The sequence below is a fragment of the Struthio camelus genome, chromosome 3 (assembly GCF_040807025.1).
Source record: "Struthio camelus isolate bStrCam1 chromosome 3, bStrCam1.hap1, whole genome shotgun sequence".
NCBI classification, from domain to species: Eukaryota; Metazoa; Chordata; class Aves; order Struthioniformes; family Struthionidae; genus Struthio; species Struthio camelus.
Window position 1 is genome coordinate 63,081,838 of NC_090944.1, and position 288,358 is coordinate 63,370,195.

Here is a 288,358-nt window from a genome sequence, read left to right on the forward strand (position 1 = left end):
CTTCCCTCTCTCCTGTTGTCCTGCTTTGTCCTGCATTTATCATTGTCTACAGAGAAACTCATACTGCTCTTGGCTATTTGGTACTATTCACAACAGATTTCAGTCAATGGGGCTGTCAGACCAATCTCTTTCATGTGCACTAAGGGATAAATCCTGAGGCTTCTTTATGAAGAGGGAAGATATGAACTTGCTGTTCCTAGAATGTGTACGCCCTTTTTTTTTTTTTTTTTGATCCAGACATTTTAACCCAGTGCAAGCAATTTTGACCCAGCCAAGCCTTAAGAAACTTGGCCTGTGGCCTGGGGTGTCCAGATATCTAATATATCAAGTGGGGAGCTGTTGCTTCTACCTCAGCTGAGCTGCCAGATGTTTGGAAATCCTAGCCTTGTCAGCATAACTGCTGTGCACAAGGGAGAAATCTCACATGCTGAAGACATTTGCAAAAAAACCCAGAAATATAGTAACCCCCAGATAATGCAGAAAATTACCCTGCATCCTGATAACCGATCCTGGAGATGACACAAAAGGGACTTGCACACTATCGGATGACAAAGTTGGAGGGAGGGATGGTCATACTGTAGGAGAAATAATGTAAATGGTCTTGACACTGTGGAGAAATTTGTGTAGAAACTGATTTTGATCATTTTTATTGTCGGGTTCAGTAAACCAATGACGTATTTTTAGTCAAAATGACAATAAAATGCAATCATTCTGTAACAGTAACAGACCTCTTGATTATCTATTTTCTCACCAATTTTTATGTTATCTGGAAATGGCTGGGCAAAGATCTTTTATGCTCATTAATGTCAGTAAAATATTAAATAGCATGGAGCTCTTGAATTTCCTGTGTTTAAATAATTATTAAATAATACTGTACTAAAATATCATTTTAAAAAGGTACTCCACCGAAATTATGTTATAAATTTGATGCGCTTTCTAGCAGAAGTGCCCTCAAACAAAATCATCATCTGCAGTGTTACCTGTAATTTATGGATGGATTTTTAAGGAGCAATCCATCCCACTCTCTAGTTAGATTTGGTGGCTTGAAACAGATACACAGCAGTACGTCATCATAGTTACTGTTATTAGCATTTATGTTGCTAACTAAAAATTTAACTTTCAAAGCATTCAAGCTCCTGTAACTTAGAATGATCTGACTCTCTGTGTCAGATGACAGGGTAAACAAGCCTCTCTATCTTACCAAGGGTTACAGTGCATTTCTGTGGTGGAGTTTGCGGATAAGATCACAATTTGAAGCTTTGATAGTTTTTATTTTTTAGCTTGTGGTTTATACTCTATAAAAGGCAGTTGCTATTGCAAAGAAATCTGTGTTAAGCACTGCCATGATTACCTTTTCTATCAAACTCTGATGGTGAAAGCTGCAGGTGGACATGAAGATTTGATACCGCACAACATGAGGAAATTTAAGCTTAAATATCTAGCCAGTGGAAGATGTTTTTAGGTCATTCTGCTGAAGATGGGCTAAGAGGCTAGAAGAAATATGAGATGCCTGGGACTGAAAAAGGAAGCTTAATTCACAGCTGAATTAAGACACTCAGCTGAGCAATTGGATCTCTCCAAAGCTCTGGAGGTGGTCTTGGCTTATAGAGGGAGATTTGAAAAATAGCTAAGATCAAGTTGAACTTGACCACTCTAGGTATGTAATACTTCTGTGCAATAGGAAGGAAGACTTACAGCTTTCTGTATTCTTAACTGAGAAAGCACGATAGTTAACTGGCACTTGAGCTGGGCCTGTGCCTTCATTCACACAAATACAAGTGTGCAGGGTTCAGTCAGTCTCACTGGACGCTACATATCCGGAACAGGTGTGTGTGATTATATAGGGGTACATGATCATATGGGAAAAGGTATGTACCTGGTAAAACATCTATCAAAAACAGCAAGCTACTATATATATCTTCAGTTTATTATAGTCTTTTTTTTCTTTTTTTGCTAAAGAAAGACTTGAAAATGAAATTTGGCTTTTTTTTTTTTTTTTGTATTTATCAGTCCATACATGTCCCTTTTGGTTTATTTATGAACTTATTCTCTCTAGTGTTTCCTTTCCTCAATATAACTGTAAAAGCCTTTTTGAATGGTCTTAAATACTTTGACTAGCACTAGATTATTTTGCTTGTTCCCACCTCCTAAATTTTACCCTTACATGTGACAATTTACTTGTTTTATTTTCTTTTTCTATTTTCAATATAATTCTTTTTGTACTTAAACCTACATATTCTTACTCCAATCTCTTGTCAAATTACATTAGACTCGTGTGATTCCATGTATTCTTTCTTTTCAAAGAAACTAATGCCTTCTATCTATCACTTTTATTTTCTCCTTTTTTTTTGTTTGTGGTTTTTATTCCAAGATGCAGAAGCAGTTTATCCTTGGGTGATATGAGCTGCAGGGTGATAGCAATGATTCATCTGGGCAATTCAAGCTGCCTGTCTCAGTGTATAAAACTTCTCATCCAAAACTTTTGCAGATTCCCTAGCATCCTGCATGCTAATAGAATCCCTGTCTTGGACAAGTAACATAAACCTGGCGTGTGAGCTGTGCATGACTGTCCATGAATTAGGTTCATGTTGCTCAAGAGTCATGCCTTGGCCATGCCTGCTCTGCTGAGGCTCAAAATCTGTGCAAACATCTCCCTTCATTCAAAACGTGGAGCTGGCCATTGGCATTAGCTTCTATTTATGTGGTTAATTTCTCATATATTTCAATTAGAAGCCTAATAACCTTTGTCAATACCTTTGACTTGACACGCTGTGCTGCCCTTTCTCCTCCCCAAAAATCTGATCAGTCACCAAAGCAAGAAACCCGTGGCAAAAGGGTAAGATTTCTCTCATGTGAGAACTTTCAGCAATTACATATCTATGGCTATACAAAAACACATGGATCCAGAACACAAGAGTTACAAAGTCTCTCCCTAATGAAAAAAACACAACAACATATTTTAAAAAGGAAAAAAAACCAACCCAAACAAATAAAGTCTTACTAAAACAAGAGCTTTTGTTAAACACCCTTAGGGAGAAACTAAGAGAAAAGTATGTGACAGTGTTTGTCTGATAGGTAGAAGGTAGTCATGTGTGATGGAGATAAACTCTAGAGACTAGGAAAGAAGGAGTGTATATGAAAGATGTAGAGTAAGATTCACTCTGCGTGTACACGTACTGAAAGGATATGTAACAAGGGAGACGTCTACCTTTTATTCCCAAGCAGAAACTGACAGCAGCCCCCCAGGAATCACATGTCTTTACTGAGTGATGGTTCCAGGCACACATCTGGTGCAGCAAACAGGCCTGATTGGCTCCCGTCCTCCTACGGCTGCCTCTTTGGATTCCGCCACAAAGCCAAGCATCTCTGCCAGTTCGGGAACATGCCCTCCCATGGGGGCTGCACTGAGGCTGCCTATGAGCTACTGTAGCTCAAGCTTCTCTGTTTTAATCCCTTTGGTATGAATCAACACCATCCACAACCATCCGCATGAAGGACTTTGGATTAAGTCACTGCTCTGGCTCTGTGTCTCCCTTTGGTAGAGATTATGGGGAACTTAATGATCTGAGATTCAGGGTGGGAATGTGATGGGGTAGGTGCAGCACAGGAGGAGGAGAGGAATGGGTAAATGTATGCTCCTAGCGCTCCTGCATCAGTTCCCCAGAGACGTTTCTGTTCACTTCCTGACTATGGCAATGTAACACCAAGAAGAGTTGTCCTATTCTGGATATAAACTGACAATGTGTTGGGATACACTGGCTGGCTATGCTAGGATGTGCAGTGCTTACTACACAACCCAATCTGAAGATCACATTAGTTTGAACAGCTGTGATGCTCCGTTCTCTTTAACAGCCAAGACTTCCCTCTTCTTTCTCCAGGGCTATAAAGTCAGGTCCCACAGAGCTATCTCTCTTTAATATTCCTATAGGTATGGCGGATAGGTGCTCTTAAATTAAAGGCAGTGGCATTTCATTTCTGAGGGCTGTTTCTGTCTTGGATTTGACTTTTAGTTCTCTGGGAGTAAATGAGCTCCTAGATTCTCAGAATGCACTTCCAAAATGCTACAGCAGACTAACTGAAATTAATTGAATACAAAGTGCTACTACACCTTCAACTTCATTACATGAAAAGCTGTGCAAGTTAAAAGGGCATCAAATCTACTGAATTGTAACTAATGAAGAACAGTTAAGAAAATGAAATGAGATCACCAGGGTTACTCAGATAAGCTCTGATGCTTTTCCATAGTATGTGCCAGGTTTGAAGATTGCTTGATAAATAGCAGAGCCGTTCTACCTCTTGACCATTTGAGAGAATTGGTCAGAGTATTTAAGTTTCTTCATGCCGTGTGAACAACTACAATGCCAGCCTTGTAGCTGACTCTTCAGAAATGTAATATTGTGGTATACTTGCCTCATACCTCTTCTTCAAATAATAATAGTAGTAGTTTCACTTGCAGACTGCCATGATGTTTCTCAGCTTAGAAGGTCCAAAGCTGACTGTTAGTTTGCAGGCCTAGAGTTTGGCTTCATAATATGGTACATTCCAGGGTTTCCTTAGCTTGGGTGAATCTGAATGCTTATCTCATCTCTTCATAAAATATCCTAGTGCGGTGCAGTCAAGTCGGAAGAGCCTTTGAATGTAGGCCAGAGCACTTTTTCAACAATCAGGAAGATAAGATCCCTGCCATTTTAGCCTGTTCCCATGATCATTTCTGCTCTTTCCTGCAAAATAAAATTAATTGCTGCTACTTTCATTAATCAAATAACTTAGCATTTTGTGTAATGCTATTCTAATCCAATGAAGAATTGGAACATAATTAGGAATCTAGAATGTTTAGATGGATCCAGATCTTAACAGGGCTTCTGTGTAGGTGTATTCTGGATATATTTTAATATCGAAGTGATCATGGCAACCGTGACATACTCAGCATCAACTTGCTGCATTCCAAAATTAAGCCCATATGGCTTTTCAAAAGGAAATTTTATTGGGATCTCAAGTATAAAAGAACCTAGATGAGTAGCTATACTTCCCCATTTGTTATCAGCTGGTAGATTGGCAGGTGACTCTATCAGGACAGACCATGTTCATTCAGGTGGCAAATGTAGTTTCCGGGACAGAAACATTGTCAAGCTTTTTTCCCTAATCAGCACGAGCGCAAGTTTTTCCTCCAGTTAATTCTATGAACCTTCAGAGCAAATTGATTTAAATGAGCCTGAAGGTGTAACAGTAACTGCCCATACTTCAGGTTACACATTGCTAATTGCTACTGATGTTAATGATAATTACATGTGGCTACCTCTTAGAAGACTTTGCCCTTAACATTTCCTTTTTACAAAAAGCCCCCAAAAATAAAAACAAAAATCTCCTTGATGCAGTCCAGTCCTTTAAATGAATAACAAATCTAGTGGTTTTCCTTTCTTAACACAAAATTCGTCTAAAGATTTTTAAGACAAAATTTAAGAATTTTTAAGGCAAATGATGGTTTCACTTCACCAACCTTCTGGGCCATTTCTTTACAAGGCGGTGTGATCCACCAGAGCCATCCAGTGTAAACAGGTTTTTCTGTTTCCAAAGCTGTATTATTAGTGAAGCTGCACTGAAGAGCTTGTAACAGCTGGAACAATTTTTTGAAGATGAGGTTGGTAATAATACCACTGCTAGCCCCACCTCTTATGAAATGCCTATCATTTTCTTCATATGGTAGGGAATTGTAAATTAATTCTTCTAAGTCTCCACAGGTTTGGAATAGAAACGATGCCTTCACAGTTCAACGAAGTGGAAAGTCTTTCATCAGTAGAAAATCAGCCAAGGAATTGGACGGCAAAGGCCTCATACATTACAAAACAGTTGTTTGCAATTAAGGTCAGGAGTAAGATGTGCACGAGTCTGTCATGTTTCTTTTTGTTTATTTAATCAGCCTTAGGCATAACATCATATGATTTGAAGTAGAATTATTTCCTTGTCATGTGCTATGATAAGCTACATCTTATATGTACACTATATGTACTATATCAAAGGATTGCAATCTGTTCAAAATGCAGGCATTTCATATTTTGCCTGAATTCTGATTAATAACTAGAACTTTTTCACACAGGCATTAACCTTCAGAAGTAGTGACCACTGCTAGTGGGGGGAGGTTTTTTTAAAAATTATTGGAGGCAATAAGCTAAATACAAAGACATCAACAGAATCATACTCTGCGTGGCACAGTCCTACTCTGCAGGCAGAGTGGCAATGACTGTGACAGCCTACGCAGATGTTTCTTTGCATATCTCACAAGACATACATTTCAGTGAGTTCAGTGACAGCTACAGCTCTCTGTGCACCATTTTAGATAGATAAGTTTATAACTGAAATTAAGTTGAATAGACTTGAAGATCAACTGAAAATAAAGTTAATATAAACGAAAAAGAGTTGGGTAGTTTGGCCACCACCAGCTCCTGAAGTCATGCTACTCTGCCAGTTTTAACAGGGCTCTCTCAACAGCAGGTAATCTTAATACCATATGCTAAGCACACTGCAGCAGATGGACAATGGTGTTCTAGCCTCTTCTGTGCTTTTCTTGCACTTGTCAGCTCAACCTCTAGGAAAAAGGCTGTTATGCAGATTGATAACACATGGATATTCTCTAAGGGCTTGACTCGCATGGGTGCACTACCACAGAAAGGACTGAAAATCACTAAATGCAGTTAGTGATAGTTGGTAGTGCTGAAGGTGGATTTATAATATCTGTCTCAAAGTTGTCAGAATGTGGATTAGGATTTAAAGAACAGATTAGCCAGAGTTGATCAGCCAGTAGAAATACATTATAGAACATCAAACTGGTAAAAATAGAGCATCTGCACAAAGAAAGTTGTAAACAAAGGCAAAATGGACCTCTAGCAAGTCATGATGTTTAGTCTGGACAGGTCACTATTTCAATAAAATTCAGGGGCTGTTGGTAAGAAAATTAAGCCCTTATATGGCAAACTAAGACTCATTAGTTCTATATTACTACACTTTTGAAATTAATTTGTTTTCTCCACTGTGAAGTAAATCTTCTTACATGATAGGCTTTAAACAGTGACATCAAAATAGAAGACTAACAACACTGTAGCCCGTCAGCCAGTGAGCCCCCTTGGAATTGACAAGTACAAAAACAAATGTTTGATGAGGTACAGCACAATTGCACAAAGTCAGGTGCAGGACCTTGAAGGTAAGTACCGCGAAAAAATTAAATCCTGATTACTAGTGAAAAGTCTTTTAAAAATGTTCAGCTGAAATCCTTTTATCTGCAAACTAGCAATTAAAAAAGCTAGTCTGAGAAGCATTTATTCCATTTCAGCAATCTTTTACAAATCTGAGGACTAAGTCTTCTCTGGGATCTCCAGTAAGATTAAAGGCTTCTGGCAACTGTTGTTTGAAGAAACTAATAAAGCAAGCCATTGCATTTTCTAAGTGAGGTAAGTGGGGAAATAAAACTGCCATTAGCATATCATTATATTCACCATCAGATTTTAAAAGGTACTACCTAAACTTATCTGATTCATTTTACACACCTATTATTGCAAACCGATAAATTAGCAGAAGTTCAATTGTAGCTCTGAAACACCTTGACAAGGGGCTCAAGGCATTTGTGGGTAAGTATGGGGAAGGGAAAGCTGCTTAACGCTAGTAAATATGAAGACTACACACTTTCACTGAAGGAATCACAGGATCATAAGCTGTTGGAGCCTGGAAACGTATTCATGCTTTCCGTGTCTTTATACCTTTCCTGAGGCATCAGCAATTGGCCACTTCTAGTGACAGATCCTGTTTTGAATATACCTTTACTCTGACCCAGTATGGTTTTTCTCACATTACTCATTTTTTTTTAGCTCAGGATGGTGTTCTGCTTGCTTAGTGAACTGAAACAGCACAGTGAGAAAGGACCAGGTGAGCATGAGCGTCAATGCAAAGGAGAGGCAAAGAGGACATTGCATGGGTAAGAAGGTCCGATCCTTGGCAGGCATCAGTGCCTACCACTGCCAATCACGGTTTGACTTAAACTGCCATGGGGCTTTAGGCTCCCTTAAACACCCAGTTTCCAAAGTTATTTTTACAAGCAAAAGGAAAAGCAGTGTATCCCATTTTAAATGAAAGCTGAGATAGCACTCAACTGTAATGCTCAACTCCTTGTTGTTCTTTATGAGGAAGGGTCACTTGTGAAATTCCTAATCACTTGTACCAAAAACAGCAGCAGTGATTTGTAAGACTGTCATTAACAAATGATAGCTCTGGATAATCACTGCTACAGTATTAACTGCTTTAGAAGAAGCTGGGCCTTGACCTTCTTCAAGTGAGTATTAAAAATCCCTTCCAGTGATGGGTCTGTCTTTGACCTTCTCCAAGGAAGCAGATCATTAGTCTAAGTGATATATTATTGCTACAACAGTCTCCAGCACTGATAAAACTTCAGTGAGTTGTATCAATTAAACCTCAAGCAAATGCCTTTTGTCAGAGCATTCAGCCCTGCTGCATGGGAAATAAACCACTTGCACTTGTGAAATCAAGTCCGCAAAGCAACTGTATGCGATGACTTCAGCATGGGATTTAGGTACCTCAGCTTAACAATGAGTTTATTCCATCAAACTGAAAATGTCTGGCAACAGAGTTGTGGAATTCAGAAAAGCCTCTAACTCATGAAATTTCTGGGCTTAGCAGCTTGAACGGGTACATGCACATTTATGTAGTAGTCTCACATGTTTCAAAACCTTGTTTTGAAAGCTTTACACAAACCAACTCCTAATAACTTTAGAAGAACTTTATTTTCTTACTATTGCTAGCATGTGATTGTTCAGAGGAAAATAGATCTAACTTGTTAAGTTGGGATTTCACCAACACTTACTAGTCTCTGAAGCTAGATTGAGGGTAGGGGAAGGAAGTCCCTCTGAAACTTTACTGTCATGTTTTTGTGGGTTGATTGAAATTTTGCTTTTATTTTCTTCAGATTATGATCTATGCTTTTTTCTTACGTATAATTCGGTCAAAAGGGAGAAGGAATGCAAGTTAGACCTTAACCACATGTATTCAGACACAGATCTTTTGCATTCACTCATCAGTCCACACATTCTGGATATACTGCTAAGGCATATGTCCAGTAAAAGTAGCTGCTAATGTAATTTGGAACTGCAGAGAATTTAAATAATACGCATCCATGAAACAAATTTTTGTGGCTAATGTGCCCATGTTTACGTGTTCAGCAGTGACCATTCCTCAGGGCCTTGCTGTGGAGAATGCCATGCGAAAGATATTGTTCACTGTTAGCTCTTCGAAAAAGAGCTTCACTAAATTCTCTTTTCTGGAAAGTCTGCCTGCTATGAAGCTTATATTACTATATTCTCTGCCATTCTACAATGCTGCTGAGGGCATCCGGGATGGCAAAAGAAAAGTTTCTCTGAGTTACTGTCTTATCTTTTCCAGTCAGAGGGCTCCCAACAGTTCCATGGGCTCCCAAAATAAGCTAAGTTAGCTAGCCAGGGAGTAAACACATGCACAACAGTGCTTCCACAGCTTAGGTCTGGACTCTGGCTGGACTGACTCATGACTGTGAGTTTGGGTCTTCTGTGATCCGTGTAACACTGAGCTGATGGGCAGTGCTCAACAAGAATGTTATTGGTAAAGGGAGATCTTGGACTAGCGTAATGAAATATATTGCTACAAACATTGCTTCCCTTGTATTCTTAGACATCATGGCAAAAAAGTAATGCCGTTGAAATATGGCAAATTTCTTCAAATTTCATATTTCATTATTCTCATTCTGTTTCTCCAAAGAAAAGGCAGTACAAGGGGTTAACGGTAAGTGAATCAGTGATCTCCAAATGGCAGTTCTTTAGCTATCTATATAGTGATTTTTGAAAATACAATTTCAAATTCTGCTTTCATATTCTTTTATACTGCAAATTATTGTTCTATTGAGTTTAAATAGCAGCTGGGACAATCTGATAAAAATGCACAGCAAAATTAGAAGTTTTAATCCAAACATTTACCAGAGCTGTGAAGCCTGCAATTTTGCAGTACAGAAAATATGAATGATGCAACGCTTAGAGAGCTTGAATGTCATGAGTTAACAGCTGCAACTTCATATTACTGTGCATCACGTTGCAATCATAAACTCAAGCTATGAGCACTCTTCCCAGTCTGAACTCTCATGATCAATTTGAATAGAAATGATTCACCCAGAACTTGGAAGCAAAGCAAAGTGGATGAAATTAGTTATTCACAAATTGCTCTTGAAGAGGTAAACACCATAGGGTCAGAACTTCTCAAACCAGTTATGAATACTGCAGCACAATCTCCATTATCCTAGGAGAGTGTTTTGGGTGGTATGTTGGGTCTGTGCACTAAGAACCAGTTTTTATATTTTCCCTTTACTAACTAATCTTAAAAAGACGCAAGGACTTTGTGCTGAAATCTCAGCGAAAGAGAATCAACATCTTGCTCTTTTAAACCTCTTAATATATCGCAATGCCTCCAGTCCCGCTTTACTCCCTTACTCCTGACCTTTTCTTTGTGCTTTTTTGAATCAGATTTGTCTAAGTTTAGCCAGGTGTCTCCAAATTTGCATATGAGAAGCTTGAGGTAAAGCCGACTGACCTTTGAGTTCACAGTCTCTGTGATTTTTTCGGACAACGTAGAGAGATATTCATTTGAAGTGCATATTTCATGCTTAGAGGTAGCTTTGGCCTAACTTGCCTCTTCCATTGCAAATATATCTCAGCCCTCACTCATAGCTTGTAGGCATAACTAAATGAAACTAGTAACTATCATACAAAGCCATCTGGAATCTGTCTGCTCACCAGAAGACCTTGCAAATTTTAAATCGGATAATCCTCCTCCTCTTTGAACACTATTAGATGAGATAAATGTCTCAGTCTTGTGTCTGGACATGGGCTGGATAAATGGTTATCATACAGAAAAGTAGTATTATAACTGCTGTGGAAAATTTCACATATGCTCTACCATGTTGTGTTGGCATGGTATCAGCATGAAGAAAGGGCACGTTGCTCACAATGCTAGCACATATGATTAAAGATACAGTGAAACAAGTAGCAATCTCTCACAAGAGATTTAAAAATCACTTATTTAGAAAATGGATGCTTCCAAATCACTGAGCAAGACAAATAGCCCACAGGGAAAACTTGATCTTATTACAATCTGAACTACCAGCTACTCTGCCACCGCAGCTCAGAATATGCAAATGTTCCGGGATACTTTCAAAAATCTGTTTCCCTATCAATCTTCAGATGTTGATTTTAAAATAGTCTTTTTTCCTCCCTTTTTTCTTATTTTAAAAGACATTTTTCAATCCCTTTTATTGTTTTTCTTATGAATCTTTAAGAGCTGTACAATGTATAAAATATTAAAATAACCATTTCCTGAGCTAATTACTTGTCACTTACTGAATGGAAACATGAGCTATACATTTTTACCGGTAATAACAACTCTGTGGTTATTTATTTCAGAGCAGATGCATGTATTACTTGATGAGAGCAGAAGTAGCAGAAGTGTTTTCCTTCACTTCTCTAACACGACCAGCTTTTAGTGATGTAATCTCTATAACTCTTCTTCTAATCTTGTTTGTCTATCTGTCATTTTGGTTTTAATGGCTGCTCTGCTTTTCTGATATACCTGGTTACAGTAATCTTTTACAGTCATTCTTTAGCCTCATGGGCAACTGCAACTGAATTAATTATTGCAAAGTGCTGTAACAGAACAGCAATAATGTTCTTTGAGGTGTGTGTTACATCAGATTTCCAGATGGCTGAGTTTTTTAATAAACTCAGCTTCACCTCATATATCAGTTTTCTCAACTATCTAGAAACCAAGTTTGCAAGTGGAACTTTCTCACACACATGCACATAATTTGTCTGGGCTAAGGGACCACACTGATATACATCAAGCAAAGGTGAAAAGCAGTTGCACATATAGGTAATTTTAATCCATTCCATTTTTAAATACCACAATAAATTTAATTTTCACAATAAATTAAATAGCCATATTCAGTTTACAAAATAGAATTACTTAGTGTGAAACTGGTATTTACAAACATTGTACACTATGTACACGATGTTGCTCTTTGTTGACACACAAGTGTAGAAGAAGAAATTATTTGACCTTTTTTGACACATGATTGACATGCTACAAGTGACACTATGGTCCATACAATAAAACAATAGTGCAAACTCACCACAGGAACTCTGAAGCAATGTAGTTTGTATGAGATAAGATATTCATTTCAAATAATAAGAAAATAGTACTATCCACTGTCATTGTAAAAATTTAGCACTATTTAAAGTGTCAGTATTCCTTTTGCAATATAGATACCAAACATAGCCTGAATATTATACTTTCTCACAGCTTCACAGAGCTTTGACATGAATTTGAGTGGCATAAACTAAACATTCTGCTTCGATCAATAAGCATGTCACAGAAACACTTTACTAGGCAAGAGGAACACTGACCCTTTTAATGGTGTCTGAATTTATTTCCCTAAATACCACCTTTTCCTTTATTATTATATCTTAAAGGATGCAACTATGCTGATAGTAAACTTATGTTAGTTACTACTCTGTAGAAAAGATTGATCCCACTGTATATTTGGTCACACACTGCATATGTACAGGTATGCATGGAAAAAAGTTACTTTGATAGCCATGTCTATGAAAAGTGCATATTTTAGCAGAGACGTTATTGCATGTCTCAGGTGCAACAGGAAGTGTTGTATGAAGTTCAGTTTAGGGCCAGTTAAATGTCCTCCCAGTGATCTGGTAAAATTTTTGATTAAAAGGATGAAAGAACTTTCGCAATTTGGTAATGACAGAGGTATCCACCTCTGGATGAATGCGTCCCTTGCTACCTGCCAGGCACTTGTTAAAGACAATGTTAAATCGCAAGCAGTAAAACCCTCTGGTGGCATTGAAGTATAAATTGTACTGACTTATCCTTGGAGGAAGATTTAGGAACTTCTCGACCAGCTGAAGTTCTGGCAGTGGTTCAGCGATGAGCCGGTCTCCATCTACAATATGAAACTGCTCAATAGGGAAGTATTTTAACCATCTCTCCAGGTGTTTTGTGTAGATGCTGGTTCTCACTGCCTTATACTTAGTGTTCACTTCACAGGTATTAGGATCAATAGCCAGCTTCTCAAATTTGTAGTAAGTTTTGTTCTTTCTCTCCTTACCTTCCAGCACCTGAGTGTAATCAGAAATAGCTCTTGTGGTGGGTTCCCTGACAATGATCAATAACTTAATAGATGAGTTCATTTTGTAAATCCTTTCAGGTACTTCCTCAGTGATAAAATATGCAGGGCTTTTCTCAATTGTTATTTGATGAGGGTAAGAAAAAGGCATTTTTTTCCGGTACCACTCAATCCCCTTGGCATAGTTTTCATCATTGTCAAAGAAGTGGATTTCTTGAGAAGCTTTGACCACTGCAGGGTGAAGGTTCAGCATTTCCAGCAGTGCTCGGGTACCTCCTTTCCGCACCCCAATAATGATGGCCTTGGGAAGCTGCTGAACCAAATTGTGGAGTCGTATCTGCTCCTTCGTGGCATTGCCTTTACGGAACTCGTGGAGTAGCCCACGTTTGAACTGCAGAGCTCGGAGCGGGATTTCCTCTTGGCCATGGGGTCCGAATCGACCGTCAATGGGACAGAGCGGCTGCAGTCTGCAATCAGCATAAGAGATATTTGTAAGCAGAAGATAGCTCATAAGGCAAGGTTATTATATAAGGCAAATAGAATCACGGAAACCTATTGCAATGCAATGTGTGTATCTATCTTTCACATTCGACTTCATTCTACCAATAGTTAAATTGTTTGCAAATGATTTGATTATTCTTTCTGACATTTTGCTATGATTTAACTGAGTAGTTAGTAAGTCCTCACTTCACCCTTTTGCTCTTTTCAAGTGTAGGCACTATGGTTAATCTTCTCTAGGCTTTTTGTACTTTATTTCCTTTTCCGTGCTACTGATTTTGGTGAGACTGCTTCAGCAGTTTTTTAAGTACTCTAACATTAATTTTATTTGGCCGTTTTGATCTGAAAGCACACTGTATCTAAGTCTTCTGTTACCAATGCTTCTCTTATTGGAGCCTGAATCCTTTCCCGTTGTTCACTTTATTAGCTGCCTGATCCAGAGCTGGCCCTTTTAATGATGAGGAATAAAAGGGATTACACGTTCAGCTTTCTAGGCATCAGCTCTCAATATTTTCCTTCCTTATTAGAAGCTGCCCAGTGTTTTCCCTGAGACAGAATCAGGACAAAGATTCAGAATCAGGCATGATTAGCAAGGCACAGAAAGAGCAGCAAGAAAAGTTTTTTAAAATACATTTACTGCAGTACATGTGCAATTTTCTTATCATCTGTTATGTATCCTCCCACAGTACCTAATTTTTTTGCCTTAGCTTTTATTCTTTTTTCACTGCAAGTTGTGCTTTTATATTCATCTGAAATTATTTTATATATTTTCCACTTTTCATAGGCTTCCAGCTGTTTGATATCACTGAAAGCAAGAATTAATTCAGTAGGAAAAATGTTTAAATTTTACTACTATAGAACCTTGAAGAAGCCCTCTCCCCCACTTCCAGGTCAGTGTTTTCATCACTGTACAGGCTAATACAGCACTGAAAATGAAATCACCAGGTGGAGAGGGCTTCCAAAATCCTACAGAAAAATATCATTAATAATTTTGCAGAACTATACTCTTCAAAATTAAAGATATGTCAGAACAAAGGTTGCCTAGGCAATTTTAATATGAGCTCTCTGTGCGTATATATTATGGTATGGTTTTTAAATTACATGACCACATGCTATTATTTTTCACTGGACCCCTGCCTCAGTCAGTACAGCAGATGGGCAATGCTCATTAATAGCTGTTTAGGTATTCAATATTTATTCTGGTTCCTCAGCATGTGGCCTCTCACTCATTTACTGTATATTATTCAGACCCTGCTTTCAGGACAGAATTATTTATTTCGTTGTAGCTTTTCCATCCATCACTGCTTGCTGGGGTCTCTCATATGACACTGATGCTAGGACAATGGATGGTTGGGAGAAAATAAGTTTGATCCCCCTGGCTGACCAGATCACTGTTGCCTTGATTATCCAAATGCCTGTCCAGACAGAGCTGAGGAAACAACCCAGATGACTTTGCGGGATTCACATGAGCTTTACTTAAGTCCTTCAGATTAATTAGAAAGTGTGATGAGAACTGAGTTCCCGTTGTTATTCCTTTTTTCAAGTTTCTACTATCTTCTTTTCCTTTACTTTCTGTCATCCACTAAAAAGGAGCCTGACCTGGTCACCAAGGCTGAAACAGTTGCAACACTGACACAAACCTGCATAGAAAAGAGCAAGTGAAAAGCAATGTCTCATACAACTTGACACTGGCACAATTTGGTCAGGCCGTGGTGTGGCTGGTGAGGCAGCCTCTCTTCAGCAGCGCGGTCGCAAATAAAAGCATAAGAAACAGAGGCTACATTTTCTGTCTCCGCTCTTCTCTCCTTCTGTGTATTTGTTATTTGTTGTCAAGCAAAAAGGATTCCACGACAGCAATTCCAAACCCATCTCAACTAATTTTATCTTTTTTGCTCAAAAAGACAGTTAGTGCCTTCAGTGTAACACAACAGCTTGCCAAACAGGGTGGTTTCCTTTAAAAGTAAATAAATGCTCAAGATATCCTCTAGCCTAAGGGAAAGATTGATGTTGTTAAAAGTCCTTCCTCAACACTTTATGTATCAGTTTTGTAACTCTTTACCCTTTCTTTTTCTCTGTCTACACAATAAAATATATCTTTGACCTTGGCAGTTGTGGGACTAAGCAGACTGTTGGCTCTTGGTAGTTGAACCCCAGACGTAGCTTTTAACTGTTATACTGCAGCATGTTAACATGTTTGATTATCCGAGTCTTTTTTTCCATTAAAATAACAGGATCCTTCGCAAAGAGAGCATAAGACCTTTATTACATCACTGTTAAGTTACTCTCCCGAAGCAGGCAGTTTCTCAAGCCATTACAGTGATACTCCACAAATTTTCTTCTTGAGGAAACCCAAAGTAGAACAATTCTTCTCAAGGAACTATATTGTTAGCAAATTCCAGAACACTTAAAATAGGATTTTATAATGGGAAGAGCTGGGCAGTCTTAGCGGTAAGTAGCTGTACTACCTGCGCTGTCTCTCCTGATCCAGAGTACTTGCTAGTATAATTCTAACGTAAATGTTGCAATGGCAAAAGATTATAAGCCTGGTTCCAGCAGAAGTGAATCAGAGCATAAAAATTTTGTATAGAGGCTCCCTGTATTGCAAGTAGAGAGAGGTAGGCAACTTGAAGACCAATCCTGATTTTCTCAGAATTGCTAAGCACAGAATTTATTTGAGTTTCTACACTTAAGTATCTCTGTTCAGTTAGGATCCAAAGGGCCAGAGCTCCACTTGTAGGGAAGTGCTCAACTTATCACATCTTATGACTCAGTTCATCAGGCAAACTATTGGTGATTTCTCTTCCATCCTAAATAAAAAATCCAAACCAAAACAAAACAAAAACCCATTCCAAGTAAAGAACCTAATCTGAGGCTGTTAAATGTGGCTCATCCTCAGCGCCCTTGTTCAAATTGGAGCAGCATAAATAAAGCATAAATGGATCTAGATTTCTCCCTGAACTATTAGTTATTCTAAAGCCCATTGAAGCCACTCAGTGTCCTTTTACTGACAAATTCAACAAGCTTGGATTGTGCGCTAATGCAGAGGTAGAAGTACATTTCCAATTAATCCGTCTGTGCTTTTTTCTCTCTCTTTCATAACGAGTCCAAATCAAGGGCTTTTTTAGTAGTGTGGTATTTTTCATACTGCATAATGCAAGAGGATGAAACTGAATTTTACTGCCATTGGCAACATTATATATGAAACCTGTGGAATTCACTGCCACAGGAGGTCAGTGAGTCAAATATTGTGGCTAGATAATTTTATGGCCCTCAATAAATTCTGTAGATATGTGAGCATAGATAATAGTATAAGGTTAATTAGATTTCATGCCTCAGAGCATGAGATGTACTTCTTCAGGGACCAATAAGGAATTCTGTCCCCATTTACAGAATCACATTAGTCTCAGTGAAGTTTTCACCTTTGAAGCGTCAGCAATGCTTTGACCATCAGGGGAAGGAAGATATAAATTCTGGCCTTAATTTACAAAGTGCTTATTCTTAGCTGAGTACACTGACTCCTTCTTCTTTTGGAGTAGGGCTGAGCATCTGAAGAAGATATCCAGGGACCTCAGACTGAGCTTAATGGTACCAAGGAGTGGATATGAAGTAGTTCCGTTCTTACTTAACTTTCTCTGCATTGCCTATTCGTACAGCGTTGTGTCACGTTTTTGAGCTGAAAAAATATTTGCCATCATTTGAAAGAGCTGATAGACCATTAGCCCTGATAAGCCGTCTACTAGCTTCTGGAAGTCCTGAACTCCAATTTCACTTGTTTTTCTGAAACAGCTTTTTTAACCCTGTCTTTGTGTATCACCTATTAGAGCAATTCCAGGTCATTTTGAATGTGTCAGAAACAGCAGTGTTAGTGCAGGTATTGCTACTATTAAACTTTCAACAACCAGCTGGAAATTGGTCTGGTCAAAAGTGCCAAATACTGCTTGATTTCATCTCTTGGATATTCTACTTCTCTCCAGGAAATCACTTGCAGAGATAACCTACTTATCTGGCACATTCAACTCCGGAAAATCCTGGCTAATTAACACTGTTAAAATTCTCAAACCCTGCAGCAATCTTTCAAGTGAAATAGTATTCAAAACTTGACGAGCTACTCTGCAGGATCATACTTAATTTTAACTACCACTGTAGCACATTAATTGCTTGATCATAAATTTAGAAAAGACGATACATAAATATATCATAACTGTTTTGCTGAAACTAGAGGTCAACACACAGATGCACACAGTCAAAAATGAGCTACTGTAATGACATTTTTACTGGATGCTGTTTTATTTCTTCTCTGAAAACAAGTGCAAATGCATTTAGAATACAAATGGGTAGACAGAAATACTTTGACAGGGATGACCTGCAACTCTATTATCCTCCTCCCTTCTGCAAAGGGGAGGAAAGAACAATGAAAATCAGTACTAGAACGGACAGTGTTCCTATACATTAGTAGAAAGAAAGAAACAAACAAAAAAAAAAAGAAATCAGGCCTTTGTGCAATTACCCTTCAAGCAAAAACTCAGACAATCAGAGCCCATTACAAGTAGGAGATCAGCTACTGAATGACTTACCTATCCAAGCTCCCAACTCTGGCAACTAGATACAGGAGACTTCCAATAGCAAGGCTGCCTAGCACAAGGAGCTTCTGTCTCAGCAACGCCTGCTGTTTGAATAGCATGGCCCTCCATCAATCTTCAGGACTTCTTCAACCTGCAGAGGCAAGAACATATAAAGCACTAATCAGTGACCAATACGCAGGTGAATGTTTATTAACAGGTCTTCAACTAGTTGTTACAAGTGATTAAGTCACACTTGCAAAGATCTTTTCAAAATGTAAAATAAGTAGTTTAAACTTTTTTGTCTGTTACTGTTTTTTCTGCCCCACATAGCAACACCAAGCAATGTATCTGGGATAGAGTGATAACTGTGGAAGTAACAGCTCAGTTACACACACCATTACTAGGGCTGTCTAATAGCCACAGCATGGAACCTGACTGGGTAGTGACTTGTACTGTAATTGAATGTCTTGCTAGGCAAATCTGTTCAGATTTTAAGCCCTTTAGAGTCAGTCTGGGCTAGAATTCAAGAGAGATTTAAATACTGTGCTGCCAAGTGAGGCATCACACATTAGGAGTTATGCATGTATGTCCTGTGCGCACAGTGTACGGGGGCACGTTTACTGTGGCTGTACTATTATCACAGGGCAAGGAGGACAGAAATCTAAAACAGTGTATTTCATGATCTGTGCCAGCAAGCCCATGATGATAGACCTGAGAAGCATGTAGCTTGGGTGGGCACAACTACAATTTTTCAACTGTAGCTCAGTTGTAGGTGTGTGACGCATCCTCTCATCTCCTGCTGTGTATTAGGCTGGGCCGTTCTGTGGAAAACCCCTCAGGCACCTTATTTGCCTGTCACCAGCCATGAGATGTTACCTCAAGAAATGACTGGACACAAGCTGGACACAATGCCCTTATTCACCCGCAGCGTTCAGTAACGTGAAGCATGAACTTAAATTTCCTTTTCTGATGTGCTCCAGAGCCCACCTAAAACCCACAAAGGAGCTTAGCTTCAAATAGTTTGGATAAGTGGCAAGTCTGAGTGAAAAGATGTGACACTGTACCAAAAAGATTGAGTCAGAATAACCACTATATAGAAAGGGAGGACCTTGGGCAAGGTAGAAGGAAGTGCTAAGCAAAACTTTTTATCTTTGCTCTGACTCTTCCCTAGGAATTAGGCTATTGACTGGGGTTGCAGACCTACCTAGGAAAAGCAGTCATGAACCACTCTTAGAGCTGGATGCCTAAATATCTTCTTTAGAACTGAGGATAATGATCAGTCCTTTCTTTCAGAGCACAGGCAAAGATGATGTGGTGCTCATTCTTTGTTCTTCACTCTCTTCCACTCTTGGGCTTTCTCATAAATATACAGGAGACTTACATTCAAATCCTTTCACTGGTTTAGGGGATTTAAAGACATATATTCTACCTACCAAGTGAATGCTTTAATCACCAGATTGATCCTCTTGGTATAAAAGAAAATAGAAATATCAACAGGAGTCACCTGAACTACTCATTCATATTGTCACTCCCAAGACCAGGGAATGTTTAATGTAATCTGGACCAGTTTCAATAGAAACTACTTATTTGCTGAATTCTGACTGGACTTACTTTGAACAATTTTAATGGCCTTTTTCTTATATTTTACTAGCCCTAGAGGTTTACAGCTCCCTCTGCAGCTTCCTTCCTTCTTTTCCAGCCTTGGGACTTGCATCAAGCGAGGTAAGGGTAAATATATATAACTATATACAGAAGCAGGATGGATAATGAGAGTGCAAGGTGAGACTGGCCACCCCTTAACAGAGCTTGCAAAAGTTTCTTTGTCCTGCCGATGCTGTTAAATTTTGAGAGTGAACATCGTTATAGCTTTGGCCCAGAAAGCTCTAACAGGATTCTCGGATACAGCTCGGGAGCTAGTACAAGACAGGGACCATTCTCAACAGGAAGCACACATGGTGCCTGCCTTAGTGTTAAGTGAGTTTAATGGTATGCATGCAGACCACTCCATGCAGATCATCATCAGGCCCACTGTACAGTCTCAAGCATATTTGATTTACTGCTATAGAGAAAGCCTTTGCAAGTCCAGCCCATCATCTCTTGCTAAATAAATGGTGCAACATTGGAGCTCATTGACTGAGCCTCTAACAAACTTCTGGTGTGCTAATAATAATAGCAACTCCTTGTACAGCTACAGAACCAGGTCATAGCTCAGGATAACCCATCAATAGATTGCTTTTTACATAGATGAAAGCAACTTTATAAAAAGAATTCTTAGGTAAGATCCCTATTGCAATAAGAATCATATAAAATAGAGAGAAAGGAATTTGTAATGTAAATACAGAGGCAGAAGAAGTATTATCATCCTTTTAAAAATAAATGAGGAACAGAGGTACAGACAGATGAAGTGATTTGCTCAAGGTCACAGAGAAAATGTGTAGCACTAGTGGGATTCAGGCTGAAGTATCTGCATTCCTATAGAGAGTCTTAACAGTAAGACCAACTTTCTCCTTTTTTTCTTAATATACTTTTCTAAACATTGAAAGATAAATATAAAATTGCTAAAAGAGGAAGTATGGATATTGAGCTTGGCAGACAACCCACAACTGAAGCATAATAACTTAGAAATGAAGAAAAATACGTAGATATTGTACCTCTGTGTTTTTATGTTACTGCTAATTGCTATTTCAATTAAGTTATTTAATTAAAAAAGAGGGAAGGGGAAGACATGATGATGACAATGATAAGAAATGTTCATAGATTTTCAGTTTTAAATCTTTCATTGCTGCTCTCTCTAGATAAAAGTATCATGCTACTATTACAATAACAGCTTCTGAACTTCATGTCTCTGAAAACATATTCATCTTTCCCTACATGAAACTAAAGTTCTGTCCACACTTTTTCCTTATACAGGCTCTTGGATCCCAGTGCATTAGTCATGCTAAGTCCTGTCTGCAGGCCTCTCTGAAGCTGTGCAGACCATCAGCACAGAATGAAAAGAAATAAAAAACAACCTGTTTCCTGAAGTAGATTCCATAAGGTCTAATTCTCTCAATATTCATGCTTGCAATAAAATCCAATGCATTAAAAAAAGAAGTGTACACTCACTGGGAATATAATTTCACAGAAATGGTTCCATTTGGTCTGTGTTCATATATGTGTCAGGGTATTTCCACATACAGAAAATCACAGACAGAACAACAGCAAGTGCTAAAATCCTGCTAGAAGTGCAGATTTCACTTATTTGTTTACTTAATTAGTTGCTATCACTTTCAGCATCTAATTTAAAGCGCATTGAGAGAGTTTTGTTCTAGAGAGCTTGTAGCTTCTACAATACTTTTCTCATATGTTAGGTTCTTACAAGAAACAAAATTTAGATAAATAATATAGCAACTTCTGAAATAGCTACATCTTGCAACGGATATATTGAGATAACTGTATGTGACAGAGAAGAGGATTAAAGAAACAGTTCTGTTTAAAGCACTAAGTCAATAAAACCAGAATGTGATTAAGATGAAAGTCCCTAAGGCAGATATGTTACTGAAGACTAACACAGCAACACTTAAAATGGAAGAAATGAAAATTCTGGGACAGCATTTACCATACAGAAAGCATACTTTTAAACTTAACAACAAGCTGGAAGGCAAGGTGAAATGTAATCCAAAGTGACAAGATTTTAGCAGTTATCTGAGTCAAATACTTCTTTAATTTTGGATTTATTTCTCTGTCGGTGACAACGACTGAACTTACACATTGGAATTACTGACCACTAGGAGGAGGCTTCTGAGAGCAGCAGACAGAATTTCCCCAGTAGCTGGGTGCTAAGTGGAGAACTTTCTACCAAAAGAAAGTGTTGGGTGCTGGATGCTAAATGTGGAAATTCCTACCAAAAGAAATGAAAGTATACTATCACACATATCTAGTACACTTGCATCAGAAATATCTGTCTTGAAATATCTAGTTAAATCTGCAAAATACATGAGAATAGTCACCTCCTGGATCGCAAGAGAGACACAATGACTAAAGAATAACATAAACAATTCACAATGTGGAATGAAAATATTGTATCTTCTAGAAACTATATGAAGAAAAAAAGAGTAAGATGTCATGTGATTTCAGAGGCACACCTCATCTAACTTGTTAAACTGATATAGCCTAAAGTTACATATAGAGGGTTACATTTAGCACCATAAATTAGTATCACCAGCATATTGATTTGAATGCCTCACCCAACCCCATTTCCCATGCTCCTACACTTGTGAGCGAGAGAAATTGAGTTATCAAGGGAATTGCCAAAAGAATACACTGAAGAAGACTAGGTAGAACTATATTGATAACACCAACTGAAAAATAGATGAATTATTCCCCAAAAGATGAAGCAGTCATGGATAAAGAAAGATGCTGCATGCGCTAGCCAAAGAAAATGATTTTTTCCAAAAATTCTTCCAAAAGCTAATTTTAATTTCGAGTTCAGTAAAAGTCAAGTTAACTTCAAATTAAAGATGGACTATTTCTCATAAGTAGAATTATAAATTTTATAAAGAATTGCGAGAGGTGTGTAGAAACAGAATAAATATGTTAGGGGATACTGTGCTGGTAATATCAGGGAATGGCATCATTCACTCAAGCAACCATCATAAGGACCCTAAACAGCAATCAAAAAGAATGAAAGCAAAGAGAGTGGTATGAGTTAAACCACAACATATGTTAACCAAACTGAAGGATGTACATGCCAGAAGTATATTTTTAAGAAGAACTCCCATAATACTTTAGAAAATGAAATGATTGCCACCTAAAACATTCTATAGCTGCAAAAATGCCAAGACAGAAACACGGTGGCAGTGAAAGCGAAAGTGAAAGAACCATAAACGTGTGAGAGGGAAGGAATTAAACCTCTGCCACAAAACAGCATCACTGACTAAATGAACTGTAAGATCCATCAGTAAAGACAAAATTTTAGTCTGTTGGCTGAAATGAGATGGGGAAAACAGAAAAAAATACAAATAATGATAGCATTATTCAGGAAAAGTCTGAATTTCATAACAACAAATTTTGCAGAAACACTGATGCCAGAAGCTATTGCTATAATCAGCTACTCCAAATAAACAGACAGGCAGACCACAAGATCCCCAGCAAGTTATTTGAAAGTGATCAGAGGAAAATTTTTGGACACATGGAGCAGAGATGAGAAGATGGGAAATGAATAATGTGATTGTTTGTGGAGAGAAGTGTAAGAAAAGAAGGCAGCACATAATTCTTTGCTAAGAAGATTGAAGAGATGAAGAGCTGATGGAGTCATGTGATTAATCAAAGTAAAGTACAAACCACTGGCAAATATGTACGAAGGAAGTTGAAAAAATAATAAATAGAATTTTTTAAAAATGGAATTTATCAATCAGTTGGCATAGATTTTGTTTTGGTTTGCTTTGCACACCAGCAGGGGTCATCTGTTGACCAACAAATATTTGACTCCATATATTATAGAAAAATCTTTGAGTGTGTGGGATTTAAGTACAGTGACTGAGAAAAGAAGTCAGGGAACAGATCACTCAGCACACTTCCTTTTCTCTTGCTTTTGCACGATGTTTTATGAATGCTAACTACAGCATCTTGCATTTGTCACTGTGAGTAAAACTCACGCTAATGAAGCACTTAGGCTTCATGGCTTCTGATATGGCCATTACATAACGTTTGGAAGGGAGAGAATTTACCCCTCAAACAGCATGCATTAGCTCATGATCCTCTCCATGATCTGGCTGGAATAGCCGGTTAGTTATGCTCCTGCTCCTTCTTGAGCACCCTCCATGTTCTCTTCCCATTTGTGCTAGCAGGCCACTAAGAAAGTCTAGGCCAGCAGGAAGGAAAAGATACATACTTTCTGCACCTTTTCCCCAGTACACTTGGCTTAGAAAGTTTAATTATAACAGCACTACCATGCCAGGTGGATTGCATTAAAGAACTGGAATAATCATGATAAATCAGAACACGATTTTTCATTAGGGAGGTGATTTTTCATTCTCAAGAGCACTGAGTAGCCAAAGAACTAGCAAAATTGTTACCCCTTCTGGATAAAGTAAAATGAGATGGATAATGAGAACTGAAACTTTTGAAAATACAAGTTTTCTGAGGAAAGGGCAAAGTGCTGAGCCTGTAGAAAGGGAAACTGGCTTTCAATCTTTCAAAAGTCTTCCTAAACAGTTCATATTTTCAACCTCAAAAGTAATGTAATTCTGATGAGCAATTGTAGTGTTTCATTTTTTCCTCTCAACCATAGGTACCATTGAGTGAGATGGGATAAAATAAGATTCATGCATGCTTGCTGAGTTCACGAGTTCAGGAAAGAAAAGAAGAAAATCCATTCACAACACTGAATAAGTTCATAGATTCAGGTAAATATCCCTGACTTCTAAACATGTCCTTTTCTCCTCATGATTCATATTGACTGAAACAGCGGAGAATAACATTTCAGCAAAGCTGACAGAAAATAGTAATGGATGTAGATAAATTCCAGTCTAAAGATTTCCTGTAATCTTATGCCGCAGCTGTGACAATGGCTTAAAAATACCTTTTTCTGTCTGCTATTGCAGAGTTTTGTCATTTAGGACTGCCTTAAGTCAATGCCCTTGAAGTCAATTCAGTGCATAAGGAAGTGGTAATACACTGCTTTTCTCTCGGAGACCTTCTACAAAAAAACAGCATCTGTATATGGATATTAGATTAGAAAAATTATCTTCCTTTCATAGAAGTTAACACATTATCAGTGCTGAAAGAGAGCATTTGTGATTCAAATCCCAAGCCCATCATGGTTTATTTGTATGCTACACCCAGATACCTCGTTTCTCTGAAGCCTACAGAGAATGGCAACTTATTTATTCAGTCCTGTATCCACAGAACATCTAACTCCATAGTCACAGCTATCCATAGCGACAATAGTACAAAAGCCCATGATTAGCTCTTTATCTCTTTCCTTTCTCATTTACCTTAATCATTCTTACCATTTTATGTATCTTAATGAAGGACATTGAGCAAGATGACAGGAACTGAGAAACAGCTCTAATACTAGCTATTGCTGTGGCAGTGCCAAGCAAGTCTGCTGCCAGATTGCCAGAGTAGTTAGGCATCTTGGACACTTTGATGCCCTTGCTACCTCAGACACATCTGCTTCGGAACCTGTCTTATTGCATGTCAGCTTGCATGAAGGCTGGCCAGTTCTGCTGAATGTTGAATAGGTTGCCATGATCTACGTTTAGCTACCATGCTCCAGGAACACTTCCAAGCATATAGATCCTGATAAGACTTCATTAGTCCAAAATACAGATGTCTGTCTCCCTGCCAGCATCCTGAGTATATTACCCTGCACTGCTCTTCACAGTGCACAAGATTAATCTGGTAGGGCTGGCCTCTTTCTTCACATAAATGGTGTTTCCCCAGCTATTTCCCTCCTTTTTTTCTGAAATGATCACTTGTCTTGTCTGCTTCATTTCTCAGGAACTGTGGAGCTGATGACACTAAGATGGAAAAAACTGTGGAATTCTGACTGTAGAAAGCTTATAATAGATGCTAATTTTGCAATCTTCAAAAAAAAAATCAGCCTCCTTTCCTCCAGCTGGCATTACAACAGCTGTAACCAAAAATAACTGTCAAAAAGGGAAAAGGAGGCTGACAAGTAAAATGCGGTGAAATAGAAGGCAGAGTCAATAACTGTGAAAGTTAAAAAAGAAGTCAAAAAGGAAGCAAAGGCCAACAGCACTGCCACAATGGCAGTAGGCACTCTGCTTTTTAACTCTATGGGAAACACTTAAGCAAGAAGATGACATACTACTTTTGCCATGAACAGTTCCACCATGTTCAGTGGGATACAAAGAAGGCAGGAGGGTATTGCTTAAGCAGATTAAGGGTAACAAAAAGTAACATCCTTTGACATACCTGTACATTTAAAAAGCTCTTTTCTACTGTTTTAAGTCATGCTTGCAGACTTGCTCTTCCCCCCCTCACTCCCCCCCCCCACCCCGAGAAGTTGCTCTTTCCCAAGTAATTTCATACCAGAAAGCCTATTTGGAGGTTTTGTGATTAATTAAAACTTCATAGACAATTTAAGTTAATTCTCTCTCCTCTTAGCTAATAGGGTGGCAAAGTCTAGATGGCCTCCTTCATCTCCTTGCAGCTCTGTTTCTGTGACTTTAAAAAAAGTAGAAAAACTGACCTAAATGCAAAACACTGCTAGGAATGAAAAGCGTTGATGGGGAAGCTAACAGCAAAAACTTATCCAAGCTGCAAATATATTTTGCTGGTGCACTGCATTTACAGTAAAAACATGGAAGTAGATTTTCCCTATTGCCTTTACTCCCCAATGAGTAAAAATTCCAGTATATGGGATAATAGATACACTCACAAACACACACATATACACAGGTTTGTGCCTATATAGACATGCTATCAGAAAATGATTTGAGTGAGTCTGAACATTTCTGTGCAACCTTAGTCTTTATTCTCCATGGAGAGATATACTGGCTTGGCTACACTGCTGCAGGTCCCCATGCTATGTGTGCTGCAGCAGCACCTACTGCCTGCACATCTGTGGCTTACGCTGGCTGTGAAACTGGAATAAACAGCAGTGACATCAGCCCATTTTCCTATTAGTGATGAAAATGTTCAAGTACAGCGAGATGATATTGCAAAATACTGTAACAACAACTGAATATGATGCTCACTTCTTGAAATCTTCTTCTCCTTTGGCTTTTGTGGCTGTATTTTGCTTCTTCTGCAGCCTCAGCTATACCCTGTGTGTCCTGTGGAGCAGTCAGCTCACTCTCTACCTCTGACTGTCCCACAGAACTGTGTTCTGGGTCTTCTGTTCTCCTCATACCTGATTCTGGGTAATTTCATTCACGAATATAAATGCTGCCTAATATCTTTATGCAGATTACTTGCTCATCTCCAAACTTTTCTTCTGTTCAAACTAATGCTCTGGCTTACCCCGTTACTGATGAACAGACATCATGAACAGATATCACACTAGCTAATATGGAGCACCTACATTTATTCTGGATCAGTAGCACCTCCTGTGCTTTACTTTTACTTGTAATCTAAGCCATCTTCAGCTCAGACACCTCAACCTCATTCACAGACTAAATTTCCTAAGTTTCTTCTGCATAAAGGTCTGAACAATACAGCCTGTGCCATACGTATTCATCCAAAATTTTCCCAAAGGTTCTCATCACCCTTCCACCTTAACTATTGCAGTGGTCTTCTCTCTGGTCTTGCAAGATATAACTTTGCTCCATTCACAAGTGTTCTGAGTGGTGCTGCACAGAGCATTCTTCCAGCCTGTTATTCTGGCCAAATCACTTCTGTCTAGGCATCCTTTTATTGTCTTCTCCCTTTCTCTGTCATACCTGTCTGTATATTTCTATGTCTATAGCTTCCATGGAATTTCTACAGGGATGAACAGAGAGAAAAGGGTTTAAAAAAAATTGATCCCAAAGACTAGTCAGTTAATTTGCAGAACGCAAAGTCTAGACGAGTCCCCTGTGTGCCCTGACCATAATACTTCCCTAAGTAGTGCTGTCTATTTTATGCTGGTTATCCAAGTGAAAATATCAATGCCAGTTTAACTAGGGACTTGTTGCAATGAGAGAGGGAGTCTTACTAACAGTTTTCTCTGAAAATTAGAGGGCTATGATTTTCCGCTCTGCATGTGTTTTAAAGGCCAGTAATACACTGCTACACTGGCCCACGTGACAGCTCATAACTTCCATCTAGGAGGAAAATACAGGGGAAAAGAAAGGGCAGACAGCTCACGTCTGCAGCAGCCAGGTGTTACAGAGCTACGCGATGCTGGAGAGTACCTTATAAATGAGCTCTCTGCTCGCTAAGCAATCCTGCTTCCCACCCACAGCTTATTCATCTTTCTCCAGCTGGGTAGTGCAAGCTGGAGAAGTAACTGCTGCCTTGGGGCTGTATTCTCTCTCTAACATGCATCCAACCTGGCAGATAGGCCTGCTCCATGCTTTTAAATAAAAAAAAAATAATAATAAAAAAGTCAACCTCAACCTCTTTGCACATCCTTTACTGGTGGAGCTCTGAGGCATGAAAGAAGCCAGCAAAGGCGTGTGCTTCTGATCCTGGCTGGCAGCCACACCTGAAAAATTACAGAAAGGCTTTTCCTCTGCTGGCACGAGATGCCTCCTCACTCTACACTAGAGCCACTCGAATACCATTTGATCCTTCTCTTATACTGATTTCATACTAATGCAGTGCTATTGCCTTGGTGGACTTAGTCTAAGTTTAGCTCCGTGGAATAGAGAGAATCTACTCCTTTCTCTATGGGTGTTTATGACTTAGTATCACTTTTTGGAGGTTTTGTTTTTATTTGTTTCTCCTGCCCCCTCATAATGACAATCACCACAGATTTTTTAGAATAGACATGTATTGCCTGCATGATAAAGTATACCAGACTTGATATCACAGTGAAGGGCCATCACACACATGCTGCATGAGTTAGTGGTGAATCAGTGAAAGAGGAGAGGGAAGTAATAGATCTGGCTGGATGTAAAGCTCTTATAATTCATCTAGGTGCTTGAAATATGGGCTCTGGGCTACGCAGTTCACATTTGCAGTGGCCATTATTTAAGGTACCTGCCTGGTTTGGCTTTGTTTGCTCTTGGCACTCATTTATAGAACCCACATCCTAATACCTTTTGGGATCATGGGTTAACTGCAGCCTCAACACTGACTATTTTGAACAAATATTGAAATCAGTAAAAAAGCTTGTACAATTCAAAGTCTACTGGTTAGATAAGATTTAACCCCAGAAGACCGGAACATCTTATGTAGTTGGCTTTGAAATGCATACAAATACCTCCATATGTCATCTTATATTCATATGGACCTCATATTACAACCAACTGCAGCATAAGTACACAATACAGTTAAACTATTTCTGTTTCCCTATGAAAATACAGGTTTGCTCAAGGGCCCTAGTTACATATTGTGTAGATATCAGAGTTAGTGGCATCTTATACATGTCTCAACAGAAGAGTTGATCTAATAGTGAAAAAAAGAATACTCACAAATAATTTATTTGTCAATTGGTGGGGGAAAAGACATGTGAATAATTTATTTGGTCAATATTATTCAATCATCAATAGAACGGGTAGAATAATTTATAAATTTACTTCTGAATAATTTAGTCATCAATTGATGGTAGGAGGATACTAATGAAGTAAACAATATTCAAATAACGCTCAGCAGGCTCTCAGACACAGACAGGACATTCATGGAGGAACTGAAGAAATGGATTCCTCCCTTCACCCTAATGGCAGGCTGTGGATGAACGCAGTGGATCACCACAATGCAGTTACCCTGTAGCTGCTTTGTAGCGTGCTGACAGTAATCTCCTCCTTTGCAATCCATGCACTCAGGATGACAGATCTGCAAAAGTGCTCTGACAGCGTGGGGTGATTTATTTGTGTCTTTGATGAATGTGTAAAACTATTTGGAAATTCCTTATAGTGTGTTCCAATGGTTTCTGCTGTTATTGCAAAAGTCCAGCTGCTTCTGACATTTGGTTGCAAAGGCTGCAGGTGCTGCAGTCCCATCACAGCCTTCCAATGCTTGACGCTTGTTACACAGTTGAGAAGTCTGCTGCTTTCTGCTTGTGTACTGAGGGCAGGAAGCATAGTTTCCCTCAGAAAGCTACGGGATCCTGTCTCCTATTTCTAGATGAACTGCAAAAATAAAAATTCGTACTCCAAGACATCTTAAGGAAAAGCCTTAACAGCTTAAAATATTTCATTTTGCTTCTTTAAAAGGCAAATCATCAAGCTACTGAGATCTACAACAGATTCTAAGAGTTGTCTGGTTGTGCAACTGAATTTGTGCCTGAAATCAAACCAAAAAGTGCTGACATCCAAAGAGTTAAAAATAACCCTCTGCCCACTGTTTCTTTTCAAAGTATGCTTTCTCAGGTTTGTTACTGTGACTTTCAAAATCGTTTCAAGGTAAATCTTATCTGAATGTAATATTTAGATTTTTTTTAATACAATAGCACCTTTTCAATGTTGCTTATGTGAGGCAGAAGTTACTTGCAGTCTGTGATATGTAATTCATTCAAAAGCATGCCACTGCCTTCAGTTAGAATCCACTGGTTTGCTCTGAGTTTCCTCTATTGCGGTTAAATGTTTCCATAACAAATCCAGTCTGAGCATTGACCAAGAGCAGCAACAGAATACCATTAATAAAAATCATTCAGAAGTGGCTTTTGTTGTGTTATAATCTCACAGTGTAATAGCTGTTATAAAAATTGCAAGATAGAGTAGGCATGTGGATGAGAGCAGGAGGGTTTTTTCTTTTTTCAATGTGCTAAGTTTAATGGCAGATATATGTGCGGTTTGGGACGAAAACAGATGCCCTTTATGAATACACTAAGTGGAGAAATCAGCTGGCTTATATTCTGCTCTCACCTGCTCCCAGGATTTTTTCACTCTTTGTTCCTTTGTTAGTTATAAACAGTAAGCACTGAAAATCCAAAAATGAGGGAAAGTTTATGAATTATACACGTTCACAGAGTTTATTAGTGCCGTTTGCTCATCCTCTTGGGAGTTACTGGAGGAAGAGCTTTGAGCAATTTCCAAATTTTCAAATGGGTTCTCCATTTCTTTATCTCATTCAGCTTTTGATATGGTGCATAAATTATTTATCAGGGCTACCATTATTTCGTTAGCTTGCCTTGTCCTCTGGCACCATGTCTGCAGAATGCTATTCATTTTGCATTTGCAGTTACTAAACTTAAAAGAAATCAGTTAATTTGTCCTCTGTTCAGCTCTCTCATTTAGCAGAATGATGTGTGAACGACTGAGATGTGAGCAGAATTTCATTTTGACCGTGAACCCTAATTACTCTTTTCTTCTTACCATTTCCCCAGAATATGTAACTAAAGTTTATACAAGAAATATTTCTATTTTCCTTTCTCTCTCTCTCTCTCTCTTTTTAATGAGAAGATGGGATACGAAATAAGTTTTTCCAGATCATAAATTCGTCCCTAAGGCCTTAGTGAATTGTGTGTTATGACGGTTAAGTCCAGGGCATGATCCTCTTTTATATATTTTAAATCTGTGTCCTTGAAGCTAATTTTTGAGGCAGTTCCTCTCATAGCTTCCCAATTGCAATCTGGATGGAACAGATTCTCAATTACTTCACCTTAAAGGGTGTAAGAGACATACTAGACATTTTCCATGCCAGGACATACAACATACTCTTAAACAAATCTTGTTTATTCTTGTTGACTTCCTCCTGTTTTACTCTCATAACACGCTTAAGTCTCTTCCTGCTATTCCTCACCCTGCTCCACTGATGAAATTACAAGGTAGCAGGCTATCAGGCAGAAGATTTCTATTAAAAATGTATATATGGGTAGTTTTACACCTAAAATAATGTGCTGATGGACTATCATAAGATCATCATTTAAGCCTCGGGGAAAATTTTGTCCTCACAGTTTGATGCAAGCACAGACTCAAAATTACTTTGTTGTAAAATAATTTCGTCTCAGCTGGAAAACATCCACACGGCACATTCATTTTCTGCCCGTTCACAGTACTCCTCTGGCTGAAGTCCTCTCACAAAAGAAGAGGAAGAGTGAGGAGCTGTGATGGGAGAGTGGCTTGTGGACACCCGCATGCAGTTCTGCTTTATCTCTTGCAAGGACCTGGAGCTATCTGCTTGAACACAGAAGCCTGAGTGGTGGTAATCCTGCTGGTGTGCATGGCTGCGGACAGGGTTGCGTGTGCTCCACAGCAGCTGCACGTTCTCACCCGAGGCACTTGTCAGTACAGAGGATGGATGGTAGCGCTACACTCCTTCCCCCGTGCTGACAGCCACTCAGGTGAATGATTCGCCTTCTGGCATCTCTACAACAAGCTCCGCGATCCTTTGCAAGATCATGGCCTAGAATAAGGAAGCAGTATTATAATATTACCTAAGACGATTTTACTAGTACCACATGTGGTTTAATTCACGGATTTCTTTTAAGTAGCACTCTCCTTGTCCTGTCTACAGGTTCCCTTTAATCTTTCAGTCTCTGAAGATGCTTCTCTCATGACCCCATGAAAATTCTTACTGCTAGCTAACCACGTTATTCTTCTTTATAAATATTTGTTTTTCTTGCGGGCATTGATATATCAAGGTCGTGTATTAATTCCTTGAGCAATTCTCACTCTTGAGAACAGTAAGCATTCTTACTCTTGTAAGAGCATTAAATGTATTGTACTTAATTAAATTTAGTGTATTTTATACTTTTGTGTGACTGAGTATCATTCATCACAAATACATATCTAAGAAGGTGGAGTGATGTCGGTGGTCAAGTTACCATTACCAGCAGATTCCGGACTCTGGAGAGTTGGGTATGACATAGGGCACCTTTTACCTCCAAATTACTGACCTTAACACTGCCTGTTTAATAGTTACCTAACAGACTATGCAATTATATAAATGTTTCTATGTTGTGTTAGGTCAGATAAGGAAGTTGTTAGCTTTTGTTTTGTAAAGCAGTTGTAGCTATAACTATGGTAGATCTGAAGTTTGGTATATGCAGAGAACCTTGCTTTCCATCATAAAAGTTTGTTGTTATATGTTCGTACATGCATCTTTCCTTCCGCTTTGTATTTGTAAATACATTTTTTGTCTCTAAAAGGTGCTCTTGGCAGCTAAAGCTGCCCACAGAAAAGATGACACATTAGCCTCTGCATCGGCAGGTTTCTTAAACTACCTCACTTCACTGTGTCTCTAGGCTGACCAAAACAAACTATTCCTATATGTGAGAGGACCGTGACTGCTAGGACTTCAGAAACAAAGTCCTTACGCAAACATATCACAAATAGTGCTTCTCTGCTCGGACGGCACCACTCCCCCTTCTCTCTTCTTCTCCCCAGCTGCCCATTCGCAGGGAGCCCCTCTCAGTGACCAGCTCCCCACACTCCCAGGCAGGCAGAGGCAAGTGTGTCCCTCCCAGCAAGCCATACAGCTGCTCCAGCTTGCTGCCCAATCCAGCCTCATAAGACCCAGTGAGAGGACATTTCCCTGCGCTTGGTAACATTAGCACTTGGCTGCCTTGAGATCTCCTAGCAGCTTTCCGTGCTATTTATACATACTTCATATAGGTGTTTCTGTGGGTCCTTAGACTAATCCTCCAAAATAGCTGGCCCTAAGCTTCATTCTACTTGTTTTACCTGCAAAGGTGCCAGTCCACATCAGTTTTCATAGCGCACCACTTCAGGCTTTATTCACACTGCTCTGTGTAGAACAGGACTGATTACAGAAAAGGCAACACTACATGTACATTCACGTTCCTTGTCCTATATCCTCACAGCTCTATCAGAGTATGCCCGAGAAACCAGCCATAGAATTATCAACATGTTTGTATCCTTTGATGCACCAGGCAAAAAAGAAAAGGAAAAAATCCTTTTTATCCCTTAGAATTCTAACAGCTTCTTTCCATCTATGAAAATAACAAATACTTGCTTTGAAATAAAGCCTATCAGCTGAATATTAATGGGAAGCACTTCTGCAGAGGAGTATTTAGTCTGCAGAGTAAAGGTAAAAAAAAAATAAAACCATCCACCTAATTGCCTCCAAGCAGAGAGACTGCTCTGCACAGCTCTGTGCATCTTTTCACTTCTGAGGCTGCTAAAGGGGCCAGCCTCAGCACACGGAGGTAGCCTGTTATCCTTGCCTTTGGAAAGGCCTGTCTGTGAATGTTACATTACAATAACAGCTGCTAGCCTTATCCCTTAAGCAAACAGCAGATAATGCAGTTCAGCTCGCTTTTGGCCAAGGAAGGTCGGTTCAGAGGGACGCCTAATGCTCTAGATAAAAACGTGGATCAGATTGTTTGACACTAATTTAATACTTAGAATTCTAGAGCAGGCTCTAGCTGTTATTTTAATACCATTCCTATACATGTGCAGTATCCCAGCATCAAAGCCTTGATGGCTGCAACACAGTGATAATGGCACAACCCCTCCTGCTTGTGGCTATCTCTCAGGTTGCAACTTGGAAAACATGAACTCCTTCCACTGACAACTTCTTCCTCTTTTCAGAGTTACTGTTTTCTGAACAAAGCCTTCCCCTGCCAGCTAATATAAATGATGGAGCTGGGACCTCTGCAGCGACTGCAAGTGCGTTGAACTATACCAACCATTTACCTTACAGGAAGGCAGATCTGTTTGAAATTCCCGTTAGAAGAACAACACTATTATTATTGCTAATTAATAGTGGGCAAGGACATAACACCATTCCAAATGGAATTTAGTCCCAATCAAAGAAGTCAAGTGTGATTTCTAATTGATTACATTCTAAAATCAATCAATCTGGTTGTGTATGTTTTTTCACAGGATACAACAGCTTATTGAAACCTGCCATTCTAGTGAGACTGAGATTGAAACAGAGCTTTCGTTTTTTAATAGAATTGATTTTTTAAAGGAAGATCTATTTTAATTAGAATTGTACAGTGAGATTTGTCACGCTTATGCTCCTCTGGAAGTTTATTATGACGCTGTGCTGAAAGAAAGATGCTCTATGCGATTACTCTTTCCCAAAGGGCTGGATGAAGTTAAAATGAACCTCTGTGCCTGCTAGCACATACAGGCCCCATGAGCCTCCAAAATTGTTACTCTGCAAAGGCTGCTTCATACTGAGAAAAGGAAATACCATCTCCTTTCCTCAAAACAGCAGATTAAGTTTTCCCTGGTTCCCCCTTTCTGAGCATCAGAGTCTCTAACATAACATATATGGGCTAAAGAGCCCAGATGGCAGATTCAGCTTTAAATTAATAACATCAGCACTCCAGTCAGATGGGGAATGATATACAGTTGTTTAGTTTGTTCATCCCCATCCCTTCTGTGTGTTACACTAATCGTTTAATTAGTGCTGCTGATTTTCTTTATGCTCAACTTTCAAGAAACTGTTTCTGATCAACAAGTGCCACAATTTATAAGGAGGGTCATTACAGCAAGCTGGATGGGTAGACATTATTCCTTGTTTCAGACTGTTGTGGTTAAGCTCTTGGAAAGCTCTTTACTGATAATATTGGAGTTGTGTCTTTCATTACTGCAGAGAAGAGCTATAGAAAATGTCTGAGTCGCCAGATTCCTGAAATCTTGGTAGCTCATGACTGTATTTCAAAGGTAAGTTACTCCATATCACGTAATATGAAACAAGAAAGCCTAAATAATAATGATCATGCATCAGTGGAAATCAGTACAACAGCACATGCAACAGTGATGCAAAATTGCAACAGTGGTGGAAAAATAAACCTCTGAAAGCCAGCCTATCTGTAGCTCTATGAGCGCACCTTTGGAAAAACAAAGCAACATTAAGCCATGCAGACATTTATCATTAAGAAATTGTCATCAAAGGGATGAGGTTCTGGTATCAAAACCTACATAACTTTGGATAAAGCTACAGCACGTTCTTCCCAGGAAAAAATAAATGCACATTTCATTCAGGCTGAGCAATTCAGCTGATGATGTCTTAGGAAGAACTAACGTCAAACCCTTTGAGGTTTACACCCAATGCAAAGAGGGACTTACACTGGTGCCTCAAAAAGATCTTCCCATTATCTGTGCCTTGTACAGCTGCTCCTGTCTTATGGTCCCTTAAAACTGAGTCAAGTGGTTTTAGTTAGTAAACAATGAATAAATACAATACACAAGCTATTTTTTCCCCATTATTTCCTTATGTTCCCAAAGGGCAGTTAAAATTACTGGTGAATGACAGAATATATATCTCTTCCTTGCTATTTCCTTCTACATCTGAGAGAAGAGAGCAATTACCTTTGGCATATGTTACGCTTTAGTGTTCCCACCGAGGTAACATCTCTTTGGTGTGAGTCTTAAGGCCATGTTCCCTAGGGACTGTATTTCATTGTGACTCCTGGGACTTCAGTGGGGCTTCAAGACACACCCTCCAAACTATGTTTTCCTTGCTGAAGAATATACCTATCAGTCAATAACCTCTCTTCTCAATCCCTACTTGTAAAGGAGGTGAAAAACTCATCACAGTCTTCTTGTACTGCCTATGTTTTCTTTGACAAAATTATATTTCACTGTAAAGCCCTATTGATTAATTTAATAGATCTTTTGTTCTTTCTGTAGATTAATGTCTTACTTTTTATCTTATCTTCTGGTGCAATCTTCTCTTCAGTCTGTTTAAATATCCTGTAAGCTTTATAGTATTTTACAAACTCTTCATTCTTTTGCACCTTTAATAGAAACCTGGATCAGGGTAAATCACACAAGCTCTCAGCAATCACCAGCCACAAAAAGGTCCCTTCCTCCTAGGGTGGCATTTGGCCCAAAGATGACAAGTGCCAAAGGTATTTGTCACTCAGAAAGCTGACATTAGGATCATTGAGCTACAGTGGACTTCAACCCACAACAGGTCTGGGTAGGAATATATAAAATTTTCCTCTATCTTTAGTAGAAAAAATTCCGACATCACTTCTTGATTCTCATACCTCCTCTGGCTATAGCATTGGGAAGTCATTCTAGATGTGAAGCTGCAATAAATCCTGAGGGCTTCCAGCAGAGGCAACAAGAAGACAACTAATATACCAGTGTGATAATGTGGTGGGTAAAGTGATGGGGTAGGAGAAGTAGGACATAATGCTTAATGATGTAAGTTCTCCTCGGTCAGTGCCCTAAATGTCAAAAGTCTCACCAGACAATTTAATAGAGAAAGCAATCTGGCTTCAGAGCCACACAGTGGAGAGAAAATCTGACTCCCCTGGATAGCAGTCTTAAATCACTATCTCACAATGTGCACTGTTCACACATCTAGGCTTTTTAGAAGTTTCCCATCTGCATACAGCAATTTGCTTGTTGATGTTTAGACATGATTGACATAATTCGACAATCTGGCTTATTAGTTTGCTTTGTAACTATGTAAAATGCTGACAATGATTATCCCAGTTGACTGAGGACGTACTTTCTATGACACAGCAAACAAACGTAGCAAAGGAATCTTTTTTTCCAAATGATTGCTCCAACCCCCTAATGAGAATGCTAACTTCCTTCATCTGCTCTGCACTATACCAAGACTCTTAATGAATCCTCAAGTCACACAGCTCCATTTCTTGAGCCTGGGGTACAGTAGCTAGAATTGTATGCCTATGGTTTTTTCTCCCATCTTTAGCTGCATGTTGCATTATAATGAACCCATTTATTACACTGTCTGTGAAAACACATTTATTCGAAACAGAAAGTATTTCTGAAATTTGGATTCAAAATCTACCAAACTCCTTAGAAGAGTACTTCTTTGTATAAATCATTGTTTCTTAATAGAAAGTACCTCATGAAAGAATGAGTAATGATAGGTAAAAAAAATTAGAATAAATCAACCTGCTCATTAACCTGCTTGCAGAGTAAATTCTCTGTGCTCTGAAGGTCAGGATTTAAGATAGTTCCTCTAAATCAAAGGAACCTTTCTGATGAACCCTGTTCTGCAGCTCCCTTCTGTAAGTTATGTTTAGGTAGTCAATGGCCATTTGTAGTGGATGTTTTTCAGTTGTTCACAAACATTAGCACTGATTTATTTAGAGAAAATAAAACATGGTATTCCCAGGGGAAAAAAATCATTACCTTAGTTTGGGTGCATCTAATTACAATAAGCCTCTATCATACTCACCATCTACCCTAATTATCTGGGGAACTGGCAGCATTTAACAACGAAGGAAAGAGTGCTCCAGTGTCCAATTAAGGTTTTCTTTGAGGATTAATAAGTCATGTCTCATCAGCCCCACTGACCCAGAGGTGCTAATCTTCACCTTATCATGCTAATCTTAAAGCAAGATTTTGCAGATCAAGAGGAGGTTGAGTTAATTGTTCCATTAGGCTGATGAAGTCTTCATACCCATGTCCAATAATACACTACTCCCTGCAGTACATTACGTGCTCTGCTATAGATCAGAAAAGAAATGGTAAAAAGACTGTCATAGCCATTTGGAGCAGGTGACCAGTAGCTCAGCTCCATACTTAGCTGCAGTTTTGATATGACTGTCTATGCTACATGCACATAATGAAATAAGGCACTGAGACAATCATAAACAGTTAGGAGAGGTTTTTAGCACACCTAAATTCAGACTCAAAAGGAAATAAATCATGTAGTCGATAATGGAAAGAAGATTTAGCAGTTATCTGCCCTGTAAACAATATCCTCGATTAGAAGGCATACACAGTACTGTTTTTTTAAGGACAACAATCCAGATATTTTCACCAGGAAGAGTTTTTCTCATTGACAATCCCCCAATAATCATGCAGAGCAAGGCAAATTGAGTTAAAATATTCTCCTAACTGTTGCAATAAATTAGAAAGCAAATTTTAACTGTCTTCCCTGTCGATTTGTATTTGCTTTGTTTCCAAGTAATCAGGCAGCTTAAATTCTTCTGGCACAATTGATCACAAAAAGTATTATCCTCACAGAAAAATACATTTCATAACCATTGCTTTTCAAATATTGCCTCTTCATGATCTGACTTAGGCAGGAAAATAAATGTGAATTGATACTTCTCAGGGCAAGGGTCACATACTTGTGTCACTGAACAAAGGGACAGAGAAAGAAGGAAGATAGGATCAAAGCCAGAATAATTTCACAGGGGTGAGTAGAAAGTAAAGGGAGAAGAGCTGGATTTGGGGAAAGGTTTTGAATGCATGATCTTTTTTCATATGATATTCATTTATTCGTATGATATTTCCTTCCTTATATCTGCCTCTTTTTCTTCTAAACAAAACATAAATCTCTGCTTTCCCTCTCACCACTCAGTCACGCCCCCATAGCAATGGGACTCAGACATACTCTTCCTGCTTCTAGGGGGTGGGAGACTGAAGACTCTGAGTTGGATGCAATAGGACAGAAGCATGTGTTTGAAATAAGGCAAGTTAAAAGAAAGATGAAGAATTGGATTAGAGATGTTTTTTCTTTCTCTTGCCCTCAGGATGTGAGTTACAATATTTTCTGAAATTCAGGCAAAGTCTTTTCTTTTACATACTGAATTCATCCTTAATGTAACACCTGAACAAGCAACGAAAACATTAAATAACACAACTGTTAATGTTTTTTTATAAAGATTTATCAGAGAAAGTGGAACTTTTAGACAGTTTTCTCAGAGAGCTGCTATTTCATCCATATTGTTATTTCTTTTCTGCATCTTGAAGATATTTCAAAAAGATTCATTTTAAAATAAAAGCTGATAAGCTATTATCATGTTTACTCTCTGTGTCCTGTGCTGAGAAATGGGACATACCACTATACTGACTTCAAAGCAGTTCATCTGTAAAAAAGACAGCAAGTGACTTGCACATAAAAGTGTGTTTCTTGTAAAGCACTCATACTGGATCATTTAAATGATTAATTTAACTACGGTAGCTTGGAGATAACTTAATTTGCTTCTTCTCCCCTACTTTATCCTTTCTCTCCTTCACTAATTTAGTCATCAACCAAATATTACTAGGCATACAACATTTCCAAGGTCACTCTGCCATTCTTCTTTAAGCCCCACATTAAAACCTTCTTTTAGTATAAAGCTACAAACAAAACAAAATTAATCCTCCCTTACTCTCCAGCCTAAGAGGATTCAAACTCACATACTTCCCTTCCCAAGAGAATTCCAACTCTTCAATTAACGGACTGGTGTCTTTATGTGTGCACATGCATACATGAACACCCAAAGAGAGAGAGAGAGAGAGAGAGAGAGAGAGAGAGAGAGAGAGAGAGAGAGAAAGAGATGGACAGAGCACTCTGTGCCATTCCTAATAAAGCTGTTTTATTTTATGTTAAATAATTAAAGGTTCATTAGGCCAGAGAGCAGGACAGAGCATGACCACAGGGCAGCAATTAGGGCACTCAGCTGCAAAAGAGGAGACTTAGCTTTAGCTTTTCGCTTCAGAGGTGCTTCTGATATAAACCAGTAATTGCTTTGAATAAAACTCATAACCATGTCTTTCCTCCACCCTGGCTAATGAAGTGTGTAGGTCTTTCACATTCCTGATGGCTGATTAGGTTTGCTGCATTTGCACCAGGAGAACTTCCAGTAGAGGAGGTCTTCCTGCCGTACTGTTGCTTGTGTCTACAGCGGGGCACATTCTGTCCATTGGGCTGTCACCCAGTCAGATCACCTCCTCTTTGGGTACCCTCAAAGGACATGGAGCGTCTGAGAAAACTCAGGACTCAGTTACAGCTGTACTGCTTTTATGCTGAACTGGCATCAGATTGATTCCTCTTTCCTTGAGGAGTCCTGAGACTCTGAAGCTGAATTCTAAACAAGGCAATTCTGCATTTATCTTTCTGGCTGTGCTGGGTCACCGAGGTGCCTTCAGAACACGTCTAAGACAGATTGGCACTAAGAGTTACAGGACTAAGTATTGCCAACAGCTATGTCAACCAGCTGGGCTATCAAGATACAAGTCCTTGCTGCAGAACAGATATTGAACCATAAGTCTCCTTTCACACCAGGTGAATGAATGAATGGATGAAATATTATGAGAATATATGAAATAACATTGTATCTGGTTCATCAAAGATAGAAAATAGGGTTTTGATAGTGCAAGTTTGCAGCTAAGAATATCAAGAGAAAGGAGATGTCTGTCCAGGTAGAGGTTAATGCCTTAGGCCTGCTTCTTTTCTCTTCTCTTCATTCCTGGTTAGTTTAGGTGGTTCTGAGATGGACCACCTCACCAGGGATTAAGGACTCCAGGAGATAACAGCTAAATCTTCTGCATGTCAGTACATACCCTCTACATGCCTTAGTATCTGCATGGGTCTAACCTAAAGCCCTTCTCCTGTTCAGCTCTTAATATATGGAGCAGAAACATTTCCAAAGTTAATGGAAACCATTCACAATATTTTCAGTTATTATTCCTAGAAGAGATAAGTGTGAGACAGCGCTGGAACTTGTGGTGTTGACAAAACAAAATCATTTATGCAAAAAATCATTATGAGACAAGCAAAATGCTTGGAAAGTAGTTAACATCAGATTGTTCCCATTCATACATTTTTAAAATAGATTTATAAAATGCATCCAAACCATAAGGGTTTTGCCTTTCATATTTCTTCTTAATTTCTTTTATTGTAGAATTCCACTGAGCGAATATCTCTGCATGTTATGTACAGAACATAGCAGTGGAATAATTTTATATCTTCTTCTCTCTCCCTCTGAATTGTAATAATATTAAGTCTGAATGGTTATAACATAAAAACTGAAAGCGAACTGACTGGCAGGCCAGGCAGAATTCAGCTCTAGAATCAGCTATTAAAAAGGCGGAACCTAGTGTGGGGTGCCTGACCAAATACTCTAAGCACTGCCTTCTTTTCCCAATTTGTGACAAATTACATGTAGTCTATACAGGAGATGTTGTTGCCCTGCTGTTTCTTCTCTTTAAAAAAGTAGCAACTGCATTTATGGTTCTCATTGTGGCGATAAAAAGTAGAAGAGAATTAAAAAAAGAAAGAAAATAAAAGGGTCAAAGACCTGTCTGAGGTGAAAAATAAAATGGGAGCCATGTGCACAGCTTCCACTCAACTACTTTCAGTTCATCAGTCCAAAGCACCAGGTATCCATTTATAACTCAGTTGTAGCCTTTGACAGAAACCCAAATTCAATTTGCTGGAGTTATAACAAGGCACTTTCATTTTATTCAGATGGAACCTTAACCACTTCAGTATGAAAGTATTCAGTATGGAAAACCATAGTTGAGGTGAGGTGTTCTCAGGAGCCGGTGTAGAGTTGAGAGGAAAATGTTTTCTTTTCATGAAGAGAAGCTGGAATGGACAGTAGGAAGCAATCAGAGTAGATGGAGCAGAGTTTCTTTTGCAACTGGCAGCCAGCCCACGCATAGCCTGCAATGAGTCCCGGAGGCAATGCTAGGAGTTATGGATGTAACGAAAGCCCTAAAGAGATGTTGTTAAAGTAGAAAACCATCTCTCACAAGGCTGTTTGAATGAGTACTGTTCCACCTGCCTCCACACTAAAGACAAACCTTCCTGGTGGGCCTGTGTCAATCCTTAGAGGATGAGAGCTGCACTAGGTGGTCTATCACATCCTGTTGTTAGCTCTAAGTGAGGTAAGGTAAGTGTTTGCTGATTTCAATGTCATAACTCCATAAAAGCTTATTTTGGCTATGGAGCAGAAGCCTTTATCAAGGACCTGGAATAAAATTACTCAACAGAGGTAGAACTTAGGCTCAAAAGAGCCTGGCTGCAGCTTACAATCAAATAGAGAGGGTAAGTTATGACAAAAATTTTGAAAACAGTTTCATTCCAGTTTATATTTGATTTTTTTAGGGGAAAAATTTTAGACAACTTCCAGCTGTATTATTCTAAACTGCTTTCTATATTCCTAAGTGAGGATGATGTGAACTCAGTAAATAGATAAATAAGTCAGAATAATAAATAAGTCAGAATAGCCCCAAGGACCACCCATTTCTTTTCTGCTAGCCTTTACTCAAAAGAAAGGATCTTCTAGGACCTCTTGCAATGGCCTCCATCTTTCTGAAGGAAAAATTCTTGCCAGGTCTCCTCCAGCTGAGCGTGCATCTCTCTAGGGGCAGTATTACTCCCTTTCTACCTTCTCCTTGTCCTCACCTCTTGTTGAATATATTTTATATTGTTACACAATTTTATAACAAACAAAGTTAAAAAAAAAGAGTTTATTCTGAAAGGATTAGGCTGCAACCTCAGCCCTGCAAATTTGTCTTCTGTGATTTCTTTCTCTTTGCCATTTCTTTTTCTCCACCTATCAATTTTCTCAAAAGAAAAATTTTGTCAACAGAGCTGCTCTCAGCATGGTGTCCATATTACCTCAGTAAAAAGAGGAAATTTGATGTCTGGACATATGTAACCTTGTGGAAAAGGGTCTTACTTCACACACTGACAAGCCTAGCAGTATGAGTAACAGTATTTCCCGGGCTATGGCTTTGCTTAAAAAAAAAAAAAAGAGAAGAAGAAAAGAAAAAAAAATCAATATTGACTCTTGACACATTTTCATTTACATCAGTGCATGGCTTTCAGTCTGGGCACAAATCAATAAGCAGCTTTTAACACTGCTCAACTAGTTTGTTCTATGCAAAGGATGAGAGATTTGCCTCAAGTGGCTTGTTTTTCCCTTTGGGCTCCAGGCAGACTCTCCACCATTAACACAGTGTGATTCTTTGGGATGAAGTTAAGTTTATTTGACTGCTCTTTCTGTGCCTGATTAGAAGAGCTTGAACTGTAATATTAATCACACAACATTTTCTTCATCACCACTTATGGTCAATTGACTTTGTACTTAGTGAAAGCGTCTCAAGCAGCTGACTCGATGTATGAGAGGGCAAGAAGTCAATAGGAAGAAGAAAGATTCAGTTTCAAAACACACAGTACACAGCTTGCGGAGCTGCTGCCACATACAAACTGGGTGCTTTATCATATTGCAGATGTGCTGTTATTACATGTCTGTAATGTTTATTACATGGGAAATCAAGGGACCAAACAGTTTCCCCCATTCGTGCTGGCTTGAACAACTGTTTAGTTTCAATTCAGCTGCCTTCAGATTTCAGTGGAGAACTGACCCACGAAGCAGACATCTTCTGTTTCAGATATACTGATGCCTGTTACTCTGTTATATCTGTTTCAGATATACTGATGCCAAGCATATGCCATGCTAATACTACTACCTAGATGCTTAATAAATGACAGCTTGCCTAGGATAAAATTTTAATAGTCACTTTCATATAGCAGGCCTTCTAAAGTTGCATGTCTTTGTCATCCCTTGGTTTCTGAATATAGAAAAATAAGAATACAGACACCCAGACATATAACATTACTAGTTTTGTTTCCTAGTCTCAGCACCTCAACTAAGAGTTTTTTAGCTTGTGATGCCTCCACAGAAGTTTTCACAGAATCACAGAATGGTTGAGGTTGGAAGGGACCTCTGGAGATCGTCTAGTCCAACCTCCCTGCTCAAGCAGGGTCCTCTAGAGCGTATTGCCCAGGATCACATCCAGACGGGTTTTGAATATCTCCAGCGAAGGAGACTCCACCACCTCTCTGGGCAACCTGTGCCAGTGCTCTGTCACCCTCACAGCGAAGTTTTTCCTCAGGTTCAGATGGAACTTCCTGTGGTTCAGTTTGTGCCCGTTGCCTCTTGTCCTGTCGCTGGGCACCACGGAGAAGAGTCTGGCCTCATCCTCTCGACACACTAAAGTGCATGCAACATCAAAAACAGGAGCCTAGAGGATTCATTTATTGCATGCAATACCTTAGAAATGCTCTTTGCTAGGAGAAGACTCTTGTGTGAAGCCTAACATATAATAAAATGGTCAGTTGTGATTTTTTTCTACAGCACATTTTAGACATGCATGACCAGAGTCTTCCCACTTGCTTAAATCAGCTGGTTGAGTGACTTCATTGCTTTCCTGGGGATTCTACTTAAATAAAGGGAATTCCTCAATTGTGCAGAACTGATGTAACAACTAGAGCAATGTTTACTCTCCCTCTTTAGGCTTTCCTGGATTAGGCCCCTAGAGATCCAACTATATAGATACACGTAATAATAAAGCTACGTATAGTAACTTGAGTCAATGCTTATATTGAACAAGTTTCCTATCACCTTTTTAAACAAAAGGGTTACCTTTTTTCAGTGAATAAATCAAGATTTAAGCAAGAATTTGTTTTCAGTGGATGAAATTAATGCAGAGTATATGGAACACACTGAGCATTTTTTACATCAGATAGACTTTACTGATTTTGAATTTTTCAAAAATTCTGTTGACTGGCCCAAATTATATGAAGCAGCTGTCAATCAAAGACTGTAAATCAATATTTATTTAACTATCCAATTTTCTTGACAGTTGCCTCTTAGGAGTTTAAAGTTACAGGGCAACATGTGTTTCCCAGTGGAAAAGATCAGAGTGGTAATAAGAATAAAAAGGACTTTCAAGGACATTCATAGAGAGAAGTTAGCCAAGGATTTCTTTAAATATGTATTTTTTTTCTGTTGGGGGGGGGGGAGGGAGTTAAGACAGATTATATCAAATCAGTGAATAAGAAAGTAAAAATAACCATCTGTTCAAATGCAGCCAGACATTAATCTGGAAACGAACGCTGTATGCCATCAGTGTCACATAATTCTTTAGCCCTCAGTTCCTGATGCAAATACAGCATGCACTTGCACCCAACTTTGTCCCCTGACATCTGCGAAATTGTAAGCAAAGCTCAAATTAATCATTTAATGAGGAAGCATAAAATCATATTTCCTGCGGAACAGATCAATTTCAATTGTACAAAATGTACTAGTACCACATGCAGAAGACTTGTGCACACTACTCACCAAAAAGCCCATTAAATGCCAAGTCCATAAGCACACTCCAGCTGTTTTATACCACTCTACCAACATCAGTTAAGGCACATCACCATTGTTTAGTGTGATTGGCTGTCACACTAAGGTTAGAAATACAAACAGTATACAACTGTAGGGATCAGAGCTGTGCTACCACACAGCAACAGAGAGAGGGTGAGGGAGCAGGGTAGGACTAGGACTGCTCAGCAGCACAGCTCTTCCTATATCAGATGACAAACAGTGGGCACACCAAAAAGTTTGCAATAACTCTGCACACCTCCCCCGCCACCACCCCCTTCTGAAATTCACCCACTCCGTAGCTGTAAAATATGAGCAGTCCTTTCTTCCTAAATTTATATCAGATTCAAAATTTCTCATCCATTATAAGAACAATCTCAGCTTCTGTGATTTCCTTAAAAGATCTCTGATGTAATGTACTCAGATGTAATGTGCTTTCAAAAATTGTGAATACCTACTATGTAAAATAACAAATAACCATTATGCAGTTGTTGGCATGTACCTCAGATAAAAAATGAAGAAAAGCTGAGACCTAAGATTATCTAAGTAATTTAAAATTTGTCTTTCTTGACCATTAAATAGGCCTTCCCTAATTACTGACAAATAGGCTAGCATTCAAAATCTTCCAGTAGGATAGAAACTACTTAGGGGGACCTCACTAGTATAATTTTCCCATTTTACAGATGCATAAGTGAGAAGGAGAGGGAGCTGAAGTGTCTTGTCTGAGGTCATCCACCAGGGCAACAACCAAGAAATTGTAGAGCCACACATCATTTTCCATTGGATCAGTGAGCAGACAAGAGGGAGGTGATGAGCACATGGAGCTGGGTATGGAAGGTGGGGAGAGACTCAAACTCTTTTTTGAGCTTGCAGCTCTGCTGGATTAAACACAGCCTGACTGACTACGTTTCAACTCTGACTATTCTAGTTCAGTAGTATACTCTAGAGGAGATAATGGCATGCATGATTTCAGTGGCCTTGGAGTGAAGTTAGATCATTCTAAATCTCCTGAAACATAGCCTAACATTCTCTCCTGGAGACCATACTACTGAAGTGCAACATACGTTTAAGTGCATAGTCAGAGTTCAAACATATGCAGTCATGCTGGTATTTCATTTGGAATGAAAAAGAACATGAGGATGAGGCCATGGGAATTTTTCACCATCTGTGGTAATAATTCAGAAAAAGCTTGGCACATAATCTGCAAAAGAAAATTCTCTCTTGGGTCTGCAATTCCAGGATTTATTTCCATGATTCAAGTATTAAATTTTTTATGGCTTATGAATGCTCACAGAGGCAAACTATTTTTTTTTTTTTATGTGTCACAAGTCTTGGAATGAGTTGCCAATCACTGTAGACTGTTTGACACAAAATACTCGCTTATGACCAAGCCCAGTGCAGCACTTAGGCCAATTTCCAGTACAGTGCTCCATTGTTGGTTGTCCCATTCTTTCACATCACATTTCCTGAAATAAAGGATTAAAGGCTGTTGTAGCACACAAAAAAAAAAAAACAAACATCAATTTATATTCTCAGTCATTTGGATTTTTTTAACCTGTTTATATATACAAAAGTTTATTAAACACAAAGCAATAAATGTATACACGAATTAGGACTATTGTCAGAATTCTTCACATAATTAAAAATACCTCAAATTGCCATTAAGAATGGGGATATTACCAGACTTATTCAGACCAATAGCTTGTCCAGGTAGCAGTTCCCTTTCAGGTCTATGGTCAAGTTAGGGCTGTCCTGAAGGCTGTTTGGAAAATTCAGTCAAATCGGCTGTCAGCATTACACTCAGCATCCAAACTGCCCAATTCCTTCCTTGAGTGCATGCTGCGCTCTGACACTATTGCCCCTGCACAGGGCATGCTTGCCTCACTGCTGGCTCTGCAGGGTCAGACCCCTATTTTCAGGACTGTTATTTCCCTGTATAATAAGGGGATCTGTGCCAAGTTATTCCTTTGGGCTCAGAGGAGCCCGAAGTCTGCTAGCTCTCAGCTCTGTACTCTTTCTCCCTTTCCCTGGAATGGATTGGTACTAAAAGAACAACAAACTGGGAGAAATATAATTGAAGTGTACATTTTCAGAGGAACCTGCTTGAAAGTCAGTTTCTAACCTTTTCAGTTAGTGACCAGGCTATGCTCAATACATGACAGTTTTACTCTTACCTGCTTTAAAATTCTAATGTCAAATGCATTTAATTGTATTCAGTTCCTGGCCCCAATCATTTCTTATGACAGTAAGCTCCTTTGGCTAACCATTTATTCCTGATTCACCTGGGGCTTGCAACACAATAGTAATTAATCAGATCAGGAATTGCTTTCATTAATGCTGAAATGCAACAGAAAAAAATCACCCCACCTCGAAGGATATGTATAGAGCAACCAGTCTTATTCCAGTACAAACAGGGATGTGAACTAAAATGAAGTCTGCACAGAGCTAAACACTTCTGACTTCTGAGAGAACTTAGATAACATAGGATAAAATTCTGCTCATGGCTTTTTCTTTGGTTTGCCTTCATCTGAAATTCAGAATTGCAACAATACGTATCCTTGGATCATAGAGTACTACATTACTTTTTACCAGTGTTTGAAATAGGAGTGTCTTATGTGAAAGCCAAATAGGAGTATCTTATGTGAAACAGAAGTATCTTATGTGAAAGCCATGGACAGGCACAAGGATTAGGCATTTGAAAGGTTCAGAGAGATAAGGTTTTCATAAGAGGCTTTAACTTAAAAGGGAATTGGAGGCTTAGGCAATTTTGGACAGCTGACAATTGTAATGGCCTGAATGTCAGGCTGTCTTCAATGACTTCTGCCTTTTGTTCCTCTCCAGCCAGGCCAGCACGTCACCCTTTGCAGCACCGCGCCGCAGCAGCTCCTTGCAGGTTTTGTGACCCCATGTGTCAGATACAGGGGTCGGCCCCAGCTACCGACAAGCTATGTTTGACATAGCGTGTCCTGGAGCGGGAGAAAGGCCACAGTCCTTTGCTGTTCAGCAAAGTCCTCAAACTCACTAAGCAGTCTAGCAGCAGGCCTGCTGCTCTACAGCATCCCCCTCTTCAACCTGCAAGCAACTTGCCCTCTATGGATTTGCTTCTTCTTGCACATGGAAAAGGCAAACATGAGAGGTTTGTTTTTGAAAATTCCAGGAAGTGCCTATCTATTTATTTATATAATCCTGGCCCAGGCATGTGATGGTAAGTAGAGCTATACAAGTACTTTAGATAGATACATAAATAGAAAAGTAGACACAAAGATACAAATGAATGTGGCATATCCTGTGTCTGCTGAAATGCCTATACCCTCTTACCTCAGGCCAAACTTACAAAGCAAAATAAGAATAACAAATATGTCTACCCAGCAATTTAAACATGAATACTGGGAACATAGTAAAGTAATAGTTTAACCTACTTTTATAGAAAAAAGGAGCTTTTAAAAGACATATGATGAGCTAAATTCTCTACAGGTCCTGAACAATCAGAAATCTGGTGCTGACGAGTCTGGTTTCTGTAGACTACTGACAGAAGAGCAACGATGTCTTCCCTTCAGGAAAGTCCCGGTAATAATAACAATGGTTTTGTTTCCCTTATGCTTCTCAGAAGTAAGAGGAAACTAGGACAACACAGTTTTTCCTGCCACTAACAATCCTAAAACTTGATGGGCGTAGTAGCGTATCTTTATACTGTTCAAGAACATTTTAAATAGTCCTCTAGAGATGTAGGATTACAGAGATGGATTTTCCACTCTAAGGTATTCATGTTTACTTGTCAAATAACAAGAGCGTTTCTCCTAGTATGTCTAAAGCAGTCACACATGCAACCACGCACATGATTTGATGCACGACTGCTTCAGGTTATGGGCACATCATTCTAGTAATACTGCAATACTGTATGTACATGGTACCCAAAGGTATTAAAGTCATGAAGTGTCATTATTTTTGTGGTATCCATCACTATGTCCAGACTGGTAAAGAAAACAATCCATGGCCCACTCTCTGGCCTTAGAAGCAGCTGGCACTGCATAGTTTGCATCGCTATGGCTAAATTCTCTTGAAATATGAGTGACCTCATCCATTTTGCCTATTTGGGACAGTCCCTAAGCACATGTTGCCTCCTGAATGGTGCTGGGGCATTGGCTTAGAGTGTGCTAGTTGGCACAAACCCAAGCATATGCCGGACAGCATGCTAGCAATTAGTGAGTAATCACAGCGTAGTGCTTGAGCCCATGTCCTGGCACTACCTCCCTGGGGGAGATGCAGCCCACACCACTTAGGTGTGCCCCAAACTGTTCTGTAGGCTGTCCATGCTCCTGTCCTGTACTGCCTGCGCACACAGCAGCTCTGGCTTCCTCCCTAAGGCTCCCTGGCAAGACTGAGACGCTGCAGAATTAATAGTTCTTCCCATTCTGCAGCACTCTTTCCTTTCCCTGACAAAGCTGCTCTTAATGTGGGAGTAATGGGGTCTGCAGGTCCTGGAAAATGACTATATTGGGATAGGAAGACCCATATGCTGGTGGTAAGTTCCCAGAATCACACTGCTCTAAAGATCTTCCAATGGGGTAAAATATCCACTGACCAGTCCTGCTCCTTCACTGTGATCATGGTCCTTTATTGAGAGCAGTTTATCTAGGGACTGAGGCATGTGAGAGTGAGAGAGAGAAATGAATTCTTCTTCTATCTCCTGACTCATCTCTTGTCTGAGAGAATTATAGTACCCCACTACTTGGTACTATCTTTTTTTGGCATTGATTTAGTGAAAGATTCATACTGTGTTGCCTACCACAAACTTTTAGACAGATGGTTGCTTATTGTATGGGCACCAGGTATTTATATGCATCAGATAAGCATAAATATACATGAAACAGATTCTTCTGAAAAACAAAGCTATGGTTTGTAGTGTTATTGTTCCACTACCAAAATAAAAATTCTGCAGTGTCTACCAGACCTCAAAACAAAACAAAACAAAACAAAACAAAACTGGTTGAGGATCATCAAACATGTTCCCATAGGAAAAAGGTTTGTAAAAGTCAAGGATGCTTTCAGTTCAATTATTGAGCTATTCTCTAGGAGGAAAAGATTAAACTGACGTGTGAGCTTACTCTTTGCACATGCAGGCTTTCTCCTAACAATCTCTTTTTGATAAAGCATCCAATCTAGTTTTGAACAGCTCCAGACAGAAGATTTACCCACCTGTTTTTGAGGAAAGTGTAGTAGTGTTAGAATTAGCTATTGTTCTCCATTTCTTGCCACCGTCCAGAGACAGATCATTTTAAAAAATAAGGTGCATGTAAACCTGATGTTTTATCTTGTATACTCTAGTGCTTGTACAACTACTACTATACTTGCAACTTTTGTCACTTACATAGCCCCTGACCATTTCAATCAAAGATATTTTTAAATATTATGATGATTTGTTTGCAGAGTTCTATTAATATAGCCTGACTGTAGAAAATATACAAGATACAGTCCTTGCCTGTAGAAAGATTTACATGAGGCATCATTCCCCTCTTATTGGTATTAAGCCTTGCAAAGTGATCTCGTTATCCTGGAGTTACCAAAATATCAGGAATGCCTGGAATGGACTGAAGTATGTGGGGCTCTTAGGATAAAAGGCTACGGAAGCTGCTAAATGATGGTTGTTTCCCTGGTGCTCAGAGGCTTTTCCAGCTTGTGGATCCACAAAGTTGCTGACACAATTATAGTAGCAATGGCAGTTTCTCTGCAGCTTTTATTCAGAGTCTGTAGTTTTGTACTTTGCTTTTCTCTAGGTGCACAAGAATACTCTCTCTTATTTTTTTTCCCCAAAACAATTCCAAATAGAATTGTTACTCTTACTGCCCTGCTTTTTTTATACCATTCTTCCTCTTCTAGTGCGTTCACTTCTCGAAAGAGCAACCGGCGCCTGAATTTGGAAATATATCATACATGAATTGGATAAACAGTTTCTTACATCCTTCTTTGCGCATTCTTTAGGTGTCTGTTGACCACCATGATGGCAAATGTTTCCCAGTGCCAGTATGAGACCTTCTGGAGCACCTCCTTGCTATGCACCTCCCTCTGCTATGCCTGACTTTGTAACCTACCTTAATGTCAACTGGAATAGACTCACGTGTGTGAGTGCAGAGGGTGGCCCACAGCTTTTAACTTTCTGAAGACAGCTGTTTCATAGCAAAAACGCTTTGATAAACTAGTGTGGGGTGGAAGGGTGAGGTTCGGGATTTGTAATGGTTCCAATTCCTAGAACTTTTCCTCCATGAAAAGTACGAAGGTCACAAAGAGCTTCACATTTGTACATACACACACATACGCATGTAGAGAGAGATTTGCATATATTTCTAAACTATTTACTTTGAAAATTATCCCTGTTTCTATTGCATTTTGAAGATTCCTTATCCCTACGCCATAACAAGATCCATTGCAGTGGTATCACTTAATCTGGATATTTAACGTTTATAACCAGTAACATCATTAGCTAGGAACAAAAGAAAAAGATCTTGTGTTTTGTTTTAATTGAATAACTGCTGAACTCCTGTTTAGAGATTTCAAGCCGTGATATCTTCCTCTTGATCTCTCATGTCATTTAAAATGTTACATCTTTAGAAACTATATCTTATTAGAAAGGCTATAATGTAGCAAAGTCTGCTAACACAGTGACAAGGCAGGTACTCTGTTTTCTCCTTTTCAGTCTTTAGCTTCCCGCTTACAGGCCACCTTTTTCTTCTGCTTCTCCAGTAATTATTTTCCCCTGTACTTCCTGATATGACATGTGCTCCTGCTAATTGGACACCCAAATCACAGTGAAGAATTTGCATGCTGTAGTCTCTAGCGTAAAAAAAATGCCAAGTGTTACTAGCTGGAATGACAAAAGATGTGCAGATAAGGGAGAAAAAATAGTTTTTTGATAAAAGGATATGGAAACCTTATTCTGATCTATTGCTACTGTGCTCATTTGGATGGAACAGATTAACTGTATTTCGGTAAAATACAGTTGGGAAATAATACCTTTCTAATATACATTATGCAGGAAAGTATTTTTGTGACTAGTATAAAGAGTACAGCTACATTGTAATCAAACCTCATACACTTACAGGAATAAAATTTCTGTTACCCTCAGTAAGGGCTGCTTGCTCTCTCTATAGCTCACCTTCATCTTTTTATGGTGCACCTGATAAAAATTAGTGTTTTATTTTCTTTTTTAATAAAGACCCATATCCTCAACTATACAATTAAAGAAGGAGAAAAATAATAAAAGAAACCCACTCAAGGTATGAGCAATCAGTTAACCAGCTTTAACGGTCATGGAGAATGTCTTGCAAACATTATTGAATTGCTTTCCAAAGACAAAGCTCAAGGCTGATAGAAGACCAAATTTTTTTCAATAATTTTTTTTAGCAATGTCATGATTCCTTGGGCCTAGCTAGATATTTTGGCAGACCATGACAAGTTTAAGCAAACCATTAGCCAGAAGGCAGCCATGAATGTAAAGGACTTGACACAATGCTGGTCTGAGTGAAGGAGTGAGTTATCAGGGCCTTTCCTTGGTGCTGGGACTGCAGGGCACTTTTCCAAGGGGTATCTCAGGGAGCAATAGGAGAAGAGTGGCACAAAAGAGCATTGGGATCCCATGTAAGCAAAAGCTCAGAGTCCTGGGAGGCTGTGAGGAGGCTGCGCAACAGCTCTGTAGCATTTGGGTAGCATTACTCTAGTTTGATGCCTGTGGCTTCTTTGCCGCTATAATTTTGGGGGGATGACCCAGGCAAATGTAAGTTCCCTTTTAGTTTTCTATTGATAGATCTGCCGTTTTAAATAAATAACTTTGTAACTGCATCTGACATCATCAGCTTTTTAATGGAAGCTTTATCCTCTGGCACCAGTATTGTCTTTGATCATTATGTACTCTGGCTGAAAAAGGAAGTACAGCACTGTATAAAATCAGATAAAAAGCGGAATAACAGAATATGCTGGATATTACTGGGGAAGGAGGGTCATTGAATTTAAGGCACTTCAATAGGACTCAGGGCATCCAAGTCCACTTTCCCCTTTTCTAATGACTGTCAACTGACTGGGCACATTATTGAGTACATCTGTGCCTCAGTACAGTGTCCTAAAATATTTCCCCTCTCCTTCTCATCTAATTAGATTCCAGCTGTTGAAGTTATGGACTTTCTTTAGCTATGCACAATGACTAGCATAAAAAGTTTTGTTCTATTGAGTGTACTGGCTATAGCTGCACTAGTAAATTAAATAGTAACAGGACACCAGAATTTGGTCATATGTACCTTTAAATCATGCTTATCCTAAAGTACCATTGTTACAATGTACCTAAATTATTTATAACAGAAAATATCATAATGAGCTTTTATAATATAATCATAAAACATTTATGCTATGCACTCTATATAGTTGCATATTATACTATGCATAAAATTGTATATAAAATTAAGAATTTGAAACAATAAATGTTGCATATAGTATCCTTCTTATGGCTTAAGATACAGACCTAGTTGTTTAGCCATGATGACATTTATTTCATAAACTAGTGCCAGTTTATCTCACTCCAAAATATATGTCATGGTAATTAACTGGATGTTTTAAATTCTGTATATATTATTTTCATTTATATTGCTTGACTAGTACCATATTTTACCTTTTAATGTTTCTTAATCTAGTGAAAAACACTCCCACTCAATAGCATAGTACTGGACACAAAAGGAGTATGCTGTTCCTAAGTAAGGCTTTGACTTACATAAAGTTGCATGAAATTCTCTGTCTATCTGATACAAATGAATTGACAACAAGATGAAGGAATGTATTGTAGGACATCCACATCAAGTTTTGTACAGTTTTTAGGGGAAGGAATTGAAGTGATTTTCTGCCCTGTAAAAGCAACCATAGTTACTTCTGAAAAGGCTGGGTAATGGTGGGTATTTGATTAGTTCATCTCTTCTGACTCAGAGACAGGGAAAATAATGAATGACTAATCACTTCAAGTTACTGTTTTTACAATGAGGGTATTACAGAACCAATGAAAAAAGTCAGACAGAAAGCTATAAAGATGTGATTAGATTATAATGCCATTACAAGGAATTGTCTATAGATAATTATTCTGCAGCACAGATAATTCTAACAAAGCCTGATCACAAGACACACCAAGAGCGAAAAGAATCACAGTTCTCTCTGAATTCCTTTCAGCTGTGATTTTAAAAACTGCACATACACTGTGGCTTTTTAAACAATAGAGGGGAAAATTGCCCCAGATTCTTTATTCTACATCCTTTCCATGCACAGCATTGTCTTGCTATTTACAGAAGCTCAGTTTGCGCTGTGTTCCTTCATTAATCATATCTAGGGTATAATTCAAAGCAGGTTTGGACCTTCTCTAAATTCCACCAGCTGGTAATAGTTTCCTAGGGCCTACCCAACAACTGTGGGCTGTGAGAGTGCTGCATGTGTAACAGCTCAGCTGACAGAGGGGATTGCACCTGTGCGTCAGCAGACACAGAATTAGACACAGAAGCTAACAATCATAACCCACTTACTTACAGCAACCCAGATACAGAAGGGAGTTTATCAGACGGTAAATTTAGGTAGTGCCCTGGCACCCTTTGTGTCCCATTTCTAGGAATGGAGAGAGTGCAAGAACAAATTTTTTTTTTTAAATATATACTGTTATTTTCAAATATGTTTGCTGGTTCTCGCGGTACCTTTTGGAAAGCCGTAGGAAAGTGATCTTCCTGTTTATGCAACTGCTTCTAACCTACTGCTCCATATTTCCTTTTCCCCTCCCTTGTCATCGGCCTCTTCTCTGAGAGTCTTCTCCTCTGCAGCTTCACTCAGAATAGGTCCCGTGTCTCTGTGCCAGAGACTCGTATCTCAAAACACATGACTCAGTGTAATACTCTCCTTCTCTATTTCATTATTTATACCATGTGCCCTACACAATGTCACATTATTCAGTTCTGAAAGCCCTGGTGCAATGCAATTCATATCAAAGCAGCCAGTTTGTCAGCTTCTTCATCACCTAAAAAGCTCCATATTCACTGCCGAACCCCTTTGAGTATGTCTGCTACTTCCCTACCTTCTACGACATAAAAAAACCCCACTTCTATCACGCTACTTACAAGAAATTGACTGATTTGATACATAAATTGTGCCTCGTTTTTTCTTTTTCACTGTCTGCTGACTATTTTTCTGACTCTCTGTAGAATGGTTGTTCCTCAAGGCAGAAATGCTGTTCAGAGTGTATCTAGCACGTAGAAAGCAGTACTTAGTAATAGTTATTAACTTCATTGTATACCTAACTGCACAAGGCACCTCCCATAGTTTTTGCTTTATCCCAAAATGGCTTAATGTGTTGATCCTTTAAATGTTTCATATGACAACACTTTTCCAGCAAATGATGTCCTGTATGTGAAATAAAACCTTTTAAAGATTTCTTGTTTAGATCCATTAATCAAACCATTTAAGGAGAATTTGAAAAGCTTCTTCAGCACCAGCCAAACCCCTGAGAAAACTCAGCCACGTTACCATATGCTCTTTTTTGAAGTATAGAACTTGAAATCCATTTCAGGATGAGCAAATGTTGTAGTCCAAACAGGTTTTAAAGGTGATACCCATTGCAACATAAAGTACTGTAGCAACACAGCATACTCTCAGAAAATTGCAGTCTTATACCTTCCTAAGGTCACCTAAAAGATAAATTATAAATATAATTCAGCCTGGATTTGACCTATTTCATGGACTTTATCTTTTACTAATTTTTTATATTAATTAGTATTTAGCAGTTATGCAAGTCTCTGTGATTTAAGATGGTGAATGATATATGAGTACAACTGAGTCCTCAGCTGAAGGACAAGTATTTTAGTGAACGTGTGACCTGACCCAAAGGCTATTTCCAGCAGTTTGTCATTTAGTACAGGGAAGGTTAGGTAGGTTACAGTGATATATGATCTTTTATGCTCTGAACCTAGCAGCACAGTTGAACTGATCCTATGATGACTTTCATTAACCGTATGCATCTCTCTCTCTCTCTCTTTATACATTTACATATAGTAAACTGAAAATGTGACAAATTTTTTTTCACCTGTGACTGAAATAAAAATGGAAGCTTCTAATAAGTTCAATCAGTCCATTAAAACTCTCTGCTCAATCCATGCAAACCTGGACTCTGATGAGTTTATTTTACACTCTTTCATATACCGGGGGCGGGGGAGGGAGATCTTGGCTAGGGCTCCATGTAAGTTCCTGCCAGCACACTGCATTAAACAGTCACTGCAGTATAGTAGCAGCCAGGGGGATGCCCGTGAAAAACAGCACCTGCAAATGCCACTGGGCTGTAAGGGAGGGGTGGAGAAAGAATGTCAATGGACAAAATATGACCAAAAATGGCTAAGAGCCACGGGCCAGCAAGACATATGGGTAAGCTTCTCTGCTTGGAGGGAAAGTTAGTGGAACAATTCTTCTCTTCCTTTTATGCATTCATAAGAATTAGAATAGGTAAAATTTCAAACAGTGAAAAATGGCCTTTTTTTTTTTCCTAAATAAACAGTGTTATGAAAGCTGCTACTTTGTTTCTCATTGTTGGCATTTCTTTTCCTCAACATTTTCCATCAGCAGACAAGAAAAAAAAATTATTATTCTCTAGCCAGCTGGACAGATACCAGCAAAAACAAATAAACAATCACTTCAAGAGGCAGCTTATAATGTAGTTTATAATCAGTAGCATTGTCATCAATAATACCTCTCTCCTTATTGAAAACCTTTTCAGGTGAAAATTTTCCAGCAAGCTCTAAATATAATATTAAGGCCTGATTCTGCTTGTAGATTGGTGAAGAAGTTCTACAGATCTCAAATTGCTTTGCATAAAATTAAGCTGAATAGGGATCTGGGAGTCTGCTGTCTGTTTCTATATCAGCTTGCAGGTTAATATGTGAGATTCCTCCTCAATGATATCCCTTTTTAAAGAGTCTTCAAATAGCTAGCTGCAAGTCAAATAATAAGTTTGAATACATATGAATATGAGTGAAAAAGGAAGCAAGCTTATACTGATCTTTCTTATACTGATCTTTCTTGCAAGGTCATTTTGGGTCCTCCCTGGTAACAGCTAAAGAAAGCGTCAAGTTTTCTGCAAAAAAAAAAACCAACCCCCGAGGCAGAAAGCTTCTTAGATCTAGAAAGTATGTAGATAACAACCGGTTTACAGAAAGCAAAGACTTGTGCCAACAAAATGTGTATCCTTGCTTTCCATTCAGTCCATAGGGGAAATGTCCTTCCCCTATCTATCCCTTGCCCAGCTTATTTCTATTTCCATAGCAGGGTCGGCATGAATTTAGGAGGAAGGACATAAGTCTTTCTGTCCACTCCTACCATGATGTCCTCTTCAAGGCAAGACTGAGAGTTGTATTCCAGGGACAACTCTCTCTCCTGTGTGAATGCAGAGACAAGTCACCAGGAAGCATACCATCTCTGCTGCTGCACAGTCTGATATCACCACTAACATGAACATACATGGTGGAGGTTTGGAGTGCATCCAAATAGTGTCACTGCTTGTTTCGTTCAGGTGAGCCACATCAGTAAGAGCAGGGTTCAGGAAAACCTTGAGCAACATATTTGCGATGGCAGCCTCTTCCTGTTACGTGCCACGGATGCCATTCATTTGATAATGGAATAGTGTTTAGAATCCTTTTAATCCTGGGTAACCTTTTGCCATAATGTTTTTGCTAAAGTGTGTAAAATAAGCTAGGTTTGATTCCTATTATTGTAAGGCTGATAGTCATGGTCATTAGCTGCATGTGACCTTGCTGCACGCAATCCCTGCTTTGCTCTAAGATACTGACTCAGCGCCAAGCATGGGATGAGTCAAGTGCATTATTTAAGGCAACTTCACTTCTTTAGCTTTGCAAAGCAACTGTTCTGCAGAATATTCCATACCCTCACAAAAGAAATCTGATTTCTTCCATATATAGAGCTAGAAAAGAAAGCCTTTGAGGAAAGGAAGAGCTACACCACAGTGAGCAGATGCTGGGAAGCTCCCCTTTTCATCAGTGATTCCTCCTGATGTCTGAAAGGCAGTGCTCTAGTTATTGACTCATGGTGCCTTTCTGGTGGCAGTGGAGGCCACAGTGGCACTGACAGAGGCTCTTGTTTTTCAAGAAGTGGAGCAGTGTGTTTAAGACAGCTGTAGCCAGCAGTGGCCGGATGGGATATTGCCATTCAGTTGCCTTGCATCAAGGTAAAAGATAACTTTAAGGTTAAAAGTAAATGAAACATTGGGATTTCTAACTTCCATTCCTGGCGCTGCTAACTACTCTTGTTTCTCAGCGTGAATGATGTCCTGATTATAAAAATGGGGATAAAAGTATTCTATCTTTCATACAAGGTAAGCCTAGATCCTATGAAGACTTCAGTATGAGAATTTCTATGAAAAAAACATGTGCAATCCTCTGCAAGCCATACCAGAATCTTAGATTAGAAATGACACAGGGCTGAACAACTTTTTATTATGATTATTTGCATTGTTTCATACAATAGGACATTCAGCATGGTTGGGGCCACTCTGCACTGCTTAATACAACACAGAAGTGCAACAGCTCCTCTCCTGCACTGCTCCGTTGTGTGCTGAGTGCTGTGCCACTGCCAGGACAAAGGAGAATTTCTTCACCGCAGCAGCACTCTTCATGGGGGCTATAAGCTGCTTTATTAAGGGAAAATCAATTACACTCAAGGAAATATGGCATACAAATGAGATGTTGCTTATTCATGCAAAAAATGTGTTGTATGAAGATTTAAAGGGCCATGGCCTTACAATTCTATTGAAGGATGTTTTAAAAATTAACACTTGATTGACAAGGCATTCCTTTAAGGGTAATACTTGGAACTCAGACTGAGGACATGCACTTTTGAAGTCTTCAGAAATTAAAGCCTATCTCTGCTTTGCTGCATCCATCCTCCACATTGCTTCTAACATCATAAAATCCTCTGAATTTCCCCTATCAATTTCTGGCATTTTTACTCTTTCTATGATATATTTGTTATCTTTAACCTAAATCTTCAAGACAGCTACACTGAGAAGATTCTAGCAAACAGCACAACATCTTGAAAGTAGAATGGCCTTAAGGAAATAACAAATCTACAAGGCTTTAAATAATGTATGAAACTTTCAGTTTCAAATTGCCTTTTTCAGCTGAGTGATAAGACAGACCATTTGGGGATTTAAACTACCAAACATTTTTCAAAATTTCAGCTACTAGAGAAGGTGCAAACCTGGAATATTTTCTGTCTTTTCTTTCCTCACCAAAAGAAAATGATTGAGTGTTTGCCAGTACAGAAATAGCCTATTATGTTTTCTGCTATATATAAAGGAGAAAATAGGTAACCTAAATGTATGAGGGCAGTTAATCCACTGAAAGCTTACAATACATTTATATTATGGAGACAGTGTGTGGCATACCTGGATATGTTTCCTAAGGCCTTCTTGTGTGAACACAAAATTACACATCCATGTCCATCAGACCTGTCAAGTTGCCCTTGTTATACCTGAGAGCAGCACGATGACGCCTGGTGTCTCGGTCGTGTCCTGGGAATCACTTTCCTGTAGAGCCACAAGGCATCTCAGATGTAGCTCTGCCGAGAAGGACCTGGGACTCCTGGTGGACAACAAGTTAAACATGAGCCAGCAGTGTGCCCTTGTGGCCAAGAAGGCCAATGGTCTCCTGGGGTGCATTAGGCAGAGTGTTGCCAGCAGGTGGAGGGAGGTGATCCTGCCCCCTCTCCTCAGCCCTGCGGAGGCCTCACCTGGAGTCCTGTGTCCAATTCTGGGCTCCCCAGTACAAGAGAGACATGGCACTCCTGGAGAGAGTCCAGCGGAGGGCTACCAAGATGATTAGAGGGCTGGAGCACCTCTCCTCCGAAGAAAGGCTGAGAGAGCTGGGCCTGTTCAGCCTGGAGAAGAAAAGATTGAGAGGCGATCTCATCAACGTGTACAAGTATCTGAAGGGGGAGTGTCAAGAGGATGAGGCCAGACTCTTCTCTGTGATGCCCAGCAACAGGACGAGAGGCAACGGGCACAAACTGAACCACAGGAAGTTCCATCTGAACCTGAGAAAAAACTTCTTCACTGTGAGGGTGACAGAGCACTGGCACAGGTTGCCCAGAGAGGTGGTGGAGTCTCCTTCGCTGGAGATATTCAAAACCCGTCTGGATGCGATCCTGGGCAATATGCCCTAGAGGACCCTGCTTGAGCAGGGAGGTTGGACTAGATGATCTCCAGAGGTCCCTTCCAACCTAAACCATTCTGTGATTCTGTGATTCTGTGATGCCACCAAGGCAATTTGGTGCAGGCAGCTGCGTTGAGCATCACAGAATGGGAGGGAAGTTGTAATGCTCAGGCCTAGACAAAGGATGTGCTTCAGACAATTGACATGGTCTCAGACCTTGAAGAGGTACACTTGAAATTTCTATGTCTGGTATATTTTTCAGAATGAATTTTGGGTGTAGAAAAATCACAGTTAAAATAATTCAATTGTTTCAGAGAGACAGAAGAGAACAGGTGTTGGATTGAAGCTTTTTTCTTTTCAAAAGGAAAGAAGTTCAGGGAAGTTAGGGTGGAGAGAGCAGAGAAAGGGGCAGAAGTACAGAATCACAGAATGGTTTAGGTTGGAAGGGACCTCTGGAGATCATCTAGTCCAACCTCCCTGCTCAAGCAGGGTCCTCTAGAGCATATTGCCCAGGATCACATCCAGACGGCTTTTGAATATCTCCAGCGAAGGAGACTCCACCACCTCTCTGGGCAACCTGTTCCAATGCTCTGTCACCCTCACAGCGAAGAAGTTTTTCCTCAGGTTCAGATGCAACTTCCTGTGGTTCAGTTTGTGCCCGTTGCCTCTCGTCCTGTTGCTGGGCACCACAGGCCTCATCCTCTTGACACTCCCCCTTCAGATACTTGTACACGTTGATGAGATCGCCTCTCAGTCTTCTCTTCTCCAGACTTAACAGGCCCAGCTCTCTCAGCCTTTCTTCAGAGGAGAGATGCTCCACTCCCCTAGTCATCTTGGTAGCCCTCCGCTGGACTCTCTCCAGGAGTGCCATGTCTCTCTTGGGACTGGGGAGCCCAGAATTGGACACAGGACTCCAGGTGAGGCCTCCGCAGGGCTGAGGAGAGGGGGCAGGATCACCTCCCTCCACCTGCTGGCAACACTCTGCCTAATGCACCCCAGGAGACCACTGGCCTTCTTGGCCACAAGGGCACACTGCTGCCTCATGCTTAACTTGTTGTCCACCAGCACTCCCATGTCCTTCTCTGCAGAGCTGCTTTCCAGCAGGTCAACCCCCAGCCTGTACTGGTGCATGGGATTATTACTCCCTAGGTGCAGGACCTTGCACTTGTTGAATTTCAGTATAGAACTCAGCAAGGAAGGTAAGTGAAAGAATGTGTGCAAAAGAAATAAGTATGTACAGAAGCAGAGGACAGGATCTGAGCTGAGTAGTAGGATGCTCATAAAATGAAAATTAACTGTGTTGCCATTTTCAGAGTGTAGTTTATTACTAGAAGTTATTTCATAGAGTTTTCTATCCAAGTTGTGCAAGATGACTTGGAGCTGTAAAGTGGTAGGGAATACGGTAGCATTGTCTCATTATCAACTTTTCCTGATAGTATTTGAGAGAACATTAAAGAATTGTTTATTTTACTATTAAAACATTTCTCTGCTCTAAATACATTAAATTTATGAACTCTATTGAAGGAAGAATTATTACCTGCTTTTTGAAAGCAAAAAATCATTACAGGTGTGCAAATCATTTACTTGTTGGTGTCGCTGTGACTTCAGACAACTTGGGGAGAATTCCAAATATGTAGATCACCCTCAACCTCCAACCTATGAATTGACTTTCAGCTATTAAAGTTTGCAAAATAGGAAATAATGACACAGAAGAGTTGAAATGTTCTCTTTAAAAGGTGTTGAAGATGAATATATATATTTTTTTTGATTGGAATGACTTTATGTTAATTTTTGAATCATTTTTAGCTGCTGCAAATGTTAAGCTCAAAACTTTCACCTGGAACTTCATATTCAGTTTTACTCCACAGCCACAGTTTCTCTCAAAATATATTTTTTTCCTTATTACTATATTTTCTATGCATAACCTTCAAATCAAAATGGTACTCATGCTTTGATGAGTAACAAAAGGTTATCAAGTTGAGTCCCTTACCTCATCACAGAGTGGATTCCCCTTCTTTATCTCCATCATATTTTACTTACATTGGAGTATCTTCCTCACTTCATCCCTTAGTACAAGGTACAGTCCTTTCTCTAAGCATGAGGCAAGCTCCTTTTTCTAATCCCTCATGGCACTGAGCAAAGTTATTTCTCTCAGTGTGGGCTCTCTGAGAATTAAAATTATCCAAGTATTTGCTTTCAAGGAATAACATTTTAAAGGAATGAAGGTTATCTGAAAGGATATCTGAAAGGACTACTGTGAAAGCATCTGTAAAGATACCTGTGAAAATACAGTAATCAAGTGGTTGTTGCTAACCATATTGTTAATGAGTCCCATTGACGTGGGCAGCACACATATATTTCAATGAGTCCATGATAAGAAATTCTTGTCCTTTCAGTTTTCTTTGTTTTATATCAGTCAGTCAACCTAAAATTATAAATTTCCTTTTCTTGTGCAAAGAATGTAGTGACAGAACTTCCAGGATTTATATTAATACGAAGCTACATTTAACAGATTAGAAGAAACACAGGGATATAGGAATTGCTGCAGTAGATTAAATCAGAGATTTATATAATTCAGTGCCAGTGCAAGAAACCTACCACTGCTAGATAATCTACAATTTTTAGATAAATTTTGCTCCATGGAAGGTTAATGCTTGAGTGAAGCAAACTGAAGCATGAGAATTGTGACCCCTTTTCTTGGAACGATGACGAACTTGTGAACAAGCAGTATTCTTTAGAGAAGATATTATAATGTACCCATTTTTAAATATGTTAATTCATTTTTTAAATGCAAATTCATACATGTCATGCTATAAACTGTTGTGAAAATGATAGATTTTTTTTTCCACTGGCATGTGTATGTTAGTTGTGTTTCATACTTCATAAGAAAGCAAGATCAAAATAAGTCCTAATAAATACAGTATTCACTTGATAGTATTTCAATACTACCAACACAGGAAATACGTGGAAGTCTTGAACAAAGTTCTTAAACATAGGCTCTATTAGTCTTTCCAATTTGAAGCATTTTCCTTTTTAGTTTTGTGGCTGTTGCTACCTTTACCTACAAGGCAGTGCACACAGTGCAAATGAATACTTTGTCAGAGAGAAGAATAAGGTAGCCCAGAGGAAATGCTACACCTGACTTGGGACATCTGAATGTTCTTCAGATGTAAACATTTGACTGAGACACTGAAGAATGTGCAACCTGCACTGTGCTTGCCATGATCACCTCCAGGTACAGAGATTTGTTTTGGAAAACTTTTTAGAAGTCCTGCTGCAGCCCTGTAAGAATCATTCTAAAGTAGATAGCAAACCAGATAACAAAATGCAATTAAACCTTAATATTTTCATTATAACTACTGCTTCTAACACTTTTCACTTTAATCCAGGCACACAGTCCTTCCACATAGTAGTAGCAAATATTCTAAACATGAAAATACTCACATACCAAAATAATCATAGCAAGAACTTAATTCAAATATTAATTTTCTCTTTCTTTTTTCCTTGACAAAGATTCATATCTATTATTCATGCATGGCTACCCTAATGGGTATTTAGAATTGATAACACGATGGACTAGCAACATGATAACATGATTAACTTAGCAACACTGCTCACAGGATGTGCTCTGAAATTCTCTCTCCAGTGGGTTCATACTGCTGTGTGATGAGCATACACAGTGCCCACTGAAGTCAGATTTACCAGGGAGGAATCAGCATCTGCAGCATCATCAAGTCTTACTTGAGAAAGAAGGCTAGAAGTAAGCCACATAGCATATAAGCCACTGGAAGGTATTTCAAGGAGGTAGGAAGTGAAAGAGTTGCTTTAGGTGGAGGTCGAAGATATTCCAACAAGTCTTGATTTACTAGGGTGAGAGCAGTGGAGTACTAGGAGGTCAGAAGTAACTATAAGGATAGTCATAAAGCTGGAGCAAAATCTTATTTCTGACTAAAGAGGCTAACAAACAGATTTGCCAGAGCCTTCAGTAGAAGTAGTGAATCTCAGACTGGGGGACAGGGAGCCAGTGAGGGCGATGAGGAAGAGGATGGTATAGGAAAGTCTGACATGGGTAACAGAGTATCTCAGTGAAACACAAGGGCTGGAATGTTGAAGCAAAGCATGTTGCCTGAAGTTCGTTTGGATAAGCTTCTGTAGTTCCAGAATAAATCATTTGCTGTAGTCTCTTTTAATGTATTTCAGTAACATAAATTGCCATCAACAGTGGACTCTCTTCCTTGCATGGGTTCTCTGTTATATAAAAGGTGTGAGCTCCTGTTGCAGCCTTCTTTTCATTGGGAAGGCCTTCTCCACCTGACTGCTTGCTTTCATAAGCAATAGCTATCACTGAGACATCTATCTTCTGTCAAATTTGGTTGATAGGTTCAAAAGTTAATAGGAAGGGTTAAGAGCCAGCCAGACAATTATGGACAGCATATTCAGGTAAAAGGCATTTTCTTCAGAAACTGGGATAAAAAAGCAAATGATTTCACTCATCTCATCAAGCAATTGACATAGCCTGACATATCTGGTATCACCTCTTGCTCAAGAGACATACTCACATACATAGTGGTCGTTTTTTTCCAAAAAGTGTAGCACTCCGAACTTCCACATATATACATAAACCAAAAAAAGCCTCACAAATTTTTGAGGTTAGTCTATTCCTGGAAAGGAGATGTTTTCTCATCTGCTGGCAAGGCATATTTGTCACATTTTAGGCAAGAGCATCTGAGCATATTTTAGTTATCTATTTATTTGCTTGCCAGAAAGAACAGATGATGTTAATCACAGCAGTGATGGAAGAGAGCATCCAAAAGGTTCACATGGTTTTTGATTAAAGCATGTTAGATAGTATTTTAACTTCAAGGGCCTTGTTGTCACAGCTTCCTGCAGGGATGTGCCTAATGCATCTGTGCTTTTTCACTGAGTAATGTATGCAGTGTGCTAGCTCTCTTGCTGTTACTTTCCATATATTTTTTTCTGTTTAATTCCCTTGATGATTTGGTATTCACATCTAAAGCTTCATCCAAAACTTTAAAATATTTTGGAAGCCCCAAGACTGAGCCTGCCTACTTTTTATTTCACAGCTCTTTAATTCAGGAGATTCAGCTCCACAACTCTCTGTTTCTGGAAAGTGGAGAAATCCTGACAAACCTGCTTCACACACAGCAAGATTCAGTCTCACCTTATGCCCCAATTCCCACTCCCTGTACTGTCATGTGCAATGCCAGGCATGGTCGATGGGAAAGCAAACTCAAGCTTGGTGAAGCCAAAGTGCCCTACGAAAGCTAAATGCTTAATTCAGAAAAAACCCTTCCCCTGCTGAAAGGAAGGCTGACTCCTCAGAGAAGGAATAATCTTCATTATGTCAGTCCTCTAATGCATGCTTTGCTTTCTGGGTGGTAGTGTATGGAGATGGACCAGTGCTTTTGTTTCTGGGAAGCAGCTGCAGAGTTGAGTTTGAAGAGTTAGGAGCTGGGTGGAAAAGCAGCTGAGGGTAAAGCCAGATGGCCTACATCTACATGTGCGCATCAGAAAGACGCAGAAGAACTACATTGGAAGACTTTTTCTTTACACATTGATGTAATTGTGTGGGCGTTCATGTGGTCTGTATTAGGAACTATTTGGGTTGTTATGTAGATGCAGAAAAATCATTGTGCTTATATGCTATATCTGTACTTTTTAGGCTGTGCCTACACAAGGAAATGCTCTTGTATAATGAAAGTTTTGATCTGAAAGTAATACACGTGCATACTACTCCATAGAATAACAAGTAACATGTAATTCTACAAATAACAACATTATTTGTGTAATGTGTGTGTATGGATACTTGTGTGTATGGATAATGCTGTGTATGGATATGGGAAATATCTGGGTGACTTTTAAAATAATCCTAAAATGTTCTGTCAGTTACAGTGCATTATTTGATGGGTAAGTATAAGTGCATGAAATACTGCATATGTGTGGATGGTATATTTATTTTACCAGAGACAACAGGAAGATAATTTCACAGGCCAGATAATCTGTTGTGCGTTTCTGGACAGATACGCCTAATGACATTGACATTGTGGTCCAACAGACGCAGGGTTTGGAACTAGCAGATACAATATAATTCTTCAAAAAGCAGAGTTCCTGCAACAAGTATATTTAAAATAGACATAGAAATTACAAAACTACTTATTTTTTCATGCAAGAACTCCACATTTGTCTGTTAGTACTCTTAAACTGTTTCTGTGTGAGCTTTGATACTATTGCACAGAGCTGCACAAAGGACTGACAAAGAGAGAAGAGTTGTGTTTGAAGGTATAGCATGCATACAAAAAAAAAAAAAAGTGTATGCATCTAATTGAATGCTGGAGCTTGATTCCCAAGGCCCACTGAAGTGAATTGAAAGATTCTTTATGCACTGGATATATTCCAAGATTGCAAACATTTCAACAGACAATCGCCAAGTGTGAAAAATTGACCCAAGACATACTTCTGGCAATGGCCTCATTTGTAGCTGTTATACGAAAACATGTTTTTATATCCCAGATGAAACAAAAACAGAGAATAAGGAAAATATTGACTATGTATTTCATTTTCCAGTCAACTGTAGTGTGACTTTCAAATAGCTTTTCCATCTTCTTTTGGCTATGCAATTGGTGTACACCTCTGATTCTGCCAGAAAAAATAAGTCACCAATTATGTAATCGTTATGATTACACATTTTGCTAGATTTATGGTAAATTATACTTTGGCAATTTATTTTTTTTTTAAAGAAACATTAAGCTGACTTGCTAACTGGGAATTCAGGGAAGGAGTCTGTGTTGTGCCTGTGTTTTTGCACATATAGAAAACTGACCCGGAAATTGAGTTGAATAGTGAGATAATAAAGATTGTTGGTATTACAAAAATGTCATGTTAGTTCAAACGAAAACTGATTGATAAGAATTACAGAAGGGTCTCATGATTCTAAATGACTGGAAAATGAGATAGCAGACAAACTTCGACTTTCACTTGTTGAAAAGGCAAACTAATGTATATTGGTAGGAACAGTCTTAAGTATGCATGCACACTAAAGGATGGTTGTGCAAATAAGCTCTTCCCTTATTAGGAGAAAAGAATGCACATAGTTTTGTGGAAAATGTCAACTTAGTTTTCAGGAATAGTTAAAATAACAAAGAAATAGTAGAAAATGAAGGGATAATAACAGAGGAATCATCACTGTTACTGTCTGCATTCCTCGTACATCTGTGTCTTGAATTCTGCTGATAGCTCTGGTTGTCTCACTTCAAAAGGGATAAAGCAGAATTACAAATTCATTGATGAAGAATGATAATATTAACTGACAGCTTCCCTATAAGGGATAACTAAATAGACCAGAACTCCTTCCCTGGAGATATTCAAAACCCGTCTGGATGTGATCCTGGGCAATATGCTCTAGAGGACCCTGCTTGAGCAGGGAGGTTGGACTAGATGATCTCCAGAGGTCCCTTCCAACCTAAACGATTCTGTGATTCTGTGTGATTCTGTGATTCTTCAGGTTGAAAAAGAAACATCTACAGAAGGATAATATGATTGAGATCTATAAAACTGGGAATTGCATTGCAGAGACAAGAGAGTAATTACCTACGAAGAACTACATAAGATTATCATTAGGAGGTTTAAAATAAATAAAGAAAAGGAAGTACTTTTTCAAATAACACATAATTCAGTTGTGGAACTATGGTAAATGTCAGAAGTATAAATGGATTCAAAAGCAGGTTGAAGACATTCAAAGAAAGATCCATCAGAAGCTATTCAAGACAGTGAAGTGATTGCAACATCCAGCTCACAAAGTCTCTGAAATGCAAATTACAAGGAGCAGCAAGGGTACAAGACAAAGTATCATTCTATATTTGCTCTGTTTCTTAGACTTCTTCTATAAGTACACTGACACACCAGAGGGCTGTGCTGCCATTCAGAGGGACTTAGACAGGCTGGAGAGCTGGGCGGAGAGGAACCTCAGAAAGTTCAACAAAGGCAAGTGCAAGGTCCTGCACCTAGGGGGTAATAATCCCATGCACCAGGACAGGCTGGGGGCTGACCTGCTGGAAAGCAGCTCTGCAGAGAAGGACGTGGGAGTCCTGGTGGACAACAAGTTGAGCATGAGGCAGCAGTGTGCCCTGGAGGCCAAGAAGGCCAATGGTCTCCTGGGGTGCATTAGGCAGAGTGTTGCCAGCAGGTGGAGGGAGGTGATCCTGCCCCCTCTCCTCAGCCCTGCGGAGGCCTCACCTGGAGTCCTGTGTCCAATTCTGGGCTCCCCAGTACAAGAGAGACATGGCACTCCTGGAGAGAGTCCAGCGGAGGGCTACCAAGATGATTAGAGGGCTGGAGCACCTCTCCTCCGAAGAAAGGCTGAGAGAGCTGGGCCTGTTCAGCCTGGAGAAGAGAAGACTGAAGGGGGATCTTATCAATATGTATAAGTATCTGAAGGGGGGGATGTCAAGAGGATGGGGCCAGACTCTTCTCTGTGGTGCCCAGAGATAGGATGAGAAGCAATGGACATAAACTGAACCACAGGAAGTTCCATCTGAACATGAGGAAAAGCATTTTTCCTGTGATTGGTGACTTAGCACCAGAACAGGTGTCCCAGTGACGTTGTGGAGTCTCCATTCTTGGAGATATTCAAAACCCATCTGGGCATAATTCTGTGCAATGTGCTCTAGGTGTCCCTGCTGGAGCAGGGGGGTTGGACTAGATGATTCCCAGAAGTCCCTTCAAACCTTGACCATTCTGTGATTCCATGATTTATTGCTGTCAGAGACAGGACACTGTCCTGAACTTTTGAGCTGATCCAGTACAGCTGTGATATGTAGCTCAGCTTTCACTTAAGCTAGTGAAGTAACTTCACTGACTCAATGGGAGCTGAATTTGGCTATTTGGGAGAATGAACCTCCCAATATGATGTGTTGCTAAGGAGATGAAAATTTAACTTCTTAGATCAGTTACTGTAAAGTCAAAGGAAATGACAAAATTGTCCAAACCAAAGAGTGTCTGGAAGGTAGTTGAAAAGTAAAAGCACTACAGGGATTTATTTTAAAATCAAATCCAAAATCTATAATTTTAGGATCTATCTACTCTTTATTTTAAGTAATCAGTCAATTTACTGTTATTGCCCTCTCAAGTGGTAGCTAGTTATATATCTAGTTATACAACTGCTCCTCTCAGCTTACAAGTTGGACAGTCAACTTAAGGTCAGTCTATAATTGTATGAAAATAAGATGCAAACAGGTATGACCAAACCACAAAATATGACACACTTCCTTTCTGAAATTATGCGCCTCCCTGGGAAAGACACTCATGAGTAAGTGAACAATTAGGTCGATACTACTTTCTTTTCTTTTCTTTTCTTTTAGAGAATTAAGAACTCTTTTAGAGAACAAGTCATGTGTACGCTGACACAACTTAGCAACCACAGAGTTTTTGGTTTAGCTCTACTACTGATGACATAGTTTGTTATCCAAGACAAGCTAAATAACAATGAGGTATTACACATACATGAGGATAAACACAGCAGGTAGATAAATACAATACTGAATGTATTGCTTTACACAAACCTTATCTATTTGCATAAAAGAACAATATCTTTCATTTCAGGGAAATTATGCTTTTTTATCTGAAAGTGTGTTCTCAAAGCTTTTCTGATCCAAGCACTATAGGGTTGTTCTTGTGTTTAAGACTCAGTGTATGTTGTGTGTGGAGCAGAGGGAGATTTCTTTCAAGTGTAGTATCCTAACGATTTGAAGAGCAATTCAGATGCCTAAACACAGGCATTTATTGTCATTTGAGATGTACTACGATAATTCAAGACGTGCGCACGAGGCTGCCAGCTATGACATAGGACCTGTGGAGGACTCTCATTTTTCTAAGGAGGAACTGAGGTAATAGTTGGGATACTTTGAGGTACCTCAAAATTTACTTGAATTTACATACTTGATTCATTCCCTAGGTTTTCAGTCTAAGCTAGCTCTCTATGCTCTCTCTACGATCAATGGAGAGAAACATCTCCCAAAGCATCTCCCAAGGCTAATTCATTTCAACCTATGATACCATATGTTACTTGCTGAAGGTTTGTCTTTCTCTGCAGAGACCAGAATGACTAACCAGCTCAGATCTGACTCTAAAGTTTTCTTCGGCCAATGTTAAGTAAGAGGAACCCTACGCTGTTATTCTAACAGCGGATCTTGGGACCAATGTACTATTTGCAACATACAAATTAATAATGCATAGTATTTTTCGTCTAAAGCTCTAAAGGACTTCAGGGTAAATGTTCCTCTTCTCAGTGAGGGAATGGTGTAAGCGGGAGTGAGGTACCTTACCCCAGTTCAGCTGGCAGGCTACCAGCAGAGCTAGCAATGCATTCGTTGACTGTGGATGGCCAAATGCTGTTTGTAAAATACTACTCTGCCCTAATAATGAATTGCTAATAACCTGACCAGAAACAAAGGTGGAATTAATTAGATTTGTTTCATGGTGAGTCAGATATAAAATATAACTAATACAGGTGAACAAATTAATATGGTAGGAAGAACATTAAGCTTCACAGGGATATATATTGATAGACTCATCTAGGAAATTCAATGGCAAATAGGAGCAACAGGTTTTACCCTTAGTGTCTGGACTTACTGGGGAGGTGTGAATATGCATCATCTCAACCAAATATCACAGTAAAGACAGAGGAAATTCAGTACTGTCAGAGGGGAAAATGCTAACTTTATTGCAATCTTCCTCTAATCAATAGAGGATCTCTCTAGAGAGGTATTGCAGGCGTTCCTCATACTGCGAACGCCTTGATGACCTATGTACAAAGGAGATATCTTGTTAAAATTACATCTTGTTAAAAGGAAGGCCAGGAACCTGAGAACTTATAGGGTACTTTGACATTTCTCTGTTTGGGTAGTAAAATTATACTCTCTGTTTTATGTTGCTTAATGGTTGTTTTATCTTTGAGTTTTAAACTTTAATATACAATAAAAATGCTATTTTCAAATAAAGCTCTTTTTAGCATTACAAAACCATAATCTGATGGAAAATGCCAATTTTTACAGTGGACACATACAAAACCATAGAGTGGCTAGTACAGAAAAAACAAGATTCAGTATGCCTAGAAGTCTCAGTATGCATAGAGGTGGTATATAGGTGATAACAGTGTTAATACTTCCATCTGAAGTTCCAAGAAGTGCCAACATGTTGTCTAAAAGCTGTATGTGCCATTTTTGACCCATTTGGGTATCAGTAAATATATACTTTTAAATACATGCATAAGTTGCTCAGTGTGTGGGCCACTATACTCTGCTTTCTCATAACTTTATGCATGCATGTTCATGTATTTACACACACATGCACATGAACTCACATTACTCATCTTTAAAAAAATTAAACAGCAGAATTAAAACACAAAGAAAGAAAAATATGGCATTTCTTTCCCTATTCTCTTGCTCTCCTGTCTCCAAGAAAAAAAGAATTCAAAGAAAGAAATTATATCTACAGAACATTTTAATTCTGAATGAAAAGGCCATTTAACACAAAATATTTTAGACATAAGATTTGAGTAATTGTTGCAGAAACCAAACTACGTTTACTTTCTGCAAACTTCATTAAAAAACAAAAATGATATCAATTTCTCCATTTCTAAAAGTTGAGTTCCAGTCTGACCTGGCACAATCCCTTTAAAGTTAAAATCTCAGGGCTAGAATCACTCCAGAGATCTCAATAGGCTGGGGAAACCTGGCCAGGAGAAATGTTGACTGTCCTTTAATTCTAGAAGTTTTCCAGCTGTTGAGCCTTTCTGGATCTACTAATCCTCCTGGGCAAATTTCTGGCAACCAAGATGCTTCTCAACTACAGGTCAGACATATCCTCTTGTGGTACAACATGTATTCGCTTTGGAGTCTTACCAAGAGGCAAAATTATAGCTGCACAAATACATGTTTATTACAAGTGATCAGGTTTAGAATACAGCTAGCGATACAAGTACTTGCATACTGCTCCTTGTCCAAGTAATACTTGTAAACCAGTGCTGCCTGTGATTCACTGATGTTATACGTTCTCTTTCTTTTTGCTCTCATGCACTCAGTAGTGTTTGATACAGAAAATGAATGCAATGCATAGAAAATGCATGAAAAATATATGATAAATCAAGAAACTTTAATTAAAGGAAGAAATGGGGTAGGGGGAAGGGTATACCACACCACTAAATCACTACTTATACATAATAATGTGCTCTGTTTTTGACTCATAAGGTAGTGATGTAATCACTGTCTATTTCTTAAAGAACTTTGCGTTTCAGCAGATGCATATGTATAAACAAAGAGTTCCTTAACTTGTTTTTTTTCTGCAAGGCCAGAAATCCATACTGCTTCATACCCATAGTGGCCTTTGCCAGCTCTGAAGACAGAGTGGAACTCCTCTGCTGTTCCGATGCATCAATACGTAAGTACTCAATTGGCAGCTGGATTAGTGCACACAATGCATTTTCTTCTTTGTGAGTAATTTTTTTAAATTCAAGGGTAAATGTCAAAACAATGCTGTAAAACCAATTAAGGAGAAAGAAAACAAGATTAGAGGTGCTACTTGAATTATTTATTGTTGTTCACCTTTGCCAGGTCTTTAAATAAGCACTTAATAGACCTTACTGTAACTCTCTTAGCAATGCAGTAATTTATTTAATGCACAATTCAGCAGTATCCTAGCACTAAAATGAAATACTCTTATGTAGTAAGCATGTTGTGGGTCTTTTTGAAATGTCCTAAATTTGGACTGTTCACCAAATCTTTATGCAGAGCTAAATTTATTAATTTCTTTCACTAATCTGATTTACTAAACATGTATTGATCTCTGTGGAAGAGAATACCAAGATTTATTGACCAGAAAGATTAATTCTGACCAATTTAAAGCCAAGGTCAATATTTATCTTGGGAGGCAATAATTTCTTATATTCAGAAAAACAAGAAGCTGCTATGTTTATATTGTCGTATACACTCTCAAGTGTTTTCATCAGAAATATCTGGAAATCTCTCCTCCATGGATTTGCATTTCAGGTATGTGCGTTTTTCATTAAGATTAATGCGATAAAATGGGGAAAAATATTAATAGGACCGGATAAAACCATCTTTCCTAACACATCTTCACCAACGTTTCCACGGAATATGCTGAATACAGTCAGGAAACATTTCTTTGCAGAAGTGAACAGATTGGTCAACACAGCTATAGATTTACTGGTTTGTGGTCTGGTAAAAAATAGGAATGTCTTGATGTACACACAGTTCAATGCCATTCACCAGCAACATGTGAATATTCACAAAGGTTGTATCCAAACCAGGTGGAGTGAGATTTCTGTGAGACACCCTGGGATCTCCATAGCGGGCTCTGGGAAAGGGCAGGGTACGTGCCTCACAGTGGGAGTGCGGGGCAATCCTACTCCACAAGGCTGGACACAGCAATCCAACACAGCAAGGTTACCTTGTCCCTGCTGAGCTAGCAACTGTGACCTATTCTCCTGCAACATAATCTATTTATCATCCATAAAACCATCCTGTCTTTTGCGAACATTATATAGTACCTATAGCTAAGGCATGAAGCAGGAATTCAGACATTGCATGCTATAAACCTAGGTTATTTCTCCACTTCATACAGACACAGAGAAGGCAAACTCATCAGGATCTTACCCTCCACATTGCCGTGTAAGTCAGCCTAATGAAATGAAGAATTCAAATCAGTAATGTTCAGGAGGTGCTCAGACCCTGTGGCAGGCTGCCCTTGAAACAGCCTACGAAAATAGGCAAGTGAACGGCAAGAAGTTCTGGTTTTGAGGGATAAATGCCTTTATCTCACTGTTTGAGCTGTAGGTGCTTCATGCTTTAAACATCTGGGCTGAGTTCCAATTCTTTATCCACACATGTGCTTGTTTGAAAAATAGCTCAGATGCTCATTAGTGGTAACCCACAACTTTTGAAATTGACACCATTTACCTACAGGAAATTGTCTTTTTGAAATAGTCCTTTACACTGAACCATTCTGAGATAATTGTTCCAATTAAAAAATACACAGGGCATTACTATGCACCTCCGGATGGAAACTTTATTGTGCTGTGAAAGAAGTCAATAGGAGTTCAAAGTATTCAGCCACCTGCAGAACTGATGATAGAGAGCCAAAATCTTGGAACTGATGCAAGAAAAAGGGATTAGTCTACATATGGATATAGTTTCAAACTGGATAAGAGTCATAGCTTTGCTCTTTCTCCCTCCCTTCACGCTTCCCAAAAAGGAAATGAAATGCCCAATTTCTTATGTCAATTTGAGTATTGCTGAGCTCTACATAAATAGGAATACGCTCACTGTAGGGAAACATTCAACTATTTCCATTAAAATGCTAATTACTCTCATTTTATAGATTGGTTGGAGAGGATTTGGGGAACAAAAATAGCACCCAGAGATTATCACAGGGAAAAAAAAATCAAAGAAGAAAACACGACATTAAAAAATTGCTTCTAAATTTAGAAACCCACTAAAGTGAAGCTAACCATTTATTCTCCCTGGAGCTGCTCCATATATTAAACTGATGTTGAGAAGCCATGAAACCCTATGCTTCCAAGGGCCGTTCACAATTTGGATTATTGCACTTTCATATATTCCTAGTGTCCTGTCCAAGCTATCACCGACATCTTGAAAGAAAATCCTCCAGTCCTTACTACACAGAAATAAATAATATGGGACAACAGCATTAAGCAACATCAACATAAAATTACCTGTTATTAAAAACAAGGCACTTTTTTTTAGAGGAAATATATTACTCAGCTGTAAAATAATATGTTTGCCATTCACTCTAATGTTTCAACATTATGATTCAATCTTCTAAAAAGCTGACATAGAAAATAACGGTGTAATAAACCAATTCATCATAATGTGTAAAAGAAACTACTGGAATAAATTGTAATAACCTTTCAAAAACTAGCAGCTTTTAAAAGTATTAATTTCTACTCCAGATAATTGGAAAAGACACCTGGGCGGCCAGGCAATATTTTTTATGGGATTGCCCTGTCAGGGACTCAGATTGTCTTCAGAGTCAGGAACGATCGTTTAGTACTAAGTGACAGTGAATCTTGCAAATGGGTCTTCCTGGATGGTGGTTGCCATAAATTACCAAACTGAACTCTCCTTCAAGGTCAACATAAAAGAAGGCAGATATCAAATGGCCTACGCAGAGACCTGAAGTAGTCTTCAGGCATCACGTAAGCAGGCACTGGTTGTGCTGGATTCCATAAAATTGACTTAATATACTGACAACATAAATTATTATCAAACTTTGAAGATATTCTTGGGAACTAAATAGCTGAAGAGTGTAATTGAGGATCCTAGTTCACAGGAAGAAGGCCTATATAACACATCTCGCTCTCTATGACATCGCAACATGAGCAACGATACTAAATGGATAGCATTACAATTGAAAATGTTGGTATGTTTCAAGGCACACACGGAAAACAAATTCCTAAAGAAAAGCATTAAGCGTATCAAGTTATTTTCCCTTTTGGCTTTCACAGCGTTCCCCGACAATTTTTCTCCAAATAAATACCAAGGTCTTTTGTGTTTATATAAACAACATTAGTCCCAGTGTTTCTGCTTTGAGATTATAGTTCTGAATTAATGAAAGTTTAGTCGGGATTGTTTATAAAAACAGCCTGTAACAGTGAAAACTTGCTAAAAAGTGATTTTAGCACTTTCTCTATGAGAGACCAAAAAAGGTTATGAACAGTCTTAACCCTCAGATCTTGGAATGGCAAGAAGATCTTTGCTACCATCCCTTTCTCTCCAATATGGAAGCTGTGTTTCAAGATATTAATTCAAGGAAAAAACAACAAAAACAAATGAAGAGAAAAAGTATAGGCAAGAATTGTCACCTGGCCTGTTTTGTGCCATCCACATTTAAGCACAGTCTTCTGCCACTTCCAGTAGGAAGGCTCACTAAGGAGCGCTGTCTGATAGGTTGCTTGCTTGTGCCTCTGCTCACATAGCAGAGGATGCAGGTAGAAGAAAAAAACTATGATCAGTATGGTGTGTATTTGCAAAGGAAGGGAATTTAGGTGGGTAGAAAGAGGTTCCCTGTGCACAGTGCAGACTGCTGCTGCTGCAGGGATACCGGGAGGTCCAAGGTACCATGATACCCTTGTAGGGTCCCAACTAGGTGGCAGAGAGAGCCCTGAGGGTGCTTCAGCCTCTGCTGTGTATTCGTTCAGGTCATGCTCAGGAATGTCACAACCCCATTGTAACCCCTCCCCTGTCCACCAAAATGTATCCTCATGCTAATAGGTGTTTAAACAATTCTAATAATGAAGTATTGGCATGCAGCAGCCTATGGGAAATCTTTAAGGAGATGCAGTGCACAGAGCAACGCCTCAAACAATGCAAAGTGCTGACATATTTTTCAGAAGCCTCTCAAAGTGACAAATTTCTCTTTGCATCTATTTTACTGTTGAGCCTTAAACCAAGAACAGATTTTATGTTAAAAATAAATTAAAATAGAGGTTTGGGGATTTATAGAGTGAACTACAGCTTAACTACAGCACCTCAGCCAAACATCCCCAACAGCATCACGCTCACGACTATGACTTATATTGTATACTATAAAATCAAGGTTTTTTTTCTAGCAAAACTTTTGCTAGCTTTACAATAGTTCAGCAATTTCATATCAGAACAAAGTGATTTATCCTTCAAGAGCTTATGAAAGGACAGAAACTTTACTGGACAAAGCAAGGGCCTTTGAATTCCTGCGGTTACACACATGAATAAAATGACTTACAAAGTTTCATACCGCTTGTGTACCTTTCTTTGCTCTGCAGTGCTGCTTTCTGCCTTCCCTCCCCTATGGTGAACCAGTCCTTCCTGTGCAATGATAATACTTTTGTGTGCACAACGACCTCTAAAACTGAACAGCTATTTCATGTAATTGCAAAGCTACCCCAGTCTTTCCCACTACCTTCACCTCAATCCTGAGAAACAAAACAAAGAGAAATTCTCCTGGCAGCCGCTCTTCAGTGAGCTCGCATGTCTGAGCCACAGCCAAAACTAGGTCAAACAGCCTGTTTCCACATCGCTTACTGACCTCTTAACAGTTTTACCCCATGATGTTCCTAGTGGGACGAGGCACAGACATTTAAAAGAAATGAGAGGATTAAAATCCTCTCCACCACTTTCTCTAATTTCAAAATCAATTGGTGACGTAGCTTGAAGTTCAGACTAAAGACGTGATAATTATACAGGGAAAAATCTAATTAAGCGAGGCAGGAAACCCATATCAACTATTGTCACATTATTGTATGACAGAAATATCAATCTGGTAGTCACTGGAGCATACACTCAATAACTGACTGAACTCAGATCCTTTTTCATCAAGATCTGTAAAGTTAAAATGGCACAGCAGCTATGACAACAGTTAAACTTCATAGACCATATTGTATTGAGCTGCCCTTCCTTCTCTCCTCTTTTCTTTCATCTACAAAATAAATATATAAGCAAATTCCAAAGCAAAATGCACTTGGCACACTTGCATGTTGAAAGTTTTGAAACGTCATGAAAACGATGTTCCTCACTAATGAAAGGAGCTGAGGTTGTCGTATAATGTGTTGGAGGTCACTACTTTCTCCCTGCCCTGCTGAGCACATTCCGTTCAGTAACACAGAATTCCTAGTTAAAAGGAAACGGTAGCGTAAGAAAGAGAGTGAGAAAGCGTCAGGAAGAGAAAGTCTAATTTCTGTAAGAGAGACGAAATTGTAACACTGATAAATATTATGACTTTTTCTGGAATTCAGCTGTCCCAGCGCTTATTTCCCTGAATACTGGAGGACATTAAAATATTATTGTAGTTTTCAAGGCCCTTCCCTCTCCAAAAGAAAACCCTAAAAATAGGAAGAAAAGTGCAAATCTCAGAAACAAAGAAAGGTATGCAACTTATAACACTGTAGGATGTTTTCGATTAGGTCTGCTGCATATGTCTGGCCAAAGCTTTTACATTTAAAAAGTTCATCCAAACAATCTGTGACATGATTAGCATTGCTGGTTAAAGATCAGGGGAGGTTTGTAGGAAGAGTAACATCTTTTTTTAAACCAGCTGATATAGCTGGAAGAAACAGATCAGCTTTCAGGCGTACAAGACACTCAATGCACTCAGTGATATGAGAAGATTGATATATTTAGCACAGCATTTGGGACAAACCAAAACTCCCTGCAAGACTGATGAGTGTGTCACTAGCATCCATGCAGTGGCAAGCTCAGGTGAACCGCATATACAAAGAAGAGACTATTGATGAAACAGTAAATTCTCAGTGTTGTTTCTCAGGTGGTCAATAAGACCTGCCTGCCCTCCCTCCCTCCACCCCCCACCCCAAAAGTACGAAGCCCCAAACCCTGCAACACACAGAAGGAGAAAAGAAACAGGCCTGAAGGAAGAGTCCGTTTGTGGTAAAAACACAACGATGTTACACAACTGTCTTGTGTTGGGTATCACACAAGAAACGTGGAGAGAACCTGGGCAGAATTTTGCCAATAAAGAGAAGAAAAGAAGACATGGAAAAGCCAACATTTTGTAGGACAGATGCAAATGTAACGGGGAAAGTCCCCTGCACAAGGAAAGGAACTATACTAACTTCTGATTTTGTAATTAAATCGTTCAGTGGGAAATCACGTGTATCACAAACATGTTCCAGTTACCAAAATTGCACTTACTGTTATTTACCAAAAGACTGACCTCCCCTTTCTAGCGAGAGGTTGAAGTGAGATACCCTGGTTACCCATGTATGAGCTTTACTTAAACACAATAGCGCATTCATCAGGATAAAAAAACATCATAGGACTATAAATCAATTTGTGAACATGTCCTGCTCATAAATTCATTAAACAGGCAATGTCAGGGATGGATTTCTGTATTCCATTTCCACTAAGATGTAGTAAGCCAGACAGTACTCTAGAAGAACGCAAAAATATATTTAACAGATTAGGACCATTTTGTGGAGACCGTATTACATAAGATACTATTATAGATCCAGTAGATTCAGTAGTATTTGCTGCATAGTAAATCCTTTGTGCATTACCAACTCTGCTAGCTAAAAGATTTTATAACTTAAAAAGCCTTAGGTGCAATTATTTACAGATGGTGTCATAGAATAATGAAGATGAAAACATAGAAAAAAGACTGTCTTACTATTCCATATTTAGATAGTTTTACTTGGTCTTAGAAGCCTACCTGCAAAGAATAACTTCCAAAAGGTGGCCTTTAATTAACCGATGTCCAGCTTTTCAGTATTTTGCATACTGCAGCTGAGTGACAAATCAGATAAAAAAGACTACAAAATATCTTTATTAATAGTTACATTTAATACTTAATAAAAGAGATGTTTATTTCTTAATGTAGATTCTGCCCAGGAAGCATTTCCAAAGAAAGCGGACAAAGCCTGTGCTGTACTTGCAATAAAGTGACTAGAGACCTCTGTAAGAACATGTCACTAATCCACGTACCAGGCACCAGAGGAAAAAGCCAAACAAACATAAACGCATTAGCACACTATGACAAAAATTGGGAGGCAGCAATTTCTTATGGATTCATTTAAGTATAGGCATAAGACTCAGTGCATGAAAGGAAGGGGGTCATTTACACATCTCTGCTTGTCAGGGACGCCAAGTCTTGACAAACTGTTACAAGGAGCATTTATGTCAGTATATAAAATGGAGCAGAGACACTGAGAAGCCTTTGAAGGCAATCAGAAAGAAATATATTAGTGGGAGTATCAGCAAAGTCCCTAGGAATAGTTTTGTACCTGCAGAAATTCAAGATCATCAAAGACCAACCAGAAACGTTGTAGTCGTTGCCAATCCTAGTGACAGGTTGTCTCTAGGACAGATGGCAGTATGTTACCGCCATCTGAAGTATGAGTTAATTCAGACATGGATACTTTCCGTGTGGCAAGCAAACAAACAAAAACACTAAGCTTTTTTTAACTAAGGAGATATTAACCATTATGTGCTGCTGGAAACGAAGATTGCTGGTCAACGAAGACAAATGTTTTTGTTTGCCGTAGTGACGGAGCTTCAGTTATTTGTGAGGAACTAACAGTTATAGATAGCCTAATCTTAAAGGTGAAAGAGGTGGTAGCAAGATCACTAGAATCAGAAATGACAGTTCTCATCCTTTCCCTTATTATTTTGGCTTGGTCTGGTTGAAAAAATTGAAATGAGTCTGTAAACTGTCCACTTGCTTACAGCACCTCACGGTTTGATCCCTTTGTCAAGCTTGCACTTCCAAGTAACAAAAAGTAACATCAATTTGTTTCATTTTTCACACAATAAATGAACAAAACCCTTTGGCTTACACTGGACTACCACAACTGTACTCTGGAACTGAGAGTCTGAGAAGCCTGAAACCCTTAAAGTAATTTTTAAGGTAAACACTGAACTGGACGATGAATCCCTGATGCACAGAATACCACACAACACCTGAGACACTGCTCTCAGAAGCAGTTCCCGTTATAATTTACAGGACAACAGCTCCTGTTACTTACAATCAAATGAGTAAACAAATGAATATTAGTGAAACAATTGCTATAAAACAATGGCAACTATAGCAACATGGAAGGAAAACAAAACCATAAAACTCTTCCCTAACCAAATTAAGGTACCCTGTTCTTTGTTATGTTGCATTGCACCCAATGTACCAATGGATGGAAGGATCATCTGTTTTATTACTAGCACTCCATTTATTTTTTTCCTCAGTCATCAGCAAAGCCATGAGTTATCATTTTAAACACAGATGAGAAAAAAGTTTATGTCTAAATAGCTGAGTTTGTCCCCACTATACAGTGGTTAAAATGAGATATGCAGCAAAATTACACACTTTTCTTTTCAAGATAATAAATATTATTCAGTGTAGGTAGGACCCCTCTATAGGTGAGATTTCTAAATGAATTCTTAACATTCAATTAATCTTGTAAAATAGCTATTAAGTTTTCTCTTCCAATATTTTCCACTATGTCACATCTCCCGGGACAACTATTTTCATGGGGGAATCTCTGGAAGATTTTTTTGTAATGCTGTTTGAAAACATTCAGCATGCAACAGGTTAAACTAATTCATCTTTTAAGATATTTAGTTGTGCACTTTTCTAGGCTGGTCCCTATAGGAAGACATAACTATCAATATCAAACTTTCATACCCATGATAGTCGAATATATGGAACAGCTGTTTTTCTTTCAAAGGAGCATAAAGGTCATTGGAAGACTAGAGGTAACTGCCAGCTGCAGTTACTCTTGTAATTGGGAGGGAGGGAGAAAAGGAAGGTGAGACATAAAGTGTCCAGATGACTGGCTAGTGGCTGTCGAAGGTATTGCTGTGGGTCTCGGGAAGAATACACCCACTTTTATACGCACAGCAGCACTAGCTATCTGAGCTTATAATGATTTAAGTATTTAAACAGTATTTTCAAAGTTGTCCCTTTGAAAGTAGAGTCACACGTATGTTCTGCCTAGTGATATTACATTAGGCTTTTTTGTTGTTGTTGTTGCAGTGATATGTTTTTTGGAACAAATTTGAGCAAGAGTCCTATAGAGAAAGGTCTCTTCTTTGCCACAATTTCCAATGCATTGCTGTTTTAATTTTGGTTAGAACTGTTCTTCCTTGTACTGATATAGTAGAGAATGGAGGGTATTGTATCACAGACAGCCAACAGCTGTGAGGCTTTAAAAAGAAATATGCGCATCTGTGTAAAAGAAATCAGATGATAGCAGAAATACAAGAAGCCAGTTCTGTATATCCTCTGTATTGTCAAAGAACTGACAATAAGGACAGCCTTGTTTCTTTATTGTCTGGCATCAAACAGATGAATATGCCCAAGCTCTAAACCACATGATGAAAGTGGTAACACATTTCTTTCCCTCCAAGAAGGGCATGTGTCTCTGGGCATAGCATTTTAAAATGTTTATATGCTGCCCCAGAGACTGCAATGTATGATCTCTCATTTTAATCTTTTTTTTTTTTTTTCATTATGCAAAGACATACTTGGTTTGTGCTTCAGTTTTTCCAATCGAAAAATATAACATTTAAGACCTAAAAGCGGCATATGCCAAGCACAGGCCTGCAGCACGCAGCTTCAGCTGGTGCCTCCTGCTCCTGGTTACAGCGTGGACGCCTCAGTTCTGGAGGCACTCGCTGCGCACAGCCAGGCAGCACAAGAGAACAGAAATTCATAGAAAGGGCCATGGGGAGCAGCTTAATTAGGATACACCACAGGCCAGTATGGGAAATCCCTGTGGGGTAGCCGGATTAGTAGAGGGGGCTCTGTGCAGCGCCAGTGGGCAAGGAAGAGAGGAGGTGCGTGGAGCAGGGGTCTGCAGTGGCTGTAGCTCTCCCAATCCAAGCACTCTCCACACCAAAAAATCCTTCCGAAGGGAGATGTCAAATCCCAATCAGGTAACTGGATATAACATTTTTCTCCTCCGATTCTTGTTCTTCTGACATAACATCTCTCTTCTGATCCTTGTTCAGAAGACAAGATTGAGATTCATTTTGGGCTTGAGGGAAAACCTGTGCTGAACTGTCCTTTGGCTTGGGCTTGATATTTTAATTATAAGTATCATATATGTAAATACACAAGCAATTCAAAATAGCTCCAATCTTAGAGGACTTATCTTAGAAAACACTCTCACGTTAGTTTTAACAAATTCTTTAGAGTTTTCTTGGCTGTGATGAAACCAGCCAGGGTCCTGAGCAACTTGCTGTAGGTGACCCTGCTGGAGCAGGGGAGTTGGACTAGATGATCTCCAGAGATGTCTTCCAAACTCAACTGTTCTGTGATTCTGTGACCCAACACCTTCTTTGCTCTATTGCAATAAACACCTGGAAGCTCAAACTTCTGTAGCTGGTTTGCCAACGTGTAAATTGGCTGCTAATCAACAGATTTTTTTTTCTGGTCATAACACAATATGCTACACACTTTCCAAACAGTTGAAGGCATCGTACTCTTCTCTTGCAGCGCATGGGAAGGCTTTGCGAAAATAACAGTTAAAAGCTTCCAACTCATTAGCAAAGTGCTCTGGGCAAAATCTGCTTACATCTTCCACGTACACTAGATTGACCCATATTTTTGTAAATAATCTATCTAGTGAAGCCTTACATATAGGTGTCTGAGGTGCACTATGGGAGCTTATTAGGCCACTGTATTATCTTTATCCCTTAAAATCATCTTCTATCCAGATAAGTAAAGAAAATGAGCAATTATATGACCTACACTTGGAGATAATTTAGTTTGGCAGAGGACTGACATAAATAGGAAGAAGGTATTAAACAAAGAGATAAAATTATATAGTGCAAACAATGACAGCAACACTGGCTTTCTTCCATTTTACTAGAAAGATTGAAAGAAGGCATGATGTGGTCTAAGCATAAGTTTGTGATAGTATTTCATGTGCTCAATTTGAATGGAATAATTCAGCTTGCATTTATCAGTAATAGTTCTAGTATCCTAAAAGGAAAGGAAAAGAAACCCCCAAATCTAGGACTGGAACAATAGTTCTAGCCATAAAATTAAAAAGCAAATGAAAATGAATTTTTAATTAAAGCTTAAACCAATTTCCTTAAACAGTCTAAAGTTTACACATAAAAGTTGTTTATCAGTTTTCCCTTAGGATAATCTCTAAAAACTTTGAGTTCAAATCTGAGTCAACTGCAACCAAAATTTCAGTAAATTTATTTTTTTAATTTGTGAGAACCTTTCCAAAGTGTACTGTTTCTAATAGCATACATACTTCTTACACGATCTTAAAAAAAAGGTAAAGTAATTGACATTGTCATTGTACCAAAGGAATTAGATCAATATTAGCTTGAGAGCTCACATAATTCTTTCAGTTTTAAGCTTTAAATGACACTGCTGAATATTAAGTGTATAAAATGTAGATGATTTGAGCATTAATTTCTCATTACTGTAGAAAGGCTGATTAATTTTATTGAACTTTCACCTGAATTTCTTTGGCAGGGCATTGAAAATTTCTTAATTTTATTTTAATTACAGGTAAAGATAATACGGGTGAGCTGAGTGATCAGATTCAGATGTTGCTATATGTACATTTAAAACTTCACAGTTTACTTATGTAGTTTATAGTGATAAGGAGGCTTATTTCATGGCACGAAAAAAAGAAATTATAATAAGTAATTTTATGTATACCAGTTTGAATAGTTAGTAATACTGCTGCTAATAAAACCTCTTTAGTTACCAAAAGATGGTATACTATTTAAGTAAGACCAGCAAAATATTAAATCAGCATATATGAAGTAAAAATAGGAAAATAAATCCTGTTGCTAGCATATTTCCTTCTGAAGCTCTGCAACAAATTGGAAGCCATTCCAGAGAAATGGTTATCTTTTACTAGTACCACTTTTATGAGATAGTTTTAGTTTTTTATTTTAGTGCAGGAAAGAAGTCATTACAAATAGGATACAAATGATCTAAAGATGATAAATCTCATCTTAGGTATTTCTTTGTGTTTGGCTGCTTGAGCTTTGTATTTAATGAAAACAGTTGTTTTTAATATGTTTACTCATATTTAATTTTAAAGTAATCACTTTCAAGTAATTCTTGATGTTACTGCCACAATCATTTCACATTTATTATTTATAAAACAGAATATAAAGTGTATTAAAGCTTTGATCATCAGAAGGCCTAGATATAATCTGGCCTCTTTGATGTTTTTGGCTGGTGATTTTCTGCAATAATGTGTTTATGTTTGACACTATCACAACGCTCTAAGAAGCTAATATGCAGCAGTATTAGACAACTGCAATGACAGTAGAATGGAAATTTCCATTTGCTTTGGAAAATATTCATCATCTCTGCAATGACAAAAAAATATAATCACTGTAATTAGGTTGTTCGATATATAATGAATTTAGACTCATCATTCTTAGCAGGATTTTCTCCCGTACTCCCAGCTCTAGCTCAGATGTAGTTGCTCTTTTCTTCTTCAGAGGTCTTTGTTATTTCAGTGATTCTATGAGATGCTTTGGAAATAACTTCTTATACAGCTTATACAGCTTCTTAAGCAGCTAGATTTTCTAATATCAAAAGTTCACCAATTCTTAATAATCTCAAAATTACTTCACCGCTATAATTTGAATATCCATGCAATTTTGTAGTTCTAGTAGATTAGAAGATGCTTATTCTGGTTGCCTCACATGGCACCCAGAGTTCTCTCTGGAAGCACTTTCGTTGACATGAGTATGCTTCAGATCATGAATTTTAGGCCAAACTCATGTGCCCTTCATCTTAATGGACTAATTATCTTTAATAAAAGCATGCATATATCTAAACTGATTTACTAGTAGTGTCTACACTTGGACAATATATTCCTGGACAATGAGACACAGAAATGGAGGATATTCCTCCGAGGTTATTTGAAAGTATTAGTTCTAAAATGTCACAGTCCCAAGGCAATGACAGTGGCACGAGCAGCCAGACAGAATAGAAACTCAGCTGGATGAGGAGAGAAACTTGTGAGGATAGAAACAGCTCAGAGATGAGGGCAGGTAACGTGCCCTGGGCAAAAGCTCAAAGCCCTGTTAACATCACCTGCTCCTGGGCTGCTGCTGTTCTGGCAGATTTTGAAAGGTGTAAAGGAAAAAAAAAAAAGAAAAAAAAAAAGCTCAGCTTAAATTATTTTAATTCTCTGCTTCATCTTCAACACATTGAAATGCATTTAACAGTAGCAAGTGTTCATACTAGATAAGGGAGTTGTTGCGACTCACATAATTATGCTGTTTCTATAGCTGAGCCTGGCAGTGAGACAGAGCAAGACATAGCATCGCACCGTTAGGACAGCTAGTGCCTTTGACAAGAATGCATTTTCCAGTGATCAGAGATGCAGTTCTACTACTTCTTCTGTGTAAGCTCAAGCATCAATGAAACAAACATTTTCCAGAAGACAAGTTGCTTTTAAATCCTTTTTTGCAACGCGGATGTTTTTAATGTATTTTTATAAAACTCCAGTAAAGACAAGTGTGAAGATCAAGAGGTGTATACAAATAACATCTTTAATCTGTACCTGAAATAGGAACTGAGTTTCCTCAGTACAGGCGATGTATTTTTATTTAATGACTTAGATAAATCTTTTCCACAATGTATTCATCAGTTGCAGTTCTTTTTTTTTACCTTAGCTAGCATTAGGCAATAGGCTTCAGAAATTTTAGTTTTCATATTAACATTCAAAACGTGTGCACAACGTATTATTTTATGTACTCAAGAAAGTTTTGATGTTCTTAAAAAAAAAAAAAAACAAACCTGAGGAAAACTCTGCTATGTGCTCAGGTGTGCCACCTGCTGGTACTTTCTAACCCAGCTTCAGACACATTATTATTTCAAAACCTCTTCAGTATTTCTTTGAGTGACGCTAACCGCCCTAAAAACCCACTAAGATCAATCATAGAAGGCAGGATTTGTATAGCTGGACATCCAACTTCTAAGGATCCAAACTTAACAGACATTTTCAAAAATGTCTTTGCCTGAATTTTTTCCTCTCTAAACTATGTTTTATAATAATGCTGTTACAGTTATTTTCCCCAGTAATACATGACATAGTTGTATTTAAAAATACTGGTTAGTACTTAAGTATTGCTTCATGAAAAATATTTTATATCAGTGTGATTCAGTGTCATACACATGCACCCATCTGTGTGGGTAAACACTTCTTCAATATATAGAATATGCATGCTCAGTGCCAGTGTTTTATAGAAGTAAAAAAAAGTTGAAAAAGGCATGCTGACATAACGTAGAATTACATTTTCAGATAGCAGTCACTTTCAAAACTGTTACAGACAGCGTTCAATTTTTGCAGTTTCAATGACTAATAGTATGAGAGATAACTACAATTTTAAATGTCTACACTTGCAGTTGAAAACATGTCTGTGCATATATAAAATATACATGTGTCTATGCACAAGTATACATACACATATAGTTACATAGATATAGATGTCTGTGTGTCCATGTGGTTGTGCAAAGTAAGTAAACCAGCCGTGTCTGAACACTATCGAGCATCACTAGAAATTTATGTTTAAATGTATCTGTAAGTGTGCGTGTGTGTGTGTGTGTGTATTTGCATACACACACACACAATATCACTTTCAGTAGGAGTATCAGTAGGCTGAAGAGTAAGTAGCTGAGTCACATATAATAACAGGCAAGCTGAACTGCTTGCTACTGTGCTTCAGATATACCCAACCACCACTCCTCAGCAGCAGATTGAAATGTGCCTGATACTCTTATTTAGTGTTTGCAGTAATCTCTGAGAAAGAAATTGTTAAGAGGCTGAAGTGAAAATCTAAGAGAAGCACTAGGCAGCGAAGGCCTCTTTTCTGTATCTTGGAGTTGATGAGAAAACGTTCCCAGGCAAGGCCAAGCTGGAGGCTCTCCTACTCGTCTAATGGGAACCAGCTGTCTCTGGGAGCTGCTGGGATGGGATCTTGGGCTCATGCTCTCTGCTCCTGTGCAAATGCACTGCTCTCTCACCTACCATATATTTCTTTCTGGTTGATCAGAAATGGTGTCAAAATAACAGGGATGCAGAAAGACCACAGCTCAGCCAACAACTGGAGGTGAGTTAAAGCAGCCTAACATGTATACATCCTTTTCTATGTTTCTTCATTGAATCTTTTCTTCTTTGTATCTATTTTAGAGAATCTAAATTCTTTGGAACTATGCTTATTTTCTTTTTTGTGAGGTGCTGATGAAGTTGTTAGTGCTAAGCAAGGAGAAAATAAATAAAAATGCAAACAGATATACAAGGGTAATTCTGTGTAAAGAAAACATTGCACCATTCAAAGTAGTATAGGGAGATCTGAACTGTGTTTCTTGAAACATAAGGCATGGCTCCCAAGAGACAGCCAGTCACTCTAACCCTAAGCACACCAAATCTGTGGAAATTCAAAGCATAAATGATGGTCATTAAAGTTCAGAAAATATAAGAGTGGTTAAGCAGAGTAAAAAAAAATATTCTAAAATAATCTTTTAAAATGATAGCCTATGGTAAATAAACATTTGATAAATTCTATAATATGCACTGAAGAAACAGGGTGAAAGAATACACGTTCTAATCTTCTTCCGTTCTCACTACTTCTCACACACTACTTCAACAATAAAAGTCTTACTTTCAGAATTTGCTTGTTCTATTTAGGTTATCTCTGAAATGGAAAATTAGCACACATTGAACTGAACATCATTTTCTGAAAATGAATAAACTATACATTTTTAAGAATTAGTTTGATAACCTTAGGAAAGTTTTCAAGGCACTAAACCATTAATGTTAAGCCTCTTCTTAAGACTATACTTAGAAAAATGTCACAGTGACACATTTCTGGGAATCATAATTAAGAGAAAAGAGATTGACAGAGAAGACATTATTCTTCACAGAGGAATAGGAGAAGTAACATAAAACAATTTTTCTGTTACTTATATAAATAATTTGGTGCAATTATAATGATGTTCAAGGATTAATATTGCAACCTTAGAATGATAACATTTAAAATAATTGCTTTTGTTCCTTTAATCTCCTAGTTTCATTGTTCTTTCATCTTCTAGCTAAATCCAAATGTCTGCAATTGGAAACTTTTTAAAATATTTCACCAAGAAAGCTCATGGAGATACATTGTCTCACTTTCATTTCTGTCCTGAGGCTATCGTGTTTGACAATAACAGAAAATAGTTTCAAGGACAATATAATGATGGAGATGGAATAAATTAAAGGGAAGTATAAACTACTTAGCTGCAGAAATAATTTGCTCTTGTTCTAAAAAAGTAGTCTGGAATAGATGTTTTAAAGGCAAAAATGCCTTTGAATCATAAGCTGGCTTTTAAAGAGCCCCTACAATTTAATTCACTGATAGCCGTATTTTGTAGGACGACTTCTAACATTATCCAATCAGCATTTTCTCTGTAAACTATAAAATTTGAGTAAAATATTGATTACTTATAAATGTATTCTGAAAGTATTTAACCATACTATCAACAATCTCTTGTTAATTGAGCATAACTCTGAGGGATTAGTTAAAATATGGATGTTGTTTTTTTCAGTGCTGAAATACTAGTGCTACCTCTACAGAGCGTAAAACTACTTGCGCTTGTCACAGTGGAGCTGAGGACAGTAACCTTTTGCCTCAACAAGTACAGGCCTTTTTCACACCCCTTTTCTCCCTCCTTAATACTACACATCACCTTCTTCTCCTAGCAGAATTAGATCAGCTACAAGAAAACAGTTCTGCTGGGTATGGCACTCGCCGGACAAGAAAAGCAGAATTTTATGAGTCGCATAACTGGGTAGAACGTTCTGCCTGCCATTGGACTAATAATTTTGTTCTCTGAAATAAACCTAGTGGAACCCAGGTCAGAGTCAGGTATTTGGCTGTAAGTTGTTTAAATATGAGGACGCGGAAGGACATGACGCTCACCTATCAATGCAAATCAAAGTCTCCACGTCGCCCCTCTCCACCCGGTCCTCCTTTGCTGCTAGCGCCTCCGAGCACTCGTACGTGCCCTCCTGCGGCCCAATGAACCCCGTGGCAAAAGAGCAAGTGGAGATCCCATGGCCATGTCTTGTACCCATTCTCCCGGCAGGGGTTCACGCTCACGCTCAGCTAGTCTGCTCAGGCTTGACCTTACCCTAAACATGCACTGTAATGACTTTCCTGTGGCCCAAAAGCAGTCTGAAGACAGTTCTAGCTTTTGCCATGGAATATCTTTAGATACACATGGGATTTCAAAAGCCGAACTTCGAGTACATTGGGATTTCAGATGCTGACAAGAGTTAGGTAGCACATCCTTGAAAGATAAGGTCAAAATTTCCTTTTGTCAACCAAGGTCGGTGCTTTGAGGATTTCCTTTTGGGTACAGGCAATTGAAGGAGCACTTTCATGGTCAAGGACTAGACCCAACTAGGAATTTCAGTGTTGGATCCATAACACAGTTTCTGGAAGACAAGCTTCTTTTTGGAAATTATGTTAGCAGAAGGGTGTAGAAAAGATGGAAATTCAGTTTCATGTCATATATATGCGGCATAACTTTTAACTACGATATGACTACTGTGGCTCTGTAATAATTACATTGATGAATTCTGCTGTACTTCATGCTGTATTCCTACAAATCCTTGCTCTTTTCTCAAGTGCTGTATCTTTCATATTTCTCTTAATATCTCCTCAATAACAGCGTACTAAAAGGCTTTTACATAACTTATGCAAACCTTTTTTGGGGGGAGGGAAATTAATCACCTATAAAACCGCATATTCTCTGGATACCACGAGATGAGGATTGCCCCCATTTTGCATAAATTGCTTTTTTGTTATTATTACAAGGCTTATAGGCTCAGCTCCTTGTTAACACGGATCACAATACAATCGAGTTTGTTCAGGTCACACTGGAGACAGACTAACACTTGTCCAAAGATATTTCTGCGCTTATTGACTTCTATCCCCAAGAAATCCTCCTCACTGAGCAATAACATTGTTAAACTTTGTATCTCATTCACGCAGGTTTGAGATCGGGGGGGCACTGCAAATATATGTCCTTCTCTTGGTTTTATGGGAGGCCTAACTTTCCCTTTCTAATTCCTTCTGGCTGATGGACAGCTCAGCAGCAGAGGAAGGAGAGACGGCTTTTTCTCCGTCTGCCCGGCAGGCTGCGGCACGTTCACCCAAAATCTCCCTCTTTGGCTTCACACCTGTGTCCTCCTGGTCATGCGCAGCAGCTCCATGGTGCTGGTAAAGCCAACACATCTGGGAAGCCTACAGCAGGCAGAAGTTGGGTGCACAAGGGCACAATTTTCAGGATTTTGCCTTTCAAGTGCTGCTGTCACTTTGCTTACAGCTGTGATTCCTGCGCCAGGACGGAGGTTGAGATGAAGGGCTGCGCTGAAGTGCACTGCCGGGGCGAGTCTACCCTTGGCCCCACTCAGCAGAGGAGCAGCTTCACCTGCCTCCCAGCAGAGGTTGGCAGATCCAAGAGGTTTCCTCCCCAAAGCTTGCGGTGCCCCTGTGATGTGGTCCCCCACACTCAGACGACAAGTACTGAACAGCATCTAAAACAAATATGAGTATAGACATTCCTGCACGTGCAACCATGTACAAAAAGCATGTTTCCTAATCTGTTTTTTTGGTCTCTAATTGAACAAGTGGGAATGTGATTCTTGTAGAAATGAGGACTACTTGTTGTCTTTTAGAATATAGTGTTTTCTAATCACTATCCCAGTTTAAACAACAATCCTTCAATTCAGCAACAATTAGTAGTGCTTAATATCTAATGTATGCTTTTCTCCAGCTTTTCCTTCATTTACAAAATGCAGCATATTAAAAATTATAAACTCCTAATTTGAGATACATAATACCCAAATTCCCATTTCTCACCCTCCACATGAGGTAAACTCTAATCTCTTTCGAAACCAATATGTACTACAAGAAGAAAGTACAGTCAAGTGAGAAAAAAAAAAAAAAACTTGCCCAAATAGGCAAGACATGTATATTCATATGCTCACAAAGAAATTCAGCAACGTTTTTAAAATGAGAGAGTTCTGGAGCTATTCCAGTTTTCTTCTGGCACTACCAGTAGGGGATATTTGAAATTGCAGTTGCTTCGTCACAGATGCAGAGTCACGATTAAGCAGTATACACACAAATAAGCAAACGAACGGGTCTTATTTCTTTCAGTGTATTATTACCGGAACATGGAGTTGTAAACAATTGCAACATCCAGTGATGATGTAAGGCAAATTTCCAGCAAATAATTCAACTGTGTGTTTTACTGCATTATTAGCTTAACTAGCATCGAGAAAATATGTTTTGCTGAGTGGAATCAACATGTGATATACAGCTTGTTAGTAACCATATCAATTTCCTAATCAGCACTACTTAGAGTTGACAGAATAACGATAAGCAATGCAGAGAACAGGGCACACACTGAAAAGCACTCTGTAATATTGAGAAAAAAAGTGCCCTATGCTAGAATGAGAAGGGAAAAAAAAAAAGCAGTCAAGTTTCTCAATCCCTCCTTTCACTCACACTTTGCAAGTGTAAAAAGGATATCCAAGTATCATTTGCCACATGCTAAAAAGGTCAACTTTTTAAAAATAACATTTTTTTTTTGTCACACTCAAGAATTTTACAAGTATAAGAGAGAAAAAGCTGGAATCGGATGGTGGTACATAACAGATGGGCTGAATTTCACTTTGTACCTCTAATAGGAATGACAGTTTTCTTAAACCAGTAGTTGCCATAATAAAGTTCTTTACAAATACCAATACAAGTATGCTTACAATGCCCATGTGAGATGAGAGAGTATTGCTAGCATTACTACAAGTCAAGGAACTGACCTACAGAGGTTAAAGATAAATCATCAAAAGCATCAGCTAGTTAGAAAATCAGTTTGGGAAGCCTGCAGCCTCACGCTATTATGCACTTCCTATATTCAGAGACGAGTATACCCATTAATTTCAGCTGAAGTCAAGAGCTGTTCAACATTTCTGTCAATCAGGCCCCAAGTGTTTCCTTTTGGTTATCCAGATGGAGTGAACTGCGAATAAAACATTTAGTGATCAGCTGTGAAAACTTAGATTTTTGTCACCTCCCCACAGTCACTAGGAAGCCTATGGCACAGAAAGGCAGGGAGAAATCCAGGGCAGAGACATGCATCTTCCTGTGGATAGAGTTGAAGCAATTTAAGAAGTTGTCATCCCCTACTGTTACTACATCAGCAGCTAAACCATTTGAATGCCCTCATAAAAACTTCTAGTCTGCTTCAGCGCAAAGTCAGTTGGCTTAAACTACCAGCAGTTAATGTAACTCAGCTGTGGAGCCAGACACCTCCAGCGAAAGGGTAGTATTGAACAGCTGGTGGGTAGTAACTTCTAAAACTGCTATACCTACTTTTGAAGCCTCAGGTGCTTTAATTTTTCCTTCCTGCATTTTCCTGCTTTAGCTATCATGTAACTTCCATTTTCACCATATATGAGACAGGCATCCTACAGAGATCAGCATATTTTTCTCTGTGTATTGCTGGTTTGTTCTCAGTGCATAGTCCCTCCTGTGCAGTGAACCAAACAGAGATCTGAAAAAAAAAAAAGTATGTAATCATGAGCTAAAGACTGCTCTACAATGTATACGCTCAAGGGGAACAAATCAGTGTTACACTAGGTCACCCTGGTCCCTTCGCACTTCACTTGGCTGCACTTCAAGATAAAAAAAACACCATTTCTCCATGCACCCTGTTTTTTGGGGTTTTTTTCTTTGTTTGTTTTCTAGAAAGCATGCCATAGTGTTTCCCCCTTTATGGAGCAGTGCTGGAGTGCACAGCAGCCCCTTTGGGTCATGGCAGCCGAGGAGCACCGCGACCAGTTCTGCAGGGGAACCCTCTATAGCACAAGTCTGTTGTCCTTGCCCTAAGAGTGCAACTGAAACCAGGCTGCGCACCACTCTGCGGAGGTCCCACTAGGCAGGGAGGAAACTAACACCTTACCAGGGAAATGAACTATTTAACTACAGGGAAATCCTGGACCTAAGAAATTATGGGGTTAGTTCTCACTGCTGTTAAAGTCTGATGCTCCTTATGCCGCTGTCCCATACACTTGCCTTTGGCGTGCCCTTGCCTCCCTCTGCAGCGGCTCTTCTATGGGCTTGCCCAGTTCTGCCACTTTTAAAAAGACCCTTTTCACTCCTCTATTCCTGCCCGTCATCCTCTGGATTTTACTCCTTGTAAAAGCTTTTTTATCTGCTCCCCCAGCATTCATCTCTGTTCAAAATAATTCCTCACAATCTGTAGTAAATACTAGAAGGAAGAAAGCCCTGTAAGCAGATGCCTAATTTTTTTATGCTTTCATATGATATCATGGTTCTTTTGTGTCTTGAAACTTGAAAAATCCACGTTAATAACACATCCATAGGGTCACAGAAGTACACCTGAAAGTGCCAATTCACTTTCATTTGCACACTATGCTGGAAAAGCAAAAGGCCAGAGGCAATAGAATGAGGAAGACTGAAATGTTGTTTTCAGTTCAGTCTGCCCTCGTCTTTTCAAAAGGCTAAAATTATTATTATTCCCTCATACAGCAGCCCTATGGATTTTTGCGTTTTGAATTGTAAGCTTCCTATTTATAGCTTTTGCAGAATTTTATCATTTATCTTGCTTGCAGAGGCTGACTGTGAAAGCTGGAACATGCCTCCTCTGTGGAGCAATTGCAAGAGTAGCTTAATATTATGAACACAATCCCACAACACATCTGGCAGTGCACTACACTACATAAGTTTGTTATTTCTTTATATAGGGGAGGCCCTGAGGAAATCATCACAAAAGTACCAAAAGATGACATCAGGAAAAATAAACAAACAAACAAAAAATGACACCCCCCCCACACCTTCCAGTGAAACTAGGACAACTGAGAAATACGTTGAATAGAAGCAAAAGTTTTTATTTAATAGGTGATTCCAGCAGGTGAAGAATTAAGAGAACCATTAAGTATCATGAGACTTAAGATAACACAGCGGGGATGGCCGAAGTGAGCAAAGGAGGAATGGGAATGACTCATGTGCTTCACAAGCCCTGTTCTCTGTTAGCACCATACTTATGCACATCAAGTTTATCTTATGTATTCTTTGTTACTCTCATTCATTCTATCCTGCAGGCTGCAAATGCATTCATTATGAAAAGAATAAAATTACACAAACTCTGTGTGATGCCCTGAAATCTTGCTACATCCTGTATACAGGATGAATACATCGCCTTCACATTCTCTTCACAAAGGCAATGCACCATTTGTTATTATTAGATAACACAAGAGAGAGGAAAGCAGAAAGAAAATAAAGACACAACACAGAATGAGGTTGGGAAAATGGATAAAAGAAAGCAGAAACATGGTGGTGGGGTTGGAGGATAAAGAAAAGAAGGAGGAAACAGACACTGCAGAGTGATGAGACTCAATTCAATAAAAGGCTTTCTTTTTTTAAGAGATATTTTCTTTTGTCTCACTACTTTTTCTATTGTAATAAGGTTAGGCTTTTGAGTAGTTTTGAACAGTGCGGTGGTAGTGATTATCAGAACTCAGTCTCATGAGTACTTTTAGCCAAACAGTCTTCAGAAGTTCCTGTGTCCATTTTGTCAATTCAATGGGAATTTTAATTGACCATTAAGATACAGCAATACACAATAAAGTCATTAGTACACTGCTGCAGAAATACCAGCAAATATGCAATCCACAGAAAAGGGGATTCTCTTCTGTGGGTTTATCAGAACTGCTGCAACAGCATAAATACCCTGAAGCAGCAGTAATTGAGGATATAAAAAAGCTTTTCATATATGCTTTCCAAATATGCTTTTTGCCCAAACATAAACAATACACAACGAAAATTAGAATATTAATTGCACATGGGCTGGACAGTTTCTGCCTCCTATTGCTGTATATATATAAAATAGGTCATTTTTTGCTGCATGATACAGGGTGATAGTTGGCCTTCCATGGGTTACACACATATATAACAAAGGGTAAAAATTGCATTATTAAGTGAAATTGCCATATGATGACACTCAGTCCCTTTGAGCGTATTTGCTCCCTTTTTCATTTCTGGAACAAATGTCCAGTAATTGCAGAGACAGAAAACACAAGGCTTCTAGTGCTCTCAACTCTGCAAGCTCACAGGGGTGGGTTGAACCCTACTTTGGCTAGAGCCCTGTCTCAGCTGACAGTTCCTTCAGTAACAATCTCCTCTGGACACCATCATAGACAGGAGCAAGCCTTCTCACACACACAACACAGAGAAATACAACAGCATGTCAGTCATCTTATCAACTACAGTTCATACCAAAATCAGCTTGTAGCCAAGGTCAGTAAAGCTTGCCAGCATTCTGCTATCCTCAGTGAAGGATTTATACCACAGCCTAATCCACAATTAGTTGTAAATACAGAACTTGCATTTTAGAGAAATGATGAATTTGCAGGAAAGAGTATATCACAAAAGCACATTAATCACTGAAATTGTATTTCTGGGATATGCACAAACACAACAGCATTTCTCCACGCTGCATTTGTACTGAAGTAGGAAAGGAGCAGCAGCCCTTCCATTTAATTGTGAGTTTGCTCTTAAACAGCAAACATTTGAGAAGAAAGCATGTAAGTCTCTCTTGATGAGCAGCATAGAGACCATACACAGACCAAAAGCGGGATGAATATTACACACTGATATTCGTCTCAAAGGGCTTTATTAAAAACAAAAGCATATAAAGTAGCTCCTGAACTGCATGATGTTTAATTGTATCCTCTTGGGAAGACTGTACAAGGCAGACTTGCTTGCTTCCTTTGTAGGCTAGAGGGATCCAACAACCTCTTAACAGATTCCCTTTGGTCTGAGAAGCTACTGCTGAGTTGCTGGACTCTAGTTAAGACTTAGTGTCAAATTATGTTTAGCTGGCTCTGGATCAAGTGCAATTTTGTTGACATCTTTTTCACACTAAAAGAAATAATTTAAAAAAATATATAAAGGGCGACAACTTCTTCTAGTTCTACATTCTCATTAATATAAGTCTCTGAATGTGCACAAGCAGCATCCTAATGCTAGCAAATAGCGTCCTTTAAAATAACAGTATCTTCAGTGGGCCTGACTGCAGTGAGATTAGCGACCAGTCAGCATCAGCTTCTGACTCTCGGGAAGCCAAGGTAACTGTTTCCTTTGCATCTGGTGCAGTCCAAGGATTCTTGACCCAGAACCAAAACAAGTGTTTGGGCACAGCACTGCAGTGCTGATTCTTTATAGCCTGTAGTTGTCTACAGCCTCTGTTCTGCAGGCAATACATAGGCAAGGCATGAGAAGAGCGGGGAAGGAGAAAATCCACAGTAACCTTGGTACTTAAGTAGCACATGGAAAAACACCAGCCAAGCAAGCAAGCAAGCAAGCAAGGAAACAAAAAAAACCCACATGGGGACAATGAAGTTAAACAATAGGAAGCATCAACGGAAAGGGTGTGGCTTAAATTCAGATCCTGCCTCAGTGCAAATACAGAATTTATCCTGGACAAGCAGAAGGTGCCCCAGCATTGTCATTTACAGACCAACATCTGCAACAAGATCAGCTATTTATCAGAAGGACCACAGGAGAAAGAGCAGAGCCCTCCTCTATCATCTCTGGTTTATTTCATAGCTTTATAGTTAGTGCCAGAGAAAAAACACGCACCAGACAGGCATGAGACTTTCTGTGATGATTACACACCCGCTTGGAGAGAGGTAAACCAGTCTCCACTGACGACTTGGCAGAAAATGGGAGAAAACGCTCCAATAGGAGGACTTGACATTCTTGCGTTTATGTTTTCAAAATCTCTTATGCCAGGAGGTCTCAGAGTTATAGCCTGTGAACAGCATGATTCTGTTGAAACCAGTGGAGCTCCGCTCGCAAATACTCGCTGAGAATCTGTCCCTCCAATTATTTACGTTGATTGTGATACGGTAACGATACGGTACATTGCTCTACCATTCCATTGCCTTAGACTGATCTGTTAGATGTTGGGAAATATGATGAAAGAAGCAAGATGAAAGGGAAAGGAAAAGCTCAGAACGAGCTTGCATAAAATATTCATAACTAGCAGTAATTACAAAAAGAAAATAGGAAATAAAAAATCCCTATTAGTAGAAGTGATTATGAAGTGTCCAAATTATCTATGTGCAACTCCCTCCCCACCCCCCACCCCCCGGAATTTTTTTGCATAGATTTTTGTTGCTAGAGATTGAAAATGAGTCAGTCTTTTTGGCCTATATCCTCAGTCAGACTTTGCTACTTTATGTACCTGTTATATAACCTTAGACTATCATGATCAATTACTAGTAAAAGAATCAGCTCTATGCCTTATTTCTACTCACTACTGAAAAGCTGGCCTTCAGCAGAAGCAAGATGGCATCTTAACTGTGGAAAACTTAGATTTCAGCTCCTAAACAGTACTATCTGTCTCTTCAGATGTTAAATATGTTTTTTGTACATTCATAAATTGAACTGAGTTCTAAAAATTGGTATCATCCTTACAGAATTAAGTTTTCTGTATTATTTATACTCATTATTATAAATCAAGCAATCCTGATTGGTCTCTGGTAAGTCTGCTAACTAAACTCTTTTTAGAAAACACACGTTTAAAAGGTTGCTTTTCGAATACAAGATGACAGAAAACTAACAAATTTGAAGATTTCTTATACATGTAAAAATTATATCTATTTCATGTAAAAGTGATGAATATGTAAATTTTATGGGAATTAGCATTTTTTTTTCAACTGCACAAAATCATGCTTATTCCATCATGTCTATATTTCTGTGGTGTAAATGCTAGTGTTGCTTAACCAGCGTAATACCAGCTCATACCAAAGAATGATAAAATGTGTTCAAGAATATTCTTACAGGCTAACATATACAGAAGAACCACTGGATTTGAATCACATCCATTACAGAAGATAAAGTGTTCAGTCAGATCAAGTGTGAAAAAGTTTATTGAACTCTAGCATTAGTTTTCTGAGCCATATTAGTCCTGTTAAATTACAGAAAACTGCAGCTAATTCCCCACGTTATTCCTTCATTTAAATGTTCCCATAAAAAAGCTTTCCCTTCCAATATCAAACATCAGTTCATAGAAAAAGACATGAATTATACTTCCATGATGAACTTGTCAGGTTTTGCCATCTGAGCGCTCCACTCAGCTTTGGAGACCACAGTAGCCTTGTTAGGTTTCTAAGGCGCCCTAATTACATACATTTGAGAGTGCAGAATGCTTTAATTTAAGCCAGCACACAATCAGATGCTATGCTTTCACAAATATTCAGAAACATCATCTGCCAGGATCAAGAGTAATTGAACTGATATCTACTGGGTTTTATCTGCAGCTTTGCTGCATAATTTTTCATTTTCTTTAGAAGGCTTTAACACAAAGAGAGAACATGCCTAGAGTCCCACAGAGGTGTTTTGACACGACGCTTAATAAAGCATGAAGAACTCATTAATAAATAACGTTCTGCTACGTTAACAAATAAAGCTGAATGCATTGGCAAAATTCAGAAGTAAATCACATCATGTGCACGGCCAAGCTACTTGTTAAAATGATTGCAATGGTCCCATTTCATGAGCGTGTTGAGCTCAGCCCAACACAACACTGCACAAATGAAAACACTGCAGCATAAATGCATGCACCTTCAATTACAATGTTACCTGTCAATTTTTATTTGCATTCTGTGAGCTTGAAGTGTTTGTAAACAAGCATTCATGACACTGACAAAGAGATATTCATATATTGTTAAGCTTTGCTGAGACAGCATTGCTGTCTACAGCTTCAGAGGAAAAGATCTTTTATACTCACCGAGTTATTCCTCATTCCATTTCTGTATCAAAGCTACAGGCTTGGTACATTTTACCGCAGACCTATTTGAGTTACAGTGTTCAAAGATGTGTCAATATTTCCATATGTCCTTATTTTCCAAGGTTAAACATAGTGGCAAGTTTTGAATCAAGGTCTGAAGAGAGCTACTAGCTGCCTGAAGTCAAGGGCAGAACTCCTTTGACTTTGATGGCAACAGGATTTCATGTGGGAAATGGAGGAAGGTTGTGGCAACATTAGGGTCTGAATTCACCCTCCGTCATAATGCCTTTCTTCTTAGTTAAGTGATTGACTTGGGAGCTGAAGTCACCTTAAACTCCCCTATAATCAGTGCCAAGAGATGAAAGCTTCCAGAATGTGATTCAGATCTGACTGCTGATTACAGAATCAGCTTAAAATGAGCAAGTTCTTAATTTAGAGACTTCTGCAACATGCTTATGCTTGTAGGCAGGCAAACTCAGTCATTCCAATGAGGCCAAGGAACAGATTGCACAGTTCATGTTTGGACCCATGAGATCTACCCAGTTGGTCAGAAAATATATGTGTATACATACATATGCATATGCATACATATATATATTCCTTATTTTATTTTTAGCTTATATTTGAGTCACAGTCATATTCTAAATAAAGTAGTTGTGATCTTCAGAAACAGGGACAAAGGATCCAAATTCAGGTCCCCAAAACTCCATCACAGTTTCTGTAAGCATGGAAATGCTACATTCTTCTATGTTAGTTCACTGTCAGTTGTAAGTAATTCAACTATCCTGGAATGATTGTTGATTTAAAAAAAAAAAGGATTCCACGTCATATTTTTACTGAAAAAAAACCCTATATATTTTAGAGTGCTTATAAAAATGAGGTTATTTTTCACACCCAACTGAGCTGTCAGGTTCCATGAGTTACCATGAGCACAAGGATCAGATGAAACTACGAAAGCTTCTAAAATGACTTAAAAACTCTAATATATTTGATGATAGCAACAGCTAGTTAGGAGGGGAAAACTCATCCTCTCCAATAACATAAAAGTCCTCCTTTTTTTTTTTTTTAAAGAAGACTAATAAAATAGATTTCTGATACATGTCATTTTTAAGACGAGAAACGTGACATAGAAAAGAACTGAACCATTGCATCTGAGCCATAAATAGGGATGATTTTCATATGACATTTTGAATTTTACAAAAGGGCTAAAAGTAGAAAAAACCTTTTTTTTTTTTTTTTTTTTTTTTTTTTTAGAAAGAACAGCTACATATTTAAGCTGTTCAGGGACCTGAAATATTAAATAAGCATTTGTGATGTGGAACAGTGAGCAGAGGTGGATAAAGTGCATGGCCCATTTATTTTTCACATTATTCTTCCATCTACCAATGAACATCATTTCCACTTTAGGTAACTTTAGAATACAAACGCATGCACACGAGTTAGTGGAAACTGAAACGGTGAAGTTTTTGGCGAATATGTTTTCCATAATGTTGAAAGAGAAAAACAAAATAAAACACAGGAATATTTTCAGAAGTCCTATAGCTCCCCAGTATCTCCTGACCTGGTGTTGGGAAGCATCATTACTTCTGAAGATGAGGGACATGTAAATTCTAATCTTTGCTCCCATTTTTTTCCCCTAGCAACTGTTAATTTTTGAATACAAAAACAGTCCAAAGAGAAACCACCAAAACCTAGACAGATTTATTCATTCAGGAGGACATCATCATTAAAAAGCAAAAGAATAAGTAAATAAAAATTCAGAAACAGTATGAGCATCAGGGATCGGAAAAGATTTTAAAAACTTTCCACTGTTATGTGCTAACTATGTATGGACAGTCTATGGACAGTCTTGACTGTCCATCTCCTTTTTGCTTGCTTACCTCAAATTCTTGGTAGCACAGTCATTCAGCTTCAGCAGAAGGCTGTCCTCATAGACTGCTTATTAGGACACTCACCAGGGAAGTAAAGCTCATAGGTCTGAATGCCTCTGAATGACAAAGTGACCCCAAGCACCCATCTGCTGCATAAGTAGTCAAGCTAGGCCAAATTTGCCCGTGTTCTCAAATGAATAGCATTGGACTACTGTGCTTAATCTGAGACCCTTTCAGGGTCAGATCAAGGCCGAACACAGGATTTTGTGGTGTACCTAGCTTGTAATATCTGAACTGCCTTCAGAATAAGAAAGTTATTGAAATATTCAGCACAGCCAAAATGGCAATGGCATAAAGTTATGTGATGGCAGAATTTGAAATAACCAACTTTTTTGATGCAAGCTAAGATACCTGTGGCCCGTCAGGTGCTAAAGGGTAGCTTAAAGTTCTGGCTTTTTTTTTTTTTTGGCTTTGGGTTTTGTTTGTTTGTTTGTTTGCATTTTGTAGTTACCCTGTTAGGCTTCTATACCTAATTCTATTTGCACTGTGTTTCAGTTCTCTACAAACTCTTTAAAATCATGCCAATAGTCCGGAAACATATATAAGGACACTACAGTTTACTCTCAAGGACATTGTTTTCATTCTAGACTAACTCAGTGTTACATGACATAGGACAGCAAAATTACATCAGGAAGTTCTTTCCATTGTGTATATTTACATAATTTTAGAAGTTTTAATCTACAAGCTGCTAAAAAAAAGCCAAAGCTTGTTTATGGTAAGCCTTATGACTATAAGAGGGCAGATCTGATGCTTCTTCAAATATGCCACGATGGATATTCAAACAGCAATATGTGTACGTTATCATGTGATGGAATGACATAATACACAGAAATAAAAGGAATTACTTTATGGAAAGAAGATATTATTGCTATCTCATTGCCATGCATATTCATCCACAAGGAGAGAGGAAAAAAAAAATCACAGAATGGTAGTGTGCCAGAGTATGAAAGTCAGCATTTGGTGCTTTATAGTATACATATTTTGCAGCTGAGTTTGTACTCCTATTTTAGGGAAGGAGGGAGGATTTAGACTTCAAAGTAACAGTTAAAAATGTAGAAAATCAACCAACCAAATCAACAAACAAAAAATTTCCCCTAGCAACCCAGTATTTTAAAGACATTCCCAAGATTTAAGAATCATCTCAAAGAGACAGGAGTTCCTGTGACTGTCCTGGCAGATCAAAGCAAGCCATTTCACACTGCACTGACTTGGGAGTAAAAGGAGAATGTTCTCACCCCCTTTCCTGGTTTTTAAGGACTCTAGGAGGCAGAAACCAATGAGGAAAAAGCCTACTGGAGTTCACTGCCCTCGGCTTTGCCCTTGGCTTTGCAGAGTAGCCAGCTCTGCAGGGATTCCCAGTGGCAACCGGGCCTTTGCATCCGGGAAGAAACAAGGCTGAGATGCATGGACCCCAAAGTGGATGTTAGCCATCTTTTCCTAAGAAGAGCTAGGTTACACGAATGATTAAGGAAAAGAAATTCAAAAATTTCTGGAAGTGTCCCCTGTGCCCTTTTAGATGGTCAGATTGCAGTCAGAATTTAGGATTATACCTTTAGGGTTTGAGTACTGAAACTGGAGAATTTCTGCATTGTTTCCATGCCTTCTCTAACAAGCTCTGTCTTTTAAGTATCCCTCCAGGAATACACACACAATTTAGAAAAACAAATGCTTTATTCATGATAGCAATAAGTATAGCACAGTTGCACGCATACCAGTTGAATAGTAGTTTTGCATTTTTAATTTTATTTTTCTCAATAACTACATGTTTCTACAAGTGCTTCACAAACGTGCACTGAGTTTGCTACACAGCTTTTACTGGAGATCACTTTAAATAGTTTTCATAATGTGAATGAAGCTGCAATAAGCAGTACTGCTGGTGAACCAGTGAGGAAACTACATGGAAGGAATAATCAGGAACAATTTGTTCTAGGAATGTATTTTCATTGTGAGGCCCAAAGATTAACCTATAGCTTTAGCACTCCAGTTCAGATGTACAAAATATTATATGGGGAATAAATATAGTGACTCTATGACTTTCTTAAAATGTCTTCACTTTGAGATCAACATTTCTCTGAAAAGTCTCTACCAAAAATTAAAAAATTGCAGTCATTGGTAAAAAAAAATAAGCAAAAAGCTAATGACTTTTATTATCATATTATTCTTACTCACTTCCAAATATGTGCATGAGGAAATATAAGAAAAATATTTAGAGGCACGCGTCTTATTTGGTCACTTCATGACCTACTTCAGGAAGACTATTTGAAGCTTTTGTGTATATTTTCACCTCTACCAGACAGTTTTCATTTCAGTACGCTACTGCTGTAGTATCCTGGTCTTTCACATGAGTGATACTTGTATGGTGAGACCTCGTGTTTAAGTCACTTGTTTTTCACCTTCTTCCTACCAAGTACAGAAGGCTTAATTTTAGAAGACATATATAACTTCAATAAGCCACGTTCTTTTTCAAAAGGAGACTTTGCAGTGTGTAGAGATCCTAAAAGCTCACTGCATATCCAGAAAGGAGGCATTAGCCTCTTCCCTCTGAAGCCCTCTTTGCTCAGAAGGTTTTAATTTGTTAATCAGTCCTCTAGAACCTGATCATGTGTGGAAAATGAAAAAGTGATCATGGATATCCAGAGATCCAAAACCACTGATACCTTTGAGAATGAGACTAGTGCCTTCTATCCAAAATGTAAACAGACTGAGAGCTTCTGAGATGCTGCAGTTCAGAAAGATTGGAACAACCCTGGGTGCAACAAGTTAGATCAACCTCTTGTAAAACGTGGACAGATCACTGTGGCTAGGCCTTCATCTGTGAGGGATGGAAGAATTTCCTACAATACCACAGGTGACCTTTTTTTCACTACCTCATTTTCTAAGCTTACTAAAAAGCTAAGAAAGTTTGGGAAAAAAAATTACATTGCAGATGCTTTTAATTGGAGTGGGAAAAGTTCTTGGTTCATTCTCGGAGGCCATAGCTCACTAACAAGCTTATCCACATGTCTTTTTCCAAGGATATGAATAGTCTCATTACAAACTAATGCTCAAAGGCACACGTCTAGGAATCTTGCTAAACTAACTGTCTGAATTGTTTCTCTCTTTCAACCAGTATTGTCTGGATCTCACCCAAGTTCAATCTGAGCCAGATGCTCTTCTCCAGGAGCCACTCTCCTCTAGGCAGTGCAACATCTTTGTGATGGCTCTGGCTGCATCTGTGGAAAATGAGATATACACTTGGGTGTCATCTGAAAAGCTTGCAGCAGCTTAGTCCCTGTCTGAGCAGTCTCCTGAAAATATTGGAAAGGGGTAGAGAGGTAAGATTTATAGCCCTATGGTGGGACTGCAGGTGCTGGATAACGGAGAAATACAACTCTACCACCGCTGTTTTTTGGGTCCTATTGGAATCAGGTTTTGTGTCTGCAAGGTATACAAGATTGGGATATTTTTCACTTGGCATTTATAGCAAGAAAAAAAGATAAATAGTTTCTTAGCAAAGGCTGGAATTAAAAAAAGAAAGCTTGGGGGGCTATGCAAAACTTGTTAAGGAACGTTTAAGGGAAGGGGACCTGTGGTGGTGGGGAACAGAGAGGAGGGGGTATACAAGGAGATAGTTGTGTGTAAGCAGTGGCCAGTCAGTTCACTTGCCTGATCAAACCCTGTGCCTGGTCACTGCAGTCTATCCTATCTTCTTATCATATCTTTCTTAACTATTTGTCTATATAAGCTCAGTCTCTACCCCATTTGTGATTGCTGTAAGGTCTAGGCACCAGCAACCGGAGAGACACAAATGAATCAGTCAGGGCCAGCAACTTGTGTCAGCGATGGGTGCCTGTGGCAGTCTGTGCAGCTGGCCATGTCAATGTCCATGTCCTGTGTGAGCATGCGCGTGTGTGTGATACACACTCAGCCTCACTATTGTTTGAACCTGCAAAGGGGAGAGCAGCAGCTGAGCTGCTGAGCTGATACTAGCAATTGGAGACATGGTGCACCATATAAAATTGTCTAGATAGAGCAGACAGAATAATGAATATTTTTTCTTATTTCAATGTATTTTGATCACCATGTATTTTACATTCAATTTTACTGTTCAGAAGACATTACTGAAAGAAGAACAGCTTTACTTGATAATTTCTTGTTTGGTAGAGCTGATGCATTAAAAAGGTTAATGTACTAAATTTACATTTTTCTAGACTGATAATTTCTTACTCCACTCTCTCCTCCCTTGTTCTTAACATCTTTAAAAAGAAATGATATAAAATAGGACTTCTTTCTGACAGTTTGAGTCAGAAAGCCACACTGTCTGTACTGATTTTCACGCTCTACAAGCTTTGCCATCATAAACCACTTTGCATATATTAAAAAGGAGTATTATATTAGATGAGGCAATTTAAGTGTATCCCATTTCACTTGCTGAAACTAAGCAGCTTTGCATTATAACTAAGTTGAGCTAATGAGAATATGCTTGAAGCGTATGTTACCTGGAACTCAACTTAGCTAGTCATTCAGTACTGCAACCTATGAGTTTGCAAAACAGTGGCAGGCATCCTGCTGTGAGGTAGATAGGAAAATTATTATAATCTGCATTCCTAAATTGAATGAGTATTTTGCTCAGCAGAGGCCTCTTGACTGCAAATACATCCTGCTGTTTAAAATACTTTTTTTTTAAACTAAGTAATAATGTCCACATTTCTTTAAATCAAATAGCTTTGAAATCATATATGAGTAAAATTACTGAAAAAGTGAATGTTGTTTATTCTTCACTCTCTGTGGTAAAAACTGTTCGGTATTCAAATTCTTGATAGCAGGGACAAAGTGCCCAGAATTTATGGTTTTATACTTTGATCCTAATTAATTAATTAATTATCAGCTTGATAAAGCTTACCGTCATTATCTCCTTATTATTACTTTTTCACTGAAATAAATTCCATGTTTACAAGTGTCTTATTTTGTACAGAAGGAAACTAATATGAATGCATAATCTGAATAAGCTAGTAAGTATAACAGTGAACACGCTTGTAAGCTGAAACATGTATGGAAAGCATACAGAAAAGACTATAAGAATATGAGCAAAAGACCATGAACGAGCAAGTAGACATAAGGAATAAGCTTCCCCTACAACAGAAGAATGGGAAACAACTTCATCCATGCAAATTCTTTAGCTCAGCTAAAAACTAGAAAAGGTAACAACACAGAAGAAAAAGGCCAGGAGATAAGTCTCAGAGGTCACTGTAGCTGTCTGACCTACGCTGTAGCTGTGTTTTACATTGTATAAGCAACGAATACTTCAGGATAGTTTGCACTGTGTCCTGACTGAAAGTGTGAAACAAGAAAGCGGAGGGTTGAGGGTTTAGCTTAATCTCCTCGAATTCTCTGACCTTTAAGTAGCAGCCAGTGAAAAGGTAAAAGATAAAGGAGGGCAGTGGGACAATTTGTAGGGACAGCAGCTCTCCACAGCCAGAGTTTGCAAAGCCTTTGCCTTTGCAACCCGGGGCCACGTGCATGCTTGTAAGTTAAACACAGCACGGCTCCTGCTCTTGCCAGGAGTGCTGGTGACCCAGCACAAGCTGCACACTGATGAAGTCTCTCCACCCCGAAATGAGGTGGCCGGGCTCTTAGCTGCCTCCCAGAAAGCATCCCCAGCCCATGCTGTTCCCTTAACTGCACCCTGGCATGGGACCGTGACAACTGAATGGGGCAAAAGCATGCCAGGGAACACGTGAACAAATCCTAGCATGGATGAACAGGAGCTGGGGCTCAAACCCACGTTCAAGCCCTATTTAACTACTACAAATACACAGATACAGCTTTAGGTATGCTGATGAGGCATACAGGATGATGTGGTTAGCTGGGTTTGAAACATGGTTCTCAGCAGAGAGACAGCCAGGTAGGCAAGGGTGATTACAAGGACACAGACACATCTTGCGTACAACCTTTTTTCCAGTACTTAAGGTGCCTTATGTTGAGTTGCAAGTCTGTTTTCACCTAGAATTAGGATTCACAGCTCTGACCTATGTTGGAATTGATGGATATATCACTTCGGTTTTTTCCCTTCACAAAATATAATTGACAGAAAACTTCTCCTTCTTCCCCTATATTAGGTAAGTCGGCCAAGGCATGGGAGGGCAGAATTCAGCATCCCCCATTTAAAGGGACTCTTATCCCAGCCTCCAGCAGGCCATTGTAACCTCCTAGACCTAGTTCATATGCTGTAGGGTTAGCAAAAAATCTCCAGGACTGATTTTAAATCTGTGGTTATGCCAAGCATTCCCACAACATAAAACATCAAGTCTTTTATTTTTCCTTCTTCACTAAACACACATAGTTTATTTTCACTGAACCGGCCAGGTAATTATTTCATTATGATCCTCATTTATTCCTTTCTATCAAGTTTATTTCTTACTTTTAGTACCTAAGCTTCTGGCAGGCCTCATGAATAAACCTAGCCACACTTGCATTTCTACAACAGAGAAAAGTTAGCCAGTCACAACATTCATCATGGACTAATTAGATAGGTGAAATTACTGAATTTGCAGCCACTCATAGAACTCAGCTCATTTGTTCTGGTTTGTACTGTTGAAATAGACGGTATCAAAGAAAGGTCACTCTCCAGTCTGTCAAATAAAGTTCATAATGTTTGCAGTAGCAAGACTTACAGAATACATGAGGAATAAACCATTTTTTGCATAATTTCCATCTAAAGTTATGTATTTATGCTAATGAACGTGTCCTTTTATAATGAACGTGTACTTTAGTAGCAATACCGTAAGCAAAATGAAAGATATGTAGGATCTTTCAGCATTACCTTATCCTAATATAGCAAGATTCTCAACAATTGTATTGAGTTCTAAGAACCTGTCATCCTATACAGTACATATGTAACAGCCAACACAAATAAAGGCTATGCAAATCCCCCAAACAGAAGTACATACCTACCTACATGCAATACAGCATAGTGGAGTTCACAATACTCTGTCACTACAGGAAGATCTGTCTTGGGTTGTGACCAACATGTGGTTTAAAGCCTATTCTCAAATATATATGCGGCACCAGGCACAGTTTTACCCACCTGGGGCTACGTGCAAGCAACAAAATTGAAATGGCGTCTGCACTGATTAAACAAGGCAGTCTTAAAACTTCAGGTTTTTAAAGAATACACCACCAACCTTTGTGTCCTTACGCACATCCAGGAAGTCCAGTACATCTACCTTTGATCAAGAACGTTCTGGAAGAATATAACTCATCTGTTCCGGCGTTCAGTCCAAGAAGTCTTCAGGGGTTACTAAAAAGGCCACTGAAGGGATAAAGCAGCTCCAGATATGTAGATGGAAATATCAGACATCGCTGAAATGGTGCACAACTCGTTGAGTCTGCTCAAAAAAGAGAAGATGTTTGTTACATATTTGAAGAAGAGGAGGGGGAAAAAGCACTTCTGTGTTTACATCTGAAAAGAAATCCTGTGAAGTAGGACCCAAGAGGTCACACTTGCAAGCTCAAGGTTTTGAAAATATTGTCCCAAGACCTTGTAAACATTGGCTGCCTGGAATCTGGAGCACAGGTTAGGGACAAAAGGGAAGAAAAATTACAGCAAATGTGTTTCAGAATAGCCTCAAACAAAACCTTTTCCTAACAACAGAAGATTGCTAATTACACATATTTTTAAGTGGACTGAAGGAAAAAGAATGTTAATTTTTTACAGGCAGGAAAGAATCTACTACACTTTCTGCTTGTACTCTGTTGCCTTTTTGCATTGACATTGAACAGAAATTTATTTCACAGGCGTTTTGTAAATTGCTGAAAAAGCTTCCTTTACAATGAGAGCAACGCCAAACTCCTCTGGAGTAAATGTTACTAATGCTTAGCGAATATTGTCTTTCTCCTGTTTTCTCTATAAACCATTCATATTTCTAATCTGACTCTGCCTCCATATTGAAGAAACGGAACACAGACGCAAATGTGAATATGGCATTTAATTGTAACCCCTATATTACAATTTCTAGCTTTAGGCATGAAAAAATATCTCTTTTCTTTCAAAGTAAATCAAGCCCCAAGCATTTTGGAATACAGCTAAGCTCTCAAAATCATCAATGACAATGTAACCTGCCAAAAGAGTTAGCTAGGAATAAATAAATAAATAAATAAATAAATAATAATAATAATAAAAGACAAAACAACTTCTGAGTGAAGAAACAAAATTAAATCAAAAGGCTTCTGCAGAAACATTAGGAGATATGCACCTGCTTGAGTTCCTTTCAGTATGGCCAGGACCTAACAAGTGCAGATGTATTTGTATACTTTAAACTTTACATTTTGTTGTAGATTTGACGCACCGACAAAGAAATGCTGACGTGTACAATGAGGAAACGGCAGAATCTAGTACAAGTCTAGGAAAATATGGCCATCCTTTCTTTGCAATGAGAAGTCTTTATTAAAATAATGTGATGCACTTCACATAAAGTATTTACTTGGCTCAATGGCAGTTTACTTCTGACTGCTGTTGCCTGTATGATAGATGATTTACAATGCTGGATTATTCATTTTTCCATCAGAAACATTTATTTATTAATAATTTATCAGATAAATGGCTTCTGATTGAGCAATTTAAAAAAAAAGTAGGCAAATCAATGGCAAAGGACACCAAGCAATATATTATAATGATATAATAATTCAAGCTCATGCATTAGACTGAACTGACGATGTCCCAAAAGTCCTCTTTCAACTGCTCAGTTTTGTAGCATAAACGTTCAGCAAAAATAATAAAGCGTACTTCAACTATTGCTCTGTGAAATCCTGCTGATTTCATGAAGAGCATCTTTGAAAACGAATAGGCTGGCTGCAGGGAAAAACATGGAATACAAAACTTCACTGCAAGTTAAGTGCACAGTTCTCCCTAGAAATGAGCTTAACAGTTACAGGAAGAAGAGAAATGAACTCTCTCAGCTGTGTGAATGGGACTCTGGAAATCAGATGGGCCTGATTCCTCTGACATCAGTGATACTTACAAAGAAAGATGTAGGATTAGATCAACACAGCGTTTCCCACTACACATATGTGAGAAACGGACAATGAGGGAGTGAAATGTAATAAGCCATTAAGAGGAAGCTCTTACAGACTCTTGCCTTATCACAAATAAGTTCATGCTTGGAGTTAAGGAAGTTACAGCTAACTGATTACTAGGAAATAAAATGCATTTTAAGGGTTGTGCTCTGACAGTTTTCACTGCCCTTGATGCTTTAGAGAAGATGATGGGGGATTTGGAAACAGTAGATATATTTTAAGCATCTTGGTGGAAAACAGAATATATACATTTTCCCTCTTCCCTATCAGAGGGTAACATGAATTAAACAACTTAAAAATTTCCAAGGCAGCACACAAACTCCCCAAGAATAATGTTATTGGAAGTCAAACAATTTTTTGGCTATTCTATCATTGCCAAATGGACTGGTTTCCCATCAGACTTAAGGAGACTAGTCAATAATGTGTTGACAGTATGTAGACTTATTTATAAAATGGATACTGTTCAGGCTGAATGAACAAAAATTCTGCCAAGAACAGATTCTTTTCATGCTTGGTAATAGATAGGATTCCTCTCCTGTTACGTGATGAAATCTCTTATTGGGTATAAGTAGTAAGTTTCAAGAATGACAGATCTACCAGTAAATCCAACAATTCAACACCCAGAATATATGCAATTAACAACATATGCAAGTTTAAATAATGATTATAAATGTCATCACTTTATTTCGTGTAAACAATTTAAAGGAATATACATAAAGTGAAAAATCAAATTAAGTGAGGAGCATCGTTCCTTTTTTTTGGTTATTTAATTTTTCATTGAGCTCTTTGTGTTAATGAGAACACTACAGGTTTTCTTTTAGTGACTGTCCATTTTTGATGTGCATTTACCCAATGTATCTAGTACTAAATTCTGTGGCAAGTGTACACTTTCAGATTATATTGGCTCCATCGGTTTTTCCATGGTCCCCATAAGGGCAAAGAGTAAGGTAGTCCCAATCACTTCTATTCCTTTCTCCTTAGAGGAAGATCCCTTTCAACAGACTGAATGCTCCTAAGTGTTCTAGTATTAGTGTCATCACTATTAACCCGTTAGTTGTGTGACTGTTGCTGCACATAAAACTTCTAGCTGGTTTCTTTCTGTTAGATACACTCAGACTTATCTAGAGACTCTATCAATATGGGAAAAGTAAAATTCTTAAGACAGCAAAGCAGCTCCTGTGCGCAAAGCTTCAGCTTTTTATGCATGAATTGCTGCTGCGTAGAGCATTCAGAGCATTGCCACTGCATCACCTTATCTTGCTCCTGGGCTTTCTCTTGGAGTGAGCCAGCTGATTCCTCCTGAATAAAACCTGAACACTTTTCTGCACGCAGTTTACTCTGGGGATCACTGCTTATGGACAGTAGGGATTAGACCTTGCCAGGCTTGACACCCTCTGTCCTACACAGATCTTTCAGGGCAACCCATCCAGCTGTGGTCCTCAGACCCTCCTACATGCCTTTACTAACATACTAACATACTAACACACGCAGTAAAAGTCCTTTGCATCTAACTATAAAAAGACCACTCTGGCAGGCTGCAATTTAGTTCTTACATAATTACAAGCACACTGAATGGAATGAAATGCATAAAAATACTAGTTACTACTCAGGGGCATGCGTATGCTATGCACCATGGACACAAAAAGAAAGGACTCTGCTCAGTTCAGCTTGAGTTCTCACACTAGGATCCAGGAAGCTCCAGCAAGCCAGCTCCACTGTCAGCTGCTTTAAAGAGAAGTAAAGTCATGCTGTAGAGATGAGTCCACAGGAAGTTTGCTCTCTCTACTGCTTTCCAGATCTAAACAAAGGGGCCAGCAGAAGTGTGACACATCTCACACTCGACTGTAAAAGGAAAGTCAGAGAACTGGCAAAGGTTTTATCTACCTCCTCATTATCATCATGGCTGCTCTCTTTCCTCTGCCTTTCTTCCATTCACTTATTAAAATGATAGGAGGAAAAGAGGACGAAAAAATAGAGAGCAACCTGTGGCGGGATGCTCCCAGCTTCCCCCCCCACCCCCGCAAATCTAGTGCCAGTTACAAGCAGTTTGCATTCCTGTGCCTCACACTCAGAAGGGGAGGATGTCAAGACTTTGAGAAAAGGCCTGCTTGGGCGTCAGGACCTTGAGAAACAAAGCCTCCTCTCACTGCTGGGGCAGTGTTAATCATTGCGAACCGGAATTAACTCCCTCTTACCTGAGCTATGGGATCTCTCCTTGGGACCACCATTGCAAGAGTAAAGCAGTCATTCACACTCACTCAGACTCCTTTCTTCAGTGCTGAAGAATGCTCAAGGCAGCCGGCCTGCCGTTGGGGGTGTTTGGCCACCCTCCCGACCATCAGACCATCACCGGGTGTGATCGTCACAACAGCAACGGAGGACAGTTGAACCCTGCAGCAGCCAAAAGCCAAGGACTGTGACTGCCTGAAGAGAACTGCAACTGGCCTAGCGACTCCACCTCCACCTTCCCCTGAAGAGTATAAATAGGACTCTTTGAAGAGAGTCAACCCCCTTACTCAGCCACTTGATGATTTAAAAGCATTTCAAAAGCTTGTTGAGTTCAAAGCAAAAGGTATTGACTCATTAGAAGCTATTCAGGAGGAGTCGTCTGTGCTGCTCCGGGCTGAGCTGCTACCCACCCCTGCGAGGGCCGCTGGAGTCTGCGTCACTGAGCAGCTGCATCAGTGCCCAGTATTGTGGGCTCTAAGCGTTAAAACCTTATGTTAAAGTACATCAAGGCATAAGATCTGGTGAAGGTTGTGTATTTTTTTTTTAAATAATGATTTTGAGGGGGATTACTTGTCTCCTCTGAACCCATGGGAGGCATTTTTTCCTTTCTAGGGTTTACTTTAAAAGCAAGAAATCTTATACAAATGTATTAAAGAGGAGAATGACCTGATTCTGGAAGTACAAGATTTAAAAAGAAATATTCTAATTGGCATTCTTAGATCAGACAATAGGAAGCAATTAAGAAATTGTATGTTTTAAGAAATGACCTCCTTTTTCTCCACAGATGAAAGTTACTCTCCCTCAAATATAATACTCAGTAAATGATCAGAAAAACATGAATAAAATGTACGTGGATAAACTTTCTAAGATTATCTCATAAGGTGGGTTATAGGTATGCAAATTAGCAGTGATTTTATCATCTGCCACTTATCCCTCATTAACAGGTGCAAGTTCTAAGGTGTAGGAAAAGACGCTCTCCCTGAATTTGGATGAATGTAATATTGTAGTCTAAAGTCTGCCATCCGTTATTATTTTGACCGGTACCTTGTCTCACTATTCATCTCATGTCTGCTAAGTTACTTATGGAGAAATGTGATGCTTACTGCAATAAAAGGAAATCTATCAGAATATGGTACTAAGCATGCATAATCCAGCTCTATCGGACTCCTGGTTAGAAAATTTGTTTTTGACTTTCTTACAATCACAATTTAAACTATAATACCTCAGTATAGAAACTTCGTAGTTTGGATCCCCTCTCCCTCCTCCAGAAAAATAAAAACGACAGTGCAAGTATCACACAAAAATTCATTTCTACCTGAACACTGTTCTAAGTACCACAAAAGTACCCTTAGAACATGTATATACTTTTAATCCACCACTGTTACATGTGTGTTACATAAAATTATGCGAATGCTTGTGCACCAGCTCTGCAGTAATTATTCAATACAGAATGCCACGGAAGACAAGATGTAGCTGCACTGCTAATGCAAATTTAGCACAGCAGCAGGACAGTACAGTCACAGTTATAGTCACTGAAGAAGGGCTAGTTCATGGTCTACAGAAATGGGTCAGTTTTACCAAGGAACCACTAGTCCCTTGAAAGGGAAACCGCATTGCAGACACAAGGACAAGGCAGGTCTGAATTAGCTCAGCAGCAAATCTGTTTTCAGAGCAATACACATTGGATAAAGAGGCAGTCCATGGCCCAGCAGAGAGTTGCCTTTCTATCACGCTAGTGTGCAAGATGGCATAAAAGCAGACAGGGAGTGGATGGAGCTAGCACACTGTTCACATCACAGCCCTGGCAGCCGGGATACATCAGACTCGCTGGGAAGGGAAGGCTGCAACAGACAGAGACCTCTGACAGCTTCATGTGACAATGAAAGCATGAAGAGGGCCAGTGAGACTCACACATACTCATCAGTACACTACACACTGACAACCTAGCCCAGAGATGTTGTGAATGCAGTTTAGGTGCATATATTTAAAAAGGAAAAACAGTGGCCAGATTCATTCTGAAGATATTATGAAAAATATAAGCATTTCTGAAGTCATATGTATTTAAATATATGTATTTATAACTCTCTAAATCTTTCTGGGCAAGATGAAGAGGGTAAAACCAATATATGTTGTGATAAGTGCTAGTGAAGTTTTTCCCTTCAAAGCCTGAATAAATATGAATATCACCTACTTCATCTCCTCAGCCCTACTTGACTAGATCTTACCAATTTGTGCTTGACAAAATCTGCAAGTGAGAAAGAAGAGCTGAAAAATCACTATAAAGGGTTCTTTGCTCCTATATCATGGGTACTCAATCTTTCCTCAAGGTCCCAGGTAAGTTTTTCATTATTTTCATATTTGGGAGTGTTAGGGTAGCTGTATATAGTTTGTCTTGTGTCCTATCTTCTTCACAAGAGCTTCTATATAGTCCAGTTAACTGGATTATTTAAAGAGAAGCCAGAGAAAACATCAGGGCATCCATTCCTAGAGCATATGACAAACAAGAAGAGGATGAGAAAATTGGTTTTGTTCAGTCATAACAAGGAAAGGTTGAGGAGAGACCTTAGTGCAGTATACAGTTACCTAAAGGAGGCAGGTAACAGATGGAGCCAGACTCCTCTCATAGGTGCATAGAAGCAACAGTCACAAGAGGCAACGCGGGAAATTCTGACTCAATATTAAGAAAAAATTTTTACCATACAGGTGGCCACCTGGAGCAGGTTGCCCACAGAGGCTGTGGAATCTCCATCCCTGAAAATACTCAAAACCCACAAGAATGAGGCTGAGCTACCTGTTCTAACTGGCCTTGCTTTGAGCAGGAGGTTGGACTGGAGACTGTCGGAGATCCCTGCCCACCCTGGTGAGCGGAAGTACCAGTTCGTCTGACAGGCCAAATAATGCTTGCAGAACTATTTCCCAAGAAACTCTGGGTACTGCTACCAATAAGAAAGATTCTTACCTTTTTCAGAGTTAAGTTCACACTGCAATACCCTGCATTCAAAACCAAATCACATGTACATGACCCAAACAGGCTCAGTCCCATCAGCAGGGCTTTCCAGAGGAAGTATGGCTTCCTGCAAACATAACTATACTATGTGCAGACCTGAACTGACTCATAAAGATGCCTGGGTGTTAGAAAGCAGTAAAAACTTTTTCAGTGTAAGTGTCACTGTGGCTTATCTTTTCAGTACCTTTTCCCATTTTTGTAAGTTTTTTTTCTGATTTGGGGAAGAATTCGTGCCAAGCTATCGGGACAGGGCCATCATATAAAATGAATTGAATAGCTCTCCTTTACCACCTTCTCTTCCTAAACTGGTGAGTGTATACATTACATGAAACAGCATCTGATTCTAATTTCTCTGATTAGACTACTATTTATTTCAGCCATGTTTTCAGTGCATTCACATCTTCTTTTGTGAAAGATCTTAATCCTGCATTGAACCTCTGGGGATCTGAATTAATCCCACTCACACAGAGGCAGTATTTCTCTGATCGATCTCAAATCTTGCCTACTAGCCCCTCGTCCCCTGAGTGCTGCAGCCAGCGACATGCAACATTTGCAGCTGGGACAGAGGCAGGAGTTTTCCACAGGCACACCAAAGAAGAACAACCAGGTGCACCAGGTAGCACTGTGGATATGTAGGTACCATGTACCTATACAGCCTGTAAAAGCAGCCTATCATTAACCAGTTATTTAAATAGCCTAAATGGCCTCCTTTTCAAAAGTCTATTTTGCAGTTTGAGCCAAGACACTGCCAGCCATGAAGAATGCAAAAAAGTTGCCTGTACTAACACAGTTATCTTGCTGTTTCCTGGTTTCCTTAATAAACACATGGAAAGAATTGCTCTGTACTACACAACAGCAGTGGCTGAGTCAGACCAGCAGTCTTTACTTTAAATTTACTTTTATATCAGTTCCTGTCTCTGCCCAAAAGCTGCCAACCATTATCATATTAGCAACAGATTGAAAGTGTTATTCCATTCCAGACCAAAACTATGCCGTCCAGTCTTATATGACATGGCTGATGTTTCACAGTGATTTCCTATCACGTGTCAGATTAATTAACTCAGCTCTGATTAATTAAAGTTAGAAATTTCTTTTATTCAACCATCTAAAATACCAAATTCAGCTGATTTCCTGCAGAGATACAAAGGCACAATTCCCACTGCAATTTTTCACTATTCTTTACAGAGATACTGTGCCATATTCTATACTCCCACTGGAATTACACTGATTTGACTGAACTGACGTTGGTGAAATTATTCTTGATTTACCTTGGTGTGAAAGAGACCAGAATCAGGCCTACTGGGATAAGATAGTTCTTCCCCATGCTCATATTTACCTTACTTAGACTACCACAAAAAAAAAAAAGACATTGCTCAGACAGTTTCAATATACCATCCTATCTCATGAAAGAAAAAAAAAGAAAAAAAAGTCAGACTATCAACTCTCGGGTGATCTGCTTTTCTTTACGGTTATCCAAGAGAGTAAGAACAGTACGAACCCAGCAAAATACAGAGTTAGAGCTGATGTTCCGTTTTACACATGCATGGGATCTGCTTTATTCAATGCTACTTAAGAACGAGATAGAGTTTATTTTTTTTAGCAACAAATCTAGGGGGAAAAAAACTTCAGAAAAAAGAGGAACAATTTTCATTAAGAATTAAGCAAACAATTCAGATGAAAAGCGTGTCGGCTAAAGCCTCCTCAAAATGCATGTTTCCACTTCCAGTATTATTTCCATGATTTCTCTAGTCTTCCCCCGCAACCTGTGTTTACCAGCTCTCGTAAAAAAAAATATGAGGTTTTTAGAATAGACCACCACCAACTGTTATCCTTTGCTTGTGGTATTTGATCAGCTGAAACTGCTAAGAAAGTTGAGGAGAACAACTGAAAGAGGTAGATGATAAATGAAGATTGTCAAGGACAAGCAAGTGAGTGACAGAAGCTACTTCACTGAGAAAGGAAGATGAATGTTTGAAAAGAGTTTTTTTTCACTTTGGCAAATATTTTCCCTCTATTTCTGTTAAACATATCAAGATCAGTACTATCTGAAACACTGTTTGCTTTTTAGAAGCCAATTAGCATTAATGAGTAACAACATTACTTCCCATGGATGTCAGTTTTGTCAATTAGGTGTACTCCTTTAGAGAGCTTAGACACCAGAGTGATAAGAACAACACAAGAACTTAAAACAAGCAGAAAGAAACTGTAAAGCTGCTTGTAATACGGTTTCAGTTCACTGTGCGGAAGTGTGGTGGAGCTTCTGCATGATGCTTAGAAGGTTTTTTTAACCACAGAACTTGGTCAATAAATCTGCTCTTTCAGCTCTAGTTTACAACTGTATAATCTCCTAATAAATCTATGAAACTACGAGTTACATGATGGAGCCAAAAAATCTAAAATGCAGCCCTATCTGGCCTTTCTAAATAGAAGACTTCCACTGACGTTAATGTGAATACTGTGCACCGAGAGCTTTCAAAATAGGATGCAGGAAGTTAAGCAGAGACTCAGCTAGCCCTTCACTCCAAATTAATAGGCTGGACAAGAAGAGCCCTGATTTAGCTCCAGGTATGTACCACTCTATCCATGAACTAAAATCACATACAGAATACAGATTTTATTATCAGCTCTCACCATTGCTGTAGCACAAGAAATCTGTGGTTGAAAAAGCTGTGTTTCACAAAAAAAAAAAAAAAGTTCTTTTCCATGATAAAGGAGAAATTGTTTTTTTATCCTTCCCTGGTGGCCAAGCCTTCCCAATGCAATCAGGACATGCTTTCTAGATTTTATTTTTCCTACATGAGGCCTATTTTAATTTGTTCTTATGTTCTCACTTGACTCTGGGCTTTACAAAAGAACACAAAATATCATTGGGCTTATGATCAAATCAAGAGGGCTGGCAACACTGAAAAAAAGCACAAAACAAAATACCCATCAGCAATGACACCATCTTTTCAACGCAGGTGCTTACAGAGAGAGAGCTCTCTTGTTTTCTTACAATTTCCCCTTAAATTAATTTTGCATTACACATGAGCTATGAATAATTGGCAGATTGAGCTGATCTGGCATAGTATGTGACCCAAAAAATCATCAACGGTCATTCCCCAGATCCTAAGGGCCACTCTGCATACAGCAGCAGAGAGCGTTATGGATGTCAGAGACAGCCGGATGCCAGGAAGCGGAAATAGCTGTGTGGGCCTACCAAAATGCTTATGTCAGCTCTGGTTCTTACAGCTCTGGTTCTCTTTCATTCACCCTAAAGTGGCACTACTGACTTTCAGCAAATCTTTCACTTCCAACCTCTGGTTTTCTTGGAGGCTTCAAAATAAAAGGAACTGGTGGAGTTGAATTAAACACTGACCACATACGTACTTTCACCTGGGCCGTTATTACCTAGTCTAATACTATAGCAGTGGCAACGGACTTTTAAGAGTGCTTGCTCAGGTGGGTATGGCCGTGTGCAGTCTCTGCAGGATGGATCGATGGAGGTAGAAGGAAGGGGCTTAGTCTACCAAGCTTATTCCATTTAGAAGAAATGCTTTAGTTACACAGAAATAATCAGTCTTAAATCAATGTCTGAGAAGATCAGCGTCCAGAATGGTGCTTACTCTTTCTTACTTTCTTCTCTAGAAACCTGTGGGATGGGCTGCTCACAGGACTTAAACCTTATTTCTCAGTGGAACAGAAGGCTGTGCCCTTGGGCTTAATGCTGTCACAGAATGCAGATAAACTCCACTCATATTTTGCTGAAGCTCAGTTTGCTCACCAGTTACAAGCCCTGTGGTAATTCATATGATCAACAATGTTTTGCAGTCAAATAAGCTAAGAAATAGAGATAGTTAAAAAAAAAGGGAGAGGGAAGAATTTTGGAGAAATACTTTCCTATATTTTGGGGATCAAAAGTTCAAACTTTTCTAACTAGCTTTACTTAAAAGCCAAAAGAATAACCTTATTTGCAATTATATTTAGGCAAACAAAAGATGTCTCTCAAATGAGTACTTTCATAGTTAGACTTTCAGGTTCAAGAACTCAGGTGTAACAGACATGGTCATTTAATTAATTTTTATATACAAGTTTCAGATTAAAAAGATTTGTTTTTAAATGAGCAAAACTGGCAGTGGTGCAGCAGTTCACACTTCATTCAAAACAATTCCTGCTCAGAATCGCTAAGCAGGAAATCCCAACAGAACAAGTAACATAATACTCTATAGAACTATGAAAATCTAAAAAACAGCAAATGCCAAAAAACCCCACTCCAAATAGGAATTCTTAAGAACTGCCACTGCAAAAAATCTGCTTCATATGAACGCTTTGCAGCTCTTATTCAAAGCCTCAACAAACGCAAGTAACATCAGCACATGCTGACTCTGAGCTGATGTAATTTGCCATAGCTCTGTGGAAGTCGATGGCAATACGTTGATTTCCACTAACTGAGGATTTGGTCTAAAAAATGCCACATTCATTTGCCAAATAAATGAACCCTCCCCACTCCAGCCCTTTCAAACTATGTTTAGCATTTCTATAAGGGAGCAGAAGCATTGAATTAGCGTATAAACTCAGTATCTAAGCTGGGCAGGGCATATGAGAAAGGACGACATAAGAAATTCATTATTGTGCCTCTCTTTACTATAGACTGAGACAATCACTGTCACAGAGATGAATAAAGAACAATACAGAAGATGTTCTGAAAAAATTACCCCCGGCCTAGAAGACTAAAGGCAGTAAGTTATTTGCTTACTTAGTTGCTGCTCCCATCATTATTGGGTTACTTGCTCCTGTTACTGTTGTTTAAGAAGAAATATTAATAGAAAAGGGTTTACTTGGGTCATTCCACAGAAAAATTAAGCTTTTAGAAGAAAAATCCAGAGAAACAAAGTGGATAGGAATAATTAACAATTCATAATCTTGCCTGCTGTTTTAGCATTGGTATTTTACTCCTATTAAACTACTGCATGTTTCTGATGTATTATAAGAAACATAGAATATAACTTTTCTTAAGAAGAGCGATGGGTGACCTAGTTTTTGAGGTAGTATTCATACAGTTATCCTCTGGGTTTTATGTTTAAAAGATTATCTTGACATTAGGAAAGAAGCTTTTCTATATTTCTTCTCCAGTTAAATTTTGAACTCCATGCTTACAGGGAAAACTGAGCTGATATGGTTTCAGACAACAGTTCCATAAAGAGAACCCTTTTAAAGAGATCATTTTTTCTTGCCATTGAAATTGCTTTTAGGTTCCATTTCCCAAACAAAACACTTGTTGGATGACTTATTTGACATTATCCCCCTATCCAGAACTCAAGCATTATGCACAGGGAGGCTTCTTAGATTGCAGCGAAGTAGGACACTTATTCTCCCCAGTGGAGAGAATAAAGCTGCAGGCACCCAGTGTACATACCTGCTTACTATCACACATGTGCAGTTTGTTTTAAAAGTTGGGAATCTACTACAGCTAGGAGTGATAGATGTGATTGCATTTAAATAAGTTGTTTTGCTCTATTTGTCTCCTTGGTCATAATCTTGTTCTTTGACTGAACTGGAACCCATACCATGTCAGGTCTAGGAGTATTTTTTATTGAAAAAATTATTTCACCGGTGTCACAGATGCACAAATTTTATAGTCCAAGAGAGCAACCTCTGAAACTAATTAATATAAGAAAAACTAATTTGCCTGTCCAGGTAATATATATGTGTATAGCTAAAAGTTTACACATACCCAATTTGCTCACATGCTTTTCTTGATTGACTGACAATAAAAAGAAGCTTCTTGTTTGAATTTGTCAGCAATTAAAATCCAGCTGAGGGTCAGATTTGGAATAAGTGTTGGTTGCTTGGCCAGATATATGAGTTAGACCACATTTTAGTATTTCAAAGGTTCTAGCTGTTTGCTAATTTAGTACCTTCTACACAAGGATTTATTATTCCAGAACAATTTTGTTTTATTCCGATTAGGTGCCTAAACCACCCACTCTGCTCACTGTGTAGACAGTGCAGGGCTGACCTGACATACACCACACACAGCCTGAATTAAGATCAGAAAGCTACTCTAACCTTTCACTTTTCTATGATAGTAACTCAGGCATGCAATGTTATTATAATATTTTCATGCTTTTGAAATGTAAAAAGCCCACCATATAATCATCACTTTCTTTTCTACATAATTATAGTCATTTTGTAACATATATAGAATGTAAACAAAGAAGAAATGTAATTGTAGTTTTCAGCAACAGCTAGTAAAAACACTGTTTTAAAGTTAAAACCACAAAAACACTGTAATTCTTCATGCTAGTAGTGTTTGTAACAGCAGAAAACATTCCTAAAGCATTGTTGTTTATAAAGTGTATCAATTAAATGTGTGATTGAAGCTATAAATTTCAAAGTTCACGAAGTGGAACATCGCAAGTGGTATAACAGGGGTCTTGCATATTGTCAGTGGAACAAAAGAGCAGAGAGCATGTGCACAGGGCAGCTTTGATATCAATAGGTTGAATTGTCAAAGCTATGAATCATCATTAAAAAAAGGGCCTGTAACAAGTAATACAAGATTTTCTAAGAAGTTCCGTAGTGAATCATAGTGAAAAAAACAGTTAAAAGAGGTGAAATAGCTTTTTCAGGGTTTTTTTTAGCTATATCAGAATAATATACACAAGATACAAAACTGCTCCTTTTTTTTTTTGGTGTCCTATTGTACCTACCCTCTAAAGAATAATAATTATTTTTTTTCCTTTAACACTACTATGCATCTCTGAGAAAATATTAAGCCTAAAAAACTTAAAATTTTCTTCAAGACTGTTGCTAGATTGATTGGATTTGAAGATTAACAGTTACTGAATTGTTTCCCCCTTTTTTTTCTTCTTTTTTTGGTGATGGTTCCATAATATCAATCACATTTTTATTTTATTTTTAATCTCTGAATTTTACTTTTTATCTCTGAGCATGCTTTCATATTTTTAGAAGGTGGATAAATACTAAAGATAGAGTATTCTCGTTATTTCAGCTTTTCCCATCAGGAGGAAAACTGACCCCTTTTTGTGGAACAGGTAGGTTCTAGAAATCCAGCATATCAGGCTTACTTTAGTGAAATGCAACTTGCATAGATAAATCAGCTCAATTCTATGCTATGTACTGATAATGTAATATTCTGCTTTGTCCACTGCTCACGCTGCAACAAACTGGGAGCTCTTTCATTCCTATTCTTATGACCTAGAAGGAGATGGGGCTGTGAAGAAGCTGGTTGATATAAAACAGAGTTGCATGGGAACACACACAGACCAGGGAGCCTGAGTGACCCAGCAGGTGCTTGTATAATTGCGTGGAGGACCCTGAGGATTTCTTCCCTGTTGTCCCAAGGGAACCTCAGTTCCAAGACCAGCTGCTAGAAACATGCTGATTTGCAGATTTGGCTTTTATAATATGACACTTGCATACAGACCAGAACTGAATGATGAAACTAAGTAATGACAAATTTTTCTTCTTTTAATAAACTAGGATCTATTTCCCATCAAGTGCAGAAGCTTTAGAACAGTAAGTAATATATAAGCCAAAATGTATTTCTTATTCATGGATTCAGTTCAGGATCCTGTGAGGAGGGAGCAGGGCAATGAGTAGGATTGCAGCGCTGGACTCCAGGAGAGCTAACTTTGGCCTCTTCAGGGACCTACTTAGGGGAATCTCATGGGGTAGGGCCCTAGAAGGAAGAGGGGTCCAAGAAAGCTGGTTAATATTCAAGCGTCACCTCCTCCAGGCTCAAGATCAGTGCATCCCCCTGAGTAAGAAATCCAGCAAAGCGGGCAGGAGACCTGCCTGGATGAGCAAGGAACTCCTGGCCAAACTCCAGCAGAAGAAGGAAGTGTACAGAATGTGGAAAAGGGGACAGGCCACTTGGGAGGAATACAGGGACGTTGTCAGAGGGTGCAGGGATGCGACAAGGAAGGCTAAGGCCCAGTTGGAATTAAATCTGGCAAGGGATGTCAAGGACAACAAGAAGGGGTTCTTCAGATACAACATTAGCAAAAGGAAGACTAGGGAAAACATGGGCCCGCTGCTGAATGGGGCGGGTGCCCTGGTGACGAAGGATACAGAGAAGGCAGAGTTATTGAATGCCTTCTTTGCTTCAGTCTTCACTGCTAAGGCCAGTCCTCAGGAATTCCAGACCTTGGAGACAAGAGAGGAAGTCTGGAGAAAGGAAGACTCTCCCTTGGTTGAGGAGGATCAGGTTAGAGATCTTTTGTCCAAACCTGACATCCACAAATCCATGGGCCCTGATGGGATGCACCCACGAGTGCTGAGGGAGCTGGCGGATGTTATCACTAGGCCACTCTCCATCATCTTGGGAAGGTCCTGGAGATCAGGAGAGGTGCCCGAGGACTGGAAGAAAGCCAGTGTCACCCCAGTCTTCCAAAAGGGCAAGAAGGAGGAGCCAGGGAACTACAGGCCTGTCAGCCTCACCTCCATCCCTGGAAAGGTGATGGACCAGCTCCTCCTGGAGGTCCCCACTAAGCATGTGGAGGACAAGAAGGTGATCAGGAGTAGTCAGCATGGATTCACCAAAGGGAAATCATGCTTGACCAATCTGATAGCCTTCTCTGATGGAAGGACTGGCTGGGTAGATGAGGGCAGAGCAGTGGATGTTGTCTCCCTGGACTTCAGCAAGGCTTTTGACACTGTCTCCCATCACATCCTCCTAGGTAAGCTCAGGAAGTGTGGGTTGGATGAGTGGACAGTGAGGTGGCTTGAGAACTGGCTGGATGGCCGAGCGCAGAGGGTTGTGGTGAATGGCACAGAGTCAAGTTGGAGGCCTGTGGCCAGTGGTGTCCCCCAGGGGTCAGTCCTGGGTCCAGTCTTGTTCAATATATTCATCACTGACCTGGAGGAAGGGGCAGAGTGCCCCCTCAGCAAGTTTGCTGATGATCCTAAACTGGGGGGAGTGGCTGACACACCAGAAGACTGTGCTGCAATGGCAATTCAGAGGGACCTGGAGAGGCTGGAGAGGTGGGCGGAGAGGAACCTCCTGAAGTTCAGCAAAGGCAAGTGCAGGGTCCTGCACCTAGGCAGGAATAATCCCATGCACCAGTACAGGCTGGGGGTTGACCTGCTGGAAAGTAGCTCTGCCGAGAAGGACCTGGGAGTGCTGGTGGACAACAAGTTAAACATGAGCCAGCAGTGTGCCCTTGTGGCCAAGAAGGCCAAGGGTATCCTGGGGTGCATTAGGCAGAGTGTTGCCAGCAGGTCAAGGGAGGTGATCCTGCCCCCTCTCCTCAGCCCTGCGGAGGCCTCACCTGGAGTCCTGTGTCCAGTTCTGGGCTCCCCAGTCCCAAGAGAGACATGGCACTCCTGGAGAGAGTCCAGCGGAGGGCTACCAAGATGATTAGAGGGCTGGAGCACCTCTCCTATGAAGAAAGGCTGCAAGAGCTGGGCCTGTTCAGCCTGGGGAAGAGAAGACGGAGAGGCGATCTCATAAATGTGTACAAGTATCTGAAGGGGGGGATGTCAAGAGGATGAAGCCAGACTCTTCTCCGTGGTGCCCAGCGACAGGACAAGAGGCAATGGGCACAAACTGAACCACAGGAAGTTCCATCTGAACCTGAGGAAAAACTTCTTTCCTGTGAGGGTGACAGAGCATTGGAACAGGTTGCCCAGAGAGGTAGTGGAGTCTCCTTCACTGGAGATATTCAAAACCCGTCTGGATGTGATCCTGGGCAATACGCTCTAGAGGACCCTGCTTGAGCAGGGAGGTTGGACTAGATGATCTCCAGAGGTCCCTTCCAACCTAAACCATTCTGTGATTCTGTGATTCTGTGATCTTCTGGGACTTTTTGCATGATCTGCTTTAGCTCTACAAAGCAAGCATTTAAACAATGAATACAGACTTCATGAGATTAGTTGGCAGACAGCTGTTTCTTTTTTTTCGTCGTCCAGGACTGTCTTATCAAAAATTCATAGAAAGGAATCCATAACCTGATGGTATTTAAAGACAGAAGGTAACATTGTCATTTTCCAATGCAATCTGAAAACATATTAAAACAAATTCAGCAAAGAATTTCCATGGAGCTTGGAATATCATAAGTGAAAAACTCAAAATCTATGATGACATTTAATCATCTAAAGCAAGGGATCTATCTTCTAACCAGACACCTCTCTGATCTAAACTGCTTCATCTAGCTTCAGACTTACAGCACTCTAAAGATAAATTTAAAAAATTTTCCCAGTGAAAGTTAATTTTGATTAGAATGACCTATCTTTAAGGCCCTTCATACCTTCTTATATAATACACAGCAAGTATTATTGCATATTTATGAAACAATAAATACAGCATGAAAAGCCAGCTGTGAATTGCTAGTAATATAACCAACACTTTTGGGATGTTTTGCTTCTCTGACCTATTCCTAGAGAAAAATATCACTTGCTATAAACATTTATACAAGGCTGGGGAGAACCTCCAGCACATAGGAGAAATAGTATTTCAGACACAGTACCCATCACTTATCCTTAGGCAATGTGCCCCTTCACAGAATTTTATTTCTGTTATCCACATAGGATGAAGGAACTACAGGCATCTTTTTCAGCTGCCTCTCTTTTCTTTCCTCTACCATTCTCCAAGCACGTGGGCACCACAGCTCTGTCAAAGTGCTCTTGGTATCCAAATACTGGGTGAAATAAAATCTGACCATCCAACTTTGTTGAAGGCTAAGCGCTGAAGATTTGCAGGTCACTGAACACACAAACCTCATAAAATATGATTAAACCTTATGAGCATCCACATTAACTTTTAATATGGACAAAAATGCATTTTTGTACTAGACAGTCATATTCAGAATACACAGTTATTTTTCCTTCAGCTCTTTTGTTCATTGGAATTTCTTTGCCTGCAGTTTATCTCAATAGTCCATCTGTTCTCATGAACTAACACTCAATAAATGTTGTTTAATAAGGCTGATTTTCATTAGTGTCTTCTATTGGCTCTGGGGGAAAAAAAACAAAACCATAGCCCTAAAAAGAAAGGGCTAGGCCCTCAATGCTTTAGTACCAGGTGAGGTCTTACAGGAAATCGTTAATTAACAGAACTAAAAAAGGCCACGCAGTCAGAGAGGCAACATCTTTAGATCAGTGCTGACACTTCTGTCTGATTATCAGCTCAGTGAAAGGTACATACCTGCTGGCAGCTCTCTAGGATCCAATGGTTGTATTAAGCCTAATGACCTGTTGATAATAATGGGAGCTCAGACATCCAGTTCATCTGAACACCTACGTGTGGACACCTAAATTTAGTTGCTTGAAATCTGAACGGCATCTTTTCCAAAGTGTCACTAAGTATAAATGGGACAAGATCCATGAGCTGGATGGATCAAGGTCCCAGGCTGCAAAGATCTGGAAAGACTGGGAAACAGTATCTAATAACTAAGCAAGGAAGCCCATTAAACTGACACTCATACCAACCACATGATGTTACTGAGTAAAATGACAAATCTATTCAGCTTATTGTCTTCCACTTGCTTTCCAGTTACGATTCTATGAATGCACAGCTAACAATTTCACTACTTTTATTATACCTTGTTCTTCAGTAACAATCTATTATTAAAAAACATCAATGAACCTCATGCTACAGGTCCTGTGCTTTTAATCAGTAATATGTTTGCCTTTTCCTGTTTCTGTATCTCAGGGTAATAGATTCTCAAGGAAGCTAGAGCTGGTCTTAGTTACACTACGACAGATATCATGCCCTAAAGCTAACATAACTTAAGAAAGAAAATTTTTCCATGTAAGGGAGAACATCTAATGGTGAAGAGTCAAACTATTTTGCTGTCCCTGTAGCTTGCATACCAGGAAAAGCAGAGCATGCCTGGAAGAAAGTGGTATAATGAGGTGCTGGCACCACATACCTAGTTGTCCTAGCTTTTTAGTGCAAAAAGAGCAGGCTGGCACCAGTGTCACTGAGATGCTAAAACATGCCTTAGACTGCTTCTACAATCACAACTCTACTTTCTTTGTGAAGTGCTGGCTGTACCCACATACCTGGCCATTTCCTTCCTCCACAGGACAGTATCTTATTTTAACTTTTTCTTCACAGCAAGATACAGCATTCCTAATACTACATAATTGTCTTTGTGTAGCTTTCTCAGGGAAAGTGCTGACATCTCGCATTTCTGTTCATGGAGCCGTTCAAACTGCCAAAACACAAATGAAGGATGCACACGTTTCAAAATATTCCAACTCACTGAGAAATCTCTTTTTTGATAGACAATGCTGATTTCAAATTTGCACTTTTCTCTGCTGCTGCTCCCTCAGAGAGCATATGACAAGCTCTGTGACAGTGATTGCAATCCCTGATGATAACAGCAGGATTGTTATCTGCCCTTCAACAGCACTCTGTCAGCATGAGCCTACTTAAGCTTGTGAAATATGCAAGGTCATTCACTTCCATCACACTTTCGTTTTCAGGTTTGTCTGAAAAAAAAGTTTTCTTTGCTTTTTTATTATTCTCCTAATGCTCTAATTCAGTGAAGAAACTTTTCCAGACAAAGGAAGAAATGCCCTAATTTTAATTTTAGTCCATTAACTACACATATTACTTCTACTTTATCAACAAATATCTATTACTTTGAACAGTCGTGCGTTAATCCACGTAGCAGGCAACACAGGAGGTTATACAGTCATCTTTAGCACTCCACAGATATGTGTTTTCCATTATTACTGTACTCAGAAAGCTTTTCTCCCTTGGGGGGCTTCTAATGTGATATTTAGCTTGAATCCTAATGCAGCTAAGCTCCATTAAAACTATGCACACAGACTCAAGGACAACTGTAAATAATGCAAAAAATAGATCAATACTAATCTTGAATTATTTGTGTATAATTCTCACAGAGCTCTTATCCAGCCTTATCCACTGCCTTAGATTCTGACTGGCTGCTGTTTTTGAATCGTGGTCGTGACTTCAGGAGTGTGGGACATCAGTGTTGCTCTTACGGATTGTACAATAAATATATGGAGAAATATATCGTTTCTATATAAATATATGAAAAATATATAGATGATATATTTCATAGCATGTATTCTTCTCTAGAGAAGGATGAAGTTAAGGACTGAAAATAAATACACTTCAGTGTTGCTCACTCTTGTGGGACTTAACTTTCTGATCCTATTAGGTGATTTTGTTTTATTTATCCAGCCCTTCAAGCATAATACACTAGGAAAACAACAATGATTTATTCTAAATCTTAAAAGATGCAAACTGCATTTCTGTATCATACCTGTTATGTCAGTGGACTGTATTCTTGCATATATATTCTACGCTAAAAAAAAAAAAAAAACAACCATCCCAATGGTTATTGAATAAAATATTTGAGTTCACTTTTGAACCTCAGAAATAGAACCACTTTAAGTAGTAATAAAAGTCTAAATCTAAAAGTATTGGTATTTCCCATTTGAAAGTTAGATTCTTGTGAACAATTCCTTTCACTTTAATAATTTTCTAAAAGTGCTCTATTTAGAAGTCATTCTGAACTATGCAGTTTTCTGGACAGTAAAATGCCTTTCCTCCCTTGCTGCCCCTGTTCTGTTTGTGTTGTGATTTTTCTTGTTTTGTTTCTCCCCACACACCCCCAGTCACTATTTGGGATGTCAACCCAAAGGCTACATTTCAGACACTAAAATAACTATCATTTTGAGGGACACATCTCCTTGCAAGGTTCTATCAGTATATTTTCCTCATTAAAAAATAGCAGATTGCTGATGAAAATTCTAATAAGTAATATTAATGCATTAATACCATCAGCTCAGGGTTTTGTACAACATGGAGAACCGTATGCTTCAGAGCTAGGGATCACTTTCCAGCTGTCAACTGACAGTATCCCTGGGTTCCTGCTAATTGGCTACACACCAAGGCAGACAAGTCCGCTAATTCCAGGACAGTGAACTGATTAACTTTGGATGTATATACATATTCATAGAGAGTGTTGTTTCTGTTTCAGTGATCACAAATATCCTTATTTTTTAACTTTAAAAGTTGGAGACTGCAAAATTATTAGTGATAGAAGAAAAACACAAGAGTAATACTTTAAATGATATATTTTAAAGCTCTATTATTTTTAAAATGAACGAGTCTAGGTGTATGTAGAAAACTGTGAATAAAGTCAGTTATATCATTCCTTTTCACCCATAAAAGCATCACAATTCACTTTCTACTATATTTGATAAAGAATATACAGACATTTCACAAAAATATAATAAATTATCTCTTTAATAAAGAAAACTTCATACAAATAAAATTATTTTCACTTTATGCCTCTTCAGATTTATACACGTATCATAAAGCCATAAGGTGATACAATCCCATCTTTTAATATCTGTAGACTTCTAAAGTATTCCCTTTAATTTTCTTTGGTATAAAATTGTGTTGGCAGGTCCCACTTTCCACTGCCTTGTATATTGAGCAGTCCTTCAGTTCCCCGATTCCAAAACTAAAGTTTGAAAGATTCAAGATTCTATTTAACAGTCAGGAAAGTAGTTCCATTTTATGAGCAGAGTTCTTAACTTTGGAAAGAAAGAAAACTAAAGAACTAAACTAGCTAGGAAAGTAGAGCTAGGCAGGAGGGTTGCTACAATTGCTGTGAGTGACTGTATTAGATGCTACAGATGGTGAAGACAAATGGTTGCCTAAGAAGACTTGTGACTACATTTTGATCCCGTGCATGCCTGATCCCCTTACAATTCAGAATGAGCAATTTTGGATGGGCTCCCCTAAGCTTCTTTCCTTCTTACAGCAGTGACGATGGCAGCTGTGATCTGCTTTTATACAACGATATTGGCTAGAAGATGCATAAACAGTTGAAGGGAGCAGAGGAGCAGAGGCTGGAACCCCAAATCTAGCTAATATGAACTAAGTATCTTCAATTTTAAACCACAAAAAGGCCCCTAGTACCGTTCTTCTTCTAGGTTCACCACTTTTGCATTCCTAGTTGCAAAGTGGCCCAATTTCAACAGACAGTTGGAAGATTCTTTCACACAGAAAGTTCATTTGTCTGATAGTGCTCTCCTAGGTAGGGGGAAATATGATTTAATATCATCAAAAAGAACAGCCTCATGACTCTGCCTCCTGCTTCCTAAGCAAAAATCAATTGAACACAGCTGTGGTTATGAGTAGAAGCACTGTGCTGATGCATGGTTAACAACTCAGTTTTTTTGTTTCTGAGTAAAACTTCATTGTGTTTAACCTGAACTGAGATCCAGACTTACAGGAACTATAGAAAATAAAAATGTTATCAGACGCTGTTTGCTGCTTAAAGATGGAAAATAGTGTTTCATTATGCAGTTTGCCCTGTGTTCTATAGTAAGGTTTGGTATACGTTTATAAGTGTGACTTATCATTGGGAAAGCTCCATCAGCTTGACCGCAAATAAATCCAATTAGCCAAGAATATTGGGGAGATTATTTATGCTTGCCTAGCTTCCTTATTCTAAGACTACCTCTTTATCATCTCTTTCATAATTTAAAGCAATTTCATATTAGCTGGCAATGGCTGCAAAGAATTGCCACTGCAGGTAAAACTTTCTGCACTGAGTCCTTGTTACTGTGATTTGCTAACTACCTTTTCTTCCAAGAGGCTTTTCTTTGCCAGATTTATCATTTTAACCAATTACTATTTTTAAGTGTCCCTCCCCCCTTCTCCCTCCCTAAATCTAGCCTTAATTTTATATGAAGAGTTATCTCTCTGGAGGTCATTATGTCCAGTCTGAACACTGTCCACACTTGTAAAATTGAGCTATTAAATAACAGAGCATGCTGCTATGGCTGCAGGCAGGAGCAGGAATCCTGAAAGATATGGTTTAAAATATTAAAAGATTATATGCAATATTTTCTGGCTCCTGAATTAGCAAATCAACAGAGGAAAGACTTACGCTTGTATAAAGTATTCCAGCTTGAGTGTGACAACATTAATTATCTGCTGTAACATGCTGATTTATAATTATGAAATCAGTAATTTAATTGGCATTTAGTGCAATAAAAACATCCCTGCCGGTGTCATTATCTAAGTGCCAATGTTCGATGCTTTCAAACACAGTTAAGCTGTCAAAAAACATTATTCTGTTAAATCTTTATACCTGCAAAACTGATAACTATTTGACAAAAACCTTTTAAAAAGTGCTACTACATGGCAGCTGAAGATGCTATCTACACATTTCAGACAAACTGACAAAGCTCACCACTGGTCATCAAGCATATGTCTTACCGCTGATAGAAACAGTATATGTATAAATAAAGATACCGTACTCCTTAGGAACAGAAACTGCCGCAGAAGTGGTATGTGGATTACTGATTATGTCAATCTATCAAAGCTTTATTCCCAGCTGCAAGAGACCGTGCTGGCATGCATGTATTTGCAGGTGCATGACAGCATGTTGTGAACTACAGATTAATGTGACATCCAGCAAAAGATGGGACTAGCCATCTAAATGAAGCAGAGATGAGCAACATGAGAGCAGAAGAGCGAGTGTGCTGTACTTCAGGTACTGTATGTTAAAAAGCCTGGGGACTAGTTTTACTTCTGCTATTCCTTTCACTCCTGAACTAGAAATCATAGCTAGAGCAGCAGGCAGTTCCTCAACCTCATAGACTTGGGTGAAGGGCCTGATCTTCAGAGAGGAAGTCACACAAAAGGAGTATATCAGAGTAACCTTAACAGGACAGCGATCTGCATGAGTGATATTCTCTCAAAAGAAGAATCCAACTTAAAAACTGGATACAGCAGGTGGGAGAAGACAGGGAAGAGAATAGAAACCCAGCAATATAGTCAGTAATCATCCTACAATGGTTTCTTAGCCCAGCTCTACATGACGTATTTGTGTCTGTGTAACTATTTCAGTGATGGAAGGGATTTCTTCTGCTGAAGTAGTCCCACCTGTCTGGCTGCTAATGGGATTGCCGTTACACCAGTGTAAGGAGTTCATTAAACCCTGTGGGAATGAGCCTGGATAAGCAAGGAATAACTGATGACATAACGGCATGAGCTGCTGAAATATTTAGCTATCATTTTCAGTTATTGCATACTGGCCTTTTTCAGGCTCCTGGCAGAGATGGGAGTGCTACAGCTGCTGTGCGTGGACAAGGCCTTTTTCTCAGATCATTTTAGAAGAATATCAATTCCTTACACAACATGTCATTTCAACATTAAAAAAAATGTATTCTACTAAAAGCGGCTAAGTTAAAGATAATTGCAAGTATACCAACAACAAATATAGTATTCCCAGTAGGATGACCTGTAAGGGTTTGTGAAGGCAGAGGTATAACATCACTTTACGTTAGAAGTATCATGTTGTCAAATGCGTATACATAAAGTAGGACTCACTCCTAACTTTCTCTAGGAAAAATGCCAAGTTACCTGACTAAAAAGTTAAGCAAGCCTTTCCCTTTGCTCTTTCTCCTCTGTTGTTCTTGTTTTTCCCCCAAAGCATCTCTGACCGTTATAGTAAAAGTATGCCACCAGCTCCGAACCCTGCTAATAAATCTCTATGTACGTGAATCTGTCTCAACATCCTTTGTGCAACAATAAGCAGCTGATACTTTCTAGATATGTAATTTTCTGAGAGTTGGAGATAGGCGGAACAAATCCCACCCTCAGGCAGTACTGAGATGGTGAGAGCTGACAGGAGCCACTTGCTTAACGTCTGACTTTTGAATACTTAGCTGATGTGCGCACTCTTGAAATTGTTAACCAAAACAAAGTAATAATGGAGTTATAGCCTATGCTGATAAAAAAATTTAATTGTTTAGGCTCACTTTTTCCAGTACTACCTACTGCTTTTGTTTTATTTGGTTTGAAAGTAAGCCTCAGCCACACAAACACTTTTAAGTCTTTGGGAACATGGACAGACCGTAATCACAGAAGAATCAGAGCTAGGAGAAGTAAACCCTCCAGCTTAGTGCTTTTAAATCAATATTTCTAGGCTTCTTTGACCACCATAAAAATAACCACAACATGAAAGAGAAATAAATATGGAAAATGTTATTGGAAATCTAAGCTGTTATTTAGATGCTTGAGAAAAAAACAACAGAATAGGCGAAGCAATGTAGAACATTTAATTCCACTCACTTTGGGTATTTTCTTTATCAATTGTCATTACTGAGAATATTCACAATGGAAAACATCATCCCAATTTATAAGCAGTTTAAATACAGATCTGTGAAGCATCACATGATTACCTTTTATTCTCCCTTTTGTATCATACAGTATAACATGAAAAGAACTATTTTAAAAGAAAGATCCTGCAATGCTTAATGGCCATATATTTATAAAACAGTAGCTGCTAGTGAGATTCCTCAGCATAAACGTTTGTTACACATTGTCTAATGAAAATGAAGCCAACTCGAGGCAGCCCGTGCTGCAGAAATACCGACTGCAGCATAGGATACATATTTTAATGAGGATCAGAACATTTTTAAAAGGAAAGAAATGTGAATTACCAGAATTTTCAGATTAAATATGCAAAACATCAAACTCCTCAGTTTTGCTGTTTTAGAGATTTTAGGTATTTTACCCACCAACCTCACAAGCCACTGAGACAGCAAGACACAGCAGAGCAAGTTAGCAGTACATAGACGTAGTTAGGTAGGTTCTGGAACAGAGTTGATTCACATCCAGCCTAAGAGAAGCTTAGGAAAAAAAGCTAGCCTGGTAGAAGCAGTGTGTTAAAACATTTGCTTCCTCATTTGGCTGATCGATGCAATCTATCATTCATGACTAAGTACTTTGTTTGAGATAACTCAGTGTTGAGAGTACCTTTTTTTTTTTTTGCTGTTGTTGAGTCAGCTGATGTGTTTGTCTTAAAGGACTAGCTTCTGGAAGTTATGTTTACTTAATTAAGTTATCGTTGTTAAGCATGTTGCTAGTGTTTGTAGCTGTGGTTAAAAATGTAAAATATTGTCAGAGTATATAAGAACAGAAAGCAAATAAAAACAAGTGCAAATGTTGCTGGCTTGTTTTGACTTATTTTTACACCTCATGATTTTTAAGTTTTGGCTTAGGATTTTTGAATAGTTTGGATTAGCAGCATATATAACTATGTGCTTAAGCTTGGCTTAAATTTGAGCTGAAATTTGGTTTAAACTGCGGGAGTGAACTGGTGTGACTAAGACCTAAGCATATGCTTAAAATTAAGGTCATTCTCAAGGACTTTCTTGAATTAGGACTTAGTCTATCTTTTGCATAAGATAATTTAGATTTTATATATGTAAAATATAATTCAGCTATATATTAATTTATTCAAATTGTTCAAGAATAACAATAGAATAAATGGAAAAGTAAAAATAAGAAAGTTACAATACTGCGTGCATCTGAAATAGAAAAATAAGCTACAAAGTATGTGGGAAAAAAATAGACTTCATTTATTTTAACAAAAAGTTACTTCATATAAATGGTAGAAGTAGGTTAGGGCCAAGGGAAATCCTGTACCGTGTTCAACAGCATTAAAACTGACATAACATGAATGATTGTCAAAAACTGATGGGTTCTGGCAAGGTTAGGAAATATTAAATAGGCAGAGACTTTGTATAATGTTTTACAATTTTTGACAGTTTATATACCTAGAAAGAAGGCTCATTAATAGTTATAAAATGCAACCTATTCAATTTTGTTTCATATTCTCTGAGGCACTTCAGCAGCAATGAAAAGATGATTTGGGCTCAAGTAAAGGCTTTTGTAATAGCTGTCAACTTGACCAAATACTGTTTTGAACAATCTGGACAAGAGTTTGACAGTGCACTTAACTCAATACAGAATTAATAAAGGCAATTCAAAGCAAAAGCTATTTTTAGGGGGAAGAGTGGCAAAGGAGCGCTCTCCAATTTCCACACATTTATTTTTCCTTCCTATTAAGGACTAGGCCTCATTCATTTTGGTCTACAAATTACATTTGGATGAATGGCTGCTGCCAGGAATTAGCCTGTGCCTGAAACAGCAGTTTCTGAAACAGAAAACAAAGTCTTTGATACTGAGTCATTCATTGACTTAAAGTTATACATAACACAACATTTACAAGTTTGTTCTCTACTACATATATCTAATAAAATAAGGTGGATCGTTACTTCCTGGTTTAGACAAGGGATATGCAGGTTGTGTTTTCCAAAAACACTTTTGCTTCTTCATGCCACTACCCTTCCATCTTCACTTCACTTACTAATTTATGTTCTCCAAGAAGAATGGCACTCAAGAAGGAAACAGTAGCCCCAAAACTCCAATTTTAGGCCTTATATCAATTGATATGACTGGAACCAAAACTCCCTTAGTATTTGCAGAAGATAATGATATATCTGTTTGAAAAAGAACTTTTGACCTACATGGAAGAGGCCTGGAACTATTAAGTTCAAGAATCTCCCTCGCCCTGCCACCACCACATTTTTAGAATATAGACATTTTAGAACACTCCAAAGAGATAAAAACATAATAACCTGTGAAGCACTTTTGCTTTAGCAAAAGCAGAAAATGTTGCTATATTATCTAAACTGCATTTACACTCCAAAACATAAATTCTCAGAAATGTTCACACTGTGAATATATACAATGGAGCAATAAAAAAAGAAATTTAAATCCATAAGGCCACACAAAACAATTGCTCCTGCTGTCAGCATTAGTGATTTTTCCTTTCTTCCCTACGGGAAGATTGATAAAACTCTGCAACACCGCTAGCTTCTGCTAATCTAATGAAAGAAGAAGCTATATCAAGACCCAAAACTTACTTTGCCCCATTCAGGGGTGTGTTTATATCCGCAAGACTGCATTCCTCAGATTAAATGTTCATCTGGTAATTTTTACACTGCAATAATTATTCTGTATACCACAATCTGGACACGAACAACCCTTAAAAGCACATATATGCAAAAAAAAAAAATCACATCACTTTAATAACTACATAAAAAGCATCCTTAAAAACCTATCTACCAAGGAGGGAAAGAAAAAGGCAAGGTTGAAGCAGTGACAGTTGTGAGGACGTGAAAAGAGTGCCTAACATCAAACGTATACTTGTGTAGTGTTACACTGCTCTGCTGTGTTTTTTGAACCCTATGGTATGGATGATCAAATGAGACTGACTAAAATCCAGAGAAGGTTTCATTTGAACCAGTAACTCTCATTTTGCACTAAGGTCACAGATGAAGGCACTCAAGAACTGATAACACCTTTTGCTATTCCAGAATTTCCAGGCAACCAGAATAGGAAAGTGCTATCACAAGTCACCACAGTAACTCATATTTACCGCATTGCAAGAAACTATAAAAATATTCCTCTAGAAATGCTAGAAGCACACACAATGAGCTGCCAGCATCACTTACTTCTGCTCTGCAGAGTAGCCTCTCACACACACAAGGCTAACTTGAGTGTCTGTTACGAAAGTTGAAGTCGCTTGCTTATCCTAAAACAGCAACAAATCTGACAGATGGTTCTGAGGAGAGGTTGCAGAGACAGGGTCTCTGAACCGAGAGAGTCTTATCCCAGGCTTAATTAATAAACACAGTTTATGTGGATAAGCAGGAGAGAAAAAGCAGAAAGAAAGTCATGCTAACACCATTTGTCTCAGAGACACAAGTTTTTCTAAGCAATGTACTCTAATGGGGTCAGGTTGGCATGCATTTCTTAGTTACATAATGACAAACTTTAGGTTTCCGACTCACATCCTACCTCTTAGTGTCAGGTAAGAATCACTCCAAAAGCTACCTCCAGTCAGAACGCATTACCTTTTGCTACTGAAACACCATGTGATGAAATAAGAATTATAGGAACGCTTTTTCTTTTTCTCCTGGTAGTAACTGATTTTCCTCAATGACAAAAAAGAACAGTCTTGAAAAGTTGAAAGTAGAATTAATTATGAAATTACTTGTTCATGTAGAATAATTTGTCTTCAAAATAGCTCAGCATTATAATTGCCTCAAAGGCAGAAACATCTGCTGCAGAGAACAGACATATACACTCTGGCTGAAAACAGAAACCTGAGATTTTACTGTTGATCAGCTGTGCCCTCACTTGTACATAACATTGATGTTCAATTGCATTACAAACATTATAGAAATTTAATGATTACATTGAGTGGTACCTAAAACATACTCATCTGACCTGAATGTTATGTGAATGCAGAAAACTAAAGTCAAAATGAATTTACATAAAATGACGCAGACCTAAGAAACCTGCCTCTTCAGCACAAAAAGCTCATGCATACATAGATCTCAGAAGGCTTCTGTCCAAGAAACAGATGGAAGTTTGCATATATTTCAAAATGAAAAGTGAAGTAATAGGAAATAGCCTACAGAGAGCCAGGCAATCCAGATAGTTCACCAGTAGCTTACTGCTGATGGGGAGAAGGATAGAAGGGAAACAAAAACCTGATAGCGTGCAGAGAAGTCTGAAGTTAGCACCACAATATACTTTGCTATTTGCCACTGAGCTTGCTTATTTTTCTTTACCAGAAGGTGAGAAAGAACGTTGCAACAGGGCAAGAGACACTAACATTTTAGCTGAATGCTGCTTTGCAATAATAATTAATCAGATAGATAGAAGTCCGCAATAGAGGATGAGTTCATCATTCAGCCGCTTGTCTCAAAATGGACTTATTTTGAGACTGTAGAACTTCAGCAAAGTCTTCCATATGAATATAAAAATATATAGGAGCAGGTAAACTAACAAATATGCCGTATATGGCCAATCCCTTGACATTCTCTACTTGGAGGTCTATAGGCCCCTGGCCCTAGATGATCTACAAGACCAGGCCCCCAGGGCTTTTGCAACTTTGCCTGCGTGCCTGTCACTAAACTGATTTTCCTCAATAGCTTCTGGCTTCTTTAATTTTATGAACGGATCAGTGGGAACATGTTCTTCTCAAAAGCCTGTATTCTTTGTGGAAAATTTCTAACCCTCCCACAGTAATGCAGAATGAAAGCGGTTTCACTAGGCAAACATTTGCGTATTGGACAGAATCCCTGGGAATTCACTGATGTTTGCCATTCTAGCCTCCTGCAAGAACGTGTTCCATAAGACGTCCTATCACTGCTTTGGTACAAATGCACACACGTGCACAGACTCGTAATACTTAGCTTTTAATCTTCTGCGACAACAGAGGATCCCAGACAATCCAGAACACGAACAACACACAGCATACGTTAACTGTAAGAACGTACAATTAAAATGAATGTGAGAAAAGAAAACTTCACAACATACTATTGACTGTGGACCTCAGGTACCCTAAGTGATGAGGAAATGGCAGCTTGTATTTAGAAGTAATAAAATACAGAGTATCACCTCACCTATGGTAGCGTTAACTTGCAAGACAGATAACTTGCCTATTTATAAGTATATTTATTTAGTTTCAAATCCCTGTCTTCCAATCAGGAGTACACAGCATGTCTGTCCTGATAGCTATGGAGAGTTGTAGCTATTCTTCTCTTTCACTGTACATTATGGCTGGATATCAGAGATTCATTTTACCTCTCATAACATATAGCTACTTAAAAGAAAAGCCATGCAAGCTTAGCCACTTTGTCTTGTGCACCTCTGAAGCAGATAGAATTTTTTAACATAATAACTCACTGTTAGATTACAATTTCCCATGAACTCATGCCAGGGACAAGAAGAAACAATATCTGCACTTTCCAAATAGCTTCAAAATTAGAAAAAAAAGAAAAAACTTTTAGGAATGGGGAGAGCCAAAGTTCTAGAAGGGCAAAAGAGAACTAAGCTTGTATGAAGTATTTTTAGCCACCGATTGGGGACTGGCTATGTTAGCAGCTGATCTATTAAACTCAACCAAATGACCACTGGTATAGTCCTATCTCATCAATAGTTAAGGAGCATTAAAGAGGATCACCTGAACCTCCCTAGCTCTTTACCCTGCACTAAAGCTGTGCTCCCTTTAGTACAGGGAACCAAGCACCGTATATAAAAGTGGAAGGGAGTAAAGAATTGTCACGTTTACTAGTGTTTTTATAAAATCCACTTCCTGATGAACTGGAAATCAAGTGCAATTCAGTGCAACCAAATTGAAATCCAGAAAACTAAATCCTGAGAAAAATCATACACAGAACATTTAAACTGTAACTAAATTGCAAGCTATGGTAATGAGACCATATTGGAGTCTTATTTATTGGCAAAAAAAACCATCACAGAGAGAGACAATGCACTGAAACACAATATTAACAGATAACATGTAAAGAAAACATTGTCAGAATAAGAACAAAGGATAAACTGTCATTTGCAGCTTTGCAACGCTATTTGCAGCACTTTCAGAAATTTGCAACCAGAAATTTGTGCCAGAATTTTGGTGAAGATTCTATTAAATATGGTCAGATAAATGCAGGCAAATAGTCATTGACTTCATTTTTCCCTTTCCCCTACTTCTTCTGGACAAAGGAGGGAAAAAAAAAAAGCCCCAGTGGAGGAGTTCCCCTGTGACATAGTTAGCTCAAGTGCTTTCCCCAAGTCTCAGTGGTGTAAAGGAACATATTGGTAGGGAAGGGACATGGTTATAGTGTTCTGGCAATCTCCATCTGGCGCATTTGTCCCAAAGGTACTGCAGACAGCTGGCATTGGTTTGAATAGGCAGACTCAAATCTTTCTCTGGATCACTGTGTACACAACAGACCTGTAACTCTGCTGGTTGCTGTGCACATGCACCAGGCAGACATTGCCACAGCTGGAAAACACAGGTCTTACTTGTTCACTTTTGAACGTAAAGTACTATCCATTATAACACCAGTCATTTTCATCATCTTCTTCCCATTTCAGTCATCCTTCTAGCAGACAAGATTGAGTTTAAATCCTTGCAAAATCCAATGATCTGTCCTAATCCTTTGAAAAAGGAAGCCATTAAAAATTTAGCTCAGTCTTTACAAACGCAGGATATCTGAACTTTGCTAACTGAAAGACTGAGAAATTAAAGAAATTAAAACCAGTCTTCCACAAACAACAGACTGGATCACTTATTTCTACAAGATGCTCTATGAAACAAAATCTAGCTAAAATAATGTCCTACCTGAAGAATCTGTGGGCTATCTTAACAGTTTTAAGAAGTATACTTTAAAAAAATAAACAAAAAAGTCTTTACTTCTGTCTTAGTCACAGAATTCTGAATTGTGAATTTATACTTTTGAAAATTATTTGATAATTGCTATAAAGTATATCAATATTACAGCAAAAATTCAAATAATTTAGAAAAAGATCATTATATCTACTATGTAAGCTATTAATTACAAACTATATCATTATTCAAGACTGTAATGTAATACTACAGACACACAAACACACACCACAAATAGCCAAAAAGAAAAAAAAAGAAAAGATATCCATTGCAGTGAAGTTTTACTAGTAGGAAGAAGTCTGGTAGCCAAGAGAGTTCTTTCACAATTTGACATCAGGGGCTAACAAACTGTCACCCCAATCCTGCAGACATTAGTGCTTGAGAATAGTCCCATTGAAATCAAAAGCTTCAAATGTTCTTTTTTCATTATGCTTAAAGAGGATTTTTTTTTAGAAAACTTTGAAATCACTCCAATATCTAAAGCCATTGTAGAGCACACAATTGCTGCTTCCATGTGAGATTTCTCCTAAAAGAGAAGGGAATTCACAAAGCTGCCTTTTGAAGTTGTTCTTTTTAAAAAAGACTTCATTTATATAAAATTTGCTAACACTAGGAATAATGATACAGAAGTACTCTAGAAGGAATTATACTTAAAAAGCAAATGTAGGTTTTCCCTTTGTGCTGTTTTAATGTGTCTATCATTCTCTTAATCGTTATACATCAGCACAGCACTGACTGAGCAGAAATTCCAATTCTCTCTTTCATGACTCAGCTATTTAACATGAAATTAGTGTCAAGTGTATATGTTACACTGAAAAAAATAGGACCACGTTTAAGAATCTTCTATATGGTATGATAGCCAGCCTTCATGTGACAATTTTATCACTTACCATTTAAAAATATGATGATCAAAAGGGTAATTGGTCTTAAAAAAAAATGAAAGCTGAAATACTGCCTCCTCTCTAATCACATCTTTCCTTCCCTTGTGGCTACCTCGGAAGCTATTCAAGTTACACTCATAGTTTAAAAAAAAGAAAGGAATGGGGTAGGTTTTTTGGTCTAGTTTCTATAGAAGAACAGGAAATATTTTTAACGCTGTATTTCTTCCATTATCCCTATCTGAAACATGATGGCTTCCCTGACTGAATTTTATTTTCCTCCTCTGTGAGACACTGTCTCCAGGGGGATACTGAACATCCTCTTCATTATCACTATGTCACTTTGCTGCTAACACTGCCGTCAAAAGATGTATCCATTAGGACTTCATTGAAGAAACTTGACTCTTAAAAGGAAAATAAAAAAGAAAGAAAGAAAGAGTGACCAAAAAAAGAGGAATCTTCCATAAAGATGATTTTCAGAAAGCATCAAAGTTTGACTAATGAGGTCTCATTCTTTAAATTGAGAAGGCAGCATTTGAATCAGTCTTAACATTAGCTTCTTACATTTACATCTGTTAGAATCATTCTTCTGCATATCTTAGAGCTCCTATATGTTTTTTTTTTTCCAAATAAAAAAGTCATTTTCATGGAATTGAGGTAACAATTGTAATACAGGTAACTTAAATGCAATAGTTCTGATGTAAAGCTCCTTGATATTGCTGGAAAATTTTTCATTGACTTCAGCGAGCCTAGGTTCAGCTTCAAAGATTACTAATGTGCTTTGATTCAAAATCTTACTAAAATACAAAAAATGAAGACTTGAAAAGGACAGGTCCTTATCTGCTGTAAATTTTCATAGCTCTGTTGACCTTGGGGGTGTTTAAATAATTTATACTAGCAGATGATCTGCCTTAAACATTCACAAACAACTTTCATTCTCCCTTATATTTTTGTTTCACACTGTACAGACCACATATTGGACAGTAAATATGAATGTACGGTCAGTACTTTGACTTTTCATTTTTTTATTATCAGCTATTAGAAGACCAGTAAGTTGCGTGCACATTGATTTCTCTGTGTTCTGTATGTGGAACAGATAACAAATTCATAGCCCGTCAAATGTGCTTTATAAAAGGATGCACTCTGGGTTTTGCAGCACATAATTAGGTCAAAAAGGCAGCCTGGATAGCTGACTTGTCTGGAATCAAAGACCTTATCTGGAGACAAATTGAATATAGCTTGTAGGCATTTTCACTGGCAACAGAAAGTGACTGAGAATTTCAATTTTGTATGTGTTTTAATAAAAAATAGTAGATAGCAAAGAAAGTAATTTTTGTATCTTTTTATGAGAGTTATTGTGAGAGGCAAAGAAGAGGTCTTTCATAAGTTTACAGAGAAAAAAAGACTGCAGGATACTGATAAAGATTATAAAGGAAGTTCAGTTGGGAAGCACAGTTGTATATCATAGAATTGTAGAGTCATTTAGGTTTGAAGGGACTTTTGGAGATCATTTGGTCCAACTCCTTGCTCAAAGCATGGCCAACTTCAAGTTAGATGCAACTCTGAATTTACACCAGGTTGCTCAGAGTCATATCCAGTAGAATTTTGAATATTTTCAAAGAATGAGATTCCACAGCCTCCCTGGGCAACCTGTGCCCTGTTTGTCAACCTTGAAGATTTAAAGAACATCTGTCCCAGTAACAACCTGGACTTTCACCTGTTGTGACTCATGTTCCTTGCCCCTTGTTTTTTTGTTTTGCACCTGTTAGAAGACCTGGCTCCATCTTCTCTGTATCCTCCCATTAGGCAGTTGAAGACACCACCCCCCTTAGCCTTCTAAAGTCTAAACAGACTCTGCCTTTCCACATATATCATGTGCTCCAACCCTATCATCTTGGTGGCCATCATTTCGACTTCTCCACCAAGTGTCTTTTATGTATTGAAGGCCCAAAACTGGACACATGTCTCCAGATATAGTCTCACAAGCACCAGCTAAAGGGAAATAGTCACTTTACTTGACCAGCTGGCCATAACTTGCTAATGCAACCTGCATGTGGTTAGTCCTCTTAGCTGCAAGGGCACAGAGCTGACTTAAGCAGCACATTGCTGATCATCCTAATATATAATGCAGGTCCAATCTGTTAAGTGCAGGGACTCAATTTTAGGATCTACTTTGCAGACTGTGGCTGAGACAACATTCGTCTCTAATTGCAGCTCACATCCAGGTGTGTGCCCTTTTCTACTCTATTCTTTCCTTCTACAATATGGCTATTGCTTGAAGGGAAAGGTGGAAGATTATTCAATTATTTATTTTGTTTAGCTGAGTTTGTAGCTTTTGTTGTAAACCTAAAGGAAAAAAGAATGGTTATTCAGATGCCTTTGAGAGACAGCTATGTCTTAAAGGATGAGGAAAGTTAAACTTTAAGATAATTGCAACTATTAATTCTACACTAAATTGCTTTCCTGACCATCATATGGAATATGAGTTTCTCAAAGGGCTGGAAAAAAAGGAATTTATTGTCTTTAATATGGGAAGAGTACCCATACGGACCCTGGAATTTGGATGAACACTGATATTAATAAAGTGAAAGAAACAAATTGGAATTGTGGTTAACACCACATCTATACCTGCCTTTGTAAGGTTATGCATATTCAAAACGTGTGAAGCTTGCCAGATTTTCTATTGATCTTAAGTGTTCGCATAGCAGCTAAGTAACAGTGAGTTCTTCCACCTTTGTATGGTGAGATAAAGACAACATTTCTTTCAGAAGAGAGTGTTACTTCAGTTATCTGTGCTTCTGTCACCTTGAGACAAGGCTGCCAAAATACAGCCTGTGTGAAATGACATATTTGTGAGATCATTTGGAAGCTACAGCAAGTTATGAATGCTGTTTCCTTAATGTTATGGGGCAGATCCTATTATGATCATACATGTACAACAGTTCAGAAACTGCATTGGTTTTTAATTTAAGACATGAGTTTGAACTTCTAATGCCCAATTATTAAGTTCCAGACAAATTTTCTTTTTTCCCGGTAAGCTATGAGTACATCTAGGGCTTGAGCTGTTTCTACCTGCATTATATCACAGTTGGGTCTGTATTAGGGCTGCTCAACTCTCCAAATCTTCTCCTATTGACACCAGTAGATTTTTTTTTTCCACTCATGGAATTTCATAGGTTTTATTAACCACGTAACTGTGATCAAGGCTATTATTTATGGCAGACCTAGAAATTTTTTTTTGTAAATCAGTTGGTATGGACTTAAGGTAACATATCCATTTGCCTTTTAAATTATTCTAATAATTAGTTAAAAAAAATCTTTCTACATAAACCTTTGTTATTAGATCTAAATGACGCTCAGGGTGATCTACTCATATCAGAAACACCTCTAGTGGTATCACAAACATTTACAAAAGGCTGTCAGGTAAACCTAAGAAATACCTTCATCCAGCCAGGCAGTAAACTTAGAGCATCTAAAATGGCACCAGATGTCTATATTTTGCAGCTGAACAACTTCTGTCAAGTTTTAGTGTGGCTTTCACCAGCTATAAACCAAAGGTACAGTCAGAGCTCTCCTCAACCAAACAGATGAAGCAACTTGAGAAATATTTGCTTTAGAGAGCTTACAAACACTTAAGGCTGGAGGTATCATAGGCTCAAATTTTTGTAGAGAATACTTTCAGAATTTTGCCTCATGCAACACTGTGAGTTTACAATCTTATTTATTAGCAGACCGTAATCACCTTTCAACAGGAATATTGCAGGCCCCTTGCATGCAGAGATTAACACTGCTAGTAATAAGCTTATTTTTCTGAGTTGCTTTTCACATGCTCTTTGGAGCTAGTTTACGGACTTCTATGTTTCTGTAGACTGCAAACTGAAAACTATTGTTCTAGTGTAAGTCAGGTTTTAGATGCACCTTCACATAAAACACAGAACATTTTGTGAACAAAAGCAGGGTGAAGTTCAGAACCAATCTGAAGCTCACTGAACTTATTTTGAATCTTTGAAGTTACTCAGATCAACAAGCTTTGGATTGGCCCTTTAAAAAAAACTCATTTGTTTATTTTAGAAGCCTTCAAATTGAGGTGTTTGTAATATGACATAATAGACTTAAGAAATGCGTATGGTGTGTATCATTTTCACACACTCAAGTCCCTTGAGTTATGATATATATCAGTATCAGGATATCTACAATATTATTTGTTGGAATATTTTATTGTTATTATATATACTTTGAGCTCTCCAAGCAGAAAGGTCACTGTTATGGGAGAGTCTCAGGGAACACTCACTTCTGACAGCTCCCAGAAGGCAGGTATTCAAAGGACACAGAAAAGCATGAGAAGGAAAACACTGACCAATTCTGTCAGTCTAGTCTTTAGATTACTATAAATTATTAAGACAGGAACTAGCACTTCAGAATCAGAGGACTACAGCCAGTCTTTCACTTCCCAAAGAAAAAAACTTGGATATTAATGAATCTCATCATCATCATTTGTGCAAACTGTTTAATGCAGCAGTCCTTATCAGGACAGATGACTTACTACCTCCATGAAGTGTGACCACATTGCAGAAAATCAGTATATAAAAATTAAACACAGATAGTTGATAGCTTTCATAAAGAAGCATCAATCTAGTCTATTTTAAGAACTTTCTAGTGTCAAGATAATATTGCCATATTATTTTGATAATTTTAAACAGAATGACTTACCCTGCAAATCTTTTTCCCTCTTTTTGCTCTGTGATCTGTGACTTAGGCAGGTACATGGTAATTAGGCATCAACGTTATCCATTCTGCTTAGCTGACAACAATGCACCTGGTCTAAAATCTGTAAACCCAGTCACCCGCTCAACTGTCTCCTGAGCTGAATCAGAAGAATGCAAACTTGTCTTTTTTTGCAACAGATGGACCATTATTGATGGAAACAAGCAGCTGTTGATTTGTCTCTGACCCCAGGGAGAGTACACAGAAATTTGATTCAGTCTCCATAGTTTCCTGATCCCGAAACCTTGTCAAAGGTTTGCACAGATGTATAATATTACTTAATCTCTAAGGTAGGGCACGGTTTTGCAAGATAATTTTTAACATGCTCTTAGCTTTGGCCAAGGGCTAAACATACTGGCAAGGTCTGTTCTGTAACTTCCAATTAGTAATTAGTGTTACTGTTTAGAAACACTATAAACAGCCAAAGGGAAAGCTATGAAGAGAGGAGCTGATGAGAAGGATACTCAGCTGAACATAACATCTAGAGTGTTCTAGACTTTATAATTGTTAGGATTTTTGAACCTTTAGTAGAATGTGAGGATTTCTGCATTCTCTAGTGCAATGTGTAGGGGCTTTTTTAGTTCTATTTTACAGCTTTAGAATTTTTTAATAGTAAATGTGTGTTCTAATTATAGCCTTTCTATCTCAGATATCATTTAAAAAAAAACAAAAAAAACTGCTCTTTTTACTCTTCCGGGTTGTTTTAAGTATGGTTTTAAATGAAACGACTGCTTTCTTCTGTTACAGACTGGCAGATAAACCAACATAAGTTATTATCTGAGCCCTCAGTTTAGTATTCCTGTTTAGGCAATGTTATCTGGTTTGGTGGCATTAGAAGTTGTGAAATTTTCTCATATCCAACAGATCTTACAGTGCTTACATTTTCAATATATTCAGTAAACAAACACACCAGCAAATAAAACCCTTGTAGTATAGAAGTTTATAGAACTTATTTGTGATATTGCAATCACATACGGTTGAAAATTGCTAATTATTTAATGTAGGAAACTTTGAATGTTGTTTTTCTTCCTAAATGTAGCTGGATAATCTCTATAGGTTTTCTTAAAAAAACAATAGAGAAAAAAGTTTTCCTCTGGCCTTGGGAGGATATTCAAAACATGTTTGTTTTGAATATACAACTTTACCAAAAATAAAAGATTCAGAAATAGATGAGAACTTCAATTTTTTCAATGATTTAAAAAAAAATATTGATCAAATTACACCATACATCTTAGGCTGGCATTCTCACAAGCCAATACTTCCAAGGAAGAAAAATGGATAGAATATTTCCCACCATCTGTAGTTATAATCTTCCTAAGCAGAAAAATCTCTCCTTTCTCCTGCTTCAGCATTATTTGCTGGAAGGTAGGGAACATTCTCTAACAGTAGCAATACAGGTGGTTTAAGAAAGGGAAGCAAGCTGGGAGGAGCGTGATATTTGGAGACAGCTGGATTACACAGAGTAGTGGAATTTTATGAATTGTTCAGTTGCTTCTAACGGCTTATCCGTGTGCTTGCTGCAAGCTACAAGCATGTTCTGCAGTTCTGCTGAGGAACGGTCTACTTCCAGCACATTCACAAAACTCATAGAAACAAGTCGCACTCATATCTGGAATACCTGAGTACACAGAATGATACCGCTTATTAAATTGCACTAGAACATGAGGCCTCTGCTCTTTTCTCATTTTTCTTAGAATGTTTTTAAGCTTTCTTCTTATTTTCTATAACGTATTCCCCTCTGGGTAATTAAACTATATTGCAGCTTCATGGTTTCTGGTGTATTAGGATCATGCCAAACTTTTCAATAGTTTTCATATTACAGTGTGTAGTTTAAATATGATAAAACTCACATCCTTGTTCTAAACAAAGAACACTATTATCACCAGTGAATGCCAGTGGTCTTAGCAGAAACCAAGAACCCACAACAATCTCTGCAATACACTGTTGGCTCTAGTCTCTTTCACTGGAAGAAAAATGCAATTTGCTTCTGAATTAGCGACTCCTTGAATAGTAAGTATTTTATTGCTTTTTTACTCCAAAATGAAGTAAAACACGTAGAAATCATTTTTTGAGTAGAATATAAAGCCAGAATATTGGCAGTTGCAAAAGAGACTTCTTTTGTGTAATTGCAACTATCTTGTATAAATTAAATTGCCAAATGAATCATCAACGGATAATTTTCCAAATACAGCTAGAGAACTGAAACCCATGCATTGAGCCATAGACTAGACTTTGACCGTAGACTAGATTTTGAAAACAAGATAAAAAGATTAATACTCTTTTATCCTTACTCATGTTAGAAGAGAAGAACATTGAGGAAGAATAGAAGTAGATTGAATTATTTCTTTTGTCAATATATACCAAAAAATAGATAACAAAGAACTAAGTAGACAGCAAAATATAGTTTATCCTTCTACAAATTAAAATAAATGCTTATTGCTTTAGGCTACATGTAATATAATTTAAATCTCATTTGAATATACCAAATTAAATAAGTTGTAACAAGTGAACAGGATGAACAGGAAAGTCAGATATTTTCTCCTGGGATTTATCGTACTTTTCCGTCCTATTTTTTCCTGTTGTTCCTTCTGCCATAAGTACTCCACAGAACTGTCTGTCTTTCACATGCCACTGTGACTCATGTCTATATCTGCTCGAGGTGACGAGTGAGTAGTGGTAGAGTAAGTGTAGTTTTCTAACGAGTAACCAGCTGACAAACATATTTAAAAAGTCATTCCATTTATTTGTTTGCTTGCTTGCTTTTCCTAAGAACTATGATCTTAAGGGAAAATAAAATGGAAAAAATACCTCCAATGAATCATCCCAATAAGAGTTTTTTAGGCTATCAAATAAATTTTCTTCTGACAAATACTTTGGCCCAACTTACTATTCTCTCTTGTAAATCATAGAAGATATCAGCAAATCAGAGTAATGATTTCAGAGAACAAACTAACAGAAAAGCTGGGTGGGAGGGGGGAATCAGATTTTAGCATGGCTAGACTTTGACTGCATCAATAACAAACCAATTACATGGTTCAATGCAGATCAAAAGTGGTAAGAGCCCTGAGTTCAATTACTTGCATCTCACCTCTGGAGGTTGGGATGTGAATCTGAGTCACCAAAAAAGGTTTGTGTGTAAAACATATTAAAGGCTACCTGTGTTTGGGCTATGTTTTTTCACACAAATTCCAAATGGTTCTTATGTACCAAAGGTTCTCTGATACCAGACAAGAGAAGTGATGTTGCAGCTCTCCCACAGAAAAAGAAGATCTCAGCATCTGGGATTTCACTTTTCCATACAGAGCTGCTTAGCAAGTACACAAAAACAATAGAAAATTTCATTTCGATTCATCCAATTTAAAAGGTGTCTTGCTTGATTGATGGGAACTTGTAGATTAAATAGAATAAATATTTCCAATAGTGATCAATCCCAGGTGTTTTGGAAGAAGACAATCCACTTCAGCTACACATTCACACATATACATTTATGTGTAATTAAGCAAAAAAAAACCATTTCCTCCATTTCCTGAATTTGAATTAGTTTATCTCTCAAATCATGAAAGTGACAGACAAATTAATTCTATTTTGCTATATTATTTTGTTTGAATCTCACTTATGATACACACTTATGAGATTGCAGCATTGATTTCTAGAGGTTTTTTTTTTTTTAAATATTCTATTATTTGAAACATATTTATTTCAAATATTCCAACCAAAGGCAAATAGAAACGTCCAGATGACCGTGTATATTTCACATAACTTTTTAATGGTATTATAGAAAAGAGAGTCATTTTTTAAAACATTATAAGAAATAATGTCACAAACTTTATTAAAGCATTACCCTCTCTTCACAGGGCCCACTGTTCTGCAAGAATAAAATTAAATACAGTGTCTTCTTCATGAATTTACACTGATTTCTACTCATTTTTCTATTATTAGCCAAGTACTTAGAAATAGCTAGAATTATTTGAGGCTTCAGAATTTGAATGCAAAATAGTGCACACATAATGTGTCCATATCTGTCTACCAAAAGTTCTTAAAATCATGAGCTAATAATTCCAGCATTTAAACAGCTGGTTCCTAAAAGCCAGCTAATTTAAAGACATTAGTAAGATGTCAAATGTTACTTGTTTAATATTCTCCAACTTAATATTTGTTTTTTATCCTAACCTGACCTTTGTCACTCATAACCAACGTGTTAAATAATAGTCAATTTTTTGTTTGTGAAAGTATTAAACTTTTTGGCCTTCCTAGCATCACCTATTGGTAGTTTTATCTCCTTTTTATTATCAGATATGATTTGTTCATTTTACTATAGATTTATTTGATATCTTTTTTTTGGGGGGGGGGGTGGGGGATGAGGGTGTTTAGTTGGTTTGTTTGTTTTTTGTGATACTTTGGTGTCCCTCCTAACTGTATCTCTGGCCTGTGGTCTTTTCTTTGTTCCTACGCTTCATCCATGGTAATCTGACCTACTTTCCCCTTTCCTTAGTTTTTCTTCTATATCAATAAACAGCTCATGATTTTCTTGTATGTGTATCAATAAACATCTTGTGACTTAGCCAAGTGGGTCCTTTACTTTCTTTCCCTAGTAACAGGGCATTTTAAACCTCTACTTTTAAAATTGCTCCTTAAAGGAAGAATATTCTGTTCTCCTTAATTTTCTACTTAAGATTACTTCGCTGTTCTCAGTGTTTGTTGAATTTGCCCGTGTATTTTTATTTTCCTGTTATACTCCTTGGGAACTCTTCCTAAAAGTTGTGAACTCTGTCGATTCACAGTCACTGTCACCCAAGTAATCTTCACCCTTCATTGTACCAATGCACATCCTTCTGTTGGCTGGAATTAGTACTGAAAAATCTCTCCTAAATCCTTTCTTGAATTTTTGTATCCAAATCTTGTCACAGAAGCATTCAGAGAACTGCTGAACACTCACGTCCCTGCAGTTAAAATCCCATATTGGTAATCCCACTGACTTGTTCTGCTAAATACTTATTACAAATACTCACAAAAAGCTTCATCCACCTGATCTGTAGTAGATCTACTGGTCTAGTGACTCAGGTCTGAAGTTAAAAGAAAGCATTTGTCCTGTACCAAAGACTCACCCTTATTCCACTGGCTGTTGATTAATTAGCTTTCCTCATAAAACATTCTAGTTTTCTGCCCTGCTGTAATATTTCATTTCTGAGATAAGGTAATCAAAACTCAGCCTTACTCAAAGTTACAGAAAAACACAGTCTACAGTCTGATTTTAATATATTCCATAGATGGAATACTCTCATATTTTTATACACTAAACAAACATTTCAGCCACTTTGATATCACCACACTTTCACTTTTATGACCTTCAAATTTGATTGCATTTGTATTTGGTTGGCATTCTCACAGTTAACTTAACTCTGAGAAAATTGTAACAATTTATTTTATCGAAAGTTCCTAAGTAAACTGATTGTTCATCAGATCATAAATAAATAAATAAGTCTTAATATAGATTTTTTTTGAAATATTAAAATATATACACCTTCTAAAACTGACAAATGCAATAAGAATTCAACCATAAAAATAAAGGATGATGAGAATTCCCAGGAAAGGTAGTAAAATTTTGGAAATTTTAATGTGTTTTATACCTCACCTAGCAATACATTTGTTATAATTGCCCAACATAAAAATGGCTATTCTTGACAAATCATAGACCAAATCCTAAAGTCTTAAATTGGTTTTCATTAAAGAGAAAGATACCTCTGAAACCTCTTCTGTCACTTAAAATTTTAACAGCAGACAGAAATGAGAATTAAATGTTAACTTACTTTGAGAGTCTTTGGAGAAGGTATTACTAATTAGAAGACACTTTCTTTCTTTTCTCTTTACTACCTTGCAAAAATTTTGCCCTCTAAAGTTCCTTAATTCTCTAGATACCTCTGTAGGTATTCTTCATTTTCAGACTTCTGTGACTTTTTTTGTTTAATTTCAGCTATACTGGAAAGTGCTAATAATAAACAAGGACATCATTCAGTTTGAATGAGCAAAATATCTAACTTGCATTTGATTTAAACGAAATTCTCTAGCCCAGAAAATTGTAACTTGCTCTATACCGGGCTGTATCTCAAGACAACTTTGAAAACGCAGCTAATACAAGAGTTTCTGGCAGGTTAAGTGGTATTTTCTACGAGAAAAGTATCCCCAGACTCCTTGGCTGGAGCTCCAACGTCATAGTTCTGAGTGAAGTTTAGCAAAGGAGGTTTAATTTTTCTTGTAAAGAGAACAATAACATGTGCTCTGGCTACCAGAAAAGCTATCCCATGCACAGAACTGCTATAGTTACTAGCAAAAGGCCATCTCCTTAATTTAAATAAGGGGGGGCGGGGAGTGGAATCAGTAATTTCTTAGATAGGGACCTTTAACCTCCAAAAGCTCTTCTTTCCTCATCCAGCATAGTGGAGTTTTGCTACAGATCTCATCACAGTGTAACAAAATGAACTCATTTTGTAAGTAGCAATTTGCTTCTGTGGTAAGCTGAATACAAGATGTTAGGTTTAAATGGAATGCAGATGAAAGCTACATTTATTTTCTACAGCTTCTAAACCTTTTTCAGTGTTCAAGATTTAACAGCCACTCTGCTTATATTATTTTTTTCTATTCAGAACAGATCTTGGCTTTCATTTTGAAGTAGTAAGGATCAACTTCTGTTAAAAAAGATAAACTACTGATTTCTTGACAAAGCCTTCAAGACTGCATAAATTACTGAAGCCTTCTCCCTCTGTGTGATGGTGCAACTTTCCAGGCTACTTTTATCTGTTACTAAAATCCAGTACTTAATTGCAAATCACTCTTCACTTTAACCTTCTCTTCTCTCTTTCATACATGTGTACAGTGCCAACAGGATAAGATAAGATATATATATAAATCCTCTCCTGTAGTTAGCTATTGCTAGTACCTTTTTAGATTCAATCTAATTAACATGCAAAAAGCAGTGTAGAAAGATGCGCTAAACACTGCATGAATCAGCTTTTAAAAGTGTTCACTGTACCAAAAACAATAACTGCTGTATATAGTTCCGCAGGCTTAAAATGACAAATACTTTACGCTACTGTTCTTTTCGTAGCCTCTGAATAATTAGCAGTTGATTAGACGTAGAAGGGAGGATTCAAAGATTTCTTCCAGATGCAATTATGAAAACATCATTATAGGAATAGAGTTTAATTCTAAATGCCCTCTGTAAATTACACTTTTCACCTTGAACTTGGCATAAAGCTGAACCTGCATTCCTCTCTAAGAAGAGCCTAATCAGGTAGGATAGCATAACAAAGAAAAAAAGAATTTAGCTAGCCTTTTATATACTCACTGACACACAATCAGCCCTCAGAAAACCATTTTAACTATGAAAATACATAAGCTGTATGTCAGTTCAATGTTTAAAGATGTTCATATTGTCCTATGGCATGTATTGTCCAGTACAGTAGGCTAGATTTTAACTAACAAGCGTTCTTGGTTGCATAGGTTAAATAGGAATCTGCTTCTGTTAAGAAGCAATCAGGATTATTGAGTATCATTCACCTGTTTTTTTCTAACAGCCCTCTAGGGGCAAAAGGGAGGAAAGAATCCGTGTTGATAGTGTGCAACAATGAAAGTAAAATTTCTATCCGATATAACATTAAACGTAGTTCAAAGGAAGCAACAGCAGTGTGCACTTTACAAGATAAATCTTGGAAATCTTTGGGTAGACATATTAAATGAAAACATAAATGATTTTCAGTAAAAGTGATCTTCCATTGATTAATGTTTCAGGAAATTTTAAAATAATTAAGTCAATAGAACAAATCCTTGCTTAATGAATGGTCACTTTAATGGCAAAATCCAACTCTTGAATTTAGTTATAACCATGTGAGACTCTTAAGTACAAGTGGACTTTGACTCAGAAAACTGTGAGATGACAAGAGGATGCTAAATGAAGAATTTTTACACTATAGATACAATTTTTTCTTCCAGTATAAAGCTTAACAGAAATATCACTATGTGAATATATATGAGGAATAGAATCCTTTTTTTAAAATTAAAATGACATTTTGCAACATTATATACTTCCTCAATAATTTAAACAACACCCAAAACAATCCATATAATATATGGTTCATCATTATGGGTTGAGAGAGAATAGCTCAACTGGAAATTCCATGTATTTTATATTTATTGCACTGCAATCATCGTACTATCTTAGACAACAAACAAATTTTCCAACACTAATGTGGCTTGGAAGTATTTTTTCTGCTCTCGTCTACCTCTTGAATTCTTTATCCAAAATTTGGGTTGTATGTGGGGAGAGAAGCTGGCACTGTATTTGTCTACCTTGGATGAGAAATTTGTACTAAGGTACAAAAGGCTTGACTTCAGAATCAATTTTGCTGGAGATTGAGCCTGTCCTAATATTTAATTATTGAATTCTGCTAGGTTCTTTTCACTAGCTAAATCTGACTGGTAGTTCAGTTCTATCTTTTGATCACAGCATTTTATAGCTAACAGCCTCAAAGGCAGAGGAGAAAAGAGACATGTGCTGACTTGGAAAAGAAGAATGAATTTGGTCTAGCACTGAAGAGAAGCTGGGATGGGGAAGGATTGTTTTTACTTAGACTTTCAAGGCAGCCTACACTGATAACAAGTTATATTTTCTGATCAGCTGTACCTATCTAACACACAAGATGAAGACAGAACCAGTCGGCCACCTGCAGAGGGCATGAAAGTAACCCAGATTTAATTAATAACGGCAAAGGTCACTACAGTTGCACGTTTATCCATGAAGAGCAGGTGTAGCTGCTTTGCAAAAGGGAGCTGCAAGACATTTCTAAGTATTTATCTTCCTAATAACCGTAGAACGTTTACTATGAATCTGCAGCCATGAAAACAGGAGACAAATGCCACTGTTAGTGAAAATCAGAGGGAGTTTTAAATACCTCTTCTTGCTAAATATTTTAATCTGTGTTGGTTAGACTGGGTCTGAGTCTGGTGTTCAAGCCACTTATTCCTTTCTGGCTCTAGGAAAGTTGAGTCATTGATGGCATTTTCTGCTTCAGAAGGGAATGATCTGACTATCTTCTATTCTTTCAAACTAATCAAAAGACATTTGATTAATATTATTATTTATTTTTAAATTAGGAGATATTTCCTCTGTTATTCAATGAAAATTTTTCTATTATTCACCCAGGTTTAACTGTCACCCATACAAGAGAATACTTCCATAACAAGTAAGCAAATAAATAACAGGCTAATACGACATACAGAATCAGTTGTGCTATTAAAATCTTATTCTTGAGAGCCCAGATACATTAACTTTATTTTGCCTTTTTTTTGTTGTTGTTGCTTTTTCAAAATTATGATTTGCTTTAGCTTTGCTGCAGAAATACTTCCTGTGCAGGAGTTTGTTTTGGTTGTTCCCACACAATGCAAAGTTCATCCAGTAATTGTGGCAAAATGTAGTGCATTTGCCACAGGTAAGTACATATAAGTACAGATTTTTCCCTATCCCTTCAGAAACAGAGTCTGAAGGGACTCAGACAACCTCAAGATTTCAAGAAGCTGGACCTTTTTTAAATCTCATTATATGTAAAATCAGTCTAAGAGAAAGCATTAACTCTGTAGGAAGAACTAACTGCACTAATTCTGGCAAAAACTTCAAAGGAGAGAAATAACCAGTCAGTGACTATATCTAGCTATTCCACTTTTTTTCCCAAGAAATTTGAGAATAAGTGTGAAATATTAACCACGTAAATAATAAACATAACCTTTAGCTGTTAAAGTTACCAGCAACTTGAAGCCAAATGAGAAAGAAAGAAGAGCACTTCATTAATCATTCATGCAAAATCAAACCGGATGGGAACTTATACATGTTTCCTGTATATGTATTTGTTGTGTTTTGATCAAATTAAGTAGCCTAAGCACCAAGGCAGAGATTAGGGTTTCTGAAGGTTTAAGAGTGTAGAAATACACTCATCTTGTGCAAAAAGAAATTCAAGCATTAGGTGAAGAAGGGGGAAAAGAAAGCCAATGTTTATAATAAAGAGCTGGAATTGGGAGGAAAGGAGGATGTAAGGCATTGGTATTTGCAGCACTATTCCTATTTCTTAATAGAACACATAAAAGCTCGAGGATCAGAGCCCAGGTCTACCCTCTTAGGGCATCTGTGGAGCAGCTTGCCCTAATTACACTGGAGGTCTTCTCAGTATTTCTCCTTCTGACCCAATGACTTGTGTTGTCTCCCTCACAGCTGTTTAGGTCTAACATGAACAGTAAGAGAAGTCATTCAGCTGATAAAATCCTAAATGAAGAGTTTTGGGGTATGCTGACCCTTATCCTAGGGTAAGACTTGGGCTTGACCTCAAGTCTCTTGCTTCCTTCAGGGAAAGAAACATGTCCAAGATTTCACTTCAAACACTGCTCCGCAGGCCTTATATTTCCTATTTTGTTGAAGGTTTTTGTTTGTTTTGCAGTGTCTCTCTGTTGAATTTACGGAAAATTAGTTTCATTCTATAGGTTAAAATAATAACCCTTTCCCTAGTCTTTTCCAGTGTGAGTACTTATTAACTCTGCAGAGTTTACCTGAAGTCAATTGGTTTAGTTGCACAAATGAGAGTAAAGCGTGACTAAACTATACTTCAACCCCAGCAGTCACAGCTTTGCAGTTCTTCTTGTAATCTTTGCAGTTTTGCTTGTAATAGGCCCTACAGATAAAACAGCATTATTAGCAAATGCTTTACTTAGCACAGGGGCTGAATAACATTTTAATGTTACTTATGAGAAAACAGAGTTCAGGAGCTTTCACATGGGGCAGCTGCACCTAGCTGCAGCACAGCTCCCCACTCTTGCACCCTGCTATACGCTGCTGACTTGCCTGCTGTGGCTTGTCTGACCGTTGGCTGAATCAGTGCTTCTCATTAGACCAGCAAAAAGAGTGAGTAATTGTCTGTCAGATTAGTGAGCTGAATAAGCGTACTGTGAGGTTAGAGGTGCACCAGAGATTGTATAAGGGAGAGGGCAAGATGGGTAGAAGAGGGAGCAGCTGGTTTGGGACCACCTCTTTCATGAGCACTGTGTGGTTACATTGGTTCTGCTCCATCGTCTTCCTAGAACTGCATTATGACCTCCTAACTGCTTTATACTTCAAAGGTCTCTAATTTAACTTCTAATCAGAAATCCACTGGGAACAGAGATGCAAGCAGTGGGCTGATCTTGTAATGCGGAACCCGCAGATTGCGGTTTAACATTAACCATGCCATTTATAACAGCCCAATACACTATTCACTCTCTCTCTCTTAAGCCACTCATTCCCATTTCCCCCAGAGAGGTCTCTGCTCTTCGTTGTGCTGACACAGCTCTTTATGTGGCTGTGCTCTAAACTGGATCTATGACATGAACTTTTTTTTTTTTTTAAAAAGGGTCTTGACTTAAACTAAAAACATACCATTTCACTGGTTTGACTTACAGTCAGGGCACGAAAATTGCAGAATTGGCATAAATAATTGGCAGGTTTCAAAGGGAGGCAGGAATGCATGGCGGCTTGTCAGGAGAGGGAGGAAAACATCTTACATCCCAACAGAATAGAAGCATGAAAAAACTACAGGCTTAGTTCAAGCATTGGTTAAAACTTTTGAACAGTGTAGACAAACAGCAGATCAGGTTGTTTCGGGAAGTTATGGAATCTTCTTTGCTGAAGATTTTCAGGAGAAGATTAGACAAGAGCCTGTCATGACTGTCCTATGCATAGTTTATCTGAGCTTGCGAATTGGGATACTTTAGTTTAGTTTTATGCCAATTGGTGAAGTGGTCTGAAATATTTGATTGTTTCTATATTCCTACTATTTTTTTCAAATGAACAGAAATGTTTATTTATGTAACTTATGAAGTAGCAAAAAATATACTACAATGTTCTATCATTTTATTGGTCCTGTACTTCAATGAATATTCTTTTTAGCAAAGTGATTACAAAGCCATAAATTAATACCTACTTCATCTTGAGGAAAAAGGAATTCGAAACATTCAAATTTGAATTTCCACAGTTATGCATACTTGGATTATGTCAACGTCAGTGGAGTTACACTGTAAATAAAAACCTACTGCAATGGAGTGAGCAGTATGATATTCACTGTAAGAAAAGTCAGCTCTATAGAAAAATATGGCTTCCCCTAAATTGTTAAATGTGATACTGGATGTTCGTTTCAAGTGGCTGGGGGCTGAATTTCAGGCCCCACGCGCAGACAGGCAGTTCCTGAAAAATCAAGCTACTTTGGAACATCTCATATATCCATACCTGAAATATTCAAAATGACTGTGATAGGTTAGCAGAGAGCTAGCTATTTCAGTGTTTCATCTAAGGAAGTTTGATGTACATACACTGGACATACACTACGTTTTGGAACTCACGTATAGGAGCTTATGAAGCACAGAACAGTGCATTATTTAAAAACCTAATCCTTTTCTAGCTTGATTGTTTCTCTAGAGAGCAAATCTTAACATAACACAATTTTTTTTTACAACATGACTTATTTTGTAAGTGAGAGATCTGGTTACTTGAGGTTGCTTTGAATTCTTAAGGTACAGTTTCAGGAGTGCTAGATATTTAGGAGTCATATTTGAATACCAAATCACTCAGAGCTGTAAATGTTGGACCTCTTGCATAAAACTAATAGATGCAATTTCATATCTTTCTGGCTACTGAGAGTGTCAGCATTAAAAAGAAGTTGGGTATTACTGATAAATTAGGTGATGACAACATGTATGCATCTATAATTTATACAGCTTTTGTAATTATCACTTTAAACATATAAACATTCTCTAGATTTTAGGAATGTGTAAGGCTGGGAGTTGTGCCCCATTTGTTACACCACTTATATCTTACCCAAAAACATAGCCTTCCATTTGCAGTAACATATTCTTGTTTACTGAAAGAATTTGCACTACATTAGAGACTGAAGGAATAAAATCTAGAAGCAAACAGATTCATAAAACCAAAAAAAAAAAAAAAAGAAAACGTGCAAATACCACTCTTGAGGCATGTGATGTTAAGAAAAAAAGGAAAAGAATAAGCAATATTATGAGTGGGACAGGATCATTGCCCTAGCCTTCTCTCATGTGTACAGCATTTCAAAAAGCAACAGCACATTATAAATTCGTGCCAAGGCTATTGCGCCATTCAAAAGAGTCCACGGAGGGTTGATTGATTCTTTTTATGTCTTCTGCATAAGCATTAACTCTACAGTTATTAACCAGGTGATGGTCTGAAGTTTGCTTCAACCACAGAGAATGTAAAGTTGTCTAATACTTTCTATGATGAAAACTTAAATTATTTGTAACCTTCTCAAACTGGAGTGATAGTGTTTAAAGCATCCATGCTAAATATCTGCCACAGACTGAAATATTTTGGTAAATTTCAGTCATTTCAGTGAAAGAAACTAGGCAAACAACAATGCTAACAAATTCCTGTGGAGACAATTCATTTTATAGATTCCAGAGCCCCTAATGTTTTAGGAGCAAGACCCTAAAATCTAATACAGATATGACCTTTGTGCCAAAGATGACTTTTGCTTTTTCTTATGTCCAAAGCATACATTCTCACGGGGAGAAAAAAAAATCAATACTCATATACTTAGTAGATTAGATTTTCGTAGCCACATTTCTTTTTGGAGGTCCTGTTCTTGGTAGGCATGCACCAGCTGTGGGGTGCTGTGTGACCCATCCTCAGCGCAGAGCTGAACACAAGAACTGAGCATAGGGAGGTGGCATCCGCGGCGCAGCACGGTGGAGGGAGCTGCCGAATTCAAGTGACAAGGGCTGGGCATGCTGCATGCACGTGCATGTGCTGATGCACGTGTGTGTGTAAGCAAGAAGAAGGCTTGGAAGCGAGGAGGGAAGCTGAGCAAACGATTTAGGCACAGGGCAGGAGGCTGACAGCAAAAAAGCCTAGCTGAAGGGTTAGGAGATGGAGACTGATTTCAGATGTGGAGTTCCTGAGAAAGCAAGGATTGACAGGGCCTCAGTGGGTCTCAGAGATGTAACTCACTCAGCAGGAATACCTGCAAAGCCTAGGGCGAAGCAGATGTAGTACGAGGAATACAAGAAGTAGAGAGATGGAAACAGGACAAAATGTTGGAATGGCCAAGCCAAACCGAAAGCTGAGGAATCCAAGGGAAAGGAGAGAAAGGGGAAAGTGAGATATGAAAAATCAGATATCAAATGGGTGAAGAGATGGCTCAGGTGTTCCTTATTTTCCTAGTACCAGGTTTGCAGAAGCGCTGCAAACAATTTTGCAAAAAAATGATAAGTTTTGAGAATTTAAACTACTATAAAAGGCTAGCAAATGCAGCAAAACCACCCCCACAGGTCTTCCACGTTTCAGACTGGATTTCCCAAATCAGTGGATATTTTTAATCTCAATCTCTACACATACCATTCTCCCATTTGTAAAATGGAATTAAGAATATACCCACATCTCATAGGACATTGTGGAGAAGATGCACTAATATGTATGAATCAATAGGACAAAACAGTATTGAGTATCTGAGTAGGAAAACAACACGCAGGAAAGCATAATACCAAGTTCAGAATAGGCATAAGTAGTACTCAATAAATACCGCATAAAGACAGACACTAAACAGTGAGGAGAAAACTGTACTATGTAGTTTCTTATCACGCAAAACTGTTGTGTGTGCTGAAAGAGAGCAGGGAAAATAGGTTGCAGTCATGTGATCACTTGTCCTAATACACTCTAGAGAACTGAATTAAGATGGGCTAAACACCTTAATTCTGCCATTTCCCAGAATATCATTTCTCTGTGAAGAGGTGGTGTGTATGTGTGTTTTTGCACAGTGTAAATGTACGTTTAACTGTCTGAGCGTGTGGTAACTGGGATGTATATATTTCTATTCTCCTCATCAGACTCTGATGATAGGATAAAGCACATGTCAGAACAGTATCTCCACAGAAATTGTCAGTTTGTCCTAATTAAATCCCTCTCCTCCATTTATAGGAAGAAATTTCCAATATTCAGTGGTTCTCACGGACTCCAGTTATTAACCAAATTCACTCTACAATTAAGAATTTTCTAGCAGAGAACAAAACCACCTAGCTTCTGGGGATTCATTTTGAAGTTATTTTAGGATATGGTACAAGGAATGGGGAGTTGTTGTCTGCAATGTCCACCATGCAAAGTGGCACAATCAAAATCTTAATTGGAAATCAAGTGATTGACTGTTGCTGTAGCTGAACTAAAAGAAACTTAGATTGACATAAATGAGAAATTAAGACGCCCCCAAATCAAGCTGATTTATTCATGTGTGATTAACTTGCGACTTTTGAGCAGTTCAAGTGTGGCTCCCATGCAGGGAGGATACAGTGTGACAGCAGTAAGACCGCTAGCATAATGAGAGGTCCCAGTTATAGGAAGAAACAAGCCAGGGCTGCTGAGGTCCTAAATCATGAGGACACCCTTGAAACTACCTACAAGTTAATTTATGTCTGTTATACAGCTGGGTAGCAGTACCGATGATGAACCACTGTTGTCTTCAGCCTCTTAACTACTTGGTTTGCTCCCCTGAGACTTCCCTGAATTAACTGAACAACGTTAACTTTATGGTAGAGAAGGGAGATAAAAACTGCCTGTAGCTTCTGAAACAATTTTACTTTGAGTAGCCTATTCACACATCTAGCAGCTCAAAATACTTTGATCTCTCTATAAAGCAAAAAAGAGCTTCCTTTAAATTAAGCATACCATTAAAAAGTCTTTAATATGTGTATACAATTTGCTAAAATTCTAGTTATCTAAACTCTGACCTCTATTAAAAAATCTTCTATTTTGTGATTCACAAAAGAAGTCAATGCTTTGAACAGGTTGAATTGTTACTCCATTTTCACACATTTGCTTTGAGTCACAAGTGGGAGACATTGTCTTAAAAGGACTCCAAAGGCTGATCTTAAAGACAGTCAGAATGCTCAGATCAGAATTAGTTTTTCCTAACTAACGTAGCCTGCCAAAAACCTCTCTATTAGTGACATCCTGGCTTTTTATAAGACTAATATCACAAAAATTAAAGGACATTTGTCTCACCACTTTGCCATTAGTATAAAATTGACTTGTATGGCTAAAAAGCACATTAAGCATTTGGCTGAGCAAAAATAGCTGAGAGTAAAAGATGCCAATGAATTCTCTGGGCTGCTAAAAACATTCATAAGAGATTAAGGGCTCACAAAGTGTGCTACAGTTAAATTCTATAGAACTTGAATTAAAAATGACACTATTTAATTCTCACATAAGTTTTAAGTAGCTTATAGTTTTCTCCTTGAACTGCCTGATTGTGAAGAGCGTATGAGACTTCTATATTGTTTTATGAAAATTATGTGTAACTCGGTTCACCATCACTGCTTGCTCACGTGTCATTGACTTCAGGTAATTTAATGCCAGAAAGAGCATTTAATCATCTAGTTTCACCTCCTGAATATCACAGCCTGTTAAATGTCATCCATCTACCAGTTTAGAAACTAGTATTTTGACTAGGTTGAACTGTTTTGATCTGCAGGTGATTAACCTGTTGTGGGCAAGGCAAGAAACTAAAGTGCCACAGTTACTCAAAACCTTCCCAATAACAGGGATTTGATTAAGAATGATATGCCCAGATAATCTTACTATATGATTCATTCCTTCCTTATCTGGTGAAAAGTTTAGGCTGTAGTATGTGAATAAGATTGACCACAGGAAAAAAAAAAAAGAATTCTTTACACCATCTCCAATTACTGTTCAATAATATGCAGTACGTAATCCTAGTGGCAGCCCGTCTCTAAAACCTGAAGAAAAAGTGATAGTCCAGAATATATCTGGTCAGCTTTGCCCCAGGGAAAAGTTCCTTTCTATATTCCTGTGTTACACATTTCCCTTTTTTTTGCAAAGATCTGCATCCATTTCTTGCCTGTTCTCAAGTGATTGTGATGATTTGCTTCAGTTATTAACTATCTTCAAAGGGGAAAACTATGAACAGTAACAGACACAACAGTGAATCTCTTGCAAGGTACTTAAGCTATTCATATTACAGCGAACTTTGAAATGATTCAACATGTAATATTTTCCATTTGTTTTACCACTTAATTTTTTAAGCAATAGAACTCTTTGGTCACTACCTCATAGCAAATAAAATGTCCACAATTAAAGTTGCTGGTCTTTAGATTAGGTCTCCTCAGTTGGCAGGGCTGTTAAAACAAGTGTTTCAGGTTAAGATGCAAAACCTCACTGAGTGAGATTCTGTAAAATCCCTGGGCAAAATTTATGTTAAAAACAAACAAACAAAAACTTCTCATGACAGTGTTTTAAGTATAAATGGAAACATAGTACTGGCTAAATTTTGATGAATAGTCCATTCATTAGTATCAATGAAATGTCTCTTCCACATTTTCTACACTTCCTTCCAGGAGAAAAGTCTACCACAATACAAAAAACAAATGACAACTACTTGAGTAAAGAAAGTTTACAGACTCTATAAATAGTTCTTAAGCATATCATAGTATAAATAGTTCCTACAGTTATAGCAGTATAAATATATCCTTGATATGATTCCTTCAGCATCATGTGAACTATATTAAGCCATAAATATTGATCAAGTACCCAAGCTGTGGTGGCTGGCAGGCACGTTTTCATGTATGAACTGAAAGGAGTACAGGAAGATGACTACCACAGAGTCCTCCTCCTCCCCAATAATTCCCCCTGCCAGTGCATCTGATTTTATACAGGTTATTCAAAGGTGAGCATTACTTTAAAGGGCCAGTGCTATAACTGGAGTGTGGGTTTTCTAAAGTATGGAATACACATGAAAATATAGTAATTCTTCAACATTATAGAGTCAATTATAGATACATCTGAGGTAAGAGTTAGAAATGCCAAGATCGTGTAATCATCACAGTAGATGATTATTTTCAAAGAGATACAATAACCACAGGACCCTGACTACTTATCCCCCTGAAGATGGAGGATTTCTCTTTTTTTCAATTTGATAAATGTGAGAACTGAGATAAAGCATCTCATCTTCCAGAACAGCCGAGTAAACGTCATCTGGAGTAATAATATTGCTACTTTATTCAAGCACCCTTCAGCGCAGGAAAAAACAGTTAAGGGAAAGACTCCTGAAAAGATATGATAATGAAAGTAATAGCTGATAAACCTTGAATAGAAATAAGGGAAAAAGGCACAGAAAGGCAAATTCTTGCCAAAAGTAAACATTTGTCTCTGAAGAGACAGGTTTTCTTTGAGCATTCTTTTCTACCATTGCAATTAAAATCAGCCTGCAGATGACTTTTTTTTCTGGGAAAAAAAAACAAAAACAACAATCTCCCCCAAACTTGATATTATGATAAAAAATCATTTTATAGTTATTTATATGTATCTTCTTAATAGATATATGTCTATGTATCTCTGTAAAACTTGTTTTACAGAAAATGTGAAAAAAAAATTGGAATTCTCAGGATGCAGCACATGAGTAAGACCTTGGGCAAAAGAGGACACAGCAAAGAGCAGAACCTCCAGGTGCTCTCTTAGGTCTCATCAATCAGATCTTTACTTCTTCTAGTAAACAAAAAGTTACAAATATCCTATATTACCCAGGAAGTTAACGAACAGGACCAAACACAACACGTTAGTGCTAATCCACAGAAAAATTCAGCCACTGCCCAAAGAAAAATATCTAGAGCTAAATTCTGGTCTGCACAGATATTTTTATACAGTTTTACCCAGCCGCAGCAGCTAGTACTTTTACTTTTTGAGAGAGAGAGATTTATTGGTACAATAGCAGCAGATAAGAACACTTGACGGTATAAAGTTGTCTAAGGCCAATGCTACTTTAGGAGCACTTTGTGCTAGAATATGACAAGCAAAATACTCTTGAGAAGGCAACTTAAACTAGCAAAACTGTACTTCAGCTGGTATACTTTACTTCAGCACACCTTTCCTCTTCCCAAGATAAGTAAGTTATCTTGGGAGCCTGGCCGTGCTTAACAGGTTTGGTGATAAGAGCTACACTGATAGAATTACATCAGCCACTCCTTTGTGGTGCAGAAATAGATCATTCTGATAAAATAGCTTTCTTTGCAGATACAGCTTAAGCCAGTTCCTTGCACAGAATAAAATATATTGTCAAAATATTTTTTTTTTCAGTATAACTGCTCTTGAGCTAGCACTTCTACCTTCATTACCGTGTCACTCAGGGGTGTTACATCTAGAGTGGCCATAAAAATAATACCTTTGAATGTAGACTACTATGGGCAAAATCTTAATAATCTTGGCTTAACTGCTTCTTTATTTGCTTTTACGTGCTTTTACTCATATAGCTGCGTCAACCAGAGCATGCACTGTCAGGCTTTTGGCCGATACAGCCATGTTGGTAAAACCTGTGATGCAAATTTGGCCTTAGACTGGTGCGACTTATTCCTTTCCCATATGGGGTTGAACTACTACATACCCATTTACACTGGATGAATGTATAAATCATTAGTTGCAGCAATGTAGCTTTTAGCGAGTACTAATGCACTAATCTTAATGTCTTGCCTGAAAGGGAATTGCACTGATTTAACTTAAATGGGATTTTTAACTAGCATAAAGCTTTAGCACACAAATGTAGTCCTGTGAATCAACCGCTTTGATGTTCTTATACTTAAGCTTACTCTGAAGCATCCTCTGTACATGTCAAGAAGCTTACCCATACTGAAGGGTAACTTATATCAAATACCTCCCATTTATCATGAGGCAACGGAGCACACACAATGTACAGTTATCACGGAGTCGCTGATGCCTAGGAACATATCGTCACCTAATTACTTGCTAATATGTCAAAGCTGATAGCTATGGTAGACATCTGCATGGACATTCAAAAAGACCATATCTAAATACTTTGTATTCACACAAGAAAGGTAAATTAGCCTACCCCAAGCTTTATGTTGCTGCTACCAATATTCAGTCTATACTATTTAATCCTAGATCTGTGTCTCCATATCAAACCAAAATTGCCTCTATAGCTGCACTGCAGACATATCCTTTAATCTTTAAGCATATGAACACAGTGATTTGTGACAAGAGAGGACATCCTCATTCTGAAGAGCTTGAAACTTTAGTGTCATGTAGCAGCTTCTTAAAGAGGTAGGTGCCCACACTGTCCTGAATGAGGGCTAATAAGACATTTTTTGCATGAAGTTTTTGTGGAGTAGTTTGGATTATGCCTTGACCTCAATGTCTTTGTTCATATGTCCACCGTCTCGTATCAGTGCAAGGGTGATTTCATTCATAAGTCTAGTCCCATCTGACCTATAAAATAAAATGACCCATAAAATGTTAAAATGAAGCTAGTGTCCACAGACAGATTCTTACCTATTTAATCAGGTCATTATATTTCACCTTTGCGGTTACACCTGCACAGCCTTCCTATGTGGACAAGACTTAAGAAGGAAATGCAGGTGGTGGAAGGAATTATTCCCTTTTTTATTGCCGTGTTCTCTTTTTGAAGAGATAAGTGGGAAGAAGGAATTTGCATTTTTATTTAAAGGAACAAAAACTGAATTTGCATTTTACTAAGAACTGCAGTTCTTTTCTCAATGCCTAATAAAATATTGATATTAAAATAAACAATGAAGGCACTGAACAAACAAAAATTTTAATTAGTGCTACTAAATGATGAATTCAATTTTCTTTTCATATTTAGAAACCTTTCAGATGCTGCCCACTGCTCATTTTGGATTCAGAAAAATGTAGTTTTTTAACTACTGCATCTAAAACAGGAATATAGTTTAAACAGCTGGAAATGAAAAAAAAAAAAATTAGTCCTCCACTGTCATGAGCCTGAGCTGCTAAGGTCATATCTGAGCTGCAAAGAGTTACCACAAAGAATATCAGCATGGAAGAAGAGTCTTGGTGGAAGGATGAACAATAGGATGGGGTGACTCTAGGAAGGACTCAGGGGGCTCCATAGGAAAGGTTCTGGAGGACAGCAGAGGAGAGGAAAATATCTTCCTGGTCTTCTCTTCCTCTGAAATGAATGACTGGTCTCAGTTGAAGGTGGGTGAATTTCTATATGGTTACTGATTAGAGAAGACTTTTAATGAGGATGATATTTTACTAAACACAATATAGTAATAGACCTATTTCTTAGCTGTGTGTATTTGATTTGCAACTTCAGGTATTTTTTGTTTCGAATTCTTTTTAGCTTTTTGCTTGGATTATCACTATTTGTTTAATAGTGACAAAGGGATGAAATGAAGCCTCTCTGCTCCTCCACCTTTGGTAGGCTAACTTTTACCAAGTGTTACCAAGTGTGTGAACATAACTCTTTGGCTTGTGCTAAAGGAGGAATCTCATGTTTCCTTTCTCAATGCTAAGTAGGGCCAGCTCTGCCTTGTTTCTAAGAGCAAATAATACTGGGTATGTTCAGACCCTCAAGGCAAAGGGTCTTGATTTTTATTGAGCTGCTTTACTTCCCATTACTGATTCCTCATTTATAGATCAGTAAGAGCAGGGGGACAGTTCTCCTCTCAAAAAAAAAGTGGATGCAACAGAGAGAGAATGAATTCACAGAGGACAACAGGCAACATGAAGCAAAAGTAGAGCAGGTTTAACTAATGGAACGTGCAGTAGCTTCTGCTGGGGATTCCAAAAGAACACATACACAGAAGTACTTCCCTTTAAATTAATAAACACTACTACAAAAATAAGGCATTTACATCAATAAATAAACAAATAAAGCAAGTATTTTAAAGGTATATTATGCACATTTAATGTCCCCTTGGAGCATGGGCTGTATGCTTCATGTAGTTCACTTACTGTACACGTGCAAGAATGAAGATAGTGTCAGCCTTCTTGTTAGTGGTGATCCTCTTTAGAAAACTACTGAAGGTTGTAATATACTTAATAATGCAGAAAGGTCTACTTGTCAAGGGTGTTAAAAGCCCTGTATTAAAATTCAGCCTCTGATCACAAATTAGAATGCTCTGAAAGTCTGAGCAAATTATGTATTTCAGCAAAGCAGGAAAACATCTTTTCTTTTACTTGAGACCAAGAATATTAGGAATATTAGACTCAAAATTCTGTCTACATGCAGATTTTTAAACATTAACTTTTTCTGTACCTAAATTCTTGTTTGCTGAAATCAACAGGCATCAAAAAATTTATTCTTAGAGGTCTATGCTCAGGACTTCATAAAAATTGGACTCTCATGGTTATTTCAAGCTGGATAGGCAGAAGACATCAGAGTTACTATTCAGGTGTTGATTCTCAGAAAACTTGGGCTTCTGTCAATGGTGAAGAAGCTGTTTTTGTTTGTGAAGAAGCTGAGAACGTTTGTTCTCAATGTGAGAACAAATTATGGATGCTTGACATATGTGTGTTTGGGACAAATGGTTTTTTGCACACGTAGCAGACTTTCAATTTGTATTGACCTATGACTCAATTTGTGGCCTTTTTTTTTGTCTGTACCCTATGTTCTTAAGGAAGAACACTTGTCAGTGTGCTTAAGAGAAAGGAAATAACAGGGAGGATGTTATCTGTCCTTTCTGTTGCCAAACCTATGTGCTTAGTAGTAATTTGCTGATCCAATAAAAGGTAGATTAACTATCAAATCTGCTGTTTGAGAGGGACATCAAAACTGTAAATATTTTCTCCAGTAACACTGACAAACGATCCCCTTACTGGCAATTACTTCTTTATCTCTCATTTATTGCTGGATAATGATACAGGTAATACTGAAAATTTACAGATAAAACATTTGTTTTCCTTGTAATGATATACGCACCCAAAGTGACATCAGATGATCTAAAAGCTTGATTAAATTTTGATAGTTCGCAGGCTATCAAACTGAGTAGGCAAATATGAAAGGATCATGTTACATATAGTTTCAAAAAAAAAAAACCCAAAAGATGAAGAATAAAAAGATTAAAAACAAAGAAGACAAAAATGAAAAAGTAAAATAACCAATAAAAGAAGTGGAGGATAGGATGAAAAAACTCTTACTTGATCCCTGTAAAAATAAGCTTCAAATAAAAGGAATATACATGTACAGTGATCATGTTCAATGTGGAAGACTTTGGTTTTTACCTTTCTTATGTCACTTTTTTATTTGAGCCTTCCCTCTCCTCTTTTGTATTTTGTTTTCCGTGTACCTTACAATATTTGTAACTTGCTTATGTTCACTGCATGCAAGGTCAACTAGTAACACTGTATCCTCCCAAATCCTCCCACTCTGTACTTCACCAGGCTCTAAGAACACTTTTTATAAATGGGATGTACTATTTGAATATCTTTACCAAATAGGGGATTATGCAGAGTGCCAAGTAAGCTCTGCAGAGCTCTGAACTCCAACAATGTGCTGAGTGGAAGTGCATGAGGTTTTTGTATTCAGAGTTTCTACAGACATCATATAAGTCAGTATCTGTAGAAAGGCTAAATAAAGGAACCATATGAAAAGATTTTGCAATTTTGTGAAGTAATTCAAAAAGCTGCTGATAAGCAGACTGGAAGTCAGTTAAAAACATAGAGACAAAGGCTTTTTTTTTTCTGAATTAATGATGTGAAATAAAGAGCTTTGCATTGTATGACATCTTAGTGTAAAGTTAAAGATATCTCACTGTATGATAGTAGGCCTAGCGGTGGATGGCATCTCAACTGAAAGCAAGACTGTTAGGAATAAGGGCAGATTTCAAGGTACATCTGATCTTCTGTATTATCCTTAATGTTGTTAAACTTAAGTAGAAAACTAGGAAACTGAATTCAATTCTCAGAGCTTTTTTCTTTTCTTTTTTTTTTTTTTTTTAAGAGCAGCCAGCGTAGGGGGGCTGACCTCTTCTCATCACTTCAAATGCTAGTATGACCTCAGAACTGAAGGAAGTCTGCTAATTTCAGCCTTCTGGGTTTGCTAAGACATTTGTGCAGAAAATCACTTCCTACATGCTATTCCATGAAAATCTCACAACAGAGCTGGTGTCTGGGGAGAAGTACTACCCTGAGCGCTATAAAAGCATATGCCTTAATACATATTTCAGGGAAGCAAAATGTACTGAGTGCATAACAGCGCAAGTCAGATATGACTAAGACAGACCTCTTGAATACTGAAGGGGGGAAAAAAAAAGACCCTATAAAAATGATTTACTAATTAGATAATTTCTGTTATTCATTGAGATCTTTGACATACAAGGCCATACGCAGGATGTCACAGAAGAGGACTCAATAAATCAATAACTTTAAAAAAAAATTGATTATTCATCAGTTAAAATGTCTGGAAGAGCTCTTTGGAAGAGAAGGTAGAGCACTCACTGCTCCAGCCCCCGAGAGGCCCAGGGCAGGGTTGCTGCCATCAGGAATGCGACTGACCCAGTGAAATGAGGGAGCTTTGACCTCCAGCAGCCAAAGCGGAGACGTGCTCCCTTCCATACAGTTTTGAATTCTCTTAACATAGTCTCTTAAGTTACGTCTTTCTCAGGACGTAACTGGGCATAACAGTGATAAAATCAACATTAATCTCATACTGCAGTGAGACAGCACTTCACCCTGTCTTTTCCAAACTCTGCTCTTGAAAGATGCTGAACACCAATAGCTCTTACAAACTTTCAGGAGAACAGCAGCACCTGGGGACCTCTGAAAAAGCCCATCCTTGGCCAGTCAGTCGACTACCTATCCAGACTATAAAGGGAAAGAATGAAGCTTTTGCCACATTTTGGAACACACTTGACATTTACAGATGAAAAGGTGCTGTTTTGTTTATACCATTATTTCTTCTGCAAAAAGAAACATGTCCAAGTGGGATTAGAACCAGGAAAATGCACAGAGACAGAAGAAGGTATGTAATTCCTTCCTTCAAATACATGCAGTCTTCACTCTCCCTTCTTTAAAACTGTGTAAGCATTTATATATCATCATAGAAAGGTTCTGGAAAGGGCAGAAAGAAGGCCAAAGCTTTCTCTACACTTGAAGTGACTTCTTGATACAACTGTGTGTTGCTAGAGCACATGAAAACATAGCTTCTTAAATATAGTTTGGCACACTTATGCCAGCAGAACTTTGAAGTATGGTCTGGAACTTGCAGCAGTACCTATTCCTCATGCTTGGTGCAGGCCTTCTCAGGACACATGAAGCCTCATGCCCACCTGTGAAGCAACCCCTCATGCGATAAAGAAAGGGATCTTGTTGAACAACATTTTAACGTCAAATAATGTATACCTAAGGCATTCCAGTTGTAATCTGAGGAATTTTATTAGAGATTAATCTGACCTCTTTATTTGTTTACATGTTTATGAATTTATGAGTATATTATGGCTGATTTAAAGCCTGACCTTTTCTTCCTTAGCCTCTAAAACACTCATTGACATTAATAAGAATTTTGGATATGCAACAGTGCAGGATTGGGTCCATAATACTCAGGCATAATTGAAATATTAAAAGGTTATTCCAGATACGCAGTGCTCTTGACTGCAAAATTCTATAACTAGAAGTACTGGGAAAGCATTCTGATCGTAGCAAAATTACTGCTTGCAGCCAGTGATTTATTTCATGCCCTAATGTGCTAAAAGGTCAGTAGCCTAAATTTATCTCAGTGCTTTTCAACAGGTTATGGCTTCTATAGTATGTTCATATATCAGCCACCATGAGATACAAATGTTCAGTCTAATGTCTAAACTCTTCAAGTTAACGGGAATTCCTTTAGATCTGAACTTTGCCTTTTTTCTCCTGTTTTAATCTGCACATAAAATCACCTTGCAGCAAGATATTATATTCTCACTTTTTGCCTTGTTTTGAGCTGCTACTAACAGCTTTTAATTTGGAAAGACTGTCTCCGAGTTTACTGCGCCTGACTGGTTTCAGCTCGTCTCCCTAGCCAACAGAGCATTTCATTTCTCCTGAAGGTCACCACAAGCTGCCAAGGCTTTGAAAACACACCAGCTTTTCATTCATGCTGCAATCTAACATTGCAGTACCATTAAGATAAATGGAAACAGGTATGTGTGTACAACTTTTTCTATCAACTATTACCAAATTTATTATAATACAAAATAAATTAGGCCATCAGTGAATGAGCAAATGGTAATAACTGACTCGCTTCAACTGCATCCCTTTCTTGAAGTTCACTAGAAATTATTCACTAGAAATTAATTCCTTCATTACAGTAGTTGGACTGGATGCTGATAATTATCTGTATAAACCACACCATCATGTCATCGGCTTGTGGAAGTGGCTCTTCCAACTGTATGTGGCACGACTAGTTGCAACAAACTGGTGATGTGGTAAGCTGCATGGGTCCAAACTCTCCCATAAAAAGAACAACGCAGTGGCCATCTGTTGGAGGAGGGAGGCTATTAACTGTTTTAGAGGCCTGGAAGTGGTCCAGTATTGTTCATTCTGCCACAGAAATGAAATGACCCATCCTAATCAACAATATGCATTTTAAAATTGTCATTGTGGGGCTCCAATTCTTGTGTTGTTTGGAATCAATATATATAGTGCTGACTCACACTGCTAAAACGCGTACTCCTGTGATCTGTTTTCAAGCTGAACTGTTTTCAAGTTTCTGTGCTCTCCAGTTTACAGGATTCATTTAATCACAGAAATTACTTAAACTTAAGACTCAAATTCTAATTAAAAGTATAAAAATAAAGACTGCCAGAAGAGACTTAGTTTCTTGACAGCTCTGCTGAACATTTCTCTTCAGTAGTAAAAAACACTGTGGTGAATCACGACCATAAGACTAAAAAAATCTGTAAGAATCTATGAGAATATTCATAATAAAGAAAATATTTTAATTAACAAATTATGGAGTCTCTTGAATGGTTAAATTAATTTTATTTAAAAGATAAAACAAAGAAAATGTTTATTTTCTGAACCGTACAACTTTACAGTTGAATATCCTATTTAAACTTGGGAATTCTGACTGAATTTAGAGATTGCAAGGAGCTCTTGGACCTCCTGTTGCAGTAGTGGTAAACTCATTAACTAGATGTGGGAATAGCATAATGTAGGCACAATGCTGTGCCAGTTTCCTCAGAAAAGCCTGCCAAAACCCATTAAATGGGCTTATCAATACCTCTGCTGTTTTACGACTGCAGCTTCAGGAGAAGTTTTGCAAATAATGCCTAGGTCTGTGACAGTCTTGCAATACATATAACTATTTGCTAAAAAATCAATTAAATTAATTCTATTTGTGATTTCTAAGTGCATATCTCAAGTAGTGAATAACTAGCATATTGTATCAGTCCAAAATAGAAAATTTTGAAAGATAGTTAGCAACACTTACTTACAAGGTAAAGAACGGAAGCTTGTTTCACACAGAAATGTTCTTGTATTCATTCTACATTTAAAAGTCCAGCTAATTAAATATTAAATAAATATTAGACTAATTTAGTATTGCCTATATTTAAATTTCAGGCACAGAAACCTTTACTGGAGCAAGCTTCCATGTCTGAGCAGTGGTACTAATGGATTTATAAAGCAGATATTTAAGAGAAAAGGAATAGCCTTTTATGGAGTTTCTATCAAAGCAATGATATTAGAGACTGGTTACTTGCTGTAAAGATCTAATTAAATAATTCACCAGTGGAACTGGTCTGGTCCTTATCCAAGAGTTAAGAGTTAGAGCAACTCTCTTGTCTGACTGAAGGTCTGAAATGGAAAAGGAAGCTAAATTATATATAATCACTTTGGGTCAAACCATCCTCCAAATATGAAGAAAATTTGCTCAGGTAAACTTTGTCCAGAAAAACTGCTCGGTTATCCTCTTAGAACTTTGCATAGGGCTGTTTTATTTTGGTTTTTTTTTTTTTTGGTTAAGTATAAGGTGATTTTCTGTCTCCTGTCCTCACAACAAAATGAGTAAAGGCTGAAGACCTTGAATCTGCAAGATCATTTTGGTCACTGCCACTAAAATCCTGCCTTAAATGAAAGTTAGGCAAAGAGAGAGATTTTGAAATCATGCATGAAGTTTACAAGTGTTGGGGGAAAAATTATCTGAACAGGATTATCTTACTTAACCCATACGACTAGGAAGCATGCAGTGGATGTGCTGCTAAAGTACCTGTATATTTTTGACTCACTGTTGGGCTGACTCCAAAATAGTCTATTTTTCATATAATTACATGCACTGGAATAGTAACTGCAAATAAGCCCTTACAGTATTTTATAAGCTGTTTTGCTGTCATTTTGGATAATCTGAATTACTGTCTAAGCATGAATCCAGAAGTGGTAACAAAATATGTGTTTTTTTCAACAACTTCACCGTCATGTAAGAATGGATGAGAGGAGGAGAATGGGAAATAAAATACTGCCAATTATTTTATTTCTTTGTGTGCAATAGCTGAAATGGGCAATCACTCATTGATATGTTCAGATCTTCTCAGAAAAGAAGTGTGCCAATCTTAAGGAGTCTCATACTAAAAGCTTGAATGTCAGTGTGGACATGATTGCCATCAAATAGTAGAAGAGCAAATATTATAACCAGAACAAACTTAGCACCAGCATAGTTCTAAATTCAGCTTAATTAGTGCCTGATCTGTGCTGCTAACGTATTTCAATCCCACTTCTATAACCTTCTCTCTCAAAAAAAGAGCAATACAAGCAAATATAGACATATTAGATGGGTTTCCTAGGTAAGTGGTTACTTAAAAGTAGTGATTCAGATCAGAGTCAAACTTGTAGAATGCTCTTTCTTTTCTCAGTATCTATAGATCAGCTTTTTGGTGGCTCAAGTTAGCCTTTGTTTGATACTCCTTAAAATGACTGGCTACATGTGGGGCTTACTCGTCTTCATGCACTTATTTTATAGGTGTATTAATGGTACTGCAATGTTATGTTTACTAAATGCTAAACAAATGATACAGAACTGATCCACAACTCAGCTGTGATCCATACTAGAGAAAAAAAGTTATCTACCGAGCCCCAGAGAGACCTTGTCTCTTTTTGCAGCTTCTTCAACTTTGGCTAAAGATTTTGCTCTCGCCGCAAAGCCAGCAGAGCAGTTCATATACCTGCTCCCTAATCCACTACTGATAGAATCAGCTGGCTCAGTTCAGACGGTCAGTTTTAGCTGTTTAAGTAGCCTATCTCATTTTGCCCAGGAAGCTCTCTAGGGAGTTGTCACCCCCTAGTCAGAGCTGGGGATGATGGAGGGACAGTGACAGACATGGAGGAGCCAGCGCTGCAGAGCTCATAGCTGCCTCAGGAAGGACCCAGCTGCCAGTTCAATTCTCTGTGGCCTAAAGCTTCCATATACTTCAGTAGGACTACAAGGATAATAGAAAAAGGAAAAAAAAAAAAAACGTTCTGTTTGTTATAGAATGAAAAATCCCAAGCTCCTATATGAACTTTACCTCATGCTACCTTCTACTCACCATAGAAATGCTCAGCGAGAAGGAAATAAAACGAGAAAGCTGTCTCCTCTTGCGATTTGTTCTCATTGGACTTTGGTCTCCTGGCTAACTAAAGAACCCCAGGTGCCAGACAGAATACTGTTTGCAATAACTTATCTTGTTTTGGTCAGTTCCTCAGCTCTTCTAGCCAACAGCAACACAGCAGATACCTGTTTGTATTGCTGTTCTACAGTGTAACAAAATTAGAGGTAATTAACCCTTCCAGTTGAATCAGCATAAGTGGCATGGCATATCTCTAGTTCCTGCCATTTTCACTGCCTACAGAAATCTTCAACGTGTACAGGAACTTGTACAGGAAATTCCTCTGTTTTCGATCCTGGCTTGTAATAGTGATAGTGTGCATCACACTGTTTGACCTAAATGACACAACACTTGACAATTAGCAATAATCTAACACAATAATAGCATTACAAATGTGTTTCTTGGCATATGCTGCTGGATATTAAAAAGTTAACTCAGAAAACATAAGATGAAAGAACAGGGGCTGTAAGATGTGAGGAATCTATAGGATAATATATGTGATGTTATGTTGGTTATTTATTAGAGTTCCCCCAGGGGGATTTTGAAATAAGAAGAGCAAACATCATTAAGAGCTTGGAAGAACATGAGATTTTCTGCACACCTCTCGTTAAAAACAAACAAACAAAAAAACCTACAACCTATTAGATGTAACTAAATGAGATTTCAGCAAGCAGGATCATGTTTTTTTTTTTTTACTAGGCTACACTCTCATCACACTGAGTTTGCACTTCACCTTTAGCTATGGTCCACAAAAAGATTAGTAATTTCATACTGAAATGCGTGGATCCTAGAGAACTCTCAGCTCAGCTGGAACTGTGCCATGTTTCTACTCCACAGAACCACATCCACTGCTCTAACTTTAGTCTAGATCATTTTTATAGATTTAATGTAGAAAGCAGTCAAATGATCATGCTAGAGTAACTGAGGAGACAGTATAATCTGATGGAAGAGTGAGTCCGAACAGCTGTGAGCAGGCTGAGAGCAGTGTTGGTTTAAACAAGTTTTGCTCCTGGCAGAGAAGGTCGTGTAACCACAGCCTTACTGTGCTTACCTCTTTTGTTGTAGGCAGCTTATAAGTAAATTAAAGGTGGGGAGGTAGTTCTACCAACAGCACTATTTTTTTGTACAGAGAGAGTAAAGCCAGTCATTGAGACAACTTCACAGTTGTCTCAACAATTTTACAGAAAATCCTGTTACATCCACATCTACAATAAGGCCTTATTTTGGCACAGGGTAAAAATCAGGATTCCCCCTTGAGCACAACAGCACAGCTTTGCCACGGTTGGAACAGCAGAGGCGGCTTGGTGCTATATGAAATGTTCCTCTCTAAGGGCTTGTCTGAATACAGATGTTTTTACTTAAAACATTATAGGTCACCAGTATAACTCCTCATATGAATGCTCTCATACTGGAGGTGGTAACCTTAATGGTTTAAATTTCAAGTTTGTCCTCTTTTTTGTGTTTTCTCTTTAAGCCAAAAAAAAAGTCAAAAAGAACTTTAAACTATCAAAATGAGAGAATATACAAAGTGGATTTACAGCAGCAGATTTACAACATTTTAAAACCCCTTTCTTGCTTACACTGGTGTACTTTCCCTAAGCTGATAAGACCATAAGGCTTAGCAACCTCACTTGTACTCTGACATGAGTAAGAGCTGATAGACTGGCATGTGAAGCGTGCTGCTCGTGACCCATCTCCTGCCCAGCTCACAGAGTAGCATGCACCTTCCTCTCTTAATGCTATGAAGAACTTCTGTGAACGTTGCAGAAGGTCACAGAGCGAGATATTGCCTAGATACCATAAAATACCATACTACTGTATTATGGAACTAAATACCCTCAAGAATGAAACATGGCAGTTTCCTGATAAGTAATTGGCTTTCTCCCACCCACTGAAAAGGAAGAGGTAAAGGCTCTGTATAACATATGTCTTGATACATTCAGGTTATACATAGTGACAAAACACAATATGCCAGAAATTATTAGGTAGTTTCATACCATTAGGCAGAAATGAAGAGGGGAAGTCATAAAAATTTGGCACATATTCAGCTAGACAGCACATCTTTATTGAATGAATATACGTATGTGATAAGTGACCACTCAAGAGACCAGTATAAATCGGCTGTATAGCAAAGAAGGTCTTCAACAAAAGGTCAAATGAACTTTTCTGAAGACCACATGGGGATATTCTTAAGGGATCACTTAAGGAAAATGGTTGCTCATTGGAAGTGATTCATAAAATTACCAAAAAGCAAGAATATAAGGGCTGATTTTTCTGAAGGGCAGGAACACCTCTAGATTTACAAGGGTTTGCTGAATAGCCGTACAGTGCTACTACTACTATTTGCCATTGCAAATGCTAATAATGGAGATACAGCAATAGCAATGGAGTTCCTTTCCTGGAACAGAATAAGCTGCAATTTTGTTTTTTTGTTTTTTTTTTTTCTGTTTTAAAAGCATTTATAGAACCAGGGAGCTGTTATCATACTTATGTCAGTCAGGATGATGAAAAAAATCTCACCCCTCCCTGATCCAGCTATGTTAGCAAATTGTTTTAAGGGCAAACCTGGTCTAAGTAAAAAAAGTTAGAGACTATTCTTTTTCCCACGTTAAGATCTGCTTGTTTTAGTAAGAGTCACTGGAAATGTTTTTATCCTTGTTGTACTACATTTTGTTTGCAAAATATCACTATAAATTATACTTTGGATTTCAAGCAATTCCTGCGACTGTTCTTCTGCTTCTTCCTGTTATTCTTTTTCTCCCTTTTGCCCACCTCCTTTGTAACAGTGTGCTATCTCTGAAGGTAGAGTTCATTCGTGGGAAAAGATACAAATAAGAATGTTCTACCTTGCATGAGAAAAGATGAACACACATTCTCAAGTTAAGATATACCTGATCAAAATGACTTGTATGCCAACTCTGAATAGAAGTGGATGCCATATTAATTAATTCCAGCCACTAAAATTAGATTCCTGATTTGCTTAAAAGTAGACACTACAATAAGGGGTTTACACTTGATCTAGTCCCACTAGGCTTTCTTTATAGTTAGTGAAGAGAAATAGGTACTTCTACGGCATGTTTTGTCTCTTTCTAAAGTAGACATCTGAAACAGGTCAAATGAATCATACCCTAAAAATGTCTCTTCTTTCCCTTTGACTATAAAGGGCATCTAACTGAGATGTTTAAATTTAGGTGAGATGAATCTCAACCCTACTATCTATAACCATCACAGGATAAAAGGCAACACTGAACAGAAAGACAGATTTCCTCATGCAGACTGAGAAGGTAATCTGAGCAAACTTCATTAATCAATCTGTGAGAAGAAAGCCTCAGTGAATAATCATAATTATCTGTAAGAATTGAGGAGGACAACATCCTTTTTCACTCAAAGTACCTGTAACATACTGCTCACCCATGAATGAAGGAAGTTGGATAGCAAGATTAGCTTTGCTCACTGACCAACCATGCTTATAAGGCCTTTGGTTCAGCCTTACAGATTTCTCAACGCTTTTGCATACCGAGTGTGATCAGTGTTCTAAATTTCAGCAAATAGTCCATGTGCAAAAATGTATTGATTTTTCAGAAAAAAGTTGGAAAACATGAAGAGGGAAAAAATATCATACATTAAATCTTTGCCTAAGAAGTAACAAATACCTTTACAATTATCTGCAGCTAAAAGAATAGGACTCTTGACATAAATTAATGACTAGCGGCAAAATAATGCTCCCACCTTGCTTCTACCCATCTTCCCAATAGATTTATTTAGGCTGATGTTCTGAATGAAATATTCTTCAGAGATTAGGGAAAAATTATGAAAAAGAGGAGCCAGAGGCAAGAGGCTGCCAGTGAGTCACAGCAGAGAGCAGAAAACTAGGGTAGGGGTAGAAATTGCTTCTTCCATGGAACTGAGAAAGAACAGAGGACCCAGCATGGCCAGCCAACAGTGGGAAACCAAAGCTCCAGGTCCATGAGAGGGAAAATGATGACTCTTCATACAAGGGAAGCAGGAGAACAGAGACACACTGGGTGGAGGGAAACTGGGAATAAAAAGGGGGACAGAAGTTACAGTGTGAGTGGTATAAGGAAGCACATCATACAGTGAACTGAAAAGCAGAGGCCTGGTAAGAGAAGAAAGGAGAAGCAAAGTGTGATAAATGCCTCTAGCGAAAACAAAGCAAAGAAACAAAAATGGTGAGTGGTCCCTGAAATAAAAGGGAAAAAGGATGTCAGTATACAGGACTCTTAGAGGGTAGGAATGGGACATGGAAAAGTTAGTGGTAGAAGTGCTTTACAGACCAGTAGAATTTGACAAGTACACACTTCTGTCTTGCCCCAAAGCTTCTGTAGGATACACTTACTGTAAGTCTTTAAAGGGATATCAGGAGGCTAATTTAATTTTAGCATACGTGCAAATCATTAACGAACATCAATGCAGTTGAACAACATGTTTCTTCGGAAGACTGGTGACAGTGTAAGCAGCTGGACATTTTATCCTCAGGATAGTTAGCAGTTTTTTCTTTTTTTAGGAGGATCTATGAAGGTCTAATAAAAACACACCTAACTGTTGCCAACCTTAACTGCAGTGTCCTCTAAGTAGTTCATGGTGTTGTCTAAGTGCATATAAAATATGCTGGGCCAACCTATACAGAATAGAACTTTAGCTGATTTAGTTTAAAGATTGCTAAATTTATTAGGAAAATGTATTCAGCTTTTGCTGGAAAAAAGCCTCACTTTTACTATCACAAGTTACTCATCGTGGACTAATTCTCAATGGAGATCTTACCACTGACTTCAGTGAGGAACAGGATAACACTTGGTGCATGTTGCTTTGTTTAGTATTATGTAGCTCTTTGCACTTGTTTAGCTTATGTTGTGTAAATAAGTATTTTATAACTAATTGCAAGCACAAACTTTGCAGCACCTACAAGTTAAACTAGGGATATATCCTAAAAACAGAGGAATTCCTTAGTAGAAATCCGTGTTTATTATGCTCTAGTGACTTCCACATCAGATACGAACATTTTACAAGAGCTTTGTTTGTCATTTTTTCTAAGTATCAGCCAAACAAACTCACCCAGGCTCTGAAAGCCAAGCTGTGCTCTTTCCTTTTCACACATCATCACCAGTAGTAAAGACTCTGAAGGCAAAATTAAACCCCCAGTCAATGCTGGGCCACCCCACTGTCTTTAAATTAGGCCTGCAATGGAATGGCATAAGGTGTAATTGACTGGAACTTAAGTAATTCTGCTAGTGACGAAAAAATAGATGGCTCACTCAGTATTACCTATGTTGGCCTACAGAACTCTCAGAATTAAGATAAAGCCAGATTTTAATTATTCTGCTAAAATATACTGGCATAATGGGATACATGCATGCAAAGTTTTCTTTAATTTTAAGGCTTCTGTGCTGGACTATAACTGTTGAATTTGAGTTTGTAAAACCATACTTAAATATTTGTCTCTGTAAGAATCTCATTTTCCACACGTAACACATACATAGCTATATATGTCCATGATTTGTAATGAGCCAAGAGATTCGTGGTTAACTTGCCATGTTTTGGGTAATTCTTTTGATATACAGAAATTAACAGTTAGTTTTAAGCAGTAAGTCTAAATTATTAATTCTTACAGAAACTGCCCTCAGATAAACCTATAAAGAAAAACAAAACAACTCAGTCTCTTCCAACAATTCAGAGCTAAAAAAAAAGTGAATTTACCACTTCTTTCTCACAGAGCGGAGGAAAAGCACAGCTTTCTGAAACTGTACAAAAAGTTGCACTGCATCAAATAAAATCATTGAGAACTTCAGTGCTGAACAGCACAAGCTATAATTAAAAAAAAAGTATATATTTCTGGCTAAACTTAGCTGCATATTAAACACTGTGAGGCGTATGTGAAAAATTGACAGCCTGAGACAATGGGAGCATTCTGGATTTCAAGACAGTAAAGGACAGATGACACAAAGCATTAGGAGAAAGAAAACTATAATCTCTTTAGCACACATAGCTTCTGCATGGCACTGGGGATGAGGGCATGACAGAAAGCAAGGTACCCTGCAGAGTTCATATAACCTCACTTTCAAAGTCACTGGACCCGTACATCTCCCATTCGTCTTAATGGAGTAATGCTACTGCAAGTGAAGCCATAAGTCTAGGGTAACTCCTGATTCCTTGCTTTAAAAAACTGCCCATGACCTCATTCCCTAGTTTCTCCCTCTAGGAATGAATGGCTAAGCCGTCTCTCCCTAAATTAGCATCTTTGTATAATGGTGGAAGAATCATTCATTAAGCTACTGATAAGCTTCTACATCTGGGTCATTAAACACAATAAAAACAAGTCTATATCTTCCATTTGTTTTTAAAAATGGCCACTAACAAAAAACTCGGGGAGTTTAACAATCAACAATTTGAGAGATTAAGTCAAAAAAAAAACCAGATGTGCCAAAAATAGGTGTTTGCCTGACCTTTGAATAATATTGGTGTCTGACAGCACCAAGTAGTAGTTATGTAGGCACAGTCACTGCCTCTAGATATGTGAAGCAGACAGCAGGAAAGACAACCTCTTTTTTTTACCTCTTTTTTTTTTTTTGTTACGTTTTATTGAAAAGCTGCAGACTTCCTTTGTACAATAATAAAAGCAATCACTTTTGACTTTAGACTGGCACTTCGAAAAAATATTGTCTCCTTTAATATTTTGATAATCTGTTGATGACTATAGATTAATGTGCCAAATAATTAATTTATCATGCGCGAAGAGCAGAAAATACTCTTTCTACTTTTAAAATCCATATTTGTGTGGAGACATCACGGTTTAGAAGTTTATTGCCTATTTCTTTCGGGTTTTTTGACATGTTACCCATTACTTAAACTAAAGAAAAAGAGGGAACTGATGGGTGATATTTCCTTGGATGGTGGGGGTTTTAGAGAGTTCCTATAGGCATACAAGCTGTTGCCTCCCAGTGGAGTGACCTGAGAGAGGCAGCAGCTCCCAGCTCCTGCTGAGTTCCTCTGGAGCAGACAGCCTCACACTGTGACAAATTATCGCTCTATGAATAACATCATTAAGCAAACTCAGAGGGAAAAAAAAAGCCATTCAGTATGCAGCTATTTGCCTAAAATAAGTGGTAGTATGGTGTACCATCTAAAGCTGGTTTCTGTATTCCCCGGAATAAAGTTTTCTTTAAAAAAGCAAGATATACCTGCTTAAAATTAGAATGAATTGAGGGAACATACTCAATTTTGCCTAATGTCTTAGGATGTTCTCTAAGATACTCTGTCATAGCTAAATCCAAAGGAGTAGATAATAAGACCATATACAGTTGTGTTTGCTTCAGATTAAGTACTTTCATAATGCATTTGTTGACTGCATAAATGTCTCTTTCAGCTTTAAGTTACGCAGACTAATATGCAAGATTCCAGAACTGTTGCTGAATACATAATGTAATACAAAGATCACAGCTATCATTAAAGCAACTTGCAAACTTCTTAAAGAGTTGGCATGATTCAAAAAAGAGTATGGATTAATTTTATGAAACTTTCAAAACCATAATCACATTTTTTTCTACATCTTCATAAGACATTATTGTGGGTTTTTTTGTCATAATACAGTAGTTTCATATAGGGACTTAGGGTATGAAAATCTGGCATTTCTCCAGTTTAAGATTCATTGTCAATGAATACATTCCATTTTTCTTAACGAACAGTTATACAGAGACTTTAGAAATGAGGGCACTTCTTATAAATGGTACAAGAATGAAGATAGCCCATAAAGGTCTAGAGAGTGGCATTCTCTTTCAAAGGTTTACTTACAAATATATCTGTTAGTCTAAACTTTAAAAAAGACTATTAGAAATGAATTGGTGTTACAGTGATATAAACTAATACTTATGTCACCTCAGAAATATTACTGTCTGTCCTTTCCTATTCCTGATCTCTAGCACTGTCACTCACTCACTACAACCTTTATTTTATGACTGGAGTATTTAGAAAGAAAAAAGAAAAAAAGAAAAAGAAAAAATACCCCAAAACTTAAAACATCAGAAAAGCAATCACTCGTTGTTAAACACTGTATATATAACAGGGAGCAGTTACAGCTCATTTCTTATATATGATGGCAACATATGACCCAGATAATTATATTCTCTCCTAACAGAAGAGAGAGGAGTGAGGTGTATCAGAGAGCTGGAATTGGTCCTTTTGAATCTTATACCTTGTGACAGGCATCCCTAAATTGTACAGGTGGCTTCAGACCCATCAGGGACTCTGGCAGAGTGGGATTCCAGTGGCAGAGTCCTGTTCTTATATATCATTTCTCATGTCAGTCATATAGGTTCTGTGACCTGAATGAGAGGCCCCCCCCACAATGTAGTCATCACATTGCTGAATATTCAAGCTTTCCTATGCATGGCATTCTGCAGTCAGGCTCTGCACAGCCTTCATAAATCTGGACTGGACTCTTTGCATTAATTATGCCTCCTAGGAGTCTGGAGTTTTCAAGATACTGAGCCGCCTTGGTAACAGTAGCAGGAGATGGTAACATAAGATCCTTATGTCTGTGTTGGAGGAAGATATTGCTCTCTCTTCTCCTATCCTGACAGTGTAAGATAAAAATGCATGACGCTTGCACTAAATGAACAATGCTTCCAAAGGACGACATATTGTAGTAAACACTTTTTTTTAGCTTTTCTGAGTCTGAATATTGTTTTGGGGACTTTCAGTCAGCAGCTACAAGGAACAGGTAATTGTGATGGGTAAAGCATTTCAGTTTCTCAAATCTTGATATTAAGAAAAAGCCATAGAATCTTTAAGGATCATGACACTATTCAAACTTGCCGGAAAGTGTCAGTAGAGTTTGGGCAGACCATAAGTAGGGGCCTGGGTCTCTCCTTCTCCCCACTAACCCTCCAGGCTGCAGATAATCCAGCCTTACTGCAAGCCGGAACTAAGGTAGGCTGCAGCATGAGGTAGCACTGAGGCCCTGCTTTTCCTTCAGCCCTCAGAGGTTTACTCCTGCCTACCTTGGGGACACAAAAAACACTACAAGTGCCATGCTACATCTCTTGAGTGATTTTATTTCCTGCTTGCTTTCATTCTCCAAGGAGAGAGGCAATTAGCTCTTGGTGAGCTGTGCTGAACTGCCACATAATGGCCTCCTACCTTCCTTACCTTAGCCCTTTTTCTTATAACAAGACTCTGTCTTCAAACCCTTTCTCTCAGTGAGATTCTCTCCTCAAATCTTTGTCTCCTTAGAGAGCGCTCTGTGAAGGGGAGGCAGCAGATAAGGATGAAACCGTTTAATTATCTGTGCTAAAGCAGGTGAAGCTTTAAGATTCCCTAGGATTATGCAACTCTGATTTAACACTAGCATTTGGAGACTGACTCAGACAAAATGAATGTGTCTCTAATTCTCAAAATTCAGTCACCAGTGGGCTGGCAGCCCTAGTCTCCAGGAACATTTTTCAGATCTCTTTATGATATTTGATCCTTCTGGCTCCAGTACACCCAGGAGGGATACCGAAGCTCAAGCATGGCAACATGGCAGGAGTAAGGAAAAGAGTCATCTATAAAGGCTAACTGAAAGCTCTCCAGCCCAAGCCTGCTAAAATTTCACAGGTGATGGAAGAAGCCAAGGCCTTAGCCTCTACTTTTCCCTTCATCTCAATTCTATCTGGTTGTCCCTAGTTATCCTCATTTGCCTGACTATGTAATTCACAGATACATAGTATGTCCAGAACATGGCATGACTGGCATTTTACAGTCCTGAGAATATATGAGAAATACCTTCTCTCAAAATCACATCAGCAGACCATAAGCTAAGTGTATTCATCAGTTCTTTGGCTAATGACCCTCGGATCCTTCCACCAATTCCTCTTCCTACTCACATCACAGAAAAAGATCCAACAACTTTGAATAAAAAAATGTTGAACATCAACATCTCTTGCAGTAGGATTACTGAATATTTATTTTATAAGATAAGAGATCGAGGGAGAGAGAGAACCCCTACAGTGAGGGCATACTCATCCTTTGTTGTCTCCTAAAATACAAAATGAAACACATCTGTATGATTATATTTTTAATCCCAGCTCTACTTATACAATGATCTAGTTGGTTCTAAAATGGTAAATTTACTGTTCTGGAATACATCACATATTTTCTGTCTTGCACTCACAGTTATACTATCCAAGTGGTAGGTCGCAGAGCCCATGGTAAAGGGGTTGCAGCACCATTTCAGAGGGAGCAGCAGATGCTCTGATCTGCACGGGCCAGCTGTGCTGTTCAATACAAAGGAAAGTGTGTGCAACACCCCTTCTCCTTCTGAGTTGAGAGTGGCACTTAACATCACCAGGCACATCTGTGCTTAAGGATTCAGATTGATCCTGTCCTCCCAGGGGTCAATAAGGTCACGAGAATCTTCAAATACATCACGGTTCATCTTTACATATATTCCTGGAAGGAGTTTTATTTTTTCTTACATAAAGGGATCCAGCTATCTTCGCCACCTTCTCCTTCCTTTTTTCCTTTGAGCTCTTCGTATCTATATTGCAGAATTTGAAACTGAACAACAAAAATGAGTTCCTATTCTTATATTCAGATTCTGAGTTTTGATTCTGAACTTTGCAGCTGGCGAAAATGATGTCCTGTTTCCTCTTCAGAGTTCATGAAAATTAATTAATTATGTTAGTGAATTGTATGCATATTTTAAAGATGAACATCGGAAGAAGACAAAGACAAAAATCAGAATTTCTATCTTCAGAGTAAGGTTTTGACAGCACAAAGTGAATGAAGCATAGATTCACTCAGTAAACAATAAAAAAAAATACTGAAATATTGCTCATTAGAGAGTCTACTCTAATCGTTGTGCCAAATGAGGCAAGATTCCTTCAGAAAAAGTATTATCTGCTCGTGTAAGTAAAGTCTGAATCATGATATATCCACATAAGAGGGCCCCAATTTTGACATTTCCTAACATTTTATTGCTTGATTGTGTAGCCTTTCTAATATTTTAAAGTATTTGCCATTTGTTATGTGGATTCGTAAGTGCTTACAGCTTGGTTAAAAAGACAAGTAACTGGTTTGACATCACAATCCCTGGTTTCTTCTGCTTTTGGAGATGACTAAATAAGGTTTCTCAAATTGCACTACTGAAAGCAGTGGCTATTTTTGAAATCTCTTCTTTTATACAGAGAAGTTGTTAGTGTAACCAATAATTATATACATTTCTCATCATTGTTAAAAAAAAAAAAGTGAATAGATTACATGATACAAAAAGGATTATTAAGAGAGCCAAAATTAGTATACCAATGATTCAATTTGACAGTTTCATTATGCATAATGCTGATAAAACTGATGGAGAACTCCTTTTAAATTACTCCTGCTATGTTCTGAAGAAGACCGCTAAACCAATCTAAAATACACCAGCTTATGTTCTTTTGTAATAAATTTATCATAATGGTGCATATGTAAGCACCCATATATTTTTTGCATTTATACCAAATGTTCAGGATAGTTTTTTGATCTAATTACATTTCATCTAATTATACTTCATCATGCTTAAAATATCAGATTTAATGGTATGTCACAGATTAACAGAATAATATGATTTCTACACTGTTAATTAGAATGTACATTTACATGATTATGAAAAGTTATACATGAATTACAAAATTAATACTTAATTTAAAAAATCTGTCTGTGTCTAAGAGGATTTGTAGACAAAGGAAATTGTTCAAAAATATATTCAGAAATTTAAAGTCAGCTAACGTATTTCTTGGGGAAAGATGCTCTGCTACAAAAATGGAAAAGTAAAAAAAAAGTTTATAAGAAAATAAAATCATTCATGTGTGATAAACTCCAAAAAAAAAAAAAAAACCCTCGAAACATTCAAGGAATTCCCAGGCTTGTTAGCTCTCTAATGTCTCTTTCCCTGTACACCTGCACTGATACTGAGACAGAGAATCTTCCCCTACCTCCAGGGTGCATCCACACTGCAAACTACATGTAAGTATAATCCTGAGAATGTGGGTGTGTGAGATCAAGCCTGCTTCCAAACTGCTCTGTTGCAAAACTACATATGTCCCATCTTATCATCATCTTGCAGGGGTGGGATAACCAGCAGGGACTCCAAAACTACAGAAAAGAGATATTTTCAGGATTTGCTAGGACATGCAAGTGAATAAGGTCATCCTAATCCAGAAAGGAGCTAATAACTGCATGGAAATGGCCTACTGTGGTCTGCTGTTGATCCACAGCAGGTGAGTTTTTGTCGTCCAGTGAGCTGTAAATGTTGTGCTGCTGATGGTCTGAGAGGTAAGTTATTCTGTGGCTTATTGCTAGGCTGAACTGGTCTGGATTCAGGCCTACCCTCAATTTGTGGTCAGGACAAGATTTTTACCTCTAATTTCTGAGCTGGAAGAATTATCATGTCCTCTAGTTTAAATGCAGCTAGCCTACACTTTCCACGGCAAAAGAAGTGAATATGTCAACAACAAAATAGTAATGGCAACCTGCAGGCTGCAGGCAATCATAGGGGCAGACTTATGACTCTGTGAAATGCACAGTAAATACAAAATACTGTAGCATTCATCTGTAGAGACAAGCAGAGACTTCATTCCTTCCCAGTGACATAATCATCAACAGTATTTGCAGACTTCGTTCAGTAAGCAAGAAAGTGCAGCAGTTATTACAGAGGGTGAGGAAGACTAGCAAAGGAAATAAATTGTATTTTATGCACTTTTTTTTTAATACGTGGCAGGATAAGCCTCTGTGAGAAGTGAAAGATATCCCACTGGAATTTGGGAATGCCTCAGTGTGTAGATAACTAAGAGAAATGCACCCATTTGGGAGCTGGTTTGTTTTATGTGATTTTAGAATACCTAACAAAAGCAATTTCCTGTCTATTCCTCCTCCTGTAAAAATCAAGCACCAACTTACTGTTCAAACCTATTTGCTGTTAGTATTTAGCATGACTATCAGTTACCTGTGTATAATTGCAGAAGGGTTATAAATATGTAAAGGAAATTAAAGTCAAAAGTTTGCAAAGCAAGGAAGGACTCACAGGTGGCCCCTTGACCATCATGGGCGTTTTCTGAGTTCAAGACCTCAGAATACACTGTAACAACCTAGTATAAATGCTATCAAGAGAATGAGAGGAATATTAACTTTCCTAGTCCTTTTATTTGCCTTTTTCTTTTTTTCTTTTTTTTAGATAAAGAACAAAGAAATGTAGTATAACTCCTGCTTATATTCAGTGTAAATAAAACGCAAAAGTCATTTCCATCAGGGTGATATGCTTTTATTTCTTCTTCGATTGAACCTGAACTACTCAGAATTCCTCCTGGGAAAGATGACTTAAGGAAAAGCAAGGTGAAAACTACATACTTAACACAGTTAAAAAATAAAAAAATTAAGAGGCTTCTGGTTTGGGTCTTAATAGTACAAAATTGAAGTTCTTTAAATAGCACTGGTTCGAACATACTATCATTCTGGGAAATTCTGGCATTGTATTACACTTTCAGAAAACTTAGACTGATAGAAAAAAAGGCCGCAAGTGGAAAATATGCAAATAAGATTTTTCATCATCTAGTGACTGAACCACATAGCAAAGAATGGATAGGGCTAATTAGCTACTAAAACAGCTGTTGAAAATTTGCCCTACCTGGGAATCTCAAAGGGATGCCTACACTGCACTCCCTTGCTGGGGGTGCAGCGCATGTCACATCGGTTCTAGCGCTGCTGGCCAGGGAGCCGTGGCTGCACCGAGCTCAGTGTGTTCTCACATTGTCACCCCACGTGGAACCCATCTCAGATCAGAAACATCAGGTGAAATGGCATGAGAGGAGCCTGTTATCAAAGAAAGATAAAATTATTGGTATGAAGGAAATTACTGTCTTAAGCTGGGTTTCCTTGTCATGCAGGAAACTCCTTCCCTGTTATGCTGCAGACTCTTTTGAGGTAATAATGAAACTAGCAGATGGTGTTAGCAAACTGCAAATCTGCTTTGCATTTGTATGCCTCTCTTTTAACCTAGTCTCAAATTGTGCTTGGAAAGTTACAGTGAGTGTCCAGTGGTGCTTCTAGCCTGACCAGCTAATTCTGAACCAAAAGGTTCACTGCCTCTTCCTGCAGGTTGGCACCCTGCTCTTTTGCTAGCTCCTCTTGGCATCCTCAGAGCACAGCCACCCTCTTTCTTGGCCCCCTATGTTTACAATTGTGCCACAGACAGTGGTTTCCACCACAGGTCTTTGTCCACAGGTCACGACTGTTTTCGTGCTCACCCAGGACATCCTCCTCCTCGAGCTGCAGCTCTGGTGATTACCTTGTTGCTCTGCACAACTGCACAGAGGGAACTGGAGTGGCCTGGGCAAGCAATGGTTTAAACTCTGTGCATACAAACATACATATTATGAGGGCTGAGAAGAAAGAAACTAGTAAGAAAAGATGTGTACAGGCGTCATTGTTAGGTGTTGTTGGAAAATGGCTCTCTACAGTCATTTTTTCTGCTTTTAGCCTCCAGAGCAGTGAGCATTGGCACGGTCTACAGCTCCGTACAGGCTTTGTCTCATACCCCATTAAGAAGCAGGACAACAAGGTTCAGCATGAAGATAGCTATGCACACACTTCTGAGTTATAAATAAGAACAGTAGTGGACTCTACTCAACAGCTTGCCTCATTATTGTAGCTATACCTTAACCACACGCGCTACAATTTGCAACATAATCAAAGTTAAAGCCCTAACTATGGGATCAGATTCTTCCACAAACTTATAAAGAAGCCTACACATCTTAACCTAGGCTTTACCCTTACCTATATACGGAATGACTGCTACTGACACTGCAGAAGCTATAATTCCACTTTTACAAGATAGATCAAATCTTTATATCTCAATGTCCTCCAAAAGTAAGGAACAGTTTCTATATTTAACAATAGCAATGCTCTGATAGCAATGCTGTAATCACTGGACTATGCTCCTATAAGCCTGGGAATAGAACATGCATCATTCTATTCCTGTAGCATTTTTTCCCTGGAACAAGCAAATACTGTGGGATAGTGAAGTTCAGTAAAAAATTAGTTCTCTCTTTTTAGATGCAAGAAATGATCTGAAGGAAACAGGAGTCCTTAGGTTGGATATGGCAAAGTTCCTTTTTTTCCCTTGTTTTTCTTTAAAATATATATTTTTTAAATTCATATTGTGAAAGAATATCGAGAATATTCAGGTTCCTTATTGCTGAAAAAACATCATTTGGTGTAATTATGGCATAATGTTCAGTAAAATTGCTTTGTTCCAATCCGTGGTCACATCTTCAACTAGTAGGTGTGTGAGATGAGATAGTTTTATGAAATAAAACTGTCTTAGGAGAGGGAAGCCTGTGGCTTCAGTCATATTAAAAAAGATGGTGACCATTTTGAGTACAGACGTTTCCCTCCCACTAGTGAAGTAGTGGCAATTTTTACTGAATATTGGAATACTTTCCGTCCCATAGTTAGGCATCTTATGTCTCCTTATAACTTCTGGGGAATAGCACATATTTTGAAAAAGGAAAATGTACAGATATATAAAAGAGATGAAAATAAATTTAATAATTCATTTGGACGAAAACCTAATTTCTTCAAATGCACATTCAAAGGGGATGTACAAAGTAATGAGTTTTAATGATAGGAAAGTCTAAAAGACTTTATTCCAATTTATACACTGGAAATACTTAAAGATATCATTTTAAAAGTAGTATTAAATATTAAAGTAGCAGTAGTTGAACATCTTTCTGAAAGTCAGCTCATAATGAAACGTAATATAAGCCTGTGCATGAATTCATTTATGTATGTGAAGAAAGAAAAAGACTGAAATATGTGACTAAGCATTTAATGTCATGTAAGGATGTTCACACTAGCAGGGCCCATGGACATGCTCCTATGAAAAACATAGAGAAAAACTGTGATAATTTTCAGAACATAAGATCAAGTAAAAATGAGTAGCATCTATTTTTATAAGCTCACAGTGAAGAACAGTTAATGTGGGAAGAGTCTGAAGACAGCCTCACCGCTTCCCTTGATCTGATATTGCAATGGATGTTATAATAGTATAATAGCATTGGTAATCTGTAGAATAATTAAACTAAAATATAAGGCTTTAAAAAAAGAAAGAAAGAAAGGACCAGGTGTCCTTCAATATGGCAGAGAAACCAGCTGTAGTGGCTTCTGCACTTATTTTTGAATATATTTTAAGAGTTAATTCCCTATTTATGCCTCAGAAATGAATGAAATGAAAAAAAATGGTTTTTTTAGGAATAATTCCTCAGTTCAAATAAAATTTAACAATAAATCTAATTTCTGGAAGATTCAGTGAATGTGCTAGAGAATGTGCTAGAGAATTACCCTTGGTATGAAAGCAATTCTGAGATGATGCTGAAAGTCACAACATGATTTTATGAATCGTTATCTCTGGAAAACCATCTGATACCGATTATCTTCTGATTTCATATTTAAATTCTCTTTATCTCGTATTTCCTCAGAAAGTCTCTTATGGCACAGAATTTCATCCTCAATTAATTGGAAAAAATATATGGAATAGCTCAGTTTTAGAAAAGATTCAGGCCTCTGAGTATGGGACCAGAATTCAGAAGAAGTCAGGCACAACACAGATACAAAGGGAGATGGTTTTGCAATGTGACTATTCACACCTAAAATTAGACTATGTCAGGGAGCAAAATTCAAGTGTCAATCATCATCTCTGCAAAGCAGACATAATCTCACTCACTTTTGTAAAAGTTTTCTTTATGATGGTCACAGCTAGAGACTTACCTTTTTCAGATTTTCTGCTATTATTTAAATAGAAAAGATAGGACCTTCAGAGAAGCACCAGAAAAATGCCAAATGCCATGTTTCCATGGAAAAAAAGAAAAAAGAAAAAAAAAGAAAAAAAAAGTGCTGACATAGATTTTAACAGGAGGTAACAACACGGTAATTTAGTCTAACCTTTCCCAAAACATGGAAAGGACAAGGACATCCTGGAAAATCAGGAGGTAATACTTTCAGGAAATAAAGTTTTTTTTACTAAGCATAAGTTTTTACACAATGACAGCTTTAATTTTCTCTTACTGTATGTACTTGTAGCAGGATTTTTCCAAGGTTATCTAATGTTATTTTTTAAAGGAAAATGTGAGAGGAAGTTAACAAGCAAGATTTCTCAATTTAAAATATTCTGAATATATATCAGACAATGTCACTTGACTGCCTGTCTCAAATATGGACTATCCCATTTTCTGTAAGCAATCTGCAAGATAGCGTTATTCTTTAGTGGAAAGGTGAAAAGGCATATTAGAGCATCCGCCATGCCAAACACAGAAGATGAGATTCCTCTCATTCCTTTGCATGCTCGATATAGTTCAAATAATTACAAAAACATACATAGACTTAAAAATATATGTGGTTCTAGAGAAAAATCTGGTACAGAGGATAGACAGGCATACACTATACAGTTTTTGAAAAGCTGTAACTCTGTCAAATGTCAGTGGACATTTGATGAAATTCATTTTAAGTAAGATTTATTTGGGCAATGGTGATGGACTTGCCTTTTTCAGCTTTATAGCCCTGAAAGTTTCAGTTTGCATAGATGTTAAAAATATTCAAATCTTTTGCTTTTTAATGATTAGAATGATATTTGAATTTTCCTTGTAGTTAAAAAAGAAACAATTTTCCTTGAACTTTCCAGGCACCTACAGTAATAGGCCCATTGGGGAGTTTTCAGTCCAGTGACATTTTCAGAAACTTATAACCCCTTCAAAACTGAGGTTAGACTCCTCACAGATATTAAACACAACTAAGGTAGTTACAGAAACTCTGATGATATTTTCAGGGCAGGTGTCACCAAGTGATGCTATTACATACAGTCTTTTTGTTTCTTCTCAGCGTGCATACAAGCAAGCGTTCAGTTTGGGCTATGCAAGGCTCTATGCAAACAGTGAGATCGTGTAAAAGCACCTTTACATGAGCAACTGAGGAGTTTGTTATTTGCATCGTCACTTCTTATTGTAAAGTTGCCTCACAGGAATTAGGTAAGACCTTTGGGCTATGTCTCCCAGAGAAAGGACTGCACAGTATTTGACCTCTGCCCAGGAGAGTCATATATTCACTCTAGTCCACAAATTACATGTGGACTAGATTGAGATTCCCTATCATTCTTCTTTTTTTTTTTTTTTCCAACTAGGGAAGCAACTGCAAGGCTCAAATACTTGCTACTCTTCATAAGCAACATTCGCATCAGTGTGTATCTTCCCTGTCTGTTTACAAGTGCAGTAGTTTTATACTTCATGCCCATTGATATGCTATGTAAAGTTTAGGAAGACCTGAGTTAATTAAAAAAGCTAGTCAGGGTCTGTTAGAATCATAATGAAACCTTCAAAGTAACAATGCAAAATCTTCCTAAAGAAATCCTAAGAACTATACATAACTGAATTCAGTTGATAATATTTATTGACACAACAGTGGAATAATCTCATTAACATTTGCAAATTTCAGTTACAGGGAAGGCATGAGTATGTTAAGTAGGCACAATTTTTCCATTATGATTGGAACAAATGTCAATTTCTTAATCTGTCATCTAATTTTGAAAAGGGTGAAAGTGTGATGTTATTGAGAATGATATATGATAAAAGAGATTATTTTTGCATAGATGTAATGTTGTTATTTTCTTCCTGTGACTTGGAAATGCAGTGTCAAACTGTGAGAGGGAGGAAAGGATAGAAAGCATAGGTCACTCTTCATCTAAGTGAATAATTGAGATGGATCACTTACCATGATGAAAGCAGGTAATATTTCATTATTCAAGTTATCTATTGGATAACAATCCAATGTGTAGTTCACAAAAAAAGGGGTAACTGTATTTGCATTTTTCCAAGAGGAAGAAAAATGCAGTGAAATGCCATTTAGATCCTTTTTGCAGCAACGACAGATCTCCAGATAAGAAGAAGAACAATCAATTAAGCAGAATAGTCTAACAGAAAGACTGTCCTCACAAAAACTGCAACTCATGAAGGACCAGAACTCTCGAAACAGAGGTCTAGATTTCAAAAGACATAAAGCTTTGCTGATATAGTTTTACATGTTCTATACAACTACATGCTTATAGATATTAACAGAACTATTTTGTGGACTCAAGTAATGGACATCTGTGAAGTTCTATAATCTTCATTTTCCTTCTGTCTTAGGTGTCTGTAGACATCTAAAGGCCTCTACAAAGAATCAAGACCATCATGCTACCCCATCCCACTAACAGTCACTCAAAGTCACTGCAAGTCACCCAGTTCTTAAGGAGCCAATGATTTTAGACCAGGACTAGGATAAAATGAACCCTCTGAAGCAAGCCTTGCCAAAGAGAAGAACTGGTGTATTATGCAACACACATCTAGCACAAAAGCAACCATTCAGTCCCAGAAAGAATTGCTTGGAGATGTCACTGCCAGCCACAGCTTGCTGTCAATCTAAAATAAGATACATGATCTTAGGAGAAGCAGAAGTTCTAGAAAACCTTTGCTAACTGTTAGAGATTTGGATACATACGCAAGTTAAGCTTTTTCCAATAGAGAATAGATGAGTAGTTGTAAAATCTTTTTCCTAGAACTTGGTGGAACACTCAGAAAAAACCCTGTGACTTGTCTGAGAAAGCAAAGAAACTCTTTTTCTCACAGTACAGGTACACAGTATGTTGCAAGATTTTACTGTAGCAGCCACCTTCAGGTTTTTGCCTCATGGTGCTCCTGAAAGCAGAACAGGAAAACACATCTGTTGCAGTATTCTTCATTAGATGTGATAAAAATGAGCAGCTGGAAACTCAGCTTCATCACCTATCATGGAAGATGTCACTCTGTCTCACCAGGGTGAGCAGTGTGAACGGATCTGGACTCACGGTTCCTTGAATGAAAGATGAATACATTTGGTGGCAGCTGGTAGAACAGAGAATACATTGAGCTCATCCTTCCTTTCCCTTTGGCGCAGAAAGACCCTCTCCCAAAACAGAACAACAACTCCAGTCAAGCTGAGTAACAGGATGTGCTGTGAGCTGGGAATTGTTTTAGACTTTTCAAAATGTGATTTCAATACAGAGAAAGTTAAATTTAGCATGCCTCTAAGGCTATTAACAAGAGAGGGTTCAGACTAAAAAAAAAAAAAAAAAAAACAGAAAGGTACCATTTCTCAAAGCCTTGCTAAATACTAAGTCTGGGTAGCCTTTATTCATAATGATCCAACGGAACAGATGGCTAACGGGTTGCAATCCATGCCTGGAAGCGGTGGGGCTTACTTTGTGCCCAAAGGTTGGTTCCAGTCCATGGCTGAATGCCCACTGCAATCTGCAGTTTGCAAAGAATTGGAGGGTGAGGACAAGGTCAGAGCAAGGAATGAGGGAGAAGACGCAGAGGAGGAGCCACACAAGCCAGGCTGGGTTAGTGAGGATCTCCAGAGCGAATTTTGGAATAAAAGTGGCTGCAGCAGAAGAGGGAGAAGCAGTAAAACGCATGGTGGAGAGCATAAGTTAGAACATAGTTAGAATCAGTAACAATAGAAGGTAGAGCACAAGGAGTAGCAAGAAATCCTTGAAAAGTGACATTTAAAATGCATACATTATAAATTATTTTCTTACGACAAGGAAGGTGGTAATCTTGTTTTTTCTTTATATAAATGCATAGGAATAGATTAAGGAATGCCATTGTTCGGAGAAACAGAAGACATAGCTTTCACTTTACCTAATTCCAGATTATAAAAGGATTATTTTCTATATGGGTTTCAAAGTAACTCTATAGTTTTGAGTATGCAGTCAAATACAAAACAAATCGTGAAAAACAGTTAATTCAGACACACGTATTAACAATTGCAATAACTCAGAAGTCAAATACTAATCTATAGGTCCGATACTTAGATAATGAAAACTAAAATAATTGCTGGTATATATAAATTCAGAGGCTCTGACCTTACATATTTACAAATCTGAGCCTGCATATCAGCGTGCTCTTAACTGAACAGAGTTCAAAGTCTGTGTGCAGACTTAAAAATAGTTTTTGAAAAGTTTGGCTTTCTGAGGATGTTTATTTAAAATTCAGAAGACTGCCCAGAATACCAGAGTAAGTTCAGCATTATTGCAATTTTTCAACCTGACCCCAGAGGCCTACAAACTAAAATGCCAGCAGATTAAAATGGCTTTTAAGAAACATACTGCAGGAAGCCTATGTATGACAGAGTAATACTTTGAGTTACAAGTGGGCAGCCTCGCTTCTGAGGCAGGAGCTGACACAGTCAAGCTCGAACAGTTTTGTGGACGTGTGCCCCATGATTTCAGAAGCAAGGTAATAGGCAGGTCTCTGCTACCATAACTGAAGCTTCGAGGTTAGTTTGCAGAGGTGAGCGTCAGGCCTACCGCACTCAGAAAGCCGCCAGGAGGGGAAGGTACACCTGCGGCCAAGATAAAAGCTACTTTTTCAGGAGAGTAGGTTGCTTCATAGTTTATAGGAAGCTACCTGCACCTGTACTGCACTGTCACCAAATGTGTCACAATCTTTTTCCCTGGATGCCTCAACCTCACATCTCTTCAGAGTACCTTTAAAGCATAGACTGAAATATTTAAAAAAACGCTTTATCATTATGTCACAAATTGCAATATTTTAAGATCAAGGCTATGTGCAGAGAGACAGGCCACTCCAGGGCAAAACTTTGGGGCTCTTTCCAAGAGTTAGGCTGGATGAAAAGGCCCAGATAGATAGAGCTATCTTTCTTCAAAAGATAGATAGCTAAGGAAATCTCAAGCTTGTAATAAACTCTGTGGCTGTCCCCAGATTTGAGACTGGCTACTAGCTCACTATCCATTAGCAACTCTTTGGTAAGAGTTCCTTTTATCTGAGACTTCATGACTTGCATTCATGAACTGAAAACTGTCATGAAAACAGAAAGCCACCGACCAAAACTCCAGGCCAGCTTTATAGCTATTTATTTAGCTATTCCTTTTCAAGAAACTCTGATAAAGAAGTTAAAGTTTTTAGAATACAATCATTTTTCCTTAATCATTACAGCCTATACAAACCAATAACATGCATTTATATAGTGTGAGAGTTTGCACAATATATATTTAAGAATAAATTAAAAATCAATGCCTACAGGTATATCATAAATGACTTTTCAATACCTTTCTCAGATTTTTCCTAGAGGTCTTTCAAAATCTATTACTAGGTTGCTATGCTTGAATATATTCATGGAATTGCATATTACAAATTATTTTCCAAGCCTGAAGAATTTTAGAGAACTCAGTGATTACAATAGGAAGGCAAAATAAATGACTTAAAGATCATCCCAAATTATAAACCAAAGCTCAGCTCAAAAGCTGGCATACTTCATTAAGTACTACTTTTCAACAGAAATCTTCACTTCTTTGTGGGTCAAGATCCTACTGAATACTGAAACTGGTACTTGAAGATTGACTATTGATCAGATTCAGATTCAAATTTTGTAGGTTGTGGCCATCAGGTTCTTTATATATATGTTTAAGCAATAGTAAAGTCAGACTCCTTGCTGCTCCCCTGAGATCTGTAACTTAAAAGCACCACTTAAGAGGAGGAAATGGTAAAAAGATTTAGATTTGTTCTCTCTCCCAATTCCAGCCCACCAAGGGTATTAAACTGATGTAACTTGCACAGGCCTGAAATGAAAGCATCCTCTGGAAAATGCACTGGAGCCTCACGACCTTACCCCTGAGATTCAGTCGCGTCACACACCTGGGGTCAGGACATTTGAGGGCAACTACTGTACCATCAGTAGTAAAGTGCTATCTATCTGTTAGGGAATTGTCCTGTAAGAGCACTGTAATTTGCATATGTAACCAAAGAAGGATTACAGTGAGAAGAAGAATCTCTGTTAGGCTTCATATACAGCATTTTAATTTACTCATACCCCGGTTTTCAAAACAACTCACTTCCACTTTTTTGAGCTTGTGAAACAGTCATAAAACCCTCGCAATAGCTCTCCAGTAAAATGTGAAGAAAGAGTTGAGGAGGTGACTTGTAGATGCTGCAGAAGATGCAAACTATTATGCCTTGGTTCTAAAACCCCGAATTGAAAATGTATCATAAGAATGACTATAAGTGAACATATTTTCCCTGAATGACCAACTGAAATATTATTTTTATTACTCAGTTAGTCCACTGTCATGCAATTATTTATTAAAAGTTTATCCAACTGTCCTGTGTAAGCACAATTTTCACTATTACCTGAGGGTGCCAGCATTTAAAAACTTAAAGGAGTTTGATTTCTGAGAGCGCATCTTAAAAGGACTGACATGTATTTCTTCTGACACACAGAATGCTGTGTGAATATTCTACCAAATAAGGATTTTTCTTTACGTTTGTATTCTCTGGTAAGAGTTAGTAATGTGTCTTTGAAACATGGCGCTTGTACCCTTCCTTCGTCTGAAATAGATTTTTCAATACTTTACAAACTTCTGAAAATAAATGCACTGTAAATAGCTAGTAGCTTTACTCTTACAGGCATTTTTAGATAAACTGACCTCAGCATTCAATGAGAGATGTAACTACAGATACTGAAAAGTAGCTACAATTTCCTAAAACATTTATCACATTGAAATCTTCCAGTACTTTCAGAACGCTACTGTGTACACCACAGTTGGAGACTGTTTACAAACAAATATTAACCCCCTTTAACATTATTTGTAAAAACAATACAACATCTTGCTGCCCTGCAGTAACACCAATTAAATCTGTGGAGTTCATGCTTAAAGAGAAAAGTGAATAAACATTGGGTATTTATACAGAGACCATATACTGACCTAATTAACACTAAGACTACATCCATGCAAGTGAATTAAATCACGGCTCCTTGCCGAAGAACTATTTTTTCTAAAGTCTAAATTGTCAGAGCAGTCCCTGACACTCTTTTGATCTTGGCTAGTTGGCCAGCAGTCTCCCAGGGATTTCCTGGGCACTGTTAGGGCATCATGCCAGCCCAGAGACTATTCCTGAGAGGCAGTTTAGCTGCAGCCTTTGCTCTGGGGCTAAGAGAGTCTAATTGTATGGAAGTGACCAGGGTGCCTAGCTGGCTGCGAGGCTAGAGAGAGAGAGACCTTGAATTTTACTCACATAAATGTGGGCTAAGGGTAGAAAAGGCAGCTGTAATACAAAAAAAAAATCATGTTTCTAAAGAGCAACACACAGGGGCCAGCACTAAACGTTCCCAATTAAGCTCTCGTTATTACTGGAATGAAAGAGACAAACCCTGACAAATCTGTTCTCTTCAAGATTGTATCCCTGGGGGATAAACAGCAGTGACTGGACAGCCTCTGTCTACCACCGTGCCTGGGATTTGTACTGCATTGCCATTCTTTGCCTTCCGTATTGATCCAGTGCATTGGTGCTGATATACATCAGAGTCCAGAGGCAAGCTCTCTTGTTCATAAGCAGTACTTACTGATACTTGTCAAGCTGCATGAAGAACACAAGTTGAAGTCAAATTCCCGAAAGAGTAGACTAGGTAAATTAGGTTTCTTTCAGACTGGCCATTAAATGACTTCTAATACCTAGATCCTGAACCTAAATATGGTCTGGTAAGAGGAGAGGCTCTTCTTAAAGTTGCTAAAAGAGATATCTGATTTCTCACTCATTATTTTCCTTAGTTATGTCAAACTGCCACTTCCTTGCTTCTTTCTTTCCATTCTCATCTTAAGTCTTCCTCAATGCATGAGCTGAATTCGGGAATAAAATAATACTTAAACAGCTGACTAGTAAGCACCTTTCCAAAAAAGCACCTTGTTACCCTTTACAATTGTCCCATTTTATCCACGAGATAAAAATACAATCTACCTAACAATGTGCTCTGGAACTGGGCAAGAAATATTCTGCCCATCAGAAACATGTTTTGGAGGCTTTGAAATTCTTTTTGAAAGTTCCAAAAGGAAGTTAAAATTATTAAAAGTTTAAGGAAAAAAAAAATTTTGATTAGGGACAATAATGTGGTACACAGAAAATGTACCAAAACCTACTTTTTCTGTGGACAGTTTTGGTTTAAAGGAATTCATTTGTCTGATAAAAATACATTTCAAAGAAAACTCAATCAATTTCCTCTTTTTGATGAGAGCTGACTGAAATATCTTCAAATATAAAATCTCTTCAATAAAAGGGTTTGGTTAATTTTGGAGTGAAATAAAAAATGTATTTTTAAAAATTTAATTAAATTTAAATCTAGTATGATTTTTTTTCAAGGGTAATGACAGAATAAAGAGAGATCACATTTTTTACTATGTACAACAGAAAAAAAATTGAAAGCTGAAAACTTTCCACTTTTTCCTTCAATATTTTCTCTTTTTGTCCTGAAATTCTTCCTCCCTTCCCCAATAAGAAAAACAGAAAAGGAGAGAAAAAAAGACACATATACATCTATAAAATACATATGTGCTCTTTGGATTTTGAACCACCCAAATTTTTATTTGGCTTTGTCACGTAAGAAAAAAAGTTGACAAATTTGAATGACAGAAAGACTTTTCCAATCTATTTTTCAATCTAAATTTCTGTCCAGGGAGAACGTTGGTAAGCAAAGCTCATATCACGAAATTCATCTTTTTCTGTTTCTTGCTAGTAAGTTGTGCAAAGTGGAAGTATATGAAAATGTCTCTCTAAGCATCTGCACCATAAGTAGTTTCTTTAGTAGTTTCCAGGAGACGAGCAAAGGCAGTTACAATACTGTGTGCCCAATATATAAAGGAAAAAAGGGCTGCTGCTTCATGTTTGTCTGGATCAACCTCACTAACAGCCAGGGAGCAGTCGCAAAGGAACTGCTGGGAAAACAACCACCCAAATGAAGCAACAGCTCCATGTTTTTAGGCAGATCCCAGTGGATGACTGGATTTCACCTACAGTTATACATCTCACCTTTCTGAAACCTCGGTAGTTTGGCTTAGTTTGGCTGTATCTTGAGGTAGTGAATTTTGTTCCTAGATCAGAAAACACTGAGTGTACTGAAAGAGGGTCTAGCAATGTCAGTTTTAACCAGAATTGTTTGATATATGCAAATTAAGAACTCCTATTCCTAGAAGAAATCTTAGCTAATTCTCCTCAAATCTTTTCCTCCTATGAGTGAAAACTCTGGGGTGGGTAAAGAAGCTTATCAGTCATATTTTCTCTTTCAGAATTATTTATCGAAAGGATTATAACAGATTATTTTAGACAAATTGTACGTCATCATTCATGTTATTGTCCACCTTGAAGACAAATATAGGCATGTTGTTTGACTATACTGATGGACTCTAATACTGATAGATATTTCCCTACTGCAAATCTATTTTACTTTACACTGGATATTAATCCATTCACAAAAGCCAAGAATGTGAACTTATAAACAGTAGAGATTTGCTGCCACCTCTGTCATTATTTATACTTCTATGGCAGTTTCAAGGGTGAGGACACACAGCAGCAAATCATCTAAAATAATGTTCAGTAAATCCTACTTCTGATATCATGCCAAAGTTAGCTCCACTCAATCCAGTCAACAGCCTTTCCTACATCAAAAGATGATATTAAATATGGTGTATGTATTTGCTGCATTAAAGAGCTAACTCCTCTGCTCTATTGTCATTTTCCATTTTCCTAAAACTCCACACTCAACTCAGTGATGATCTTTCCCGATTCTTCAATATAGTTGCTTTTTCAAGTCTTAACAGGAAGATCTTGACTGTGATTTTAGATGACACTAGCCTGTAGCTGGCAAAATATCTCTCAGATTCTTATTTTTCAGGACCTATTGTAACGTTAGCTTCATAATACTGATGTGAAGATTCATTTTGTTTTCTCCTTTTCAGAATTCAGTTACTTCAGGTTTGTGAGTTGATTTTTATTTTTGTTTTTGTTTTTGTTTTGCAGCATCAGATGTTATTTATAGCCCTGAGTTTAAAACAGCCTGCAGGAGAACCATTGGACCCTGCTGTTTTACCTTCAGGAAACAGTTTAACTCCTCTCAGTTATTTATTGTGCTGTCATATCTTCCTCTGTATCTTCATAGTCAGAAAAGAAGAACAACCAGCAAATCCCTGTGAGGGATGAGGAAATCAGACAGTAACAAAGTAGGGAATTAAACAGCTTTTGATATTACATGAAAAAAAAATGTATGTATGTATTTATGTGTATACACACAGATATATGTGTATACAAATACACATAAAGTCTGTTGAAGCCATCTGGATTTCTAACATAGGAAATTGTTACTTTCTCTCTTCTTTTGCTCCTGTCTTCTTTTGAAGCTCCCATCCTAGTCGTACATCAGCTTTAGTTACTCTCCTGTGGCAGGAGCATATTAGGTAACCTAACTTTTGTAAATTTTTTTGACCTTCGCTGCATTTATTTTTATATTTTACTTCTTTCTCAAGGATTTTTCATAAAAGAACACATTTTTCATCCTTTAAAAAAAAAGAAAAGTATTCTTACATGTTTTGTCTACATTTTGCCATGTTTCCACCATTTCTAATTTTGTTTCCAGGTTTATTTATTTATTTCCAGGTGTCTGAATTTCTGACAAAACTTATGCCTTCTTTAGTAGTATCTGGTACGATAAAAAATAACAACAAACCTGTCTGTTTGCACAGAATCCAGGATGCAGTGTAAATCCATTTCCATTGACGTAAACTGACTTGTCTCCCATGAGATGCTTGTTTCTAATGCTGTCATCATAGCAGCAATGCCAGGTTGTAAAGGGAGGTTTTGCCGTAAGCTGCAAGTCCATCAGTTGGTGCAGAAAGTTTGCATGCTGCTGAGCAAACTTAAGTACTTGTGCAGGACAAATCCCTTATTTGTTAGCTCAGTTTCCACCTAATTCTGCATTGGATTAACCCATTAATATTTCAGTGATATACTTTTAAAGAAAAATAGCATATATCGATTAAAAATTGGTTCATAAAGTCCTTCCACCAAACATTTTTGACATTCACAATTATTTAGACGTTTGTACTTTAATGTAAAATCCTGTTATCCCTTGGTAGACAGTGACTATTGTAATATAATAAAATCTAATAGTTTTATTTATGACAATCCTTTGGAGACTACAACAACTGTGTGCAGCCAAGATTGTTCAAGCCATTATAATACAAGACTGTATTACAGTGATTTGAATGGATAAAAATTCTTTCATTTCCAGAAGAGAAATGGATTGGTAGACACTGTTCATCAGGGCAAATGTGCTACTTTAATCCCCCAGACCGCTGTATTTTCTCAAGCAGCACTGTTGCAAGGAGTAAGATGTATCAGGACTAAAGGTGCCAGTGCATGAAAAGTACAGGAATTACTATTTTCTGCAGTGTGAAACGTTCTATATCAGCTCAGGTACCTTAAAAACTTTAAAAATATTCTGGGATATTAAACAATTTAAACATGAGAGCACTCCTTCAATGTGCCTACTTGAAAAATGGCTGGACCTTACAAAATGGGCTATTAAAGTCTATGTTACTTTATATTAGTTCCCAATATTATTTCTAGAGTTCACTTTGTGGTACCCCGTTATATACTTCATCCTTAAATATCTTATCCGTTAAAGTTCATTTTGATTACAAATTTTGTAAGACAGTCTCAGTACTGCTGTGTAATTCTTTTTAAAACAGTTAATGGCTTACACACTTATGAAGTATTCAAAATGTAAAAAAAAAAAAAAAAAAGTTTGACATTTTTTTCTCCGGAAGTTAAAAATGAAAGTTGCCAGATATTCAGATATTGATGATATTTTATAACCACTGATTCAAACACTTGAATAAACTTGGGAAAGTTGTTACTCTTCATGATCACTAATCAGGAAAGCATCTTTGTCCAATAAAACTCTCTCAACATGTGATTAGCTCCCTTTGAGGTCAGCATATGCTTAAAGACTACTATCTATTTAAGGGTTTTACTGATGTGAATCTTTCTTCAATAAACATTTCATGTGATTATGTTAACAATGCACAGTAACTTATTTGTATATTATTATATTGTATTATGTATATTATTTATACATTTATTTGAGAATAAATTTTGCCCTTACAGACTTGTAATACTTGAGAATGAGGTGCTAATGTAGTATTTATGCAGCAGGCCAGAAGTTCTATTAAGGTTATCCACTGCTAGGTTGGGCAAACCGAATGCATAAATAATATAGGAGAATACTATCCTGATAGTAAAGAGTGTTTGGCCATTTTCCTTAAAAGGTTAAAAGATCTATCCTCATTTATTTTTTAAATTTTAATGCATTTGCATTCTGAAATGAAACTAAACCAAACTAGTTTTCCTTCTATATCCCACCATATTTTATTTAGCCAGGAGCATACCACTTCAACCTGCATGCTTTTCGTAGGAAGATCACATTTTGTAGGAAAGGTCCTGACTGAAGTAAGGGAAAATGAAGCACAGTTTAGATTAGGCATAAGCCAATAATTGATATTTTAAGTTATATGTAACACTCTTCCCTTGTTCTATTGCGCTGCATTTAGATATTGTATGGCTCTCCAGACATGCTATGCATAATTTTACATACCATCTGCTTTACATGTCAGGTTCCATATGTACAATGTATAACCTAAAACCAATATTTTGATTGATTGAAGCCACAGTGGAGGCTTTTGTTCTTAAATTGCTGGATAGAAGAGTATATTCCTAAAAAAATTATCTGATAAATGTGTTTTAGAGAGTAACAAAAAATAAAATCTATTTTGAAGAAGTTTTTAAAAGTTTAATAATCTCAAAAATCAGATCACTTTCAATAATTATGCTAAGTATATTTCATAGTTTCAAATATTAAGAGACCAGTAATCACTCTCTCATTCACTTAACAACTACGGCAATACAATGGCACATGCCATGTTTCAGAGTCATGCAAGAGATGGCAAATTTGCAGTAGCCTAGAAAACGAGATGTTTGAATTAAGATGAACAATACTTTTTCCTCAGAACGGGAAGATGTTTGTAAAGATACTAAGAGTTGGTGAAGCATATTCAGAATCACCTAATTCCTTCACTATCTGGCTCCCTTCAATCCTGACATGTACCTAAATCTTGACTTACATAGCTAAATCCCATAGTTAAAGGTAAGCCTAACACTGCTGTCTGTTTTGGAGACATCATTCACAAGAACATCTGGTTATATTTCCACATACATATATGAGGAGGAATTATTGCAACAGCAAACTGAAAAGTATACAGAATTTCACAACAATGGCTCTCAAGACAAAACTGAAGATTTATGCAAACACGTGTCCTAATTTTTGGGACTTCATTTGGATGGAATAAGCGAACAGGATTGAGCATTGCTTTGGACCTTACAAAAAAGCAGTCTTAAACTCTTAGTATGGAAATAAACACTGCATTCTTCACATTTGACTTGAAATGAAAGTATTACCAATAAAAATAGATTGTTGGTTTCACAATGAGTAAGAAAGAGCAGAGGGGAGAGAGGAAGCAACAAAACAGCTCGAAGAAAATTTTTCTCCGTGAAATGTCCCATAAAATAAATATCCTTCTCCTTCATATATGTCACCTGATAAAAGAAATATTTGAATTCACAGGAATATTAGAAAGGAACCTGAAATGCGGTGGTTTAACGAGGTTTCTGTCCTCCACATGGAATTGCAAGGGAAAACGGCAAAGAGAGAAACAGTGAAGCATTTCTAGAGGAATGAGTTCATTCTAGAGGATTTTTTTTTCCTTTTCTCCTTTGTGACAAGAACAGCTTAATCTGTCCTCAAATATATATTAGTGGCACATTTGGTTCAATTCAATGACAATTCTGCCAGATGCCTACATATAAAACTGACCGAGATGCAGCACCTCAAACTTTTTTACATTCTTGCCTAATAACACACATTTTTCCTTAGAAAGATAACATTATTATAAGAACATAACTCAGATTATTTTTGCTATCAAACATCTTATTTGTCATAAATTAATAGTGGCAATCTTCACAGGGTATTGGCATAATTTTGATACTTGTCAAGTTTTCAAGTGCGTGCAACATTTCCGTGTTCTTTTGACACTCCAATTTGAAAAAAAAAAAAAAAAGGATGTCTTTACACTTTCCCTTTTAAGATACTCTAAGCAATTGAAAGTGTTTAGTCAAGTTACAGGAAGAAGACTATCTTTTCCCTTTTGAATATCAATATTTTTTTATTTGGCATTTCATTATATATTTGACTGCTCCCAATCTAAATACTGCACTGTACAGAGGATGTTCTGTAAACTAGAACTTCCATTTGCTAATGGATTTTTTTTTGTATAAAATCCTCTTTGTAGTCCATATGAATATGGGTATTTTAATTATTAATCAGAAGCATTCCTTCTAATTTGTATCTGTGCTGTGAAGGAGTTCTTAAAAACTGAATTAGAAATTTATGTACATTGAGTTTTCTTTCCTCCCTAGAGGGAGGCTGTTCATGGGTTAAATGCTTATGCAACACTTTTCCTTATGGTGTGTACTACATTTCTCCTGTTACCTGCCTAGTGAACCTTTTTGGACCTGATCTACAGGCTGCTGAAGTCAATGGGAGCCTGTTCGCTTGTCTCCGTGGCTTCGGATCTGAGCTCTGTTTCCAACTTTGTAGTAAGAAAAAAATATACATACAGCACCAGAAAATGTAAGATACCAATCCACCGATATTTTGTGATGCCTGTGGGTAAAACAATGCGTTTCAGTTCACTTTGATATCAAACATTTCAAGAAATCCTTCTGATTCTTCTTCACTGCAAAGTTGGAATGAAAATCTAGAAGGTATCTCCAGCACAATGCTGCTAAACCTATTTAGTCAAAAGGCTATCTTTTTAAAAACGAAGTTTATTTCACTCGTTTCTGCCACCTTGTCTTTTCTCAGCCTTCTTCCCTGCCCTTTTCATTTGAAAAGTGTTCTACCTTGGCCAGACGCTTCTTTCTCTGAAGTCAATGTGAGTTTTGCCATTGACTTCAATGGGAGAATGATCAGATCCAGGATGCCAAATACACTGAGAAAAGGTATCCTTGTCAAAGTGCTGCCTCCAAAACTACAGAAAATATTAAAATCATTTAGCAAAATCCATTAAAGAATCTCCAGCAATTATGAGCTTTTTAATGTGTTTCCCACAAATCGCACCTCGCAGCCTAAGAGAACAAAAAAGCCCCTTGCCCTCGTGCCTCTGACATTTGGCAGCCACAGCTGAACATAAACCCGAGAGGAGTTAGCGGTATGCAAACCCCTCGCTAAACAGAGCCACGCACTGATTTGATGGCAAACATTTTGCCAGTAGGAAGCCTTCCCTGAGGCATGAGTGCTTTACAGCCGGAGCCCGCCGTAGCGCACAAGGGGACAGTAGCTGGGACGGGGACAGGGACGGGCTGCTGCGGGCTCCGTCGCCCCCCTCCAGCCCAGCCCCGGTGCCGGCAGCCCCGCAGGGAGGCGCCGGGGCCCCGCGGAGCCCGGCCTCCCCCCCCGCGCAGCGCCGCGCAGGGTCGCGCATCACCTGGCGCTCCCCTCCGCAGGTGAGGCGCCCGCCGGAGCTGCCGCTCTGCCCCGCTGCGGTGCGGACCGCGGCACCGCTGCTCCCGCAACGCCGCGCTGACAGCACCCAGGGACACCGCCAAAATTAGGGACGGGGGGGAGGAGTGGTGAGCGCGGGGTGCAACCCCGGGGCAACCCCGGGGGCTCCGCACCCTCCGCGCCCCGGAGACCGCGGCTGCGGAGCGGAAGCCCCCCGCGCGGCCGCGCAGCCCCGTACTCACCGCGGTGCGGTGCGGTGCGGCCGGGCCAAGCGCGCCCGCCCCCGCCGGTGCCCGCGGCCGCGCAGGACACCTCCCCGCGGCACCGCAGCCCGCCGGGGGCACCCAGCGCGCAGCTCAAGTCCTTGTGCGAAGCGCCGGGCGAGCCTCGCATCCTCAGTGCCTCCTTGCTCGGATTTCTGTCATCTCCCCTCCCCTCCGCACCCCCTCCCCCGGCGGCGGCATTATAAAACGATCCCTAACCCATCCGATCGCGGCACAAGGCAGCCTTCCTGGTCCTCAGCGCTACTCACCGGGCATCCTCCGGAGCAGCGGGAGGGAGGGGGCTGCCGGCGGGCTGGGCTTTGCTGCTCGGCAGCCTGGGCAGAAGCTCAGCGGAGTGCTGGGAGTGAGTGCGCGCCTCTGTGTGTGTGCCTGTGTGTCTGTGCGTGTCTGCGCGTGTGTGTGCGCTCTGCTGGGCACAAGCGGCAGGGAGACTCAGGCACAGGGGGACGGAGGGGGAGCGGCGGCGGCGGAGTTCAGGGGGCGCAGTCCGCGCAGCGCGGCGCGGCCAGGTGCGGCCCAGCGCGCTCCCGCCGCCCCGGCCCCGGCCCGGGCCCCGGCTCCCGCAGCAGCCGCGGCCCCGCGGCCCCCCGCGCCGCTGGCCCCCCGCGCCCGGCCGCGGCGGGAGCTGCCGGGGAAGGGGCTGGGGGGGGCGCGCATCCTCCCCCGGTGGCAAAGGCAACGCGGGTGGGGGGGTTCGGGAGAAGGGATTAAGAAAAATTAATAGTCAAAAAAGCTCCATCACCTCCTCCCCCTAAAAAAAAAAAAGCACACCCCCCAAAAACTCTGTCTCTACTCCCCGGCTAAGGTTTCAGCCCCCCCTCCCCATCGCGGGCGACCTCCGTGCTGGCCCCCCCGGCGCGGCGGCGCTGACACCGGCGCTCTCGCCGCTGCGCCGGGAGCTGCTGCCGCCGCCTGCGGTGCTGGCACGGCAGCAGCTGCCGCCGCCGCCGGTAGCGGTGCCCAGCTGGGAGCGTGAGCCTCCCCGCCGTAAGCGGAGCAGCCTGCCTCCCTGCCTGCCTCCCAGCCGGCCGAGGCGGGCAGGGCAGGGCCCTCCGCCGGCGCTGCGCTGCGCGGGGCGGAGCGGTGCGGAGTGGCAGGGCTCAGGCCGGCGCCGGGAGCCGGTCTCCGCTGGCACCTGGGCTGAGAGGGGCCGGCGTGGTCGGAGGGAGCCGGGGAGAGCCGCTGCCGACCCCTCCCCGGCGCTGCCTGCCGAGGCCGGGGGCCACCGTGGCGGAGGGAGGACGCCGCGGCTCCCGCTTGCGTTAGGCAGGCAGCGGTGGTGGTGGGGGCCCGGCTTCACGCCTGCAAAAACGGATCGGCCCCCTCCCAGCTCACCTTCTCCCTAAGCGGAACGACCTGCCTAAGCGGATAGTGCATCATAATTTCTTCTTTTTTTTTTTTTTTTTGAGGAGGGGGAGGGGAGAGCAGGCGGAGAGGGGACATAGGGCATAATTACAGCAATCACACGGAAAGAAAAAACAACAACAAAAAAGGAACCTCCCCCCCCCCCAAGCCCATTCTCGTGAGAGAAAACAAAAATAGCCACAACAGCATTGAAAGTTGCTTGCTTTGTGATTTGCATTACAACGCGGCCGCTGCAGCCTGTCTCCTCCAACAGTGTACCCAATAAACGTGCAATGCGGGAGGCAGGCAGCGATATACTTTTCGGGTGTTTTTTTCTCCCCGGCTGTAGTTCTTCCTCCCCGCCCTCCCCCCCCCCGCCAAAAAAAAAAAAAAAGACTTGCTGTAGAGGTGACTCAAAGCAACGCCTCCCGAGCCCCCCGCGGAGTCCCCCGCGGGCTGCGGGAGCGGGGCGGAGGCGGGCGCAGCTTCCTCCCAGGCGCAGCCCATGCGTTTGGTGCACACGGGAGGCGGCGGAGCGCCAGGGGCGGCCGCCCCTTGCGGCCAGGTGAGAGCCCACCCCTCCGCGGAGGGCCCCACAACAGGGCACGGCCAGCGGAGATACCGCGGAGGGCCGCCCTGCGCTGGGCAGCTGCTCCGACCCAGCCGGGCGGGCTGCGCCGTGCTCCGCGCAAGCTGCGCCGGGGGGCGCGGGGTGGGGCGGCGCCGCAGAGCTCAGCGCAGCGCAGCGCGGCCGGAGCCGCGGCCGCGGAGCGCAGCGCCCTCCGCGCCCGTGTGCGGGGGAGCAGGGCGCTGCCGAGCGCCGGGGGCCGCTGCCCGCCTTCCTTCGCTCCGCCAGCTGCGGAAATCAAAACCTACCGCCAGTCACAAGCGGTGCACTTTCTGGGAAGACACTATATAAAATCTAACTTTTATTTACCAACAACTCATGCTCTGAAAAAAAAAAAAAAAAGATTATGCCGTTAAATGCGTTGAGCAGGAGGTAGCATGGCTGTTTGCCAAATCCATGATCCATTAACCTCTTTAGCTCATTGTTGGCAGGCAACAATAGCACACAATCAAATTCTTATATTTTAAAGACAAATTATTTTCTTTTCATGCTAAACTTCACTCTCCCATATTGCCATTTAAAAGAGGTCCTTTAACAATAAAAGTAGTAAGAAAGAAATATACTGTGTTTTTCTGTTACTTTGTGTTCATTTTTATGGATAAAAGGTTGTTCAAGGCTTAACGTAATATGATGCTCAAAGGTGAACAGTAGCATGTGAAAAATTCCTATTTTACAGCAATTATTTTGGATAGTTTTACCTTCACCATTTAATCATGTATTGTTTAGACTATATGCCTTTTAAAGTTTTAATTTCTGTTCTTTTATAGAGAGAAACTAAGTGAAGAGCAACACAATCAAAATTAGAGTATGAAAACAGGATATCTACGGCTCTTTCTGGAATATTTTGAATATGTATGGAATATATATATATGTTCATATCCAAATATTCTTTTTGATATTTGTAGATAAATAATGTGCACTTGTGCAAACTATATATATGTATACACCTATTGTATGAATAACGCACTTCAAAATCTTTTTTTAAGAGTAGAAAAGAAGTGAAGCTAAAAATATAGTGCTCAGTCCCCTGCTGAGAGCTGTAAAAAAAAAAAGTGCTATCGCTTAGAAGAGAAGTTACAGAATCACTGATACAGAAAGAAAATGAAAGTTATACCTTGTACCTTATTCTTGACACAAACAACTAAGTTAATATGAATGCATCTGTAGAAAAACAGAAGTACAACGTTTGCTTTGCTTTGCTTTTTTTTTTTTTTTTGACATTAGACCCATGTCCTAATTGTCATGTGCTGAAATACTTGTTTTGGAAAGTCTGCATTCCGAGAAGTAAAATCTATCCCTATTCAATGGAGCTATTTGGCCTGAGAATGAAAGATGGTATATATGAGCACAAGGAAAGCTGATCCTATGAGGATCTGGGGATAGAAGACAGAAAAGGGGATAAATGCAGGGCTAGCTGGGTGAAGGCACAGAAGAAAAGAAGCTGGAGTGCTATAGAAGAAACTGAACCTGGAAAAAAGTAACATCTCATGGGGAGGAGGCTACATCAAACAGACCTTGTTCACATGCTTCCTCATGGTCAGTCGTGTCTTGTAAAACATTGTCTGCTGCTCATTAGGGGATGTAGAGTGCAGGTAACATCTGCATCCTCTCAAGATGTCTACACACTGCTTCTAAATCATCATCATTGGCTTAGGAAAAGTTCTCCAAAAAAAGTAAACATGACATTGGGAAAAGATGAAAAATCCAAGTCCATGGGACTCACCCGCTTCTTCGAGGGTATTTGCTTGCTTGTTTGTTTCTTTTCCACTGGGGAAAGGTTGTAGGGATGTTTGTTTTGTCGCCCTAACAGTTCCTTCAGACATAGTAAGCTGCAGCTATGCTGTCGCTACCTGAAGAGAGAAAGGCCAAATACTCTTTGCTGGCTACTGTAGGGTTTTCATCTGAGAAAATGAAGACTTCATCTCAATTACATTAAGATCAGTAACAAAATGCAGAAGGCACCGGTAGAATTAGCAGAGTGTTTTGAGTGAATAAAAGCGCCTGGCTTCAAGACCAGACATTTGGGGTGGCAAGGAGATGGAAATCTACAGAGTAAAAAAGTAGTTATAAAATTAAGCTTTATTTTAACCTGTTGCTACAAGCATAGTCATTAATAATAGCTCTACAATGAAAGAGTGCTTATCACTACTATAGATAATGGGCATAAAGTTATGAAGGTAGTTATATTTTAGCTGGCAGCTTTTTCATTGTGTTTTCTTCACTAAATCTGAAGTGTTTTCTCATAGTTCAGAGCTGACTTGCTTCCTGTTCTCTGGCATCTATATCATTAGTGAAAATTGCTTTTATTTGTAGCTCCAGGTGCTTCACAGTATGTTTATGGTAATATGGGAGAGGTACTGGGTATCACAAACTGGTACTGTCTTCATAGCCTGGCCCTAATGTAGTGTAGGATAATCAAATTGATATTAGCTAATGCAAAATTGATGTCCCTGGATATACAAGCTTTCTGGCTGTCACACAGTACAAAATTAGCTATTTGGCAGCCACAGACCATTTTAAGGAAATACAAAGTTGACCTCTTTGTTCTTTAATCAAATACTTTTAGATTGTACTACAGGACATACTATCCAGCAGCTTTACTCAGTTTATTCATTTTCATTGCTGTAACTTCAAGTGTGTAACATTTTTTACAAATATGCTTTCATAAAAAAACAAATAAACAAAACTTCTTCATTCTGAGAAAAAAAACCCAAAACCCAGCAACAATAGATAAGAATGGAAAGATCTAAACTTCCAAATTTTATTATGTCTTCTATATGACTGTATTGGTTTATGATCTCATTGACCCTTTTAAGCCAAATAATCTATATTTTTGCACATATATAAATATTCACTCAGTCCTTAAAATCTATACAATTAGTTAATGATAATAATAATTCTACCCGATTTTTCAGTTTAAAATTCAATTTTCAATAATAGTTCTGGCAATTAGGATAGACTGTTGCTTTATGTGCTAAACATTTGATCTGTCGTAAAGGTATATTTTATATAGTTATATCCCAGTTTTTCAAATTTAGATTCTATTCCATTCAAAGTATGTCGTACATCAATCTTTTATTAATTTATGGCAGGTCATGTTATTTTACGGAAAAAAAAATCCTGCCTTTCAAGGCCTTCATAAGAAGTTGAGCTGCTTGAGGATCTTATCCGATTATACAAATTAATATATTACAGGAATAGATATTATTTTTAAGAAACCTAACCAATATACTTTTGTTACGTTGGAACTTGCCATCATAAGCTGCTAACAACATGCTTCACTGAATCAGTAAATACCATATTTTTTGAGCTGTCTGCATATTATTGACTTTCCTGGTTTCTGCAAAGCATTACATCAGAAGTCCCTTCCCCCCATTGTTTTTATACTAGAAAAATCAATTCAAATCTTAGATATACAAAACAACAAAGGTAATCTAACCTTGATGCCTTTCAGAATTTATTGTATGATGTCCTCTATTTGTTGAAATTCTGCTTTGCAGGCTTATCTGCAACACCTGAGAGTTTTGACAACTCTTTCTAAACATACAAGAAAACATATTAAACGATAATAGAGTGCCAGCTTATTTAAAATCATAGTGAAATGTGACTAGCATGTTAAAGAGGGACTTTGGTCTTGGAGGAAAAAAAATATCTGAACATCCTAGGCTTAGAATCAAATTTTACCTTCCAATGTCCATGCATGATTCTCTTTAAGAGGAATAAAAAATGATATGCAAAAACTTAATATTAATTTTAATAGCAGATCAATGGATGTGCGGACCTGGAGTTATTTGGTCATTGGGTACCCCTACTAGTCAAGTCGTTACAAGTTACATAGTTACAAATTTTTGATTTTTTTTACTGTTACTAAATCCCAAACTAGCGTATGGGGCCTACTTACTCTTATTTTCCGTTCAGATAAGGGTCAACAAAATAGATGAGATTTGAATAGAAGAGGAATAACTCTCAATTATTTCACTATCCCCTTTCATCTGTCTTTGTGATACTGCTGTTGTCTAACACTGCTTGTAGCTTCTTATAACTTTGCTAAACTTCAGCAATTCAAGTGGAAATTCTCTATAGTGGAGGTGGGCCTCAAGGCTACATATTTTTAGAATACTCAACAAAAATTGCTCAGCTATTTCTGATGATGAGATTGGGGGACATTATTATTCATTTTTTTCTTGCTAAAATCCTTGCAACATTTAATCTTTAAGAATCTTTGGGCCTCCAGGCAATGGAGAAGAGCCTTGGCAGGGTGGTAAGTATTAGTTTAGTTGAGGACTCTTTGAAATCTTCCTAAAAATTCAGTGAAATTTTTCCAGTTCATGAAGGTTTGAAAATTCAGTTCACATATGCTAAATAGCAGTTTGCTCAAGTTAAGCAGTTAAATGCATACGTTTAGTGTTTCTTGAGCCAGGTACCTGCAGATGCTGGCTAATTTTGTCTTTCTCATTGCTGTTCTTAAGTGAGAGAGTCAAGTCTCTCCTGTGCTCTCCGTCTGGCCAGGGCCAAAGCTGCAGGGGGAAGGAGGATGATTAAGCAGAGCACAGGAGCACAAGAAGTCTTCCCTGGACTTCTTGGGCCTGGGGAGCTGGCAAAGAAGGAGAGAAAGAGATTTCTAGGATAAGAAATCTGGGAGAAAGATCTGAGACCTGGGAGGAGCAGGAGGGGTAGACGCTGAACTCAGATGACTTACTGCTGGGGTCAGGAAAGGAGCATGGGAAAAGGAAATAGATCTAGCTGAGTGGCAGTCAGATGGGAGAACTATATGAAGATTTTATAATTTTGGATATGCTGAGAAGGAGAAAGAAGAAACCTAAATACTGAAGACAGTAGCTGGCTAAGTGAAAAGAGTCATGTGGAAACAAGCCAGCAAAGATGTGAAGATGAAAATGAAGTCCCAGAAGTGGGGGAGAGAAAGAACAGGAATAAGACCCGAAGGCAGAAAAGGAAATAGAAAAGTCTATAGTACTGCAGCATATTGTCATCCAGATCTTGGAAATGAACCAATCATCCTGAACCTCAGCATTTCTCTGTTATCAATAAATATCTGTGAAACCCATTGGCAAAGTGTGTTCCTCACTCATCTCTGGTGCTGCTCTACACAAGGGATGACAATCTGTTACTATTGTCAATTCTGGCATTAGCTTTGCTGGCAGAAATACATCCTGTAGGTCTAATTTTCCAGCCTCAGTGATGAATCTTGTCAGTATAATGCTACCTCTGGAAACATCTGTTTTCATTCCTCTTCAAAGAACAGATGAGGAAGAAGGTATGAAAAAGGGAAGGGAATGGAAGGAGAGAGAGGGAGCATTAAAAAAGGAAAAGAAAGGGATCCTCTTTTACTACAATTAAGTTTGGCCCTCATGTATTATCCAATGTTAGAACTGAAATTATCTTTACAAACTCAATTAATCTTCTCCTTCACTACTTGTAGATATACATTATAATATAATTTTGTATTATAAGAATGAGCATATTTTTTCTCTGTCAGCATAGGGCCTCTATCACTGCAGAAGAGTGGTTCTCAGTGGATAAGCAGCTTTGTAATACTTCATTTTATTTTTATTAGCCTTTGAGCAGCTCAGACACTTTTTACCAATATGCTCAAACACTATTGAGAAAAAATATTAATTATATCTTCAGAGGATTTTTGTGATATTAGCCAACACGGCATCTGCCTACCTCACAAATAGTAATTTATCTTTACAGTACTTCCATCATACCCATTGCAGAGATGGGAACTAAGGCAACAGATTAATGCCAACAGTATCCAATGATTTTGAATGAAAATGTGGAACACCTAGGAATTAGCATTTTACTTGTTTAAAGGCTATTGTGTACTCACAATACACATATTGTGTACTCTCCGCTCTGGTGAGCGGAAGGTACCTCTAAAGATGAGACCCAGGCTTTTAAGCAGGTCATCCAAAATGGAAGTACTCCTAACTGGGGAGAAGTATGTGAGCAGTTTGATTCTGGATTCTGGAACAGTATGCAGTTCTTCACAGCAGCGTTCAAACGCTTTAAGAATGAAACCCTCACTGAAGTGCACAATGACATTTCCAGTTTCTTCCACTGTAGACCTTCCACGATTAAAAAATAATAATAATAAAAAAAAGAGTAGCGATAAAGCAGATGGCAGCATTGTTTATGATACAACCCCAGGGAATCCAGAGAAATAAGTCATCCTAGAGACTGATGAAGCAGGGGTCATGCGGAAACAAAGAATATGTTCATGATCCATGCATAAATGGAGTCTACCTATGCTTTAGACTTAGGTTATAACTGAGTGTTAGCTCTTCAAGTATAGTGAAAATCTAAGCCCTAGAATTGTCTGCTACTTAGAAGTCGATGGAACATTTATTTTGGGGCTAAGCTAGAGAACTTAATCTACCATCTAGAAGCTCCTGGAAATTTTCCAGCTTTGAACTTGACAGCCCACTTTGCTTTTGGTGCTGTCATCATATTATTTTGAGCATTTAAAGTATTACACTTATAAGCAGAACTGGAAGGAATGGAAATTTCTTGGAACTGCTGCGAGCTGGAAGCCTTTGCTTCTCTCTCTAAGTTTTCTAACAATAGCTATGCCAGAATGACCATTCTTGTTTTCTGATCCCCAGAAAACAACTCCCTCTTTCATACACACTCAGCGCAGGAGAGGTCGTGCAGTGGTCACACTGATTTGGAACAAACAGTGAAGAAAAAGTGAAGTGAGACTATTCTTCCCTTACTTGCTTTTTTTTTTGGTAGATTAAGTCTTCAGAGAGTTTCAGCTGGACACAAAAATATTACAGTTATTTTCAAAATCATTTTCCACTGAGCCTGAAAAAGAGGAGTGTTTAGATTAGCAGAGATTGATAGATATACAATAGGGAGGCTCCTTTTCCTCCACTAAAACCCATAGAATGGGACTCATTCTTGTGAGAAGTTTTGTAAGAATCTCCAAGCGAATTTCCTCTGAACTATTTTGTAAGTATTTTTTATTTATAATTTATATATTTTTATATATATTATATGTATTCCAGATATTTTATATATGTGTGCATTCATAATTTTTATCCTAGTTAACAGGCTAGGATGTTGTTGGCTAGGAATTACTTTATTTGGCTGAGATAGACAGTACACCTAATTTAGCTGTAATATTCCCATAACAGCCTCGTTAAGATCAGACCCATAAAGAGCTAAAGCTAAGGACCCTATGTTTTCATCATTTCTGTAACCACCAGCACTATTCTTTATCAGTTCTGTAGGAATCACACTGCAAACTGCTTCTCTAAACCCTGACTGGCCCTCATGCCTATTTGAATCCAGTCTCCATCACAAGTAAAGAAACACTACAGGGCTCTGCCCTCTCGATATAATTCAGAAAATGAATCATGTGCATCTCATCACCTGCGTCTTTACTAATATGTATTTCTCCTTTGAACCATTGATCCATGACAAACTATGGACAATGGAAATAACTGCATTTCCCTACCGTAGGCTCTAGGTTTGTGGAAAAAAACAGTACATTTCTACAAGTGTATGTTGAATAATGTATTTCAAGAGCTGCCTATGAGTGTGACTGTTTATAGCTGCTAACATATTTAACAGATTGCTCATAGAAGTCCAAACACTTAGCATCGCATGCTTAGTCAAATTTACGTTTCATGATGTATATAGCCAGCACAAAGAAACCTACAGAGAGGTAAGTGGCACTGCATTGCAGGTAACATCCTATAAAGTATAGCTGTTGCCTTTCTAGATGTTTTATGATTCATCATATTGAGAAGGTGTTCTTTAAATTAAACATGATCTTTTAGATTCAAGTTTGGAAATGTAATCTTTAATATTGTTCAATTTTCTCTTAAAAATGTGTATCACTAAATACATTAATTCATTCTCTCTATATATAGGATATCACAGAACCATCTATTACCCTTTTAAAGCAATTTAGAAGCACTGATACCTTCAGAGCCTCACTGGTAAAAATGGAAGGGATATATGTCATGTATCCTATTTTCCTGCTGATTCAGGCACATGTCAAATAATCTCATTGATAAATCTATGGGATCTATCCAGATCTCTTTGAAAAGTTTTCTTCCTCTGTAATCTAACTGGAAAGCTACTGTAAAACTTGCTTAATGTAAAGGCTAGGATCACCTTCCGATTTCCACCTAAATTTCTTTATGTACAACTCTAGTGTTTCATTTTTTTCCCCACCATTGTTATTCAAATTAAAGAACTCTTTCTCCTTTCTTTTATTTATCCACTGATGTATTTACGGATACCAATCACCTCTCTCTCTGCTTCATTTTTTTACATATCTTTCTACAGGGGGAACAGTGTTAGGCTGTAAAATGGGCCTTTACTTCTTCCATAGCCTTTGTACCTGTTCTCATTTACAATTACTCTTCTGGACTAGAAAACGCAATACCGTATTCCAGCCAATGTTTAACCAAGGCCTGGTGTAAAGGTACCAACACTTGTCTATCTCACACGAATTCACCTTTTGTAACCCGTTTTAAGTTTGCGTTTACTATTTTCACGCTGCATCATACTGGCTGCTCATTCACTACCATGTCCAGTTCCTACAAAACATTTCCAGCTGATGAGCTTCCAGCATGCTGGAGGACATTTTATTATTAGCTGCAAGTGCATGACCTAGCATTTTACACTATTCAGTCTCATCCTATTTCTGTTCATCCAGATCTTTTGGTATTCTGTTCCAATTTCCTCTGTCCTACCTTTCAAAAATTCATGACATCGGCAAATGTTATCATCTAAAACTGCGCCAAGTTGAAAATAGTAAATAAAATGAGTTCCGAGATCAAATTTTGAGGAGCCTACCAAGAAACCACTTTCTAGCTTGGTACTACCCTTTTAAACATCTGTGTGCTGCTACCCCTAAAAATGTATCCTTGACAATTTTACAAGTTTTGCTATTAGTTCTAATATTTTTCCAAGTTTTCTGATAGTTTCACAAGTGCTACTATATCAAATGTATATTTACCTGGTGCTCAGGTGGAAAAAGCCATTACACTGTCTAGGAAAAAAGTTATGATGCCAAAAAAATATAGGGAAAAGAAATAAATATATGAGAAAAGAAAAAATAATTCTCCAAGAGAAGAAGTGGCAAAGTTTCCACATATCTTTTATTGTATCAAGAATGCTTTTTCAGCTATAACTGAAAAAAACTATTTGTAGCTGCTTACATACTTAAGAGTAACAAAAGTTATGGTTTTGATCTTAGAATACTTAAATATTACAGTTTGTGATATGTGGGAATTCAGGGTATGAATCTATGAAATTAAGGCCATTCTTTCTAATTCCCTGTCTGTGGATGATTGTAACTTTCTGAAAAAATTACCTTCTGAGCTGAAATTTTCAATGAGTTGGATGAATGAGTTTCAATGAGTTTAGTTTCACTAAAATCCAGGGGTAATTCTCTCAATGATTTCAGCTGAATGAGGATTAACTAGTAGTCTTTGTCACTTGATAGAGAATTTTTCTTTTAAAAAAAGTAATCGACTCAAGCCAGATATCTTTCGTCATAACAGGAGATAGGGGAGTCATGGGAAAAGATTCATTTCCTCAATTATTTAACAAAAAAAAGTCATTGACTTTTTATTTTATTTTATTTTTTGGTAAAGCAGATGTGGAAGAAAGGGTAAATATGGTATAAAACTAGGTTATGACCCAGTCGAGAACCATCTCCTACATGTAATGATTTCATAAATATCCTCTGAAGTCTTGTAGGCAAAATTGCTATGGTGAGCAGCGAATGTATAACATTCCCATAAGATCTTTTACCAATTAATTATGCATCTCAGAACGTAATTTCATCTAATATGAGGTATATGTTATTTCCTACTATTTTGGTTACATTTTCTGTCAACATAATTAATATATCTACATTACTTTTTTGACTGATCATATATATTGCATAAAGCTTGAAAGGCTTATTAAAACATCCATGTATGTTATGCCATTTTTGGGGTACACTGCTAAATAAACTGTCAGTTACCATGCCTTGAAGAGGTTTGTTTTTTTTTTTTTTAAACTTAGCTCAAGCTCTCTTTTATAGCTTTATATGTATATTTTCCACATAGAACTAATGTCCTCATATTCAACCTAAATAAGAATTTTAACAGGTATAAATTTTGCTTATTCTTGTCACAGCAAAATTAGACGTTAATCCAATGCCAAACAAAGTTGACAAGGATATAATTCAGGCACCAGATTGCAAAGTGCTTTTAAGTACTCTTGCACTACTTCCCTAAAGATATTGGTCTCTCAACATGCTGACAGGGAAGAGCTATAGAATGCACAGGGAAGTATGGAGAATATTTCTTCACTGTTTATTTATTATGGAGAATTGACATAATGAATGATGACAAATAGGTCTTTTTCATCTGCACAATGCTTCCCATTAAAATGTGAATGTTTTCTTGTATGAGTGTCAAGAGTAACATGTTTAATTACACAAAAGCCAGCGGAGTCATGTGTTGTGAATGTAATGCAGAGCGTAAGAGAAAATGTACTGCATATTGCTGAGTAAAATATTAAAGGGGTACCAGAAGCCTGCACTTTAAGAGTGAGCCTGTGCAGAGGTTGAACTCATAGAAAAGAAAGTAAAAAATATTTTTTCCTTAAAAGGAGCAGTGGTAAAGTTTAATAGAGATTCTGTCTTAGGGTTGTTTTTTTTTTTTTTGGTTGGTTCCTGTAAGATTAAACTCATTGCTGCTGTTGTGAGAGGACAGTACACTAGAGATATCTGTGCCTGGTATACAATAATGATATATAATATATGACATAACAGCGTATGATGATACATACTCTGTTTATAATACACACACATCCATATACACATATATAATACATAACAGTACATTCCTATGTACTTCAGATCTTCACTGATTTCAATGAAAGTAACAGGGACACAAATTTGACCTTGTTAATTTTATTTCCTTTTCCGGAAACTTGCAGTGAAACTTTGTAATTTACAAAGTAGATTATATAAAAGAAAAGTGATAGTCATCAGCATTGCCTATTCAGCAGCAGTATCTTTAGAAACAGCTTCATATTAATAAGTTACAGCCAAAAAAGAGGTATAATTTTTTCCATGCAATATGCTGTTACAGGTGTTTGATATCTATCTTGCATCAAGAAGCCTAAGAGACACAGTTTCAAAATGCAGGCAAGACATCCATGGGTAAAGCATGGTTAGTATACTTTTCTTACTTGATTCCATTGAGTGAGATATAATTTTTCCAGTGGTTAAGTTCAAAAGGAAGTGAAAATTGCCATGTATAATGCAATAAAGCTATGTGTCTATGAACTTTGAAATAAATGCACTGTTGAATAAAACCTAAATACAAACTAAACTAAGTGGTGCTCAGTTGAATTTTTTGTACTTCTGCCTAACATTTCCATACGTTTTAATTTTATAATTGCTTTTCTTTATATATCAAACAGTGACAAAACAAAATATGTTGTTTTTTGGTTGATTGGTTGATTTTTTTTCTTCTAAATAAAGGTTTTTTTAAAGGGTACTGAGACTTCAAAAACACAATAGGTATCTATCTGTTGGTTAGTGAGCTCATTGAAGATCCATTGAGTCTAAGACCAACTTTGGCCAGTTGTTTTGTGGAAAGAAATTTTGCCGTGATGCAGGGAACATTACTGACTTGTTATTTCTACTAAAGATTTTTTTACCCTAAATTTAAGAATTACTTACTCTTTCAGGTTATTACTTGCTATTTCTTAGGTTCTGCTCCCGCTCCTACTACCCCCCCCAAAAGAAAAGTATACAAATATTGGAAATGTTTTATTTCAAAGAATCAAGCTGTTAGAAAGCTTTATGATCCATCAACATCCACAGTCACTGAAGTTTATCAGAGTGGAATGTGTGGCTAAAAAATAAGCAAACATAAAGGGCCTAAAGACTCCATTTTTAAGCAGCTATTTCTGATATCTTTGCAGAAATTAAGTTCCCTTTTCATGTAATACTGCTCAGAGTCTTTTTTTCTTTACTGCTTAATCTTGGCTGTCTGCTTAAGACCATCAATTTTGAGTGCTCACCCTTTGTAGTTCTAAAACCTCTTGGATTTAAGTTATAATTTGAAGTCATTACACAAATGGATCTTTTTTGGTTCAGTGTATTTTAATAATGCAAAGCCTTTAGATCACTAACTCCTCCTCTTCTCTTTTGTGTCTCCAGATCACCCTTCAGTGCCTACGCTCAGTTGTTTTGACTGGATCCATATATATTAATTGAATGTGTTATTACATAATGGTAGGAGTCTATTTGAATGGATTTAGCAGTCTCACACTCTAAAGTGCAGGGAACAGGTGTTCATAGCATGAAACCATAGTGTTTTAAAACATGCCTATGTTTTCAGGTCAGAAAAGCTGGGTTTACAAAACCAACGAGAATGGGCTAACCAGCCTCCTCACATGAAGCCATACATTAGATATCTCCTCAACAACAAGGAAGATTTCAAATTGCTAGCTAAATATTCAGTTAAGGATGACTGTGGATAAAGTGTGGTCATTAAAAGGTTTGCTGATGATATCTAATGGCCAGGTTGACTTTTATTCAGGGAAATAACTCATTGTTATGAATGGATCATGCATGTTGCCCACCGCTTGTTAGGCTGAGGGGGAAACGTTGCCAGCAGGGCAATGAGCTGGATGGACAAAGTGATGAATTTGAGCAGCTAGACATGAGGGTAGTTTTACAGCCCACTAAGGTATTGTTCAACTGAGAGAGGCCTTCAGAGAACACTTGAGTGATAAACTCTACATTTACGATCCATATAACAGAACTGTGGTTTTGTCTCCATCATTTCTTGATGAATTGACAACTAATCTTGAATGGTTTTATTCTGTGCAATTAACACAAAGAATGAAACATTTTCATACGCCGGCATGTGCTTCTACAGTAAGATATACTGTTACTACTCAGACAGAAATTGCAGTGTGGAAAGTCATTGATATCTTTGAACACACAACAGCTACCTAACCCCGTGTGTCTGTAAGTATAAGCCCACTTAACTGGTACTGATAGATCAGACAAATCAGAACGTTCTCTCACAGTCTGAATAAAGAGCAACAAAGGTCTCTTTGAAATTAAGGGCTACTTCCATTTTAGGAGCATTTATTTTGTTTTTTTGTTTGTATTTTTAACAAGAATATTTCTTTATGACTTTTAAGTTTTCAGTCTATTATGTTTATTTTGTGTAATATAGTGTCTTTTTATGTGTCTCTCTTATTTCGTATTTGTTCACTCCTTCATGTTTAACAGCATCATATGAAAGTATTACAGTTACACAACACTCAAGGTAGAAAGTAAGTTTTTGAAACTTAGTGACAGGCACAATAATTACTTATTTTTCATATTAAGGCACAGTTGTCTTCTTAAAATAAGTATATACCGTTTTCACCCAAGAATGTGATATTATGCTATAGAAAGAACTATCTACAGTTTAATGTAGATAGTATATTTGTGGCTTTTTTCCTTATAGTGCTGTCATTCTGCACTTGATTTAGAAAGAGATTCATGGAAAGTCATAATTATTTAACGAAGGCAGCAGGGAAAGTGTTCTTTCACCATGTCTATAAATCTTTACTTATGCTCTACAGAGAACTCTGCACTCTATATATGCTGTAACAATGTAAGAGGAGTATATCATAATGCCTTGAGTAGTCAGAGCTTCAGGAATCTTTATAATATGAGAGCACAAGCGGAGAGAATCTCATTGTAATAGTTCTGGCTACAATGAAAAAAATATCCTTTCAGCCGCACAAGCATGTCATATCAAGAATGTGTTATTTCAACGAGTTAAACTATGTGTGGATTAGAACTTGCATACATACATATGCGTGCATACATACATACACATATATACATACATATACACATACATTCCCCCCCCCCCCTAAAAAAAACAAGCTAATAAGTCTGAAACTTAGAAAAGAAGATGACTACTGAAAATATGGATTATTTTTTGGAATAACATTTCTAAAATAAATCAGAATGCAAAACTGGTCCCTTACAAATCGTGAATAACTACCTCTCAAAAGAAGAAAATAATATTTTTCTTGACGAAGTGCCACAGCAAATAGGAACTTGGGCTAATACTTTTCACTCTCTTAATCATGCCTTTTCAAAAAGATAATTTCCTTTTCCTTTTCTCTTCTGCAGGACACTATCCTTTTGTAAAGCCTACAACCCACGAGAGAAAAAGTGTAATTCTGGTAGTTAAACATGGACATAGATTTCTTGCAGAGGTTAGGGAATGTTTTTCCCTGGAAACTTGGAGGGGAGCTTAGATAAGTAATTGTCGGGAATTGTTTGCGCACAGCTGATTCTGCTTTGGGATACTGGTTGAGCTAAATGACTTTTTCTGGTCCTTCCAACCTAATTACTTTTATTCTCCATGGGATGATGCTAGTAAGCAAGAATACTGAAAGTTATTCACTAGAAATACTTTTTTATGAGAACATCACAGTATTTGCTGTCTCTATTTAATAAGGTCACCTTATTGCCATTTGTAAGGAACTTGTTGTCCAAGAAGGGACTCCTTTAAGGACTAGTCTGTAGTATCTTTGACTGCTCTGCAAGATAGGTGTGTTGCACAGTAAATCCTGTATTCTATCTGCGTATTAGTGGTACGAAGTGAGAACAAAATAAAAGTAACGTGTAATATTCAAATTACTAGATCCTATCATTCAGAAATTTCATTTTTATAGATAGTTATTTTCAAAAATGGGAGAGCTAAATAAATCGAAAAAATCTACAGAAAGCAGAGAAAAATAAAAATGAGGTCAGTCAGGAACAACAACCAAAATGTGAGGACATTTTGATGGGATCCAGTCTGCAATATTCAGATATTTAAGAATTTGAGTATGCCTTGGTGGTTAATTAAAGAAACTTTTTTTTTCATAGCTATATCAGATATTTAATAAGTATCTCCCTTGTTTTGCCTTGCCTTACCTTGCCTTGCTTTGCCTTGCCTTTCCCTCTGAATTAAGTAATACTAATAAAAATTGCAAAGTTCTGTCACATTTTTTCAGTACTATTTATTCTATTCTTAAAGTGTGAAAAGCATATAGAGGGTAAGTGTATGTCTTTCCTGAGCGAAAAGTTTGTAATGAAAATTGATGTATTTACATTGAGGTAAATTCTAGGGACATCCTTTATTACCAGTCTTTTATATGTAGACATTCAACAGCAACAACAACAACAAAGATTTACTTGTAGGAGATTTACTCCTCAAATTAAACCACTTACTATTTTTGTTACATCAATAAAATATAATCAAGGAATAATTTTGCTAAAGTATAATATACTTAATTTCACAGTTCATAAAAGTCTGTAATCTTTAATTATTACAATACTGTATATTTAGAGCATGCACTATTACAACTTGAAAATGTCCTTTTTTTGTAAACTGAAAAATAGCCTTTCTTTACAGAAGGCCTGTATAACAAGATTTATTTTTCCAACAAAATTTATAAATACATTGAAGATTTTCTAATCAATTCCCAGTGCAAGATAAACATATGCTGTATATAATTTATATATTCTTAAATTAAGAAAAAATTCATTAAAACCTACTAAATGTGTAGCTAAAGTCATTGAGTGAAAAGTTAAATCTGTTATTTTTCCTCTTACAAATTTCAAAAGTTTTCCAAAACCTTGATATAGACATAGCCATTATGACCCTCTTTCATGATTGTACAGCTTTGATGCATCAAAATATAGATGGGTTCAATCATATGAAATATTGTTGCCCAATTAAGTATTTAAGTAGATCGATTAAGTAGATCTTAATCGATCTACTGCCAGGACAGGGAATTTGTCTCCAAATGTACAGACTGATGGAAAAAAATAAAGCAAGAAGTACTAGACATCAGAGTAGAGCATAAATCCATTTTGTTGAGGACCCTTTTTTAACAGCTTTGTTAAACAATCTTACTAACAGTTATTGCTCCCAGCAAGGTACAAGTAAGGAGTGTTGGTACCACTGGCTAGTGGCACTAGCCTTGCTAAGATCTATCCAAACATATAATTGCCACAGACTTGGGAGAGAACCTGTTTTTTAAGACAGTTGCTACTCCTTAGCAAGATACTTCTTACTACTGATTTTTCGTTTCCCTTTTTCTTACTGTCAATGACTTAGTCAGGATGGCTGCTTTGCAAACACAAAAATATTCTATTCAGCTTTTAAATATAATAATGGTTGTTGGCTTAACAAATATTCTAGGTAAATGTGGTTATTTTTAAATGTGTTCTGTAGAAAGATCATCATGGGGTTCATTGTGTATAATTTAAAACATTTCGTATATCAAACTCCAGCAGGCTTAGGCATAACTCTTTCTTTTTCCTCTGGATGCCGACTCCAGATAGAACAGAGGCTTATTCATGAATCTGGAAATCTCATATACCTAAGTCTGTGTATTGCTCCCAAATCTTAGGGTTAGAGTAATAGCTTATATCAGTCTTAGCACTACTGAAGAAAACAAGTAATGTCAAACTAATCTTCCTGAGGATTTGATCTGCTGTAGCTTCCATTTAGATTAGAACTTAGCCCTTCTCATATCCCAGACAGATTGGTGAAAGAATCATTTATTCATTATGGTTCAAAAACTTTAGTGAAACAGATCTCTTATTGAAGTTAACAGGAACTGCATTTGCCTAAGGACGATATATGTCACATGTGCAGGTCTAAGATATTTCCATCTGCTCTCAACTCTAAGTATTTATTTTCCAAAAAGAATCAAACTTTGCGATATATTTTCCTTAACGTCTATCTATGTGTTGGTTTTCTTAATTAAAAAAGTACAACCTGATTATATTTTCTATGTGTGGGTTGTAGAATACATAAACAGAAGAGAAAAAGGCTTGTATTCAAGTATAACAGGCTTTCAAAGCAATTTCAAAGCAACAAACATCATATGTTATACTTCTTTTTTTTTGTGTTTTTCTTTTTTTTTTTTGTGACGTGCCAAGCTGTTCAAGCTTGGCTTTTCTTTCCTGTTAGCAAGATAGCTGCTATATTAGCTAGCTCTCCTGTATAGATGACTTAGACAAGATTACAGTTTGGCACATTCAGAATGGAACCAACTTTCAAATCAGAGAGGAAAAGTGGGTTTCTAATATGAAAAATTGTCTACTTCCTTGAATTTTACCAGTCATGTCATGTTACATTAGTCAGAGTAATAGAACATTAGCTGTGTAATGAGACATGACTGCTAAAATGTAAAGGAGATCACACTTTCAGATTGGCTAGCCCTGTCGAAAGCGATAGCTTGCATCTTATCTGCAACACTTGTAGAAAACCAGCTGTTTGTGAATTCCAGGCCATTTGGAAACTGGAAGAAGTGGCAAATGCATTATAAACTTCTCAAAATGTTACCGTATCACACTTCTGGTTTTTAGATAGAAGGTATTCTTTGAGAAATATATTCATAAGATATTTTCGTTGAATGCTTCACAGCTATAGTTAGACTTTTTGGGCCAGAACTTCAAATGAATTAAGAGGATTTTCCTTTACTGAAGTAAATAGAACTTCAATCTTTTAAAAATTTTTAAGTCCCATCAGTTTTACAGAAGTGCAACTGTTCTGTAAGCAAAGAAAAGTATAAAATATCATGCTATAGTTAACCATGTTTATTGAAAATTATCTTCCTTGTTACGAGACAATGTTTCATTGCAATTAAAATATTTCAGTTATCATACAAATTTTACCAGAAAGGAGAACAGCAGAGATTTTCATTTCAAATTAGTTTGAATGAGTCAGAGTGAACTGAAGATGTGCTGTGTGTTCCCTAAAGAGTGAGTAGCCAGATATTTTGATGTGTCCAAGGTGCTGTCCCATGATCCATGACAAATTTTGAAAGGCTTTTTTTCTCTTCCTACCTCAACTGTGAGCAAATAAGACAAAAATTCAAAATCTTGGCTTTTTTGTGTGATATAACTGTGGTTTTCCACCACATCTCACAGGAAATTAAACTACCTGTTTCAAAATCTGAGCATTTCTATTAATTTGACTTTGCAGTACCAGTACTTGTCACAGAGATGCTCCGCATCACACAGGGAGCCTCTAGAACTTGATAACCTTCCTAAATTGTGTTTTGTATCTGGAAGAAGGAAACAAAGAGGTTTGCATCTCATAACAGAACCTTGAAAATTAGACATTAGATTTATGTCTTGTCTGTGTTGAATAACATCGATATAATACACGATAAAAATAAATCCAGAAGTGGGAATATGAGATTAATTTGCTTGGTAAAAAGAATATTAACAAAGGAAAGATTACGTATATGGAAATGCAAATCCAGATAATTCCAGGAGATGCAATCTTCCAATGCTATCAAATCAATCTGCACATTATATCCCTTAATTTAATATTTAGAAAAGTATTTCTGTTTTCAAGCACTCCAGTTTATTCAGATTGCTGCCATCTTATTCAGGTATGTGTGCCAGGCAAACCTAGCCCCTCTGAAATCAATAGGAGCAGTCAATCTCATAAACAGGAATTCATATTCAGAAGGAACTCCCCTGCCAAAAAAGCAAAAAAAAATTGATATATGAAATGTTAATTGAAGGTAAATATTTAGAAAGGAAATTGGACAAACTGGATCTATGAACTGTTACGCATGCAGTTTTTGTGAAAGTTTCTCATTCATTACTGCTGTGCAGTTAGCTTTATATTTCTATATTAGCCATAATTTAGCATCAGGGTAGATGAACTGCCAATACTTGGCTTCCTCTGAGCAGAAAATGCCAAACTGCTGAGCTGAATTATATTATCAAGCAGTGTACAGTTTTTAAGTTGTTCTGTCTTTATTCACATCTTGGGAATCACATTGCTAAATCCTTGTATGGTATCTTGAAAGAACGCTCCTTTATGACTATATTTTTTCCTAGATATACTTTTCATTTAAATTGAAGATATCTCTGCCTAACTTACATTATTAATAGCAGTGAAATCCTTGGGGTTCTTATTAGACGGACTCTAAGCACAAAATTCTCCCATCTGATCCACTGTACAGATCTTTCATTTGAAGGGTAAAAATCTCTTTCATATTTGCAGCTGTGGTTATAGAGTGATATGCTGATGTCTTCAAATTGCCAAAATGCCCAAATTTTATACTTACTGTTGAAGTTACAGTCAAACAGGCAAAAATGAGAGGAGAAATTCACATGTGGTCTCTTTGGATCCTGGTATAAGGCATCCACTCAAAAACCTGCTTGGAATTTGTATTCATAGAATGGATTTCTGCTCAAATTCTGGTAGAATTTTATTTGTGTGAGGGCTTCCCACTGGTCTTAATGGAAGCTTTCCACAGGAAACAAATCCAGAAGAGGATCTATCCGTCAGACTACGTTTAGGACATTAATACTGTAGTTGTAAGGAGAATTTTATCCCCAAAAGATAATTCCAAAATACTACATCTGGCCTTACTTGCAGCAATTCCATTTGTTTATGCCTCTCTAATATGAATTCCATTGTGAAAGGCACATACGTCTAGAAAAGTAGAATTTGGAACGCTATTATCTGGGTAGCTCATTAAAGCTAAACAAAGAAACACATTGGCTACCCAATCTGAAGGCTATCTTGCCTAGTCTATCTACTTGCGATGCTAACCATTAATTGGCTAAATATGATGTCTTGACTAAATGGGAGTTAGAGACAGCTGCCACTGAAAAATGACAGGTAATGATTGAAAAAAAGGTAAAAATCTTCAAGTTATTAGACTACATAATTTCAGGATCTCTTTTCCATCTAAAATATCTTTTTTATTTTATTTATTTAGTTATTCATTTGCTCTTGAAAAACATGTGGATAGATGCATATACATTTTCATTGCAGGGCATTCCATTGCAAGATTACTAGCAAAATATATAATGATTTTTGAGGGAGTGCAATATCTTACAAATCACTGTTTAATGTACAGACACACACTCTTTCTCACTGCAGGCAATAAAATGAAACAAAAACAAAAAATAAAAAACGAGGCTATGTAACTGAAGCTCCTCTTCATTATGCTGACATTAGCTAGCCTCAGGCTTTCGAATCTGCTCAATTGTAATGAATCGTTAAAATTTCAGTTGGACCAAGAAGAAGATAACACCTCAATGTAGTTTGCTGTTTGGAAGATTTTAACAAAATAACATCTGCTATCTTAGATTGTGGATGATTTAATTTTTAAACACTTGTTCCCAACCTTTAATTTTCTGCAAAACAACCACATAAATTATTAATTCATCTATATTTCCTCAAGGCGAGTTAGACTTAAGGTCCTTCATAAATATTTAAGAATCTACAGCAAAATAAACCAAAACTTTCACTTAACTTTTAATTGCAAGTCCCAAAAACCAACAACAGCAAAATTAGGACAATAAAGAGAAAAATATCTGCTAGAACTACAGCAAAGTTAGAAGAACATTTCAATAAAAGGATCTATCCCTTTTAGTTTGTGGAAATCCAATGTGCTTTGCACCAAGTTTGCAAAATATATTTTTCATTAGTAATGAACACAAGAAGGCCCATGTTTAAATATAATACAGTCTTGACATGAAAAAGTATCTACTTCTTCCCAGGAGCATGAAGTGCAACACACATGTACACCTGTGTATTACACTTTCTCCAGGAAGACATCTGTCAGGATTAATACATTGTACTCTCTAGGCCCAGTTCTGAGTTGCTCTTCAATTCTGGCACGGGATTTGAGTAGTGCATGCAGACCGAAGCTTCAGGGCTACCCTAATGTAATCCTAGCTGCCAACTTCTTCCCTTTGCCCAGAAGCATTGTTCTAATAACTACGGATCACTGCATTTGCTACAACTAACCCCCCCTTACCAGAGGAATGCTCATCTACTGGATAAAAGAGCTTTCCAAACCGTTTTAATCTCTGGAATGATGCAGAGATCACAACAAAATTAACACCCAAGTCCTATGAATGAAAATAAAATCAATTAGAATTTATTTATAGATTATTTTATTCTTGCAAAAAGTATGCTATTCATAAAATTTGACAGGAATCTTTTTCCCCGCATTCCAAAGCAGAAAAGCATTTAATCGTAAAAATCATAAAAATAATCTTAAAAAAATTAAATTGTTTATTTTTTACATAAAAACTATATTTAAAAACATTTTATTTCTAAGATAAAATCAATGAATGTTTTTGAGAGTTTGGGTCATATCTCTCTTAATTTGGGAAACAATTTTATGGAAACAATAACTAAATAACAGTTTCAATAATTGTTCCAAAGGAAGGAAAAGTATCTGCTATAAAATGCAAAAACTCAGAGTGTCAGAATTTTCAGTTTTCCTGTGGAAATATAAGAAAATTATTTCCCTATAAGGTAAACTTGTTAAAATGAATGTAAAAGCAGAGAAATCAGAAAACTCTCTGCACAGTATAGAATAGCTGCAGGTGTAACTACTTCCACTACTTGCTTTCTCTTCCAGTCCTGCACAGAGCATATTGGCCATTGATTCACACAGATATAGACTCATTGGGTCTGACTGTTGTCTCATCTTTCTGGTATTGCTTACAACTAATCCCAGGGAAGTACACAAAATACAGCAATGTGAGAGTGGAGTAAGGGAGATTTAAAACAAGCCCATGAAAGTATTCTTCCTGCTTTGCCATATGGATATTGATTTCTCTCCCTCAGGCTGAATATAATTGCCTGCTCTAATTTAGCATTGATCTACCCACCCAAGTTTCTTAAAGCACTACACAGGCATCAATTAAATTGTTCCTAATACCACCTTTGTGAAGTAGGATAGCTATAATTATTCACACTTAGATGGTGAGAGGTGAAAAGTGATTTGTCCTAAGTCATGCTGTAAAACAAGCCAGGATTAAAGCACAAGACAATTATATCAAGCCATGTGTCCGATATTAGGCCATTCGGAGTTTTTTCTAAAAGTAAAATATATGCTCATCTATTAATTCAGGACTCCAGTGAAACACATTTGGTTTAGACCACAAGTATATTAGAACTGCTTCTAATTATATTGGATATGAGTATTGCCTTGTGTTCTTTTCACAATCTTATATTTTGTCTTGTTCTTTTATCCATTCATCTTAAAATATAAAAGACTTTTATTTCATACACTTCAGCTCTTGGTATTTTGTTGGCTTGTTCTCTAATCAGAACTTCATGCTTCACTACATGCAAGAAACAGTATCTCATGCTGCTGAGGGCAACATACATGGTTTTACCCCTCTGTGTGTCAGTGATGTTATATTTAATAGTTCAAGACAAATCAGCTACAGTGCTAGTGAACAGAAACATGTACAAAGTATTTCTTATGCACATCTGATATCTCAGAAAAATTACTCGCATATTTACCAGGCAAGTCCAATGGTTAAGCAACACCTGAGTTAGACAGGTAATCCTTTAAATCAGATGATAGCTATACACCAAAGTAGGACTGGATACCTGACTGAACTTAGCCAACTCCTCTATGCAATGTGTGACATATTCAAAGAAGGGAAAAATACAAACAGAAAGCCCGTCTAACACTTTATTACAAGGCTGATGGGCTTGTAACCTGGACAAGTGCAAACATTTACAGATAAGTTCAAATCTAAGGTGGACCTGACCTTTAACATGCTGACTCTAGCTTTATGTGAGTGAAAAAGAAAATCATATCGATATTGGAAAGCTGTACAATATGTACAAACTTTAATTATCTGCTATGCTACACTACCCAATGCTTACACAGAGAAACCACAGGGAGGTCAATAGCACAGCTCTTATCAGTATTTGACCTCATTCTGCTACACTGCTTGGCTTGAACTACGTAAGTCTTTGCATTTTTGGGCGAGAATTTCTTACTTAAAGAGTTCCCTCTGGGCTGCAGCGAGGTCCCTGGATTGGCTTTAAACATGTTGATAGCATGAGCCAAGTCGCTTTAGGCTTCACTGTTAACATTCTGAGAAATTAGGGATGTAGAGTTTAAATTCCTTAGGCTGTTTCTTTTGAAGCATACACTTTTCAGCGCTGGTGAGGCAGGAGAGGTTAATGAATTCATCCTTCACTCCAAACGAAGCAAGGTGATGGAAAATAAGTAATGCTTCCCTCGGTCTGTCTTTACAAATATGCTACGCCCGAAATAAGAAAGTTTTTTTTTACAATAAAAGGCGTCTAGCTATATAGCCTTCTTCAAAGGGAGATTGTTTTGACTAGACTTTTGTGCCTGGCTAAGGCCTTCCCATGAAGGAAGTCCCACGTGGATAGTGCCTTCCCACGAGCATGCAAAGGCTCCAAGAGGTCCAGGCCAAAAGCTTTGACTCCCCTTTCCCCGTATACACACACATATCTGCTCCCCGTATGTCTGCTATCTATATGATGATATAGTCTACTGTAAAGAGTTTGGCATCTCTAATCTTTCCAAATGACAGGCCTGGAGCAAACTGCCCTGCTTGCTTCCCATCAGGCCCACATGCACAGCCTAACAAAACCGCATTATGCCAGAAATAACATTATCTTTATAGGCTTGCCCGTATTCCAGCAGAGAATCGTGTCTGACACTGAACAGAGAAAATGTAAGCCTATCACAACTTGTGATGTTTTAAGTATTTATTGCATTTTGAGTTCTCTTGGAAGTACAACAAAATCCTGTGCTGTGGAGTTACCATGAAGTTTCAGTAAGAAGCAGTTCCTAGTTAAGCCACTCCCAAGTTAGTCCCATCCTCCTTAAGCTGGTTCCCCGTTGCTTTAGCATCAACCAAAAGAGAAGAAAGCCTTTCCACTACCTGCTCATCTTGGTGTCTGTGCTGACGCTGCCCGTTCCCTTTTTTATGTGCATCGGGGGTATACTGTCCTTACACAGATGGTGCTGTCCTACCTGCCCTGAAGCCTATGGTGTTGGCAGCCTCTAGCGTACCCAGAGTAGAAGAGCCAAGCTCCTGCTTTGTACGAGGGCAAACACTGTACATGAATTTGTCAAATGGCAATATTTACTTTTGCTGTCACTTTTTCCCCACAAATAACAGTGAGTTTTGGGAATATATTTCATCCGTGCCCAAATGGCACATTTTGCTTATGCGTTATTTAGACAGGAAAAGGATCTGTGTGTGGAAGTGCAATTAAGCAAGAAATGGAGATAATTGCTATTGTTAATTCTCCATTTGCAGAACGAGATGGGGAACTTTCACATATGTATATCTATACACACAACGGGAAGTATGACTAACTAAAATGTAGCAATTACTTTGCAGAAGTAGCACTGAGGAATCTTCAGTTTTCTGATGTTGTCCAGGAGGTAAGGCTGATAATAGCTTCCTCTGATAAAAATTTCCCAGCCAAAGAAAAGCGTTTAATAGCAGTAATGTCTGAAGCCCATACCGCACAACTTTAAGTATAACCTGAACTGGGGAACAGCTGGACATATTTATAGGGCTTTTTTATAACCCCAGGACATAATGTGTGCTCTGATCATTTACAAGACATAGGAATGCTTTTCATATGCATGATCCACTATGCATTTTAACAGGGAAAGGCAAGGTACTTGTCAGGATAACACTGACAGGTGGCAGAGCGACTTGAACAGTACAGGGTGAAAATTCTCATCCAGTGTTTGGCAAGAAAAAATGAAATAACCCTGACTGGTGTATGCTGATATATCTCCAATTACAGCTTCCTGGTTGTATGAAATACGACAGTGAGAAAGACTTGGACGGCTAATGTCACAAATACTTAATTTCCCCAATTGGAGTTTCTTGATTTTTTTTTACAATATCCTTTTACGCTGAATGCAATCATGCTTTGTGCAGCAACATTCAGGATTGCTTTGAGAAGAAACACCAGAGAATAACAAGTCTTTCTCTCCTCTGCTTACAAAAGAATAATCTAACAGTGAATCAAGTGATCCCAGCTAACCTGTTTAAATGAAGACAGGTACTTGTCAGTCATCCTGAGTCATGGTTTCTTTTTATATCATTTTCCCTTCATCAAATTTTCTATTACTTTCTCCATGTCCTGAATAAACTAAAAATACATCAGGAATGATATATAAACCTTAGTTCTGTTAGCTGTTAAGTTTAAAGGAAGTTCTCTTTTTCATACCCTTTCACCTTCAAACAGAAGTGGTATCCCAGTTAAACACAGATCTGAGATTTTTCAGTTTCTTAGAGAGGAGGCAAATATTTGATGAATTTAAAGAGATGTCCTTTTCTAAATTTTCTTTCTTGCAGCCTTCACTACTGCGTAAAGACAATGTTTCACTAAGATTTCTTGCCAACTTCACCAGCTCATTCTAGCTGCTTTGGACTATCTTTCAAAATAGTCAGAAACTCAACTGAACTTTGCCAATTATTTCAGATTTATGATTCTTTTGTGCTGATGTGAACTACAGCAGTTCATAGCCACTTGACCACAAAGGCAAATTTGACCCTTTATATTTTCATATATATATCTCAAAATTAATCAGCCGTACCTTAGTACTATGCCAGCATCAGCTGAGGTAAAACAGAGGAGGTCAGATTGAAATCTGCTGTTGACATCACACACACACATACACACAGGCACTATAAATACTCAGACACCTCTCAACAGATATATATATATATATATATATATATATATATATATATATATATATATATATATATATATATGACTGCTAGTTTTAATCTGCTCCCAATAAATTAAAATTGTTTTTAAAAACCCCTCTAGATTATCTGATGAGTGTGCTCATCACCACCATTGAGTTTGCTGTGGTTTGTATGTAGTGTGAGTTAATCTGTCACAAAACAATGTTTACCAAGTCTCAAGGTTGGCTGTAGGACATACCATTTTAGCTAATATCACACAGGAGATCAGTTATTTCCCATTGTGATTCCCAACTGGCAACTTGCAGTGAGCTTGTTTACTACTCCACAGCAGAATGGATTGTCTGCCGTTAAGTAAAAAAAAGCTGCATAAAAATAGTGCTAAGTCCTTGACTTAAGCTGACAAATTCTAGGGAATTCTAAATTAAAGATGAAGTATCAGAACAGTGCTTGTTATGTGCAGTAATATGACCTAGGAATGGGAAAGGAAATCAGACCATGTAACTGCTTTTGTCTAACCATTACCATGACAGTCTTTTACTTGGATTCACAATAATAACAACTCTTTAAAAAGTTCTTCTTTTTCTTTTTTTTTTTTCCTTTTCAGATATGAATAAAGCAATGTAAGCTGGCCAGTACTTGGAGGCCAATTTTTAGTCCAATTGCAATTTGACATGGTTGAGTTATAAGAACAGGATTTATAACGGAGATGTCGACTGCACAACCAGGCAATGTAGCCTGGTTGTATTGACAATATGATAGAATCAGCTCTTCAGGAAAATGAACCTTCTTGATTAGGTTTATAGGATTAATTGATTTAAAAGGCTGATCTGCTGTAAGAATGCAAGTAACATTAAAAATCTAGTGTTATGAAACCTTTTGCTTTCTCTGTGCCAGCTGAATCCTTGAAGACATCCAGCGAGATATATAACATTTGGACATAAAATTGAAAAAAAAAAGCCCCAAGCATACAAAAACAAAGGCAGAGTATATTCTGTACTCAAGAGGATGCAGAAGGAAAAAAGGACACATTTTGACTTATAAAACAAGATGAAAAAATAAAAATAGATGGTAGGTGACAGAGGAAAGGGTGCCTCTCCAGACAGGTGGCTATAGAACAGAAACTCCAAAGGAAGGATAACAAGGCAGTGAAACAAAATAAGGAAGAAAAAGATCTCAGAATTAGGACTAAATAATTAAGAGGAAGAATAAAAAAGGATAATGTTTGTTAGATAAGCTCCACAGCTAGGAGATGAATTAGAAAATAAAATGCTCTTTCAGAGTAATATTATATTTTTTAGCTTTCCATTGAGGAGAGAAAAATTGATGAGGGATAAAGCTAAGACTGTCCAGATCCCTCCGAACTCTTGGATCCCCAGGAGGACTAGGCTACTATGCCTCTTTCCACCAGACATGTCTCCTCCCAGTGGCTTTGCCAGGCATACAGAAACCACCTCTGTGTTGGCCGGAAGGCAAACTCCTGAGCAGCCTATATGAGGGCAAGACCCCCGTCTTTCAGATCAGTACATCTATCAAATGGATGTACTGCCATCCATTTGAGAAAAATGGACAATCTTATTCTAAATTCAAGCACATATGGGTGGAAAAGGAGAAAGATCTGTAGAAATGACCTTTTTATCACTACTTAGATGCAAATCACCTAGCTCAGAGCACTTAAATGAGGACAGTCACTTAGACTTTTAAGTACAGGCATCCGAGAAAAAATAACACCTCCAGGCCACTAATGTTCTGGTGGAGATGACTTTCTCTCTTGGCAAATATGATCCTAAAATAGACATATCAGCAATATCAGGTGAGAGGATTTGAATCTGCGCTCTAAATTTAGCTAATTTTCCTTGGTCTGTGTCACCGTATTTATTCAGTACTTCAATAATAGTAACATTTTCTCTATGCAGGGACTCTCCTTAGTAAAAAATCTATCCTTGTGGAACTGCACAACTTTTACACAGTCTCTGAGAGGAGTTGTTGCTATTTTTCAGTAAAGATGTGTGATGTAGTTGTACAGAACAAAGTTTGGCTTCTATTTTCAAAGCTGGAGGCTCTATTCTGCAGTCAAAGCCAAGCTCTTGCTGCTTGAGTTGAGCAGTGTTTAAATAAAAGTAATCTCAGTGTTAAATTCAAGCTCTCCATGCCATAGCAATGAAAATAACTGTGTCTGAGAACTGCCTGTAGGGATGGAGCCATGCTGCTGGAAGCAGGCGTGTGCATACAAACGGCAAGCACAGTGATGGGACCCATCAGAGCACACTGGACTTTTTGCGGTTCCTATAGATTATGTAGTTCTGTAGTTCAATCTATCATTGCAGCAATGGGTGCCTAGATAAATCCAGTTCCTCCCATACACAGATCCTAGGAGATTCCTGAGTAAACTTGTCTTCATATTTTCTGCCTAATATGGCATAGAAAGTTTTGAGGCACAAATAAACTACCATCACTGAAATAATTTCACCCAGTTTCATATTTATTTATGAATAGAGATTACATATTGCTCTGACTTAAATGAATACATGTGTTAATAAAAGTTTTAAATATCTGAAGATCACCGCTATAAATGTTGGTCAAAATATAAGAAAAACAATTATATAGTGAGTACATCTCAGAAAGTGTGCTTCACATAAAAGAAGAAGAAAGAAGAGGAGGAAAAAGAAAAAGAAGAAGAAAAAGAAGAAGGAGAAGGAGAAGGAGAAGAAGAAGAGGAAGAAGAAATAAGAGGATCACTACGTCAGGGCCTGGATGGCACCCATAGGACTTATTGACTGACCACCCTCACCTGAGACCCCCTCACATACCCACTGCCCTTGGGACCAGGGCTCCATTTCAGCTCAGCTGAAGCCATCAGTTACTGCTGAGCTGCGTTTTAGGAGTATCAGTGCTTTGTCCCCCGGTGATGTTGACTGAATTTCCTGGACAGATGTAACCTCAGACCCGACTCACCGTTTCACATGTTATAACCACTGAACTGCTTATCAGCTCTGTCACTGTCACCTCCACCCCGCTGGCCTGTTGGTGAGAGTGCTGCTTCTCCTCAGGTCACCCTTGGCTCCCACCTTGTCCTCCTTCGCAGAGCAGCCTCCCTGCTACCCTAGCTCTTTAAAAAAGCCTTATTGATATGAATGATGTACAGGGAGGGAGACATCGGATGCACTGCTCTTTTACTAGAAAAGCAACACAGAAACAAAAATCTTTTCTGAAAGATATATAGCTCTTTTGTTCCTTTCCAAGAAAACAAAACAAAAAGATTATTTTGGCTTTCAGGCCCTCACTTTTGTTTTTATTTCACATCAACTGAATTGACAATCCAAACAATGTTTTTACAAGCAAATGATATAGTCGATAGTCTTTCACTAGGCACAAGAGAGGGTTTGTCAGTGTCTGATTGTGGCTGCCTGATTCTGAAGGCCAGTCTTAATGCCAGCCAGTCCTAACTTTTAGCATGTACCAGTGAGCCTTTTCCAAAGGTGGAAGGCTGCTGTAATGCAGCAGAGCATCCTGGCATGACGGGAAGCTCAGATGACTATACTTGGAAGATACACTGCCTACAGATCAACCAAAGCTCAGATGCATTGGCTCTAATGATCTGCTGTAAGCATCTATCAGTTTTGCCAACTAGTTGAAGTAAAAGCCTGGCTTAGGTACGTGGTCTTCCTCCTCTACATAATTCCCTAGCCACCACTCGTTAAAACGGTGCTTATACTTACAAACACTGGCAGAGTCATATATATTGGCTTAGGCTTTTAAACAACAGAGAGAACGACAAGGGCATCAGTATAACTAGCTTCATGGTATAAATGATACGGAGGAAATCCACATTATGTCTTAGACTGAGTTTTGTACTTGCTTTAGATGACTTGACAATAGGTTCTTTGTTCTTCGTAAACTTCCTTATAAACTATGAAATACACTTTTTGAAGCCGGCAGCAGTGATGAAGTCAAAGCAATAATAATAAAAAGCAAACAAAATGGAGATGTTGTTGAATCATACTCCTGGACTATAACATCTGTGTGCTTTGAGGTCAGATTTACTTAATGCAGTTTAATTAATCTTTCAGTACTGCAGTCATATTGTTAATGATAAGGATTTCCTAAATAAAGTCCCTAGAACAGGGTCGTCTTAATTTGGGGTCTTTGAGGTTAAATATTTTTTATAGGAGAAATAATCTGATAACGTGCTTATCCCTCTGTGTCATTAGGCAAATTTTGACTTGTAGTATTGCAATTTCACAGTTTCTCTTTATATTCAACATGCATTGTGTCATTCCTGTGTAGAAATGCCCCCCAATCCCTACATTTCCTTCAGAATGATTCCAGCTCATTTATAATCTTTTTTAATACATTCAGGGAACATGCTTCAAATCCACTGATTCAGCATCCCAAAATAAAGAAAGGGATTCTTCTGTATACAGGTAGGTTAATAAAGATTTAGTTTAGAAGTTCAAAGTTTTAACGCATAGAAGTATATTTCATTGGAGCTCTAACATGCAACATCTGCTTACATACTATAATGTCACTCTACTGTAAGTGAACATTTAATCCTAACTCATTAGGCCTCTCCAAACAAGCTGCAACTCTGAAACCTAGGAAGGAGATTTGCTTCCGCTCACAGAGATTGATGCAATCTGTAATTAGAACCCCGTACTCTTCCCAGCTGCTATTGCTGGCACAGTTGCATTTGAGAATGATGTAATATATCTTCTATTGCACACTTAGTTTTTTCAGTCAAATGTACAAGCTTGCTAGTCTGAAACTCAGCAATGCCAGTCACAATACCTTATTTTCTATTTAGCTGTACACAGAGTTAAAAGGAGCTTGCATTGGATATTAGTGCCGTTTTAGGATTCAGCGTAGAAGTTCATTACTAAACTTAGGAGACGGGCAGCTGAAGATCAGTAAAAAAAGGCCTGAAATACGTAGTAATACTATAACTTGAAATCATTTTTGCATAAGTCTAGGTCATACATGTAAGACCAAAGAACGTGACTGTTATGACAGAATGGCGGCCATGACTGTAAAGCAACAACTCTGAGAAGATGTTGCAGCAGATAAGCAACTGTCCAGTGTGATGCTATGGTAAAAGGGTAAACAATTTTGAGAACTATAGATGGGGGAACAGTATTTCATATTTAGGAGATATTTAGATAATTCTACATTTGAATGTGGCTTCTATCAGACTGTTAGCTGCAAAGAGCTCCTGTGGTCTTGTCTCTAAATCTATATTAAGAATTGGTGAAGAAAAAAAAATTCATGGCTGACACAGATTTTAAACTAAACAAACTAGTTAACTAGTCCAAAGTAGCTTCTAACTAACTAGAATTATAAAAAGCCTTATGAAGATGAATACATCTATTTCACTTGTCAAAAGGAGGGCTGAGAAATTACTTGATTTCAATGAATAATTTAACCACAAGGAAAGTAGTTGGTGCTAAAGGGATAAAATTTATCGGTGATGGGAAGGGCAACAGCCAATTTCTATAACCTTAATTCAGGTAAATTCATATGATTAAAAAGTATAAGTTTACAAATTTTATTTTCTCACAAATTATAATCGTTAGAAGAACATATATATGAAAGTGTCCAGTCCTTCATCTTTCAAGGTCCTGAAATCGAGGTTGATATTGCCTTTTTGAAAGATATACTTTAGCCAAAAACAAGTTAGTGAACTGACTGAAAATCTAATTGAATGTAATTTAATAGAAAGGACATCAGACTAGAAAATTTAATGATCCCTTTTCGCCATAAAAGTCTATGAAGCCAACTGGAAGACTCCAGTTGACCTCAGTAATTTTTTTTTTTAAAAGACAACTAGCAGTATTAGCCTTCGTAGGCCACACACCAATTACTTCATCACTTTCCATTCTCAGTAAATTTTCCAGAAGAATCATATTCTATCAGCATTAAACACTTCTATTTTTCAGTAAAGACATAACAGACTTCAAATAGAGGAATACCAGGGCTATTGAACTGTATATACCCAAGTGAATTACAGCACCTGATATCAGATCAATGGACAATCTCTGGTATGTGTATAAATGTGTCATTTTTGACCTGATGGCCTTCAAGTGAATGCAGTAAGTTAGAAATACATCTGTATTCTACTAGCAAAAGGAAGAGATTGTTGTTCAGAATGTGTTAGCTAAAGAGAGTGATTGAACTTAATTGCCAGTCCACCATTTCTTGTTTGAATTGCTTCATACGCAGCGGTGCATGATGGCACATCTGTGAGGGAGGTATAATATCTTGCCTATCAAAAGTGCTGACAAGGGAAAACCCTGAGTATGCATTTCCCTTGTCGGCTGATATGAGGAACATGTGTTGATGAAATAGGTTTTGAGATTGTTTCAGTAAGTGGCTTGCTAAGATAGGTTTCCTTCCTTCTAAAATGTGGAAAATTGAAACAGGACTAAGACTCTGTAACTGTCTGAGAGGTTTTGCTACTGGAGCCTATATCTACATATCAGTTTTTCCATTATTGTTATTGTTACTGCAGAATACAGACCTGGAAACAGTACATGCATCATTAGTCATAATGACATTTCAGAAAATACGGGGATAAAATAGTTTCAGTTGTGCTCTCTTTTCTTTTTCCTCTCTCCAAAAATGCTCCTGTGCAGTATTGCATTAAGGAGCATAAATCGGTCTAAATTCTGTAACCTGCTACATTCATACAGCCTCCTTGCCATCTGTGAAATTGTCCACGTGGGGCATCATAGAATTTTTTTTCCACATATCTTGCAATTAATTTCAAGTTATTCTTTAAACATGTGATACAAATTCTGTGGGGAATTTTATAATGAGATTTTAGTTCTCTGACAGTACCTGAAAATAAAATAGTCTCAAATATGCAGTAAAAGGACTAAAATGGGCCTATTCTCCAGTCTGTGAGTCTGTATTTCCTGATAACATTAATCAGACTTCTATATGTGTAATGAGCAGAGAGAAGACCCTTAATTGTTCTGATTTTGTTGCTTAGAGTGGGTTCTTTTCTCTTTTCTTTTTTTTTTTTTTTGAGCTAAGTAGGGCTTCTGTTACTATTGGGCTGAGACAAATATGTGAATAGAAAGGGTAAGGATACAGTGTTAGGCTTTTATAAACGGAAAGGGTACCTACCACAAGCACCAAAAGAGTGAGAATGCAACCCTAAATCTCCTTGTTAATCAACAGAATTATAAATATAAAGGCAATTGTGCTGTTCTTGTAATAACATAGGAAACTGCTGTGGAAAACTGGAGAAAGTGAAGAGAAAAGTTATATTATATGAATACTGCTGTGATTTCATTTTTTAGATAAATGCTAAGCACAGCATCATGCCAGGATTCCTCCTGTCACCTAAAAGGATCTAAATGAAAATAAATCCATGTTACAACTAGCAACATATTCTGTTTATGGACTCACGAGCAACCTGAACTAAAATATTTTTTTCTGAAACAACTTTTTTCCTTTTACTGATCCTTATGCACAGAATATATTTTCCTTGTAGAAACACCCCCGCATATACCAATGACAATTCTTGTTCAGGTAGAAGTCCAGATACTCCTATCTTCACTGCAGATGACAGGAGAGATGGGAGCCAGGACAGGCATGTGTAGACACAGCAATCGCACCCTGGGTTTCTGCCTAGGCACTCTCCAGGAGAGGCAGGGAAGGACCATGAGCCCGGGTGAGGTTTCTAACCGAGGGACACTCTCAGCAGCTGCCTTCGACCAGAGAAATGCAATGTGGGGAACCGAGCATCTGCTGAGAGTTACTGACCTAAGAGGCGTAATTCACTCTGCTGTTATTTCAACTTTGTGGTGATATGACACAACCAAATTAGACTCGGTAGTTCTCTGCTTTCTTTTGGTTGACAGAAGACAGATTACATGATACTATCCTTGTTTACCATAAAGGATGAATATAGAATACAGAACATTCTGTCCATCCTGTACAGTTTACTTAAAAGCAATTAAAATTTATTTGAAAACTGGTTGAACCATGGGCTCAGCACATTCAGGTTACTTAAAGGTCAGTGCAATAGAGAAATTGCTGTCTTTGAACCAACAATCATGCTGAGTCTTGTTAATTTTCTGAGTTACATTGCACAATTCTTTAAGAAAACACAGTCTAGCATATGTGTTACTCAGGAACGCCACTGGGCAGGATGCAGTGCATATATGTAGAGGGGTGAGGGCTGCTTTTGTGGCATCCAATTTCCTTGATAGGGTCTTGATTCAGGGGAGGCAGTTCTTAAACAATATTTCTTAGAATAGCTTTTATTTAATCAGTTGTAATTATCAGTAGAATCCAGCTGTTATTATTAATAGCAGATAACTGTTCAAACACTGCATTTATTTATTCCTTCACACAGTTCTCACACATACACACACACAAACATATACTCATTATATAGTGTATACATATACATATTTGTGTTGGAGCAACAGTTACCAGACCAACCTAACTGTTTACTCAGAAGTAGAAGGTCACACTGGTGAACCAGTGGCCTCTGGGTACGAAGTCTCCCAAACAGTGCTGCTTATATAACCCTGTGGTCTTTCCTCACAGCAGCCACCACCTTCTTCAGTGTTGGCTGAGTCATACAAACCCATCCACACTCTTCATCCACATCCATAGGTACCTACAGAGACCATTCACAAAAACTCACACAGAAGAGCTTTTCTGATGCTAACCCAAGACATAAGTGGAGGCATGTCCCTTCATCAGTCAATGGAAGAAGAAGGGCTAAAGCTTCCCTCATCCTCTTGGTACATGGACTCCTACTATTTTATAATTTCGCTCAAATAGTCTGCAGTAACTAACTGTGCCCAGGAGTTCTAAGATTTCACCTGTCAGCCTAGATCAGTGTGAAACAATGTTATGATGACACCTATAAAAATATGTATATTTCTGTTCCTTTAGTAAGTTAGACAAGTTTCTGCTACCACGTCTGAGTAATGCTTGCAAAAAAAATCTAATTTAGCCTTTTTTCAACAAAAAATTCAGTGTAAACTGATACTAAGAGGTAAACTGACACACTTCTTAAGTAATTATAAGTACTTATTTTGTGTTTTTAAGTGGCAATTGTGAATTCTCTACCTTACTAATTTTGTATGTCTCCTGCTCCTGAAGATATATTTTTATTTCTAGATTATTGAGGAATAAAAAAAAAGGCGCCATATCATTCTAGGATTCTTTCCCTGCTTGTAGAAAGTAATTTTTCCCTTGTATTGAGAGCTATTTGTAATACATCACCCCAGAACTTGTTACTTTGCAGAAATTCCAGTATATAGTAGGAATATATGGAGTTAATATAATGTGGCCTAGTAATGTGCAAGTATCGGTTTGTCACTATTAAAAAATGTCAAATAGTCCCCCAGCATTTGCTACAACCAGGAATCATGCTGAAGTTTTTCCAGCTAGGGAGCTATGAATGGCTCTTGCTTCACCATTCTGCAAATTACTGAACACCACTTTTCTGTTTATAAATGTGAGAGAAAAGGGAAACAGCCAAAAAAAATTACACAACTAAAAAAGCCCCATTGTTCTGAATCGTAAAACTGCCAAAAAGGTAAATTGCAGGTCTGAAAATGAATTTATTAAAAGAAGATGGAAGACCTATTTTTTTCAAACCCTCCAATAGAGGCACTAAATCAAATCCCAAATCTTCAATAGCAGATATTAGCCGTCAAGCTTACAGCTCCAACATTTATCTCCCCATACTCTGGGTATAGCTTAGTTCAGAGCTGGAAAGAAGAGGGAAAGAACTAAAATTAAGATGCAAAGGCATCACCTCCGTCAATCCTTGAAACCCGTGCACAGAAGACTTAGAAATTGTTATGATGGGAAAATAATATTTCTTAAGGCTAGAGCTGTTGATAATTTACATGTTATGCAGTAAATCAGAACATTATGTGTTTACTACTTCTCAAAAGATCTTTGTAAGTTACTCGTTGAAAAAAAATTTGAAGTGATTCATCATTTCTTCTAGTTCCCACAGGCTCCATCTGAAAATATTTCTCTTTAAGACTCAAATATATACAAAGTTCACTGCTATCTTGTCAGATACTACTGTGTATAATGCTAAAGAGTGATTTATAGACCATAGACTCTCTTGCAAGTAAAGGGGTTCAAAATGAAAAAGGGACACATTAAATTACAAAAACAACCTAAAAACTTCAAGTTCAGGCCTAAAACTTTATTCTGCTGGGCTGCCCTCATGCAGCCTATAAATTGCTAAAACATAGTTTGGTTTCTCTTCAAAACAAAAATCTCCATTGAACGATCTGGAGATAGGATAGGGCTAATAGTTTTCTGTGATTAATCAGTAAAAACAAAACCTCAAAGTATGGTATTCTGGAAAAAAATAACAGCAGAAACAAATAAACTATGAAGTGTCACACAGATGACAGCCCTGTAAATTCATAATCAAGTGACACTGGCACTAATGTCAAATGAATTTTCCCTACATAAAGACAGTAGAGTCAAAGCCTTACTGAATAACTGTTAGTAGTAACCTGAGGGTGCAATTTGGAAAAAATAGTAACAGATTTCAAGTAACATAAACACTGCTGTAATATAAAAGAAAAAATCTACAAATAGATGGAGATGTATCTGAAGATGCAACAGGTTTGTGAAAATCTTCATTAGTTGTTCTGGTTATATACTGTTTCCAGATGGATGCATCTTTGTTAGTATCATCTGGTACTATTCTGTCCTGATTTTAGCCTACAGCTGATATATTTAGAGCTGTCTAATTCTTAGACAGCAGATCTGTGGAACTTTTTACTAAAGGACATTGTGGATACATGGGTTCAAGGGAGACTGGACAAGTTCTTGGAAGAGACATCCATTGGGGGTTACTAAGTATGCAAGTAGTATCTGATTCAGGAGAGGCCTCAAGCTGAAAAAAGTTGAAGGCTTGGGATTTTTAAGGAGAAACAATGTTCTCTGACTTTTATTGTCTCCTGGTGTCTGGTTGGGGCCCTTCCTGGAGACAGACCGTGGGGCAAGGTGGCTGCCTTGGCCTTCTGCTCTTCCTCTGGATGTAGCCAAATGCAAGACACCAAAACATTTGCTTCAGCATGCCTGCATATTTGATTTTACTTCTCCTCAACTGTTTTGTCTAGTCATATCAACTACTTGCAGCCTCTGATACGTATATTTTTCTTCCCAGACACCATTATTAAGCAAAAAAGTACCTTTTTGGAGTAAATTTGATAGAAACCATTGGATGCTGTTTCTGAAGGAGTAAATTTTTTCTAATAGATTTTTAGCACTCTTAGGCTTCTGCTCTTTTTCCTTCCCATCTTCCTCTTCACTTTCTTTTTTTCTTTTTTTTCCTACCCCAGAGGAATATATTGAAATAAGTTGAAAGAGTTTGAAGGACTTACTTACTCCTTTAGCAGACTAAGCTGCTGCACATATTGTGTTTTAATGAACTGCTGTGTTATTCCCTCTCAATTAGTGTCCACAGAACAGGTAGAACTGAAAACAGGAGAGTAGACAGTGGGCTGCATTACTGGTATCAGGAAGCTCCTACATTTGATTCAAAGAAAAAGGTCAATTTATCATTTGAGAGAAAATCACTCTCTAGGATGAGAGAGGAAGAGGCTTGAGTGAAGTATTTAAAAAAAAAAAAAATCCTCCAAATGAAAGGGCTAACTAAAAGCAGCTTGAACATGGAGTTCAAAGAAGAACATGAGTGTAGTTAATGGCTGGAGAGAGATGGGGAGGCATGAAAGCTCAAAGTATCTTTAGGTGATGACTTCTGCTCAGCATACAAAATAGAAAGACCGTAGTCTGCAACCATCATCAAAGTTATTTATAGTTTTTCACCATTACAAAATAATTTCCTGTCATTTGATTTGGATTTAGCTGGATCTTTTTGAAGCTTTATCTTTTTATGTGCTTTTATTAAATTCTCCTCTATTTATCTTATGACTTTAACTTGTCATTCCTCTTGCTCTACCATACTGGAAATAGCACGTCTTATTTTAGGACCTCTGTCAATCAGTATTGCTCGCATATGGACTTGTAGAGTACAACAGGATCACCTGACTCTAAAGGCTGGGGCAACAGTAATACCCAGCTCAGGTTGGTCATCAGAGTTTGCTTTTTGTGTATTACATATTGGGGTAAGATGAAAATATAAACATCTGTAGATATAATTGCAGCTGAGGCTGAAGAGGTAATTAGTGTGTGATTCTTGTCATTTAAAGGTCAGAAAGCACAACAAGGACGTAGACATCTGAGCTAGTTACCTTGAACTCCGGGAGAGAGAAGTATAGTGGAGAAAGATAAACATTTTTATGGCACAATTCATCTGACAAAACGTAGATGTGCAGTTTATGATGAGAGACATCTTAGCTTAGAAATGCCTATTTCTCTACAAACAGGGACTATAAAGGAAGCCTCTCTCAGATGTAGAAATCTACACTTGTTCAGATGAATCCCATGCAGAGGGACTGACTTGGCAGAGTGCTGAAGGGTATTTTCACCCTGATTTACTGCAGAACTTCCTCTGAGCAGTGAGTGATGCCTTGAATTTTTTTTACAGAAGAAAGAATTAATCTCCAGGGGTCTTACTTGCTGAATTTTTCCTAATATTCGTTAGATTTTTTATATCCCTGCTGTGAATGTATATCGTGTGTCAGTCATACTGAACTAAAACATAGCTTAGCCATGAAGAGAACTTAGCAAACGAAGTCATTCATCCTTTTTTCCCCCACCAAAAACTTCTTAAAGCAAGTATATTTTGTTAGAGTAGCCAAGGGTGGGTCTTTTTTTCCTGTGTTCTGTAGACAATAAGGAGCTGTAAAGCTACACATATCTGCTCAAACATGTCTGCTAATAGAAAGTTTATTATATACATTTCTAAACTGAAAACAGCAGCCTCTAGAGAGTCTGACTTTCTCAAAATACAGGCAAAGTGTTAAAGTATAATCCTACTCCTGTGTGATTAGTCATATCTCAGGTTGCATGAGACAGGCACTCTGAACTTGAAAACGTGAAAACCAGCACTCAGCATGAATACACTCAAAAATATGTATGAAAAATAAATTGACATCTCTTGAAATTTCATATGTTGGAGAGATAAATGAAACAGTATAGATTTACTTCCAGGAACTAAGATCATATTTGAAATAGAAGATAGATAGAAAAAACGTCGTCTTGTTCCCTCTTGCTTCAGATGAGATACTGCAGCACTGTGTGACCTGAAGGGGTTGTTGCAACATAGAAATAGCACCAATACAGCAAACTATGCCTCATTTGTTACGTAGGCATATGACACTCTTTAAAAGTTAATATACATGCTAATTGTCATTGCCATAGTCTACAATTTTTACGGCTCTTTTTTCCCAGTCTGTAATTCCTTCATGTCACTAAGCATGACAGCATGGGTTCTAACAGAAGTAGAAGACTATTTGACCCGTTCATCATACATGAAGTTTATAGAAAATATTTCTCAAAAGGGAGAACTGAAACATACATTTGCTTCAAATAATCCTACATTGGTTGCCCTTAAACAGTACAGTATTTTAAAAAGTAGGTCACACACAGGCATTCACTATTTCATACTTCTAGTATATGGGAAATCTGATATCTTGGATGCCCACATTGCGGTGTTGGCAGGGAAACTGTTCTTTCAAATTACCTGGAGAAACGTCTAGAGGGAAGGTAGCTCTCAGCCATTTCCCTATGCCTTTACAATTCTTATCTAGCCAAGAAACTCTCCATCATAATTTAAGAGGATTTTTGGGGAAAATTACAATTTTTCATAGGCTCCTCAGTGGCCAAGGATCTGACAGAGCACTGCACTCTCCATTCTGCCCTTTCCAATGCCCATTTCATCCCTATGCTTCTTTCCTCAATAATGCTTATGAAGAAAGGCACAGACTGGGAACTGAAGCAAGTGGGTCAGCTTTGCTTATGTGGGATTCTTTCACGCTGAGGGAATATCACTGTTTCTTCTAAGGAAGTTGTATTTCATGCTGCCTCAACAACATAAAGAATCTGGAATGAAAGCCAAGAATTCTGCCCTGACTATCTAGCAGTCACCGTGGCATTCTCCGTCAGGAAGATGGTCATAATTTCAGGTAATTAAATGACTGGAGAGCTCATTCTGTGCTTGGTAGCCAGAATTAAACAGGTCAAATGAAAAGACCCTGCTTAAATGAGTGAAATACTGAGCCTGCTACTGATTACAATTGATTAATTTGTTTTAGGGAGTATTTTGCTTAATGCTTTTTGTTGCTGAAAATGATAAAAACCCCAACACTCTCACACTTCTTTCCGTGGTTTGTATTTTTCTGCTGCAAGACAAAAATTACTAGGTGGTGGTTGTGGTTATTTCATTTCTGCTTCTGAAAAAAATATAAAAAAGTCTACGAACTTTTTTGAATAAACATATAAAGAAAATAAGAATTGTTATTTAGTAAACACTTTTCAGAAAATTTGTACATATTTTGATTAGCCTGCTATTTCGGAGTGCAGATATATCATTTTTTAGGACTTTTTAGAACACATTTGGACAGCTATATCTGACTCTTTGAACTACTGCATTATCCAATGAAAGAAAAGATTCTTCTATCCTGTAAGTACATGACTTAAAGCTCTCTTGAAACTCAATATGTGCAGTTATCAGATCTGTTTTCAGAATGGTAAATACTACATTCAAAAGAAGTATTATAGACTTTTATGTGCAAATGACAATCTACATTTTAACAGATATTCACTTTACTATGTAGGGAAACAGATCTTTTTAGAGGGTTTTGAAGGTTAATATACACATGAATGGTATGCACGCACGTGAAGAGGTCTGTGTGTGATAATATATATAGGCTAGAAATAAATTAATTCTTATTTAACATAGCATTTTTGATCTGGGTTGTTCTATTTCTCAGAAAATCCAAAGAGTTTGAATTCTAAGCACTCATTAAGTTTCTATTTTAATGAAAACTGTGATGGAAGTAAACACACACGAAATAAATTGCCAGAAGAAGTCATTTTCATTCTTTTGTTTCCCATTTCAATTACTTGAACTCCTCTAATAAATAGAATCTAACAGTAGGGGAAATTGAGACAAGGAATATTGCCACAGCTACCACTGTTAAAACTTTACGGGAATAAGTTCACTGCAGCAAAAGTCAGACTGTGGCTTTTAAGTAGCTTTAAAACCACCAGGCCCAGAAGTGCCTAGTCTAATGGGAATTTTTGGAGATACGGGTTCTAAAGGTACAATGGAATGAAGAGCAAAGAAGGTGATGGGAGTCTCCATGTCCTCGTGAGTGCTACATCTCTTCCCCCAAACCTTTCATGTCCTCTTATTACCATCCAGCAAATCTAACGCAAGAGGTCTACCTTTCCAACTTTATTTCTTTGCAGTGGTAGGTAATAAGAAAGATTTTCTTCTGTTTCTTCTTGCGGATGGAAAGTAATTTTCCAAGCATATCAAAGTCATTTAGGCAGAGACTTTCTTACATGGAGCATGTAAGAAGAGAGAAAGCTTCTTGAGGCTGCCTATTCCCCACAATTGCAGAAGAGCCTAAAGAAAGCTTGACCCCTAACGTTTACATCTTCTGATTTGGCAAGATTTTGAGTATGTGAAAAAAAAATAACTCCCAAGAGTGCTTGCACTGAGCTCAGTGGGCAACAAACATGTGTAAGTGCTTCAGGGTTTTCAAACAAGAGGGCTTATAAATACACTTACCAGCTAATGTCACACCTTTGCAATGTGCTTTGTGGAAAGCCTGATGAAGTCCAGATGAATCCCTTTTGCACAATGACAGAGCCATTCTGAACTTCGCCCTGATATGGATGTGCATAGGCAAGAGATTTTTTTCAGCTCAGTTAAATGAAAATACTGTATGTCCCCTGCAGAGCTACCAAGGTCAGTGAGAGTGCTAGTAATCTGCTGTATAAATGCCAGATGCACAAGGTACAGTGCCTCTAGGCATTTTTAGTTCACATTGTTTATAATGGAAGTCAAACGCCAAGCTTCATTACAGTAAAAAGTTTAGTGTTTCTTCCTGTCTTGCTTTGACATAAATCTGAACACAAATAAATAAGTAAAGACCTAATGGTTTGGGCAGTATCCTTTCCCAGCCTGGCACAACTCTCCACTAACCCTTAGGAGGGCATACAGGAAGTTCACACAATCCAAAATTTCTCATTTTTTTTACAGGTTAGGCCCCAAGATTTGGCCTTCCTTGTTTTAAAGGGCAGTTTGATAAAGCTAAATAAGCTCACAGTTAGGTTGCTTTTTTCTTTTCAAGAACATATATTTCTTAATAAATTCCTCCAGAACACAGTTTTGCCTATTAACCAGCAGAGAGATTGAACTTCTAGCGTTTTGTGGTACAAGGTGTCACAAAATCCAGGAGCAGTAGTTTTTCTTTAGTTAGTAAGAGAAAAGAGGGCATTTAATCTAGCTTGAAAACTTCTGAGTCTTTGGGCCTGAATCTCAGCTACCGCAGGCAGTCATCCTTCACAATCCCCTTCAGAAACTTATTGAGTTTCATTTTAAAAGCAGCTAATTGCAGTGGAGGAGACAAAAGGCCTACTGGAAGGATAGCACAGAATTTCCCTCTTCTAATAGCTGGAAACCTCCTTCTAATTTCCAGGCTAAAATTATTTATGACCACTTTATATCCATTTGTTCTTGTGCCAACTCTGTCCTTTAGTTTAAATAGATCCTCTCCCACCCTGGTATTTCCCTGTCTATGTATTTATAGATAATAATTCAATGTTCTCCTAGCCTATTGTTTCATTAGATTACCTAAAACAAACCCAATTTTTCTGTTCTGCTAGGACTCCTAGTCTTCTGATCACTCCAAGAGCCTTGTACTTTACTGAGTAGTCTTAAGTCAGACCCAGTTCTCCAAAAGCAGTCAACAACACCTCATGTAACAACCACTCAAATGTCATTTCTGGAAATATCTCACCTAATACAAGCAAGAATTGCTTTTGTCTTTGTACATATATCACCGGTGTTTTACAGGCATCACTAATACACACAAATCCTTCTGTTCTAATGTTTCCAGTGCGTGATCTACCAGTTCATAACGTAAGTTCTTAATATTAGCCTCTAAGTGTATGACATTGCCCTTTATGTGATTGGATTTTATCTCATTACTATTACTCAAGTCCCCAAGGTCACCAGGTCTTTCAAACCTCTCTTGTATTGCGGAAGCTTCCCAACTTTGCGATGTTTATAAATTCCATTAAAATGAGCTTTCTATTTGCACCAAGGTCACTAAAGAAAATATTAAATTAGACAGTTCCCAGTACTGATCCTTTACTGGTAAGCTCCCTTCAACATTTTCAGCTGTTTTATCCGTTTCCTTTACTTTCTGTATAACTGTTGTACTAACCCTCATCTTCTCCAGGTTAGCTAATACTTTCTCCCAAAGCACAATATGCAATACTTAAAAGAATACTTCAGAGAAATCCCTTGTACTTTCAAAGAAAATTATCGGGTTAACTTAACACAATCTATGTTTTTTAAAATTCTGCTGTTTTATGACATTCCCCTCTAGACTTGTTTTAAAGCCTTTCATTCATTCTAAAGGCTTGCATGTTATTGAAATCTGATGAATATGTCAGTATTTGCCCAAAGAAATTCTCCTTTCCCAAATACTCTGTGAGCTTAGAGTTATTCTATGTCCTAAAATAGCAAATAAGCAGAAACTGAGAAAGTCTAGGAGTATGGGCCTAGACTAAGTTCTAAGTCTGTGGATTAGTGCAATATGCTAATAGTGGACACATGAAATACCTCACAGTAACTATTAGGAAAGCAGCAAACTGGTCAGCAGCAAAGCTTCTTGCTTAAATTGAATTTAAATGAAAACATATTATTCACTTCACCTTCTTAACCACTTTGTAGCTTCAAATTGCTAAAACTGTTGTTTATGCTTCCTTAAATTGATTTCATAGTTATTAGCAATTTCACATTTTAACGTAAATTCTTTTCTTATACCATGGGGTTTAGCTTTTATGGTCACATATGCTGGAAAGTTCAGTGTCGCATTACCATACTTAGAACACAAAATTAGTAAATCTGTTATTTATATTTACAGTAAGTGCTACCTGCTGACAGTCACATGTTTTAGCTTGGTCTGTGTTCCTTCAGGGGCTCTTCAGTTTAAAGTCATCTGATTTGTGTTCCTCTTAAACAAATAATAATATTTGTTTAAATATTGGTAAGACATCTTGTTCTAGACTCACCCTTTCCAAACTGTTAATTCTGCGCATACTTTTGTAAGAGAGAAATACCAGACAGAAATCCTCCTTTAGTTTCCATTTGTAACTTACCTGTTTTGGGACTGCCTAGAGTTTAGTTTATTTTGTAAGACAGGTATGGAAAATGGTAGACCTTAATTTTTACCTATCTGTCTATGACATGCTCTAGTCAGTTATTTCTGACTTTCACTGGAAATGCCTCTGACAGTCTCAAGAATTGCAGTGGGAGGTAGTGCAGAATGTAATTCAGAGATTCTCCTTTTCTTGGGAGCTTTTCCATGTTTTGGCTTCGGAGTTCACCTAAAAAAAAACACACTGAAGTATTAAATAAGGCTCCAGATTAGGTTTCATTGCAATTCAGATAAGATATGCAAGGATATGATGGGGAGACAACCTGAAAGTGTGAAGTGCCTTTGTCAGCAGTCAGCATCACAGTTTTCTGTAAAATGCTGACATCCTGAAGAGAGGAAAGGCTTTTTTTTTTTTTTTTAAGGGATAAGATTTGATTTTATTGCAAGTTGGAAACTGTGTAGACACTATGTAGTCTTGGATCATGCCCTTTTTTTTAACCTGGCCCATCTGAAAAAAAAATTTCATCACTCCATTTGAGAGAGATGATATGTATGCCTGTTTCTACCTTGAGAAGAACAGGGACTCAGCACCAAATTTCATCATTTCAATGAGAGAATGGATTAACAACATATTAGAGAGTCTTAGAGGGAAAAATCAAGGTAGGTAGGCCAGAGAAAAAAAGAAGACATTAATATTATTAGACTTAATATTTCATTTTTGCAATAATTCAGTCAAGAAGCTTGATCACCATCCTAAACAATTTGAACCCTACCACTGCAGTTTGTGAATTCTTCAATTATTTAATCATCCCATATATATAATTTTATATGATCTACAAATAAGCCATACTTGATAGTCCTAGAGGTGAAGCATTTAGGGTTTGGATCCTTTGCCTATCAAATGCTGCCATTTGTTCGGATCAAGAGCTTCCTTGTTCGTACAGTGAGATGGAAAAGAACACTTTACTGCAGTATTTCCCCATGTCTGAGTTACAAATCTGATGTTTACTGAGTGTTTAACAGTCTTGTGGAAAAACATAGGTTGGAAATGAAGAAGTTTGTATTCTAACCCCAGCTGTGCCCCAGGCTATGTATGTATCCATGGGCAAGTAGTTTAACCTCTTTGTTCCTCAATTTATTTTGCAGCAAATTGGGGGGAAAATGACACAGTCTATCTTCTGAAGGTGTCATGAGGGTACCTTCTGGCACTTTTAGATGGAATTGAATGTTCCAGAAAAGCAAATCTTATTACCTTCTAACCCACTACTGTCTATTAACCATAAGTGGAGATGGGATCAGAGGGCCCTGCTCCCTGCTGAGGGAGGTGTGTGCAAAACTCAGCTTGAAGACTTACCTAAATGTACAACATTAACTATTAAAATATTTATTAATGAATTTCAAATCGGCAATGATACCTTTAGTCCGCTAATTCACTTGTCCTTTTAATCGTGATAGCTGTGACTACTCAAAATAAGTTCACACAGGAGGTTAATTATTCCTGCTAAGCATCTCCCCTCTCTTATAACTGTCACTTGGAACATTTTTTCTAGGTAAAATCTCCATCTTCACATAACAGCTAAATTCATAAATGAATGCCAACACTGGAAAGATGAGCTTGGCATCTGAACATTTGAGGCTGCCAGGTGTATGCTATATATGACCACAGCTGTTCAGTGTGATAACTGAAAGGAAAAAATGGGCGAAAGAGAGATAGGCATTAGTAACTAGCAAGAGGAAATGCTATGTTATTATTTTAATTACACAGTGGTACTGATTTGCTTTGTAATTGCAAAGCAACATCGCTGCTGAATGTCCAAGATGTGCCTGGAAAGATCCTCTGATGTAAGTTTTCAATAGAAGCAGAGACTGCCAACAGGAGAGCTATTTAAATGCACCAAGCAGAGGAGGAGAAAAATAGAATGATGACTTCTTACTATAATTTTGGAAGACCTAGATCCACCTCCATCACAACAGACAAGCCACAAGTATAATATGATATAGGAGATGTAGAAGAAAACTGTAAAATTACTTTCACAGTCTATTCCAAAATGATAACTTTTCATAGATCACTGTCCTAAAAATAATTTGCAAATGTAGATGACTTGTCTTCAAAGCAATTTTTTCGCAACAAGTTATAGAATAATATCATATTCGATGATATTCTGTATGCATTGTTCCAGTTTAACCCTCCCTCCACCCAAAATGAGCAAATCAAAAAACCTAATACATCAGTGTGCATGATGTTGATGTTGTTGTTCTTGGCTAGCATTTTTGACAACTTACTGCAATTTCCTAATCATTTTGAGATAGCTTTCCAAAATTGCACATCAGGGAAACATGCATGCAGACGAGAGCCAGAGCACGGGTTAAGACATAGGGAAGTCCTGAATCTTCCTGAGGAAAGGATTTCCAACAGGTGCACGTTCACGTAAGCTGAGATCTCTGCTGTTGCTGATGCCCAGGAAGATGGCAAAAAGGTTCAGAGAGGCCAAAGTGGCACTGGCGGCTGACAAGGGAGCAGAAATAGAGGGAAGAAGGGCATGCCTCATGTGGTCCTCAGAACAACTTGCTTTAGCACTAATGAGGTCTGTAGGAGTAGCATTGGGTGATCAGCTCTTTTCAGTGCAGCATCTGTTTCAGAGTCACTGCAAAAAGCACAACTACCTAGTTAACTGTTTAGTTTCAGCATGCACCGTTACAGCTAGGAAGGGAGAGCTATCATTTTACACAAATATGAGTAGCCTAGACACTTCTCGTCCCAAGAAATCCCTCATGCAAGTTCTTCCTTTAGGAGCTGGCCAAGAAGCTGACAGAAAAGGGCCTGGTACCCCTTGAGCAGCAGGACGAGATAACACCTAGTAGATCTGTTACGGTGATTGTGTTGAACACACTCTTATCTGATACAATGAGTTTAACAAATCCTTTTTCAGATTTAGAGATGTGATTTCAGTTAATTATAGCATTGGCCAAAGTGAAAGAACATAGGTAAAACTGAAACACACACACTTGCTTGCAGAAGAGGATTTCTACTGCTGAAGTGAGGAAGGATGGTCTTTCTGATTGGAGTTTCAAAGATAAATATTCAAGCCCCAGGTCTGTGGCTTCACATTTTTACATATGTCCTTGAGCATGTCGTCTGATCTCCATGATTTGGATCATCGTTTATAAACTTATCCTTTGTTTTCTTTGTTCTTTCTGGTAAACAATATTTATCCCTGTGTGTTTGTACGGTGCTTATCATACAGGACTCCCAGTCTTTGAACAGGTTAATGACCTGTAAGTTATAGTTTGAATTTATGATATCAGCTACTCTGTAGTAACTACCTGTTCTTATGCCATGGTAAATACAACTAGTTTGCCTCCTCAGTTAGAGGTAAGCTGTCTCGCTTTAACTGCAGAGTGAAAGCAAGCACTCAGACTGTTGTTAGAGAGTGGCAAAAATGCTATAAATCTATATCTCCGCTTACCTTGTGACAACTTATTCATATAGCTGTCTTCTTGTGTGGAGATTCTATGAACTCAAGTACAATAAATACATGTAGATAAAATAACACACCACTGAAATTATCAAATCTACAACAAAAGGCTTTAAAATAAAAAATGTAAGAGGTTAAGGGTTTTTTTTTCATTAAGCTTCTCAGGTAACTGGCTTTTCCTCATGCTTTGGTTGCTGTCAGAAGATTCATTCCACCTTTTTTTTTCATTATCCTCCTTCTCTGAATGGCAGGCCTATCTCAAGGTGAAGCCTTCAAGTGAGGTGTGTGTGCTCATCAATGAAAATCAGGCTAGATGGTACAAGCAGTTAAATTCCTCAGTCACTGACAGTTACAACACTTAGAATAAATACTTGAAGATGGATAGTTAAGAAGTTTTATTATAAGAAGGTTCAGAATTGCATGCATACCTGTCTGATCTTCCTTATAGAACTTCTTATTTTATGCTATCAAGGACAAGAGTACTACGTATTTTAGAGTACTTCAGCTATCAACACTCAGGAATGTAAGCTTTTGCCTTGTAAACCAAAGTTCTTCTTCTGTTTCTGATGTATCCTACCAGGTCTTCTTTTATCATTTCCCTTCTTAAAAATATTGATTTTTCCTCATAGATGTTTGAATTGTGTTTTTTCCTAAAATCTTACATTACAAGAAATAAAAACATACGAGAATACTGTAATTACTATGATTAGTGGAACATGTTTTGGCCTTTTAGCTGCACTTTCTGCCAGGAAAGCTTGGTGTGAGAAAATTAAAATGAATCATGCAGCATATGATTTTTTTTTTCTGTTTTCTAACAAATATTAATCTTTGTCTTTTCAGCAAAATCAGTTTTATTGAGACATATAATTCATTGTATTCAAACTGAAATTACACTTTATTAAATTCATTTAGTATTTTCAGAGCATATGATTTCATGGAGAGCTATAAGGACTTTCCATACTGATTCTAGGCAAAGCCAAACACAGAAACCCAGAATTTTTACAGAAACTTCTGTCCCTAAATTCTTTGTAGCCTTTTCTATTGTCTTTCGAGCGCTGTTCAGCCTCAAAATTGGTGTTGGTACATAGACTGAGTTACAAAATAATCCTCCTTCCCATCTTAAAGGTATAAAATGTTGGAAAATATATATATTGTCCTTGTAATCATGTCCTGATGGTAAGCAATACCCTTATTCATTCTTCATGAGCACCTCCCTTCCATTTAAGCTAATTTTTCTCTTTTTTTCTGCCAACTTTATGTTCATTTTCTGAGAGTATTTTCCTGCTGTTTGACATTTAACATCCAAAATAAATAAACATCGCCTGCTATTATCAGCTAGGTGCCCTTCCATTGCGTTGGGCTTGTCACTTTCCTGACGGCTATTTCTTTAATCTCCATATTGGCTGCTAGTCTAGGCTGTCACTCTTCTGTTTCTAGCCCTATTCTATTTGAATCTGCAATTAAAATAAAGTTTCATTAACTTGCATTTCTTTGCAAATTTACCTAAGGAGATTTCACCTTGATTACTGAGTTGGGCAAAGTTCCCAAGATGAGGTTCCCTCATCCACAACCTTTCTTTCAGTTTAGAAAGGAAACGAAAGCTAAAGAATACATCCAAGAAAACTGCTGCATTAAAACTCATACTTTTTTTCCCCTCCTCAATATTCACTGCCCTTTAAGGTTACCTGTTATCCCCAATTAAAAGACACAAGAGAAATGTATTCAAAATGTGTTTGAAATCAGAAAACCATAGACAGCTTTAAATAGCTCAATGTCAGGAAAGGAAATTATATTTCTGCATAATTTTTAAAATAATACATACATGTCACATACAGTGCCATCTTCCGAAGGTCATTTAGTTGACTGTTTGTGAGCAAGGGATGGTGGATCCTATTTCATTACTGGTAAAGATCTGATTCACCATTACCACACATCAGTGGAAGTTGCTGGAGCTAATCAGGGGTGTTATCAGCTCTGACTTTTATTGCTGCTGCATAGCAAACTAGGCAATAAAGAAAACTGTAAATTCAGGATTTACTCTTTGCAGGGGTACACCTCATGCCTGGAAGATTAACGGAGAATGTCTGTTTCACTGTTTACTAAAGACACCTCTGTTCTATAATATTTTAATTGTAAATCCCTTATTCGACATCCTAACTAATGGTTCCTACTGAATTAATAAAAGCGACATATTAACTTTAAATCCCAGATAAAGTAAAGATTGCTATTTTAATATCCCATCCATATCCTTTATCTTTCTACAGGGGCTTTCAGGCCAGTAGTTTTAATAACATGCATGAATGAAGATGCTCTTTTTTAACACAAATGGTGGCAAAGAGTTTTTCCTTTATATTAGCAGGCAATCAATTCCAATAGCTTTTTAATGCTTTCTTAAAGAATCAATTTTAAAGTAGAAGCTCTTCAGGGGACCCTCTTAAACTTCTTCACAGCCAGTCTTCTAATTTTCTATTACAATGCAATCTAAAGCAGCTACAAAAATAATGCAGATAATGTTTGCTGGGTAATGATTTCCAATTTCCCCATTCCATGTACCCTGTTATTAGGAGGATCATCTTAGCTGTGTAAATTAATTTTCAATTCACTTCAGGGGAACATTACAATGATTTATTCAGTACCAGTGTTGAGGAAAGCGTTGGGAGGATTTTAGCAATCTCAGAAACAAAATCAATTTGTTCTGATTATACCCATGTTAAAAGGGAAGGGGACAAAAAGTTCACAGGAATGTGTTAGAGGTTAGCATGCGTCCTACTGCAGCAGTCACTGTGATCCTAGGTCGGGTTACTTGACCAGCAAAGGCATGCAAAACATTTGAGAGTTACTGATTTCTCTGCATGTTCCAACATTTTGGATGGACTAAGCAGATTCTAGGGTTGCCTGTGTTTTATACAAAACAAAAAAACAAATCCACTTTTCACTCATTAAAACCCTCTCTGGTCAGTGAATAAAATGTTTTCTGTAAGTTAGACAAGGAGAAGATTGTTTGAGAGATGACTGTAGCATTGGTAATGATGCTCAAGACTTGGGAGAGGTCCAGACTAGGAAGAAGATTAACTTCCATTTTCTCAGACAAAATACTTTATGTATGTATGTAAAACACCTCTTATCTAGCGCTGAGGGTTGGATGAAGGGGTGGATGAAGAGCAAGTTGAGAGCCTATGGGTAAGGATTAAAGGGCAGGCTAACATGGGTGACACTGTTGCGGGGGTTTACTGCAGGCCACCTGATCAGGAGGAAGTTGCCGATGAGGCCTTCTACAGACAGCTGGAAGTAGCCTCACGATCACAGGCCCTGGTTCTCATGGGAGACTTCCACCACCCTGACATCTGCTGGGAAGAAAGCACAGATAGGCACAAACAGTCAGAGAGGTTCCTGTAGAGCATTGAGGATAACTTTTTGACACAGGTCATAGAGAAGCCAATGAGGTGAGGTGTGCTGCTTGACCCTGTACTAACGAACAGAGAGGGTCTAGTTGGAGATGTGAAGGTTGGGGGCAGCCTTGGCTGCAGTGACCATGAGATGGTGGAGTTCAGGATCCTGTGAGGAGGGAGCAGGGCAATGAGTAGGATTGCAACGCTGGACTCCAGGAGAGCTGACTTTGGCCTCTTCAGGGACCTACTTAGGGGAATCTCCTGGGGTAGGGCCCTAGAAGGAAGAGGGGTCCAAGAAAGCTGGTTAATATTCAAGCGTCACTTCCTCCAGGCTCAAGAGCAGTGCATCCCTCTGAGGAAGAAGTCGAGCAAAGCGGGCAGGAGACCTGCCTGGATGAGCAAGGAACTCCTGGCCAAACTCCAACAGAAGAAGGAAGTCTACAGAATGTGGAAAAGGGGACAGGCCACTTGGGAGGAATACAGGGACGTTGTCAGAGGGTGCAAGGATGCGACAAGGAAGGCTAAGGCCCATTTGGAATTAAATCTGGCAAGGGATGTCAAGGACAACAAGAAGGGGTTCTTCAAATACAACATTAGCAAAAGGAAGACTAGGGAAAACATGGGCCCGCTGCTGAATGGGGCGGGTGCCCTGGTGACGAAGGATACAGAGAAGGCAGCGTTATTGAATGCTGCCTTTGCTTCAGTCTTCACTGCTAAGGCCAGTCCTGAGGAATTCCAGACCTTGGAGACAAGAGAGGAAGTCTGGAGAAAGGAAGACTCTCCCTTGGTTGAGGAGGATCAGGTTAGAGATCTTTTGTGCAAACTTGACATCCATAAATCCATGGGCCCCGATGGGATGCACCCACGAGTGCTGAGGGAGCTGGCGGATGTTATCGCTAAGCCACTCTCCATCATCTTGGGAAGGTGCTGGAGATCAGGAGAGGTGCCCGAGGACTGGAAGAAAGCCAGTGTCACCCCAGTCTTCCAAAAGGGCAAGAAGGAGGAGCCAGGGAACTACAGGCCTGTCAGCCTCACCTCCATCCCTGGAAAGGTGATGGACCAGCTCCTCCTGGAGATCATCACTAAGCATGTGGAGGACAAGAAGGTGATCAGGAGTAGTCAGCATGGAGTCACCAAAGGGAAATCATGCTTGACCAATCTGATAGCCTTTTCTGATGGAATGACTGGCTGGGTAGATGAGGGCAGAGCAGTGGATGTTGTCTCCCTGGACTTCAGCAAGGCTTTTGACACTGTCTCCCATCACATCCTCCTAGGTAAGCTCAGGAAGTGTGGGCTAGACAAGTGGACAGTGAGGTGGATTGAGAAGTGGCTGGATGGCCGAGCTCAGAGGGTTGTGGTGAATGGCGCAGAGTCAAGTTGGAGGCCTGTGGCTAGTGGTGTCCCCCAGGGGTCAGTCCTGGGCCCAGTCTTGTTCAATATATTCATCCATGAATGGTGAAATTTGTGTCACCTGACTGGATGTTCACAGAAGAAAAATCTGCATCTAAGTGAGAATCCCTCTGGAGAACAGGAAGAGAAGTAGAAACGTTTTGGAGACAATACATACAACTTAGATGCTTATAAGTCAAGCTCTGACATGCCTACTTCTCTCCAGCACCGGAAAGATAGCCTGTAGTGGTTGCTGCAGACAGGACTGAACTATGTTGCTCTTCTACCAACACAGATGATATTTACATTTGAATTTACTGGTATGTTTTACAGCAATATCTATGATGTTGCAACGACTACCAGTAGTTACAATGACATACTGAAGAAAAATCTTTTTTTCTATCATGTGAAAAGGTTTGAGAGGGCTGATACAAGTACGCTGATACCAACATGGAAGAAATTGAAGTTTTGATTGATTAATTCTTTTTCTTTCTGAAGGAAAGCAGATTTCTTAAAAAATTCCTGTTCAGATCCACATAAAATAGAAATCTGTGAAATTATTGGAGTTTTTAGGGATGACCACATTCAATTAGAGGACAGTGAGAAACCAATTGATTCTAAATTGCCAAATTGAAAGATGTCATTTTCTGCAATGATAGTGGTAGAAATGATAAACCAAATATAAATAAATATAAATAAATATATAATTATATTTATACTTTTATATATATATACATAAATATAAATAGCATATAAGCAATTGGTCATGTCAAAAGAATTTTTTAATGATAATTTCTTGTAACCTATCACTATTGCTAGTGACACTACACATAATGTGAGAAAAAAATAGTATTAATCTAATGGTGCCTAATTTGAAGCTGAAGGAAGCTTGATTTCAGTGAGAGCTGAGAAAGATCAAGATGAGACATTTTGAAAGTACTACATGCTATACTAATTTCCTCAAGGATTTTTCTTCTGCACTCATAGTATATAGGAAACATGAAAATTGGCTGTTCTTTCTGTCATAGGGCCACATCCAAGCATTAAGTGTATAACATTTACCACACTCCCTGTGTGCAAGTAGTATAGTTGTCAAAGGTAACATTTTTAACTGCAAATTGGCAAGGAGCTGGGTTGACATTATTTATTAGACAAAAAAGAATACGGAAGAGCAAACAATGACAAAACAGTAAGTGGTTCTATGAGCAGATACTGTCTTGTAGGGTACATTTCTAGATTGCCTAATTTCAAAGGAACTGCAGACTCCTCTATTAATGTAATTTTAAAAAGAAAAAAGAGAAAGAAAAAGAACAATGGTGTTAGTTGCCTTCATTGTGGGCTATAGTCAGTTGCCCAATACTAGCGGAATGCAACTCATCTTTAAAATGCTTCCCTGACTTTGGTAAATAAATCCAGTAGCATGAGGTCATAACTATAACAGTACTCAAAACGTTGTGGCCATTTTCATCTAAGGATCTAGAATGCTTTATGGAAATATGAACTATTTGCTAAATCAAAGTAAAGTTCTACTTAGCTGGGCAACTTTTTTCTGTTGAGGGTCTTAGGAAAGTATATACTGATAGGATAAATATGCTCTGATATGTTTCCTGAAATACTGTGACATTTTTGGCAATGAGCCATTCAGGGACTTCTTGTGGAAGAGACTATGTTTGATAGACTTTGACAGATTTTTCTCGTATGACTTTGTCTAAACAATTTCTGAATCCATGTAAACTTCTGTTGTCTACAGCATCCTGTTGCAAACAGTTCTGCAGTTTCGAACATGGTGTAATTAAACAGTATTTCCTTTTTCTATTTCAGACTTTTTGCCTAATGTTTTCATTTGACTCCTCCAAGCTCTTTCATCACAAGAAGCATTTTTGACCCCCTTCTCACTTTTTCTATGCCACTCATTATTTTATTTTCTGTCATATTTGCCCTCAGGTTGGATAGTACTAGTTTGTTTAATCTCTCCTAGTATACAAACTATTCCTCATCTTTGATAGTCCCTGTTGGATTATTTCTGCATCTAGATAGCTAATACTTCTCTAGATAGCTAATATTTCATGTTAAATAAAGGCAAGTTGAGGCAAAGAGAAGTAAAAAAACTTTGTTATTCTAATTTACCTGAATCCCAGATCACGGCACAAAATTCCCTTGCACTTTAAGTTGTTATGTAGTTTTTACCTTAGCAATTATCAGCATTGTACATTCTTTGTATTGTTAATTCACAAATGATATTCTACAGCACATTATCTCACCTTGTAAGACTGGTGTTGGAGATAATATTTTTTATTTAACTGTAAGTAGTTAAATTAGTAGGTGATTTCTGTTTCATTATTCTGTCTTTACTTGGCAATGTCAACTATATGAGAAATTCAGAGGGGAATTTGTTTTACCTAAGTCAGTTTACCTAAGTTTACCTGTCCAAGCTCAGCTGGGTGTCTACTTGTTCCTCTAAAGTCAGTGGAGAGAAGGAGGGGCATCTCTGGAAAGCTATTCATGCCATTTTAAGAGAGATGCTTGTATTATGTGGTCTGAATTGGTCCCTACAGGATAGAAGTAATTGTGCTCTGGAGGTGCCTCTCTCTCTTTCCTCTAGGCCTTCTCAGTCATTTATAGTAAGTAATAATTTATTTTGATTAAAATGGGGAACTTTCAGACAACTAATTAGATGACATGACTCCTATCCTCAGTGTCTAGCTCTGAAGAGGGAGATACAGTGAAAAAAATACTGCAATCTGACGTGTTCATGAATAGCAAGGTGCAAGTAAAGAGGGACTAGAAAATATCCCTTCTCCTTGAGCTCTTATCACCCAGCTGCTTTAACCATGCACTTTAGCAGTCCATCCAGATGAAGATACAGTGCTCACTATCTCCTCTGAGGGCACACATTGCAGAGGAAAAGGAGATCCTCTTCTCAAATGAAAAGAAAAGTTATTGAAACATGTTCTCCCTCACCAGATTCCATCACTCCTTCCCTAGTCTCCTGCAATTTCCTCTCTTTTTCTTTCATGTCAGCAAAACAAAGAAATCATTTTTAGCAAGGCTCATCCACAAATTGGCAAGGATAACATTCTTAAATATCACAGTGCTGTTATGATAAGCACAGCACACTCCAGGCGGAAAAACTGCAGATTATGGCAACCTTCAGTACATACAGATGATATTAAAAGTTAAGTTCCTTTTTTTTCCCTAGCACCCAAAAGCCATTAGCAAGACTGTCAAAAAAAAAGAAGAGCCTATCAGGATTTCAAATAAGAAAAATGAAAAATCCATTTATGAATACTTATCTCCCAGATCCTCTCTGCATCTTAAGCAGAAAATGATATATACTGACTTCAGAAGTACAGTTACCATATTTGAACATCTATGCTATAGGAAAATATATTTTTAAATTTTCTTCTAGTTTTATTCAAGACTATGAAGGTGTAAAAAGGGAAAAATATATTAGAAACCTACATCATGATCCATCCTCTTTTCAGAAAAGGGCATAAGAGTGCTTCATTACCCTGGCAAAGTCCAATCTTGTCATAAGCAAAAAACATTCATTTCACACTAGGTGCAAACAAGAAGATTTATATAAGAAAGTCTAGCACAGTTTTTATCAAAGGATATTGAGAAAGAAGAATTCTTTTTATGAAATCCTTTTTGAAGTTAATTGAAATTTTATCCCTAACATTCTCGAATCTCCTAAATTCTGTTAGCTCTTCATTGGTTGCCCCCAAAAAGGGGGCAAGCAAAGAATTCCTAATAGAAAATTACTCAAAAATGAAAGCTGAGTTAATAATAGCAATGAATAATATTTTTACAGTTATACAGTAGCTTTTAAGTCAGTAGATACTGAAACTTTAAATAAGCTTAGACTATGTTGTCTTAGTGTAGAAGAGAATGCTAGATGAATTAGGATCATTCCCTTCCACATAATTTCCCTCATGTACTTGTCTAAGATTTCTCTGGAGCTCAAGGGCTAATAAGACTCATCTCCTAGAATCATTTAGGTTGGGAGGACCTTAGGAGGCCATCTCAGCACAGGTCCAGCTTTGAAATTGCATTAGGTTGTTCAGGGCCTTGCCCAAGCTATTTTTTCATTTTTCCAAGGATATAAATGCCACAGCCACCCTAAACCATCTGCTCCAGTTTTTGACTGATACCGCTGTGGAGAGTTTTTACTCAAATGTAGTAAATCAGAATTCAGATAGAGTTCTGATTACCTCAGAGGCCTTCTGTGGCAGGTGATACCAGAGGATCTCCGGGAAAAGACGTTCTGGAAGTGCAAGGGCCCTGTCTTTCGTTACATGCCACTGGGCCACCAGCCCAGGCACAGCATACCAAAGGCCATTGGCATGCAATGTGTTAATACACCACAAAGTCCAGACTCACTCCAGATGTCTTCTCCACCTTCCCTGGCAGAGCCTGTTTTATTTTCCAGGAGACAGTAGTGTGTTGGACATTTCAGGACTTGAGAAATAATTCTCAGTGGTGATTTTCACCTGATTTCACATGGGACACAGCATTTTAGGGATGTCCTTGAAAACTTCCACTTTCTGCTTGAGGGATCTTTTTGCAGAGAAAATCATGCAGCTGCATAGTAGTAAGATTATTACTGATGTAAGATAAGGATTCTGCAGTGTGAGGATAGACTGATGTTTTAGAGAGACATATTCCCTGGCTTACGCTTGAAGATCAAGCAGAAATGCTATTGACTTGAAACTTCTGGCTAACTTCATGATTCATCTTTTTTTTTTCATTTAAGCAATTGAAATTGAATTAATTAAATGTATATATAAAGACACTGCAGATCCTACATAAGTGAATATCCAATAATGCAAACCGTATTTACATTATTTTTTGGTCACTAGCCAGTCTGACAGTGTCTACCCTCAGAAGCCCTGATCCTGCATCTTTGAGGTAAATATGACATCTATTAGCAAACCAAAGGATGTCCTATTGCCCTCAAAGTGAGTTATAAGTCAGGTAGAGGAAAGAGAAAAGTATACAGGAAAAATGAAGCACAAACATAAACGTTATCTCTAAAATATATTTTCTTTTATGTCTGACTGGCAGAGCAATCTGCTGTGGAATTGGATTTAGGTTTTCTTTTGTGTTTATTTTCCCAACTATAACCATTACCTATTTTGATAACACTTCTTCTTTGCAGTAAAGTTATCTAGGCAGCATGAGATGTACTTTATTTATAACAATATAAAACACAATAAAATAAAGTATGTTCTAACAATACTCTAACAATTTTAATTTTTCACTCAAATTTTGACATAACTCAATAAAAATAAAATCAGAAAATGATATGCTTGGGAAAAAGTTGTAACTGAACCTGCATAATTTCAGAATGTCAAAAAACAGACAGACAGACAAACAAACAAAAATGCACCAAAAAGAAATAAGCCATTTTTATAACTAAAAATCCCACCAAAATCCAACTACTTGCTATATGTTCATTAGCATTTTGCTAAATTAAAAGGTTAACTATGTTATTACTAATAAAAATAAGTAGGCTTTAGTTCTGCATTTTAAAAAAAGCTTTCAAAATGTATTTGTATTTACAGGTCAGAATGGTATCATTTTTCTTAAGGCTTCCCATCAAACCTATTTTGTCTTTAAGAAAGTTAACAATTGGCCAATTGGTATGGATAGTTTAGCATGGATAAGATTTGGGAAGCTAATTGTAAGGAGGGATAAGATGACTTTATTTTCCTGTTTTCCATGCAATCTGAGATCATAGCATGCCAGATAGGAGATGATGGTCATCAGGAAAATTTGAAAGAAGAAACATCAGTGATCCATCTGCACTGAGCTTCTTATGTTACGCTGAAATCCTCTTAAGGCCTTTCTCCAGTCCTATGTGCTGATTAAATGATTCCTCTTACAACAGAATCTGTTCCATATCATTTTGGTTGTGTATTTTTGCAATGCTCAGTAAACTAACAAGGGTGCAATTGATGTTCAAATAGATTAGATCTATTAATAGAAGTGTATGTCCAGGTTTGGGTAGCAGTTTTCTCCAGTTGGATGAGAGCAAAACATTACACATAATCATGTTTTTGTGCAAGCTTTAAACAACAGAAACATTTTGTCATTAAAATTACAGTTTGTATTCGGCTCAAATTACGGCAATATCACAGCTGTGCTTTATGAGAACACACATAAACCCTTTGCAACCATTTTGTGCTGGATTGACAAATGTCATTTTCCATTTCTCTTTAAAATGATGCAGTTACAGCCGATTTTCAGTTTTGATTTTTATGAGATAAAAAAGGAGAAAAAGTCACACAATATTAAAATGAAGCACTATGAAGAACAGTTTTGCTTTATTAGTTTGTTTTCTGTGGATCTTATTCAGTTTTGTTCTCCTTCTGAAAGTAATTTCAAATGCAAAAGAAATGGAAGCTATTTTGTACATATGAAAAAAGATCATAGAATATGTGGAGGGTAAGAAAAGCGGCTTGTTTTTCATCTGTTTCTTATTACTGTTGCCCCTATCCTTTTCAAAAAAAATTGTGTGCTCCTTGCTTGTTTTTATTGCAGACTTTGTGATGGTGTTTAGTGCACAGAATATGACACACCAAAACTGGTAGTGGTAAATTACCTTGACCTTTATAATGTTCTTAATTTTGGTTGGCTAGTCATTCCACTCATTCCACTCATCAACATTTACAGTCATGCCGATCTCTGGGAAACATAGAGCTAGGTGCTAAAATGGAAAATGTCAAATGCTTCTGTACTCCAAGGACATGTTAGACATTCAAATTCTCATGCTTTACTATCATAGCAAAAGACCGCAACAAGAGTAGGAAACCTAACATTAATCTACCTTCCTGACAGAGAGTAACAAAGAGGACAAAACCAGCCTGTTACAACTTTAAGATGTTCATTTTGTGGTTACCTTCAGATGCTGCTCATCCTTTCTCAGATGAGTCATAAACAATGGAGTCTTTGAGCATGATTACAGCTCTCTACGTGCTCAGCTCTTGCTCTTGCAATCTAACCTGGAAGCAACAGTGCAGAGTCTCCTAAACAGACTGTACGTGCCACACTGGCTGTGCCGACACTTCTGAATCTGCCTACAGTCGTGCTCCACTTCAACTGCAGGTGCTGTTTCATTCATGCTTTCCTATCCATCTATCCCACTCCTTCTCGGCTCATAACTTGTTTTCTCACCTTTAGCCCCATGTTATAAATCTTACCTTGTTTTCTTTCTTCCTATCTTCATTTATTTACACTAAAATGCTGGGATCAAAATCTAGCAAGAACCAAATAGCTTCAATGACATTGCGCACATATCTCAAGTTTAATGGAGGAAGAAGGGAGCATAGGAAAGCTTAAAGGTAGATGAATTTAACACTCTAACACTAAAACGATGTATATGATTATAACCTACCGGTTAGCCACACACATAGGAAGACGGTAGCATTGAGGTAGTAGCATTCAGACGCATTGTAAAGGCTGTTGCTGTCTAAAAGAAGACATAGAAGAAAGATTCTAAATTTGAGTTGAAACACTTCCTGTAGAATGCTGTGCACCAATAACTTAGCTTAAAGAAGCAAAATATTTTGGTACCTCCCCCCAGAACATAAAATATATGCACTAAACTCCACCAATGTAGTCAACCTCGAAAGAGAGAAAGGACCAGTGATGCATCAATTTCAGCCAGGAGGGAGATCGGTTTGAAATGAACAGATCAATTTATTTATCTGTTTCCAATGACCACCTTGTTTCTGTTACCATAAAAAAGTATTAGAGTGGCAATAAAACTCTGTAATTCATCTTGCTGCATCAGAGAATACAAACTCCATATCAAGGTACTCAGTCACTGTCAGAGTAGTACATTATTTCCCCGTCATCTTGATTATTATTCTTAGCAGATAAAACCAGATGAAAATGTGGCTCCTGTTATGAGTTCATAAGGTTTCCACAAGAGGACAACCTGAAATAGCAGAGAAAAATTTCCAGAAGAAATGCAAGTTAAATAATGAAGTCTATATAATCCCAGTATATTATACCATGTCCAGTTTTAACATAAGACTGCTTTGAAGAGTATTATATTGGGTTTTGTGAAAAATGATGGATAAATTTATATATATACACTGTACAGAACTATAAATACTTTCCATAAAGAAATACCACATACATCCTCAGGTATGCAGTACTTTTTCTGACTGTAGTGCAATTGTAGTAACTGCATATGGAAGTAGCCATAAAATTTGACAATGCAACTTTTTTGCAAATTGCTGATTAAATTACTACATACCAGCAAAATCATATTTATGAAAGTGATATCTAACATGATGAATATCTAATCACTATAAATGGTATTTACTAAGTGCCTGCAGCCAGACCGCCTTAGTTTGTGATCTTAACAATGTTAAATTAAGTAAGGTTAAATTATTCCTATTCCTATTCTTATTCCTATTCCTATTCCTACTCCTATTCCTATTCCTATTCCTATTCCTATTCCTATTCCTATTCCTATTCCTATTCTTATTCTTATTCTTATTCTTATTCTTATTCTTTTCCTATGGAAAACCTAATAAGCTATTTTACTTTAGGTGAGCATCTTACCTAAAGAAAGTTTGGCAGGCATTATTTTAGGTAATATGTTTCCCTTGAGTAAATGTCCAGATCTTTTTTTGGACTAATTATTCCCTTGCTCATTAATTTTGCCTTCTAACTCTCCATAGAGTCAATAAAATAACATTTGCATAAAAACAAATGTAACTCTGGGAAAATCAAGGCTTATCAGTCGTCCTGTTAAGGGAACACTTTTTTTGCTTGTGACAGGACAGTCACTTACATAAAAGCAATAGTCATCATTAAACATGAAATAACACCTTTCACAAGCAAGCAATCACCAAATTGTCTTGACCCTGCCTAGTTTTATGCTGGGCTTACAAAAGCATTTCTTTTATTCTAAACAATGTGATAATCTTCATTTCTTCTCTGAAAAGGTCATTTGCACTGTTAAATACCTGATGTGTTTCACCCCAAGAACTGATGAAAGTGATTCCTAACTAATCCCAAGAAAGGAAGGGTGTTATGGTGTGTGGTAAGCTATATGCCTCATTCTTGTCTAAGATTTGCTCAGAGGAGATCCTAGTTCTGCAAGATGTTTTCTGGTACTGAGTACAGTAAGCTACTCAGTTCAGCTTTGCTCATTTAAACACAGATCATATTTCCGTTATATTACAGCTGTAACTAGTTCTGTAATGTACTGAGAAAATCATTGGCAGAGTAAATCTTGAAGGACCTGAATAGTATTACACTTTTACAGCCACATCTCTTCCGAGAATCAGCATAAGCATTTCTTATTGAACAAGTGTTCTCTTCAGATGGCACAGATGCAGATATTCAAGCAGTGAAATATATGCCACATTTACCTATAACTTTTCTAAATATTAGATTCTGTCTTATGATAAGTGACTTTCAAATTTCCATCCTTAGTTTAATACTAGAAGTAGAGAAGCAAGAATGAACATAGAGTTGAAGCTAGCTTTAACATGGAAAGTAAAGCAAACACTTGGCATATATCATACAGTAGAAATTATATAGAAGAGCCACTTCAGGAAGAGTGAGCAGTCTTGCAAAACTGTCAGACAGTAAGGCTTGGTCTCATGTGAATTTATGGTCCTAACTACAAAGGACTGGCTGAAGTACCTATCATGTCACACTGTCTGCAATATTGCCTCCTACCAAACTTCCCCAGACAGGGAATAAGTGCTTATTTCTTTCCTCAATGCTTAGCTATATGGATACTAAGCTGGAAGTCTGGGCTTATTAGCTACAGTATTAATTGGGTAAAATAGCCTTTGTTAGAGGTAATCTTCTAATGACAGAAGAAACTCTAATCCTCCAACAACTTTTCAACTCTGTTGAAGAAAAAAATATTTTCCTATTCCCTTGCCTTCTGGGGAAAGACAATCATTCAGAGTTCCTTTTGTAAACTCAATTTCTTCACTTAAAATCTACTCTGGGGGGTGTAGGAGTCGAAATCAGAAAAAGAGCAGCAACTAAAGGTTGCTCTACTGCTTCTTACTGTCTTCTGGGAAAAATCTCAGACAGGAGTGAAGAAATTCCACATCTACAAAAAGAGTATACACTTGCTGAGGGACAAGTGATACAGCAAGATCTCTAGAGGTAAAATACCAATGATGGCATCTGCAAAGGAGTTCTGAGCAATATCTTCAAAAAATGCCCTGAGGTTTTTTTTTCAAAAGGAAAAAGAGCTACTGAAAGGTCCACTGTCCATGTCAAGGGCCCATCTAAACATCATTTTAAATACAAACCTTAACACCCAAACATCATTATCTTCCTAAATCTTAGTATGCATCTTTGTTTTTCTAAACCGGGATCACAGAATCAAAGAGTCACAGAATGGCTGAGGTTGGAAGGGACCTCTGGAGATTATCTAGTCCATCCTCCCTGCTCAAGCAGGGTCACCTAGAGCATATTGCCCAGGATCACATCCAGACGGGTTTTGAATATCTCCAGCAAAGGAGACTCCACCACCTCTCTGGGCAACCTGTTCCAATGCTCAGTCACCCTCACAGTGAAGAAGTTTTTCCTCAGGTTCAGATGGAACTTCCTGTGGTTCAGTTTCTGCCCATTGCCTCTTGTCCTGTTGCTGGGCACCACGGAGAAGAGATTGGCCCCATCCTCTTGACACTCCCCCTTCAGATACTTGTACACGTTGATCAGATCACCTCTCAGTCTTCTCTTCTCCAGGCTGAACAGGCCCAGCTCCCTCAGCCTTTCTTAGAGGAGAGATGCTCCACTCCCCTAGTCATCTTGGAAGCCCTCCGCTGGACTCTCTCCAGGAGAGCCATGTCTCTCTTGGGACTGGGGAGCCCAGAATTGGACACAGTACTCCAGGTGAGGCCTCCCCAGGGCTGAGGAGAGGGGGCAGGATCACCTTCCTCCACCTGCTGGCAACACTCGGCCTAATGCACCCCAGGACACCACTGGCCTTCTTGGCCACAAGGGCACACTGCTGACTCAGGCTTAACTTGTTGTCTACCAGGACACCCAGGTCCTTCTCGGCAGAGCTGCTTTCCAGCAGGTCAGCCTCCAGCCTGTACTGGTGCATGATGCTATTCATCCCTAGGTGCAGGACCTTGCACTTGCCTTTGTTGAATTTCATGAGTTTCCTCTGTGCCCAGCTCTCCAGCCTCTCCTGGTCCCTCTGAATGGCAGCACAGCCTCTGGTATATCAGTCACTCCCCAAAAACCTATGCTCTCCTATTCTTTCCACCTCCTTCCACCTCCACTGAACCGTAAGTTACACACTTGCCTGTCACATCTACCCATGAGGCTCCTATCTGTCAAATTCCTAGCTCTGTATCCTCACCCACAAGAGAGAATCCTGGCACTTCCTTGCTGGTGGGATGGAGAGAGACCATGTACGCTCACACTGCATGACTTTTGTTCCACTTAGAGGGTGATTTGCTCCAAATCACAGGATGAACACTGCTATCACTGGATATCACTGGATCTCCTTCATCAGAAGCAAAGCTCCGGTAGTCTGTTGCATGTTTTTTGTCTGAGATTGCCACTAATAATTAGTCATTGTAATGGAGGATGATCAGCTATGGTAGCTGAAGCATAAGAGGACTGGAAGAAGTGAAAGCGAGCTCTTTATTGAAATCTTGGTAGTCTTTCCCAGATCTTCCAGAGATAGTTACTCTGGGAAAATGCAGGGGTATGGCTGCTGTTAGTGCTGCACAAATAAATACAGATGCAGACATTTGCATTGGGTATAGGGAGAAGCAGAAAAAGAATTGAAAGTCAAAGAAAGACGCTATTTCCTATTTATCCTAAGAATGAGTTTTGGTCATTCTTGCACTGTTTGTGCCATGAGTCAAGATTTTGTTGTTGTTGTTGTTTTAATGCTGAAATTTGGCAATAAAGCCGAAGATCATGACTTAAGGCATAATTCATCTTCTTACAGATCCTCAGAGAACTAACAGGACCCAAGGTACAGCTGCAGCTATGAGGCGAATTTCTTTTAATCAGCTCAGTCTGAATCAGTTTCATTTAATGCAGTCAGCACATGTTTTATTCTCTTCTGATTTGTTTCTTTGTCATTAACATTGAAAGAAAAGAAGTTTCAGTAAATGTATTTGATGTTCTTTCTTCTTTATAACACCAAAATATATTAAGTTCCAAAAAGTGTACTCTGCTTGTTTATGTAGCCTTGCTGCCAATTTCTTGTTTTATTGGACTTATTATACTGTGTCATTTAAGCTTTATGAATTCTGAATTCTGAGTAACTGAATCAGTTGGACTTAGTACTTCAGCACCGGGCTTTAATTGCATTGTTGATTTTTTTCCCTTTGTGAGAAAGTCAATAAAATGCTTGACCACATTCTCAGTCATTATAAATTGACAAAATATAAGTAGAAACAAGTGAATTTGCATCAGTTCAGACACTGGAATATCATACATTTTCCTGCAGACAATGAATTAGAAAGAAAATAAATTTTGAAACTCAGGTTCAATTTATTGATATTTTTACTTTGTATGAGAACTCCATAGAAATATCAAACCTACTAAGTTGTTTCTTGTTTAAAAAGCTACTTAAATTCCCTCTTGGCCTGTAACACAGCTGTTATAGCACATAGTTAAACTTCAGATTTAACAGTAGTGAGTGTTGTAGGCAATTTGTGTATTTTATTTCACAGTAGATTTCAATATTGTTTTTCCTCAAGTAAAACAATTATCCTCCTTTCCTTCAGGAGTGGTCATACTTATTTAACCAAAAGCATTACATGTGGCCAGGGACTATTCCTCTGGTGAGCTCACTGGAACTTATCTTGGCATGTAGTAGATTTGCGCAGAGCAACTCCCCTGTGGTACCTCCCACAGGGTTAGCACTGTAATGACTCGCAGTCCTTGCTCAGGACTTAACATTAAAAGAGGAGCCCTGGAGCTGCTGGAGGTTCTTGCTGGGGAGTCTTGGGCCAAAGAGGCTTCCCCAGAGCTTGCCTCATGACCTGTCAGGGCTAGTGATCTGCTGCTGTCCTTGGTGTACAAACAGCTATCTCCAAGAAGGATAAGCTGGGGATTGCCACACATCTTTGTGGCCATATACACCTTCCTGGCAAGATTGTAAAAAGGCTTAAAGATGTGATGCAGGAGATATTTAATTATCTTCCTTAGACAGTCCATGGAAAGACTAGAAGACACAGGTTTCCTGTTTTATGCCATTTCCTGCAGAATGGAGGAGTATGGTATTGGACTCCAGAAGAAGCAAGAGGATATTTTCTTCCTTTCTTTAATTTTCTTCTCTAAAATGGTTGATATTCAAATGATGTCATGGGAACAATAAGTTTGCACTGCCGTGGCCTTTTATAATCACTCAAAATGAATTTAAAAATCAGCTATCATTTTACTTTTGATGCCTGTAAGGAGCAACACAAGGTTGCACTATTCAGTGAAAGGAATTAAGTCTCAGAGGGCCAACCTTGGTCCACCTCCTCATTATTCCCTGCAACAGAGAAGAGCGGTAACATGGTACTGGATTTGGCAGAGAAAGGGAGTCTCACTGTCCACAGTTTGATTCTTAGGAAACCTGAGACTTCCAGCTACAAAAGCCTCTGTAGATCACTGAGATCAAGTACAGCAATGAGGTTAAAAAACAAATAAACTAACAAACAAAAAAGAAACATGTTTGTTTCTTTTAAAGCACTGGAAGAAGGCACAGGAACCCTTTCTAGGGCCAGCTTGATACCAGAAACAAATTAAAATCTTGGTGTTGAATAGGAAAGTGTGTGCCACAAAGATGGATATTAGGGAATTATTATCTGAAGTGAGATCAGTGGTACCTGAGGTGCAAATCTCTTTCTGGGAATTGATAAAAAGGAAAAGTAGAAGTTGCCAATAGCCTGGCTGAAGATGGAAAAGATTTTAAAGGTGCACTGAGCCAGGGATGCTGCTCTGCCAAGTGCAGACCACATGTGTCCCCAGTTGGCTTCTAAGAGGTCTTCAGAAGGTGACAAAAACAAATGTGTATAAACCACAGAGGAATCTGTGAAACCTCTACGTGGGGCCACAGCTCCATGAGAAAAAACGTGAGGGATCCCATATCCAAAGACTGAAACCCCCTGCACTGAGCAATCAGATCAGATGGAAATAGGAAATATTATTTGATATTAAAAAGTGATATTTGGGTAATATCAGACATCAAACAATATAAGACGGAGGTTAATACAATATAAGACTGATTTGATTTCACAGGCAAAATAAAAAAGATACCAAAAGGTAAATATTAGAGATCCTGTTGAGACAACCATAATGCAAGGGAAAATAATAACCTCATTTTTAATGTATAATCACATAGCATTTGTTTTAGGAGTACTATCTGCCTCTACCTCTGTGAAAACAAGGATTCCTTAATGAAAGTCATTAGAGAATGGAATGTTATATTGTAAGTACAGGGACAAAAACCTGTTTTTTTTCAAGATGTTTCCTCTATCCTATTAAAAAAAAGTCAATGAAGTACTCAGCTAATCTTACTTAGCTAATCGAATAAAAAGCATCAATGACTTTTCCATGAAGGTATTTGTTTTATGATAAAACTAGAGACTGTAAAGTGGAAGCTTTGTGTATAGGTAAAAATTCTCAAAAGGCTTTAAAGTAAAGGACTCTAAAAAGAGAAACGACACTAGCATAGGATCTCCCCTGACTTGGTAACAGGTCAAATCTCAGAAGCCTCACAGCAAACAAAAACTGACATCTTCTAAAATGAAGATAAGGCAAAGGTAACAGCCAGGATTAGGACATTTAAAATTCTTAAATATTACTTTTTTTTTTAATTTTGTTATACCAAGTACTTTCAGTACATGAATCTAGAATAACAGATTTATGTGCAATAGATAAGAAAATAGTTTAAAAGAGTTATCGTATCAATTGAGCAAGGCTTGAAATTCAAAAGGTAACTGGAGGTAACTGGAGGTAATGCTATGCAGTAGTATAATAGCAAGGGATGGACTATGACAGCTTTTATTTTCCTTACTCCATAACCAGCCATACATTGCTGCTGCTAGTCTAAAGCTGTGCACATAAGGGAGGATTTGATTCCTATTGCAGTGTGGTATTTAAACAGCTCATGATTAAAAGTATTTAGTTACTGTCTTTAATTTTGATGTGCGACAAAAAGACTGTCAGATTATTTCATTGTAATAATATTGATTCTATTTAAAATGACAAATGTTTGCAGATGTATCTTTTAAAGTACATGATTTCATCTCATGGAGAAAGAAAAGTCATAAGGAAAAGTAAAGTCTTGTGGAGGGTGACAACTGGTAGGAAAGGATAGAAATTTTTCTACCTGAAATGGATTTTTCTCTGAAGAAGGAATGGGTTAAGAAAAGATGAGGGGAAAAAAAAAGGAGGAGAGGGGATGCTCAGCTAGCACAGAGCCATTAAATATGGCTCGTCTAAATGTGAGAATGCTATAATTGGATTAGCACTAAAGGGAGAAGGAGCAATAAAGACAATAACTTTAATTTAAATAAGAAGGCATTATGACATCTGAACAAAAGCAGACTTAGATTAATGACAGTCTATATTTCAGTGTATCAGGTTAAAGACTGGGTTTAAGGAAAGGCTATCAAAAATTCATTTTTAAATAAAAAACTCATTCAGATAAGAAAATAAAAGATTTATGAGATGATAGCTGGCACAGACAAGAATTTTATAGGTCACAAACTTAAAAAAAATGAAAAAAACATTTGACTATGCTGATTCCTAGACAGTTTCATTAAAAAAAAAAAGCTCTTAAAAGACAGTAATGGTCAAATTTATAATGATGAGTGTGTAGGCAAAAAGAGCACCATTATCTTGGGAAAAATATGTAGCTTTCCATGTAAAGACATATATTTTGCTGGAGCTGAGGTATATTAGACAGCTAAAATGGGCAGATACACTCTGCTGCCAGTAAAAGATACCATAAAGTTTGGAAGTGGAAATCTGCTTTCTGAGAGGGAAAATTAATCCTATTTTAAAGGATTTCTCATTATTTTCTTACCCTATTGAAAAAAAGAGTTTATACAGTAATTTATGCACTCTTTTCTAGTAGCCACTACGGGACAGTTAACACCGTCACCTAACAGAAAATTAATGCTTTTCTATATGATATGCTATAACAAATATTGAATGGGATATAATCAAATCCAGCTGTTCAATGAACAACAATGTAGCAGAGTAAAATTTTCAAAGTGCCTAAAGGACAGTTTTAAAAAGATGTTTAAACGTCTAAAGGTTTCAAGTAATATTTTAATGGGAATTGTATACATAAGTTGATTTTGGAAATTCCAGCTGCTGCGTAGATATATGCCTAGATATGTTTACCAAAACTCTACAAACATGTCCTATGCAAGTCTCAGAGAATGTACCTTTGGTAAATTGACTGGGTAAATCCACAAAATTTGACAAAAACTCAATGAATTTCAGAGATATCAAGGGAAAAAGATCAACACCCAAAACAAAATAAGAAAAGATTTTTTTTTAATTGATTGGACTTCTGCAGCTCAAATGTACCAGGTAAGTCAACTCATAATATTAGAAGCAAAATATAAAAATAAATAAAAAGTATTAATAGAAAGGGAGATAATGATGACAAAACAAAAGCTATGAGATTTGTTTGTTTTTTGTTTCCTTAATTATACTTAAAGGAGAAATTATCTAAAGCACAGAATTTTCCACAGGTTATTACATTAGTGCGGTGGAAGACAGTGTGCATCAACTGATCTAGAAAAGGTTCTTTCTGTAAATTGTAATGACATCTATAGTCTATACTGTTATATGTGTTATAAAATGGTTTATTAAACAAATAGTTTCCTAGAATCCTCTCAAATTCCAAAATCAATGAACAATTCACTGATGCTGAAATCCAACAAAGATAAAATTGATTGCCCCTCTCATGCATCTGTGTCCTTAGATACTAACGCCCAGCTATTTGCTAAAAGGCTTGCTAATAGCTTCAACTCTCAGTTGCTGCAATTAATTGAGACCCCAAATAAGTATTCCAGGAAATCCTAAGTGAGAGATAATAATAAAATTATATAGACATAGAGATGCTGCTGGGGAAAATTGGAGAACTTCAGTGGCCCAGCCATAAGCCTTGGTAATAAGCCATCATGAGGAAAATATTTCTGCTTGAACTTGCAACAAAAAATAATCACTGTTGAGAACTGATCTTTTGCTTACCAAATCATATCAGACTTTCTTAAAATGTATGTGAAAACCAGCTCAACTCCTCTACCTTGGTATAATGTGCTCCTCCTCTTAGGTAACAGTGTAGACACATAAAGAACACTGACAATAATTAGACCATAGAAAATATGGAACTGGAAACATTATAAAAGTATTTAAATGGAATTATAGTGCCAATATAGCATGTATTTATTTATAAGTGAGTAAAATATTGCATATCAAGGAACAGCAGGGTTCAGGAGGCTATTCACAGATTTTGAAAAGACTTCACAGATTTTGAAAAGACAATAATGAATTCTAGCCATATTTTCACTAATGCTGTTTAATGTAAAATTAATATTCTTTTCTTAATGTTCCTCTTCAAAATAGGTTTGAACAGATACAAAGTAAGAGTAGAGAGCAACCTGATGCAGTACAAAATAGATGAACTATAAAAATTTATAGAAGTGTAACTACTAGATTGTACCAGCCAAGACAATAAACGTTTAAGTAGAAAGTTTCTTTATCACTTATTTGAGATCATATAAAGAACAAGGTAATTCTGCCTGCTTTCCCTCCCCAAAAGCAGTAAGAAAAGAACTTCAGCTCTCCTTCACTGCATGTATCATAGTCCTCTTACCACTCTTATGAAAGCAGATATTTTGTATTTAGAATGGCATATCTCTTTATTGCATTTACCTATGGAAAAGGCAATAAAATAAACAAAAAAAAAAACCAAATAAAATGAAATAAAATGTTTTCTAGTGTAGAAGATTTTTAAATCCGTCAATCTGGAATTGTCATTCTGGGCTAATTTCTAGAATTTGAATGTAGTTTCCTTACCAAGATACCTGTTCTTTCCAAATATTTTATGGGCCCAAATAGCCTGTCATAAGTTCTGCCAGTGATTTATTTTGAACTAGTTCATTTCATTTTTTCCATTTGACCTCATATAACCCTACCTACCCATGGACTTCAGTGAAGGTCAAGCACAAGTTGTTGAGTTTGATATATCAAAGCTGTTCACTCTTGTAACATTCATTAATGTGTACTGCTAAAAGCACAATCAAAAGTACATAAATCTTGTAATTAAAACATATAAATATCCTAAACTAACTACGATAGTAGCTGAGCAAAAAATATGGCAAATATCAAAGACTGCAAATATGAATGGGATCATTATAAGTTTCTTTTTAACAGTAAAATGTTTTAATATCATTATTATAATTGATATACCTGATCTTCCCTTAAGTGTTAAATAGACTGTAACTGAAGAAAAAGGTGAATATAAGTCCATTTTTTCATAGAAAAAATAGGCCATATTACTAGTAAAAGTATATCTTTAAACTTTAAAATGCTTTCAAATTGTACCTCTTCTAGACTAGATATAGGTAATAATTCCAGTTATCTAAGTCAGTAGAACTAACACACTACTGCAAATGAGAGCAAAATGTAGCTTCAGATGATTACATGTATTTCTCAACTCTGCAGATTTCTACAGAGTTAGAAATCACAATGGAATGAGCTTTTCTGTATATTTCTCTTCTTTTTACTTAAATAAATAAGAATTTGGCTTCAATGTATTTGTATTCGGATTCAACGCACATGCTTCAATGTATTTAGTTTTAAAATGGGATATAGAGAGTTAGCTGCATTGATCTAGAGATAGTTTAGAACACTTAAAATATTAATGCTTCTTAAAATCTGTACCCCTCTGGCTATTTTTTTTAACACTTAACACAGAAAAGTTTAATGCTGAGGAAAAACTTTGGGAAAGCAGTATAGATTTTTACATTTGACTTTTTTAAATAACCACAGTCGGTACAAAACAAAATATTGATTGCATGAGAGAGATCACAACCTAATTCTACTGTACTGTAAAACTGTTAGAGAGGTTTTAATTGTGAATATCATGCTTTAGTAAATCCTAGGCAAATGGTATTTCGGTTCCTAATGTAGTGCCAATTGTCATTTACAATGACAAGAAGCTTGTGTAAAGGAAAAAGAAAAAGAGAAAGAAAAAAAAAAAAACAAACTGATTTCAGTGCCGGTACCTTTCCCTCTTTGGTTAGAATAACAGCCATTCCTATCTATCTCATTTATCTCTCCCCAGTTGACAGATACTGTAGACGCTTGTGAGGTCAGGAAAGGAGATGAATTTTCCAACTGCATCAAAAAGAACTTAATGGAAACACCAAGCATGGAAACACTAGGTAGATGTAAAGGTTATAAATAATTGGTATTCAAGGAGATATTTCCCATGTTTGAAGGCTAGGTGGCATAGTGAGCCAAATACACTACTCACATGAAAAGTTCTAGGTTCGGGTTGCATGGGTCTTACATAATATGAAAATGAGGATATTGTCAAGAGAGCACCCACTAACCACAAAGTTACATATGAAAAATGTAACTGGGCTTAATTAATCAATTTTGCCTGCCGTAACAATAGAAAAGGAATATGCACAGACTCTTAGGGTGTTTCAGCTGAGCAGTAATTCGTTTGAGATCATGTAAGAAAAAAGAGAAAGAAAAGTTAAAACGAAAGAAGTAGAGAGAATTTGATTCAGACACCAAGAGATTTACCTTAAGCTCTGATCCTTGATATAACAATACTTAAAGGAAGAGAGTACCATGTAGTAACAGTGATTTGGATAGGGTTTGGATTTGGAGAGTTTAAGAGCCTGTGGAATGATAATTTAAGGGGAAAGGAAGAGGAGGGGAAAGGGATGTGTTGCAGTGATTCATTATGAAAAGCAATTCTTCCTATTCTACAGCCCTAAAAATTTCATATTAAGATTTCTAGCTAGTATACATCTCTTTTGACAAGTAAGGATATCTTAAAACAGGACATTAATCATAAAATTGGGGAACATGATTTAGGGAAACAAAGATTTCAATTTACGGGGTCATTTTGGTGTTTTTTCTATTGGACAATAACTGAATCTTTTAAATCTTCTGAAGACATCCCATAATAGTCATTTCCTTTCTCTCTGGGATGTGAGGTCACAGTTTAAATGCTCTCTCTGCTTGGTTCAGAGAGGTGATATCATACGTCTGTTCTTAGCAAGTTCCTTAATCACTGAGTTATAGCCTATTTTAAAGCAACCGATCTCCAAGCAGAACAATTACCCTGAACACGAGGGGAAAAAAAGTTATTTTAGATAAATTTGTATTTCATAATAAGGAAGAAAAACAGGCCTGAAAACACCTTGTGATTGTTCCTGGATGAACCCTAGTAAATACTGAAAAAAATCAACTGCTAAACATAGATGAGCTTCTGGAAAGGGCATACAGCACTAACAAGGCAAGATTTTGAAAACATTTCCATAAAAGAGGTTGTTGTTTACTGTAATGACTTATTAGGTAGATAGCACTCATGCTTGCAGCTAGAATACTCCTAAGCCAGAAAGAGCTAATTTATCAATAAATGGAAGATATCCAGGAAAGTATTATCCTTCCAATTCCTTTCCCACATACTCATCTAGCCTCCTATATTAGGCCAGGGCGCTGACTTCTTAAATTTTTTTTTTAGAAATTCCTCAGATCTTCAGAGTATCCCTCAAAATCTTAGGTAACCTGGTAAGGAAGTAGAAAAAAGAATAAAAGTAAAAGTAAAAATAAAAATAAAAATAAAAGCATAGATATAAACAAAGAAACACACAGACAAATTACTGAATGTGCCCCTTTTTTACCCGTAATTACTAATTCCAAGTAAAATCAGGCCTAAACACAGAGAGCATTAGTGTTTTCCATAAAATAAATTGTTAGAAAAACACATTCAACCTTCTCTAGAGTTCACTGGTCCTTGTAACTGATGCTAAAGCCTTTAAACTGCTGTTTCTAACTTGGATATTTACACAGTAGAGGTCATGTGAGTCAGTCGCTTCCAGTATTTCTCCAAAGTCATTGGATTCAGCTCACTCAGTGGATTTGAGACAGCTGCATTTTCTTTCTTCCCGCTTGCTAACCGGATAGAGAGAACTGAAACCAATCTGGAAAGAATTATTTGATCAGTTCACCATTCGCCTTAACTTCTGAAGTGCTCATGCACAGTGAATGGCAGACTTGGGTCTTTGTTTTTGGTGTAGTTCATCAGCGTCACATTTGTGGAAAAGTTGATCAAAGCACATGAAAAATGATTTTTTTCTTCAGATTCCATCTCAGCTGCCTTGTACTGCCTTGACCAAGGGGGCACAGCCTTGACAGAGTCAAGATAAATCTATGCATTGTGCATCCAGCCTTGTATATATGTTTTCATTAGGCAGAGAACTTCCGTGTATGACTTTATGAAAATCCCCTCAGAAAAAGTTAAACTTTTATCCCACAGAGCATGCTGATCTCTTTAATGCTCTTGCAAACTAGTGAGTTCTACTTTAGGTACAAATCTGGCTGCTTTGCAAATAAATTTTATCTCGAGAGCTAACAAGAAAAAAAAAATCTAATGTACAATAGATGTAAATAATCACATCCAAAAATACGTTTTATACAAGAACTTGGGCAATCACTAATTCCTTGGAGCCTGTCTGTGATTGCTTGCTGCTGATCACCATCAGGTCATGCCTGTGCTCTTCCCCTTCGAAAATAACAAAGTGCATCAAATTATCTTCCTATTATAAGCGTATGTCAGCATCATACCTTTTCCCCCTGAGCTGAGCAAGGATCTGTTTGTTTTTCTCTGACTCTCAAATAAAGTGCTCCAAGATCATTATTTGTATAGAAGGCTTTACATAAATCTAAGTTTTCTACTGTGTGCTTTTTGTTTATCTATATTTTTTGTCCTTACAAAGAAGGACTGCTTTGGATTGATGGCATCATCACAGGGCAAAACAATTTTGTGCTCCAGTCTTTGAAAATGCCAGGGCTTTTGCATGCCTTTTTGCTCATAAATTGATAAAAAATGTACCACTTATAAAACAAGTAATCAGCCAGCATGTGGGATTTTGCTGATGATCTTCCTCTGGGATAGAAAACTGAGAGCAGACTCAGATATTGCTTTAGCCTGGCCTATATATTTGCAAGAAAAGTATAGCAGAGTCCTGCAACTCCCTGCACGTAGGCAGAATTAAGCAGCAGGAATCAGCAGCCCAAAGGGCAGTGTTATGCGTGGAAACTTGTTCCCCAAACTTTTTCTCGGGGTCAGGCTATCAGCTCTTCAGGCATATCTGACATTTCTTTCACGCCTTCTTTGTGAAATCCCAGTCTTTCTCATTTCAAAAGACAAGTCTCATTTCCTGGTGCTTGCACTCAAACGCAGGAGAAAGTCTATTCGGTTCCATAAATCAAATTCTTCTCCAGCTTGCAACTGTTTTTGCAGTTAAAGTGGGAACATTAAGAAAAAAGGAAATGATGAAAAGCTTTATGCTCCCTGGTTTCAACCATTAGTGTAGCAGTGAATAAACAGCTGAGGAAACTTACCTTTTTCCAGGACGAGCACTGAAAAGGGCAAAAATTCTGTATCACCCAAATCTGAAGAGGGTAAATGCTCTTTAACCTATGCTTACCTTTGTTTTTGCTGCAGCTTCAAGAAAATGCCATTCAGCTGTATACTTATCAAGAAATAAAGCTCTCTTACTTGGAGTATTAAATGCCCTGATAGATAACACAAATCTCTTATGTAACTAGTTAGCTGTATCAGAGGTAAATAATAACGTGTAACCACGTAAGTGAGCTTGTTGGAATGCATTGAAAGAGCATACTAAAAAAAAAAAAAAAAAAAAAGGATTGTAACATCTCAGTTATGGAAACGATACATAACATTTAATGGATATTGCTTCAAAAATATGCTTCCAGAGAAACTAATACATTCTGATCATTTCGAAGTATGAATGTATCACTGTTCATTCAAAGTATATTATAAAAATGTACTTGGCTAAGTCACAGCTCCATTGAAGAAGTCTTGTCATTGATTTAAATAGCACTGAGATTTCATCCATTTTCAGTAATTTTTAACTCCTGCAGTTGCCTGCATAAAAGAAATTATTCCTGCTTTCACAGTGTCTTTCGGAAACAGAGCCTTCACATTCTTTGGAAACTGCATTAGTTTTACGTTCAGAATAGTTTATCTCATAATATAAAAGCCTAATTCAAAAAGTTATTTCTTTCATTCATTCATTCATTTTCTATTATATATTTATTTTCAATTTTTTTATATTTAATTTCATAATCCCTTCAAGCAAGGAAAAAAAAATCAAGGAAACGTGCTATACTTTAGAGTTTGCTCTTGCCCAAAAGGTGTAATTGTACCATCATAAACAAAACTACACTGTCATTTAAATAATAATTAAGATTAAACAAAACTACCTATCTGTTATATTTTTAACAGATACAAGATTGGTGGCATCTTTTCTGTGGAACTGAAGTGATAGAATATCAGGTCTTCTCAGAGTATCTTCTCTAGACTGTCAATTAAACTGGGAATTCTAAAAAACAAACTGTGGGGTTCAAGGGTAGTTCAGTACCTCACTAAATCCTTAGATGCCATCATATTTAGCAAGCAAACTTAAATTGTAAAAACTTTTATAACTGTGGTCCACTAGGTGATAGCTGAAGCAGCACGGTCTTTTTCAGAGCACTAGGATCAAATTAAAATGGCAAAGATTGAAAGAATCAAACAAAATGCTGATCTTTAAGGCAGGCACTATTGTTTTAAACATCATTTGTTTCCTTTATGCTGGTGAAGAACACTCTCTCAGGTAGAGATACCATGCCTTTGTCAAATCTGTCTCTCTCTTCACAATAATGTTGCTTCTTACAAAAATCAAGCTTAGAAACTCTAGGATCTTTCCGTCTCCAAAAAAATGTGGGTGCTGGTTAAGGGTCAAGCTTTCCTCTCCAACAAGATTTGGTTCTAAAACTAATATTGCTTGGACTTGGGATTTGCAGAACCCGTGCTTTAGGTCAAAGGACTATTCTTACAAAAGAAAAAGAAAGAAATAACTGTATTGACAATTAGCAGCTATCCTGAAGTGTTCACAGTTTAAGTACATGGAAGAAGGTATTTTTTACACACTCATCCCAGAGTTAAGTACCACAGAGATATAAAAAGAAAGGTGAAGCTGGTCGCCTCCAGTGCAAAGAATTATTTTTTTTCATCCAGTTACAGAACCATAATATATGCATGTACTAGAAAAAATAAATATTTTTTCAGAAATGTAGATCTTCAGAAAATGTCTGCAGAAGCACTTTGACATGGGAAGGCTATGATAATTTCTTAAATTCCTACAGATCCATGAAAAATTTTAATTATGCTTTTAATGACTGCTACTTTTTTTCATTCCTTGGAACTGCAATCTTACACTGAACACAAATTTTGGAGGGGTTATCGAACTGGAGTCTTTCTAAGAGTTATTAAGTCTCACTTTGTCAGTCTGATCTACATACATTTTGCTTCTGCCTCTAGCTTTCCAGGTGTGCCAGGCTGATGTCTCACATATTCACAGATCAGCATGGTACATTTAGAGGTGGCCCTGGACAAACAGCTCTGTTCCACACTCCTTCCTTGGCAAATAAACCAACCCACCAGGGAAAGGCCAAACATACAATCATTGCTGCAACGTAAGTTTGCTCAAGCAAACGCTATTACTGAGGAAAGCTGAGTGTAACTTATTAGTGTAATCTGCAAGAAAATCCGTGTGTTGGCTTAAGGAGACTTGAAAAAT

The 288,358-nt window shown here is 38.0% G+C and overlaps 1 protein-coding gene across 11 annotated transcripts; it reads right to left on the reverse strand.

Moving 5' to 3' along the window:
- Positions 1-5,899: 5,899 nt before the first annotated feature.
- On the reverse strand, positions 5,900-209,897 carry HS3ST5 (heparan sulfate-glucosamine 3-sulfotransferase 5). 11 transcript variants are annotated; one of them, XM_068938095.1, is made up of 6 exons: positions 209,637-209,897; positions 109,370-109,573; positions 105,333-105,418; positions 93,831-94,011; positions 18,292-18,430; positions 5,900-13,686 (listed from the first exon to the last, which is right to left on the reverse strand). In XM_068938095.1, the coding sequence occupies exons 5-6, from the start codon at positions 18,396-18,398 to the stop codon at positions 12,756-12,758; spliced, it is 1,038 nt and encodes a 345-aa protein (XP_068794196.1). In that variant the 5' UTR covers positions 18,399-18,430; positions 93,831-94,011; positions 105,333-105,418; positions 109,370-109,573; positions 209,637-209,897; the 3' UTR covers positions 5,900-12,755. The 11 variants fall into 11 exon arrangements, with proteins under 11 accessions (XP_068794196.1, XP_068794198.1, XP_068794199.1 ...); XM_068938097.1 differs by having other exon boundaries at positions 93,827-94,011; XM_068938098.1 differs by lacking the exon at positions 105,333-105,418.
- Between the last annotated feature and the right edge of the window lie 78,461 nt (positions 209,898-288,358).

Bases quoted from the DNA above. Each gene is read 5' to 3' on its own strand.
- HS3ST5 (XM_068938091.1), bottom strand. From the start codon at position 18,398: ATGCTATTCAAACAGCAGGCGTTGCTGAGACAGAAGCTCCTTGTGCTA. The intron at 13,687-18,291 runs GTAAGTCATTCA...TGCTGATTGCAG, and splicing joins AGAGTTGGGAGCTTGGATAG to ACTGCAGCCGCTCTGTCCCA.